General features: G+C 37.4%; 11 protein-coding genes across 21 annotated transcripts; 6 read left to right on the plus strand and 5 right to left on the minus strand.

Moving 5' to 3' along the window:
- The first annotated feature begins 4,011 nt into the window (after nt 1–4,011).
- On the plus strand, nt 4,012–25,349 carry rp1l1b (rp1 like 1b). The gene is made up of 4 exons (XM_084432379.1): nt 4,012–4,164; nt 7,248–7,877; nt 13,496–13,673; nt 13,795–25,349. The coding sequence occupies exons 2-4, from the start codon at nt 7,386–7,388 to the stop codon at nt 25,215–25,217; spliced, it is 12,093 nt and encodes a 4,030-aa protein (XP_084288505.1). The 5' UTR covers nt 4,012–4,164; nt 7,248–7,385; the 3' UTR covers nt 25,218–25,349.
- Nucleotides 25,350–36,537: 11,188 nt separating this feature from the next.
- blk (BLK proto-oncogene, Src family tyrosine kinase) lies at nt 36,538–46,692 on the plus strand. The gene is made up of 15 exons (XM_084432384.1): nt 36,538–36,756; nt 37,022–37,063; nt 37,265–37,362; nt 37,452–37,545; nt 37,795–37,831; nt 38,111–38,204; nt 38,543–38,641; nt 39,491–39,594; nt 41,166–41,315; nt 41,712–41,864; nt 43,302–43,481; nt 43,584–43,660; nt 45,597–45,747; nt 46,096–46,227; nt 46,330–46,692. Exons 4-15 carry the CDS (start codon nt 37,453–37,455, stop codon nt 46,530–46,532), a joined length of 1,473 nt encoding a protein of 490 aa, XP_084288510.1. The 5' UTR covers nt 36,538–36,756; nt 37,022–37,063; nt 37,265–37,362; nt 37,452; the 3' UTR covers nt 46,533–46,692.
- A 7,539-nt stretch (nt 46,693–54,231) lies between these two features.
- On the plus strand, nt 54,232–83,043 carry fndc4a (fibronectin type III domain containing 4a). The gene is made up of 6 exons (XM_084432390.1): nt 54,232–54,720; nt 64,523–64,638; nt 68,911–69,115; nt 74,880–74,969; nt 77,538–77,671; nt 82,171–83,043. The coding sequence occupies exons 1-6, from the start codon at nt 54,645–54,647 to the stop codon at nt 82,210–82,212; spliced, it is 663 nt and encodes a 220-aa protein (XP_084288516.1). The 5' UTR covers nt 54,232–54,644; the 3' UTR covers nt 82,213–83,043.
- Nucleotides 83,044–83,660: 617 nt separating this feature from the next.
- Nucleotides 83,661–120,787, minus strand: LOC311304978 (low density lipoprotein receptor adapter protein 1). Of its 4 annotated transcripts, none has more exons than XM_084432386.1 (10): nt 120,526–120,787; nt 117,812–117,949; nt 99,222–99,364; nt 98,160–98,272; nt 91,442–91,556; nt 91,038–91,110; nt 90,878–90,958; nt 90,659–90,777; nt 89,601–89,635; nt 83,661–85,571 (listed from the first exon to the last, which is right to left on the minus strand). In XM_084432386.1, exons 2-10 carry the CDS (start codon nt 117,894–117,896, stop codon nt 85,475–85,477), a joined length of 861 nt encoding a protein of 286 aa, XP_084288512.1. In that variant the 5' UTR covers nt 117,897–117,949; nt 120,526–120,787; the 3' UTR covers nt 83,661–85,474. The 4 variants fall into 4 exon arrangements, with proteins under 4 accessions (XP_084288512.1, XP_084288515.1, XP_084288513.1 ...); XM_084432387.1 differs by lacking the exon at nt 120,526–120,787 and adding an exon at nt 86,649–86,677 and having other exon boundaries at nt 85,384–85,571; nt 117,812–118,037; XM_084432388.1 differs by lacking the exon at nt 120,526–120,787 and adding an exon at nt 86,640–86,677 and having other exon boundaries at nt 85,458–85,571; nt 117,812–118,037.
- Nucleotides 120,788–120,930: 143 nt separating this feature from the next.
- LOC311304974 (E3 ubiquitin-protein ligase RNF19B) lies at nt 120,931–138,206 on the minus strand. 3 transcript variants are annotated; one of them, XM_084432382.1, is made up of 10 exons: nt 137,891–138,206; nt 134,643–135,041; nt 133,624–134,069; nt 132,083–132,285; nt 131,852–131,999; nt 127,720–127,882; nt 126,918–127,032; nt 124,653–124,784; nt 123,322–123,562; nt 120,931–122,235 (listed from the first exon to the last, which is right to left on the minus strand). In XM_084432382.1, the coding sequence occupies exons 2-10, from the start codon at nt 134,799–134,801 to the stop codon at nt 122,040–122,042; spliced, it is 1,803 nt and encodes a 600-aa protein (XP_084288508.1). In that variant the 5' UTR covers nt 134,802–135,041; nt 137,891–138,206; the 3' UTR covers nt 120,931–122,039. The 3 variants fall into 3 exon arrangements, with proteins under 3 accessions (XP_084288508.1, XP_084288506.1, XP_084288507.1); XM_084432380.1 differs by having other exon boundaries at nt 123,322–123,583; XM_084432381.1 differs by having other exon boundaries at nt 123,322–123,583; nt 137,841–137,901.
- A 642-nt stretch (nt 138,207–138,848) lies between these two features.
- On the plus strand, nt 138,849–146,081 carry znf513a (zinc finger protein 513a). 2 transcript variants are annotated; one of them, XM_084433253.1, is made up of 5 exons: nt 138,849–139,061; nt 139,370–139,483; nt 141,988–142,122; nt 143,500–144,195; nt 144,279–146,081. In XM_084433253.1, the coding sequence occupies exons 2-5, from the start codon at nt 139,444–139,446 to the stop codon at nt 145,055–145,057; spliced, it is 1,650 nt and encodes a 549-aa protein (XP_084289379.1). In that variant the 5' UTR covers nt 138,849–139,061; nt 139,370–139,443; the 3' UTR covers nt 145,058–146,081. The 2 variants fall into 2 exon arrangements, with proteins under 2 accessions (XP_084289379.1, XP_084289380.1); XM_084433254.1 differs by lacking the exons at nt 138,849–139,061; nt 139,370–139,483; nt 141,988–142,122 and adding an exon at nt 143,013–143,143.
- A 451-nt stretch (nt 146,082–146,532) lies between these two features.
- Nucleotides 146,533–174,177, minus strand: snx17 (sorting nexin 17). 2 transcript variants are annotated; one of them, XM_084433256.1, is made up of 15 exons: nt 173,419–174,177; nt 169,917–169,991; nt 168,663–168,780; nt 165,883–165,947; nt 162,887–162,997; nt 159,441–159,531; nt 155,993–156,080; nt 152,644–152,713; nt 152,299–152,391; nt 151,935–152,138; nt 150,291–150,419; nt 150,084–150,161; nt 149,593–149,667; nt 149,454–149,495; nt 146,533–148,538 (listed from the first exon to the last, which is right to left on the minus strand). In XM_084433256.1, the coding sequence occupies exons 1-15, from the start codon at nt 173,476–173,478 to the stop codon at nt 148,419–148,421; spliced, it is 1,419 nt and encodes a 472-aa protein (XP_084289382.1). In that variant the 5' UTR covers nt 173,479–174,177; the 3' UTR covers nt 146,533–148,418. The 2 variants fall into 2 exon arrangements, with proteins under 2 accessions (XP_084289382.1, XP_084289381.1); XM_084433255.1 differs by having other exon boundaries at nt 149,593–149,670.
- Nucleotides 174,178–175,174: 997 nt separating this feature from the next.
- On the plus strand, nt 175,175–177,302 carry atraid (all-trans retinoic acid-induced differentiation factor). Its single transcript, XM_084433261.1, has 7 exons — nt 175,175–175,449; nt 175,633–175,760; nt 175,877–175,945; nt 176,040–176,111; nt 176,618–176,739; nt 176,818–176,918; nt 177,001–177,302. Exons 1-7 carry the CDS (start codon nt 175,324–175,326, stop codon nt 177,103–177,105), a joined length of 723 nt encoding a protein of 240 aa, XP_084289387.1. The 5' UTR covers nt 175,175–175,323; the 3' UTR covers nt 177,106–177,302.
- A 639-nt stretch (nt 177,303–177,941) lies between these two features.
- Nucleotides 177,942–189,792, minus strand: eif2b4 (eukaryotic translation initiation factor 2B, subunit 4 delta). 4 transcript variants are annotated; one of them, XM_084433259.1, is made up of 14 exons: nt 189,734–189,792; nt 188,094–188,174; nt 187,546–187,583; nt 187,115–187,286; nt 185,098–185,295; nt 183,662–183,744; nt 182,942–183,033; nt 182,144–182,258; nt 181,989–182,065; nt 181,761–181,863; nt 180,431–180,558; nt 180,174–180,351; nt 178,785–178,965; nt 177,942–178,686 (listed from the first exon to the last, which is right to left on the minus strand). In XM_084433259.1, the coding sequence occupies exons 2-14, from the start codon at nt 188,140–188,142 to the stop codon at nt 178,487–178,489; spliced, it is 1,614 nt and encodes a 537-aa protein (XP_084289385.1). In that variant the 5' UTR covers nt 188,143–188,174; nt 189,734–189,792; the 3' UTR covers nt 177,942–178,486. The 4 variants fall into 4 exon arrangements, with proteins under 4 accessions (XP_084289385.1, XP_084289386.1, XP_084289383.1 ...); XM_084433260.1 differs by having other exon boundaries at nt 183,662–183,741; nt 185,098–185,298; nt 189,734–189,790; XM_084433257.1 differs by having other exon boundaries at nt 185,098–185,298; nt 189,734–189,789.
- An 8,856-nt stretch (nt 189,793–198,648) lies between these two features.
- On the plus strand, nt 198,649–207,737 carry nme6 (NME/NM23 nucleoside diphosphate kinase 6). The gene is made up of 5 exons (XM_084431373.1): nt 198,649–199,119; nt 201,089–201,188; nt 201,614–201,653; nt 206,867–207,027; nt 207,407–207,737. The coding sequence occupies exons 1-5, from the start codon at nt 199,042–199,044 to the stop codon at nt 207,553–207,555; spliced, it is 528 nt and encodes a 175-aa protein (XP_084287499.1). The 5' UTR covers nt 198,649–199,041; the 3' UTR covers nt 207,556–207,737.
- Nucleotides 207,738–207,934: 197 nt separating this feature from the next.
- On the minus strand, nt 207,935–212,066 carry baalcb (BAALC binder of MAP3K1 and KLF4 b). The gene is made up of 4 exons (XM_084431372.1): nt 211,869–212,066; nt 210,681–211,103; nt 209,500–209,690; nt 207,935–208,894 (listed from the first exon to the last, which is right to left on the minus strand). The coding sequence occupies exons 2-4, from the start codon at nt 210,862–210,864 to the stop codon at nt 208,727–208,729; spliced, it is 543 nt and encodes a 180-aa protein (XP_084287498.1). The 5' UTR covers nt 210,865–211,103; nt 211,869–212,066; the 3' UTR covers nt 207,935–208,726.
- Between the last annotated feature and the right edge of the window lie 71,824 nt (nt 212,067–283,890).

The following is a 283,890-nucleotide window of genomic DNA, read 5'->3' on the forward strand; positions in this document are numbered from 1 at the left end:
CGAACTATCCCTTTAATGACAAACAGCAACAGATTTATTAGACTGCTGTCACTTTAAGACCTGCTGCACATGGTGCAGATCTGATTCACATTTTCTCACAACTCTTTACATTCATATAAAACTTAATTTAACCGATGTGACTGTGCTTACGAGGATTCTCAAACAAAAAAGTAATTTTGGCAAAATTTTATGTGTTTTTGTCTGTTCAAGAAGCGTCTTTCTGTGCGCACAAGAGTGTGTTTGTGTCGCACAGACAGGAGATTCACAGACAGCGAGCGCCAGTACAGCAATGCCTACTCTTTTGTCTTATCGCGCTTGGATGGTTTAAAAGCATTTGCATAAATAAGAGCGTGATATTGTAATGCTAGCCAAAGGATGTCGGGGAAAAAGCGGATGCTGTGACAGCTGCGTTAATTGCGTAAAATAATTTCAACACGTTAAACTGAAAAAATGTATTGCATGCGTTAACGCGTTAATTTTAACAGCACTAATATATATAAATATACTTGCATATGTTTTCTGAAGCCATACGATAGCTGAAATGTAGAATGTAATTACAGTAATTTTATAACTTAGGCCTACTTAATTTTATAAAAGTAAGTACTTTATAACATTTTACTTAAAGTCATATACAAGGTGTAGCCTAAAAGACAAACTAGTCAAACATCGCTACAGTTTGTATCAAAGCGAGTTCTGCAGTAATTAGGCCTGACATGCCAGTGTAGGAAGCGGCAGCTAAGCCGAGGTGTCAGAAGTTCTCAGAGCTCACGTGTGAGCCTGACAAAAGAAGTAATGCCCCTGGCTAGATTCAGTTATGGGATAGTACCTTTAAATATTCATGTTCAAAAGATAAAGACTTTTTAGCAAGCATAATATTTTGTCTTGTCGCATAACTTTCTATCCAGAAATCATGAAAATCTTAAAGGATATTTGTTGTTTCCTTGGAATTCTTGCAGTCCGTCTCCACTGTTTTAAAACATATTTAGGGAGGTCCCTTAACTCAGGAAAGAGCGAGAGGGAGGAGGCAGGGGTGTGAACTCTACTGGGGTCTTACAGCACATGACTCAGGAGAAAAACAATCTTATGGCCACACTCACCCATCCGCTCAGCCAAGCTTCTTATGACACACAGACAGATGGGAAGAACGCAAGTTCACCCTTGAGTTACCATTCGTAGGAAGGCTTGGATGAATAATATATGTGCAATTTCCAGATAATATGTGGTAACAGGAGTTTGGGACAGCCTATCTTTACAAGGTGCAGTTTCTGATAAGTGCGGTATTAGGCAGGTGTCTAGTTAACTTTTTGTGTGTTTATTCCATTATTCAGCAACAAGCTGTGAAGTCATCAAAGTATTTTTACTCAAAGAGAAAAGTTGCTCAAATATGTGACCCTGGCCTGGACCACAAAACCAGTCACATGGGTACATTTTCTTAAATTGAGATTTATACATCATATGGAATCTGCATAAATAAGCTTTCCATTGATGTATGGTTTGCTAGGATAGGACAATATTTGGCCGAGATACAACTATCTGAAAATCTGGAATCTGAGGGTGCAAAAAAATCGCAACATTGAGAAAATCTCCATTAAAGTTGTCCATTTATGTTAACGATTGTGCTGCATTCACTCACAGAAATAAATGTTTTAGATCTTTACGGTAGGAAATTTACAAAATATCTTCATGGAACATGATCTTTACTTAATATCCTAATGATTTTTGGCATAAACGAAAAATCTATCATTTTCACCCATACAATGTATTGTTGGCTATCGCCACAAATATACCCGTGCGACGTGTGACTGGTTTTGTGATCCAGGGTCACATATGCACTTTTGATTGTTGAATCACTTTCCAGTTGGCTTGAATCAGCACAGTTTTAAAGATGTCAGATGATCAATTGAATTTGTCATTGCTGGCAGAGCCTCGATGAAAATAATGCTGGTTTGGATCACAACGGTTGCCTTAGGACAGCAATGTGATATGCACTGTTCTAATTACTGCTGAATAAGAGCCATTAATCCATTTCCATCTGGGCCACCCATCAAGTTAACTGGATCATCCCAGATACCCTGAGCTCTGTGCTTAGTGATAAGGTCCTGTAGATGTTTGACTATTCAATCACTCACATTATATGATTTTAATGCAAAGAGCCTTACCTAATGTTATAATGGTGACATTTCATGGGACACCCCTATTTGGACTAAGACAGCATTTTTTGTCTTCACAGACCAGATCCTTAAAAATTACTATACCTCCATAGTAATCTAGCTTATTGACAGTAGCGAGATGCTACTTAATACTAAAATAGTTTTATAAATAATAAAAAACTAAAAATAGTTTTCTTAATACTTAAAGAAGTCTCTGCTCACAAATGCTGCATTTATTCTACCAAAATACAATAATGGTGTAAAATATTATTAAAATAACTGCTTTCTATTTGAATACATATTTTAAAACGTTATTTATCCCTGCGATAGCTAAGCTGAATTATCAGCATCATTATTCCAGTCTTCATGGTCACATGATCCTTCAGAAATCATTCTAATATGATGATTTTATGCTCAAGAAACAGTTCATATTATCATTGTTGAAAACAGTTGTGCAGCATTTATTTGAAATAGAAATCTTTGGGTACATTAGAAATGTCTTTACTGTCACTTTAAAAAAAAAAAATCAATTTAATGCATCATTGCTGAATTAAATGATTGATAAAAAAAAAAAAAAAAAATCTTGACCCCAAACTTTTGAATGGTAATGTACAGTACATTACGGTTTATTATGTGCTTCTGCAAGACTTAAAGAGTCTGGTTTGGTCCTGTTACTCACAGGCTAGATCATTTCCCTGTTTTTGTTCTGATAGCATGAGGGGAAAAAGAGAGCTGGAACTGAGGATTCATGGTCCTCTTTTTTCCAAGAGATCATGGTCCTTTATTTCCAATATAAGACTTTATATACATTATACCTATCACAGCAGAAAAGACAGGAAACAATGGAATACAGAATAAGAGTCCATAAAAACCAAACTGAAACAAAAACTGAACATGACATTATTGTTGGTCAAAAGTTTGGGGTCTAAAAGAAATGAATGCTTTTATTTAGCAAGGATGCATTAAATTGTTACAACTGGCTAGACATGCATTATGTAAATATATATGTATTGAGCAGCACAATTGATTAAGAAATGTTGCTTGAGCATGAAATCAGCATATTAGAATGATTTCTGAAGGATCATGAGACACTGAAGACTGGAGTAATGATGCAGAAAATTCAGCTTTGCCATCACAGGAATAAATTAGTTTAAAACATATAATATATATGTGACCCTGGATCACAAAACCAGTCATAAGTCACACGGGTAAATTTGTGGCAATAGCCAACAATACATGGTTCTTTTATGCCAAAAATCATTAGGATATTAAGTAAAGATCAGGTTCCATTAAGATATTTGGTCAATTTCCTACCGTAAATATATAAAACATTTATTTTTGTGAGTGAATGCAGCACAATCACGAACATAAATGGACAACTTTAAAGGTGATTTTCTCAATCATTTTTTTTATTCAGCTTTCAGGTGATGTATAAATCTCAATTTTAGAAAAATGTACCCTTGTGACTGGTTTTTTGGTCCAGGGTCACATATGAAACACATGATAATTTTTGACCGGTAGTGTTATTGACCAGTATTAGAGACTTTTTAATTTATCAGTATCGATTGATATATTTAATTGTTCATGCTCATGTCCCCTATGAACTGTAAGACTCCTTCGACAGAACTTTCCGTCTATGACACACTGAGGCTGCTTAAGCTTTATTTATGTGTTCTGTGGATCCTGCAAATATTGCCCATTTGCTATATGAACTTTTAGTGCCCTTATAAGTCTTTTACTGACAATGTCCTAAGTTTGTCTACTCTTTTATGCAATGGCCAAGTTCTAGTCACATGTCCAAAGCCTCAGCAGATTTGGATGCAGTCTCAGGGTAATTAAGAAGGCTTTCCGTTCTATCCTTAGCTTCCCAAGGACCGATTAGCAGATAGGCCTCTGGTGGGACAAGCGCTTCTCAGCTGGCAGTTCATAGCAGCTCCTGCTCCTTCTCAGCTCTCGTGTGGAAACTCAAGAGGATGCTTGGTTTCTCAACATTGTGATCATGGTTCTTTTGATGGTGAGTATTTTACAGTGCTTTTTTTTTTTTAAGGGACAGTTTGAATTTACATTGAAGATTTTCCCGGTTCATTTGGATCACAGTTAATTGAAAATGTAATTAAGACTGTCGGGTGCTTTCACAGTCTTTACCTTGACCTTGGCTAAACCTCATTGGTTTAAAAAATCATTATGGGGAAATTAAAGAATCTCTAAAATTTTTGTGCTTCAGTCTGTGTTTTTTGATGGAGTTGGTGTTCATCAGAATTAAGTGAATACACGAATATCAAATCAGGTGCATGCAAAAGCACTGTAGAATAATGAGGAACACCGGTGCAGTTATCTGGGATGCATTATAGGATTGTACTAGTCAGAATTCAACTTTTCTGCCTGCATTTACAAAGATCTGTGTGTGTCATGATGCTTAAAACGTACTTAACTCAGGTTTGTTTGACATCTTTTTCATATGGTGTTTTGAGCTTACAGATCATCTGCATCACAGGATTTTATTAGTTTTGGGTAACATAATTGATATCATATGATACATATTATTTGTTTGCATTCTCTTTTCTTCAAATGTTCTCATCAAAAGCAGATATTGGAACAGGCCTCCTGGTAATTTATTAGAATTTCTTTTTTTCTTTTTTCTTTTTACTCATACAGATTCAGTTTTCCTGATTCCACAGGATGTCTTCAGTTGAAATCATATACTTTGAAAAATCTGAAGTTTCAGTATTAAAGTTATTTATTTTATTTATTTATGCATGCTATACTGTGACTGGACATTGTGATCATAGGGCATTTTCTACTATATACACATGCAAAAAAAACGTTCTTTACGTTCAAAAGTTTGGGGTCAGTAATTTTTTTTAGATTCTTATGCTTACCAATGTTGCATTTATTCTACCAAAATACAATAGTATGAAATATTATTATACTTAATATATAAACTATATATATATATATAGTTTATATATTAAGTATATATATATAAACGTATATAATAATATAATACTTTCAATTTTAAAATATTTTAAAATGTAATTTGTCCCTGCGATAGCAAAGCTGAATTTTCAGCATCATTATTCCAGTCTTCATGGTCGCATGATCCTTCAGAAATCATTCTAATATGCTGATTTTCTGCTCAAGAAACAATTCATATTATCATTGTTGAAAACAGTTGTGCAGCATTTATTTGAAATAGAAATCTTTTGTGACATTAGAAATGTCTTTACTGTCACTTTTGATCAATTTAATGCATCATTGCTGAATTAAATGATTGATTTTAGACCCCAAACTTTTGAACGTTAATGTACAGCACATTACGGTTTATTATGTGCTTCTGCAAGACTTAAAGAGTCTGGTTTTGTCCTGCTTTGCAATAAAACTCACAGCCTGGATCCTTTCCCTGTTTTTGTTCTGATAGCATGAGTTGAAAAAGAGAGCTGGAACTGAGGATTCATGGTCCTCTTTTTCCCCAAGAGATCATGGTCCTTAAAAAAAAAAAAAATCATTTTCACAGAAAAAAATGTGGATTAGAATATAAGGCGGCATATTCACTGATCTGACGTAAGAAATCCGAATTGTTGTACTGTATGTTAATAGTTATGTTAGACTTGACTGATTTAGCGTTCTACCTTTTCTTTGAACAAATCAGCATGTCTTTCCATTTCTTGCTTGACATTTTTGCTTTCTTTAATCACATGACTTTGCTATTACTTAATTTTCACATTTGTGCTTCTTTGTGTAAATAGGCTTCTACTGCAGCTTCATCCTGTCACGTTGCTTCCACTTTTTCCCTGCACTTGTAGATAAGCTCTTTAGTCTAATTTAGGCGAAGTCTGCTCTTTTTATCCCTGCTTAGTCTCTGATATCTGTCCATCATTTCTGTCTCTTGAGCTCAGTAATGCTCCCTCAGCTGTAGAGTGTGCCAGGCACAAATGTGCTGTCATGATGTGCCAGTGGGATTCCTGCAGATGTACCTGTTTGGTCACATGTTAAATCTGTTTTCAGTTTTGGTTCGACATCAACACCAAAAATACTTTCAGTTTCAATAGTTGCAATGGACAAAAAGACTTTGAATTATAAATGTACCGTGCTTTCTGTAAAGAAGCTTGATTCTGCAAGAAAGTGATTGAGAAAAGACTTTAATTCGATTCTGCTATAAAAGGTTGGAGATAGGTTAAAGTACAACTAATTCAAATTTAAATGTAAAGTTAGTAATCTAAAAACACTTAATTTCATGACAATGTAAATGTTTAAGTGGATCACTCAGCAAATCATTTAAAATCCTGTTAAGAACAGGACAGAGTTGAAGGTATTCAGTATTTTCAGCTTGTGAGTTTATCCTCTTGATTAAGCTTGTTATTTTATGCCCAGGTTTCTCCGGATTGTCTTTACACAAAGAAAATTCTCATCAACTAGTTTGCAATTGCATTAAATTCTTCATTTTATTATCAATGCTCTTATGTTTCTTATAGTATGCGATGTAAGCATTCAAGTGCAAGCATATAGTACAGCACAATTCTTGTTTGTGTGTATATATATATATATATATGAATAATTATGCACTATTTTTTCATTACAAATTATATTATTAGCCTATAATTTGAGTGATAGCTGAATAGGGTTATCATGATTTTTATGAAGCATTATCTTTAATGACAGTAGCACTGCTGCATAAACTCCACAAGTTTGTGTAAAACATGATAATCATGTTTTCCATAGAGCATATTTAATGGAAGCAAGAACATCTGACTTTTGACAAGTAAGCAAAGTTATTAATGAAATCACCTAGTTGTATGTTATTCATTTTACAATACATCATAGCATTTTTATTTACATTACATTTTTTTATTTAAATATTAAAACTGTTTGAATTCCAGATACTGCCCACATTCTTATTCATACTTACGGTATGTTTCATATCTGCAAATTTGTTTTATAGGCCTAAACAATTCAATTTCATTTATGTCCAATTTGGTTAAGCGTTATAAAATTCCCTAATATCAAATGTTGTCCTAGTGTGCTTGACACAGTATTATTTGAAATGCTCTGTTGGTGATGTTAACCTGTGCATGCGTTTTGTGTTTTTGTCTTTTGTAGAGTGGAAGGAGAGGATGAGTGAGTGTGATCTGCTGGGCCAGAGAGTATAGCCCTGCTATGTTCTCCTGTGGTCTCTTTATCCTCTGATTTAAACTACAGTCAACTGACATCTGCCACAGGCCATTGGATGAAGTTAAAATGGCCTCCCACAAGCAAAGCTTTCAATGCTTTGACACCATCACAGATGACCCACCTCTAAAGCCCTCTTTCCCCCATGGGCACTCCTCCGCAACATCCTTCAGAGGCTCCTCTGGCTCAACTAAACTGGAACCGCTGGAGGATCGTGGATGTTATCTGTGTTTCGATCACCAGCAGGCCAAGACGATGGCTTCGGAGGCCTCGGGAGCTTACTCGAACCCGTGGTATCATTTCCAGACACATCCACACGCTCAGCAGTATACAAACAGAAGGCCCATTAGACCCGAGGAAGCTCCTGAACAGAGTGAAGATCACCACCATCATCACAGACACTCCAGGAAGATTGTGCTTGTGAAAAACAGTGACCCCTCTGTCCGGAGGACCATCGTGCTGCACCGCAGGAGCCTGCGCAGTTTTCCGCTCTTCATGGACGAGGTTTCTGAACTCATGCAGTGTCTCATCAGGAAGCTCTACACACTGCAAGGCCACAAGGTGAGTCTCTTCTGGAAATATATACAATAGTTTCTACAAAATATTAGGCAGCACAACTGTTTCCAGCATTGATAAGAAGAAATGTTTCTTGAGCACCAAATCTGATTGATTTCTGAAGGATCACGTGACACTGAAGACTGGATTAATGATGCTGAAAATTCAGCTTTGCCATCACAGGAATAAATGATGTTTTAGAATATATTAAAATAGAAGACAGTGATTTTAAATTGTAATAACATTTCACAATATTACTGTTTTGATCAAATAAATGCAGCATAAGAGACTTTGTGACCCCAAACTTTTGAACTATAGTGTATGTACTGATGTTTATGCTCTTATATAAAATTTTGAGCTCAAGTTTAAAAAATATATATATATAACTTATAAATCAGTTATTTACAAAATCACTTATGTAGGAATTATACTCAACATCCAGACACGTCATGCTCAATAAAAAGAAAAGAAAAAGGGGTGTGAGGTGATATAGTCACTATATCAGCTACTTTTTATAGTATTTTGTACTTCCGGAAACAAATATGATAAACTAATTTATGTGACAAATGTCTGCCTATAAGACCTTCTATATAAAACCTTCAAAATTCAAGACTTTTCAACAGTTTTCTCAAAAACAGCAAACTTCTTTAAACTTTCAGACTTTGTCAAGCTTTGTCTTTTCTTTTGTAGTTAAAATGTATACTTATAGCAGTTATAAAATCAGTACATTTTATTTCTACTTCCTTCCAAATCTGCATCTTGATTGTTAGCTCAATTCAATATCACTTCATTCTGAATTCAGTTCTGAGTGGCGCACATCCCTGGAATTCACTGTCTAGTCTTGATCAGTTCAGTGGTGTTGCACATCCTGCAGATCATTTGCTTTTATATTTTCAAGACATTTCATGCGTTCACACATACAAATAATCATATAGAATAAGAGAGTATGCGTATTTGGTGTGCTGTCTGAGGGGAGGGTTCTCTGTGCTCTGAATTTGGCCCGAACCCAAAGTACTCACCCCGTGTCCTCAGCTGGGATAGTAACCAGCTGATAGTGAGGAGTAGGGGTGGCAGAGGGATGCAGAAAAATGTCGAGGAACATAGGTGATGTGGAAATGTATATATATATTTAGGCCTCATCTCGTGCTGATTGGATAGATCATTTGAACGTGTTCCTTCCAAATTTTAATAAAATATTTAATTTGAACTTGGGTTAACCTTGCAATAAAGTACATGTAGCTATTTTTCCTTTTTTTTTCCTTTGGTAACTGACCTAAATTATGTAAGATCAGCTGTCAGTTGGGAGGAGAAGCACATGTGCTAAGGACACAGAGGCCTCTAGTGGTTGAAACTGGAAAAAATTTATCAAGCAGATAAGTTAGCAAATGTTTTATTTTATTATCCTTTGTTTGTAACCATAGCTCCCATTTTAGCTAAAACACATGTTTACAGGAAGCTAAGTATATGTAAGCGACGCCACATCTGACAACTGGAAAGTCCCCAAGCTGTGGGACCTCTGATTTTGAGCTTTTTAATTCGATTTTTGTGCATAGTTATTCGAGTCTACCAAAGAAAGTGACAGTCTCCAAAGATCGTGTTGTTTGATTTATGAAATGGTCATAATGCTGAGAACAAGATTACTTGAGCAAATCAGTCAGCTTAAAGTTCATTTTAGTCGCTATCACTCCCACTTGCGCTTAAGGGCAAATGCCACAGACCACGGAAGAGGAAAAAATAAAGAATTACAGTTTGCAGGTGGTTTGGGTAGATAAGAGGTGGACAGGGTGGCCCGGGCAGTGTAAGAAATAGCCCCTCTGGGACTGAGCTATGGCAACCCTGATAAAAGGTGAGAAGCTTATACAGCCCCGAGGGCAACCAGAGGCTGTCCTATCAAATCAAGACCTGTCTCTATGTGTTTGCACGCAAGGGTACGGCATGGTATGCCACAGTGCTAATGGTGTCATCACGCTGTACGCAGAGAAAGTGCTGTTCCTTTAAAAGGGGAACACTTCTTGGCTTGGAGTCCACAGAATGTCTGGAGTCGATCCAGGCATTTCCTGCCCATCAGAGCTGGACTCACTGCTGACTCTGGTCAGCACTGCTGGTCCTCTGTGGTAGAGCAGGCACATCCTATTAGCACTGCCACAGGCATGTACTTCCCATAGAAAACATGCTGTAAAGTGGCACACACCCCTCCACAGGGGCCTGACTGATACATGGATAACATTACGAATGGCAGCGAGACAATGCCAGAAATAGCTCGACAAGCAGTAGAGTAAAGCTTTATTTGTCACTGGCTGAAAGTTGAACATGTAAGAGAAAGAGAACAGAATCCATCAGGACCCTTGTGTATCTTTGAAGATATACCCCTGGTTTCACAGACAAGGCTAAAACCTAGTCCCAGACTAAAATGCATGTTTGAGCTGTTTTAACTTAAAGTAACTTGCACTTAGCCTGATAAGCCAGACCAACATCAAGATGTTGTGTCTGGGAACACACCATTGGGTGTCCGAGGGGCGAGATAAACGGTTGTCCTTCAAATTCCCTCCGCACGCAATAGGATAGCGCTACAACCAACCAGAGTGTTTTTCCCACCAGCAGCTAGTTGATAGATTAAACTTTTGCCGTATCCGGTCAGCAAAACTCAGAACACATCTTCCTTTTTTAAGAATGACTTCAGTGCCGTTCTTTGTTCTTTTCTCAAAGAAAAGCTTAACTCCAAGTCTTCCAGAGTCGTGGCCAAAGCCGATTCGAAAGACCGCTGTTTGCCAGCAGTAGCAGCCATCTTGTTTGTTTTCAAGTTGCAGGGAATTCACGCGGAACCGTCACAACTCTGCCGTCATTATGTTAAGCCCGCCCACCGACTCTATACACGATGTGATTGGCCTGATTACAGTTTGGTTTTTCCAGCTCACAAGCCAACGGTGAGTTGCTAGATGACCCTGGCTGCAAAATAAAATTTCCTGCCACTAGGGTGCATCTAGATTTCTAGGCTAACTTGCACTAACATATCTTAAAATCTTTTGTCTCAAGACAAAACTTTTGTCACACCAGTAATGTTTTTATCTAAGGCACGTTTATAAAAGCTACTTAAATGTCCTAATTGAACTAAGGCCTAATTCTGGCTTAATCTAAGCCCTGTCTGTGAAACCAGGCCATAAAGTTTTGAGCTTAAGTTGATGGGCAAGGCAAATGACAAAACAGCAGCGCAGCAGCCTACTTTAGTATAGTGTTTGGGGTCCAGACTGCAAATAAAATGATCACAACATTTTTTTAAATAATTATATTTAATTTCTTCATCTCTATTAATGAAAATGATGTGTGCGTCAATATGTAGTTTCGTCAGATATATCTTGTGGAGTGGCATTAGTTACATCTTAAGAGTACAGGATAATGTTTCCTGCATGTACCAGAAGGGTGAAGCCCAATTCAAGAACAAATTACTCTGATGAAGCGATTATTTTAATGTGTTAGTCCAAAACATTCACAAAACATTTGTTTGACTAAGGTTGCGTCCGAAAGCTTAGGCAGCCGACTTGTTGCTTCATTACCCTATCAGGCAATAACTTTGCAGGCAGCGATTGCACACAAAGGAACCTTACAAAACAGAAAGACTTCTTCTGAGGCAGCAAAATGGTTTAATAATCTACAGCAAAATAGCTTTGATGAAAACTAAATGAATTATTTAATTACTACAACACAAAATTATTACATTGAAAGTGGAAACCATTTGACAAAACTGTACATTTACATAAAAACTGACCACCAACCGCAACTTTCAGATGCCATATTTATTTTTTAGCTTAACCATCACAGAATGGAATGAACAGGATTGTGGGATATCAAAGGCAGGAAATGATACATTTATGCTGCCTCAATCAAATGAAGGTATGGAGACAGGAAGTGAAGCTAACATTGCATTCCTACCTTGGAATACACCCTCCAAAGGCAGCATTTTTAAGCTTTCGGACGCAGCCTGGGTCAAAATGAATGACTGACTCCCTCACTGAATAGTGAATTTAGTAAATCATTTGTCAATTATGTTAGGTTCCAAATGAAAGGGCAACCATTACTAGTAATAATAATAATAAAAAACACTCAACACTTAACTTTTTTTCCAACAGGCAGTAATATTCTTACAAAAACATTTACTTTGCACAAATACGGTCAGGATCACTAAAGTGTGCATCAAATTGATGATAACTGATGGCTATCTGGATATAAACATTTGCATTCTCCAAACAGACTGTTTATAACCTTATTTAGTATAACAGAATTACATTGTTACTTATTATGGTTACACTTTATTTTAATGTGTCCCTGTTACAGTGTAATTACAGATTTAAGTACTGAGTAATAATAATTAACTACATGTACTTACTATAGGTTGAGGGCAGGATCAGGATTTGGTTGAGGGTTAATTGCATGTAATTATGCCTGATTTATAGTTATTACTATAGTAAATACATGTAACGTGTGTAACAAGGACACATTAAAATAAAGTGTTACCCTTATTATTTATGTCATTCTCTTGATTGCCTTGAAGCTTTCTCATCTTTCATTCACTCTTTTTAAACATCTTTGAATAAACCTTTCCTGCTGTTCTTGTTAGATATGATCAGGATATTCCTTTACTTGTATTTTTGCACAGCAGTGATGCACCAGCATCCAGAGAATAACTATTAATCTTGCTCAAATCAGAGCTATTTTGAACCAACAGAAGCAGGTCAATGCCATGAAAACATAAAGTTTGAGATACTCGCATCCTCTACAGTTCCAATTAATTATCTTCAAATCCGCTGCAAAATTGAAAAGTTTTGAAGATCTAAAACTGCAAAGCATGCAGATTTAGCATAAAGTTAGTATTGTGTTAAAGAGTGATATGTGATGTTGATGTGTGTACTTTTTCTCTATTTATACACAGTCTATTCTGATTTCATGAGTTTGGAACCTGGTTCAACCTCAGATGTTGTTGGATGACTACAGTCAAAAGGTTATTTAGACAAGACTGAAGCACCATAGTACTCATCCCCCAAAAAAGTTTAAAACCTTAAATTGTCTCAACATAAAAATAATTCTTTCTTTTTTAACATCCCCAATATTTATAACCTAAGTTAACACAGCTCTGATGAATGAAGCTCTCAGATGAACTATGATACTATGCTGATTGTTCGTTGTTTTTTTTTTGTTTTTTTTAAGAAACATTAATGTAGTCACACTAGTTTTTTAATTACGGATGGAGTTTTTTTTTTTTATTGACCTATGACCTATTTGTTTGTACACTTGTTGTTTGTGCTGACCCATGGGTACTGACTCATGCACCGAAAACACCCTGCATAATGTATCACACACACACATTTTCAGATCACTGTTTTCATGATTAAAAATTAGTGTGGGAAAATGTATACACCAGATGGTTTGACTTCCCATGGCCATTAACCTTTAATTGGTATGGCTTCAATCCATCATAGCACATTTCCTCATCAGAACTTGGCAGTTGTAATAATCCCTGCTGTTTAATTTCAGCCAGATATTGCTGATCTCAATCAATTTGATTCTGTCATATTGTAATCAACCAGCAAGACAGTCTCTCTAATGTTGAGAGGTATTTGCATGTTTTTCAGATTGACAGTGTGCAAAGTCTGCTGCAGTGCCCGAGCATTTTGTTTTGTGTGGGACGTGAGCCTTTCCACCCACTCCTGTTGGACAGCTTCAGGAAGAACTCCTATGACAAACTTCCGAAGCTGAACATAAAGCCACGTTCTAGTGTCTGCAGTGATAAAAAGGAGGCTAAGAGAAATGGTAGGTAACACTGCAAAAAGTAATTTTCTTTATCATTAATTTTTCTATAACTTCACAGTAAAAAAAAATATTGTACAATATATTTAATATTTATTGTAATATTGTGATTACTTTCTTGAAGTCAACTTTGGACTAGAAACAAAGAGAAGTGTCATCCATCCAAAGTGTGACTCAAGCAACAGATCAGCAGGACTGTCCACCTCATCTGAAAAGTTGTTTCCAAATCGACTTACCAACTTACCTACCAACTCGTTACCTCCAAGGCACAGAGGCGATTGTCCTCATACAGGAGAAAATATGATGGACGATGACATTGAAAAGCGAGTTCTGGTCAACCAAGATGGAAGCCTGTCAATGGAGATGAAAGTGCGCTTTCGACTATTACACAACGAGACATTGCACTGGTCCACAGAGGTCAAGAAGTCAAAGAGCTCTTTTAATGAATCCCATATAGTACCTGATGATGCTTGTTCCATCTCTCATGGCAGTGCAGAGAGTTGCTCAGAAGCCGACTATCTCTCTGCTGGTGAAGCAGAGGAGACATACAGCACTAAATGTTACCAAAGACATTTTGAAGAGTCACATTGCCAGCACTGCTGCGCTAACTGTCAAGAGTATGACATGTGGAAGAATCCTGTACCTCCCAGTCAAGGATCTGTAAGACGCATCAGATCCTCAAGCTCAAGTGCATCCTCGCGGAGAATAGTGTGCAAGAAGGCATCTACTGACAGCATGCGCACAATGTCCAGTGAAGAGTACACAGAGCATGTAGTGGAAAAGGCAACTTGCATTCAACAGACCATCGGGCAGCAGGGCGACACCACGATTGAACAATGTACCATTAACCATTGCTGCAGTCGAAGTGAAGTGCGCTCGGTGTCCCCTAAAACAAAGAGCACAAGTGCTATAGAAGACAATCATGAAAACACTCACGCATCTGATAATGACGAGAACAGGCCAGATGTCATATCCTCTAACCTTCCTAAAGATCAATTTAGTGTTCAAATCACTCGGCCTGTAGAGGAATATGAAAGGCCTATATCCGTCGTGAGCTCTTCTTCCCAAATTTTAGCATCACTGAAAGAGGACCAAGATGATGAAGCTGTTGATCTCCCTCTAACTATCTCGAGAGCATCCCTTGGCCAACAGGAAGATGAGGAGAGCGAAGATGAGGAAAGCAAAGATGCTGAACCAAACCCATGTTCTGTTACACCCTGTAAATCTCCTGCATCTCTGGTGAATTTATCACCAAGACCACCAAGCAAAGCTTCATCATCAGGGCAGTCTAAAACGTCCAGAAAGTTTGCCAGTCCAGAAGTAGGTGATAAAGCGGTCAGGTCTGAAGCATCTGCTTCACCCAAATCTTTGTCTGGACCAGAAACGTATAAATGTGTATTCTCAAAGGACATAACGACTCCAGGGGCTTTTGAATCAAACGGTCAACTAGAAGACACTGATGTTCAAGATACAGAAACAGAAGAAAGGGCACTAAGTGCAACGTCAGCCAAATCGAAAATGTCTACAAAGTCTCTGTCTGAGTTATCAGCCCCTTATGAAAATGGAAATGATCCAGAGAATACTGAAGTAAATGATGAAATAATAGAGGAGCGATCCTCAAGTGCTATCTCCATAAAATCCAATACCTCTGGAAAATCAAATAAAACAAATTTTTCAAAAGTACTCGTACAGGATGGTAGAGCACACAGTGCCATGTCAATAAAGTCTCATAGATCTGACAAATCAAGAAATACTGAAGTTTCAGACAATGTGTCTGAGGAACAAAATTCTGAAGAAAGAACATCAAGTGCCATGTCTGTTAAATCAAATACATCTGTGAGATCCAAACTGTCAGAAAATTGTTTTGATGAGCTTGCTAATTCACAGGACAATTTTGAGGAGAGGGCTGTAAGTGCTGTGTCATCTAAATCAAGTATTTCTGGACCTGATGGGGCATCTGAGGAGAGAATAGAAGAGAACGCGTCAAGTGTTAAATCTGGTACATCAAACAAGTCTGGAATTGAAGATCTGACAAATGATGATCAAACAGAAGAGAGAGTTCACAGTTCCATTTCGATAAAATCTAATATTTCTGCGAGATCTAGAATGTCAATTGAGCTGAGCGAGCTTGAGGATGATGAGCAAGACAGAGCTCCCAGCAGCGTTTCTATTAAATCATTTGTCTCACAAAAGTCTGACATTTCAGAAGCAGCTTCTCTTCAAGAAGGAGGGGGATGTTTAAATTCAATTAATACTTCAGTGCAATTAAACACACCTGAAGCTGAATCAGCTACTCAAGTGGAGTTACCAGGAGAGAGATCGCCAAGCTCTTTGTCATCAATATCAAATATCTCTAAAAGATCCAGAACCTCCAAAATTTCAGAGGCAGACCAAGATGAAGCACAGGAAAATGAGGATGTTCAGGAAAGAGCATCAAGCACTATTTCTGTAAATTCTACTACATCTGCAAGATCAAGGAAATCCAAGAAAACCCCAACACCAGGATCAGGAGAAGAAATGAAGGAACGAGCTTCTAGTGTTTTGTCAATCAAATCAAATGCTTCATTGAAATCCAAAAAGTCCAAGATGGAGGAGGAGGAGACAGAAAACAAATCTGAAGTTTCCACATTGTCAAAAAAATCTAATCTGTCAGACGGAGAGCAACTGGAGGAAAGAGCATCAAGTGCAATATCTGCTAAATCAAACGTTTCTGTAAGATCTAAAGGGTCCAAAATGTCAGCAATGGCAGGAGATGATGATCGATTATCTGCAGTGTATGCAGCATCACATACCTCTGAAACATCAAACGAATACAGAACAGCACCTGAAGAAACTTGCAAAAGCACAGAAAAATCACCAGACAAAGAGGAAAGAGCACCAAGTGCATTGTCAACAAAATCCAATAGGTCTTCTAAATCCAAGAAATCCAAAGGATCTGATATGGTAGCAGATATTGCGGCTGAAGATAGAGATGATTTGAGATCTGCAAGTGTGCTGTCCTCTAAATCTAACATATCTGCAAAATCTGTTAAATCAAGGGTCTCAGAAAAAGACCAAACAGAAGAACAAGCTCATGGTACATTCTCAGCACAATCCAATCATTCAGGAGTCACTGTAAGTGATGGAGTTGAAGTTGCAGAGGAACGGGCTCTGAGTGCTATGTCATCTAAATCCAATGCTTCTGAAAGACTGGAAAAGTCAAATAATTTAAAAGAGGAACGAGCTCAGAGTGCGTTGTCAGCAAGATCAAGCGTTTCAACTAGATCCAATAAGTCCAGAATTTCAGATGTTTTAACTGATGAGCTTGTTGATGCAGAAGAAGAAGAAGAAGAAAGAGCTTCAAGTGCTTTGTCTGCAAAGTCAAACGTTTCTGCAAAATCTAAAAAATCTAATGCTTCTGCAACAGATGTCAACACTGATAATAAGGAAAAAGGGGACAGAGTGCCAAGTGCTATGTCAGAAAAATCTGATATTTCTACCAAAACCAGTATCTCTGCAAAATCCAAAGCATCGAAAGTTTCGGAAGTACAGGCAGAAGAGCCTGATGCAAAAGACCAAGAAGAAGACAGAGCTTCAAGTGCTTTGTCTGCAAAGTCAAACGTTTCTGCTATTTCTACCAAAACCAGTATCTCTGCAAAATCCAAAGCATCGAAAGTTTCGGAAGTACAGGCAGAAGAGCCTGATGCAAAAGACCAAGAAGAAGACAGAGCTTCAAGTGCTTTGTCTGCAAAGTCAAACGTTTCTGCTATTTCTACCAAAACCAGTATCTCTGCAAAATCCAAAGCATCGAAAGTTTCGGAAGTACAGGCAGAAGAGCCTGATGCAAAAGACCAAGAAGAAGACAGAGCTTCAAGTGCTTTGTCTGCAAAGTCAAACGTTTCTGCTATTTCTACCAAAACCAGTATCTCTGCAAAATCCAAAGCATCAAAAGTTTCAGATAAACAGGCAGGAGAGCCTGATGGAAATTACCAAGAAGAGAGAGCTTCAAGTGCTTTGTCTGCAAAGTCAAACGTTTCTGCTATTTCTACCAAAACCAGTATCTCTGCAAAATCCAAAGCATCGAAAGTTTCGGAAGTCCAGGCAGAAGAGCCTGATGCAAAAGACCAAGAAGAAGAGAGAGCTTCAAGTGCTTTGTCTGCAAAGTCAAACATTTCTGCAAAATCAAAAAAGTCAAATGCTTCTGCAACAGATGTCAACACTGATAATAAGGAAAAAGGGGACAGAGTGCCAAGTGCTATGTCAGAAAAATCTGATATTTCTACCAAAACCAGTATCTCTGCAAAATCCAAAGCATCGAAAGTTTCAGAAGTACAGGCAGAAGAGCCTGATGAAGAAGAAAGTGAAGTAAAAGCACCAAGTGTTACTAAATCCAGAATTTCAGTAAGATCCAATAAGTCAAAGTATCCAGAGGAAGAAGTTCAGAACCTAGATAGACCTCCAAGTGTCATTTCCCTACTGTCTGAAGCCACACTTGATGAAAATGAGATCTCAAATGAGGAAGAAATCCAAGAAAGGGCTCCAAGTGTAGTGTCTGCAAAATCGAATTCTTCTGTAAGATCCAGAGCATCGAAAGTTTCAGAAATAATCATAGTTGAACCAGATGAACAAAAAGTGAAGAGGGCACCAAGTTCGAGGTCATTGAAATCTGTTGTCTCTGGAAGATCTGATCCAGAAGACCCTGTCAATGAAGATAAACAAAAGGAAGCAAGAACAGAAAGTGCTTTGTCCTCTATTTCTAATATTTCTGCAAGATCAAACAAGTCAGAAGATTCCAAGCTAATTAGAAATGTACAGCAGAGAGCACCAAGTACAGCATCAGTTACATCTAAAACATCTGCAAGATCTCAGAGGTCAAATATTTCAGGAGTTGCTCCAAAAGAAACTGGAAACACAGATACAGGAGATGTTCGATCATCAAGTGCAATGTCTGCAAAATCTTGTGCGTCTGAGAAATCAAAACATTCAGGAAGAACAGTGGAGGAGGACGATGAAGCAAATAAACTGGTAGAAAGAACAACAAGCTCTTTGTCTGTAAAGTCAACCCCATCTACAACATCTGATGCCACTGTTAAATCAAGTGTTGTGCCTACCAAATCAAACGCTTCTGCAAAGTCCCTCCTCTCAGAAGCTGAAGAGCCTGACGGAAGATCAACAAGTGTGGTGTCTAATACATCTGCAGAATCTAAAGTCTCTAAAGCAGGTGTGGATAAAAAAGCAAACAGATCACCAAGCAAATTGTCAGTCAAGTCTAACGTATCTACAAGATCCAAGAAGTCTAATGTTTCTGAGAGTCAGGTCCATACAGCCACAAACACTGTAGATATGGAATTAAACAGAGGTGAGAGTCCAGTGTGTGATCAATCAAAAGTATCCCACACAGAGAACTCAAATAAATATGTTTGCAGTGCAATAAACAAGTCTTCAAGTCAAATGGCATCATCTGAAAAAGACTCTGAACGTGAAGTACCTGCAAGTCCTCTCTCTAAAAAGTCAGCAAAGTCCAAAATCAGCTCAGTTAGTTCAGACTCTGAAAGAGTTTTAACACCAACAAGCACCTCAGTGTCTATTGGGATAGTTGAAGACTATGAGGTTGATGATGTTGATGAAATAGATGAAGGTGCTGTTTCAATGAACTCAAGACCATCTGGTCCATCAAAGACTGAAATATGTGGTAGATCTGACCAGTGTTTATCAGAATCTACAGTACGAATAACAACTGAAACAACACAGACCCCAGAGGAAAGACCTAAAAGTTTTGCATCGGCTAAGTCAAATGTCTCTAGTAAATCAAAGTCCAAATGCTCTAATTGCAGCTCTACATTTCCTAGAGACACAAACCAGGACAAAGTTGATGTAGCAAGCAATAAATCCTCCAAAACAAAGTATTTAAATACTTCATCTGCCAATGGTTCAGTGAGGCAGAGCTCTCCAACTGAAGAGATCCGTCCATCTAGCAAAGCTTCTGGTATGTCTGTACACACTGAAATCACAGGTCAAGAGAAAACTAGAAGTCCAGATGTTACCCATAAATCTCAAAGTGTCTGTTCAAAATGCAGTTCTACACAACAGAAAAGACCAATTTCAAGTGCCTCAGCTAAAGAAGGACACATTGCTGAAATGATTGACAGACCAGAGAGTAATATATCCAGTTCATCATCTCATTTAAAAGTAAATGGTCAAAAGAATGATGTTAAAACTGCAGTTGTCGATGGAAGAAACAATAAATTAAGCACCAGGTCGATACAGAAAGTTGAGGACAATACACCCAGGTGTCATTCAGCAACTTTATCTATTACCTCAGGAAACCATCTCAGTCCTATCCCACCAAAATCTCCCAAAAAATCCAAAAAACCTGTTAATTTACTTGCCAGCTCCAATGATAGCATGTTATCACAGACCGTTCCTGCTCTAGACCCAAGAGAAGAACACACTGACTGTTTGAATATAGCAGCAGAACTCTGTCAAAAAACTCAATCTTGTAAATCTGATACAAATGTCAGTGACATCAAGAGTGAAAAAAGTAGCAAATGTAGGAAAAGGATTGGGAGTGACTCGTCTTGCCACAAGATGGATGAAGACATGTCTGAGCTGAGTCCTTCTTGCCTGCCAAATGCCTCCCCAACTGAGGTGGTAAATGAATGGCTGAGGAAAATTCCATCAGACACCACCTTGTGTGATTTAGGCGATGAATTTCACGACAACTTTGATTCAATAGAACCACTATGCACATCACATGTGCCTTCAGGGGATGAAAATAAACATGAAACTTTGCGACATGAAACACAACCTGAGATGGAAGATGCTCATATGGTGAATGCAGAGGGAGTTATTGACAAATTAGTTGCTGAGGGTGATCACTCTCAGAGGGGAGAAGAACCGAAGAAGTTTCATTCCTCAGTTCTGGTGATGAAAGTCTTGCTGAGCCCCAAATTAGACAGATGCAATAGCTTACCAGAGGTGTCTCGTGTATATGGACGTAAGCTCAGTACATCAGCGCAAGGCCTTCTGGATTGTTTGGCAAATCTACAGTTGTTAGACTTTGGTTCTAACGATGAAGATGGTAAAAAAGAAAAATACCAGGAGCTCATGAGCATGCTTAGGTCCCTTTGGCTTTGTGACTCCACAGACAGTGAGAAGACATCTGAGGAAAGAAACAAGCATCTGGACAAGGAATTCAAAGCCAGGTCATCATCAGGGGTAGATGTTAACAGTGGCTCAACAGGTTCTGGGAAAAGTAGTGTCAATGATGGCACCCAAGCCCAAATCAATAAAGAATGTGAAGGCCTGGACACCCTGACAAAGGTACAGGAAGTTGATGAAACCGTGGAAGAGGAAGCTTCAGAAACACCAGTATCAAAATATGATTCAGCCAGTCAAGCTCAGTGGACTCAAGAGACTATGGACACAGTTGAAGAGAAGCTAAAAGATGTCCGAGGTTCTGACGAGACTATCAGGAATAACGATAGTCCAAGGGAACTCATTGAAACACCTGTTTCATCAAACAAGAGTTCTGGAAATAATAACAAGGAAACTGAATCAGACCGTCAAGAGGACACAAGTTCAAGCAGTGCTCCAACACTACAAAGAGGTCATTTTTCAAAAAGGCTTTCTCAAGACCCTGATCCTGTATGGATTCTGAATTTATTGAACAAATTAGAAAAACAATTTATGACGAATTATGTTGATGCAATGGCTGAGTTCAAAGTCCGTTGGAATCTGGATGACAATGAGCAGCTTGACGCCATGATAATTGAATTGCAAGATGAAGTCCGCAGACGGATACAAACGAGTATTGACAGGGAACTAAGAAAAATCCAAGGCAGAGCTGGAAGACCAAGACCACCAAAAGAGACCATGTCACGTGAATCTACCATTCAAACGGAGCAAAAGCGGAGGCGCCTGAAAGTAATGCGCAACCAATCAATTGATCCGCAACCTGCTAAAAGTGATGATGATTACACAATGACAGGGACTGATTTCAGTGATCAACGTAGCGATGATGAATTTTGTCCTTGTGACACATGCTTGAAGAAGAAAATGGCATCCAAACATGTGTTACCTGTGGAAATGATGAATTCTGCCCCTGTGATGATGGATTTTGATTTGAGAAGAATTCTCCAGATAAAGAAACCGTCTCCTACCAATGAAAGCATCGGGGGGATTGCCAGTGAATCTACAGCCAGTAAGAAGGAGGGAGAACACGTGGGGCTTCAGGCTGTCAAAGAGGAGGATGAGAAAGAGGGGATGAATAAAGAAATTCTTGCTTCCAGTGCCCAAGAAATTAAGGAAGATTATGAAAAACAAGAAAGTGAGGAGGGTGGAGAGGAAGACAATGCCTCCAGCACTTATGTAGAGGATAGTTCTGTGAAACAATCAAATATATCCAAGCATTTAAGGAAAGATGTGGATGAAGTTGGGGAAATTGCTGAGATGTCTAATAACACGATGACATCACAACATAAGGCAGCAGAACAAGATGAAGAGCAAGAGCAGAATGATGAGACTGATTCTGATGTAATGGCCGTCAAAGAAAGTGAAAGCAGTTCTAAGATTATTGATGAATTAGATGAAGATGTGGCAAATGATGACATTAGTGAATTTGATGATATAATGCAGGCTGAAACAGCAAAGGAGGAAGCAACTGAAGAATACACTGAGGAAGAATCAGAAGAGCATGAGGAAACAGCTTATGAAGAGGGTGAGACCACTGCTGAAGAGACTATAGAAAACGGGCTGACTGCAGAAGCACTAGCCGTTGAAGAGGATGACATAGCTGGTAATAAAACTGCAGAAGATGGTGAGACAACTAATTATGACACTGAAGAAGAGCTTAATACAGATGAAAATAAAACTGCAGAAGATGGAGAGACTGCTGAGGGTGAAACAGTAGAAGAAAGTGAAACAGCTGAAGATAAAACTTTAGATAAAGTACAAACTCCAGAAGCAGAAACCACTAAAGAAGATAAAATAACTGAAGATGAAACTGGAGAAGGTGAGACCGTTAATGACGACACTGCAGAAGAGGATGAGGTAGCTGAAAAGGAAACTGCAGAAGATAGACAAACTGCTGAAGATGAAACTGGAGAAGGTGAGACAGTTAATGACGACACTGCAGAAGAGGATGAGGTGGCTGAAAAGGAAACTGCAGAAGATGGACAAACTGCTGAAGATGAAACTGGAGAAGGTGAGACAGTTAATGACGACACTGCAGAAGAGGATGAGGTGGCTGAAAATGAAACTGCAGAAGATGGACAAACTGCTGAAGATGAAACTGGAGAAGGTGAGACAGTTAATGACGACACTGCAGAAGAGGATGAGGTGGCTGAAAAGGAAACTGCAGAAGATGGACAAACTGCTGAAGATGAAACTGGAGAAGGTGAGACAGTTAATGACGACACTGCAGAAGAGGATGAGGTGGCTGAAAAGGAAACTGCAGAAGATGGACAAACTGCTGAAGATGAAACTGGAGAAAAAGGTGAGACATTTAATGACAACACTGCAGAAGAGGATGAGGTGGATGAAAATTACACTGCAGAAGATGGACAAACTGCTGAAGATGAAATTGGAGAAGAAGCTGAGACAGGAAACAACGACAGTGTAGAAGAGCATGAGGTGGCTGAAAATGAAACTGCAGAAGACAGTGAAACAGCTTCAGAAGATGGACAAACTACTGGAGAGGATAAAATAACTGAAGATGAAACTGGAGAAGAAGGTGAGACAGTTAATGACAACACTGCAGAAGAGGATGAGGTGGATGAAAATTACACCGCAGAAGATGGACAAACTGCTGAAGATGAAACTGGAGAAGAAGCTGAGACAGGAAACAACGACAGTGTAGAAGAGCATGAGATGGCTGAAAATGAATCTGCAGAAAATGGACAAACTGCAGAAGAAGAAACTGGAGAAGAAGTTGAGACAGGAAATTACGACACTGGAGAAGAGCATGAGGCGGCTGAAAATGAAACCGCAGAAGACAGTGGATCAGAAGATGGACGAACTGCTGAAGCAGAAACTGCTGAAGAGGATAAAATAACTGAAGATGAAACTGCAGAGGAGGCTGAGACAGCTGCTAAAAGTGAATCTGTAGAAGATGAACAAACTGCTGGAGAGGAGGACATAACTGAAGATGAAACTGCAGAAGATAGTGAGACAGCTGCTAAAAATGAATCTGAAGAAGATGGACAAACTGCTGGCGAGGATGAAGATGAAACTGCAGAGGGTGAGACAACTGCTAATAATGAATCTGTAGAAGATGCTGAAGATGAAACTACAGAAGATGGTGATACAGGTGATGATCAAACTGCAGAAAAGGGTGAGACAGTTAATGATGGCACTGTAGAAGAGTGTGAGATGGCTGAGAATGAATCTGTAGAAGATGGGCAGACTGCTGAAGCTGAAACTGCAGGAGAGATTGATGCAGGTGACGAGGACACAGCAGATGAAGGGACTGCTGAAGCTGAAACTGAGATGTCTGAAGAGAAAGCTACTGTTGAAGACGACACCACAGCAGAAGACAAGAATGCTGAGGTGGAACTGGCAGAGCGAAAGCAAACATGTGATCATGAGACAACTGGAGAAGAGACAGACAAAAGTCAATCAGACGTTGAGGAAGACAAGGAATCTGTCAGTTGTGAAGCAGCAGAGGAGGGAGACATTCTTTCTAATCTTGAAGACGCAGAGTGTCTTGATGTTTTGACTAATCTTGATGTGGTTGAAGACGAAACTTCTCTTAAGAACAAGGGTGATGTTGTCCTAGATAGTGTTGATGATAATGGTGAAGAAAGTGAGAAAGAAGATGATGGTGTGGAGATAATTGCAAATAAATGTGGTCTTGTGGCCAACATTGGTGAATCAGCTGAAGCTGGTGATGAAGCTGAGGATGATACCGAGCCAGATATGGAGACAGATGAAGGGGAACATGATGGCAATGCTCCAGCTTTACAGCCTGTGTCACAGCCAAAACCAATAGATGAAAAACCAGATGGGGAAACTTCATTTAATGTTTTGGTAGAGTCTGAGGATGGGGCTGATGCTGATGGAGAAGACTCGGAAACAGAAGAACACAACCAAGTCGTGGATTTCAATTCTGAATCAGAGGGCAACCCACAGAAAAAAACTGCACATAAAACCTTCAAGATGATCATTCACGCTCTGAATTTCTTCAAACTCTCAGCCACTGGACAACCAGAGAGGAGGGAAGAGGATAATGAACATGAAGTTGAAGACGAAGACAAAGAGACTCGAGAGGATGAGAGTGATGATGCAAGAGAGAGTTCTTGTGTGGAAAAAGACGAGGTTGAAGAGTTGAATGGAAATGAGAAGGGCAAACTCTCAGATATTACAGAGGATACAGCAGAAGAAGAGCAGAACCAAACAAATGAGACTAATGATGATTCAAAGGACAGTGAATGGGAATCATCTGAAAATGCCTTGCAAAAGCAGATGACAAAATCATCCATGGAATCTCAGCCAGGTTCCTTCGAAGAAGTTCATGAGGAACTGACAAAGAATCAGAATGGTTTAAATAATCTGAAAGCCAACCCGTAGAATCATTCCTCGACATCAGAGAAAATAGTTTTGAGCATGTAAAAATGGTTCCAGAGAGGTTATTTCTCTATTATAATTAGACCTTATAAATACTATAAACCTAAATTGAGTTTTTTTCTTAGTAGCCTTTTGGACCCCTTATTTTATTTATTTATTTAATATAATATAAAATATAATGTTATTTATAAAAAAATTATGCACTTTACTTATGTTTCCATTGTACTGTATATGCAGATTATATATGCAAACGCATAGCATTACTGCTCAGGTACTGTAAAAAGGGAATTTCTGAAACTTGAACAGCACAGAAAGCTCTTCTAGCTTTATGGTAGAAACTTGTTTAGAATTGTATTAAATGTATGTCAAACCAACATATTTAATTGCAGTTTATATAAAACACTTGGTTGTAAGCCTTAGCCATGGGGAATAAGGGAGTGCTGATAAAGGATTACAAATATTTAATGTATGTGTGTGCTGCTATACAAGTGTACTAAAATGTCCCTTTATTTAAATACACTGTAAATGGAAAATCACATACCATGGTGACGTGTAAGGGAAATCAGGGGGCCTGACCTGTGTGTATGAGTGCATAAGAATGAATGTGTATTGAATTGACAGAGTGTTTAATGACAATGAAAAATTGTTATCCCTGCTAAATCACATAACAGAAGTCCACCATCAGGCTTAGTCAGAATATGTACAGTAATGCTTACTTTTATGGTAAGTAAGTGTACTAAATGCAGATGTACACCAAAAATCACCCATATTACATCATATTGTGTATTATAAGAATTGAGGTGTACACGTTAAGACATGCCTCAGATGTTTTGCCACAACACGTAAAAGATTGTACATCTAAAGGATTATATGTTCTTATGTGTTCACACAAAACTTCAAAGTGAAGTGATGCACATGCAAATGTCGTCTTTTCTGCTGGCCAAAAGGTAATGGTTAACTTAAATATGATCAATTCCCTGTGACTTGAATGTACTAAATTCCTGCCTGAAATAAAAAATATTTTAAAAGTTTCTTTTATTTTTTAGCTTGAGAAATTAATCAAAAAGCCTGAAAAAGGCATGGAGCTTTTCTTGAGCGCACCTTTTAAAATGCATCATTTAGGTTTTAAATATGAGTTCTTGTCTAAAAACAATATAGAAGTATATTTAGGTTGGGCTTATGCTGCAAGTAGTAATCTCTGATGTATCATCTGCATGTTACTGTTTTATAATAATTTATTTTTGTTTAGCTTTCAAATGACAAAAAAAGGTTGGAGTAGATGAGTGGCTATTTGTCAAACAAAAAGGTTGATTTCTAAAAAAAGATTATTTTTTTTCTCCAGCTTTAGAAGGTCTGAATTTCTAGGTATAGGATGTACTTTACATGTCTACATATAGAATCCTTTCAGAGGATTGCTTAATTGAATTATGGGGTCACTGTTATTTAAGTCGACGTGTGGCTGAAGCATTAAACGCTAATGACACCTTGTAGAGATGTCAGCCATACTTGTACATTTTACCTACCTAGCCTGAAAGACTATATAAGATGGTGAAATAGACTTTACTCTTTCATTAGTATTCTAATCTCTTTCTATGTGTAACTACTATAGTCACTTAAAATATTTTTTCTTCCAGTAAAATGCACGTGCAATGACAGACACCTGCCACTCTATCAATCTTCCGTATCTCTGCTGTCCAAATGCTATGTTGCTTTGGTCACTGTGCCTTTCAGAAGTTTTGAATAAGAGGAAAATTATTTCAAGGGAGCTGACTTTGTCTCTGAACCTTCAATAGATCATACTATGACATTCATGACACAATAAAAAATGCCCCCTGAAAATATTGAAGGTGAAAATCAGCAAACTATTAATAACCTGACCCACCTCATCCATCAACCACCTAGTTAAGAGTCAATTCCCAGCCAGTGAGAGATCTGAAACAACCTGCATTTTGTTTTTCCTCCCTAACTTGGCTGTGTTTTTAACAGGCCGGCCAGTTCACCGAACAGGGGCAGAGCCCAAGGATTCCACGACAACTCCAATTACTCAAGTTAACACCCCCTAAAATGGCATCACCTTTTACAATCCGTTAGTCTAAAATTGATATTTGCAGACTAAATGATATGTATATTCTGGGACTTTTAATTACTGTCTCTTTCTGACAGGGTAAGTGTGTGGCTGGTTATTTGAAACTGTCCTAAGAGACTTCATCCCTGCCTTCGCAGTGCAGGAGTCATAGGTATACAGCCCCATTGGACAAGTCTGATGGATGGTCCTCTCTTGTTGAGTTTCCATCCTCTGCTTCCGGAGGGAATGTGACATAAATAATTGGTGTCACTCCCATCGACCGGGTGCCACACTCGAAGGCGGGGCTGAAGCAGCCGACAAAACACAGCTGTCTAATCTCGCAAGTTCTCACAATATCCTAGAGTGCCTTCCATCTCTTTACAGAGAGAGAGAGACGATGAGACCGTTTTAATTTCAGCATAATATAAAGACGGACGAGTGGAAGAGTATACATGATTATGTTTGCATGCCAGTATGCAGAGAATACAGAAGGTTATTGCTTTTTCCTGCTTACTTTATTTGTAATAGTACTGTAATCATTCGAAAGCTAGTCAAATGGTGAAACAGAAACGGCTTTATTTGCTTTCAGTCTTAAAAGGGTGAATCAGGAAATGATATCATATATAGAACCCCTGGTCAATAAGTCTTATTAAAATATCAGATAGGATTTTACCTTTTTAAGGAAGTGGGTTCAGGATGTAAATGCAATGTAACCTTTTGTTAAAACGTTCTTTACAACCAAATGAAACCAGGAATTCAAGAAGCACATTTCTGAGAACTTAACACTTTTCTCCCTTTTTTATTCCTGCGGTTTAAATACTATTTAAACTTAAACTTCAATCAATTAAGTCTCAAATAGGTAGTTGTTTACCCTACAGTATATATGAGGAATATGATTATAATAATGCATCATAATCAAAAAGTGATGACAGACCAATGTGTCCCTCTAGAAGTCAAGCATACCCTGATCCTTCTCGCAGGGATCAAATCTGCCATATTACCAAAAACAAAAATATCACCAGTTAATAATACATAAAAAAAGCATTTCCTGAAGGCTGAAAGCCAAATGAGGAATAGCTGGAGTTACTTTGAGATTATGAATTCAATTCCCCTTTTTATGATTCGTCCACCTGTGCAGCACATCGAAACGCTTTTTAGCTGTTGTTGGTATTAAGAGACTTTGGGGCCTGAACTTGAGCTGGTGTCCATGGTTGCCCATACATGGCTGTAAATGTGGATAAATAAGAAGACTTGCTGGAGGAAGCACCTGCTCCCGATAGGGGGGCTATTTCCACCCTCAACACTGGGATATACAGACATCTATTCCGGAGGATAATGCAAGGGGTTTTTCCCTGTTTTTCCCTGTTTACCTTTGAGTGTTATGCCTGTAGCCAGCTGCAAAGACCAGCTTAGTGTGACTCCACACTCTCATGCTTCCAGATGTTCCAGGAAAAACAAGTGTGCCAGCCTGTCGGTCAGGAGAAGAGCCATTTTAAGCTGTGTGCCAGGACTTCCTGCCTCACACATATGCAGGTGGATGTCAATTACAAGTGTAACAGAGGACACTTGTCTTTTTAAATCACTTCTAAATCAATTTTTTTAAATAAGATTATTTTATTTGAAGTAAGTCTTTCTCGTCCACTTTTTCAATATATACACACACACATATATATATATATATATTATGTTTTAATGGCTGATTCTCTAAATATTTGCCTAATGTTGCTACAGAGTCAGACTGTCACAGTATTTTTGGAATGTATATACGATAGGATACTACATATATAAATTATTGATGATATAACACACTGTAAAAAGTATATGATCAATATCATGGCATGTTTTTACATTAACAACATTATTTAAACAATTTCAACTTTTTTTACAAGTTATACAAGATTCAACTAAAGGTAGTTTTAAATAATTTAAGTTGAAATGTACAGTACAGCCAATTTGATTCTACTTAAAAATATAGGCAACTGAACTTAAGTTTTTAAGTTGAAAGGGGTGAACATTATTACAGTGTACAGTATACGTTATAATTTGTATATATGTATATACAAATTATAATGTATACTGTACTGCCAGAATTTACAAATATCAAACACATTTTTGTTTATAAAAAATATTAATAATAAAACTATTTTTCTTCCCCATAACACTGAACTTGACACGGCCAAATATAATGATATATATAAAATGAAAAATGATATGAATTTAAAAGGTCAATACGTCAGAAAGATCAAACCATTATTATTATAAATATCACAACACAGGGTTGAACGACAATTTCTGCATTTTCTCAAGAAAATTTCTGTAGATTTTTGTATTCTCCAAAGCCTATAAAAATTGTACATTCATATTGCCCAATGAAAAAACAAACTTTTCTTTTAAAATTTCACACTAAAGTTAACCAAATAATATGAGAAGTATGTGATTGTCTTATGCAATTCTTGGGAGCACAAACAGGACACAAATCTAGGAGAATGAGCCAATCATTGATCATTGTATCAGTCCTGGCATGTCTTTTTACAGTAGGATATGGCTCCAGTGCCAAGGACGTGTCTTTTCAGACCACCAACTCCAGACAAAAACTGATTCCACATAGGAAGTACCATGTATAAAGCAGTCCTGGAAGCCAGGGCTAAACAACAGGCCCTTGAGAGCATTGTTCAGTGTTATTGTAACTGATCTGTCCATGGTCTCGTTTAATAAAGGACGAATAAATGAGTGAGTCCCTGTCCGGCTTGATGTGTGAGAGGGGCAGAGGAGTTTTCCCACACGGTGAGAGGAAGAGAGAAAATGTTCTCACAGTACGCTGCTTTCCCCTCTTCCACTAAGGAAGCACCCTACAAGGCTGTGAATAGGGGCTTCTCTCTCTTTTGTCCTCAGGTGCTGCTTGATTGGCACGGTTAAGACTGGGTGCACGCAAACCGTGTGAGAGAGCACTCTCACATCAATCTACTAGGCCTACCTGTTGTTTTATGCACAAGAGTTCATAGTCAAGATGCACAGTCTGAGTTACACATGCACTAGCAATTTTCACTCAGATGAAGACTAGTTTTCATACAGGGACGTTTTCACTTTATCGCAGTAACAATTACGTTTGAATAAAAAGCCAAATGAGACGAATGTGTTTTTCTCTAGCAGCGACTTTGATTTAAAAACAGTTCAGAACCCTCTTAAATTAGGGAGGGTTAGGAGGGGAGGGTTAAACGTGTGTGAATTACCTGAGTCATGTGGCTTTTAAGTTGTTCAACTATTTTACTGATAAAATTGTCAGAGCAGCGCAACATATTTGAGTGGGAGAGAGAGTGGGAGGAATTTTGTGGCAAAAACATGGAAATAATTAGTCATTTTTATCCTATTGTTTACTATATTTATTTGCTTGGACAGTGTCGTTGTGGGTTTTGGTTCTTTTGCTGTTATAGGCTGTAAAGACCTTTGAAATAACTGAAATTGTTTGGAACTGTAATGCGGTCAAGACCTGCCTGGAACCACTTTAGCCGTGCGTTTCCATGAAAATAATTGCACGCCACGTTCATCAACCAATCAGATTCAAGCATTCAACAGCCCCAGTGCTGCAAGGTATGATGTCAGAACCCGTAAGTCTAATTCGCCGCTGGTTCCTTTGAGATTTTCCTATGGGGTTTTATAATGGGGTTTATCGTTATGCTATCGTGATATAAAATTACTCATATCGTGATATAAGATTTTATATCGGCCACCCCTCAATTATTATTTTTTTATTTTTTTTAAGCCAAGACATTTTTGGGTACAGTGTTTGCACAGAAATTGACTTTAAAAAAATTAAACTACCCTGAGAAATGTTCACTATAGTGGAAAGTGTGACAACTAACCCCAGTTTCGCATATATATATATATATATGTGTGTGTGTGTGTACACACACATAACACAATAAGACATGGTGCAGCAGGAATTTTGCAGGGTTAGCACATTGTCGTGAATATGGGCAGGGCACGGAGGTTCTCTCGAGCACAATCTCTCTCTCTCTCTCTCTCTCTCTCTCTCTATCTCTCTCTCTCTCTCTCCGCTCCTTCATTTCCACTGTTATTCAGGTTATACTGCTGGACAGGATGCAGTGTCTGGGGACCTGGGATTGTGGGGACACAGTATCCGCAATCTCTGGGAAAACCAGAGTGGGAAAAAGATGAATGTGTTACCTCAACAGAGTCCCATCACACACCTGCACTGCATGTCAGAGGGGCCCCTCAGACTCCACATCACATACACAGGTGGTCCGCAAAAAAAAACCTGGCCAGAGAGTGACATTGTTACTCTCCATTTATGTGCAATCAAAAAGTGATTCTGACAGGAAAACAGGAACTCAGAGGAAACAACTTTGAAGTGATTTAAAGTTGACTGTACTTCCTTGTTATCATTGTTTATGGAGTTCTCGTATTAATATGATAAATGTCTTCCTGATTATATGGGAAAACCAGAGTTTACTTAGGATAAAATAATTAATCAACAGTCTATTGTTTGATGTTTATTATCGTTCATTTCCTTTGTTACTCAAAATTTTTCAAATGATCAAGTGGAATGATGTCATTTTCAGTCTCATATAGCCATTGTAATAACAGAGAATTTCACACCCGGTGACATATAGCTGTATAAAAAGTGTTTTTGACGGCTTTGACATGTGCTACAAATTCTTTCAAATTAATTTTCTAGCAGAATTAAAATGACCACAACAACCATTATAATTATAATCAAATGTAAAGTAAGATGAAAAAGATCTTAAGTGGAATGAAAATTAAAAAAGAAAACAATAAATGTAAAATTTATTTAAAAATATATATAGCAAAATTAAAATGAGGTTGGGTTTTGATACTCAAGTAGTTTGTTTAATTACAGAGATGATGCTTGCTCAGTGATCATGATTAAATGAAAAAAAAAAGCAAAAATATTTGAAAAATGGTCAAAAATCTTAATTAGGTAATAAAAAATGTAAATAACAATCATCTAATTATATAATTATAGTTAGGTCTATATAATAATTCACTGGAGTCTCGACACTCATTCTCACATCTAAATAGCTGTTAACTGCACATTGATATTCATGTCCAAGATGCTTAAGGCATTATATCGTCTAGAAAAAAATAAGCTTTGCTGCTCTCTAGTGGACGTTTTGTAATGGACACAATTTTGCCAATTTTAACGTAGGCATACTCATGTAGCCGCTTTTCTGTGTATCGGTAGGCCTACTGTCTGTCTGACAGTGAAGGACAGAGATTCACAACAGTCAGTAATGGAGCTGGCCAAGTGACAGCCACAGGACAGGAGTAGAGTAGTGCAAATTGCCTATATGAAATGCATTTACAGTTGCACAACAACTTAATATGACGTATAACTGTAAATGCATTTCATACATTATATACAATATAAGAAAAAAAAAATACAGTTTAAATGCCAAGCATGTGGTTCTGGGTTCTAATCCGCACTCATAAAGGTTCATGATTATGTTTATCAGTGGTTGTATACCAGGCAGGGATACGTTTGTGTGCATTATGTTTTGTAATTTCACCGGAACGAATAGAGAGTACCCACAACGGATTGAAGCGCACGTCCGAGTGAAGACTGTGCGCGAGCCACAAGAGAACACAAGGTGTTTCTCAATGTCAAGGATACTTCCTTGGCAGGACTGGTCCTTCCAAGTCACTTCCTTCAGAGGCTAGGCGGAGAACACATAAATGGAACAGGCTAGCAAGTGCACGTCAGTGCGTCATTATGTCAGTGAAAATGAAAAACAGAGCGTTGCTATGGACACAGTTCTGTTCACTCAGGCAATATAATCGTTTTTTAAATCAATAAACTCCTTTTTAATCATATTGATTATTTGACTGTTAAGTGTGTTTAAACAGTGCGGGTCAATTTGACCCATAACATAATGGATGTAATTATTTTTTTAAACAAATGTTTGGTAACGTAAATATATTTACATTTGAAAGCATATTGATCCGTTAACGCTCCGACTCCGTTAACGTCCAACATTTAGAATTTTTTTAACAAGATAGCAAAGCTGCGCGCATAGGATTGTGGGTGATTTGAGAGCGCGAAGAGCGCGAAGGCTACACATATGCATCCTTTCCTGTATATGGGATATTTTTCGAACGAAGGACTCCGAGGATCCTCGACATTGGAACAGTCCTTCGACGGATGTCGATGACGTAGCATCCTCGAAATTCTGGCTTCCGTGGATCCTTCCTTGACATTGAGAAACGCCTACAGTATCCGCGCCACTGATCGCAGCGGCAATGAGCACTTTGATCACTTGATTTAAAAAACAGCACATTTCAGCGCTAGATCGCCTCTTATTTAAAAAGCGAACAAAATGAATGCTCTGTGCCATGTTTTATTTATTTGTATTGGTACATTCGTGCCGCGAGATGTTTCAAAAGTGGTGGGGACAGTATAGACCTTAGCAAATAGTGATGGGGACATGTTCCACCCCGTCCCACCCGCAAATTACGCCTATGGTTTAATCTAAGTGCTTGCTTGTCTGTCACTTTAAATGCTCGAGCTCGTTACAGCAGAATGGATTCTGATGGTCTGTCTATGTTTTTAGCATTCATCAGCTGGATAAAATCATTCTGAAAGTGATGAAAGTTTATACTGAGAACGATTTTTTAGAACTATATATTTATCGTTAACTTTATTTATCGTCATGTTAACGGGGCTAGATAGCAAACTAGTTGGCCTATGTGGTTCTGAATTTCGTTTTCATCAGGCTTGGTTCTGGAAGCAACCTACCATAGACGGTGGCTGCGTCCGAAATCACTCTCTTGAGTAGGCCTACGTTAGGTAGGCTACTTATTTTGAATAATTAATTAGGCCTACTTCAAAGCAGCTAAAAAGTATGTTCTATATAGTATGAATGTAATCTACATTTGTCATTATGTTACCTACCAGTCAGTTGCGTTCTCATCCATTCACAAATCCTCTCCCGTGGCCTCATGGGAAAGTGTCCATCAGATACACAGAAGTAGGGGAGAGCGGGGCACAAAGTAAAGCTTTTTGACTTTCTCAGTTTGTGTAAATCTACTTATGGTTCAGAGTATTTATTTTTCCCCACATTAATTTCCCACATGTCTAGTACAATTATGTGGTTTTGTTTTATTAATACAGTATATACTTTTTTTCTTGATATACCCTGAAAGAATGGAAGTGAAATGTGACAACATGCCCCATGTCTACCCTTGGGCAGTACATTGTAACATGTGAGGGGCACATTGTAACATGACCATATGACAGCTTAAAATGTTATCTGATCTAATAAAAAAATATACAAGACAAACTGAAATATTTTCTAAATAAAATACAAATATTTGAGTTTTGACCATGAACACAGGAAAACACAGCTATACAACATAGTTCAAAACAAATAAATAATTAGTAATTTCTGAACATTGACTCTCAGTCTTTATTCACCTTTTTCTCATGGTTTCTCAATAGAATTAATAAAAGTATAGAATATAATAGCATATTTCTAATAGGGGCACATTGTAACGCTGTGTGACAACATGCCCCACCTGCACAACTGGGATTTAAACCCGGCTAGTGTCTTCTGCTAGTTAGCGAAGCATTAAAGAACTATCTCAACTGTTAAATAACATATTGGAGATTAAAATAATATCAGATTTGTCTAATTTTAAATAAACACAAAAAATAGAGATGAAAAATTAACTTAAGTAAGAAATTTACTTTTGCTATGGTTTAATAAATGTCTATGGATATCTTCCAATTTTGTTAAAATTTTGGCACAATTTTTTCTCTATAAAGTGTTGCTATGGCAGCTAGTAAATACACCAAGTTTCGTCATGCTAGCATGTGTGGAAGTATATTTAACAAGTGTGTTACTACTAGCCCCGTTGTGTTACGTTGTGCCCCGTGCTCACTTTTGTCACATACTGTTTTACACCTATAGGCATATACTATAGGATTTTTACTGCTGCCCATCATCCCATAACTTTTTTCACAGACCCAAAACTCAAATAGGTTTATAATTTGCAATAAAAAGCTAAAAGCCCTAAGTTTAATGTAAGACAGCTTTTTCCATTTAAATGCTGTATTCTATTCTATATTTTCATACAAAATATGATTTTTCCGTTAACACATCAATATTTTATTTTACGGTAAGTAGGCCTACTATAGGCTACTGTTAATAATCTATTCAGAAATTATATACAAAGGAGGAGAAAACAATCACTAAATTCTACACAATATAAAGTATTTTATTACATTTCCGAGTAACTTGGATAAATGAACTTTTATAGTTATAGAGACTGTGAGAAGACAAATCAAGGTAGGCTACACACTGCATCATTATTATTGATCTTACATATTGCACACATCATTATTTTTCACACCTAATTTCCATTAAGACATTCTCTGTGTTCCAAAAGTTTTAAGCAATTTAAGTCATTTTTGTGTTCGGCATTAGGGTGAGTGACATTCTCGTTCTAGAAAGCATTTGATTGGACAAATATCTGTGTTGTAAACATCTGCCTCGTGTCAATTTGATCAATGTTCAGGATCATATAGGTTGAGACTACAAAACTCTCATTTTGATTTGAGTCTTGGAACTACAAAAACATGTATGATTTGTTAACACATCCAAACTTCGAATTACATCTGCAGAGTAAATGAACGTGCAAAATGTAGCGATCAGAATAACTGAAGTTTAACTGAAGAAAACCACAGTGCCTATAAAAGGAAAGCACTGTCTTTAAGGGGCTAGTCAACAACATCCTGTGACACAGCTGCTGCTGTGAGCTAAATCTCGTGTATCTTCAGAGCACTTCACATAGTCTTACAGTTAGGCCTACATGTGGTTGAGCAAGATTTTTAATATTATGGATGCCTTTAAAACAGAAAACAACAGCTTTCCAAATTCATTTAAATGATTTTCATAGAAAGCTTCATTCCTTTAAACGCGTTTACATATTCGGAACTGCTATTTCTGTATTTCTAAGAAATGCTCTGGCTTCCTTATTTAAAAATAGTGTAATAGGCCCACTCATATCATGAATCTGTCTAACGTCTTTCTGAGTGAAACAGTTACTAAAAATGAGGATGTTAAATTATGTAGTTGTCTGCAGCTTTAATGTCTGACATCACATGCTCATCATATGCATGCAAAGGCATTTGCAGTTTGTGAATTAAGCACTGACAGAGGAAAGGGAGGGAGGGAGGGGTATAAGCTAAATAAACACAACTACTGATCTCTATTTATCTCTTTCAACTAATGTGATCTCTCGGGGCACATGACGGGCCTCAAATGCAGATTGTGTGTGTGTGTGTGTGCGCGTGTGTGTGTGTGTGTGCATGTGTGCGGTAGATGGTCTGACTGAGTATGTCTTTGTATGTGTCTGAAAGAGAGAAACACTCTTGATTTAGTTCAGAAATTAAGAATCTAAAGTTGGATTATTAAATCTATTATAGGCCACAAAAATGTAAGTAAAACTATGTATTTTTTACTTTAAAATAATGTTTTTCTTTCTTTATAAACAATTGTTTTTTACATTCAAGTATTGTTTAATTTGATACGTAATATATGAGGATGCTTGTATCCAGTGACCATAATTATTTTTAATGACTTCCGATTATCTGCAAACTATCAATATCATAACGTATTAAAATAGTTTTCTTTGATTTGGTCCTTTTAACCTACCAAGCTGTTAAACACACAAACTTTATCTTGTTTATCTTTTTCACTAGTTCATATTTTCATCCTATGGAATCTGTTTTCATATCACAAGGGTAAGCAGTCACTCAGTATGTAATATTTCATATGTTGGTTTATTATTTGTGTGATTGGTTTAAGATTTGCACTTCACGTGATCTATTTATTATACTAATGAAAACATTACTGGTTAGGTGTCTTAAAGACTAAAGTGTAAACCACCAAAACTGTGGTGATATCATTATAAGTTTGATAAAATGTTTTCTTCTTTTCTTCAGCCCCCAGTATGATGCCTTTCTGGACCTTTCTGGATTTCTTCTGGACTATTACTGAACTCCGAGTAGAGAACTGCGGAGACTGACAGCGGCGAATATAGGTGTGATTGCAGTTAACAAATCGATTCGTTTTTATATAATAAAGTTAAATGAACTCTGATTAAGAAGATGATTACATTTTATTTTTAAGGATGGGTTGTGCTTGTAGTGACCAGAAACATGGCAAAGACTCAAAGAGTAAAGGACATGAACATCATAATTCCTCAAATTCTAACGCATCTCATGTAAGTATTACTTTTTTTTAAAATCATTATTATGAATTTTAAAAAATGTCTTGCTTTGCCCTTTTGAGCTTTACAGTGAAAAACATCAACTTTCTGTTTAGTCCTTTGCTTTTACTTTTGATTAGAGCTGATTCGATCTGTGTTATATTGCTTGAAAATTATGTTCAGTTTATATGTATACATTTCTATTACATGTTATCTTTTTAAATATATCTCAGTCAATAAGCAAATTAATAATTTGATTTACAGTTGTCAAGAGATCACAGGAAGCAAAGCAACAATCAAGGTAATACATATTAATTTGTTGTTGCGGAATATGGCATCAGGAGAGCGTTTTTCTTTGAACACTGATTATTCATTGATTAAAAATAATTTTGAATACATCATTGTCATAATGCTGCTAGGCGCAGATCTTGTGTTCAAACTAAAATGAATAAAACATTAAAGGCCAGAAACTGTCAATACATGTAATGGTTCACATGTTATGCCATAGAGGGAAATGTTACAGATGGAAGAGATTTATTATGTGTTTATTTGAACTGAAATTTCTAAAATTTATTTTCAGATGAAGACATTGTTATTGCTCAACATGACTTCCAGCCTGCTAGTGATACTGATCTTCAATTCAAAAAAGGGGACAGACTCAAGATTATTAATGAGTGAGTAAACAATATGGGTATTTTTTTGTAATATGAGAATAAAATTTAATTCAGCTTCTAGTGTATTATAATAAGAGAAGATCTCCACTTAAAGAATCAGGTATTTAATTGTGCATAAATCCAAACACTTAACAACTTAATGAAGTGTGAATGGCATAGTGGGCAAATCCGTCAATCCGTTTTCCTCCCATTTTATCTCACGTTGTTCCAGGTGGATTATATTTGTATTAATTGTTTAAATTGATTAATGCTATACGTCAGCTAAAATAATATATAAACACAAAAGACAAGTTTAAAGAGCCAAGTGATTACTAGTAACTAATCCATGTTTTTTTCAGGTCTGGTGAATGGTGGTTGGCGAAGTCCTTGGTCACAGGTTATGAGGGATATATTCCAAGTTCATACGTGGCAAGAGCACAAACATTGGAGGTGGAGAGGTAGGCAAAGATATAATTAATATCATGCATATATATTTAAGCAATATCCCATAGAGTGTTGTCTGTTGTTGTGAATATCAGCAGCACTGCTGTATTTCATCCGTAGCCAAACTAACAGGGAGCGTTCTCTGAACTTTGGGTAACGTTCTGGCAAGGTTTTCTCAAAGTTATGAACAAACATTCTTCCAGTAGGCTAATGTTAATAGAACGTTCAGTCAAAGTTATCGGCTCTTTAATAAAAACATTATTAATACATGGTTAATATTTTTTCCTGAAACGTTTTAGTTGGATGTTCGCATAACGTTTTTTCAATGTTACTACTTGTTTCAGAAGAATATTCAAAAGCAGGCCTAACGTTCCCATAATAGGACTATATTCACAAAATTATAAAATGGAACCTTACCTTAACAACACAGAAAAACATAAAAAAAAACATTTAAACAAATGGATGTTTTTAACTGTCAGGGAAAATTCAGAAAAAACGTTTTCATAACTTAATGGGAACATTGGCAAGGACGTCACTAGGCCACTTTTTAAGATGGGCTTCAGCCCCCCTAAATTTCTTCCCAGTCCCCCCAAAACAATTTGTGATTAGCTCCATAATCTGTACACAAATTCGTGATCGCCTCAGAAACAATATATTAATTTGTTTTTTTTTTATCATACCCTCATTGGGGTCTGAGCCCCCCTAATATTGAAACCCCAGATTTACCCCTGAACGCTGGCAAAATGATCTTTGTTAGCTAAGATCGCACCAAATCCATTCCACTGCTATGCTGTTCATAATAATATCAGGATTCTTGGAATGTCACTTAGCTTTTGTATAATTGGTTCTGTTTTCTGTTCCAGGTGGTTTTTCAAGGACTTGAGTCGCAGAGACACAGAGCGTCTTCTGTTGGCGCCAGGGAACAAACCTGGTGCATTTCTTATACGAGAAAGTGAAACAACCAAAGGTCAGATGCCAATAATCTTCAGTGTCCCATTAATATGTTTTCACGTAATCACTGAATAATTACATCATCATTTTCATAACTTTTCAAACAATTTCCATTGCTACAGTATTTCACTATTAACTTTTCTAGTCACAATGTAGTGCAGCAAGAACTGCGTATGGCATTAGTTAAATGTCTACCGTAAAAAAGAAATATGGAAGAAAACAAGTTATTGGTACAATATAATATTACTGTATTTTCGGTTGTCAAGGTTTTTGTTTTTACCTCAGACAAGTCAAACTAAATTCATATTTGAAGGAGCACTGGATCCACAGCCTCAAAACTTGATCAAATTTTTCATTGATAATGTGTGCATGCCTGAATTTTTTCAAGTTCACATCATGCAAAGAAAGAGCAAATGAATGTCAAACTATGAACTGAGATCTGCATGTGCTTTTGCTCAGAGCTTGATGGAAGATATTAATTGCCTTTATTTTTTTATTTGTGGAGTTGTGGAGCAAGGGGAAGTGCAGAAACTAGTATTCACTGGGAATTTTCTTGTTTGTATGCAGATATACTTTTCTGAGTAAATCTTGTAATGCACAATGTGGTGTGGTCCATAAGCATGAAACATTGACACTCAATAAATTTGTTTAGTTTGTGTTTATATATACTGTATATACTATCGTTCATAAGTTTGGGTAAATCGTTTTCGTATATGTTTTTATGCTTTTCCGTCGTTATCAGCATAGTTAAACGATTTGGTGTTTCCCGAAACCATCGTTCCAACGAACGTTCGCAAACAGCATCGCAAACTTGTGTGGTTGGAACGACAGCTCTCGAGCTGTGGTTAGAAGCATAGTTTCTAGTTTACATGAGATTTAGACTGAATAAATCCTTATCTTTAGCAAAATAAGCAAGCTGACATTCAGAAGGCCTAACCCGTGTTATTTATTTAGAATACATACAAATGTAATTTACGTCTTTTAGTTTGTCAAGAGATTTTAAGCACCGTTTTTGAAGACTGCGCATGTGCGAACGTGCTCTACTATGTAAGAACGAGCCAAATATTGAGTCTGGTAATAAAGCAAAATAACTGAGAAAAATTAGAAATGGTCTTCAGATGCCATGTCTGTAACTTATATGACAAAATCTAGCGTTAATTCGATCTCAAACAGATTAATTAAAATAAGTTATTAGTCCACCACGTGCGAGACGTCATAAACCAACGTGGTTGAACGATACTTTGCGACATACGGTTTCGGGAAACAGTCGTGACTAGCTAGTTGATTTCTCCAACTATGCATTGTACTATGGTAGTTAAGCAGCGAGCTATATAGTTGTACGGGAAACGCACCCCTGATTGGTTGATTGGAATGTTGTTCCAGGATCAACAAAGATGTTGGTCAAGGAACATGTTGTACTTGGTGAAATCAGGTTCACCCTGATTCAAATTTTATGCAGACTACGTCATTGCCTTAAAATCACATTTAGAGTAGATTTTGGCTGGCTAAGGCGATCTTTATAAAAATAAGCACGGCGTAATGATCAGCCGTGTTATTTGACTGCTGTTTCTGAATGATCCTCCGCAGGTGCTTTCTCTCTGTCTTTAAGAGACACCAACCCAGATCAAGGTGATGTGGTCAAGCACTATAAGATCCGAGCCCTTGATAATGGCGGCTACTACATCTCTCCCTCCATAACCTTTTCTTCTCTTCAAGATCTAGTGAAGTATTACTCCAGTAAGTACTCAGAGCAAAGGATGTTGCCATACCCAAGGACCCTTTCTGATTCATCTACTGTATGCTTTCTGCGGTTGTAGCTGTGAAAATGTGACAAACAGTTGCTTTAACCACCAGATAAATAGGTCAGCTTCAGTGTCAGTTTTTAGTCCACAATCTTGCCCCATTTTGGTTTGTTGTGTCTTTTTATAGAACTGTTTACAAGCAACAAAATAATTTTTGCCCAATTTTTTGGGCATATCTTGTGATTTTCTCCAGACAAAACCAGTAAGCATGGTTTCGTTTCTGTCAGATAAGTAGAGATAAGCTAGTCTTAGCTTTAATTTGTGACTCTGCATTCTTACTCTCCTCTGAACAGTCTTGTTCTTTCCCCAAACTTCTTTATCGAACCTATAGGGTCAGCGGATGGTTTGTGCCAGAGGCTGGGAAGTCCCTGTAAAACCATTGCCCCTCAGACACCCTGGGCTCAAGATGAGTGGGAGATTCCCAGAGATACTCTGAAGATGGTGAATAAACTTGGTGCCGGCCAGTTTGGAGAAGTGTGGATGGGTAAGAAGCAGAAGAAAGTTCAGTTACGCATTGTTGCCTTTGGGTAAAAAGGCCATGCTTACTTTCCATTTGCAAGCACATGGTTCCAATAAGATCATGATTAAATGGATAATTCTATTGGATAATTTTCTCTGGAGATCTACCCGAATAAAAATATGTAGAGTCATGTTATTTTGATTTAAAAGTGAATTCAGATGTAATCTAAAGTAGGAGCCGATTCTGTTTTTAGTATTCTGACATCAGCAAAGTCTTTGTGCAAGTCAGTGTTGCAGTATCTTAAAATGACCAAATATTATTTTTCACAATTTAATTAAAGACTTAAGTTAATCAGACACTAAATTGAATACAACATTTATTTTACAAAAAAAAAATGAAAATGCCATTGTATTCTCCTCACTTCAGAGTAAAATTGTAATTATACTGGCCTTGAATTTGTTTGTTCAAGGGCACGTGTTTGTGTGTCTTGTGGCTTTGTGTGGTACTGTCATATTTTAGCCACACAAATGATAAATTATTTGTACCTCACTGGGGCTTTGACTTTGACCACCAGGTTCAACATTAATCAGAAGTGTCAAAAACCTCTGGCCCAATTTTCTCTACTGTACGTGCTTCTGCAAATCTTCAAAACGTCAATTTTCTTTTAATCTTTCTTTTATTCTTTAAATGTTCTTATACCTTTATTTGCCATAACATTTGTTTTCACACAATATATCTTTTTTATTTTTTGTGTTATTTATTTTTTGTATTTGTATTTAATTTATGTAACAATATTTAGTGAGGTTTATGCCCAAAACAAGAACAAACTGATTGAAAACTGGGTGAGAAAAATATGATATATTCTCAGAAAACAAGCATTAAAGGGATAGATTACCCAAAAATGAAAATTGTGACATAATTTACTCACCCTCAAGTTGTTCTAAACCTATATGAGTTTCTTTCTTGTGTTAATGTTTTGAAGAATGTTTGTAACCAAACCGTTTCTGGACCCCATTGACTTCCATAGTATTTTTTTTCTTCCATACTATGGAAGTCAGTGGGGTCCAGAAACTGTTTAGTTACAGACATTCTTCAAAATATCTTCTTTTGTGTTCAGCAGAAGAAAGAAACTCATACAGGTTTGGAACAACATGAGTGTAAGTAAATGATGACACAATTTTCATTTTTGAGTGAACTATCCCTTTAATATCTTTGACAATTGTGTTTCTCAAGTAAATTGATCTTGTTTTAGGGATGTTTACATATATTTTCTGATTATTATTTTTTACAGCATATCTGATAATGAATTATCGATTCTAGGCCCTTTCTCAAGAATCGAACCATAAATCTGTAGAATTATCTGTCATGAAAAAAGTTTTTATTGAGCTGCCGTAGATCGATGTGGTTTTCTTTGCAAGTTTATTTAATAAACCTGCGTTTGCCTGTGGCTCTTGTTTGTAGGGTTTTACAAAAACAACCAGAAAGTCGCCATTAAGACTTTGAAGGAAGGCACCATGGAGCCAGAGGCCTTCCTACAGGAGGCGAATCTGATGAAGCAGCTCCAGCATGAGAGACTGGTCAAATTGCACGCTGTAGTCACCAAGGAGCCCATCTTCATTGTCACAGAATACATGGCTAATGGTTAGTATTAACAGAGCATTATTAGTTCTAAACCATTTTTTTTTTTTAATTAAAATATGTTGTGACTGTCCAAACCATACAATTGTTCTTGTCTTATTCCAGGAAGCTTGTTAGACTTTCTGAAGACAGATGATGGCCATAAATTAAAACTTCCCAAGCTGATTGATATGGCTGCTCAAGTAAGAACAATTCAATTTTATGATTTCCCTTGATTGTCTTCATTGCTTAGTAGCAATTAATTTATATTTCTCTTGCAATGTACAGTAGTGGCCAAAAGTGATCGCTGGTGTAGGAAAACTGACATCTTTACCATATATTCAAATATTATTCCAAATTAGTTAAAGAGATTGCGTGGTTGTGCTTAAAGTGGATTGTTTAATTTGTAATAAGACAATGAAATATGGCAATTTGTGCGGACACCAGGCTGTCTTACAAAGAAATGATGAATACATGCAAAAACAATAGAGAAGCAATGAAATATTAATAACTGGAAATATTATAGATTACAATTTTTGCCTTTTCCTGTGAGCTTTTTGTTTTATGGACTTAAAAAAAAAAATCTGTTGCTATAGTTTGCCTATTTTTCCCAAATAATTTTTTTAGAGAAATACCTTGTAAATACAGCATATATATACAGTATATATAGGCTATAGATATAATTTTTTTTTTTTTCCATATTTTGATAGTTTAATAAAACGCATTGACAGGCGACAATAAGCCTTTCATAAATGTGATGTATAAAAGAGATGCATGCATGGAAAACGAACTCATAATTTGATGGTATCAGTTACCAAAATATACTAAAAATAAAGCCACAAAAAAAAAAAAAAAAAATGCTGCCTTAAAGTGGTAAAAAAGGCAAATGTCATATATTCCTCACATTTTTATGGTTTATTCAAACTTGTAGGGTCACTAAAAACAAAGACCCCTTCTGGAAATCAGTTTTGGCCACTACTATAGATCTGAAACTTTGTGGAACAGGACATATTTTAACGCAGTGTGTGGAAATCTGCACACCTACTGTACAATTTCAACTTCTGTAACTATTTTAAGTACTGCTTTGCACCCTCAGGGACATGTAGAGGAAATGGTCTTTGGTTTTGTAGACACATGGTCTGAACATTTTTAGATCTGAACACTTCTAACAACCGCCACAAATTTAGATTAATATCTTCTGTGCAGGATATTACGTACATTTTTCCATCGACCTGAAGCCCCTACCATGCGTGACTGTGATCTCGCTCTCTATGCAAAAGCAACTTCCTGTTAGAGACCACTTTGTTCATGCTGTCTGTTTTTTATGGTCTGCATTGCAAATATAAATGCAAAATGCAAATGATGTATATGTTCGCAAAACAAAGCCACTTTAAGGTTAATTTTGAGCTAAAAACTTCTAGAATTTTGATCTGAATTCGACCTAAAAAACCTATGTACACTGTAAAAAAAAAAAAGGTTGGTGCCTGAAGTACTATCAACTTGGATGTTTAAGTCATTTCAACTTACATTTACTTTTAGTTAAGGCAAAACATGTTGTCTTTTTTTTTTCACAGAGTAGATGAATTTGTGATAACACTTTATTTGACAGCGTCCTTGTTACACATCGTACATGTACTTACTAGTAATAACATTATGTAATAATATATAGTGTCATTGTTACAGTGTTATTATATATTTAGGTACTGAGTAATATTAATTAAGTGCATGTACTTACTATAGAGTTACGGTAGGATTAGGGTTTGGTTGAGGGTTAGTTGCATGTAATTATGCATAATCAACTGTTAATACTATTGTAAGTACATGTAACATATGTAAAAAGGACACTGTAAAATAAAGTGTTACCCATAATTACAATCAACCAAACCTAAACAAAAATATTTGGGTTGATTTTAATAATATCATAGCCAACAAAACTTTACTGGAGATATTTTTTAATTAGCTATTAAATTAGCATCTAGTTGTGTAATTGTGTTTTGATCTTACAAATGAACCACAATCCCACATACAGTATAGCCTATATTATATTTTACCTAATTAAAAAATGTTTTAGTGGTAAATGATGATTGTAACAGTATTGTTATCCACTTCACTGCACACTTAACTCTCTTTATGTAACAGATTGCAGAAGGCATGGCTTTCATCGAGAGGAAAAACTACATTCACAGAGATCTGCGTGCCGCTAATATTCTCGTCTCTGAGACCCTGCACTGTAAAATAGCAGACTTTGGCCTTGCCAGGATCATAGAAACTGAATACACTGCACAAGAAGGTCAGTTCACTAGTTTATTCCCGCAATGCAGTGCTTTTTCCACTGCAACAAATTAACTGGCACCAGTCATTGTTGGCATTTGATTTCTAATACGATTATCTGACATATCTGACCTTTTAAGGTTGGGTACGAGCTACTGACGTTCAAAAATAGCATCTTTCCATGTTGAAATTTGCCACTTTAACCACTTTAAGGCAGATTTTTTTTGTCCTTGTAGCTTTATTTAGTAATTTTTGGTAACTGATACCATCAAATTATGAGTTAGTTTTCCATGCATGCATCTCTGTTCCACATCACATTCATGAAAGGCTTATTGTCGCCTGTCAATGTGTCTTATTTACCGATCAGGTGCGAAGTTCCCTATTAAGTGGACGGCCCCTGAGGCCATCAACTTTGGTACTTTCACCATCAAGTCAGACGTCTGGTCCTTTGGAGTTCTTTTGACAGAGATTGTCACATATGGCAGAGTACCGTATCCAGGTAATGGGTTTTTCTCTCAAGGGTTTCGCTTCCCATCAAGAACTGTGTAGGATAGATGGGTAGATCTTTAACAATCTGGCTGTGCTTTCCTCGCAATTTCAGGTATGACGAATCCGGAGGTGATCCGTAACCTTGACAAGAGCTACAGAATGCCGTGTCCTGATGGATGTCCACAAGAGCTCTATGACATCATGCTGAATTGCTGGAAGGAAAGGCCAGAGGACAGGCCCACTTTTGACCACCTACAGGACACACTCAATGACTTTTTCATTGCTACTGAGGGCCAGTACGAGATGCAACCATAGCCTCCATTCTGAAATATGAACGAATAGATGAACTGAAAAGTGGATAAATGAAAAGGGGGTACAAAAAACACATGAAAGGATGGACTAAACACCGGACCAAACAATGGATTATGGGGAATATACTAGAGGAACAACAAGATTGCGTACTTGTATATCTGTACATTTTTTTTTTTTTGCACTTATGTCACTGTTGTCAAGGTTTAGTGTATGTCTAAGATTTGTTTTTTTGGTTGTCTTATGGTATTACCTTGAAATCAAAATGGACAAATCTTATATTTTTTTGGAATATTGCAGTATTTATTATAAATGATTTATCCGTGCACATCTTTTCTTTTCTTTTTGTAAATTCATGTGCCCTCGTAATCTTTCATCTTGCAACAACTTTTCTTCTCTGTTTACTGGCATAAGGGCTGGGCAACCTGTCACTCACATGACATCACAGAAATAGCAAACCACAACCATCCTACGATCCGATCAATTCATGTTGAACAAAATCAAGTCCCTCTCTACATTAGTTTTTTGTTCAAGAAGTCGTTTCACTCGGATATACGTCACAATGGAGAAGAAAACTTCCATTTCATGCCGATTTTAAAAGAGAAGTGTGTACTTTTTCTCAATAAAAATACTTTCTCCTATCACAATTTAATATATAAACAACTGTAAGTAAGCCATTTGTTTGATTCCACCAAAAAATATGAACACAGTGGCTCTGTGGTTTGTTTGAGCACAACACACCATCACTGGCTCAGCCAATGGCATGAGATTGGGGCGGAGCTATCTGTTTATCCAAAATCTGTTTATCCAATCAGTTCGAAGACAGAGTGAGAAATGCTAGTGTCATAGAAATTAAACACTTCAGCTTTAAAACTCTCTGATAAAGCTTTTGGAAAATTCTGAATTATGACACATTTGTTTTTAACAGCCAGTAAACAAGATCTTCTTATATCTTACTCTGAAATGTGAAACCATGCACATAGCTATGAACTCTGAACTGATGTAGATGTGTTTTAAGGACACTGACTACAGGAAACCATAAAATGAACATAGTCATTATAGGACTTCCTCCTGAGATAACAGACTGTGAATGTTCCGTTAATCAGGAATAGATTAAAGAGTTACATAACAGTGAAGAAGTTTGTGATTATCTGATCATATACACTACTGTTTAAAAGTTTGGGGTTGGCAATTTTGTGTCACATTTTTTAAAATGTTTTTGAAAAACTCTGATGTTCACCAAGGCTGTATTTATTTGATCAAATATATACAGTAAAAGCAGTAATAATGTGAAATAGTACACAATTTCAAATTTTCATATATTTTAAAATGACATTTATTCATAAAGCTGAATTTTCAGCATCATTTCTCCAGTCTTCAGCGTCACATGATCATTCAGAAATTATTCTAATGTGCTACTTAAAATGTTTGGAAACATTATACATGATAAATGTGTTTACTGTCACTTTTGAACATTTTAATGCATCATTGCAGAATAAAAGTATTGATTTCTTTCAAAATAAAATAAAATAAAATAAAATCTTACTGACTCCAAACTTTTGAACAGTAGTGTATAGCATTAGTATGATCATCATATAACGAAATATGTTCATCCTTAGGAAAAATAGTACATAATATCCAAATAGTTCTGGAAAGCTATTAAGAATAGCCTACTTTTTTTTTTTTTTTTTTATGTTCACTTAAAAGAAGGTGCAATCATAAACTTAACTGATATTTTAAATAGCATACTGTTAATTTAAAAATCTTTGGAGCACGGTTCTCCTACTTCACAGTGTAAATCTCTGGTTGCTCAGATGAATATGAGAAATGCCCAGCATTCATACAGCACTTCTCCCTGCCTTAAACTCACCCCTGGGACTTTTATATGTTTAGAGATAACTGAGTGAGAATGCAACCAACACCCAAGAGCTGCTCCTGTGGTTTCCTGCCTGCCGGTCTGCAGCTGAAACAGGAAGCATTGAGTCAGCATTCCTCTCACGAAAAGCACTCTATGGCTCGGAATTCCAAACACGCTGCATAAGTTTTTCCCAGCATTCATGCAAAATCAAAGGTGGCCAGTTAAGCAAAATATTTCTGGGAAGTGCATGCTGAAAACTTTTGAGTAATGCTCTCAAGCTGTGTTAATGACAAACTTCCGCAACTTGATATCATATATTAAGTAGCGTTGCTTTGATGGAATGATCATATTTAACAGAGGCTGATAAATGAACTACCTCTTCAGTTACTTTAAGGCTATGTTGACTGTAACAGTGGTTATGAATCATTATCCAGAGCGCATTTACTGTCATACTTTTGTAATGAGGTCATTATCTAGTTTTTCACTGCAATATTAGATGGATGCATCATTAGATTTGTGAAATGCATATGAATATATGAGTGTTTTTTTTTATGTAAATAAGACAAATAAGAGGATTAGACTTGGAGTCAGCAAGCTCTCTGTGTTTGCCAGCTCCCTCCCAAAGCAGTGTGATTTACGTATGGAAGACCAATTATTCTAATGCATCATCACAAATTGCTTGTCTGCAAAAACGTCAACCCATTATAAAGATTACAGAAGGTTTTCTCTGAAAAAATATACAATGAGCACCTCATTGATTTAAACATCTAGTTTGGCCATGTCCCAACAGCTAGGCTGCAAATATATATATATTTATGGTTCCATTTACTTTACATTATCTCCTGGCAGAAGCAAACTGTCTGATATTGAATCTTTAAGTCCCCAGAAAAAGAAAAAGAAAAGCCTATGAATATTATAAAACTGTAAAATTGATTTTCAGTGTCATGCACTTTTAGCAAGGATCAGTTACAAATGAATTAATTTGCAACACAGCTTTATAGTGTGCTGAATTCACCCTGCTTTGAACGTTTTGATAATGTAGTAAAATAATAATAGTAATAAACAATAATAAAAATGGCTTGACAAGTTTTTAAAAAACGTATTTAAAAAGTTTTAGGGAGGGTGATTATATTTAACTTAAACTAAAACCATACAAATTTAAGGTACACTAAAATTAGTTTTGTTGAAAATAAAAGTCAAATAAAACTATAAAAATGACAAAATGACTTAAAATTTAACAAAATTAAAGTCAAATTAATTCAAAATATGAAAAAACCCTATAATAGTATCTCAATGATACTAAAATAACACTGCTCGTTTGAAGGCTACTGGCATCCTAAAATGCCAGTTTGAAAGCTTTTGCATGAAGTATATATGTCATTGGAATTCTATTGGATTTTAGGTGTCAGAAAAGGCTTAGTTCCAGCTTTTTGATGGCTGGCCTGCCTGGAACTTGAAATGATGAGTTATAAACGAAGTTGATGCAGCTACACGTTTCCTCTTTCAGTCTGTCTCAGACATGTCCACTAGGGGTAGTCAAGCACAAGAATGATTTTGTGTTAGCTTACTTGTAGCATTGAACATCTGTAGCCTCTGATAATGTGCCAAATCACATTATTTGGCGACATCATTTATTTATCTCTGGTCAAACGCTCCACTTTTCTTTTGAAACTTGCTTGGTAAATCATCTGCCAGACAGTGTGCCTCAATATCTCTTAATTGGATACTGACACAGACTGTCTGAGGCAAAACTAACAGTCAGCTCTTTAATTGCCTCTTTCACTCAGACTTCATTATTCTATATCTATATAACAATATTCTCATGTACCCCATGACATGTACTGTGTAATGTGTTCTTTAAGAAATTTCATCCTCTCCCATTTCACAATTTACTTCAAGACAAACAATGTAAATTCTGTCATCGTTTTTTCACCCTCATGTCGTTCCGAATCCATGTGATAATGTAGAAAAATTATTTTAGACGAAGGCGAATTTGAGACTAAAGCTTTCGAGCTTAAAAAAAAGAATCAATGGCCCCATAAAAGTCTTCTGAAGCCATAAGATAGTTTTGTTTGAAGAACTAAGCAATATTTTGGTTTTATAATAACTTATAAACTGTTATTCAATGATAATCTTCACTACTGGTTATTGAATTATTGAGTTGAATCAGAGTCAGTCCGATTCGTGCTCGAATGGTTTTGTGAAATGGATCAACCGATTCATTGAAAAGATTCAAACATCGTTACTTCTCCCTTCCTTGTGAAGAGGGGGCAATTAAGGGTCAAGATGTCATCTTTAGTTTGCCGCACAAATGTATCATACTTTAGAAGACTTACAACGCATCATGGACCAACTTTATGACACATTTTCATATTTTTTGAAGCTTGGAAGTTGGAACGCTCCAGTCCTCATTAATTATAACTGTAGTGAAACAACAACAGCTCGTTATTCAACACGTCATACGATTTTGGAACTATACTGAGGGCGAGTATAACATTTTTCATTTTTAGGTGAACTATCCCTATTATCTCTGTATCAAACACGTGCAGCTCAAGGCTTGTGGTCTGTCTGTGAACTTGAGTCAACATTTTGCTCCACAATTCTTTGCCTGTTCTGTTAAAGTTCACTTCAGGGCCTCTGACTTCCCTGCAGTACTGCCTTACAAACAGTCATGTCTCTACTGTATATAACATTGTATAAATTACTAACATGCAGGGTAGTCGAGGCCATTGAGAGCAACAAAACAAAAAGATACGGGCAGACATGTTTTACACAACTGAACAGGGACTGTAGCAGCAACATCCAAAAGGGTCTTTTTCTTACATGAGATTGAGTAACCTCAGTCCTAGGTTGACTTTGCACACCCCGATCGAAGACCAAAATATTCCCCTCACAGTCACTCCCTCCTTCCTGTACTCAGTGGAAAGAGAGTGTTATGAATACAAAACAGTAAGGAAGTAATGAGGAATAAAATCAGATTTTTTTTTTAATGCATCCAGGTGGGTATTCTCCTCTTGCCTACAAGAAACCTGACTAAACTGACCAAACGCTGCCTTTGTTTCATGACTAATACAGTGCTTTGCAAAAGCACCCATTTTAAAAGTAGCGTGTCATTTCCTGAATAACACATCTTGCAAATTACCTTCATTATTTCCCTCAATGTGTAGAACCGTTGCATATTGAAAAGGAAACTTCAACATGAAATCAAAAATGACGCAATTTAATTTCTTTGTGCACATTTACGATGTTATCTTTGACAATTCACTCCTAATTTTTGTCCTCAATGAACAAAATTCTCTTTCACTCTGAAATATATTAGATAAGTAAAATGGGTTTGCGAACAGCTTTTAAAACTCCGAAAATATTCAGGCACGAATGGTGCTCGCGCAGGTGATGCAGGTTCAAATCAGGCTTGCAACGTGTCCGATTCCCCACCTCTTTTTGTGGTTTGCTTTTCAATAAATTAATTCCTTTCTAATAGATTAATTTTAGTCAAGTAAGAAGAATATTACAGAGAAGTTCCTGATTTGTAATTCAATTAAAATGAGACGCTTTTAAATATACACAGCAACACTGCAGATCCCTAGAGCGTAAACTATTGCAGAGTCAGGACAGTGGATGACTAATATCAATCTATAGGAGAAACATCCTCGCATAAATATTCATGTTTCTGTGACCTAGAATACTGTCCTTTGTGGTTATGGAATTGGCCATGGTCTCTCTATCTCCCTCTCGCAGAAACAATTAGAAAGCTCTAGAGAGCCTGTTGCAGCAAAAATCAATAGCTGTACGTGCTTATTATTTTATGTTTTCCAAACAAATAGAGAATACTGTTGTGAAGCATTTCATGGTGGGAATTTACTTTCTCAACTCCATTGATTTTGGAAACATTTTAATTTTGAACTAAAAGCAACTTGAAATAGCATTTCTACAGCTTTTCATTGAATGTATGTACATTCATCTTCAGTTCTACATCCCACACAGCCTAAAAGCAAATCAGACTGTAATGCACTTTACCTGGCTAGTATAATAATAATTCATAATGATGAGACGGTCACTGCTTTTGCTATTCCCTCTGGTTTAAAGTACAAAGATAATGCATTATTTGTCATAAAGCTATTTCAAGACTAACTTGATTGGAATCTTACTTTATCATGTTATTGAAAAAGCTATTGTTTATTTGTAGCTCAAATAAACTCCAGTAAACAATGTAGATTTATTATTCTCTCCACAAAGCACTTATAATTTATGAATAAAACAAAAACAACATGCATCCACTGCACTGCTTAAGTATAACAGTCGTTTGTCCTTGTTGATATATTTAGGTTCATTTGTGTACGTAATATGCAATTTGGAAGGTGAAGGCTTGTTGGAGACACACTCTTAGGTGAGTCCATTACAAATGCAGAATGCCATCCAATTCTGCATTTACTAATTTATTTCTGTCTTTTGAAGTAATGCCAGATGAAATGTGCTTTTCCAAGTGTTTCACAATTGTAGAGAAAATCAGCTTCTCTGATTATTCTTACTTCTATTATTACCTCAATCATCCAAAATCATTCTATAAAATGTTCAGGTACCGGTAAAGCATATTTCAAAGAGCCTGTGGAATATGAGTGTGGAAAATAAATAAATAAATAAATAAAAAGAAACCACATACAGTTTGAAATGTATCCCCTGTTGTGCCTTTGAAAAGAGACAAATTACTTACAGTATGATTACAGTCTTCTGCTCCACAGGTGTCTAAAGGACATTAAAGACCTTCATTCCATTTAAGGACCTGCAATCTGTCTTTAAAAGCATAGCAGAACATTGTAAAATATTTCTTAGAATAATATCAAAGCAGTCTTGTAAAATTATCTCTAAATGTACTTAATGTGAAGGCTATGCATTAAAATCGCTGCAAAATATTCAGTTGTAATTGTAGCCTTCTGAATAACAAAGAAAGACTATTGCATTCAACCAAATACACTATGTTAGATTCTACCATTGCACATACATATATGATATATGAACTCTTACATATATGAACTCTTTGGGTCTGTCTGGAATGTTTAGCCTTCATACCGTTTATGTGTATATGACATAAGCAGAGGCTGAGGAGAATATCAGACTGTCACGTGAATGAGTTATGCCTTAGCATTTATAGAGAACGTGTTTGGATTGATAGTTGGATAGAAGGAAAAAGGGATGATGTATAACTCCAAAAGCCAATCTGTAACAAAATTAAAATCAAGTAAATAAGACATTTTGTTTTTACTAAACAAGGGTAAGAAGTTCACATAATAGATTGGTGAAGTCGTATATATTCATAGTTTACTGACACTATTCATTAGACTTTTGGACCAAATTTAGTCATTTTCCAAGTACAAATCTAATGTGTAATACAGTATAGAGATTACATCCCTCAAAATGTATAGAAAAATGCAACAATGGGCTTAAATTGACAAACTGCATATGGTTTTTTAACATTAAGCTAATTTTATAGTTCTAGAATATTTCTATTGTACCTGAAAATGCATATTAAGAGGCAACCGTGCTGCATTGACCTTTGAAAATCTTCCCATTAAGGCTAAAAATCATTGCAGAGCAACCATGTCACTCTCTAAAGTTTAATTTTGTCAGACGGTTGTACCGTCAACACTGACATTTAGCATATTGAACTTTACTTGCAAAGACTTTTGTGAAGGTCAGAGCGCCGGAGGCCTCTTACTTTGCATTTTCAGATACTTTACAGGTGTTCGGTGAAGTGCACACCGGGAATGTAGCTACACTGGTATCTCCACTTTGTCTGGATGCGCGCGCATTCATAAATGAATATATCTGCGGTCTCTCTGGCTCGTGTTCGCGCGCATCAGCGCTGGAGCTGACCGTGGTGCTGATCGCCTCGCGCTCGCTCTCGCTCTCGCTCAAGATCAACACTGACATGAACGAGCGGTAGATCTAACACCTCCGAACCTGAGATTGAACTGGACGCTTCCTCAGTCACAACCTTCAGTTTCGGAGGAAATCGAGTATGAATTTGAAGTAAGACGGAATTATTTTGGAAGTCGATGGAAAGTCAGCATTATACCTGCAGCTGACATGGACGTTCCTGCACGTGTTTTAATAGGATTTGCGAACATGATGTCCATCCTGAGATTTTTACTGTACTTTATTTAAGATGTGTTTATTTGGATGAATACATAATCATTTATAATGTTGCTATAAGCAAAAGAAGATAACTACATTCATTTGGATTCTTTGACATTTGTGGAGAAATGGCTCGCATTCTTGTCCTTGTTAACTCAGTCGGACTGTTGCTCTTCGGTAGTGAAATGTTTCTGGTGGGAGCAAGTAAGTTTATTCTTACTATGAAACATTTGTCTGATAATCAGTGTTCTGTCTTGTATTGAATGGGTACAATTGTGCTTCTTTAAATAAGATTAACTGAACCATTGCTGGCTTGCTTGGATCCTCTGTGCTTGGGTCTTTGTGCAAAATCATGCCATGAAATAGGTTACATAAATAGTTAAAATTTAAATTTAAAACGAAAGATACCTCGAGATAACAATGATCTCCATTATTTTGCATCCGTAGACAAATACAGACGTTAACATGCTGACCAAATTGTGCTTTGGTTAAGATATTAATAGAGAGACTAAATTCTCAGCATATTCCTGCCAAGTAGTTGTTGTACTTTTAAGATGAGTGGTTATGCTATTAATTACAAATAAATGTAAAATATTAGTTTGATAATATCAAGAGATTATATGCCCCATATAATTCTGGTCAGGATAAACATAGAAATCAACCACTGAGCTGCAGTTGTGTTCTGTGACACTATTGCATTCGTTAAATTAAAGATGAATTAAAAACAAGTAGTTCATTGTGTATTACAGAAAATGAATTAATGCTTACTTTGATTTGCATTGAGTACAGTGTTTTATTTTATAATATCGCTGTTGACATGTATGCATTTTGGCAAATGCTTTTATATAAAACGACTTGCATTGCATATTCAGTATGCATTTTAGAAGTTCATGCGGGAATCGAACCCATGAATTTGGCGTTGCTAGCACCTTTACTGTTTGAGCTACACAAAAGCTTAAATATTGTAAAATCCTGCCATATTTTTCTACAAAATAGCTTTTCTTGTATTCCTCTAGAAATTTTGGTGAATTTTCATGCATGCAATTGAGGGCATGGAAGCATGTCAGGAAAATATTTTCCGGTATGTTTCTAATCCTTTCCGTTTTTTCCTCATTGAGTCATCTGGGATTTTGTGGTAGCTTTGATAAGGCAGCAGTTGGTGCTTCTCTTCTCACAAGCACAGTGTTTCTGTCTGAAATATGAACACTTCCAGCGCTGAAAGTTGCTCCTTTGAAACTAGGACGCCTCTCCTTTTGCAAAATAGATTACACCTGTCAGAGAAAACATATCCGAATAGTGCAATATTCATTCTCAGCAACTCCATATTAAAAGTAATTTACAAGTGCATATAACACTAAATAACCTTTACACTCATGCATTTAACTTAAGCGCAGAGTCTCAACACAAGACGAGTGATCCAGATTTATGATCCAGAACAGCTTCTTTGCAGTGTTGGTGTTTTTACCTTGACAACAGACACCTGAAATGAGTTAGTGTCATCCAGAGCACTGCACTGCTCAAAATACCTACAGCAAATTCACTTTCGGTTAAAGTCACGTTAGATCAAGACTAAATTTGATGCTGGTGAAATAGAAAAATGTACACTATATGATCAAATGCATGTGAAACGCAGACCTGAACCGCAACGACCACCATTAGGACAAATTGAAACAGCAACTGTGAGCCAGACAGAACGGACCTGATGCTATTTTGTCTGTATGGAAAACCTTTCCATCAGATGTTCAGCAAGCATAGATATGGGTGTGGTGTTTGTGTTCTAATACTTCTGGCCATGTCGTGTAATTCCAGAGCATTTGTGCTGAAATTGGCTGCCTGTAAAAAATTGTCCGACTTCCAACACCTCATCTGGCCCGTGTTGAGGTGACAAGAGAATTGCATCGGCAGGCCAGACCTGGTGGACTGTGGTCACCAATTACATTGACCTTAAACTGCCACACTGTCCAATTCCATCTCTTGCGGACCCAGGGAGGCGAAGTGTTCACGGATCACTGCTAGAGCCTGCAAACCAATCAAATGAGTTTTCTTAGCTAGGGTCGTCATTGTCAGATGGAAATGAGGTGGTACAAGTGCACAGGTGATATGGTGGAGCAGGGAGGCATGACTGTGTGATCTCATTAGTATTCGTAGGTATTTTTCCATAAAGTCATGTACAGTTTGATATTTTTGGGTAGACACAGAACATGCAATATTAACATATGAACTATGTACGTTTAAAAAACACTTGATTCTTATATCAATGTATAATTATGAAAATAATCAATCGATTTATTGTATTTATAATAAATTAGATTATTTTAATTGTTCGTTTTTTGATAGCTCACAGACAAAAATCTACATGAAACATGTTAATGTTACACTGTGAAACCACTCATATTTCAAACTCATTATAATAAGAGACTATGCATGTGCTGTTTGGTGACTATTGAGGACATCTAGTTTTGAACAAAGACAAGCAGAAATGTGTTTTACAAAGGCTTTCAACATTTCCACACAATGACACAAGTATTAACTATTTTGACTCTAATATGTGTCTTTGAAAAGTGCTTTGCCTTGAAATAAGGACATTAAAATGAAATTATAAAGAAACATAAAATGTAGGACACAATTTTTTTAGATCTAATAAAAAACAACATATTATACTACAAAGCCAAAGTATAATTTTAATTTAATTAATAATCATTGACTGTCAGAAGATATGCAAAAATTGTACCCTCAACGTTGTACAAATTTGTGTCTCATTTACCCCGATGGTTTGTGGTTTAGTGGTGGGGATTTTTCAGCAATTCTTTTTGAAGGTTTCATGATTACGCCAGCATGGCAACAAGTGACCATCTTTAGAAGTACAACGCTGAAACACCACTACTGAGATGCGCCAGTCTGGGTTTGTTTGGAAGTATTTTCATTAATGAAGCAAATCAGACATAGTAACTGGCAATATACTATCAAAAATGTAAGTTACTCAATATCATTTTTGTTACGACTCCTTATGAGTGAGTCATTGAATCATTAATTCAACTGAATCTTTCAAACCCACTAATTCATTCATTCAGGAATTAAACACCTTTATTGTGTGTTTCATGAGTTTACATGTTAATGAAATCTGATGTAATATTAAAATGCGTATTTGGCTTGCTGTCCGGGGGGAGGGCTCCGAGCTCGGAAATTCAGCCCGACCCCAGAGTACTCCCCCCTATAAATGTATAGATCATAGCTATCTATGAGCAGACCCAGCCGAATGTGAGGTGATGGGGTGGTGGCGGGATGCTGAGAAATTAGTCATGAGACAGGAGGTAAGGGAAGGCTTTATTTATACTGGCTATTTCTTGTGCTGATTGGATGATTACCTGAACATGCTCCTCCCGAACTTTGTTACATAAAACTTCATTAAGAGACGTGGCAGCTCAGCTGACTCTGTGACTTTGTATGGTTTGCGGAACAAAAAAAAAAGTAACTGACTGTCACGGATCGGTCTTCAACATGCAAGGCACTGGAGACTCGATGGAACAATCTTTACTATACAGGAGAATAAAGAAGGATGGTACACGTTAACATTGACGAGACCGAATGATGAACAAAAAGAACTCATTAAGTACAGAGGGAGGGTAGTCAACTGAAGTAAAACAGGTGCGTGAAACCAAGAGAGAACACAGGCAGGCAAAACTGCCCAAAACTGACACCGAAACCAAAACTTGTTTAAAAAAGTGTTTTTCCACCTTATTTTGCAACAACAGAGTACGATATGTTCTGTGAATGTGCGAGACCTCCAATTCGTTAGCTGCTATCCACCTAATTTTTAACGTAAGAGTGCGCGGCTACTTGGTACTTGAATGTACGAGGCTCCTGGTGTCATTTGTAGCTGTAAAAAAACCAGCTTGTTATGCTGCTTGAAATTGCAGACTGTTTTTGTAGCCTACAGCTAATATAACCAGAAGTGGATGACACTGGAACCCTTGCATATTCAAGTTACCTCTGACTTCAAAAATAAGGTGGATATACCTGTATGTTTAAACCCCATAATTACAATCATGTTGCTCTTGCAAAATATCCTATGCTTGAGTTCTCCATCTTGTCCTTGGAAAACCCCATGACTGTTGAAGTGTCTCTGGTGTTACAGTGACATCTCGCTCTGCTGGGAAAGTGCAGTGCTCCCCTGAGGCTGGGACGCGCTCCCTCTACGGCTTTGTGTTGATAGAACACCCTACAGCTCCATCTGTGAGTGCGTTGTCTACCCTGAAAGGATCAGACAGCACAACATTTGATGAAATCTATCATGAAGAACTAATCCCTTTCCAGAATTCAGTGCATGCCTGGAGGTCATTAGAGCTTGAGATAACATGTTGGACAGAGACGTGTGAGAGAGATGCTGCATTTATATGGTAAAGACAAATGACTTTGTGTTGTGTTCTCTTTATTGCGTTCACCTAACAGACCTCTGATGCCGCAAGAGGATTCTTTTAAATCCTTAATTTGGATAAGAAAGCTGAAGGAATCAATTTACACATTTGCAGTTTAAACAGTTGGGAGGACTTAACATTTAAAGAAAAAAGGAGGAAAAAGCAATCCAGGGTTTTTTTGCTGCCTAAATGTGTATTTTTAGCTAGCTGGATCAAAGCCACGCAAAATTCTGCCTTGATGCTATTTAAATGCTGCTGACTCTGTGAACACATGTTTATTCTGCTTTAATATACTTGTGGATTGTAGTTGAACTTGCATGTGGATTTGTGGATGGTTTCTTTGAAGGTGATTTTGGAATTGCCCGTGTCTACTCTGTCATGAAGACCAGCTGAAATGCTGCTACAGTATGTGCCTGTTTCATGTGGATTACTCTGACAGGATGTCTGTATCTCATGTGGCCTCTTGCTTTTTAACTGTATGCTCAGTGTATTACCCAAGGTGACCTGCTCTCCTCTTTCTGTTATGTAAAATATTTGAGTGCATCTGACTTGTGCTTGAGAGTGAGACTTATTTCGCATAAAATGTATACTGGTTTTATGTGGGTCTAGGCTTTATTAGCGCTATACACATATAAATCACTTCTTGTTAGGTACTAATGGAAGTAAGCAAAGCTTGCATCAGTATATTCATCAACTTTTACAGTGCAGGATACTTCAGCGTCTGACATATATTTTAGGAAGGATATAGACAACAGTAGTTACCAAAGACTGATACCTTCCATATGTTTGCTGCAACATATGACTTTAAAGCAATAATCCACTTAAAAATGATGATTTTGTTGTTATATTCTCACTTTTTGCTTTCCAGTATTATTTTTTTAAATGCAAAATGAGATGTACTACAGCATTTTTGAGCTTCCGTTTTCCTTACAACAAAAGTGAGAGCTGATTTATTAAAGATTTAAGGTATATATAATATAATATAATATGTTTTTGTAGCTTAGCAGAATAAATCAATGAACAAAACCTTAGAGATGTGTAATGCATTGGAAAAATAATGTTAGACTGGAATGAGTTGGGGTGGGTAAATAATGACAATTTGATTTTTATTTTATTCAGACAGTGAGATAATAAATTGCAAATGCTGACCAGACCACCAAAACTCAAAAAGTCTTCCTTTATCTAAACAATTATTTTCCTCATCACTAAAGAGCTTATGCCTGGCCATGTATCACAATTTGAAGCTACTCTCAACCTCTATTACTTCAAGGACAATGAGCTCTTGCGGGGGAAGAGTGAGGTAAATGTCACTAAAATGACAAAAACCTGATTAATTATTTAATAAGAACCACCTTTTCCCAGTCAGTGAAAAACGTTCATTATATTAAGTTAATAAATATATATATAGGCAATTCATTATGTCATTAGTACATTCTGTACATTCATTTGGCATCAAACTGCACTGTTACTAGAATGGACTCTTAGTCAGTGGGACATTTTGTTGAATGTTAAAAAATTTGCTGCTTTCTGTGACAAATCACCAATCGTAATCATGAGATTACCCCTGCAGATGTTCTCTCATTATATATGTTTATGAAAATCTTTCATTTTTCATTGAGCAATCTGCTGGACAGGTGGAATGAAACTGGACCTGCTTTTAGTTCCTGTAACAACACACTATAACAGTGATTTCATCTTACACAAATGGACAAAAACAATATTTTTTAGCCCTTCTATTATCTGACAACGGTGTCTGTAAATTGTTTGGATGCAGAAAAAATTTGAAACAATAGTTAGTTCTGGCTCTCGGATCTGATTAGTTGAGCAGCATTCCAAAAGTACCGGGCGATTTCTCAGCGATTCATTACTCGGACATCTTTATGGTTTTTATTCAGGAACTTTGAGTGAGTGGCTGAATTATTCAATCAACCGATTCATTCAACACAGCTGATTCATTCAGGTATAAAAGACCGCTCAGTTGCAAGACAGCTCTAGGTTTGTTTGGAATTATTTTCATTCATGAAGCAAAACAATATTTTCGTTCATGAAGCTGGCAATATTGTCTAAAATGAGACTCAGCATTGACTTGTTAATTCTCGTAATTGTGCTGTTTTGTAATGTGCCAACAGCCGAAACTATACTTCCCTTGTCCACGTTCCAGTCTGACTCGCGGCCTCTTCGCATGTGTGACATTGTATAAATATCTTATATACCATATACATCCTCCGCCAGTGTAGATGTAGAGCTTCATAATAAGAGTTACACAAAAACAATGATGTAGCTCATTAAAATGGAAGATTTGATGCATGTGACCTATAGACACTTTGATGTGCAAGTCAGCCTTCACCGAGGTGGCCCTCTCCTTCCTCTAAATGATTATCCATGGTGCAGAGCTGGAGTCAGACCTCTCTACATCCAATTTACACAGCTATTGCTGAGGGCAAGGAAGACCAGCATAATCAGTCCTGACCCCCATTGTGTATGATGATCATAGCTGCATGGAAAGGAGTGCTGCCATACTAGTGACCTCCTAGGGCGTCAACACAGGACATTGATTATCAGTCTGATACTGAGAGTGATCATTCAGCTTTGTGATGCATTATGGGTTTTGTTGCCGATGGTTAGCTCTGGAGAAAAGCAGATTAATGACGAATGCAGATCCAAGCTCCTCTGCTTACCTTATATTGTTGGCACTTTCCACAAATACATTACACTTTGATGTCCATTTAAAGCATTAAAGGTACAAATACCAATGTTTTGTTTTGTGTCATATTTTTCAAATCAATTTATTGTATAAAATTTTAATTATTTATATTTATACTATTTTATTATTGATCAGAATAAATATGAGTGTTTGTATGATTTTTAGGCATTATTTTGTACTCTACTACTCTTTTAAAGTGCCTGTTAATTTTGTGGACCTCTGGAAAAGATGCATCATACAGATCTGTAACAGAATCGTTGTGCAACGAGCCACAACTTATTTCAAAACAGCTGTTATGTAACTTAGCTAAGAGTCTGTATATGTTATTGTTGATGTTATTGCATTGGTTTGGGTGCAGGAACAAAAAAACACCCCTTCCCCTTTTTGCAATCGCCCACACAAACACATAAAGTCCATTAGAGCACTGCTCAGATGAGATGCTAGAAAATGCTCTCGCGGTTCAGCCTAGTTCACTGCCTTTCTATTTTCACCACAGCGACAGAGGCATGTGCTTGACTATTGAATCTGTCATTGTTCTCCTTGTTTTTTTTTAGACTAATTAGCTTGTCTATTGCTTCCTAAATCATGATCGAGCACCCTAGAGCTGAGCTGAATTAAAAAAAGGTCCTGCATAAAAGTCCCATATAGGATAAAATGTGCTGGATTCAATCAATTTCAGAAAGCAATTTTAATAAAACATATTGTCTTGAAGAGAACACTTTCCATTTCTTTAGGTTTTTATGAAACCTGGCTGATCCCTGGTCAATCTGATTTCGATTCTTTGTCGCCTCCTCTGAACACTGACTCATTTAATCACAAATTAAGTGGTTTACTGGTAATATAGCAAACAGCATAATTTACCCAAATATCCAAATTTAAACATGTTGCTCAGGAGGGTTGTACTGACATTTAAGAAAAAAGGAATGTACTGTTGCTTTGCATAACACATCTGTAAGTACCGGGTTTGCTTTTAGAGAGACCCTCAGAGAGCAAGCTGGTAAGAAGAGATAGAGCCATAGAGAGAATGTTTTTCTTCCCAAATCTGATTGGTCAGATTGGAAAGCTTTCTTGGCAAGCGACTCAGACAGTCTATAAAAGGACAGAAAATAAAAACAGTGCACAGCAACATATTTCAGACCTGTAGATTATTGTTGTGTTTTCATGGGAAGGTATAATAGCTGGTCCTTGACTTTTGTTTGACAGTAGGTTATTGCTTTAGAGGTTTTCTTGAAAATATTGCTTTGCTCTACTTGTCTCTGCACTAATATTAGAGTGGAAATGTTATAACAGTATATCAGTTTAAGTATGGCAGCTGTAAGACTGGAAAAAGAGAGGGCTACTCTCTGATAAAACAAAGGAAATTAACATTTGAGCTCTCTTGCTATATTACCATCCCCATTCAAGAAATTATTACACTTGAGTTGATCACCTCCTAATTTACACATCATTCCCTTCACCCAACCCTACCTGAATTCACCCAAAAATCTATATGGTTTAATTATGAACAATTATCATACAGTATTATACATGTTTGGTATCATTTGAAATGTATCAGTGTGACTGGTACAAAGGTCTCATTCTCATCCAGCTTAGAAGTAAACCAAAAAGGTAATAAGGTGTTTAGAGATATCTTGTTAACTGCTGTGGGTGTGCCCCCATGTAAATCAACTTATGTCCCTAGTAAGTCTGGGATGGTGATTAATGCAAATTGCCACTGTGAACTCATGTTTACATTTGAAAAGAGGTTTCTGCCTTGGTCTGAGAATTTAGGGAGATGCTGAAGAAGGCTCTGCGTGATTCTGTGACCGAGATCAGCCCGTGATGCTGAGAGTGGCCGAGACTCTCAGCATCATGTACTTTCTAATGTCAGGTTCGCATCTTTTCTCTTTATTTCCAGAGCATTTGATGTTTTGTATTGATTATCTTTGAACTGATTATGTAATTAGCATGATACCTTTACATGATACATTTACCTAAATTGTAAACACTTGATTTTATTCTAACTGACTCTTACATTATTTTCAGTAAAGAGATAAAAAGAATAGTCAAACATTCGTTCACATTTAATGATGCACAGATATCATTAAAACCTTTTCATTTATGGAGTCAGATTAAATAACGTGGTAATACATATTAAAAAATGTATTTCATTTAATCAAATTACTTTGCCACGAGGAAAGACAGTAACGCGCAGAGAACTTCACCCGCTGACAGGATGCCTCCATTGGGCCGATTGAGTTGGGCTTACACAGCCAATGATTTCTATTATTATCACTCTACAGTTTATAACATAGGCTGCGTCCGAAATCTTAGGCAGCTGACTTGTTGCATCGCTGCCCTATCAGACAATGACTTTGCAGGCAGCGTTTGGGGATGAAGAAACCTCACAAAACTGATTTTGGACTTCTGAGGCAACATAATGGTTTAATGATCTAAGACAAAATAGAGAGAGCTTTGGTGATAACTAATCGAATATATTTTTACTACAATTCTAATTTCTCGCTCAAAATGACATCAAAAGTGGAAAAAGTTAGTCAAAAAAACATATTTACACACAAACTGACCACCAACCGCAACTTTTTTTAGCTCAACTGTCACAGAATGGAACGCACAGTGATATGTGGGATATCAAAATGAGTGAAGGATACATCTATGCTGTCTTCAAAAATCAATCAGATGAAGTATCTCAGGAGTCAGGAAGTGAAGCTAACATTGCTATCAAACATGCCTTGATGTCTTCTTACCTTGGAATGCGTCCTCCAAAAGCAGCATTTTTAAGCTTTCTGACACAACCATAGTATACATGGGCAATAAAGCCTAACAGGTTATATAAATTATTAGGGCTCAAAGATTCAAAGTTATTTTAATATCTATCCTGTGTTTCTAGACCGTCCACCTGCTCCGGTTAATGTGTCGGTCATGCACCTGAGAGCTGATTCAGCAACCGTGTCCTGGGAGGTGCCTGAGGGTGACATCATCATTGGCTTTTCCATCTCCCAACAGGTAAATCACTTTTCAACAAAATATTACATAAAATATACCCTATCAAATATAATCTTTTAAATATGTAGAGATTGGCAGTTTGTGCTCTTTTTGTAAACAAGCAGAAGAGACATTTGTTTTTGATTGCGCAATATCCAAACAATTTTGGTCTGTCCTTGGCTCTTATATGTATTTGATAACTCTATGACCCTTCTGGTTGATGTTATGGCTAAAAGTAAAGCAGTTTTCATAGAAAGATTTCTAATATCTGCTTGATCCATCGGCTTATAGGGTGCTGAACACAGACTGTACAACACCACTCGCAAATCCCACTGGGTATACACTACCCATGCTGGTGGCTTAAGCCACATAGCTCCTTCAAGAAAATCCACCACTAGCCTATTTGCACCGATTGACACCGGCCCCATAGGATTCCATTGGGCTGACAAAAACATCTTAAGAGTGGCTGGAGAACGTCCAGCGTCCAATAAGTACTACAGAAAGTCCAACACTTTGCTGATATGGCAATCGATTGGGCTGAGAGTCCGATCTGCATACCATGCAACAAACTGTTTCCATTAATTGGCATAAGTGTGACGTGGTGAAGGGGCCCTAGCACTCATGACTGTGTTCCTTACTCCTGTTGAACATTTAGAGAGCGTCCTCTCAACCCCAGAGGCCAGACACACAGTTTCAACCTGTCCGGAGAAGGATGCGATAGTGCCCTGTCCATCTGTGAAAGCAGATCATTCCAAGCTGGCAGTGGCTGAGGTGGACCAGTTGTGAGAGTTAATAGGAGGCTGAACCAAGGCATGGATGGCCAACCGGGGGCCACTAGAATAAGTCTGTAGTGCTTCTCCTGTACAAGCCTCAGGATGGACTAGAAGAGCGGAATGGGGGGAAAGGCATAGAGAAGGAGGTCTGGTCATTCGTGGGCCAGGACATCCTGCCCTAGCAATCCTTGTTCCTCTTGTGCCGAGAACCACATCAGGCAATGTGTCGTTGCCTTGTTGGAAAAGAGGTTCATGGCTGCTGTTCTGTAAATCTTCCAGAAAGACCGGACAACCTCCTTCTGCAGACACCATTCCCCTGGTTTCGGCTCCAAACAGGTAAGTAACACACTGTTGCAGCAACTGGGAATGTGTGCTTCTCTGACTGTCAGGAAGTGTTTGTTTGCTCACAATAGAAGCAGTCTCCTCAACTGGAGACAGTGTAGGGACCTTGTGCCTCCCTGGTGGTTGATTAAAAATAACACTGTGGTATTGTCCATTGGAATGGACGAAGATGCAAAAGGCCCTGCTGCATAACCGATGAGGTCGCTGTGAGAAGGGCTGCCAGTTGTATGAAGCTGAAAAAGGGAAGCTTACAATGAACCTGGAACCTTGCTGGGCATGCACTTGGACTCCAGGTCAATGAGAGTCCCCCTCAAAGATGGCAGAAACCACCTGGTTTCTGCCATCTTTGAGGGGGACTCTCATTGACCTAGAGTCCAAGTGCATGCCCAGAAAACACACTGACTGGTGTCAGGATAGGGTGCTTTTCTGAAGGTTAACCTTCAAGTCCAAGGTTACCTTATCCACGCACTCTTCTCCAAAAGGTTTTGGACCTCCATCGATAGGGCAAGGGACTGACGAGGGTCCTGGATCACTGTAGGACAGATATGGGTGTTGCTAGGGGTCTGCGACGGAACTGTAGACAATAGCCTTTCTCAAGTGTGTCGAGAAGCTGCTTGTTGTCTGTAATACCTCTCCAGTGATGTAAGTGAGAGGTTGAAAAGTGTCCCGCCACAGACCCTAAAACACTAGCAACAGTATGGAGAGTTTGTAGGCATAGGGGGAGTTGGTGGCCTAATCCGAGAGTGGGATACCTCTCCTCTTGATGACAAGCCAAGTTGAGTATCTTGCTGCAGCAGCCTGTAAGTTTGCCCCTGTCTACACTGTTGTTAAGTTGAATGACGTAAAGGCATCCGGGGCAGCGGAGTTCATGTTCAGGGCTTCATCTGGATATACCACTAGGGAAGAAATACATGGCACTACAGGAGGCATGCTACAGAGTCCTCCTGGGCTTCGGTAATTGCTGTCAGTGTGCACGCTACTCAATTCGGCCTGGATGAGGGAGCCGAGGGAAATGCAGAGAAGACCACTTTGGTAAAGTCAAGACTGCTAGGTATCTGCAAGTCCTCCGGCCATGCAACCAGATGATGCAAGAGGTTTGAAAGGCCCAAAACAGGAGGAGGTAGGTCCAAAGTCAACCTAGCAAGGAGCATCTTGATTGTGTCCTGCAGCGAGAGCACTACTGAAGATCTAGCACATTGAAAGCCTGAGCCCTCATCACTATGAAAGCATTGAGACTGAGAATTATCCAAATGAGCATACTTTTGGACTAAAAGCCTATAAATATAACAAAACACAGAAAGGTGTCAGCAGTTAACAGGTTAATGTAACATTTCCATTTCAGGACTAGCAATATAATTACAACTTACTCTCTGTATAGTGACGAAATGCGAGGTGGGTGAACAGGTTGCTGGTATTGCCCCCTTTTCCGCTCACTGTTCATCGGCAAGTCCTGCAGACTGGGCTGATTAAGGAGTAATTTTCTCTAAATCCCAAAACCCCCCATACTGGCAAGCTTATTTTTTTTAAGTATGGGTAGAGTCTCTCCTCTGTCTTATCGGACGACCTGATTTTGCAAAGCAGTAGTATCTGCGTGCGCTGCGTCATCTGCTTTATGACAGATGGTAGCATTAAGTTGCAATACTGCCACCAACTGTACATTGGGATGTTGACCAGGTACTGGTGCTGGATTATTTACGTGTCATAATATCATATGTGATTGTGTGCTATTAATTTAAAATACTATGGTTATCGCTAATACCGGTCTATTTTCACACCCTTAATTAACAAAATATCAATATTTCATGTTTTGAATGTCATTTATTGTCAACACCGTCAATACGTATATTGCAATACGCCTATTTCACATTCAAACAATTACAAATATATCTGTCAGTCATGTTATGCAATCGGTTGTCTGCACATCTGTAATGGCTTTGCAGGTGACACTCACAGATGAATGCATTATTAATTTAGTCAAGGACTTTCATCAGACCCCCCCCCCCCCCCCACACACACACACACCTATACATACACACACACACCTAGAGGCTGCTTCAGAGCTCAAGGGCAGAGGAAAGTGCTTTGACTCTATTCACAGACTTTAAAAAGCAACCGAGGCAGAGCTAAATGCAACGTTAAGTTAGAGAGTAGAATTATAGCTGAAATGAAAGGCTGTCGTGTTTGGCTCTCAGGGATAGAAGATCCTTTAGTGCCCTAATGTGTGATTTATATTTATTAGGTGACCTCTTAGAAAACCCTTACTGTTACTTTATTGCTGACCTCTAGACAGCATGAGCTGTTTGAAATGTCAGCGAAAACCAGCCTAAAGCTCTGTAGGTGATGTTTCAGATCATGTAAATTCAACAGGAACCTTGAAAAGTTTTTGCCGTTTGAAAGAACATCTAAATCTAGGTAGTTTAGACTAGAGATGGACCTGGACTACAAAACAGCTAATCACAACCCACAGCATATAAATCCCCAATATACATACCATTTAGGAACAGTGTGCATTTACTCCTACAGTAAATTGTAACATATTTAGAGATTAGTTATAGCATGAGCAGAATCATCATGCATCATTCAATTTATTGTTAAAGGATGTAATTGGAAACATTTGTGAATGTCACAAATCGTGAAAGGGTCATTTTTTGCACAATTATGTGTGTCTGTATTTTTAATTAGGAATTGTCATAATACCAATGACCTATGAATTCGAAATAATGTTATGAATAATGAAGATGTCTAAAATATGCATTTAGTTAATGGATTTAGAAAAAACAATAAATAATAAATAAATAACACCAGTAATAACATTTCTCTACGGTCCTTCTGCCCCAATTCCAAGGAGTGCGTCTTACTCTCACATTTACTTTTCACTTCAAAATAAAAACCTTTTATAGTTATCGTTGTTGGTGTGTACGACCCTTAATTCAAATGTCAAGAACATAACCATTCAATAAATGTGTTGAGATTTAATGACATCTATGGTCAAGAAGACAATTGTATTGTTTTATTACTTATTGTTTTACCCTACCTTACCCTATAAATGCAAATTTAATTTGCTTTATTATATAACATATGCAGTACATAAATATACATAACATATACATACAGTATAACCATAACATAATTACAGCTTCTTCTGATCTATACCAATCAAGTGGTTTGACTCTTTCAGAGAATGGACGGCAAAATGCAGAGGTTTATCAGAGAGGTGAACACCACCAGCAGATCCTGTGTGCTGTGGGACCTGGAGGAGGAGATGAATTACATCATCCAGGTTCAGTCCATCGGCCTGTACGGAGAGAGTCAGGCCAGCAAACGTGTCCACTTCAGAACCCTGAAGAAAACTGACCGTTTCCCCTCAAACAGTTCAAACCAAGGTAACAGCCCACCCTCACTCCTACACCACATTAATATATCATTCTTTACACTTATTTTGATGCAGTCCATCATAGCTTGACATTTTGTGTGAAACATAAAATGTGAACAGGGCAGTAACCGTTTACATTCTCAGTGGATTCTGCCATTGTGTTAAACAGTTCTCTTTCCTACAACCCAATTAATTATTGATGAACACTTCACGCATGGATGCAGGTAGACCTGGTTACTGCCTCTCATTTTCAGCACCAATTTCTAATCAGCTCGCTGCCTCTCAGGGGGATATGCTGTATATTTGGTGCTGTGCGGCACGAGCGGTGATCCTTAATAGCAGGCCATTGAGTGGATTATTAACACCCATTTCAATGAGATGTTTTTGAGAGATTTTCTCTTCTGTATGAAATCTAGCACTGGAAAAAAGCACTGAAAACCAGATAAATCAAGCTGCCTTCAACATGATAGTAGCTATTTTTGCCAGCCATGTTGAGAACAACAAAACATCCAGATAGCTTGTGCACACCAACGCAAATGGAGCGCTCGAAATTAATCATCCGAGCATTCAGAGATGCACGTAGTTCAGAAAACATGCTCAGTATGTCATTAACGCTCTCCTGCCTTAAACTGAAAAAGCATGTTCAAAGCATTATATATATCAGAAGACTTTTTAGACATCCTGTTTGACTCTTGCTGATACAGGAAGGTGTGATTGAAGTCATTTTATTGAAAACATTCAGTTCAATTGAACTACATTTAGAATGATTTTTTAAAGCTTCCTTAATGACTGCATAGGTAAAAATGTAGTTTCTTTCATGTAGTTGCTTTTGTAGGAGTTTGGATTTAGCGTCATCTTGGCTGACAGCAGTGTACAGTAAAAAGCCAGTCTAAAATTCATCAAACTGAATCTTATCTTATAAAACTGTTTAATAAATCTTTCATGCAGTCATGATATAATTTTATCCATCGACAGACATGAAAGCATTTGTGGAAGTTGTGTATCCAGATGTCAAGCAGGTAATTAAGTAAGAGAATGCAGTTTGACATTCATTTGCACAAAATACATTTATATTGATATGTTTGTTTTGTGATAATGACTGGCTTGCTGTAAGTTATTCAGCTTGTTATACTTGCGATGTGGACATTATTTTGAGTTGAACCAGGTTATTATATTACTTTATTTATTATTATTATACTTATTTTTCTTTATTTAAATACATTTAAATTATATTTTTTATTAGAATTTTTTTCTAAAATACTTGTCACTGTACTTTTTATTCAAGTCCATTATGCTGTGATCTTCCTTTATTATTAATTGTTTGATCCTTCTTATCATATTTTTTCTCTCTCTTTTTCACAGTGTTCAGTATTGAGGGTAATAGTTTAAGAATCGGTCATAGAAAAAGTCATATTGATCTGATTATGATTTCTTACAAGTTCAAAATCTTATAAAAACACAAATGGCTCAATTTCCTCAGAATGACTTTGAAATTTCGTCCCAGCGAAAGAATTTAACAAGCATCATTCAAATACAGACATTTACATGTTATAAACCAAGGACCCAGTGATTTATTGCATGTTCAGATTAGTACAATCTTTCTCGATGCATTCATGCATCTCTTTCTGTTCCTATAATAATGAATCTCATCATGATGCAACACCAGTAAAATACATTTTACAACCCTCCCTTCTCCATCATGCAGTGCATGGATTTGAAATGAGAAGCAATAGACTTAGCAGGGAGTATTTGCCATCTGCTTACAAACAGGAAACACAATCCAATGCAGAGTGCTGCTTTTCAAAGTCAACTTGCCATAATTGCCTAAGGAATCTGACAAATATCTAAATAAATCCAAAAAGGAAAGAAGTAGTCTCCATAGAGATAATAGAAAGAGAGAAAGGAAAAGTGAGCCAAGTCATTGAGTAATGTATCTTGTTTTGTGACTTCAGACAGTTTCACCTGCATCTCTTAGGTATTTTTGGCCAATGCTTCTCATGTGCTGTCAGACTTTGCTGAAGATGATTCCCATTGGACTCAATTACTGTGATAGTTCAAAGAACTGCGTCTGTAGAAGCTGTGTCAATATCAAAGACCTGGGCCCTGCAGTTCTAACAAACAAACCTGTGCATCCTGATGAGGAAAGACCCATCACAATTACAACTAGAAAGACAATAAACATGTTCTAGCAAGCACAATGCTTTGATCAATACAGATCAGGCTCTTAAAGGGATAGTTCACCCAGAAATCTAAATTCTGTCATTTACTCAACCTCAAGTTGTTTTAAACCTGTACTGTATGACTTTCTTTCTTCTGCAGAACACAAAAGAAGATATTTTGAAGAATGATGGTAACCAAACCCTTTTACTTACCATTGACTTTTATTGTATGGACAAAAAAAAATCCTGAGACATTTCTCAAATTATTTTCTTTTATGTTCCACAGAAGAAAGTAAGTCAGGGATGGAACGAAATGAGTGTGAGGAAATGGTGAGTAAATATATAAAGTGGTGAGTAAATATCCCTTTAAAGGGATAGTTCACCCCAAAAAAAAAATTCTGTCATTATTTTTGCAAAAGAAGATATTTTGAAAAATGTCTCTGTACATTTATTCCATAAAATAGAAGTCAATTGGGTCCAACATGTTGTTTTGGACCCCATTGTCACAGTATGGAAAAAAATCTTCTTTTGTGTTCCACAGAAGAAATAAAGTCATATAGGGTTGCGTTTACATCTGACACAGATCTGAAACACAAAAATCCGTATCTGTGCAGAGACTCTTCCAATGTGGTTTTTAATCAGATACATATCCAATATCTGGACATCTGACCTATGCCTAAACACGTGCATCACGTTCCCCTTGGAATTCCAAGCCACCACAAGGCGAGGGCGACACGTTTGCCAACAAAGATATTTTTATGGCCGTATTATGAAGATAATGTTCCAGTATGCGCTCGCCGCTCACACTATTGAGGTGGAAAATTTATCAGAGATTTTTGGGCAGTAATTTTTGTGAATGTAAACAGGTGGGACTAAAAATCAGATATGGTCTAAAGATCAGATTTGTGCATTAAGACTTGCAGTGTGTAAACAGCCTATAGGGTTTGGAAAACACTAGAGTCAGTAAGTGTTGACATAATTTAAAGTGTTTTTGTGTTCTTCATCATGAGAATGTCACAGTGATACATACATGTGCAACAGCATCTTTGAACTGATCCCAGCTAGTGGAACTAATGAGCAGATGTCTTGCTTTGGTTCCTTGGACCAAAGAAGAAGCGAGGAAGCTTTATGTTGTCTGCCGTTGTAGCAGCTCCCTTTAAAGTTCTCTTAAGGACCCCCCTGTAGAGCTTTTGGAACGTAACCAGTTAGATAAACAGCACTGCGTCCCACATAATCTCTGTTGAGAGAAGTGGCAAGGTTATGTTGAAACTGCTTAATGTGTGGAGCACAGTATTCATTTTCCACACATGAGTGAAAAACCTCTACACTTATCATTATAAATATTCATGGGAATGATGAGAGGAACGTTTCGCTGTCTTCTAACCTGATTCTTTAGTGGCGGAGAATGTGAAGGGGAGCGGGCGCTCATCTCTGTACCCGTTACTTTTTTATTTTATGACAGCAGGTGTCTCAGTGTCTCAGCCGCTTTTATCCAAAAAGGATCAGCAATTGGGAAGAGTGGTGCTCTGGACCAACTCCACACAGGTTAAAAGATACTTGGGGGAGGAAATGGGCATGAATTCAATCCCTTTAACACTGGATTAATAATGAAGACAGATGGCTGGTTAGATCAGGCTGAGGTTGGATGGTGGTGGTGATTGGGATGCTGGGATACATACTTGGGGCTAAACAAAAGTAAAATGAATCACATAAGTGAAACTGTCCACTTTAAATGCAAAATTCTGCATTGAATTTTGTATGATTGTGTGTTTGTGTGTGTGTGTGTGTGTTATAATTCTTTTAAACACATACAGTATAACATTTTTAAAAGTGTCTCATTTAAATGATAAAAAAAAGAATTGTGCTTAAAGGGATAGTTCACCCAAAAATGAAAATTCTGTTAATTACTCTCATGTCATTCCAAACCCGTAAGATTTTCGTTCATCTTTGGAACACAAATGAAGAGCTTTTTAATCTGACAGCTTTCTGTCCCTCCATTGACAGCCTTGACAACGCAACTACCACTATATTTACATTTTATGTTATATGCGATTAATCGATTTGACAGCACTAAAATGTATTTATTTACACTACCATTCAAAAGTTTGGGGTCAGTAAGAATTTCTTTAAGAAATTACTACTTTTATTCAGCAAATGCAAAGTGACAGTAAATAAATTTGTAATGTTAGAAAAAAAATTGTATTTCAGATACAGTTGTGGTCAGAATTAATGGCACCCCTTGTAAATATGATCAAAAATGGCTGTAAAAAATAAATCTGCATTGTTTATCCTATTGATCTTTCATTCAAAAAATTCGCAAAAATCGAACGTTTCATTGAAGTAAAAGATTTGAAAGTGGGGGGGAAATCACATTATGAAATAAATGCTTTTCTCCAAAACACGTTGACCATAATTATTGGCTCCCTGTTAGTAAATACTTTTTGCAACCTCCTTTTGCCAAGATAACAGCTCTGAGTTTTCTCCTATAATGCATGATGAGTTTGGAGAACAGCTGACAAGAGATCAGAGACCATTCCTCCATACAGAATCTCTCCAGTTCCTTCAGATTCACAAGTTCATGTTGGTGCTTCTTCTCTTCAGTTCACCCCACTCATTTTCTATAGGGTTCAGTTTAGGGGACTGGCAGAAGCTTCATTTTGTGCTCAGTTACCCATTTTTGTGTTGATTTTGATGTTTGTTTTGGACCGTTGTCCTGATGAAAGATCCAATCACGGGCCTTTTATAAAATTTCTAGCAACGGTATTTGCTAGAATCCATACCATGTATCTGAACAAGATGTCCAGGACTTCCAACAAAAAAATAGGCCCACAACAGATCCATAAGATCCAGCAGTATATATAACCGTAGGCATGGGGTGCTTTTTATCACTGTTTGCACCAAACCCATCTGGTGGGTTTGCTGCCAAAAAGCTCTTTTTTTAGTTTCATCTGACCATAGAAATCTCTTTTGAAGTTCCAGTCGTGTCTGACAACTGAATTTGCTGGAGTTTGTTTTTGGAGGAGCGAGGAGGATTTTTCTTGAAACCCTCCCAAACAGCATGTGGGGATGTAGGGGTTGTTTGATTTATTTTTTAAGGCTTTCTGACCCCCAAGACTCAAGTAATCTCTGCAGTTCTCCATCTGTGATCCTTGGAGAGTCTTTGGCCACTCAAACTCTCCTCCTCACCGTGCATTAAGACAATATAGACACACGTTCTCTTCCTGGTAGATTCGTAACATCTCTAGTTGATTGGAACTTCTTAATTATTGCCCTGATGGTTAGATTTTTGCAAAAATTTTGAATGAAAGATCAAAAGGATAAACAATGCCATTTTTGATCATATTTACCAGGGGTGCCATTAATTCTGACCACAACTGTAAATGCTGTTTTTTAAACGTTCTATTCATCAATAAATCCTGAGAAAACTGTCTCAAGCCTTCTATGAAAATACCCCAAACGTTTAAACCATAGTGCATAGAATTTTTTTTTTTGATTCATGACCACAAGAATAAAAACTGTCCACTTTTAATTTCAGAGTTGGATCAGCGATCTGCTGTAACTGAGCATTTAGTTCTCAGTACAATCACTCACAGATGATCCTCTGTCTTCTAACAGATGACCCAACAGTCCAAGGCCTGGATAAAGCTCGACAGCTGCAGACAGGGGAGATGATCATCATTGTGGTGGTGCTTCTAATGTGGGCAGGTGAGACACTGATGTCAGCTCAAAAGAAATATGCAGAGTCTGTTCATTCTTTCATGACCGTTTATAGCTACTGAGAAAAACTATGCTTGCAAACATCACCTCATAAATGATTAAACTCCGAGAGAGATGAGTCCGAGAAAGAGAGTGCGGATCATAAGTTTTTCTCTGATTTGCTAATGGTTATTCATTTTTCACCTGAATAATTTTAACATCACTTGAATTAAATTGTACTTGAAATTTCACTATGCATGCCAGCCCTAAAAAGCCTTGCGAAACCATAATATGCATTAAACTGATAAAATATGAAATGTACTGTACTGCTTGAATTTTAAGAAGGGCACAGGAAATAGAAGCACTTCTTTTCTTACATAAGGCACTGAGCCAGTCTGCCTCACTGTCACAAAATAATTCATGCGCTCAATTGCAACTGCCACTCCAGCAAACAAGGAATGTCTTCGCACCGCTGGGCTTTGACTACTGAAAGGAATTCTGTCAGCCCCTCTCAATCCAGAGGATGCTGGATGTGTGCAACATGAAAATCAGGGGCAGCCCCTACACCCTGATTTAAAAGAGACTCCATCAACCTTTACATTTTTTTCAAGGATTTACACTTAAAGATGTTACAAATTATTTTATTTAATCTATATAAAACAGAACCTATTTAAAAATTGCCCCTCAGCTTTCGACGTCTTTAATTAATGAACATGTCAACTCCATGTACATTTTTATTTTTATTCTTTTGCTAAAGTCCACTTACAATGTTTAGATTTTCATCAACAAATTTTCATGGAACCCTGTATCTGACGCTTAGTATTTTTTATTTTATTTTTTAAGATCAGACCGAAATGGTCAATGATGTCGTTAAAATATTTTCTGTCATCAGAGCCTCAGAATGAAACTTTTCCTTTCCTTTTCCTTATTTTGCTCAATAGCTTGTTCTGGTGTTCAGGACTAATAATATCTGTCCTCCTTTCTCCTTATTTCCTCACTGTATCTGAGAGGACCAAATTCAAGTTCATCTTACAGGTGACATTGAAAAGCATTCAAAAGTTTGGTGTCAGTAAGATTTTTAAAAGAGGTATTTTATGTTCATCAATGCTGCATTTATTTTAATCACAAATCCAAAAAAATCTGTAATATTTTGAAATATTAAAATTTAAATGAATTTTTTTATATATATATTTTAAAATATAATTTATTCCTGATAACAAATAAATAAATAATAAATAAATTCATTTCAGCAGTCATTACTCCAGTCTTCAGTGTCACATAATCCTTCAGAAATATATTCTGATTTGCTGCTCAAGAAAAAAAAAATATCATGTAATAATTTATCAATGTTGAAAACAGTTGTGCTGCTTAATATTTTTGTTGAAGCTGTGATGCAACTTTTTATGATTCTTTGAATAAAGTTTAAAAGAGCAGAATTTATTTGAAATGTAAATCTTACATTAGATGTAAATGTAGTAATGTAAATGTAACGTTAATATAAATGTCTTTACTGATCAATTGAATGCAACCTTGCTGAATAAAAGTATTAATTTCTTTAAATATATATATATATATATATATATATATATATATATATATATATATATATATATATATATATACACAGTGCAATGCATAAGTTAATACACCCATGCTAAAGTTGACTAAAAAGAGGAATAAAAAATCATATTTTGGAAATTGAACTTAATGCCTTAATTAAAAAAATTAGGAAAAATCCAACCTTTAAGGACACCAATTTTCTTTGTGAATGAATAATGTATCGTAAATAAATAAATGTTCTTCCTTAAAATACATGGTGCATAAGTTAGTACACCCCTATGTTAAATTCCCATACAGGCAGGCAGATTTTTATTTTTAAAGGCCAGTTACTTCATGGATCCAGGATACTATGCACCATGTATTTTAAGGAAGAACATTTATTTATTTACGATACATTATTCATTCACAAAGAAAATTGGTGTCCTTAAAGGTTGGATTTTTCCTAATTTTCTAGTTTAATTAAGTTCAATTTCCAAAATATAATTTTTTATTCCTCTTTTTAGTCAACTTTTGCATGGGTGTATTAACTTATGCATTGCATTGTATGTATATATATATATATATATATATATATATATATATATTACACTGACCCTATGAACACTAATCTATGTCGATACATTCAGCACTTTTTTTCCACTGAGGAGGACGTTTTGAATATTTAAAGTTACTGTATGTTTTCATTTTCAAGCTATTTAATCTCAGAAGGTCAAGGAAAAGTTTAATTATGGCACTACACTGTATTTTAATGATAATTTTTCATTGAAAGCTTTAATGATACTTTAAGATTCAAAGTTGGGTTGTATACATGCTGAAAGTGCTGAACTACTTAAGAAAATGGGCCGAGACAGAGGTGAAATGGAGGTAACATGGATACAATTTTGTGATTCTTCAGTGTTTGTGTCTTAGGGTTGGATGCTTCAGTGACTCTATGAGACCTATCAGTCTGTCCTGTCTCTCCAGAGCTTTGTAGAGTTACATTAGTGTGACGACTCTGTGTCTTTTTTGTTTCTGCAGCCGTAATTGCCTTGTTTTGCCGGCAGTATGACATAATAAAGGACAACGATTCCAGCAACAGCAAAGAGAAGGCAAAACCATCCTCAGAGAGAAGCACACCAGAGCACCACAGCGGAGGTCTGCTGCGGAGCAAGGTGGGAATCTTTCTCAACTCACCGTCTTGTCTAAACCACACATCCATTTTAAAGAAACAGGAAAATCCTGTTTGTCACTTACTTACTGTATGTCATTCTACTCACCTGTTCATAATCGCATCATCTATAGGGCGCAGCCGATTGGTTCCTGCTGTATCAGTAGCCAATGAGCTCGCTGCTCAACCTTCAACTACTTGGGTAGCATTTGCCTTAGCAGTGCAGCGCACTTCAGAAACCCTCCACCTGTATAGATCTGCTACGGGTAATTCATGTATGCTTGTACAGCAGCAGCATGTCTTACTTGCTCGCAGCAGCGTGTCGTGTATGTATTGGCAGTAGCAAGTCCCGTACTCGCTCTGCAGCAGCAGCGTAGCAGATCTATTACGCCAAGACCAAACATACAACATTGTCATATCTATTACCATGTCAAACACTCCGAGAGTTGTCATGACATAAAAATGTTTCTCTTCATTGTGAAGGAAATCGCCCTTGAATAAATGTAATATTAGCCTTTAATCGAATGTGCTGTAACCGATTTTCAGATATCTCCAGTTTTAAACTGTTAATTGCAATGCAAAACAGCTACGCATTTGTGCTTTCCCCCACAATTCCCCCTGTTTTCAAAACAGATTGAGTTGAAATTACATTTCCCGATACATTTCATTAGCTCTTAATGAAAAGAGTAGCATAAGCATTCAAGCCAAGAGGACAAGGAAAAACAACCTGATCACTTTAACACCTGCGGAAAGACTAAGACAGAAAGCAGGAAAGCATTAGATTGCTATCCATCTCACTTTTCACAAAGATTGTCTGCCCAGGAACTGCCAATTGATAAAACCTCTGATTGATCAAACCTTTTTGTTATTTGTCGGATGAAACCTGCCAGCAATGAGGGATGAAATCGAACACCATGGCCTGCATTCCCTGACTCATGTTAAAGGCTTCAGGGTAGCTCTCTGTTGTACAAGTTTTGTGAGATCAACTAAGCCTATGGAGCTTTACTGTATATTTGCATAGGCAACGCTAGAATTCACTGTTTGGCTTTGATCAGTAATGCTGAGTGGTTTGCTAGAGAAAGTGTGTCAGTGTCCCAGAATCATTATTTTTGTTTATGAATAAAAAAGAATAGTCAGGCTGGGTTTCGATACAGATTTTCTAATTTAGGGATATCTCAGTCATATTGTAAAATGGGTATCTTTTTGAACTAGTACGTAAACGAACCAGCTCATAAGAATCAGACTACACTTTGCACTATGTTTTTGATTCATCTGAGTCATTAGTTCATTAATCGGACTACACTTGTTGAGTTTAGTGTTTGCATGCAGCCTTCAAGGACAATCCAACTGAAGGCCTTTTATTGTCATTTTGCAGAACAAAGTATTTTTATTTAATTTAAAACAGACTGTGATTAAATACAAACTCATAGGTTAATACAAAGGTAAAATATGATTTCTTTTACCGTAGTACTGAATATTCAACAGTGTGAAAAGCAGTGCAGGAAACATTGATACAGAAAACCTTCGAATTTGGGATATAATGAAACCAATAATTTTAAGGGCCCTTTTTTAAAGGTGCATTGCGCAAGTCTCTGAGTTTTTGCAGAACTATGCCCCCTTCTGGCGACACGCGAAACTGCAACCAGAGTTGTGCACGCGGTTATGTGGAGTTTGCGTTGGGGTTTGGGATGAACTAGAAGCCGGTCTCTTTGAATCCATCTTCTACTTTTGCAAAAGTCTCTTGAGTTGTCTTCGCTGATGCGGATAATGGCGGCGAATACACAAACCTGCCAGACATAGCCAGGTAAGCGTGAATGCGCATGACGTCACGCCCAGTCGATTCCGTCCCGAATCCCTCTTATTTATTTTACTGTACAGGATTATAGAGGCAATCGCAGTGATCATAGAAGGGCTCATTCAGCCCATCAGGCAATTGTTTAAGCATGTATGGGTTAGAAAAATGGGTATTTTTAACATGAAAAGTTGCTTAATGCACCTTTAACAATCTAAGCGTATGGTTTAAAGCGCACAGTGCAAGTGCACTTAGGGCGTGTCCAAATCCACTTTTGCTAGTTTAACGACGGGAAAAATGGCCGGGTGTGTTTTGGGCGTAACGTGCAATAAACCAATCAGAGTCTCATTAAAGTGGTCATATAATGATACATGCACTTTTACAAGTTGATTGTACTGAAATGTGTGTTGGCAGTGCCTGTACACAACCATCATAAAATGATAAAAATCCATCCAGTGTTTTTTTTTTTTATCTTCTTATATGTTTCCCCCCATCTCAAATCAAGCCGTTCAATTTTGTGACGTCACAAAATCGACGCCCCTCCCACGATTGTTGATTGACAGCAGCATTTCAAAAACAGACCCGCCCTCGTTCATGAGCGAGCTGTCAATCATAGTCCGCGCGGACCGGCGCGGTCATTGTTGACACGCTGGAGCACTGTGAGCAGAATGGCGTCTAAGCGATTGTGGTGTTCTGTTCTTGGGTGTAATAACGAACACAGCAGTCATTTTGATGTTCCTAAATCCGAACCGCTGAAGACGCAGTGGCTGAGTTTTGTTTTCGAAGGGAATATTCCCACAATCAACGTCAATGCTTTCATGTTTGCGCGAATCATTTCACACACCAGACTGCTTTACAAACGAGGGTCAGTATAAAGCTGGTTTTGCTAAGAAGCTGCTCCTGAAAAAAGGATCGGTACCAACTATTCGTGTTCCTGCTGCACCTCCAGAAGAAGAAGTGAGTGTAACGTTTTATTAACCTTTATATTAATATTTATATTAATCTTTGCAAATCGCTTGCTGCACGCTTCACGATGAATGCGGCTGTTTACACTCAGGGTACATTATGGCATGTTTTCTATATACGACATTCTCAATATAATTCATAATCCCACGTTTATAATGAACAACGCATTATGGTTATTGTGTTATTAAAACTGTGTATGCAGTACGCACAGAACAGAGGGGCGGGGTGAGCAAAGCTCATTATCATTTAAAGATACATGCACTTAAACGGCGTGCTGAAAACAGAGCTGTTTTTGACCAGGTAAAATGAGTGTTTTCTTACAATACTAATGAGAATTTTTAATTAAAGTATATTACAAACTTTTAATTTAGACCCTAAAGAATCATATTAGCTTGTACAAAAATGGCATTATATGACCCCTTTAAAAGCCAGTTGTGCTCGCGCTCGGATTTGCTATTTACATGGCGGAATTTGCAAGCGGAAAAACTTAACGGTTCTACAGAGAGGAAACTGAAGCGCGTGAGCAGACCATCTACGGGACAAAGTGTACGCGTGTTGTGGACCTGCCTATAGGTGCATATTACTAACGCGCTCTGTAAATAACAAAAAAATATTGCGGCATTGACTTTAGACCAGGTTTCAGTTGGTCAATGATGCAGTCATTTCAGTTGCCTCAAAATAGCAATGTGCCAAAAATGTGCCTGAACACACCTCGTTTTCAGACCAGCACGCCCATGGGCGCACAAATGCATTTGCTATTTAAACAACGTGGCGCAGGGCGTGAAAATGATAACTGCGTCGGGCTAAAAATAGCAATAACGTCGCGCCCGGCGCTGCATTACGCTGGCTGTATGATAGGGCCCTAAAAGTTAACTACAGAGCCCAGATTATATATGCATTTTCGTGCAGCCAGACCAATTGTGGGATTTTTAAGAATCGATTTCAGAATGGTTTAAGTTAACCCTTAAATGCATGAATGTTTCCCCAATCATTATTACATATCCGGGTCTTTAGCGACACAGATATCTAACACACGGATTGATCTCTACCTGTCGCGATAACATAAAACTCTCCTGATATTAGAGTGACAATTACAGAAGATTGAAATAAAGCATATTTTGTTACCTTTTGGAGCTTGGAAGGCTTGGAGCTTGGAAGAGTTTGAGCAGATGTTATGCATGCAACTTAATTTTAGAATCAGAGACATTTTTCGGCATAATAAGCGCTTTGGATCAAATGCCAGAGCTACTGACCTACTTCTATAATAAACCATCTCAGGAAAACCACTATGTGCCTTTGAGCTTTCATGTTCCTGCTTTTCACTTGGCACTTTCTCTGTGTTGGAAATTCAAAGTGATGAAACAAGAACTGATGCTTCACATTTCACCCGTTCCACTATGTGCCACCATTAGTCCTTATAACACATAAAAAAATCAGCCCTTTTAGACACGTGATAAAATCAATATCAGACCATGTGATGATGTCACCCCCTGCGCCAAGACCCTAATGGCCTTCATTTCGACATATTGCACTACTACAGAACAAAATTATGTTCATTCATCTCTGTGTGCATTACATCTTAGTGCTCACAGCCATATATACAATAATCTCAAGCTGCAAATACATCCAGCGGCATTCTATCCATCCAGGAAGCCATCCTGTCCCAAACGATTGTAGGCGTTGATGAACGGGCACCTCAGAGGAGAATCACTCTTCTGTTTTTTTTGTCCTCCTGTCTGTTGCAGTTCCACCAGTCTGTGCCATCGATCAACATCATTGAGGTGTGATGGGAGTTTCGTAGATGTCAGTTGCACCATCCCCCGTATCAGGATGACAGTTTATCGGCCCTTCCATCATAACAAAGTCAAGAATCCTCATGGAGCAGCACATCAGCTACGCCTCAGTATCGGCCCACCCATACGCACGTATATTAAGCAATCCACTGGGACTGTAAATATCATATTGCGTATATGACTGGATGCCTATATTGTATGATGGATGGAGAATACCCCAAACTTTCCTGCAATATATCAGATTGAATCAGGGATGTTTCCCTCTTGTATAGAAAAGGAAGGAAAGTGTATTTTTGATATGGCACTGTTGCAGTATGACAGGGTTTCTACTCTTTATTAGCTTGTGTTTGGTTTGTGCATGCATCTCTATTGAGTCTGATAGGATGTGTACAGAAGCAGGTCATTAGATTAAGCTTGTGCTCTTCTTTTTATTAGTATGTAAAACTGGTGGAATTGTGACTGAGCTGCTTATTAGAGGGAACAGACTGACGCCAAATCTCTCTGCTTGTCATCTCTTCATCCTCCTAACCAGTTTTTTTTGTATTCTAAATATGCGTATTTGCCCAGTTTTTTGCCCACTACATACTAATCTTAAAAACCTGCCAGACTGAACAATGTACGTAATTGCTAATCTCTCTGTGTTGTATACAAAACATGCTCAAAAAAACAATATCCTAACTGAATTATTGTTTGCTATTAAGAATATAATGCATGCATATATATTTTTTTTTATGCCCTTAATCTCATGTTTATTCTCTTAATTAGAGGATGTTGTTATCTTCTTTTTCTCCTTTTCAGTTTTAATAAAAGATAATGAATGACTTGATGGAAGCTTGGAAGCATTTTTTTCTTGCTTTCTTATTGACATTAGCATTTTGGGAATTTGAGAGAAGTACTATGCAGAAACCCATATATTGTTTGTTTCAACAAAAACATGCTAATGGAGTGGGATCTCATTTATTGGTACATTCAACCACCAAGCAAAGTACATTAAGAGTCATTAATATTAATAAAACATTAGGGAGTTAATCAAATGAACAATATTTTCAAAATAGAAACCCATTGTGTTGAACTACAGTATATAAAAATATTTTGTCTAATGGCAATTTTTCCATTTACTAAAATCACAAGATATGACACTTTTGTGTTTTTGAACAAATATTTTATTATACATTTAAATATCAACCAATTGTTTATGTATATATGCAAATTACCCCTTGAGCTCCATTATGGTTTCATGATGATTAAATAATAAAAATTAGTATGTGTACAAAGCCAAACATAGATTGCATAGATTTTCTTAAAGCACCAACTTTCTTACTTTACAAAATATTAATCAAATAAAACACATTATAAAGACAGTCACACATTATAGAGACAATCTACACAATATTTTAGAAACCATTTCAGATATGGTTATATACATTTTTTTTTTTTTTTTTCACTATGGTTGTTGCAATCGTTAAAGACATTGAAAGTGTCTCAGATCCTTCCACAGAAAATTAGTGATTATTTGAAATGAATAAGCAGTCAAATCAGATCAAACATTAATTATTAAACCACTGTTTCAATATGATTAACCAAAATAACTAGAACACCACTAACTGAACTAAGAACTTTAGTTACAGTATATACTGCTATCACAGCATATGTCCTATCAAATTAAATGAAACTTATCCCACTTTTAGGAGGATAGAAAATGTAAAAAACAAATATTCTGTAGTGTCGAGAAGAAATACTGCATGTTCAAAAATGCACAAAGGAGAAAAAAGCTGACAGAGCTCAAAGACGGAACGTTAAATGATGAAGAAGAGATTTCTGTGTGCATTTTAATATCACTTAAAAAGGGCAGAATGGCAGTATATTACATGTAACACTAGAGACTGATGGAACTCATCATGGGCAAAAGATTTTTCATTTCTGAGAGCCGATGTGTAATATTCTTTACTTCAGCACTTACAAAGCAATGTCAGAGCCTATAGAAATAAGATATACATTTCTGTCTTTTTATCCAGTTTCTATTTGACAGAATATGGCATTTATTTTTGCAAAATGAATGTGTGATGATTGTCTGCCCAAAGTTGAACCAAATCAGAGATGATTTTGACATAATTTGTGTGACATGACATTGTCTTGACTGGATTATAAAAAAAAAAAAAAGAATAAACAGTCTGGTCTTTAAATTAAGAGGTTGCATATATTTAAACCAATTAAAGTTAAAAATAAGTTTCACTGATGAAAAGCATCTTTGAACATAAATAATGGTAATAATAATAAATCTAACACTTATGGTTGGAAGCCCATTGTGAGAGGCTTTTAGACTGCAATATTTTGGATCCTAAAAAATAAAGAAATATGAAGTGTTTGAGGCCTTATTAAAATATTTAAAAATTCCATGATCCACCCCAGACAGTTGGCCCAGATCCGGCCCACATCTGGTACACGTGGATTCGTGGATCAGGGCCGACATTATGTTGCTTTCTGGGAAAGAAAATCATTTCTGTAATGATTGCTTGTCCCCTGACCCACAATCATATCTGAAATTCAACAGTGCTTCAAAATGTTAGTCCCGAACAGCTCTACAGTACATACTTATTTGTAAACGTTCACCTAGAGTGTATAATGCACGTCTAAAGTTCGCTAACACATGCGGATCTAGTACTGTACATCTTGTAACACTTGTCTGAGAGCGTTTCAGTGGCTTTTGTTCAGTACAAAATGTACTCGACTGAAATGAACCATGCAATCTGACTTTCGGATGAATGCCGTGGGAGTCTTGAAGAATGCTGGGCTGAAGGACAAACATCAGTTTTGTGGAATGTACATTTGGTCGCACTTTCAAGTACATGTTTGTAGTTATCGTATATTTAAATAACATAACCAAAGTATCTACAATATAGCACCAATGCGTTGAAAAGATTTACACTCTTTACATTATACAGGTAGCAAATCTACTTACACAAACGCTTGAGTACAATATAACAACATGCGGTTTCATACATGTTGTATTGTCAAGTTCTTACCCTGAACTTACAGTGTTTTAATGCAAGTACATTGGCATTCAAGAGTTATATAGCTGAATCATGCATGTCTGTGATGCTTTTTTGTGGTATTGTTTGCTGTTTTAAATGGCAGTGGTGTGAGTGAATCCATCGCTGAGGCATAAGTTGCACGTTGTGTGTTCGTGACGCTTTCTGATAGGCTGGTGAGAGTGATTTGTGTCCGTGTGTGTGTGTGTGTGTGTGTGTGTGTGTGCTCAGTCTGAGTCCTCACTGCTGAAGGACAGGAGATGATCTTCCACCGGACTCACAGCTGCATCCTCAGACACGGTTCTGCTGCGGGACGTTGCCAGTCTGATTGAGGGAACAGGAAGGGTAAAAAAAAGTTTCCTTCTTTGTTTTAATCTTTTTCTCTTTAAAATCCTAAAAGTTTATTTCAAAGATAAAATGGATTTTAAAAACTAAATTCAAAATTACACTGAAAGATCTGAAAGATGCACATGCAACAATGCTTTTATCAGGGTTCCCACAGTCATCGTAAACCTGGAAATGTCAGGGAATTTAACTTTTGATTTAAATTTTTTTTGTTTTTTTTTTGTTATACATGCTCTCAAACATTTAATCAGATACACTACTGTTCAAAAGTTTGGGGTCAGTAAGATTTTTTTAATGTTTTTTAAAGGAATCTCACCAGGCTCACCAAGGCTGCATTTATTTGATAAAAAAAACAGCAATATTGTGAAATATTTTCTATTAAAATATTTTCTATTTTAATATATTTTAAAATGTAATATAAGTATTCCTGTGATCAAAGCTGAATTTTCAGCATCATTACTCCAGTCCTCAGTGTCACATGAACCTTCAGAAATCAGTCAAATATGATGATTTGCTGCTCGAGAAACATTTTATATGATCAATGTTGAAACCAGTTCATATTTTGTGGAAACCCTGATACTTTTTTTTCAGGATTCTTTAATGAATAAAAAGTTCAAAAGAACAGCATTTATTTGAAATATAAATCTTCTCTAACATTATAAATGACTGCAACTTTTTATACTTTTGATCAATTTAATGCATCCTTGCTGAATAAAAGTCTTCATTTTATTAAAAACTTTTGAACGGTAGCGTAGATGATAATCTTCTGCAAGTAAGAAATTGTGAATTTTCACTGAATCGTTCAGACCTGATTCATTAGCGAATCAGTCTGAATCAAAAAAAAAAAAAAAAAAGAAAAGATTCATTACAAAAGGTCATGGGAATTCACTGGGAACCCTGTTGTAAGTTGTTGTGTTGAAGTGAAACAGAAATCTTGTCAGGCAGTGACCATAAAGGAAAGTCTGAAGTGTAATATTAATTTCTCATTGAGGTTTAGATGGTTGATGAAAACCGAGGCATGTCATTACGCGGTACGGTTTCTCTCACCTCACTTACCTGCGTCCATCTCCTCCACCTCCATATTGCTGCATGGCAGGCGAGAGAGAGCATGACACATGCTGACAGTAAGCTATGATTAAAACCATCACATCCTCCCAAGCATGCTACTGGTCAAACTTTGTGGGGATCTAGATCTATTATTTAAACTTTTTATTGTGTTTTTTATACATGCTCAGTGAAAGGAAAGAGCTGATTTGGATTCGCCTCGTCTGAATCGCTTAGAAGAATCATGATCCTTTTTGGCCCATAACATTACTTATAATAATGGATTCTACTGGCAAGATGAGTGCTGTTTCTGTCCTGCTGTATGCCAGCAATGAAGTCATAGTAATGCATTGGCATCACAAGCAGTTATAACTTTATGGTTGCGGAGAATGAGCAATCATTTAAAGACTTGTAACATGTATCATCATGTTAAAAATAAATTGATTCAACAAGTTACACACTTTTATTAGAAAGCACATCCCTATGCTCAAGAATGCTTGTAACTCACTAAGCAATGAAATCATTGGATGTTTGTGATTTTATATAAGGATACTGATCCTTATTGTCATAAGGATATTGATCTATTTTTTATAGATCAATATCCTTATGATAGTATGCAACCTGCTGGGCGTTATGTAAAATATCATGTAAATATATATTATTTTTAGACAGTATATTAAATGCACAATATTTAATGTGAACATCTGTTCATTAAGTCTTCTGCTTCACTTTAAGTTTTTCTACCTTAACTCTACTTTTTTAATTGTTCTAGATGTTTATTACTGTCACATATTCTCTGTTTCTGTTCAAAGACTTTTATATTCTTATTTTTATTTACTTTTTATATACTGAAAGTATTTTCAGTTCTCTGTTGTATGTGGGGCCATTAACACGACACCGTTTTCAACTAAAAACGGAAAACTTGTTATGCGTTTTGGCCGTTCATTTACATGACATGATTTACATGATTTGGGGGCCTGGAAACTCAAACTTTTGAAATTGGGTTTCAAATTGCTCGTTTTTGAAAACGCTACCGTTATTGTCTCTGTGAAAACAACAAAAACGCGAATTTGTGAACACGGTGATGTACATTACATGTTAGGCGGGTAGTGTTTCATTACAAAGTGACATTGCCAACTACTGGCCTGACAGTATAACACAGCCGTTTTAGTCGTTTGCGTGGATTCTTGTGAACAGGAATCATTTTGACAATGTTGTTGTCTGTATGTGAAACAGCAAAGGAAAAACTTCTCAGTTTTTAGTGCATTGTTGTTGTGTAAACATACCCATAGTTACTGATTTGGTTTCCTTTGCTTTGTTAATTAATTACGTTCACCTGTGTCTTGTTTGGTTCCTCATTCAGCCTTGTGTGCATATATAGGCTAAGGCCAGTCCAAAATTGTCATGCCCTTCACTTGCTAACTTCCCTCCGTCTCGTTCACTCGGATGTACGGATGCCCACTACTGGCGGACACTGCAATGGGCTGAATTGGAACGTCCTAAGCCCTTGATCACTTGGAATCAGCTATGGAGTTGATGTATTATTTAAATTTGTTTTTCCCTTTAAGAATTTGTTTAATGCAGCATCCAAATGTATATAGGTGTGTTTGGGTTGGTTAAAAAAATAATAATGCAACTATAGATCCACACCTTCACAGAACAGATTCTTTATTTGTTTTTGTGTTCCCCAAACCCCACCTGCTGTACCACTGACTATCTGCTAATCTGGATAATAAGAAAAAAATTCATCGTTTTGGTACTTTTGTAAATAAAGCTTTAACTGTACACAGAAATGCTTGAATGAAGTCATAATGAACTCTTTACATTCAATCTGCTGCTAAACGTGAAGACCTCCAAACTATTTCCATAACATTTCCAGGGCTCTGTTTGACTTTATATTAATAACCGTGTATGGAGAGACACTCAGAATAAAATGATTCACCATGTCTGTTAATCGGAACCAGAGCTGCGATGGCTAATGTGTTTCAGCGCTCCTACTGTGTGCCGAATCTCACACCATCTCCACTTTATGAGACATAATGTCACACTTGAGAGAGTGCGAACACATTAGCTGATTATATGAGACAGAATATTTTACAAATACTTTCACATCAGCATACAGATGGCCTTGAAGCTACCACACATGGACAACTGCTACAAAACTCACAATTTTATTTCAAGTGGGCAGCAAATCAACAAAGACAACAAACAAAGAAATATTGACTGAATTTGAGTGTATCTCAGGGGAAGTTATCTCTTTTTTAAAATTCTGTTTTCAGACATTTGCTAAGCTGCACTGCAGTCAAAAATGCTGCAATATACACCGTTCAAATGTTTGGGGTCAGTAAGATTTTTCAATAAACTTGTATTCAGCAATGATTCATTAAATTGGTCAAAATTGACCGTAAAAACATTTGTATTGTTACAAAAGATTTCTTTTTCAACTAAATACTGCTCTTTTTAACTCTCTAAGAATCACAGATTCCACAAAAATATTAAGCAGCACAACTTTTTTCAACATAAAAAATATTCAGAAATGTTTCATGAGCATCAAATCAGCATATTGTAATTATTTCTGAAGGATCATTTGACACTGAAGACTGAAAATTCAGCTTTGCCATCACATTTTAAAGTATATTAAACAAAAAAAAAAGTTTTAAACTGTAACAATATTTTACAATATTACTGTTTTTACTGTATTTCTGGTCAAATAAACGTCTTTCAAAAACATTAAAATAATCTCAGACACCAAACTTTTGAACGGTAGTGTTTTTTTTTTAACACAAGTCAGTTTTTTTTCTTTTTGTGAATACGTATAAGAGTATTTTAAAGGGTAAGTTATTATCAATAAGCATTCAATCTCCAATAAACACTATCCTGAATGAACAATCTCTGATGTCACAGACAGTTTTCTGTGAGGCTTACTATGTGTGATTAAAAGTGAGTAGAAGGGAAGAAACTTACCTTGAAAACGCATCATCGAGGCCATCTTCCGCATCCTGAGAATGAGAGAACATGCAATAACCATGTGAGCAAACACATCACAGATCACATCTATATCATACCTGCAGAACCAGAGAGTAACTTGAACAACGTCAGCACCAGCAAGCTCTGAAGAGTTACTCTAATGGCTCTTCTGTGACAGTCATTATCTGAGACCAGCAGACTGAAGATTCTAATTGGGTTTCAGAACCGCCTGAACAGTGGATGGAATACAATCAAAGCTGAAAAAAAAGTAATCAACAAAAGGCAGGCTGAACATGGTGTGCAGACAGAGAGCTTGACGGATCCAATATGGGTAGCTCTCCGCCTAGTGGTCATACGTTTAATCAATAAATACGGCATTAAAGCAGAGAATGCCACTTAGTGGTGACTATGTGCTTTATCAACAAGACAGGCCATGCTGACTGACAATATAATGGCAATTAGCCAGTGGCAATAGTAATTACCTTTTTTGTCATGGTGTCAAAACAACTGACCTTCATTTTGGAGCAGATACTCTGCATAATAGTGGCACTCTTTCAGAAAATTAATTAAAGTGAGGATTCAGATGACCAGGGCAGGCCAAAAGACAAACTAAATTTAATGTTATCAGAAAGGATTGCCTGGCATTTCAGCCATATTTAATCAAACAATATGGAAACGATTCAAAATAGACTCCCGGAAAAGCACTACTATCCTCTGAAGGGATATTTATTCTGTGTGAAATTAGTTAAGCTCTGAATGAAACACTAGCACTCTGAATATAGAGATTCGGTTCATTTTGCTGAACCCAAACAATTGCCCAAATATACATTACCATTTAAAAGTTTGGGCTCAGCATTTTAGAATGATTCAAATCAGCATATTAGAAAGATTTCTGAAGAATCATGTGACCCTGAAGACTGGAGTAATGATGCTGAAAATTCATTACATTTAAAAATATAGAGACTTCTTTCAAAAGCATTAAAACGTCCTACAGACCACCAAAACTTTTGAACGGTAGTGGTAGACAAAAAAAAAAAGGGTTAATGACATCATACCCAGGAGTCGTGTTTGATTGGCCGTCTCCTGGTGTTGCTGCGTGGAGATGGCGAAAGGAAGGATGGGAAGAAGGGCTTCCTCAGTTTGTGCTCCATCAGAGCCCGAGTCTTCTCCTCCTCTGTCACAAGGAAAGAACGAAAAGAAAGGGTATTCCCATGAATTGAACACAATTAAGACAAACATTAAGCAAACCATTGTGTTTAAACCAATAAATGTACCTGAAACACGGTTTGGTTCAGATTCAGGCTGAGATTCAGGGTCTGAACAGGAGTAGCATGTGCGAACTTTCTTGCTTTTGTCTGCAATGGAAAAATGAAGACAGGGATATTTGTTTTCCATGTGTAGCCTATATAAACAAACGTGGCAAAAAACCCTCACCTTCTTGTGCGATTTCCCACATATCTAGAGCTACTTTAAAAGCTTGCGCAACTGTCAGAGTCACAGCCTGAGCCTGTGGAAAACACATGAACGCACAAAATCAGAGGGTTTCTGAAGGTTGTCCACTAGATGGCGCTAGATACCTACTATAGATACGGGTCAAGAGAAAAGGCTGTGGCTTACACAATAACCTGTTTGTCAAGTACAATCACCTAAAAACTGTAGCGAAAAAATAGGTAATGATTAATAAGGAAACATAACATGGTGAAGAAGGATTGCAATACTACCAAAATGGAAAAGTTTTAACAAACAATGTGCATATGCGTGGGAATTAGGCCTATATGTTTTGCCATCTGTTACTGTGCTTCCAAATATATTCATGATGTGCATCTGAACACACTTACTATTTTCTTTTTTTGGCAGAGGAAGGCATGGCACTCCAGAGTTTCATTGAACTGGCTTTGGGAGACGTAGGCAAATACCTTATCCTGAGTTTTGTCTGTTGTGCAGTAAGATATTCTGCAGAGGTGAGAAATAAAAGCTTTTCACTGTGGACTGTATTTGTTCATAAAGACTCATATAATTAAATAACATTTCCAGGAATGAATAATCTACTGGCAGAGACTTGGTTATGACTCTTTTTTTTTTTTTTTATCTTTCAATAACGTCAATGGAAGTGTGTGAAAATCATCAGCTTTATTTTACAGAGACAATGCAACAAACTGTTTGAAGTGTCAGTGATAATGACGCTCTTCTTTAATTTATCATTTCTAACTTTTAACTGCAGTAATAATTGCATCGGCCAATTAAAGTACGGTCATTTAAAGTCTGCAAACCAACCCAGATGATTCCTGTTGAGAACAGATTTGTATTTTAAAAAAGTAACATGGGTTTGTAATCTCTCAGATCCCTTAGAAAACTCATGAAAAACCAATTCAGAGCCAAAACAGAAGTGAGATGGTAAAGTATATGGTTGAACTGTAATAAGACATATTTCTGCATTTAAAGGAATAGTGCACCCAAAAAATCATCGTTTCAAACAAATTATTTTCTGTGGAACACAAAAGAAGATATTTTGAAGAACATTTACACTGCTCTCTTCCATACAATGAAGTGTTCCTGTAGCCTAAATAGTAGAGCATGGATTCAGCTTCAACATTCTGTATTTATGTTCCACAGAAAAAAGAACCTAAAAGGACATTTTCATTTTCTTTCTTCTTTTTTGTCATTTTAGGAAAAGGACCTGAATTTAGAGCACCAAACCAAAAGAGCTTGTGTGAAATAATGAGATACATTAGGGAAGACAGAGCTCTGATCTCACTTCATCTACAATTGTTAATGCACTACTTCTGATGCACGACCTAAATAGAAATGCCCAAGACTCTCTATTCCCTTTCTCCCTCCCCTTTCTCTCTCTGAACATGGGGGGTGTGGTGAATTATCATTTATTCCAGTCTGTGGTGCATTGCACAACTTCATTATTGAAGAGCGTGACACTGAGAGGGAAGGAAATGGTAAATGGCCCGAATTTAGCTTGTTTGTAGCTCCTTTTGAACTGAATTAAAGGAGGAGGAAATTTTATCATAAACAACCTCAGCTATGCTGAAATGACCCTTTCAATCTTTGCTTTTGCAGGAACTCAAATAGAACATTTTTGAAAGTACCGTAGCTCAATACGTGAAAGTGAACACTTTTTTTTTTTTTTCAGTCCTCAAATTTGTTTGGCTGAGCGGCATTATAGATGATATAGTGTGTATACAGTTCAACAACAGTGTTTGTATCACTCCACTTGTCTGTGAGTTCTACAGGTAGGGATTTTTCATTTACTCTTTCTGCATTGTTATGCAAGTAGGTGGTGACAAGTGACGTCTTTATTAGTGAGTCACTGAATCATTCACTCAACCGATTAAATCAAAATCACTGAATCATTTTGAAATATAACACCACTCCTGTGTGCCGCTGGAAGATGCGCAATTTAGCAACATTTGATTTTGCTGTGGAACTATTTTCTTTTTTGGGGGGTTGGCGGAGCTAAAAACAAAGTAAATGTCTAAAATGAAAGGTACTCAATATTAACTTTTTGTTTAATGAGCAATTTTATTTATTTTTATTGTCAATGTGTTCTCAGACCTATCTGTTATCAGATCATGTTGTACTGTAAATGAATGGGAAAACGCAACACAAAGAAACTGAATCCAGGCCAAGTGAAAAGCAGAGATAAAGTAAAATGGCAATGCACAAAGTGAGTTTGGCCTTAACATGAATGCTTTCTGCTTTAGGCAAGGAAGAGACACACGCTTGTTAAATTTCAACAAATACATATAGAGCCTCAGTCAGGCCACGTACATTGTAAATAGAAATAATAATAATAATAGGAGCCTTCACATAAGCAACTCAAGGGTAACAAACATGACCTTGTGGCCCTGACTAGCATAAGAGCCTATTATAACCTTGGCAGTGTTTGCATTGGCAGTGGCACAGATTGCTCCCTCAGTGATGCCCTATTGGCTCCCTTCTCTTGCCGAACACATTACAGTGGAATATGACATTCCCAGAATGGGGGGAGCCAAAGTGGGGTTTAATCTTTTCATGAACCCCCATACAGTTAATGCGGGACCGTAGTGAATCTCATTACACAAATCACTGTGCAAGATTTGTGGCTTAGGAAAATAAAGTAGTGCACACAGATGTTTTCTTTTCAAGAGACAAGCTGTCAGTAGTGGCAGTAGTGAAAGTGATATTTATTTGCATAAAAAGGCACATAAAAATCCTAAATTGCAGTGAGCATTGACGGAAATGAAACAAAAAAATGAAATAAAGACCCAGAATGCCCTTCAAACCTTTACAATTTCTGATGTAATAAAGCTGACAGCTCCTACTGAGCCTAGACAAACAACATCATCTCCTATTTTTCACTAAAAATAGAACGGCTGTGTTTTTTCATCATTATTTGTATATTCAGCTGTGGGGGGTGGGGTGGGGAATCAAAGGAGTGAATAAAGATGAGGAAAAGTGTTCATATCATCAGCACTATGTTTCATTCTTTTGAAACCCCCACCACTTCATTCAAGATGCTCTCGTTTATTTTGCTGTCAGTGAAAAGGCAGAGAATACCCACGATTCTCTGCTTCACCCTCCAAACGGTTGTCCAAGACCCCCTCAGGGTCTGGGTTGAAATAGCATTTATTATAGCATCCCGACTGAACTGTGATTTTACGGTCCCCTGGTACTTGTGTTTACTCTCCAGCCTCCTTTGAAAGTCAAACCGAGGCTGTATGATCAAAGTCTACACTGATTACATTCTGCTGTATAAGACCCATCGCTCCAGGGTCTATTCTCTATTTTGAGGTGTGCTTTACCTGGATAAGGCTAATAATACAGACATAAGAAAATAAGATGAAACTCTGTGCGGTTGAGAGCAGTTTGTCCTCTACGTGAGCTCACAGAATTCCTTGTCTTACACAGGAATCCATATGCCATCACACTAAATAGCCAGAAGCCCACAGAGCATCTCTGAAGGGAGCGGCGCAGGACAGTGCCACGGATGGAGGAGTTCCAGGTACAAGGACAGAGTGTTTTGTGTCAGACCTGATGCTCTGCTGCTAAAAAAAAATTAATTAGTAATTTGGGTTTCAATACCATTAACCATTAAAAAAAATTATATATATATATATATACTTAAAACAAAATACATTTATGTTAAGACTATTCAGTATCTATATTTGGAAAATATATTTTGTAAGTGTAAACCTAAAATAAATACTGTTTAGAACAAAAGACAAAGATAATATAAAAAAACCCATCAAGAGATTAATTCAAATGATATACGATTTTGCTTTTCAAATAAATGTATTTTGCTTTAATTACCCTTTTAATTTTACATAAGGATATTCAGTATCTTGAATTAAGTTCATTATAACCCTCTGGAATCATTCTCATGTTGTAGTGTAAACTTCAATAAATAGTTCTTAGAACAAGCAGAAACTAAATAAGAAATAAGAAAAAAATAATGCACTTATCAAAAACATTTATTTTACTTTAATTACATTTTAATATTACATTCATTTGTTTTAAAGACTAGAGAGAAAGTATCTTGAATTAAAGGGATAGTTCACTGAAAAATGAAAATTCTGTCATCGTTTACTCACCCTCAAGTTGTTCCAAACCTGTATGAATTTCTTTCTTCAGCTGAACACAAAATAAGATATTTTGAAGAATGTCAGTGGCCAAACAGTGATGGACCCCATTGACTTCCATAGTATGGAAGTCAATGGGGTCTTCAAAATATCTTCTTTTGTGTTCAGCTGAAGAAAGAAATTCATACAGGTTTGGAACAACTTAAGGGTGAGTAAATGATGACAGAATTTTAATTTTTCGGTGAACTATCCCTTAATAATTTTTCTTATTTTAATGTTGGTTTGTCCCTGTTTTAAGTGTAAACATCAATAAATAATGCTTAGAAAATAATATAAAATTTTATGTAGGGTGAATAGTGGTAAAGTGGGACAATGGGTAAAGTGGGACAGTTAAGCTTTTTAATTTCTATCTTTACATGTAAATTATTCCATTACTAAAAATCAACACTGAGCTCATCATAAGCAAGTATGTGATAAAAAAATATAGATTCTGTGGCTATGACATCACTTCCGGGGGTGTGGCACACCATATTCAACAACCTTACAGTGAATCGTGATGTAAAGTAAAATGACATAGCATTCTGAGGTTAATAATGTTACGATTATAAAAATTAAAACACTCATGGATCATTTGTAATTGTTACATATTTTGTTATAGGATGTAATGGTGAATCAGAATTTGTCAAAATCACATTCATATTAATCTTTTTTTGTTGTTTTTTATGTGATTTTGACACTGTCCCAGTTTGCCAATAGCGTATTGTTAAACTTCGACAGGGTATTACTGGCAAACTGGGACAGCCATTTAAGTCATTCTAATGGGGGAATTGAGTTCCCTTTTTGTATGCCCCTCATACATTTAGTTATAGCTAGCTAGATATTTTAACAAAAATTGTAAACTGATTTTAAAAACAAATGCAAATTCCAAAAAAAAGAAAAAAAAAAGAAAAAGAAAGATGAATGATACAAGCTTGGATGGCTGGGACATTTGCAATATTTGCAAAAAACTTTTCAACAATAAGAAATGAAACTTAGCCTGTGTGGAATAAAATTAGCCTATACGAAGAAATGTTTAAGAAGATTTCTATTTTTTAAATTTATATGAAATAAACTAAACCCAATACAAAATATTGTGGACAGGTGAGGGAGGGAGGGGTGGAAAGAAACTGCACCCCTCCTTAAAAAAAGTGATTTTTATTATTGTTGTTGTTTATATTGTTATTGTGTATTTAATTCATTGGGTCTACATTTGAATAACAATTTAATGTGTTTGAAGTGTCCCAGTTTGCCAATAAAGGTGTCCCAGTTTGACAGTAGCACCTGGAAAAATGTGGTTTGGGGTCCATGTGTGTTTGAGGAAGAGTCATCCATCCTGTGTTTAATGTTTCTTTATTTTTTATTCTGTATAGTAGAGTAGAGCACTTAAGCTATTTAGAATTGTATCATATGAGGGGCTAAGACATTTGGATCATAATAAAACATTATGCAGAAGGTAAATTATCAGAAAGTGTCCCACTTTACCACTATTCACCCTAACTTGTGCAATTTTGCATCTCAAATAAATTGAGGCCGATTTACTTAGCATTTGAATGTTACTGGAATACAAGAAAAAAGTGATTATATAAATGGTAAAAGAGACAGGGACAGAGTGTGCGTGGTTTATGTACTGTATGAGAGATAATGTGAAAGAGAGAAAGGAGGGATAGAGAAAAGAATAAAACGAAGGATGTGGGATAAGTTTTTTTATAATTTTTTTTATGGGAGAGGATTAAAGAGATGCGTGATTCCCGTGACTGTGTCTCTGCTGTAGCTGATAAGGGGGATCAGCATGGGGCTCCTCTCCGCACTCTAAAGCACCCCACATGCCCACTGAACAAATCACCTCCCTCTAACAGAGGGCTATACTCTCTAAAATGTATGAATACCATGAAGCATATCACCTCTTGCATCAATATTTGTTTGACACACTCAAATGTTAATGATTCACTTGTTAGTGATCTCACTGCAGTGTTCATGTTGTTCTACAGACCTTGACTGACTAAAAATCTTTAAACAACTGATTTGGAGGGAGTGAAGTTTGCAATAATTGACTCAATGGTTTTTAAAAACAAGAAATGCTTTGTCAGCTTCATGTGGTTTGAATCAGCTGGGTTTGACAAAAATATTATTTAATACGTACTAAATACAATGCAAACCCCCCCCCCCCCCCCCCAATATAACTGTTATAAAATGTATACAGATTTTATAAATAATCCATAAATCATACAGTAAATCATGTTTAAGGTTCGATCAGGTACAAGTACACTGTTTAAAAGTTTGGGGTCAGCAATTTAAAAAACTATATTTTTATTTAGCAATTAAATTGATCAAAGTGACAAAAACTTTGCTAAATTCATAGAAAAAATAATATTTCAAATAAATACTGTTCTTTTGATCTTACTATTCATCATATTTCCATAAAAGCATTAAGCAGAACATTATTTTCAACATTGATAATAATAATAATGATGATGATTCATCAAATCAACATATTAGAATGATTTCTGAAGGATCATGTGACTCTAAAGACTAATGATGCTGAAAATTCAGCTTTGTCAGCACAGGAATAAATTACATTTTTAAATATATTGCAATAGAAAAGTTATTTTAAATTGTAATAATATTTCACAATATTACTGTTTTTACTGTATTTCTGAGCAAATAAATGGGTAAAACTTTACAATCAGCTCAAATTTGTTAAAATTTGTTCATGCATTAACTAGCATGAATTAACAATAAGCTAATTCTCTTCTAATAGTCTTCTTATAGCATTTATTAAAAATAGTTAAAATTATTATAATGTTGAGATTAACATGAACAAAAATTAAGAAATGCTGTAAAAGTATTGTTCATTGTTATTTCGTGTTAACTAATGTAGTTAACGAATGTTAACAAATGAAACCTTACTGTAAATCGTTTTTTCCTTGTTTTTGGTGTGGTTTTATACCTGTAAATGGAAACGTCCTCAATGAGGTCATTGGTCTCTGTGTCTGACATGATGATTCCCTTGGGGGAGACAGTGAGGGTCACTTTCCGAAACTTCTTTGCACTGGCCCGAGCCTGCATGTGGTTGACAAGGATAAACAATTTGTGTGAACCCTGGTCAAACATCTTTGTCATAGTCAACATTGAAATGTCACTCATAACTCACTGACCAAGAACAATAACCAGAAAAGGTCAGCGAAATCTGTGTGGACTATTAAATCCAACTCCATGGGTACAAGAGCTGAAAAGAGATGACGCTTAATATATAAAATTCATCTTCTGCCTTGTTTAAGTGGTGTTGCTGTGACCCCCGCATATGAACACACTGGTACATCAATGCAGTGTGCTGGCAGAAAGAAAAGAGGCCCACACATAGAGAGAGAGAGAGAGAGAGAGAGAGAGAGGGGACTCGTCAAGGACAAAGGGAAATCAGGCAAAGCATATCTGGAGGGTCTTTCTCCCTTCCCAGGAGACAGTAAATACTGATTTAAAACACAAATGAAACTCATCTCAAAGATTCACAGTCTTGACAATTAGTTTGTAGAGAGAGTTGTCTCGTTATGATTCGACTGTGCTGTCAAAGGAAGAAAAATCTCTTTTTCCATTTGCTTTCTAAAGAACAAGGAACTATACTGTGTATTTTAATAGGAAACAGACTGTACTGAAAGGCTGACTCTTGTGTTCAGTACAAAATTTTATCACTAAAAAGTAACTTTGTGAGGCCCTAAACTATTGATCACAAAAGCTTTTTCTGTTTTGATCTGTTAATTAGTTTGATACTAATGAGAAGCTTGTTCTAGTTCTTCTTGCGTCTTCAAGTAGCTCATTATTATTAATATATAATAATAATACTTATCATATATTATTATTATTATTATTATGTGACAACATATACATTTTATACCACTACAAATTGCCAAAGGCATAAAAAAAACGATTTGAGTAAGATTTTGTGCCGACTTGGCTCATGATCATTCCTCACTATCCTCAAGTCCCTTGACCCGCTTTTCCTCTGATGACTGACCGTGGTTACAATCCTCCTGATGGCAGCCACTGCCATGTCTTCTCCTTTAGGTTGGCCGACCAGAGTCATGCCGAGATACTTCACATTGAACACCATCCCTTCCAGGAGTGTTTCCTTGGTGTCCGTCCAGTTCTCTGGAAGCTCTAAAACACAAAATAAAACATTTTCCTTTATGAGTGAACTACCCCTTTAAGAAACAAACTAAATGTTCAAGGCTTCAAATATCAAAGGCTCAAAACAAACTGCCTGAATTGTGGATTTATTGATTAACACCGCAGGATATCACAGGAAAGAAGCCTTTAAGCCATAACGGAATGATTACTTTTTTTGATGCAATAAATAATCCATTCGCTAATTATGTTTTTCAGATAAAAATACGTCCATTGAACATAGATGGTAGGTTTCACACCTTTCCATTAGGAGAAGTGGGGCTCATTCCCATGTAAGGAGAACTGTGCCACACACTGAGCTTTAAATAGCTTTCCGGTCCCATTTGAATCCAATACAAAGCCCTGCGGAGTGTAGAGCTGGATCGAAAGATATGCAGAATGAACCTGGACGTCCACTGCCCTGCTAGTGCAGTTCTGAAGCAAAAATCTATATAAAGCAAGCACTGAAGTGATGGACCTTAAGCAATTGTTAGCCATATCAGAGTGAATTATTGATTATTATGCTTTCAAAACGACAAAGATTCTTTATTATTTTATTTTATATAAATTTATTATGGCCGAAAAAAACATCAGAACTGCAGGAATAGAGCATTGAAAATAGTGCTTCCTTGATAATTTATATTTATCGTGACAGGTAAGCCAAAGTTTCAGACAGCAGTAAACTCTTTAAAAAGTTCTTCTTATGACCTGCTAGCCTGACTACGTCAGACTTCTTACTTCCGCTCATTTTCATTTCGCTTCTGTACTCAGTCTGAGACAGCGTAATAGCTTTCCGTTTTCCTCCGGCCTGAACACAGCCGGCCAATCAACGAACAGAGGGCGGGCTGAGAGCCGTGACGTAGACACGGTTGTACCGTGGATGCGTAGATTTACTTCACATAATCTGCAAAAGTCGTTCACAGCCATGTTCACTCCGGTTTTGTTTTCGCATCATACTACATGTGTTTACAGTGGAAGTTAGATGCGGCTGAGCATGCGCATAACACACGCCATAACCAAACGTTATGTGATTGGCTTACGGGAACCAATGATTTTAAACTTCAGACAAGCGCCTCCCCGCGAGAAAGAAAACGCTTTTCAATTATGCCATGCCAGACTCTGTCTACGAAGCAAAGCGAAGTAGCAGAGTTTGGTATTACCAGGCTAATGACCTACTGTAGCTCATTAGAAAACAAAATGTAAATATATATATATGGCATATATATATATATATATATACACACACACACACATATTACATTAGTCCTAATAATGTGTAATAATAACAACAAGGGTTGTCAAGCTATTATTACATGAAATGCTGATTCATTAATTAATCGAAAATTAATTGCACATACAATTTGGCTGAAAAATGACCCACCAAAAGATCATTTAAAGTCATTATTGTGTTAAATGAGAAAAGCATCAAATAGACATCAGAAAAAAAAAAGAAGGTTTTATTTGATTCAACATAGAATTTATTACACATAAAATCTTAGGCCACAACAACCATGTGGCCTTTTTTCAGAGACTGCATCTGAATACAGTTCAGTTACTCAGTAACTGATTACTTCTATGTTCCTTTGCCTAAAAAGGTAACTATGGAGGACAGAAACTCATTTAATCTGACAGTGTCCTGTGTCCTGTTCTGACAGCTCTGCTCGGAGCCATCTGGCTCTCCCAGCAGCACCAGCTGTTTGAGGCCAGGAAGACAACACCACCATCATGGCTTTCTCAACTGTAAGTCAATTATTAACCTAAGAAGACACTAAATCTATCTCAGCACTCAATAGGCAGGAAAACTAACAGTCAATGCTCACTCAGCACTGCAGCCATTTCTAAATGACATGTTATAGCCTATTTAAGATGAGCTGCAGGGCATGGCAACACAACAGAAGTAGCCAAAAGAAGCCAGGAAAGCTCTTAGGGTTACTTGCTGGCATGTATAATCTCCTTGAGCTGTTGCAGCACATTTGTCGTGCTGAAATCCCTGAAAGTGGGAATGCTGACACACATAAAACTTGGGCGCCAATAAAGAATCGCTCTGTAACTAGTATCTCTCTGTAACTTGAGGGATGTACCATACGTTCACCAGGCTGCTGAATGAATAATTGATCAAATTTTTGTGTTGATGCTCCAGGCCTTCACTCAGATTGAAGTAGGACATGTTTATGGTCATAAAACTTTGCAGAGGTTATGACAATAAAGTAAAGCAAATAATGCAAAACAGGCCATGGGCTGATGGTAATTGGATTCTCAGGTTTAGCCAAGAGCAGGTTGCAATGTGAAATAAAAAGCAGGCAGTATTGTGTGTTTGGCATGAAAGTGGCATTTTTAACAGCACTTAATGTGACGTCTGGGTTGGTGCATGTGTCTGCATGATAGACTGATCCGATTTGTGCAGACATAAAATGTGATTACCACAGACACTGAGACGTACTGTAACTGCATTTGTGTCTGCGCTAGACAAAAGCTGCATGGCATTTCTCCAGACTGATCTTGCAGTGGTGTAAAGGTTTCTGTGATGCAATGCTTAAGCTTTTGATGTTTAAATCAAAAGAAGCCAACTTAAATATATTGTTAAGCATATTATTCTTTTTTTCAGAAGCGCTTTGAACAGTTTGAACAGTGAAATCTAGAACCTCCCAGCAAACACAGAACGTTCCACTTACCACTTAATGCCCGTTCACACCAAGAACTAACTATAAAGATAACTATAACAATGACTACATTAGCATCCACAACATGTCGCTGTCATGTGGTGGTTGTAGTAATTGCATGATGAAGGTGAATCTAAACAAACACTTCTTTATTAAAGGTTGTATCAGTGATTTCAGGGCCAAAATGTTTTTATCACATTCATCTAATCTTTCCTAACGATCCGCTAGCTGCCCGCCCCATAAGCATGCCGTCAAAAAAACGCGTCTCTGAAATCTGCACACAAAAACAATTGGTTTCACCAACCACTCAAAACCAAAACAAATAGTGTTCCAACCAATCACCGACAGGGGGTGGGTGTTGTGAGGTTTTGTGCTCGTGCACGGCTGCACGCGAAGTCGGAGCTGAAGAAGAAGCTGGCTCAAAACCTCACAATACCCTCCCCCTGTCGGTGATTGGTTGGAACACTATTTGTTTTGGTTTTGAGTGGTTGGTGAAACCAATTGTTTTTGTGTGCAGATTTCAGAGCCTAGGCTGCCTACAGAGACGCGTTTTTTTGACGGCATGCTTATGGGGCGGTCAGCTAGCGGATCGTTAGGAAAGATTAGATGAATGTGATCAAAAAAAAATTGGGCCTGAAATCACTGATACAACCTTTAATCTACAAAGAAACACACAGCAGGCGACCGCAGGAGAAAACAAACACACAACCACATGAAATAAAGAAGATACCGGACAATGAACTTAAGAAACTAAGGGCTTAAATACACAGGGAGACATAATGATTGACAGGTGAACGTAATCAGTAACCAAGGGAACAAACTAGGGACAAAAATGGGACTAAAACTGAACTACCAGAAACAAACACATGGGAACAAAAAGATAACAAAACTAAACAAAATCCTGACAGTTGCTTTAAATGCTCAAGCTTTTTAAAGCAGGATGAATTCGGATTGGCTGCCAATGTTTTTTATCGCTCATCAGCTAAAAAAAAAAAAAAAACATCGTTCGGAAAGTGATTGCAACGATATCGTTTCTCTGTGCCGTTATCGTTATAGTTGCAGTGTGGACTCTGCTATTCCTTTTCCTTTAGATCGTCATCGTTATAACTAAGTGTGAACTGTGAAAGTGTATGGTAAATGTATATGGTTCCTGTTTGGTTATTTCTTTGGGAACAAATTTCTAACATTCTAGGAACATTTTAGGGAGGTTTCTGTGTGCTAACCTAATAAGAATTTAAACAGAACATTTTCTAATGGTTAAAAAAATTTTTTTCAGATTCATACACTACATTCATAAAACAGTATTAATTCAATGTTAATGCTGAAATGTTTCCTCAAGATAAAAACATAAGTACATGCCACGATTAGACTCATGAGCAGTTAACTTTCTTAAAGGTGATCATTTTCTTATTCATAAAGATCTAGTGCTTTCACTGACACATTTGATAATTTAGCACATGGATGCCTTAAACCGTGGCAATGAAGGAAAGCAAGGGAGACGTCAGCCACAGATCTAGTTATATATGTATACTACATGCTTAATGGTCTCATTTACATTCAAAAGTCACATGAATACACAAGCATGTTGAATCCCAGTGAATATAATGACTGCATTTCCATGATAAGATGATTAATTAAAACGAGAGCTCACACATGGACACACGGGCAGGACAGTTGCCCGTAGCAACGAGTAAATCAGATGCCTAGATTCCTGGAATGATTCTAACACTCGCGTTTTTATGCATCACATACAAATATATGAAATACCTCAGACTTGAATGGTTTTCCCTAAGAAAAATAAAAGGTTTTAAATATGTGCTGACAGCAGCTGAATAAAGGCCTCTGATCTCTGCTCTTTAGTGTCTAAATAATGAGTGTTGTAAGAATCTAGGACATTACCTTGACAGTATATAGGACATGATACGGCAGAGAGGAATAGGGGAATAGAACCGCTTATATCAGCCATAAGTGGAGTACACACTTTAAAATAAAGGTGCTAAAATAAAAAATAATGGTTTACAAAGGGTCTTTATATTCCATTAAGTTATTGGTAGTGTCTTTAAAGGTTCTCATCTCGTATCAAACATTGTTGATTCTGCTGTCTTGAACCTTTCTTCGGAGTGAAAGAAACTGTTGAGGGTTGTTGAGGATTAATAACAGGAAGGTCTCAAAGTCTCAATGTTTAATTTTGCGTTCTCAGCCCCTGAGCTGTTTGAGCTGTGTTGAACATGCCATATCTTCATCAAATTTCTCTGCTCTGGACAACCACAGTGGTGTCAGACCAAGCTCCATTGCTTAGCAACAAAAGTCAATGGGCATAAGACAGTCCTACAATGGGGGATGCTAGCATATAAACATCAGCAGTCACAATAGCACACACTAAACTCTAAGAAAGCATTATAATGAAAATCCTCAAATTATGGATATAACAATATATCTTTTTTTTTTAAATACTTTTTTTTGACTGCATAATTAAACAACAGATTTCTTCGATACATACACGCTGCTGTGAGCAAGTAAGACATGCTGCTGCTGCCTGCTGTACAATATAGCATACATGAATTACCCGTAGCAGATCTATACAGGTGGAGCTGGGGAAGGTGGAGGGTTTCTGAAAGCGCGCTGCAATTGCTACGGAAATGCTGACCAAGTTTTTGAAGGTTGAGCAGGGAGCTCATTGGCTACTGATACAGCAGGAACCAAACAGCTGTGCCCTATAGAGAATGATGTGATTTTCATGACAGAACTTTGTATTTACATCACAGGGTTTTTTGCAGAGTAATATAAATTCAGAGCCAGAGTGATATTTCAATGCAACTGAAACTTATGATTAAATTAGCCAAATAAAACAAAACAATTACTTGAAAACCTTCATTAATCTCTGTTCACAGTTTTGTTTTGTTTTTTCCTGAAGTGTTCTCAGTCTGCAGAGGCCTATAGTTATGAGTGTTATCTTATGCAAGACTGCACAAATGGAATTAATGAACAGAAAGCAAGGTCTTTCTTACAGTATGACTGAAAGAAGAAAGACAACATCTTCTGCCTCAAGGCGACAAGGGGAATCTTCTTCCAAAACTATATGAATTAATGACTTTCTGCTTGACTTGCCAACCAATGGGAACTAATACACACAGGCTGCCTAATCAACACAGCACATATATTTATACATACGCTATATGAGTGTTTCTTCAGCTATGGGCCACTTTAGGCATTTAGGCCACTGTAGACACTTACAAAATAAACTCCCTTAAAATACACACACATCCAAAGAAGTGATGAGAATTGATTGGAAATGATAAACAATAAATGTTTCTGTTCACATTTAATACTTACCTTTAATGCCTACCTTGATTTGTGCAGCCTTGGTGGGCTACAGTTGTAATCAAATTTATTTAGGGGTGTAACCCCGGCATGCTGGCCAAATGGCCCCTGTCCATCATGGCCTCCTAATCATCCCCATATACTGATTGGCTTCATCTCTGTCTCCTCTCCACCAATAAGCTGGTGTGTGGTGGGTGTTCTGGTGCAATATGGCTGCCGTCGCATCATCCAGGTGGATGCTGCACATTGGTGGTGGTTGAGGAGATTCCCCCTTCTATGTAAAGCGCTTTGAGTGCTGAGAAAATTATTATTCAACCCCCATTGCAAATCAGGTTAATTGGCAAAATGTACTTTCAGCTGTTTGCAAGGAACAAATCAAACATAAGTAATTGAAATAGCTCAACACAACAAATGTTTCAAGTGGTTTCCCCAAATCCAACTGAAAATGCAACTTTTAATGACTTCTGCAGTCTCAAAATTATTCAACCCCCTGAATAGAATCCCTCACAACAGAACAAATCTGCAAAACAGGTGTTGTCTCAAGCACACCTGATGCAACTAATCAAGGACTTCATTTTTTGCTCTAGGTGTGCTTGAGCTAGAACACATGAAACATCTGAAACATCTGGCTAGGTTTGTTGAGTGTCATGTTTGACTGCATGTTAGAAAAATGGCTAAGTCAAAAGAATGGTCCAAAAAGTTAAGAGAAGATATCATCGCCCTTCACAAACAAGAAACAGAATACAAAAAGATAGCGAAGGCAGTAAATGTTCTTAGAGACACCGTTGCAAGCACACAGTAGTTCGCAAGTTTAAAGTTAAAGGAACAGTGGTTTACACTACCTGGAAGAGGCAGAAAAAGGAAGCTATCAACCGCTGCAACCAGATTTCTGATAAGGCAGGTCAGAAAAACCCTTGAGTGACTGCAAAAGACCTGCAGCAAGACTTGGTGCAAACAGACACTGAGGTTTCAGCATGCACAGTAAGGCACGTACTAAACGCATGCGGTGTCCATGCCAGAACTCCGAGACGTAAACCACTACTGACCCAAAAGCACAAGAAAAGTCGAGTCCAATTGACTCAAAATCATATAAATAAGTCACAGAAGTTTTGGGATTCTGTTCTGTGGAGCGATGGAACAAAACTGGAACTTTTCGGCCCTATGGATCAGCGGTATGTCTGGAGAAGAATGAAGCATATGCTGAAAAGAACACTCTGCCTACAGTTAAGCATGGTGGTGCACGGTGATGCTCTGGGGCTGCTTTGCATCCTCTATCACTGTAAACCTGCAGCATGTGGAAGGCAAAATGGATTCACTGAAGTATCAGGAAACCCTAGGAGAAAATATAATGCCGTCAGTGAGAAAGCTTAAGCTTGGGCGTTGGACCTTCTAACAGAACAATGATCCCAAACATACCTCAAATTCCACCAAGGCATGTTTACAGAAGTCCAGGCAGATTCTGCAGTGGCCATCACAGTCACCTGACTTGAACCCCATAGAAAATTTCTGCTGGCATTTGAAGAAGGCGGCTGCAGAATGCAAACCCAAGAATATTACTGAACTGGAGGCCATTGCTCATGAGGAATGGGCTAAGATTCGTCTGAAATGCTGCCAGAAGCTGGTGTCTGGTTATGCATCTCGTTTGCAGCAGGTCATAACAGCAAAAGGGGGTTCTACTGAGTACTAAAGATGCTTGCCATGAAGGGGTTAAATAATTTTGAGACTGCAGAAGTCATTAAAAGTTGCATTTTCAGTTGAATTTGGGGAAACCACTTTTGCTGCTATTTCAATTACTTTTGTTTAATTTGTTCATTGCAAACAGCTGAAAGTCTGTATATTTTGCCAAAAAACCTGATTTGCAATGGGGGTTAAATATTTTCGATTACAAATGTGTATGTACAGCATATATATATATAGTATAGAACCTTAAAAAGAAACATATACTATGTCGTAACTTCAGTAATGAGCTGCATGAATTATACTTTAAATTATTCTTTGCTACATTATGGCCATTTTTCCTTTTCACAACTTTTAATAAATGATCACAACAAAGCGTAACCATTTTATCATACAGACATTTTCACCTCAAATCCTCATACATAAACAATGTGGATTATTTGCTTTTTGATTTCAAAGTAATCCAAATGCTTTGCAAAATGTTTCTTTCTCAAAATCACAGCAGCTTTAAGTCTTATCAGCAGCAAAACAGCAGCTCAGACTTTGTGCGCTCAGGTTCTGTTTGTCCTGAACAGCATGCACATTAACATTTTGTTTTAAGAAAATGTAAACATGTTTTGAATGTCACAAAGGGACTGTTTCTCTTCAGTTGTGTCTGAAATGATCTGAATGCAACCAACAGTGCATTTAATAAGGCATAAGATCAAATTCAGTGTATTGGAAAAGCACATCAAGTTCTAATACAGGTCTAAGTTCTGGTAAGAATGGAAGTGTGTTATATGACTCATTCTATACTCTATAAGTGTGAGTTATGGGAGCTTTCTCAGCACTTTTTTTCTTGTCTTGATAAGGGAGCAGGCAACACTATCGGCTGTTGGTCACCTATATGCAAAGGTGTGAAAACATTTATCAAGGTCTGCTTTTCAGAGGGATGTTTTGCTAGATAAGAGAGGGCAGGCACAACGCGACTCTTTTACAGTATGCATGAGTTTTTAAGTGGGAACAAATAGTTTCAAGAAAAATGATTTGGGAAATGCATGCAGAAATCCATATATTGATAGACCCATATAAGATGGGTAAATCATAGCTGAACATTTTATTTCACACATGATTTGTTGTTATGCAGTATGTCACAATCTGAAAGTTTATACTATTACAACATAGTGCTTTAACCGCTGGTGTTAGTTGAATTTATCTAATGGTCTAGATAAGAGTTTAATCTAATTGTCCAGAGAATATTTAGATACACCATCAAAAGAGAAACCATCTCTAAGAGCTCAGTAATAGAATAGAACTGTATGGGCTTAATATGATGATGTCTAATCACGAGAGACAGGCTCGTGTGTGTCACAGGGCCTCAGCTGGTGTGTGCAGTGTAAGTGGTGTCTCATGGGGGTTTGGCACTAATGCAGCCCCTACATGTGCTGCTGATTGGTGGGTTTAGATTGGTTCAGCGCAGCCCTTCTGAACACCATGCCTGCACCCAGTAATGGCTGAGGTTAAAGGTCAAAGCACTGAAGACTCTGGCAAAGGATAGATGAAGTGCATGTTGAAATGAACAGTGCTCTCATTATGCATGAGGAGGCTCAGTCAGAAGAACTAAGTCTTACACTATATTTATGGTCTGAATTTATGGCCTGGATAGTGTCAGGATTATGTCTCGGTTTTGTGTTTGTGTTTGTGTTTTCACAGTTTCTAGATCAGTTTTCTATGTCCCGTGTTAATTAGTTACTATGGTTATTCATGGGTTAATCATTGTTTGCACCTGATGTTCATTTAGGCCCCATCCACACTACTGCATTTTCGTTTAGAAACGGAGACCTTTTGCTACGTTTGCACCTCCCGGTCCAGACTAAAACGGCAAAAACGAAGACCTAAAACGGAGAAGTTTAGAAACGCTGCCGACCCCGTTTTGCGTTTTGAATCTCCGGAGGGCGTTTTAGTGAAGATGGGTCAAAACGGAGGACTTAAGAAACGATGACGCAGAGGCTCACGCTCGGCTCTATGATTGGGTGTCATCAGTCATGGAGTATACACAGGTAATATTCAGTACCAGTAAACTCCACCCGCTGGAACAGTTTCTTACAGTAAGAAACTGCCGCGTGGTAAACGTGTGCATGCTAGAAAACCGACGCTTATTTTTCATGCGACACGCAAGCGTGTTGGAAGCGTTTCCAGGCAAAATAGAATAGGAAAAGATGTTTATATGTCATTTTGACACAAATACATATTAATAAATGACATTTTGATGTTTGAAAGCATTTTTTTACAGTCTATGTTTGAAAGTCTCTAGGTTTACACCGGCACGCTTTCTTCTAGAATGATAATTTTGATCAAGCTCATATATTTAAGTTCAGTAATTTCACTTAAATGACAATTAATAGGTAATTTTCATTGCCATTTAAGTGAAATTGCTGAACTTAAATATACAAGCTTGATAAAAATTATGATTCTAGAAGAAAATTTCAGATGGCACTTAGAGGCTTTTGCATCTGAACTCTTCATATATATATATATATATATATATATATATATATTATGGCAGAAGTGATGCATTGAAATGAAAGAACAGAACACTAAACTGTTAATTACAACATAATACAAAATGATGTATAAACTACAACAAAAATAGTTTTGTACAGAACAGAACATCTTGCTTTATATAGCTCAAATGTCAATCGCATAACAGCTATAATAAGTTTTTAATGGAATGTGTTATTTATAGCATAAAGCATATTTATTATTATACATTTATTATTATATTATTAAAATATAAAATGCATTATTAACATAAAGGCGATTGAAACTCATAAAAGACAGCTCAACTGATCAGCTCCTGTTTCAGGTGTTCAGTCAGTCTGAGCGGAGCCGTTTGAATCCCACTGAGCCCAACTGCACAGATAAAAGACACCGAGAGCGTGTGTAGCTGGAGTGACAGACAGACCAAGAGAGACTATCAGTGACAGGGTTCACTGGGGGTAATGCTGGCAGCAGAGAGGGCCTCAAATAGAATAAAAGGCTGTTTTTTTATAAGAAACCACCGGTACCTAAAATCAACAGAGGAAAAGAGAGCTGTCAGATGAAGCGGAAGGAAGGAAAGAGAAACAGACGCAGAGAACGAGAAACGGGAGGGTAGACAGAACGAGTGTCAAATTTTCCTGATGCATGTCCAGGTTGTCAACAACCTGGACATGCATCAGGAAAATGTGAAGGTTTGAAAAGGTTTGGATGTCACGGATCTCTCTGTGGGAGGAAGCGACGGCTGATTCTCATGCATTCAGTGTGCGCTTTATTTAACTCTTTTTCTATGGGACACTGCCTATTTTGCAGGCTGTACAAGAGTTATGATGCACATTAAAATGAGAGAAACAAAAAGTTATATTAGAAAAAATATAATTTATGAATAAGAATATAATGTTATCATTGAACTCAAACACATTCCATGACTCAACTGAGGGAAATATTTTTATATAACTAATATTGGTGCTTCTATATGCCTTCACAACCTGGCAATGGTTCAGTGCAATCTAATGCAAGAGGTGAGGACGGTGTATAATGCTTTTCAGTTTTGGTGAACATGAGGAGAACAAAGAAAATCAATATTTGGGAGGACCATATCATTGACCGCTCTCACAGTCTAACTGAGATAAAGCAGGTTCAGACTAATGAAAAAAGCAATGCAACTTTAAAGAAAGACATGAAAGAACCACTTAATTTAGAGAAAGGTGTGTGTGTGTGTGTGTGTGTGTGTGTTGATTAATGTCATGAGGGGAAACTCACTGGATAAAGGTATGCAATTGTATGCATTTATTAATTAACCAGATCATCACAAGTAAGTTTTGTTTGTGTTTTTTTTGGACACAGTCCTTGATTGTGATTGGTTTGTAGCAGCACACATGTGCATGAAAAAACAGAGAGCAAGTGCACTGATTATTAAGTACATTGAATAATAATAAGTTTAATAATGGTGAAGACTTATATTTCACCATTTGTCTATGGAAAAATACTGGTGCTGCTTTCATGTCTCTCTCTCTCTTTTGGTATCAATTAGAAAGAAATTAAACACTTGGTACTTCATTAAGTGTATTGACTAACTTGTCCACAGTAAAAGTAATTTGAATTGCAGATTATTTTACATAAATTAAACTTGTAGTATTGTTGCAGTGCTCATCTTGTTGCTAGCTAATTCAAATCATGATAACATTTGATAATATACACTCAGTCGAGTATTACGAGTAATTGAATATCACCTTTAAACTAAAATCTAATTTTTATTTTATTTAATTAATATTAAAAATATATATTTCATATCCACGTATTTGTGTATTTGGTGAGACCACCCTGATCAGCATGTTACTTTTATTTTAAATTCATACTTCTGAAATATTAATATATCACAGTGCCAATACATCAGTCCTTACATTTGTACACGTTACTCAAATGAAGTGTTATCAACAGATTTATATGTAATTGTACACTGTAACATGAATGTGAAGTGTTTTTGTGGATTGTGTCTTTTGAGTGTGGCCATACGCACATTGTGCATCCGTTTCTCTCTCCAAAATCCTATTCTCTTCTTTTATTCATAGCCTGCAGGAAACAAACCACAGGGAGTATCCATGCTCACAGACACTAAGGAAAAATAATGACAAAGACAGAAGGATTGAGACAGAGAGAGAGACCTAGTCTGAGGTCTTAAGGGATTTTGCTCTTATTTGCCAGTGATTTGAGAGATAAGTAACAAGCAAACAAATCAAAGCAGAGGGGAAAACAGAGACTGGTTATTATTTGGTTTAAAAAGAAGGCATGGGAAGCTAAATTTCTCTTAGCTGACAGTTGTGAGGGCTGGCAGTTCAAACTGAATGCATTTATATTTGATCTAAGGAAAAAAAGATATTTCAAAGAAACTGTCAAAATGTAATATTCACTTTTAATTCACGCATCAAGACACCTTCAAGAGGTTCCAAATATTGAAATGGGTTGTCTTGACCTTTAATTTAACTTTAACCTCTACTCAAACACCTTGAGTAGTTAAAGCTGAGTGAAGCCAATAAAATAAGTCAGTTAACTAGAAATTGTGCACATTAGTGATGAGTGCTTTCAAATCTTGTTTTGAACCAGTGGTTAAGAGCGCGTATTAAACTGCCACGTAATTTAAGTAAACAAGGCTTTGTTACGTTATAACTGTTTCGTAGCGTTTCCAAATGCCATTGGTTTGCCAATAGGAGGCGATGTCATTGAGCCCATGGATCAGTCTACGGGTGTTTGTCAAACGGAAGGCTGCATCCTAGAGGGGCTGTGTCCTTCCTAGTGCGCATGGCTATGTCACACATGTTCCCGCACCCAAGGTCGCAGCATGAAAATACTATTAGAACTATAAGAAAAATACTTTGTACAACAAATCTTTATATTAACTGGCTTTGTATTAATGCAATGCAGTGATTGACAACAGTCTGTGGTCTCCCTGTGGCTTACATTAGTTTAGTGTTAAGTGATTAATTGACACCAAAACAAAAGATAACATGTATACCTTCATCTCTGAAAACATTATTTTTGTCTTACATTTCATAATGAACTCAGACGAGCCCAGTGTCGACTCGTTTTCTGTCAGTACTTTAGTTTTGCGGTGACTTTAACATAATAACTGAAATATTAAACACTAACAAGTTCCCGATTTTCTCATCTTGCTCAAAAACACGTAAATGCTACTTAATTTTACTTAGTGCCTTATGCAAAGCATGCTGGGAACAAAAATACCCTGCTAATAGCTATGTGCGATGCTACATCAACAGCACAAAAAAGTATTCACATATACCAATGCAAATGGAAAAGCAACTTCTGTTATACAAATTTAAAGGGATAGTTCACTTTGAAATTAATTTTTGATATGTTTTAGCTTACCTCAAGGGCATCCAAGATGTAGGTGTCTTTGTTTCCGCAGTAGTTTCAATTTTGATATTTTTAGGTCAAACCGTTCTTGTCTGTCAGTCATATAATGCAGGTCTATGGTCACTGTCTCAAAACACAAGCACAGAGTCCAAATTAAAACAATTCCCCATCGTCCAAATGAAACAATTCCCCATCATAAGTACACATTGACGGCCTAAGACACGAAACGAGCGGCTTGTGTGAGAAAACGAACAGTATTTATATCGTTTTTACCTCTTATACACAGCCACGTCCATGTGATCTGATCTGACGTGTACGCAGACTGGTGCATAGATATATACACTAGATGTCGCCTTGTCTACAGCAGTTCATTGGAACGAATGTCTTTAAGGCGACATCTAGTGTATATATCTATGCACCAGTCTGCGTACACGTCAGATCAGATCACTTGGACGTGGCTGTGTATAAGAGGTAAAAACGATATAAATACTGTTCGTTTTCTCACACAAGCCGCTCGTTTCGTGTCTTAGGCCATCAATGTGTACTTATGATGGGGAATTGTTTCATTTGGACGATGGGGAATTGTTTTAATTTGGACTCTGTGCTTGTGTTTTGAGACAGTGACCATAGACCTGCATTATATGACTGACAGACAAGAACGGTTTGACCTAAAAATATCAAAATTGAAACTACTGCGGAAACAAAGACACCTACATCTTGGATGCCCTTGAGGTAAGCTAAAACATATCAAAAAATAATTTCAAAGTGAACTATCCCTTTAAGTCGATTGCACATTAGATTCAAGAATGTGTTGAGTTATTTATTTGTTTGCAGTATGAACATCTGTTTCTTTATTCAGGTCCCGATTCACAGGCTAGGTTGATTTTGTCACCCAGGGCATTAGGTCTAGTGTCATTTTTAAGAAATTCAAACCTTATTGTTGGACCTGAGCAGCCAGTGCTGAGAAACAGCTAAAAGCAGACAGGCTGTTGCACACGGCTGTCACAGTGTCTGAGGGTGATCACAATAACAATGTCTGGGAGTCACTGAGGCCAGAAGTAATAAAGGAGCGTGCCTATTTCTCTCTCTTTCCCTGTTTGCCTTCCAGGTCAGTACTGATTTCTTTTTAAGGGAGAGGAAGGATAGTTTCAGTCTTGTCCATTGGTGGACACATCACTGAAATGAGCAGCAGTGACACCCTTATAAAATCTAATGGGGTCTTTTTACACAGCACTGCACACTCTTGAATTAGAAAAATGGTTGTGTGTGTATTTTTCACCCTGTTGGTATGAACATCGGTGACTGCTGTGAAAGAAGGCTACAAAGCTTTCTTTATTACCAGAGCTCCCATCTGAAAAAAAGCACACTCTTTATAGCATATGAAACAAAGAATTCACAGAGGAAACAACTGCTTATCAGCCAACCTTGAACATAACATATATACTCTTCAAACTCCCCTGCTATCAGCAGAAATGAATGAAACTTGGACTTTGCACATACGTATTTCATAGTTCTTTCAACAACAATCAAACATTTAGCAAGACAAAATCAATATATGTGTGAAACATCAATATAAATGTCATCTAAAAATGAATATAAAAAATATGCTATATGATACTAGCTTTATGATAAATCCTAAATGAATAATAAAATGTAAAGAATGTTAAAGAAACAACATACCAAGAATCCTTAACTTTCTAGCAACAGAACTTAATACAAGAAAAAAGAAAAAAAAGAGAGGAGTATACGATAAAGAATACAAATTCTACTTTTTCACAGGAAACATCCTTAAAATGAACTCACATGCACATTTCGTTTATTGATTCAGTGTTTCCTCACACTATTTGATTTATATTTTTCCATATGCGTACATCACCGTTCAAAAGTTTGGGGTCAGTACGATTTTTTTTTTTTTTTAAGAAATAAATACTTTTATTCAGCATGATACATTATACATTAAATTAGAAATGTACAGTATGGATTGAGACAACTGTACCTTTCAGCTCAGAGGGTCTGACACATTGATTTATGATTAACTGCCAATGCTTTTTTTTTTTTTTTTTCAATAAATCATTTTCTTAATGTCTACATGAGCTCGACAGGGAAGCTGCTTATCATCAAACCTGTTATTTCCTAACCAGGGGTTATTACGATGAAAATTGCACAAACTTGCAGTGTAAAAACCGGGGTGGGCGTCTGATACTTGGAGCTGTCAATGCTATTTAATGACACAATGAGAACTGATAGTGACTTCTCTGTGTGCATGTCCTGACTTTAAATACATCAGCTCTCTGTGGGGAAAAAAAGTACAGGATCTACAGGATCCCAATCATGATATTTTAGCTTGCCTTGAACTTTCTCTTTTGGCAACATAAAACATGAAATTTCACTTTTAATGAGCGCCAGAGAAAACTTTGACCTTCAAGTCAAATGCACACTTGAGAGACATCCCATGAATATTCATCATATCAGCACAAAAACAGTTCATTATTCACTTGTTTGTGTGCTGTACCAGAATCCGCTCCCCTTTGAGTTAGAAATATTTCATTAATTTCACTGTTGTTTTGTATAGAAGCACAAAAAGCTGAATTTTCAGCATCATTACTCCAGTCGTCTGTGTCACATGATCCTTCAGAAATCATTCTAATATGCTGATTTACTGCCTAAGAAACATTGATTATTAGTGTTCAAACAGTTTTTTGGAAACCATGATACATTTTTTCCAGGATTCTTTGATTCAATTTCTAATGAACAGCATGTGTTTACAGTCACTTTTGATCAATTTAAAGGGTTAGTTCACCCAAAAATATATGAAATCTGAGAGGTGGCTCACTCCTTCAAAGACTGCAAGGTAATAGATATCTGCCATCCCAGAAAAGTTAGTAAAGGCAATGTTTAATATACCTTAAGTTTATCAAGTGACGAGAATACAAAAATAGTGAACAAAAATAACAACTTTATTCAACTATTCATTTTCTTCCGTGTGGGCCTCTGACGTGAGTTCACGAGAGCGTCGCGACACATAGACAAGAACTGAGAAGATGACGCAGATTGGTCTCGATGTAGTGTTTAAAATGGTTCTAAAGTGTGTGTTTCCTGGATGTTCGAATCGTGAGAAACCAACGAGAAAACGTAAAAGTGCCTACCAATGCCGCAAAATGAATGGCTTACCTTTCACACTTTCCCATCAAATGATCGTGAGCGTCATTTTCTCAGTTCTCACGCATTCTCACGTCAGAGGCCCACACAGAAGAAAATGAATAGTTTAATAAAGTGGTTATTTTTGTTGGTTTTTGCGCACAAAAAATATTCTCGTCGCTTGATAAACTTAAGGTTGAGCCACTGTAGTCACTTGGACTATTTTAACAATGTCTTTACTAACTTTTCTGGGCTGGCAGATGCAATTACCTTGCAGCCTATGAAGGAGTGAGACAGCTCTCAGATTTCATCAAAAATATCTTAATTTGTGTCCAGAAGATGAACAAAAGTCTTACGGGGTTGGAACAACATGAGGGTGAGTAATTACTGACAGAATTTTCATTTTTGGGTGAACTATCCCTTTAATGCATCCTACTGTAGCTGAATATAAGCATTCATTTATTTTGTTCTGAACCCCGATGACTTTCACTGAATGTACAAAAACAAGTGAGACATTCTATCATCCTTTATGTTCAACAGATGGGAAAACAATGACATGAGAATCAGTAAATGAGGACAGAATTTTTTTCTTTTCCTTTTTACTATTCCTGTAAAAATCTAACTGGCATTTTGAATCATCTTCGAACACTGAAAATGTTTCTCTAGTCCTTTGTGAGAAATAATGCCAGTAGACCAACAAGCAGTTTTAGTCCTCAAACAGAAATTAAACCTTGTCTACTTGATCCTAGTCACTCTGTCTCTGAAACACAATGCATTTCTAAAGAGACAGACAGCCATTACAGATCAAATCATTAAAATTTAATCCGGGGAGGGCACATGTAAATTCCCAAGACATAGCCTAGTTGTTGACTTTAATAATTCATTATGCTAATTTTCTTGGTTTTTAGCAAATATACATTCTCTCAGCAACAAGAGACAGGCGGATTTTCTCCAGCTGTATGCTTGGCACACAGTTCAAGTGGGAATGGAGATGTTTTCTCCCCAGAGTGCCTCATGAACTTCACATCTCACACGTCAGAATGACAGAGCGTTGAGCCTCAGGCTCCTGTCTGTCACCGCCGATGTGACACGGGCTGTCTCATAAAACCAATGCCCTCTTTTCCACACTCGATTCTTCCTACTGACAGAACAAACCCTGACAGGACCGGCCAGCTGATTCAATCATTAAAACATAAATGGATGAAGTGTGATTTGGAGTCAGTGAAAGTGTTAAAGTTAGAACTGTGACTTTTTTTTTTTTTTTGGCCAGATGTCTCTCTGAGCCTGACCAAGTTTTAACACATTTCATAAACCAGTCAACCTTGAACAGTTCAGTGGTTAGTCGATCGAATAGGTTTTTCTTATAGTCTACACATGGGAAAAAGTGAGAAACAGATATTTTGCAATAACCAGACTGTGATAGGGTCAATGATCCGATAATATGCAATTAAGGAATATTGTAGGCTAATAAAACAATAGTAGCCTAAAATTTACAATTGTTGTAATAACCTGTAGATAAATACACAGGTGAATATCTTTCACTATGCAGAGACAAATAAAAGCAATATGGACAGTTAAGCAAATCGCACTGCAAAAAAAACAACAAAACAAAACCAGTAAAAGGACAAATTAAAAGATGTTCAGGTAGTTTCATATGTAACAGAGGCAGTGCTATCGTAGTATCGCGTTAACAGCAGCACGGATGCAGTTGTATTCAGTCAATGTAAACAGAGATAAACGCACGCATGCTACTCACTTTCGTGCTTGGACGCTCCCCATGTGTGCCGCGGAACTCCAGGACTTTTGATTATTGCTCTCCCGGCGGATTTTAACGCATCCATGCTGGAGGAGGTGTCTGCAGAGCAGGTGCAGAGCTCTTCTTTGGTGCCTACTACTGTGGGAATGGGGAAAGTAGAGTAACATGCAGCGAGTAATGCAGCGAGTGGACACGGGCAGCCTATAGACACCTCACACAGTCCTGTATCTGTACAGTAACATTAACCCTTCACTGCCCGTCTGACAGAGACCCACGAGCTGTTCCCTACGCACCCGCTGACGTTTCACTATAAAATGAGAACAACCCTGCAAATCTTGGCGAACCAAATAATTATTCATCTGGTTTATTCCATGAAGTTCGGCTGTGACCAATTTAAAACGAAAAAGCTAATTCAACTTTTATCAAGTGTCATTATTGCATTAGGCTATATGCATTCCGTATAGGTTATTTCAAGTCTGGAATGTTTTATTCATTCTTCCTAGGCTATAATGTTACATAATAGCTACAATTTTATTTAAAATATATAATATATAATATTTGAACTTGAAATGTCCCCTATTTTATGTGTCAACCCTGTTACCATCATCATTAAAATAGCCTAGCGTAATTCCATAAACAATAAAAAAAAAAACATTATAATAATTTTTTTCAGAATGTTAACTCTTTCAGGTAGTAAATGTTTTATATTTTTTATTACTTTATCGTATGTTTGGTTGTTTGTCAGTAGGGAGCGATCTTAACTCTTTCCCCACCAGCGTTTTTGAAAAAAGTTGTCAGCCACCGCCATTTTTTTTTAAATCATTTTCACAAAAGTTTCATGGCCCCCAGAATATTTTGTTGTATGAATATCTGAATATGCAATATATCAAAAGAAAGAACAGTACGGACCCCCTGCTTTAAGAAAATATATATATATATATATATATATATATATATATATATATATATATATATATATATATATTATTCTAGCTTAATGCATTCTTCTTTTTTTTATCAACACTTGAATGTGGGTAAGTTTCATAAAAAAACAGAGAAAATCTCATCTGGATGGGATTCACAATAATGATAAAACATAGGCCCTGTCCCAAATGGCACCCTAAACACTCGCGGCCTTTCTATGAATCCGCACTTTTGTGACGTAATGCCGCTTTGAGTGTCGGGAAGAAGTCTGCTGCGGAACTTCAGGCCCTGTCCCAAATGGCACACTTCATATGCACTTTCGGTCTTGTGGACTTACAATGGCTGCTGTGTGCACGTGCCCGTTAAGTCCATGAGACCGTAGAGTGTCCCGTTTGTCATTTTAGGTTTCAGAAGGGTGCTCTCGAGAACCCCCTTTGCGGTCGATATGCGCCCTCTATGCGCACTTTTGCTGAGCCGACACTGATGCGAGCTCCGCAGCAGACTTCTTCCCGGTCAAAGCAACATTACGTCATGAAAGTGTAGACTCGTAGGAAGACCGCAAGTGTTTAGGGTGCCATTTAGTACAGGGCCAAAGTGCGGGCTTGGAAAAAGTGTGCATCTAGGGCGTATATCAGCTGGATCGCAAATGGCACACTTCATGTGGACTCGCAGTCTCGTGGCCTTAAATTGCGTGTGCTCGCCAAGCGTACGATTACGTAGGGTGTCCCATTCGGCATTTCAGCGCTCAGAAGTGCTTTCAGCACTCGCGAGCGCTGCCTTTGTGCCCTTGATGCGGACTTTGGCGAAGCCCTCACTTTCGCACCCTCCACACGAGTTACCTACCCAGGAATCATTGTGAACGCCCAATCAGATAAATGAGGGGAGGAGTTTCGGTGGCATGATGTCATCAAGCCTGTCCCAAAATACACTCTTGCGTGCCCTCTTGGACTCGAGGCCAGCGCCCCTTTGGTCTGCACTTCCTGACGTCACCAAGTGTGAACTCGAAGGAGGTTCACAAGGCCGGAGTGTGTCATTTGGGATCCAGCCATCGACTGAAAAGGCGAGCACCCTTCTGAAAACTAAAATGACAAATGGGACACCCCACGGTCTCACGGACATGCGCACGCAGCAGCCATTGTAAGTCCACAAGACCGAAAGTGCATATGAGGTGTGCCATTTGGTGCAGGGCCTATAGATGGGGTAGATGCCCCGACATGCCTAATAGCGCCCCCTACCATATAATAGTGAAAACATGGAAAACCGTAAATTTCCTAACCCTAACCCAATGGTGGGGAAAGAGTTAAATAGTCAACCCTGTTACCATGATTTTTTACATGAACCTTTCACTATTAGAAACTGGATATTTGTAAATAGATCCTATATATACTCCCCCATAGTAGCAAATATTTTATTTCAATAAATATATTTCAATAAAATATTTATAGGCTACTTAAAAGTTTTTTTCCCCATCAACCCTGTAATTAACCTTCAAAATTCACTAATTAACATGATGTCCAATTTAATAATATACTAAAGAACATTTTGTGCAATGGAAAGGTTCCATGCATGTTAAAGGCTCTTCATGGAACCACTAGAACAACAAGAGTGTTGAGCAAGGAACATAAGCCCAGGTAGCTTTGACAATAGCCATTCACCTAGTTTAGCCTTCTTTAAGTGTACAAACTTGGTCATATAATTGAAAATAACCCGAATTTACAATGGGTTAACAACAGCGTACTACATTTTTCGTTAAATAACTTCCAGATAACAATGTATCTCTTAGCACTTACCAGCATTTTCTACGAGCGACTTTACTAACTTCTTAGGCTTACGATGCTTTTGGGAAACGCAGCCGTTCAATTCATAGACAATAGAAATATTAAGAAGTTACTAAACACATATAGAGCATCTTCATAGTATGTCATTGGACCAAAATGAGGGTTAGGTTTAGTTCGTTAGAAAGATAACCGCCTTTTTTAGAGTTAAACAAAGACTGACATGCCTGTCTGTAGTCGTACAGCTTGGATCCAGCAGGTATCATCGATCTAGTCTGTTTTTAGAGCTCTAGCGCCCTCTGTCTGTGCCTAATAAAATACCGACACAAACAGTTTAAATAAAATCTCCACCAACAACATAAATTAACATCCAATTAATGAAAAAAAAAATAGAAAACCAAGAATAAAAACACGACACCATTCAATACAAATCTTTTTACTGACATACTGTTCCATTCACTGTTCCCAATCTGCAGTGCAGCTATAAAGGTTTAGGAAACTCCTGGAGGCAGGGCTATCTGCTGTTCATTTTTGAATTGGACAGAGGGTAACAGTTTGAGTTAGAGGCCTGATCTAGCAGTTGCTTCATTAATGCAAAGTGTCAAAAATAGCAGTAAAGAAAGTCTAGACATTATGCAACTGTTGGCTCTGTGGTACCAGTACAATGTATTACTTAGCAAGCTGAAACGGTCAATGCAGATGATTGAGATAAGATGCTCTCTTTAGTAAATGGGCTATTAAAACTTGATTCATTAAGTACTCAATAACAGCAGGGGGAAAAAAACAAAACAAATGCCTTTACTGCAGAAATAAAGGTGAAAAGTGAAGAGAGAAAAACATGGTCATCAGTTTTCATAGCAGCACTCATGATGTGTCCATGATGTTTACGTTCCATAAGATCACCAGTTTTGACCCAAGATTTTCATAATGGAAACAGCATGACGCTGAGGGCTAATTCTAGACCTAAATCCCACAGATTTTACTGCTCCTTCGTGAAAATGCAATTATTTTAAATGAATGAATACCATGAGGGAAAAGCCCTTAGCATTAGCCCGCAGCACGCATTTCACCATCTTGCAAGTCACTCACAGGGCATGTCAGGCTAGCAACTGTGGCAGAAATAACCATGCTATTAATCCGTAGCTTATTACCGTTTCTTTTTTCTCCACGGATGAGTCAGGGGACATGAACCATATGGTCATTAGATAAAAGGGTATAGCTAAAAGGAAAGCTGATTGAATAAATTAAACAGACCAGCATCCAAATCGGCAATGTTTTCTATAGAACACAGTATAAAATTGGTTTGCACTCCTCATACTTGTTGACAAACATGCGCTTGGTCATTTGAGTGTATTATATGATCATCTTTAATCCCCTCCGTGGGATTTTAGCAGCTGCCCTGGATGCTTTTCTCCATCTCTCTCTCTTTTCTTTCACGCTCGCTGACTCTCTGCATTTGCAGGCAGAGGCTGGAAGCTCCTGGTGGGAGTGTAGGTGAGCCGTGGAAGCCGTGGTTTTCCAGGAGTCGCTCAGACGCTGTCTATCTCAGGAACTGGCATGGGGTCGGTGCTCCCAGGCTGTTGAGAGGCACACAGAGGTTCACAGGGCTGGCTGAGAGATTCTGCCGACAGGCTCCTGCTAGACAGAATACTGCTGAGACTCGGCTTCCGGCCGCCCCGTGGCTGGGCCTCAATCTCCACACGGACCTCAATATTGGTCCCTTCCCTGCGGTAAACAACAAAAAACTGTTTTAGGAAACAGGAGTCAATGATGTGATGCTTATTTTTTTTTTATTCTATCTAATAATTTATACAAAAATATATTACTTTTAATATCTTGCATAAAATGGTTTAAATACACCTCTTCTATGAGTAAATTAAAAATAATTTTGATATATTTTTGAGGGGGTATAATGTCAAAATGTAATACAACTGTCCTGATATCATAATGAAGATACAAATAATATGTACACTGTAAAAAATTTGTAACACTGCCCAATCAAAAATTTCAATTGACCGATAACATCTAAATTTTTCAATTGGCCCAAGTGAAATTCTGTAAATTCTAAAATTAAATGTACAGATTTTCACTTGGGCCAATTGAAAAATTTAGATGTTATCGGTCAATTGAAATTTTTGATTGGGGAGTGTTACAAATTTTTTACAGTGTACAATTATTTCTTAGGAAAAATAGACAAAAGTTTGGAGTCAGTAAGATTTTTTTGAAAGAAATGAATACTTCTATGATGATTACATTAAACTGATGTAAAGACCTTTATAATGTTACAAAAGATTTCTATTCATGTTACAAAACCTTCTGTTCATCAAAGAATCCTAAAAAAAAAAAAAAAAAAAAAAAAAAACGATCAAGGCCTCCGCATAAATATTAAGCAGCATTTTCAAAAAAAAAAATTTCTGATTTATGAAGGATCATGTGACACTGAAGACTGGAGTAATAATGCTGAAAATTCAGCTTTGCCATCAGAGGACTAAATTACATTTTAAAATATATTACATTAAAAAGATCTTCATTTGTGTTCCGGAGATGAACGAAAGTCTCACGGGTTTGGAACGACATGGCGGTTAGTAATTAATTCCGTTTTTGGGTGAACTAACCATTTAAATTGTAATAATATTACTGTTTATATTGTATTTTTAATCAAAATAAATGCTGTCTTGTTGAGCATAAGAGAGTTATTTCAAAATCTTTAACTTTTAAACAGGTGTATATGTTTTAACAATCTTGCTTACTTGATTAATATTTGAAAAATGATTGCCTGCAAAATCAAGCAATTTCATGACATTTGCTGACCTCAGAGCAAATGTTTGTGTGCTGGTGAAGGCACACTCCTCAGCTACATCCACATCGTCTGACTGAACAACCTGCTCAGTGCTGTCATTATGTCCATCATTAGGGAGTTCATCCTCCTTTGCTCCAGACTGGACCACACTGGTGCTGGGAAGCGGCATCACTTCCTCCACATTCACACTCACTTCCTGTACGCTTCCGTCAGTTAGAGCTGGTTTAGGCTGGCCAGTCCAATGATCACTGACTACATGAGAAAATAGAAGATCTTCAAGAGAAGTTTAAATGTCATCAGATCAGGCCAAACTGAGAGCTTAATATTGCAATACTAATCTTTCTGCACTACAGTTACAATGTTTGCATAATCAAATACAAACTCATGTAGAAAGATAAGCAATTTATAATAAAGCAGGATCATGTTCAAGCAAACAGTGTCATGGGTAATGTACAGTATAGTGCTGGGTAAGCAATTTTTTAACAGTAGCTTTCCAAGCTAAAAATCTTTCCAAGAAGCTAAAGCTCTTTCAAAATAGTAGTTAGCTATAGAAATTTACAAGTAGCTAATTACAATTAATAGATACTTTAGTTAGCCACATCAAAAGTTCCTAACAAAAAGTATCTAACTACAGTCTGAATCTCAAGGTGGTTAAACTACAGCAAAAATACTCTTAAAAGTAGTCAAAAGTATCTTCACTAGTAAAAAGTATCTAACTACATTGAACCCATCTAACAGGGAACGTTTTTGCTAACGTTCTGGTAAGGTTTTCTCAACATAAACAAAAGTTTTCAATTTACGTTAATGGAATGTTCGCTCAAAGTTATCTGGTCATAACATGTCCTCAAAACGTTAGCACAAAAACATTGTTCGTGGAACAATTTAGTTTGTCTAACATTTTCTAAATGTTACTACTAAATGTTTAGAGAACATTCAAAAGTAACGTTCCCATAATGTTTGCAGAATTATAAAATGGAAAAGTTTTTAAAACATTTAAAAAACTGGACCTGTTGAACGTTCAGAAAACATTCCGAAAATAGTAGTTAAACTACAGCAAAAATGCTCTTTAAAAAAACCTGTTAGCTACACTACAAGCTACAGTATTAGCAACAAAATAGCTAACTTCACTGAAGCTATGTAGAAGCAGATTTATCTTGCTATATTATCTACTATCTGTATTATATTATCCCCATTATTGTATCAGCCATATAGCCATTATCTGGCACAAAAAAAAAAACAAGAATCTCTGTACTAAATTGAACAGCTAAATTTACATCAATTTCAAGAGCAATTATATTAATTTAGAAAGCAGCTCAACTTTTAATTTGTTATCTGAACTTACAATTGGCCAGATCTTCCAGCTGTATGTTCCGTACTTCAGGAGGTTCAGTTTGTGGCCTGCACCAGCCGTTACGGCACAACGACATGGGCACGACCCCGTAGACATACGTCAACATAAGAGGCACCCCTACACCTTGAAACACAGAAGATTTACTACATTAGAAATAATTAGGAAGTTGTTCCAAAAGAGTATTACATTGTAAAAAAATATATGATCAATAAGTTATGACAACATATGTTTTTACATTGCTTTAACTCATCAAAATAAATTAAGCAATTTTCAACTTTTTTTTTGTTGATTAAACTCATTTTTTAAAAATCTAAGTAATTTAAGTTGAATTGACTTAAACATTCAAGTTGATTGTACTTAACTTAAGGCAGCAACTTTTTCTTACAGTGTATTATTAATTACAGAAAAAAGTTGTATAAGTGTACAAGTCCCTACTGTATATTATGCAAACGAATACATCACAGACATATTTACCTCAAAAGTGAACTTATTTTCAGATGAATCTGAAGGAAAAGGGCAGTAATTCACATGGCAGCGTAAATACACAGAGGCATAATGCTAGCAGCAAAGACAAGGACAACACGCAATAAAGAAGACAAAAGGCCATGATCCTCCTGGTTCTGGATGAGAACAGTGTGGCATTGTTGATGAGGACATTGTAGGGGACAAGGCCCCTCTGTGGCTCTCCTGAGGAGAGGTCAAAGCTACAGAACAGACAGGGCTATTCACAGGGGAGAATGAGAGGGAACACAGAGCTTTGGGTTTGCGAGGAGAGCACCGAGTAGTGAATGTGCTGCGCTCAGGTCTTCACGCTATGCCATGGAGATCGCTCTGACATTTTAGTCGCGGCCGGCTGCTGTAATCTTCCCCTCCCCGCTCCAACTCTCACAGGAGTGCCAAAGCAGAAGATAGATGAGTCATCAGAGACGACCGGGCAGTGTGTGTGTGTGTGAATGAAACAGCTGCATGCACATATGTAGGCTAAAATGTGTGCAATATGGATGTTTAAGGAATAGTTCACCCAACCCCAATTACTCTGAAGTCATTCCAAAGCCATTTGATATTCTTGCTTTTGTATAACACGAAATGAGAAATCTTTATTAATGTGCCAGCTGCTCTTTTCCATACAATTATGATTGAGACCGGAGCATTTAAGCTTCATCACAGATGCAAAAGCACCATAAAAATATCAATAAATCATCATAAAAGAGGTGAACAGATTTATGCACAAGTTGTTATTCACCTAAATCAACTAACTTACTGAAAATATCTGGTTCAAAAGAACTTTTCACGTCTGTTTTTGGTTTCAGATGGCTTTTGCATTTCAAAGAGTGGCCAGAATATTCCTCAAACCCCCTTTTGGGCTCCACAGAAGAAAGTTGTACAGGTTTGGAATGACATTAAGGTGAGTTAATTATTTTTAGTTGAACTATTCCTTTAAGCGTGTTTGTTTTCATTTCTACCTTTTTCATTCAAGGTCTCAGCAGAGAGGCAGACTTGTGTCTTAAATAGCTTCATTTGTCTGGACGCCAGAATAATCATTACAAAGAAATAACACTCAAGTCAGCACCTTTACATTGCCGTAACCCAACAATACGACCACTAAAGTGCTCCTTGACTTCTTAATACACCCATTTCTTATATTTACATTCAAAAACATAAAAAAGACAAACACTACTGTTTAAGGGTTTGGGGTCAGTACGATTTTTTAAATGTTTTTGAAAGTCAATTATGCTCACCAAGGCTGCATTTATTTGATCACGAATACAGTAAAAACAGTAATATTGTGAAACATCATTACAATTTAAAATGTAATTTATTCCTGTGATCAAAGCTGAATTTTCAGCATCATTACCCAGTCCTCAGTGTCACATGATCCTTCAGAAATCATTCTAATATGCTTATTTGGTGCTCAAGAAACATTTCTTTATTCTTTATTATTATCAATGTTGAAAACAGTTGTGCTGCTTAACATTGCTGTGGAAACTATGATTTATTCAGGATTCTTTGATGAATAGAAAGTTCAACAGTTAAGACATTTATAATGTCAAATTTATATTTCAAAAAAATGCTGTTCTGTCACTTTTGATCAGTTTAATGCATCCTTAATGAATAAAAGTATTATTTTCATAAAAAATAAAAAAGTACTGGCCCCACACTTTAGAACAGTAATGTATATAATATAAAACACAACATGTAAGATAAAATGACCTCTCGAATATATTAGTAGCCAAATTGGATGGATGAGTTTCTTACCGACAGTAATGGCCGCTATGACTGGAGACACAAAAACAGACATCATGACCCCACTGGCCACTGTCAGATAATGCTTACTTCCTGAGATACTGTTTTTCTTACAGCGACCATGGACCTGAAAGGCAAGCAAACAGATACAGATTTAAAGTCGGCATGAAACGGAAATCGTGATCATCCTTTCTTTTTTGTGACTGTATATCCAAGTGAAACGGCTTCTCAAACAAGAAAAAAAAAAAAAAAAAGTAGTGCAGGGCTTGATTTTGTGTATTGATGTTGTGGTTTGCTAATTAATGTTTTTGATTAAAGATTACAAGGGCACATGGACTTTAACAAAAAAAAAATAACAATGAGGTGCACGGATAAATCGTTTATAATATACACTGCAAGGTTTTTAAGAGACTTAAAATTAATCATCACATACAAAGGAAGTAATCAATTGAGTGTTTTCTGATTAATCTGATTACTCTAAAAATATCCTGCTGGTTTTTTTTCATGGGGTCCCAAAGAGCAAAATTGACTCCATAAATGAATGGCGCAGTGAAGCACTCTCTACTTTCTTTGCAAGCATTTTCTATATCACATTCACCTGCTTTGTGAAGGGGTCTGGTGGATTTACATACATTTACATATATGCATTCAGCAGCACTTTTTTCATGATGAGCATACAGCCAGGGGCATGACCTTGTCTTTTTATCATCCTAGAGCTATTAAACGGTCACTGGATGCATTTCTCAACAGAGAGGACAGATACAGTAGCAGCTCACTTGGAGTTAAATAATGCAGCACATTTTTCAGTCTTTACCTTGCGGCCCATATAAATCGGGATGCCCACAATGATGACCGGTATCGCAATGCCTGCTATGAGTGAGATCACCACCGGAGCCCCGAGCAGCATGCCGACCTGCCACAAAACCTTTCGGGTCTGTGACCACGGCTTCTTTCCCCAGAAAGTGCAGCCTGAGGGACTGTAAGGAAAATAATTTTTTTTTTTTTTTTTACTGTTTCATACTCTCACACACTGTGGCATATACATGACATGGGGTTAAATATAAGACAAGGAATATTAGCCAATAAAAGCCGCACACACACACACACACACACACAGTCTCATTGAATCAATATTTTATGATCTCATCCTCGATTAGCCTCATGCACTGCCTGGGTGAATTACAATCCTCTATGGTCAGTGTCACTTCCTGTTTTGTACTGTGGCTAAGTGTTACAAGGTTCTAGCTTAAAAGTGAATTTAAAGTAAATATTTGAAGACAACACTTTATTATAGATGCATGATGATCAACCACCCAACAGGCAAGTTTTCATCCAAGGATTTTTTTGTTGCTGTTGCAGAAAACGGGTAAGCACATCAAAATGTTTACCGATTTAGCTAAAAGAAATGTGAATTATTAATTAAATTTCCATACTATCGGTTTTCGTAACTTCTGTCAATATTTCAAATATCGCAAAAGCACTTTGGGGCCTATTTTAACGATCTAAGCTCATGGTCTAAAGCGCAAGGTTCAAGTGCACTTAGGGCGTGTCCGAATCCACTTTTGCAAGTTTAACGATGGGAAAAATGGTCGGCACATGGTCTTAAGGGGTTGTCCCTATTCTCTTAATGACTAATGGGTGTGTTTTGGGCTTAACGTGCAATAAACCAATCAGAGTCTCATCTCCCATTCCCTTTAAAAGCCAGTTGCGCTCGTGCCATGGCGGATTCTCTATTTACATGGCGGAATTTGCAAGCGGAAAAACTGAACGCTTCTCCAGAGAGGAAACAGATCTGCTCGTGCGCTAGGTTAAAGTGCACCATCTACGGGACAAGACGGATTCCACCATATCTTTATGTACATAATAATAATCTTTTACATTGTAATCCTTTTATTTTGAATATTTGGCATGTTTGTGTGCTGTTGCGCATCCCTGTGTGTTTAATAAGCAGAGTGTACACGCGTTGTGCACCCGCCTATAGGCTCATGTTACAAATGCACCCTTTAAATAACAAAAAAAATACTGCGTCATTGACTGCGCAGTCTATTTCAGTTGCCTCAAAATATCAACGCGCGAACAATGTGCCTGAACACACCTCGTTTTCAGACCAGCACGCCCATGGGCGCACAAATGGGCAATCCGCAAATGCATTTGCTATTTAAACAACGTGGCGCAGGACGTAAAAATGATAACTGCGTCAGGCTGAAACTAGCAATAAACACTTATGTCGCGACTCGCGCCCAGCGCCGCATTCCGCCGGGTGTATGATAGGGCCATATTTATGTCTACAAAACGGTTTTCTACCTTTTTCAAAAATTAACACAAATAAATGTGGTGTCACATGACAGAATTAAACATGCATCTGTATGTTGCTCCCATTAAAAGGATAGTTCACCCAAAACTGAAAATGATGTCATCAAGTTTCTTTCTTCTGTTGAACACAAAAGAAGATATTTGAAAGATTTTCGGTAACCAAACAGTCGATGGGTCATTGACTTCCATAGTATTTTTTTTCTCTCCATACTATGGAGGTCTATGGGGCCCTGGGTCTGTTTGGTTACTTTTAAAGTTACATTCTTTAAAATATCTTCTTTTGTGTTCAGCAGAATAAAAAAACTTATAAAGGTTTGGGAAAACTTGAGGGTAAGTAAAGAAATGAGTAAAAAAATTAAATAATAATTGGTGAACTATCCCTTTAAACCGCTAAATCTCGGTGATGTTCAAGGGTGTGTTAAATCTAAATCCACAATAACGAAATGTAAATTCTACACATTTTTCACTCTACCTGTCTTGTCTTAAATGGATAGTTTAGAATTATGATGAGAATTATGTATGCATTCTGTCATTTAATAAAAATCTTTCTCCGGCCAGCTGGAGCCCAGCAGAATGGGGTGTTCATTAAATTAAGAAACCTGCTTCTGGCAAATCATGGGGGTTGGGTTGCATGGACAGGGAAATATGAACCAAGATTTGTACTGATTAATTGACAAACGTTGGTGCTGGCCAACATCCAAGAACGGAAAAATCTATTCGAAATCAGCTTTGGTGCAGCGATAGCTTACTGAAACTGGAAGCAAAGCCTCTATCTGAAAGATCAGACCTCTAAAATGCCTCAGCTTCTGTGAGACTTTTTGATTAAGAGTAATTAAGCAAATCTGATAATCTGCAACATTCATGAAGTCGGCTACAAAAGCAACTCGGCACAAACTCAGTATTGCAGGGCCAGAAAAACATATTTGACATTCTTGTGCAGCAGAATTACCCCTGTTTAGCTTGGACCGAATGTGTCAGAGACTAGCTTAATAACAGATCACAAACTCTGGTGACTGCTTGTGATGAATGTGGGCTATGTGCTTGCAGGCAAATGTCCTATATTTGGTTGTGAAAGCTCTGCACAGTGGATTAATATTCTGTAAATGTTAATTACAAAGTGTACAGTAGCCAACAGGAACTTAATCAATTAATAAACACAGGTAGATTTAAAAACTGTACGAGTTTCTCTTACACACAACCACGGACCAAATTTTGCATACAAAACTGCAGGCACATTCATACAATCACCCATTCCACACTGAAGGATTGTTTCTTTTTCATTAACTTTAGTCAGATGTATTTGTAACTGTTTTTTTTTCTTCTTAAAGTGTGACCCAAAGCCCCTTAGGTCATCATCAGGTTACTGTCTCATTGGCTCCCCATGGGGTGTCATTGTATTGTTTGTGGCACATTTGTTACCAGGTATAAAGGTCTGTTACACAGACAGAACTTTGGGTTAAGATTCTTTGAAGGCAGACATGCTAATATCGCTGCTGAAGAACTGTGCTACACTACTACTTTCAATAAATTATTCTCCCCACAAGAACTCTGGTCAAACTTACTTATTTTATGTATTAGAGAAATCGGATACATTGGCGAGCCACCCAAACAATCGCTCGGCCAAATATAGAGAAATCTAACACTATGCTTATGGTTAATGTGACTTCCAAGGATAGCACGTTTTATTTTAAATCAGTCTGCTGGGAAATAAAGTATTTAGAATGTACAGGGTTGATACAATGAACATTTGAGAGGAAGAGCTTTCAGTGTTAGAAGCATCAAATCTCCAGAACAGTTTGAGTCTGCAAGTAAATGAGATATTTATGATCAAAACTGTATATTCTCCCCCTTTTTTTGTCTATGAAATAACCTGTACCTTTTTCTGTACATTTTTTGTCGACGGTTTCAGTGTCTTCTGCACCATTATGCAAATTATTTTATATATGACTGTTCACAGAGATTAGTGAACTATTATTTAAATTAAAAATAGATATTTAAATATTTTACTGTGGTATAATTTACATTAAAGTTCAAAGGTTTAGGATAGGTAAGACTTTTTTATGTTTTTGAAAGAAGTGTCTTTTGCTCACCAAGGCATTTATTTGACCACAAATACAGAGACATTGTGAAATATTATTACAACTTAAAGGTATAGTTCACCCAAAAATGAAAATTCTGTCATCATTTTCTCACCCTCAAGTTGATGGACCCCATTGACTTCCATAGTAGGAAAAAAAAATACTATGGAAGTCAATGGGGTCCATCAACTGTCTGGTTACAGACATTTTTCAAAATATCTTCTTTTGTGTTCAGCAGAAAAAAGAAATTCTTACAGGTTTGAAACAACTTGAGGGTGAGTAAATTATGACAGAATTTTCCTTTTTGGGTGAACTATCCCTTTAAAATAACTGTTTTCTATTTTAATATATCTTAATTCATTCATGTAATGGCAGGAGCCATTTGGAACCAAAGGTTGGTTGCTTTACATGTCAATCAGATCTAAATGGGCAGTTCTTGTACAAAATAAGCTACAATGTGGACGAGACCGTAGCTGTTAGCCATTAGTCAAAGATCTGGCTACGTGCGACAACTCTTACAGTAACCTGATGAGCGTGTGTTCTGTATGTGTGTACCTGAGGTAGTGCACATCAGTGATCTCCTGCATGCACAGCCAACAGAACTGGCAAGCACACACTGTACAGTTCATTCTATTGCAGCTGCCATCATTAGTCTTCATGATGTAGGCCCCACAACGTGGACAGGGCTTGATCTCCTCTGCATCTTAAAGAGCGAGGGCAGAAACAAACATCTTAGCCGGGACCCCAAATGGATATTAGGTTAGTCCCTCAATATTCGCACCATACCGCCAGGCTCCTCGTTGAACACGAAGAGTGTGGAAACATCATTGGCTCCTGACGTGTGGCGAGCGCGCTGACGTCTGGCTTGGTCGCAAGTCTGGTCTGGGTGCCAAAGCTGACGGCAGTGGTAGCAAAACTCGGTTTCACAGCCTTCCCGACCACAGCTTAGCTTGGGACACTCCGCACAGCCGTAAGCTATCACTGCATAGCTAATGAATGACAGAATGCAACATAAAACATATGGATTAAGTCAATTATATTTCAAACTAAAACAACAACATGCAGCTATAGTTAACGTGTGTTAATCAATATTTTAAACACACATCATTTGATATGTGAACATAAGCCACCATCTAGCAGACGGTGATGCTTCAGTCACAGTAGTAAAGAGAGAGGATGCTCTTGGTCCCATGTGGAGTGACTGCAGGTGATACCTAATACTGTCTTGTTGACAAGAAATGCCAAACAGCCATGGATTCCCATCACTACCCCGATCCGGTTACCATTACGAAACCTAAAGCTAGCCTCCAGAACTATACATAATGCACCACAGAGGAGAACGTGCTTCACGCTGCAGCGTGCGTGACATAGTGATCTGCCACTATACACTTGCTCATTGAAAATCCAGTTAAAACCCACTTCACATGGGTGAGGTCGGGTGATCAGCAGGACTACAAGCTGGTGTGACTGAGGATGACCTGGGAGACCATTTCAGTCAAGCTGGTTAGAATTGATAGACCACCTTGGCTAAGCTGGTGGAGAAGCCATGGTCTAACTAACTACCAGCAACAAGCCAAAAAAACAGTTTGTCCACATTTTAAAATGATTGAATTTTATTCAATATAAAACTTCTCACCAGCAATTAAGTTTCTCACAAGCAATTCCATTGAGTAATATTATGTGGTGCCTTTATGTCAGCAAGTTTGTTTTATGAAACACAATCTAACTTGTTGTGAATAGCAGCACACTGTAAAATAATTCAAGAGTGGATGCAGAAAATACAGTATCGGTAACAGTTATTGGATGATCAGGTTTTTATGAGATTTAATAACACTGCTAAATGTAATCTTCATCGAATCTCAAAATGAATATCCATTTTTCATACTGTACATTATAATGTGGTGATGCGTAAATTCACTTCACTAGTTTTTAGTGTCTTTATTAAAATATTATTTTTCAAATGTAAAAAATATACTGTATAAAATAATATAGAATTGAAAAAATGTACACTTATTGTTTATCAGCCATAATGTGAAAACCAAATCTGCCAGTATCGGCCAGAATATGAATATTATAATCTTAAGTTAAATTTCTGCTTTATATTTCAAATCAAAGATACAAAACCGCCAAGATAAATTCATTGCACTTTCCTTTTTTTTTACCACTTTTAATAACATCTAAAACCTTTTGTAGATATTATTGTGACAAGTTCAATAAAAGGAAAAAGTAATATTAAATCAAATTATGAAACAATATCCCTCTATAATGGCACTCTAGAAGAGGATGGGACAATGGCTGTGCTTCAGCAATCACATTTTTGTGCTAACCTGCAGTCTGGTGCTGGGCACCAGCGCGTGTCCGGGTCAGCAGCCAGAAAGCGGCGCAGCTGAAACTCTTCGAAGCGCTCCAGCAGAGCACCGTCATCCAAGATGGCACGGACGTCGGGCAGAGCCAGCACTTCAGGGCACTGCGGGCAGGCGATACCCACGCGGCTCTCTGAGATCTCGATGCGTAGGTATTGGCGCAAACAGTCGGTGCAGGCACGGTGCTGGCAGGAGGACAGGCGTGGGAAGTGGCCGCGTGGTTGACTCAGGAGGCAGAGCGGGCACTCCACCAGGTGCTCGAGCAGCTGATCCTGGCTGGAGGAGGACAAGGACAGTACACCCATTGAGCCACTGCTCCCACACTCCACACCTCCCTCGTCATCTTCCCCTTTCCCAGGATCTCCTCCATCCCTACCGCCCTCTAATCCAACATCACTGTGAGCCCGGTCCTGGGAGGAAACGGGAAAGACAAAATGACTGAGGGCAGTAATGAAAGTTAGGACTAATGAAAGTCTAATGAAGACGAGTTAGCTTAAAGAAAATGTTATTATATTAAATCAGAAAATGGCACGGTCTAACCATTCTGTTTCTTGACAACAGGACAAATGAGACACTCCTAATAAAACAAGGTTTGTGGGACGTCATGCATCACATTTTTCAGTGGGTGCTGGTGTCCTACTGGAAGTGGTCCAAAGGGCATCCCAAATGTCCAATGTGGGTACAGTTTTATTTTCATTGGATTAAAAAAAACATTGTATTTTATTGTATTTCACGTTTTTGAGTCATGTGTTTGACTTTGAATTAGCGAATTTTAGACTTTTTTTTTTTTGGAAGTTGCATTCAAAATCCACTTGGCTCTGCAATCTGAGGGAGCATGTTTGATTGGGCATGATGCTTCTGAAAGGAACTGAGATGTTAAAGTGTCTACCAGGTTAAGTGAACCATCACAGCAACTGCTTACAGAATACAGAGATTAAATAGTTACAGATGTACAGAGAATAAATGTTTAAATATCATCTTACCTGTACCACATGTTCATGCTCATTGGGTGTGAGGGTGATGGCCACTTCCTCCTTGTTCAAAGTCCCGGCGGGCTTCTCAATCCTGGGATCAGATTTGGGCTTTCGGCTGAAGAAGCTGAGAAAACTAAGGGACTGTGACTGCTGCTTGGGTCTCTTCATTGTACAGAGCTGGACAGTCCAGCCAAAAACAGCATGAGTGGATCAGGCCCCTTTTGTTTGTCTGTCTCTGTTTGTTGCTTATGGTCTGACACTGAACATTGGCAAATAGACCATTGTGAGGAAGTAGAAAAATCGTCCACAACAGCGTTTCCTGATCAAGGTCATCCTTGTTTTCTTCTTACATGAAATGTTTTATGTTCCTTTAGTTATCCAAACGGTTCACAAATGGTGGTTTCATAACTGAAAAAAATTAACAGTATCAGTAGATTGTGAAAGTAAGATTGTTGTAGAAAACAACTTTCAGCACACATCCATTACAAAGTTTGGGGTCGGTAAGGTGTTTTAATGTTTTTGTCTTTTAACTGTTTCCTGTTTTAATATATTTTAAAGTGCAGTTTACTCCTATGATGGCAAAGCTGAATTTTCAGCGACATTACTCCAGTCTTCAGTGTCACATGATCCTTCAGAAATCATTCTAATATGCTGAATTGCCGCTCAAGAAACATTTCTTATTATTTTTATTCTTATTATCATCAATGTTAAAAACAGTTTTGCATTTCCACAAAAATACATTGATACATTTCAGGATTATTTGATGGATAGAAAGTTCAAAAGAACAGCACTTGAAATAGATATCTTCTGACTTCTGTAATGGTTTGTGTCTTTAGTATCACTTTTGATCAATTTAATGTTTTCTTGCTGAATAAAAGTATTAATTTAATCCCAAACACATATATTGCACATACACTTACATACACATCTTTGTAAAAATATTTTTACCTTGAAAAAAAAATGCAAAGACAACTGCATAGTGCACACTTTCGACCTTGAGTGTCCAGAAAGGCGCCAAATAAATAAAATGTATTATTATTATTATTATTATTATTATTATTATTTCACTGAGAGGTAGTTATTTTGTGCTATGGAGTGACAAAGCTGGTGGAATGGAGAAGTCTGAGCTGTATTTTATCTTGATACATGATCATGTGAAATTAATCTACCAACTGAAACACAGACTGTTACATTCATATCAACAGACAGTCAACATGTAATGGAGAAGGAGATGCCAGACAGATGAAAAATAGTTAAGACGGACTTTTTTTCCCTGGAGGATTCAGATGCTCTGATGTGGGGTTTGTTTTTTCTTTTTTTTTCTTTTTTTACTGTCAATTGTTAATGTTACTCTCCTCCAAAAGAAACACTCATGTGGAGTCTGACTCCACATCAGATAACCTCATTATTAAGAACAACATATCTGGCTTTAAAAACTTAGAAATGTTGTCTTGGCAACTAACTAAAATAAAATAAGTCGAATTTAAAGATTACTAAAAAAAGAATTAAACTAAACAGAAATATTTTGAAGAAACTAATGACAAAAGCACGTACTCTAACAAAATGACTAAAACGTGAACTAAAATGAAAATAAAAACTATAAATACTATAATAGAATATAAATAATACAAAAATAACACTCCATTTGACATATCATTCATAGTTCTTTTGCTATATAACAGAACACAAACTGCTAAATTATTCAACATAAAACACTAAGATAAAATATATTCATGAGGATCAATCTAATTCAGATCTTTGCAGATAAACATTCTGATGTGGTAAATCTTATAAAAATAGCAGATAAAATTAAGAGATATGGCCAATAAAGCTACTTAGAAAAATAAATAAAAATAATTTTATGGTCATTAGAAATAAAATGATCATTCGAGTGTCTTATTCAGGTCTTAATAAAAACAACTACATTTCTTTCACTTACCCTTTTTAAAACAATCTCAAGTAAATCATGGTTTTGTTAAATAGAGAAAAACATGAAATCTCATGGGCAAAAAAAAAAAAAAAAAAAAAAAAATCAATATTTTGATCTGAAATAAGCAACATCAGCACCTCTGGCACTGGCAGCATTACGTAATTAACGTGAGGGTCTGTGTCTTGCCTTTGACTGCATGCTCCATCACTCACCAGAACAGAAACCAATAAGGAGAATAGACCTAATATCAAGGTCATTCAACACTCTGACAAGCAGGGTTTTAAAATGCACAGGATCGAGCTTGAAGCGTGAATAAAAAGGGTTATACAATTATAATGGAGGGAATACATTAGCCTACAATGATAGATTAAATTATTACAAAGTTGCATTTAGACATTCTGCTTGACTTCTAAGAGACAAGCAACGTGGCTGATCTAATTGCATATCATTGATTTCTGAAATAATTCCCACCAATGCTATATTACGTCTCGTGCATGCATGGAAAAGAAATACTTTTATCATGCATAATGCAGTGCCAGTGGACCTCAATGATGAGACAAAGCTCAAATGTGTTTTATAGCTTCTCTGGCCATAGAGCAAAATCCTGTGGCTGGGATCTTTGGATTGGCTTTGTTGTGTTTTCTTTCTCTCGGTTCCCTGGACTTTTCCTGGACATGCACTCAACTGCTTTCTTGTTTAACCACATTAAGCAAAGTTGTGCAACAACTTGGCAAACCTAAAATACCAAAAGCCGATGAAATGCTACCATAGCTCTGTTTACAATTATATCAGGATATTTTGAAGAAGGAGGGGATCCCATTAATACCCTGACTTATAACTCCCATCAGGAAAGCATCGTGGCAATGCCGTTTAGGACGTTATATGAGGACACACCTCCACATTATAGGGCCAGGAGCGCATCAGTGATCCGACATTTACACCAACTGTTACTTTAATGATACAGTAGCCTACGAATATTTATATTAGCCTACAATTTACGTACAGAATAACATGCACTTCAGAAGACCTCTCGATTGTGCAGAAATGGGTCTGTTTATCGTTGCTTTAAATTTCATTCACTGAAATTCATTGTCTACGAACAGAATTTGTATTATTAATTAATAAGAAGGTCTGGCCAGGGCATCACAGCACTGCAGGGAGTGGCAAGGTTATTACGTATGACTGTTCACCTCCCCACCCCCCCAACCCCCTGCCAAATAATACACTTTTATGCGTAAATGCAGCGTATTATACAGTAAAGCAGAAGACTAAATCACCTTGTGACCAAAAGATAGCGCACAATATTTGAATGAAACCAGCCTCTTACCTCCGCTCAGTGCGTTATCAGCTCAGCAGCACCATCGGCTGGGTGCTTGGCTCCTCCCACTGAGCGGCTGAGGACGGCTCCTCCCACTGCTGTAAAACGTCGCCTGTTTGGTGTCTTTGAGCGTTTTTCTGGACCCTGTGGTCCGAGATTCGCCGCATGACGTTGGCGAGGAGATCCCCGTAAACCTCGAGGTTCCCTCTTCTCTGCACACCGGCGGCGCCTGCTGCTCGAGAGCTTGTAACGGCCTGCGGGAAAGATGCTGCGACTGCAGTGATCGGAATCCGTGCGATGACGTATAATCACTTATTCATTCAATGACGAACCACATTTTAATGAAACAGTACCTGACAACAGCGATCTCTGCCTCTGGAAACAACAAATGGCTTACATTTTTTTTTTTTTTTTTTTTATAAAAAAGCTAAAAGGCTTTTGTCTATTCAGTAATTTAGCTAATATAATTGTGCAAATAAAGAGAATGGTTGTCTTTCTAAATTCAGTATTATGTAGGCTATAGATGTTCAGTAATTGAGCACCACTGCAACAGTAATTATTATTTTAATATAACGGTATTATATTATCCCATTTCATAACAATGCAATATGATACTAATAAGATATAACATTGTGTGTATTAAGGACTATACGTAGTTTGATATGTAGACTTTTGCTACGGTTTACGAATAATAAACAAATAAAATATAAAATTGATCGTTGTTGTATTACTAATATAATATAATATAATATAATATAATATAATGTTGCTGCTGTTGTTGTTATAGCAGTTATTATTTATTACGCCCATGTGAATCAAATGTGCTAAAATTAATAATAGAAAAACTAAATCTAACATTAGGCTTTCATTTATTTTAGCTATTTAAAAAAAAAAAAACTTTCCATAAACATTCCATAAAAAGAGAAAAGTAAAAATAGTGAGGGAGCAACGTACCCGGATACGCGTCACTGAGGAAGCGGAAATACGCAACGGTAGCGGAAGAAAAATGTATACAATGGCAATTTGGAAATCAATTAAGTTATGAAAAAAGAGCATTAATTGCCTTTCTTTGTGGTCGCTGTGTTATGGAATGGCGGCTTGTGAGCAGTAGTGCACCGTCAGACGCCGCTGTTTTGCCTCGACGGGAACCGTTGTTTGACGTGTCAGGCAGAAAGAGCAGGTATATTTATGACATCTGCTGAGCTTGACAATATAGCTGGAGTGTTTAGATTTGTGTGCTAGCTAACTTACATGTCGACAGGCTGGGCGGCAAGAGTCATGCAATTCAGTACGTGTACAACACGACTACAGACATGCATTCTGTCGCACTACGAGTTTAAAATATCCTGTATGTGCTATAAATAACGCCAGTCTTATTTATGTTAAATGACACTGTAAGATTAGCACGTTAGCCCATGTATCTGTTATAGAGGTTGTGTTGACGTGCATGTCAGTACAGTAACGTCTGCTATTTCAATGCTTTCAAAGGCTACTTTGGAGAATGAGTTGATTCTTTTCGAGGGAATCCAGAGGAGGTTGCAAATAAAAAGGCTGACTGGAAGATGCCAAGAAGAAAACAGCAGAATCCACAACCTGTCAAGTGTAAGCTGCTTTTTCATCTAGTATTGTCAGCTAAATGGTTTGCTTCATTCCTTTCACATGCGTTTTGTTTTCGTAAGTGTTTACTAATTCACAGAAAGATTATTAAACTGGTCATGTGGTCTTGCCTTATAATTAAAACTGTCATATGCTCTTGAGCCATTTAAACTTGGACAAATCTGTCCAAAATGTCCTAAATGTTAGCTATCAATAAGCAGACTCTTTGTTACAGTAATAGCTGGGACATCTAGACTGTGTGGTTATAGTATTATAATAGGTGAGTAATATAATTATAAACTATATATAATTATATAATGAATTATAATAACATATAATTAAATAGTAATTATTTTTATTGACAAGTCTCACAGAAACATAATAATTGCACTGCCGTCTGTTTTGATCATCTTAATTTTGAATTGTGCTTTCAGGTGTCAGACAAGAATCTTCTGATGATTATATATGCTGTAAATCTGGTGTCTTGAAATGTATTATGTGGCTAACAAAACTAGGAGTTATTTCTGTGTTTGTGTCAGATTATGAAGATAAGCTGAGTTTAGCTGTATACACAGTTTAATTCATTTAATAGGAAGTCATTTTATATTTAGATGGTGACTCATGGTAAATAGTTGAATAATATTTGACTTGCTTTAAACATTAACTCTTGCTAAAGTATTGGTTGTTCATTGTTTGTTCTTTTCTTCTCAAAAAGTGGTCATTATTTTCAATCTCGCCCAGTAGATGGCAGTAAATCTACAGTAAAGCCAGGGCCAGTAAGAAATCAGTACTGCATAATGGGCTGCTTATTTTCCCTTTTTGTTATATGCAGGTCACATTAAAACTGTCTTGGAAACATTTTACATTGCCTTCTTTATTTATCTTTGCTATTACTTTTCATGTATAGTAGCTGTCTGTTCATTATAAAATGTTATTACATTTTTAAAAGTTAAAGGGATACTCCACTTTAAAATGAAAATTCTGTCATCATATACTCACCCTCATGTTGTTTCAAACCTGTATGACTTTCTTTCTTCTGCTGAACAGAAAGGAAGATATTTAGAAGAATATCAGTAACCAGACAGTTTCTGGTCTCATTGACTTCCATAGTAGGAAAAATATATACTATGGAAGTCAATGAGACCAGAAACTGTCTGGTTACTGATATTCTTCTTAATATCTTCCTTTCTGTTCAGCAGAAGAAAGAAAGTCATACAGGTTTGAAACAACATGAGGGTGAGTATATGATGACAGAATTTTCATTTTAAAGTGGAGTATCCCTTTAAGATCATCTAGCTGTTGTGGTTTCATTTTCACAATGACCAGCAATTTTTCTACTTGTAAAGATGAGCTATGAAAATGGTTGAAATGAAATTCGAGACCTGATGTGTAAAGAAAAAAACAAGATGTCACAAATTGTTATTGTATTTCCAATCAAACTGTAATTTTGTCAAATTATGCAAATAGAATGAAAATATAATTTAATTGGAGCCAATCACATTTTCTTCAGAAAATGTTTAAAATTACATTTTAACTCCAGAATGCTTTTAAACACAATGTATACATTGTGACTTTGTTGAAATGAGAAATGAAATAAACTAATTAGAGTGTGAAAAAGTATAATTTAAAAAACAACATCTTTAAAAAAAAAAATCCACATGGCTGAAAGTGATGATAGTTGATTAAATGATTTTTTTTGTTGATTAATTGTTACAAATGTACATGATCCCACAAGATAAATCTTCTTGTTTGTATAATAAATGGAAGATTCAGTATTCCTCTTATGAAGTTTACAGATGCTGAGTGTGATTCACAGGGCTTTAGTCCATAATTTTACATCTTTTTTTAAAAAAAAAAAAAAACCCTTTTTTTTTTTATAAAATATATATGTGACCCTGGATCACAAAACCAGTCAAGTAGCATGGGTATATTTGTGGCAATAGCCAACAATACACTGTATGGGTCAAAATTATCGATTTTTCTTATATGCCAAAATCATTAGGATATTAAGTAAAGATTCCATGAAGACATTTAGTAAATTTCCTACCGTAAATATATAAAACATTTATTTTTGTGAGTGAATGCAGCACAATCACAAACATAAATGGACAACTTTAAAGGCGATTTTCTCAATGTTTAGATTTTTTTGCACCCTCAGATTCCAGATTTTCAAATAGTTGTATCTCGGCCAAATTTTCTCCTATCCTAACAATGATATCCATCAATGGAAAGCTTATGTATTCAGCTTTCATATGATGTAAAAATCACAATTTCAGAAAATTGACCCTTGTGACTGGTTTTGTGGTCCAGGGTCACATATTAATAAATTAAACCTAAAAAAAAATAGGTAAGTAAATGGATTAATAATATATATACACATTGGCATCAACAGGCATTACCACAAAGGTAAGGACAGAAATGGCTCATAAAATGTATATAGGTCAAGTTGCATGATCTTCTTCCAGTGAACGCCATTGCTGCTGTATTTAACCATGAGCCTTTGCTTTCAGTGGATTCTGAAGATGGTTTAGGCACCGTACGTCCAGCAAGCCTTACCTTTGAGAGTGACTTTCTCCTGGGACAAGAACTCGAGTTCTCAGATCCTGACAATGACAACAAGATCATAGGCCTTGAAAAGTTCTCAGGTGAGTTACTTGAGTTTTCGAGCCCGACTTTGGTAGGGACGTGTTCTTGTCATCCGAGTCCAAATCTGTGCCACTGCCACAGGAGAATTGTGCCAGTTCCCTTGGTACAGCTAGTTTCATGCAAAGATAAAATAAAAAATAAAAAATGTATTACAAAGACCAAATTTAATTCAGATTTTGGAAACTAGCTCATATTACAGGGTTCCAACTGTAATAAAAAAGTTTTGAAAACCATTTTTTTAAATTGTGAAAGCAGTCTCTATAAAATGTATTACTTGGCTATGACTATTCTATGATGGTTACTGACAAATCTTGAGGATTTAAAACATATGCTTTTGATGATGTATTGCTGGCATTCATGAAGAGCCATATGTTCTCAATATGGATATTAACGGCAAAGACTGACCTGTAATGTTAACGCCATTATGCAAACATGCTGCATTTTGTCTGTCAGCAAGCAGTGTGATCTTTCATATACAGATGAGAGAAGAGAGCCTACCTCCCTGGAAAATTTTACTGGTTTTGGCATTCTGACAGAACATACTATTTCAAAATGGCAAATCAGGAAAAAATACACTATTATATAAGGGTCATCAAGACAGTCATCACCATCAAGGACACATTATAATAAGGCATTTAGTCATCATCATCATCATCATCATCATCATCTCCTCTCAGGGTCTTTATCATAGTTGTCATCATCATCATCATCATCATCATCATCATCTCCCCCTCATCATCATCATCATCATCAGCAGGACCATTATAGTCATCATCATTATCATTAGGCTGGGTAATCATCCACCTGGGGTTTCTGAAACGGGCGATATAAAGGCCCGTTCAGACTTCAGACTCACACATTTCTACACATTGCATGTGCATGAGGACACCGCTTGCAGAAGGAAAACGTCGTTTCACAGAAAGACTGAGCAGAAACACTGTAGCCTTGGGTTTTGTTGGAGTACCACCTTTTATTTGTTGCTATCAGAATTTAAGTAACATTTGTCCACTGGCTTAGTGGGTAAGTACAAATGTGGAAAAAAAATATTTATCAAACTGTCAACTTCAGCTGTTGATATTTTGTGCTCTCCTTGTAATTTTTGTACTTTTATACAAATTATAGAATACAATTATAGATTCTCATTTGGCATGAGAGGTTTTCCTAAACCATTTTGTGTGTATTTGTCCTTAGTCAGCAACTTGTAATACTAAGATACTAGTGTTACTGTCAACTTACTTGCTACAGATACTGAAATAGTGTCTTTATCTTTTGAAATGTCTGTTGTATTTGAATGCTTGCACACTGTCTCAGATTGCAGAACACATATCTATACAGCTGCATAATGTAATGCAGTGTCCTGCTGTGGTCCTGTACAGCTGACATCAGTCTGCCTGGCTTCCCCCTGGGAGACGAGGAGAGCTCCCCCTTCAGCCGCCTCAGTATGGAGAGTGACGCTGACGACCTCCGCGCAACCGAAAGCGAGCGTGAAGAGAGGGTTTCTGAGTCTGCCTTTCCCTCTTACCTCTCTTGCAGGGGCTGTGGTCAGCTCCTGGAAGACCCCCTGGGACCCGGCATGGACTTGGTGGGGCCCTACTGCATGCGCTGCTGCAAAGGGAATGCGGATGGCGTTGTGGACAGGAAGCTCTGTTTGGGCTTAGGCTTACAAGCGGAGTCTAGAGGGGGAGGGAATGAGGGCGCTGGTGGTGAGGATAGCTCCCTGAAGCTCCACTCATGCACGCTCTGTGGTTTCACTTCACGCTACACTAACCACGTTAAGAGGCACATGAAGACACACAATGGCGAAAAACCATACGGGTGTCCGCTGTGCTCCTATGCATCGGCACAACTAGTGAACTTGCAAAGGCACTTGCGCATACACACCGGAGAAAAGCCCTACAAATGCAACCACTGCACGTTTGCATGCAGTTCCTTAGGGAACCTGAAGAGGCACCAGCGCATGCATTTAGCTGTAAGCCCGGGTCAGACTGCCACTCAGCCGGTCAGTGGCAACTGTTTAAATCACACTACTGTGGGTCAGAAGGAAAAGGAAGCAGCTCCTGCCCCCTCTGAAGGTAAGTAAGTTCCTGCTGTGTGTGTCCCCTTGAAAGAACATTGAACAGAGTTTTACATTGATTTGTAATTCAACATCCTTCAGTTGCAGGTGCTGTGCAGTCTGTCTCACGTCCCCACGTGGGAAGGGATGGGAACTACTTGCAGACCTTTGATGGCCTCAGGCTTGCACAGCCGTCGTCGACAGGGGTGTTGCAGTCAGGACAGGCTCCTTCTGAACCTGCCGCCCTACCCCCCACGTTCTTCCCCTTCACTTGTCGTCTGTGCGGCATGGCCTTGGATGATGAGGACGGGTCCTCTGCCCAGATCTGCGCCAAGTGCACCCTGGAGATGCTGACTAAGGACACAACTGGATGCCCCGCTGAGCGAGGGGACAAGGTCTACACCTGTGCTGCCTGCCCCTTCCTCACCCACTACCCAAACCACCTGGCCCGCCACATGAAGACCCACAGCGGAGAGAAGCCATACAAGTGCCCGCAGTGCGACTACGCCTCCGCCCACTTCGACAACCTTAAGCGGCACCATCGAGTGCACACCGGTGAGAAACCCTACAAGTGCCACCTGTGTGACTATGCCTGCGGCAACCTGGCGAATCTCAAGAGGCACCAACGGGTGCATTCAGGCGCCAAACCCTTTCAGTGTGCAATCTGCAACTACAGCTGCAATCAGAGTATGAACCTGAAGCGGCACATGTTGCGCCACACGGGCGAGAAGCCCCATAAGTGCCAAGAGTGTGGGTACACCACTGGCCACTGGGACAATTACAAACGACATCAGAAGAAGCACAGCCTGACTACAGATGGCTGGGTTAAAGCGCAGATGCCTGGAAATGAGGAAGAGGTGGAGGACGAGGAAGAGGTGTAGACTAAAATTGCAAGACAGTCGTCCATATGAGATTTTACTGTAATGGCATAAGCGTTGTTAGTTGTCCTTCTTTTCTTTTGTGCCCAGAATTATTTTTGGAATTGATCACAAGCTGCTACATGAAGTCAAATTCAAAGACAGTTACCTGAATGTCCTAATGTAGGGGTTGTCCAATCCTGCTCCTGCTCCTGGAAGGCCAGCCTTCCTGCAGACTCTATATAAACATTTACTGAACCAGCTAATCAAGGTCTTTAGGATTATTTGAAACTTCCTGACTGGTTTGGAGCCAGTTGACACTAAACTCTGCAGGAAGGTGGTCCTCCAGGAGCAGGATTGGACATTCCTGATTAATGCCTTTGAACGAGGCAAAACGTTTGTTACCCAAAGCTCTCTAAGAGCGTTCTGAGCCTGATTGTGGTTCATTTATTAGTGCCAAACACACTACTGCACCACTGCCATACGAAGTTCTTCTTTAAGCCTGGCACCATGTTGCATGCACTTAAGTTAACCTTGGTTGACTGTTTCGAGGTTTTATGTAATTGATCATTTTTCCATCTTCTCAACAATGCCTTCACAGATGAGCATAATGTTCTTTATAAGCATAGTGATCTTTAATCATCTTGTTTTTGCTCTCAATAATTCTGGGGGATTGTGTTGCCTTTTATTGTTGTGTGTATTTTATTGACTGTGAGAAATGCCATTTGTCCGAGTTTACTTGAAGCAAAATGTTGCGTAGTGGATTTTAGTGTCATGCTGAACATAGAGCTTTTATTTTTGTATGTGATTTAATTTTTTATCTCTGAGGAATGTTTGGCATGTATCTGCCACCCATGGCATTGTTAGCTATACCGAAGGACGACAGTAAACGTAAACCCTATTATGCAGTTAAACCTTAAGGTTGCCAAGAAATGACCGAACATTGAAATCTTGTAGGTGTGTGGTGCTTGAGTGTTTTCTTGTTATTATGCAGTGGTTTCATTAATGCCTTAAATATCCTCAAATAAAACATTTGTGTTGAAACTTGCTTAATAACTTTGTCTTAATTCACTTTTCATCTTCAGTCACAGAACTGAACTGAAGTTACTAGTAGCCAGCAGGATGTGATTAAGATGCCTAGACAGGCAGTGGGTATGTAATCCTCACACTTTCATAATGAGAGCTGTAATCTTCCCCGCGCTCTGCTGTGAACAGCACCGGTAAACACGCTAATGATGACAGAGCCCCGGGCAGCGAATGAGTTTGAAGTGCTAGAGCCTGTTTTGAGGCCAAAGCTTACGTTGAAAGGAAATTTGACATTCAAATCATAAGTTAAAAAGCTAAATATCATGCTAATGATTTATGCCAGGATCTTTTGCGGTGGGTTTCCTGTGTGGGATTTTACACAATGTCAATGTGTTTATTACAGGCAAGCCACATAGGCTATATGATAATCTCATATGCTGAAATGCCTCAGAAAACGACTCGCATACACAGAGTAGCGTTGTTTGGCACCTAAGTTTATTGAAACCCAGAAGGCTCTAAATTCCATTCTAAAATGAAGTGATTTTAAAAAATCATGCTCATAAGCTTTATGAGAGATGTACAAGATTTAAGAGTACAGACAGTTTACTCTTTTCATCCTAGATTATGATAATGCTGGTGAACATACTGAACATGGCAATCACAAATTACAGTCATCAGTTAAAAAAATAGTCAGCCATACAGCACAAAGTATGAGAACATTTAAACAATCTTCGCATTAAACATTCTGCACATGGGGGAATCATCTGGGATGAAAGATATGAGCATTTCATTTAGTATGACTATCAATGCAGACAGTCAAAACCCCAGAATAAATGTGAAATACCGCCATTTCCCAAGCACCATGTGATCAGTCCTCTGAGATGATTGCCACAATGTATTTAGTAAAATACAAAATGGATTTTATGTATATGTATATATAAATGAAAAATGAAAGTCTGGAATAATATTCTTCAAAATAAAGTGTACAAAGACAATCATTGAAATTTAAATGTGACATTTGTAAACACTTCTTTTTTGACAATTTTCTACAATTTTGTAAACACTGATAAATGTTAGTTTTTTTTACACAGCCTGGATTATATTTGATCAACTGTTCTTTTTTGTAATATACTAAAGATAATACAGGTATTAGTAAATATTCAGAATACTTTTTTAATTGCATGTACATTTATAAAAGTGACATTACCATAATTTTATTTTTCTGTGCAAAATGCTTTAGTGAACTATAATTTTGGCATTTATGACAAACCTTTTTTTAATATATTGGTTTGAATAACAGAACACAGACAAAAAGCCCCCCCCCCCCCAAAAAAATCAATTGACAGACCTACAAACCTCTTGCAAATGTTCCAGGATGTTTCCCCACAGTCAATATCTCAATAAATACCCAAGCCATCTACCTTTCTTAATACTGTGCAAAAAAAAAAAAAACATGGCATGGGTTCAGCTAGTGCAAGTGGGCCTGCTGAACACACCAAAACAAAGCGAGATTCAGGACACAGCTGAGGCCAGAATGAGAGAACTTGTGTCCGGTGCTACATTTTATTTTCATTTTGAGAAGTTGAACTGTAAGGCGGTTGAATCAGCGTAAGGCAGAGAACAAACAGGCCACAATTTCATCTAGAATATGCAATGAATATGCAGTAGGCATCAGGTCGAGTTAGCTGCAAGATTACCTCTCCTGAAAAAAAAAAAAAAAAAAAAACAGGAATCTGCAGAGATCTACCAAGCTACAGGTCATAGTGTTGCTACCACACAATAGGTTGAGCAACACTGACACACTGCACGATACGAAGCAGACCACTTCTCTATTAAATAATAATCTTAATAGATTTTAAAAGGAACATATCAACACAATTTGCTGGTATGGATCTTGCTCTAGTAGGCAACTAAAGTCAGGAGCAAGAGAAAATGAGATGACAGGAATTTGTGCCTGCAAGATGACATATGAGAGGAAAAGCACAGTTTTGTGTCTCTAGTAAAGAAGTACGATTCAATGAAGCCGTCTGCAGAAGAAACTTCCATCACAGCCTAAATTAACATCTTTCCTGAATGCAGTAACCTCCCCCGAGGTGCCTATGTAGCCTTTGAAATCTCCAATTATGCCTCAAATCTGAAATTATCCAATTTCTTTGACTTTAATTGAGCGAGCACTGAATCTGAGGCCTCTCATAAAACTAATGAGAGGCTTCATAGGCCATTTGTGAGACCCTTAATCTAATTCTTTCAGAAAGGGGTTACAATATTGCAGAACTGGGCATCTATTAAACTACACTCAACGCAGAAAAAACGCTAAATGAATCAGACTCCTTCAGTCCAGTCTATGAGGACGACTTCATCACAGGTCATCGTCCCCTATTCCTTCAAAAGCATAGTTTCCATGGAAATCATTGCCACTGATGTCACTGGCTGAGTTGGAAGAACTAAGTCCTCTCAGGGAGACAGAAGACAGCTTGGTCTGTGAAAAAAAAGAAAAAAAAGAACAGGACAATTTTTGTTAATTTAAATTACACTGAAATAAAACAAAATACAAATATTAGATGAAGACCTTGAGACTAAACTAAACATTTGAAACTGTGCTTAAGAAACTACATGGGGAACAACCCACAAGCCTTGCCATTTTAGAGATACTCTGACCCAGTTGCCTTGCCATACCAATTTGGCCCTTAAAGTCACTCAGATCTTTATTCCTGCAAAATTCTCCTCCATCCAACACATTTTTCCGAGAACTGACTGTTTGTTTACCATCTAATCTACCCAGACCTTAATATGTGGCTTCACCTGTGACTGGTCATAATGCTTTGGCAAATCAAAAGTTGTATTTGTGCACTGTGAAGTAACAATGAACAGCTGTATTTTTATTAACTAACATTAATGCCTTTATTAACGTTAACAAAGATTAATAAATACTATTCAAATTGCTCATAGTTAGTTCATGTTAGTTAAAGGGATAGTTCACCCAAAAATGAAAATTCTATCATTGTTTACTGTATGAGTTGTTCCAAACCTGTATGATAAAGGAAGATATTTGGAAGAACATTTGTAATCAACAGATCTCGGTCCCCATTGACTTCCATAGTAGGAAAAAAATATACTATGGTAGTCAATGGGGACCGAGATCTGTTTGGTTACAAACATTCTTCCAAATATCTTCCTTTGTGTTCAGCAGAACAAAGAAACTCATACAGGTTTGGAACAACTTGAGGGTGAGTAAACAATGATAGAATTTTCATTTTTGGGTGAACTATCCCTTTAATACATTAATGTTAACAAATAAAACCTTATTGTAAAGTGTTACCAAAATAACACTGGTATGAAACTGTATAGAAGATTGCAAACTGATTATAAGGAAATAAAAAAACAGACAACTCACAGAGAGTTTGACTACTTGTTCACGGCTGGGATCAGGGGAATCCTGAAAAACATTCATGCAAAATCGCATATTAACAAATGGTACATCTTCCATATCAAAAGTAGCGATGTTCTGCATTAGCAAAAACCTCCATGCCCACCAGTAACGGAGGAGACTTCACAGCTTGCTGACTGTCAGACCGCTGGAACGTGCCGTTCAGTCGCTTCTTCTGCATCTGCTGGAAACACATCACAATCACAAACTTAGAGAAAAAGAGAGAGAGAATGCTCTTCAAATAAACATGACCACATTTATTTTCATAAAACACATTCCTGGTCTTATTGTGCGGAAAAAAAACAAAAAATTCAAAGCATTTCATTAAAGCGAAAACAACAAAAAGAGTTGTTTTTGCTCTGAAACAACTTTTTTCAGTTGTTGCAGCGCTTGCTTTTGACATTCCCATTAATTTAATTGAAAATCCAGTTTCAAATATACCACACATTAAGCCTATTATCCTGAAAGGGTTTATCATTGTTAAAATTCATTATGACAAACTCAAATAAAACAAACACAGTCACATCAACCTACTGAAAGACATTCCCAAACATATTTCACAGGTCTTTACAAGAAGACAAACTTAGATCTAGTGACCTTTTTAATGCTTCCGCCAGATTTCTTCACCATTAGCTCATCCACCATAGACTGCAGACAGATACTCATCATGATGGCCTGGGGCAAAAAAACAAAAAGTCCCTTAGTCCAGCGGTCTAATCTCAGTAATCACCTTCATGTTTAGCATTTTATTTTTCATTTATTTTGACATTATAGTATTACATTTCAACACATTCTGCGACTGACCTGTGGACTGGTGATGGTGACCCACTGCAGACGGTCTTTACTCATCAAGTACTCGAAGGCCAGCTCTAGTTTCACATCACATTTACTGGAGCTGCTCGGGTTTGCGGTACCGTTCGCCACAGGCACCTGCTGTAGAGTCAAGCCGGGTCATCACAAATACGATCATCGTAATTATTGTTATTTGTGTCGAGGCAATTACAGCGGCCATTTCTAAACTCCTCTACATGGCAATTACCTTCAAAGCTCAATTAGTCATCATTAGCTCTGCTCTAAATGTCATCGTCCTCATAATTACATTGCATCACGAGCACAAAACACAAAAGTGTCTCATTAGAATTGTCTCAGATGACACAAAACAAACAACTACTTTACACAGACAGAGGAAACTCTCTCAGTCCCAGCATCCTCTGCGTCAGAGGGCGGCCATTCTGAGCTCATTAGTAACACAACTCTGCTATTCTAAGGCAAATACCAAGCCAAGACCACTGAGGAAGAGTGAAGCACAGACAACTTCCTCTCGCTAATGAAACACCAGAACGTGCATTCATCCATTTCAGAATGAAGATTTAGATCATCTTTATTTTGTTTCCTAATATGGCTGCAGAAAACCATAAAGGCATACATTTAGTGTAAATGCAGGGCAGGAGTCCCCCATTAAGTAAATATGAATGGATAGATGGATGAGTGTCTGGTAGATGACAGAGCACAGTCTCTTTTCCTTCTGTAAGTGGTTTTTTGGTTGTTTTAACTTCCCATTTTCAGAAATAGACCAACCAGACATGCCTGAAGGGACAGTCATAGAAAGAATTTGGAGAAGAGTTGTCTGGAGATGCAAAAGGAATGTTCCTACATCTTAACTGTATAAAGTAGTACAGATCATTTGGAAAAATAAGGGGTTTTAAACTTTATTTTCCTGAACCATATTTCTTTTTATAAAAATGTCAATAAATCAGGCTAAATAAAATTAAATACTGCTTGCCTGTTTAATTTAAAACAGTGTCTAATTAGTTCTAAAAATGCAGTTCTTCCTTAAAAAACATGATATTATTTGACTTTACAAGGTCAAGAACCTCTCTTAACTACTCATATACTTTAGGAAAGGACTCTGGTACTGTGGAACTGCTAAATTACAAGCTTTTCTAAAAATTCAGCCTCTGAAAGACATTTGAAATGTCTAATGTTGTATATAATACATCATACAACATACTACAACATCACATTGTCGATTGGTGTCCACTATGACACACTATACAAGATAAAACAATCGATTCTTGCGTCCCGATGGGCATTGTCATTTGCGAATCACCACGACACCCTACGTCAAATGGATTGTGCCAAAATCGGCCCGATATTGTGTAGTGTGAATCCGGCATAAATGTGCGGTTATATTTACTCTACAAAATCCAATCATTTGAACTGGAATCTGCATGAAGGCGAAAAAGTTCTCCACACATATTTTGCTTGTGTTCGATTTGGACAAGCCAATGCGCTGGATTGACCAACAAAAAAAGCTGCTTGGTTTGAAAGTGGCTTATGTGTGAGCTGTGCTTCATACATTGCTACACAATGGACAATGGACAAGTTTGCCAATGCGACTACATCTTAAGACTTTGTATTGTAAAAGCCCTTATCTATCAGACTTACAGATGAAGTGACCCGCCAGCATCTCATGCGCGTGACTTTGAAGCTTCCCTCTTTCATTTGTTCGCTGGGCAGTTTGACATGAAAGTTGAGTTCATTGTTGCCGGCACCGACTATAACATGACAGCCCTTCTCTGGAAAATCTGTGATGCAGGGATCAAACTTGATATAGCCGTAGTACTTCAGTGTCTGAGCCAATCTGATGAACTGTGGGAGAAATTAACAAACACAAATGATTAGATTAACAAAGCTTCACCATTATACAGTCAGGTCTGAGAATGGACTTCAGCTTTTATAGAAGCAGTCCATTTCTTGCTCATAGACACTAGGGAGATCAAATAACGTGTGTGGTGGAGCTCAGCCGTACCTCCTTCTTTGAGCCCTTTTCCTGTAGGGATTTCAGCTGTCTGTGCTGCTCTTTGTTCACAAGGATCCATCCCCGCTCTATGTCAGACACCGTCTGAGAGGAAGAAGAGGGGGAAAAAGCGGTTTCTCACACTCTGACTAACTTTTCGATTTTCGATAACGAAAGCAACAACACTGGCAGAGACTATAATTAAGCCTTTTATGAATCCCACAAAGTGTAAATAACAAAAAAGAAAGGACCAATTTAGAACACGAGCAACGTTATTTTCCAGAACCATTATGCACATTGACAACTTTTTATGCGATGGACAACACACGAGTGCCTTTTAAAATATGTGACTGTTACCTGAGCATATAACAAGTTGAGTCCCACACGGTCGTCCATGACATCACTGTCGTACGCTGTGTCCCAGTAGCTGAGAATAGCACAGGAAACAATAATGATTTGAAAGTTATTTCAGGGACATACTATAATTTACCTTTTGATCACATCCGTTGTCTGATGTATCATCTAAAACCATTAAGCACTAAAATCATGTGCACTGCATTTTACTGCATAACCACACCCTTTATGTACACATGCCTGAGGATCTGACAAGAAGAAAGCTTACCAATTGTCTACAAAACATTCAATTAAATATTTCATTACGTTAAACGTAGACAAAATAAGAGTTCTGTAACAAAGCATCTGCCTAAATCTATATGGAAATAGTATCTTATATGCTATTGAACAAATGCTGCTGCAGTGTATTTCTCCATTTGCCTAGAAGCAAATGATAATCTGGCAAACAAGCAGTCTTCAGCTCAATGGCCATCCTGAACGTCCATATGTCAAAAACTATTTTCATCACGCTGTGGGCAGAAATACGTTTTTAGCAGAGTTTGTGAGAGCACAGAGATACAATCTTGCATAACAATAGATATTGTTCCCATAGCAGCCAAGACTGGATATCCGTTAAATCTCATTTGAAAGCGTTTAGCAGTTGATGATTGAACATTTCTTAACCCTAGAATGCATAAAGGGACATGCTGTGATTTTGAAAAATATTTTAAATCAATGAGAACATTTATATATATATATTCCATGAATTCAAAAAAATAAAAAATAAACATGTTTCTGACCCTCATCAATCTCATTTTCATATTTCTTGGTCATGAATGTGACCGATCAGATTCTTGGGCAAGAATGCATAAAGGGGGTCAAACCGACCCGTATTCATTTCCTATGGAATTTGGACTCACGTTTTTTTGGATACATTTCAGTCAATAATAATAATAATAATAATAATATTTATTTTCTTTAAATTTTATGGATAAAAAAAAAAATATATATATATATATATATATATATATATAAAACAGTACCCGGATAACCTTCTAGTTCTGCCAAGTTTATGAATTTCACATTCAATGGACACTATATCCATGGAAAATTGGAGAGGAGTTGCAAATGGCATGGAAATGACAACACTCACTCAATGGCTCACATGGCAGCGGATGTAGTATATTCAGACTGCATTCATTCTACACACATTCATGCTTGATAATTCTTTATTCATACTATACACATGCATCATTTTTTTAACAGTCATGAAGTTCTCAAATGTAGAACCTACTCAGACAGTATGCAAATTTAGATGCAGTAGTGAAAAGCTACAAGAAACAAAGGAAAGGTGCAAACTCTGCTCAAACGTTATGCTTAGAAAGGTGCAAATCTTATGTGAAATGTTCTGTCTCTGTCTGAAAAGATCATTTTCACATGGTCTGTGAGAAATGTGGGGAGTGAAGGTTCAGACTTGAATATACTCTATAGTAGATCTAAATAAGAAAATAAAGAAAAAGTACAACTGCATCTACTTTACATCTTTATAATGTATATTAAATATTATATTAAATACTATATATATATATATATATTATATAAAATAAACATGTTTGATATATTATTTATGTATCATCAATTAATTAAATTATTTACTTTATAGTACATTAATTCCAGTATGGGTCACTTTGACCCCCTTTATGCATTCGTGCAGGACTTTTGGTTCATGCATTCTAGGGTTAAACTATACATGACAGACAGCAAGCAGAAAAGAAGGCATGGGAACTTTTCAAAAATGTACTCCTATGTCTCCTATGCTCACAAAGGCTACATTTATTTACTCTATTTAAAATATATCTGCATTGTTTTATACGCCTTTCCAGTCACTGTGAGCAGCCAATCAGAGCAGCCAGATCTATATCCCATTCCTGATGTAGTGAACAGGTGGGATCTGGCTGAAGGCTGTCTGTAAGCTCTTGTAAAGTAGGTCAAGAGGCCTGTGGTTCTCCTCAGGGGACTGAAAAAAAATGCACCTTTTTCAACCATACATGATGAAGAGGTGTGAGATTCAGAGGTAAGGATATATAAGAGGTGAAAGTGGAACCAGTTTAGCAAAATAATCCCTGCTAAGCTGTGCTAATATGCTAAAATGGGAAATTTATGTTCACATAACAGCTTCACACCTGCTTCCCACTGCACATGGTGAAACACATGGTGTTTTCTATGCCCATGCTTGTGGTTTTACATAAATAATCTCCCTTGATTCTCTCAAATTATGGCATTACATAAACCGTGCACTCCAAAGGGCATTTGATGAATATACTGCTGTTCATAAACCACTAGCAACATCAAAATTTATAAGCTGTGAGCAGATTGGCACTTTCCTGTGAATAAATAATGAAGTTTGAATTGCTTTAAACTACTTCAGAGATTGTGTAAAGCGCAGTAGTTCAGAGTTATAAAAGACATTTGAGTTACAAAAGAGATGTCTAAATCAAGCTGTCCTCAAGTCCAAAAAGTCTAAAGTGGGAAATACGAAAACGACTGCTGCACAGAACCACACGAGCAGTTGGCTGTGGTAACTATAATACCCACCTCTACAACAGGAAGGCAAAAAAGTGCCTCTCTAGGATATAAAACAGGGTGAAGATGGAGCCCTTGTAGGGTACCTCTTCCTAAAGCAAATATCCATGTGTTGAATAGCCCTTTGAGAGGACTTAAAGTTAAACTTCAGGAAACGTGCATGAAGTTCTGTCATCATTTACTCGACCTCATGTTATACCAAACCTGTATGACTTTATTCTGTAGAACATAAAAGGTGATTTATTTTTTTATAAATATCTTGGACATTATTATTATTATTATCCATTGAATAAATCCGAATAAGCACTACCCGGTCAAGCTCAAAAATGACAAAAAACACACCATAAAAGTATCTAGAACATGGACTTCTGGGATATTACAACATATCTGATAACTTTGTGTGAGGAAAATAAAATTTAAGTCATTATTAATTGAAATAAATCAGATGATTCAGTTCATCAAACTGATCCGAATGGTTGGTTCATGAATCAGAATGTTTTGTTTTTGGCTATCATATGGCTTCCGTAGACTTGAAATGACATGTTTATGGTGCTTTTACATCCTTTTTGAAGCTTAAAACACTCATATGTTCTTCAAAATAACATAGTTACAAAGTCATACAGGTTAAGGGTGAGTAAATAATTTGTGGGTGAACTATCCCTTTAAACAGGCTGTTTTTGTTATAGAAGTATTTTAAGAACATCAAATCACTTCATCCCTGAGCTATATAAATACTCTTGTTATACATACTCTGCTATTGGACATAATGCTTCCAAAATTAGTTATGTACCTTTTACGGAGGACAATACGGTAGTCGGGACTATGCAGGCTGGTGATGGACACGTAGGGCAGCTCAAATTCTTGCAGTTTTCTCACGTCTGGGACACCGTGGGAGGTCGGAGAGGTTTGGATGGAGGGAATGAGAGACCAGATGAAATGTTTGAGTGCCTTCAGACTCAAGGACATTTGGAGAGTAATAACAATGACAACAAACAAAGTGAGATGGGGGAGAATCCATCTGGCTAAAGCCGTAGAGGGCACAATAACATGTTTATCACTTTGTGCAAGAGAGGAGGAACAGAGGGAGGGAGGGAGGGAATAAATACTGCAGCTGTTAGAAAAATACGTTTTCTCTAGAGTTGGGAAAGAGAGAGAAATGGAAGCCAGGGATTGAACTGAAATGGGAACTGAGCTTTTAGAAACATTAAAAACAGGAGTGTGAAAAGAAGAAGAGACGACAGTTAGATCTATAGCATAGTGCATGCCATCACAACAGTTCATTCTACTCTTTGGCTTACCCTTTCAGCGGTCTGACATTAGACAGCATGTTAAGACAAGAACGGTATTATGTGATGGGAATATCTTAATAAATACATATGCACTACATCACCACGCTTCTAATTGCTTTGTATGATTATAGCATATAGTTGTCACTGTAAAGATCTCAAATGTTGTAAAAGAAATATTTTAATAACAATAATAACATTATTATTGTTATAAACTGTCATTATAATATTATTATTATTACTACTACAGTATTTATTTATAACTATATTCAGGATTATTTCCAGTATTTATAATAATAATAATAATAATAATAACAACAACAATAATAATAATAAAGTAGGATGTTTTTCTGTTTTTAGCACAGACATTCTTTGGCACTTATTTCTTTTTTCTTGGCTCCACCATCAGTCAATAGAAAATCAAGTTCTGTTTGCAGGCCTTTATTTTTCTCAATGCGTATTTCTGCCAAGAATGGGCAGGATGCCAAAATAATTTTAGGGAAGGATTCTTATGGGGACTGTTTTCCATCCTATCTGGCAGAATTAAGATAATTTCAGGTGAGGATCTGGCAACCGAGTGGGAGGCACATAGCATGTCATTCCTCAGGGATGCGTGAGGATTCTGTGCTAAAAGTAGTTCAACAATGACAGCTCATATAAAAACGTAGACATGGAAAGTTCCACAAACAAAACGACAACGTTACATGCAGACAAGGAGAGCGGCTGCCAGACATCTGCATTAAATCAGAGAAGAGATGCCCTCCAGTTTCAAGAACTGGACCGAGTCTGTGAAGTCTAAAGAAAAATAACAATTCCATTTCCAATAACTCTACTGCCCTCCAAGGGATTCATCCTTTGAACGATTTTCAGTTCTGTAACACTATGACGGCAGAATTGGAAAGAGAACAATCGAGGAAAAAATAGCCTGTTCTTGCGCACTGAACTGATACGTATTGCACAAGAAATGAAAGATTCTGGACTCGGGAAATTCATTTATTTTGTCTCTGGGGGGTGTTCATAGAAAAATGATAGATACACTCTTGGTCATTCGAAAAGGCGCATAAAGCCAGAATATTATTAAACATGATCTTGAGCAAAAACAATACCTCGCAGTGAGAGTATAATTGGTTTAATTTCAGATGGAGCAAGTAATATTTCTCTGCACAGGGCATTTCAGGCCATACACAATCAATCAATACAGTGACAACCAATTTGAATACTGCTGCTGTTGCATTTACTCCTGCCAATAAAGTCTCAACAAACATGGTTTATAACAGACCAACGAGGAAAATTCTATTGAAGCAATGTTTCATGTTGTCTTTCAACCTCTAGGCAACTACATGCAGTATTTTTTCCCCTCTCAGAGTATGTAATGTGTTGTTTTACCACAAAGCTGATAAAGGCATCATGTTTGAATACTTACAAAGAAAATAATGATTACTGGTTAGCAGGTAACATTTCTTTCAATATTTCTTTGCATTAGCTTTTCTGTGCAAGACTCATCATCACGATGCTAGGGTGTTACTATGCAGTTTCTTAGTCCTTCCGAGTGATTTCAGTACGTTGCTATGTAGTTGCTGAGGTGTTCTGGGTAGTTGCTTATTGGCCCCTATGGGACTTTGTCTGTCTGTTTGATTGTGGGCAAGGTGAAAAGCAACGTCTTATTGCTTAGAACAGGGTTTCTCATTTGCGGGTTCCTATGGGAACTTAAGGATCATTTTATTTTCACCAAGCTCATTTAGTTTTCACATTTGCATGATTTCCAATATTTTTGTGGACATACGTTTTCAGCATTTTTACCAGACTTGTAACAAGAAAAAAACCTGTTGCAAACTAAACACAGACTTGTGTACGTTTGGGGTATGTTGTCAAACTGATCTCCGTTCATACAGATCTGCTAAAACGACTAAAAATGCTGTATTTATGCATGCCAGGACAGTCACTTTGTAAAGAAACACTACGCCTAGATTAAACACGCAATATGCATGCGCATGACGTCACCGTTTTCACAAATAGACACGAAGACAATAGTGCTATAGTTTTCAAAAACTTGCATTTTAAAAACCGGTTTCAAAAGTTAATATTTTCAGGTTCCCAAAACGCAGTTGTCGTGTACATAAATGGTCAAAATATATAAGCTTTCCTTTTAAACCTGCAGTTTTCGCCAAAATAAAAGCTTGAGGCTTTAACATTAAAGAATTTAAGACAAATATTATGATTGTAAGTTGTAGAAAACAATAAATTGTAATTATCAAATATTTTTTATTGTACAGTACAATTGTATTATTACAATAGTATTTTTTTTTTTTAATTAGAGGTAAGAACAACAACAACAACAATAACAACACTAATAATAATAATAATAATAATAATAATAATATATTTTATAGGCCTGGTTTCACAGACAGGGCTTAGATTGAGCCAGGAATAGGCTTAAAAAAAAAAAAATTATTATTATATGTATATATATTTTTTTTTATTACTTGCATGTCATGTGGCTATTAACTGATAACAGAGAACCATGAATATGTGAATGTGTTGTTACATTATTGGCATATTGATATTTGGAGCTAAAACAATACAAGACTTAGGGTTTGGGCTTAATTCAATTCCTGTAAGTACAAGAAATGAAAATAACAATGTTTGCCTAACATGCATTACAGGCCTACAGCAGAGCTGCGTGTGCCATGCCAACAACAGCTTGACCAAAGTTTCATCTACTTGACCTCAGTTCACTTTTGAAAAGAGTGGGCGGCCATCTCAACAGAACACAGACCCTCTCTTGAGCTGCAAGGACTGCATTTAGATCCAGTCCAGAGGAAGTATGTTGACTTTCAGATACCATTTAATAACAGCCAAAGCACTTTCCAGCTGAAGCCAGCAGGCCAAATCTTGTGATGGCAAATTTCTGTACAAAAGGTCTGAATTAAATAGGTCAAATAGTATACTCACACGTGCAGCCCCCATCCCCCCTCTCCTGAACCAGGAAGAGGCTGAAATATCCCACCAGCTCATCAGGAAGGTCAAGCTTTGAGGCCACAGCCTGATGAGGATATTAAAGCATCATTAATCTGCACAGCGCTTATTATTACCCACAAGAGAAGAGACTAAACCTATTCACAAGACATGCATATGTATTCATAGACAACACACACAATTTTGATAAATGATGCGTGTATGTGAATTTAGAATAGACAAGTGAATGCCCTTGCTGTGTTACCAAAGTGTTTTGTTTTTTACTACTGTAAGATTCATATTCTATTTTATAATTCCATATTAAATGATATGGCATTTTTTTAAACATACAAGATTTTCTTGTGACAAAACTTTCCAAAGTGTTTTCTTTTACAGGAGTGTTGTGCGCTCAAGTGTTAAACATTACACCCAAGGAGGTCCCATGATCAAGTTACTCTTCACTACATTTAGGCCGTGTTTTATGCACAACACTTGACTTTCTCACTTCCATCAGGTGCTAAAGGGCACTTTGGGCCATCACTGTGGTTGAATAGCACAGCGGAGAGCAGTGCGTGCTCCATATGGGTGCAGGGGGCATTTTAATGAGAGCTTGGATCTGCTATGGCTCTGTGTGGTGCACGTGGGAAAGCTATGATCCACAAAGAGCTTCTTAAAGCCCTTAAGGCTTAAGCTGTAATATGTGTTACACTGATCGGAGAGCAGGTCTAAGTGAAGAATCAGTGAAAAAACACAAGATGTTCTTTTACTGTACAGACTAAGACTTGTACAGCACAATATTATTTATATTCAGTTGCATTAAAAACGAACAACTAAGACTTTAGAAGAACTGTCAATTAATTTAAATTGTGATTAATCATGATTAATCACATAAATATTTGCCTTCTAGTTAATGATTTCCAAAGAAATAATAAACATAATTACTGGGTTTAGTCTGTGTTGATTACACCTACAGTGGACTATATGTGTATACATATGCTACCAAAGGGTCTAGGGGTTTAGGGTCAGCAAGATTTTTTTTCTTAATGTTTTGAAAGAAACATTTCTGTAGCTTAAACAGTACAGTATAGTGCTAGCAACGCCAAGGTCATGGCTACAATTCCCAGGGAATGCTGAACTGATCAAAAAATGTGTACCTTGAATGTAATGAGTCACTTGCTTTGGATGTGTCTGCCAAATGTATAAAGGTAAAATTCTATTATGCTCACCAAGGCTGCATTTATTTGATTAAAATTACAGTTAAAAAAATAAATAAAAAAAAATTGTGTAATATTGTGAAAAATTATTACAAATTAAAATAGCTGTTTTCAGAAATCTAATATGATGATTTGGTGCTCAAACATTTCTTGCTGAAATTGATTTGAAACAGAAATCTTCTGTAACAATACATACATGTCTTTACTATCACTTTTGATTCATTTAATGCATAACGCTTAATAAAAGTATTAATTTCTTACCAACTGCATATTTTTGAACAGAGATGTGTATAAAGACAATGGACAGACAGAGGCAGATTTTGGTGCTCTTTTCTGATCTCATTTGAAAAAAGACGCAAATCTGCAATAAGTGAATAATAAAACAACTTTTGCCCCACATTTAAAATGTTGCATTTGTATTATTTTTTAAATGTATCATTTACACATTGTTTGAAATAATTACTTATTATGTTTTTTGAAATTATTTCAAATATTTTTATCATCACATTTTTCACACATATAATAAAATAAAAAGAAATCATTAAAAAGGTTGCAAATTTTTTTACAAAGAAATTCACAATAATAGCTGCCAGCTATTTCATTTAGATGAAAATATACAGGAAACTGAAGATTATTGAACATTGTTAGTTTGGTTTGTATCTAAGGTTGCCAACTGTCCCGAATTAGGCGGGACGTCCCGTATTTTGGGCCTAATTTATTTGTCCCGTGCGTGACCTCCCGTGTCCCGTTTTTTGACAAGCTGATAAACCACTGACTGATACAACAGCAACAACAGCAGTGCTGACCACGACACTTGAGAATGATCACCGACACCTGTCATCATCCAATCACAGCTTTTTTTAATCACTGTTTTGAGACAAATCATTGTTTGATTTGCGAACATCCTCTGCCGTCTGGTCGCTTCCGCTTCAAGCCGGACTCGTCTCGCGCTAACGGTAATTTCCTTTCAGTGTCCACGTTTTGATTTCGGCTAATCAATTTTGGCGAATGCAAACAACGTGATTATTGTTCATGAGTCTAACATCCAGCCACGCAAGAAAACATGTAATCTACCTGAGGGAATAATATGCTCAAAAAACATTTCTGATTATTATTAATGTTTTAAAGCTTTTAGAAAGTACATAGAAAGCTTTTGTAACATTATCTTAACTGTCACTTTTGATTAATGTAATGCATCCTTGCTGAATAAAAGTAGGCAATTACTTTCTTTATTTTTTTTCCCAAAAAATAATCTTACTAACCCCAAACTTTTGAACTGTAAGCCTAGTGTATAATGTTAAAAAAGCTTTCTATTTTAGATAAATGCTGTTATTTTGAACTATGGTTTGTTTGTAATGTGACTTTTTTAATGTATGACATTAAAATTATTTTTAGAATTAAATATATAAATAGGTTAAGCAATACAAATGTGTTTATGTCTGATAATAACCTTTTAAACACAAACTTAACAGCAGACACTGAAATGACGTACACTGTGTGATACAGTACAAATATTTTGAGTGTCCCTCATTTTCCTATAAATAACCACGATTGTCCCGCATTTTCCTTTTCTGAAGTTGGCAACCCTATTTGTATCATAAGACTACACCTATTGTTGAGCGATAAACAAATTTAATTGTTCACTTTGAAAGTCCTAACAAATATAAATCCTTTACTTGTTAAATCAGAAAAGAGTCTATGTTCTGTTTTTATGTATGAGACCATATGAGTTTATTATTGTAACAAGACATGAATGAACATGAATGTACAGGATATTTATGTTAAGCCGCGTTTCCCCAGGAACTAGGGACTTTGGGGTGGTGCTCGGTGTGTTTCGACCACAGACACCAGGGTCTAAATGAAGTTTCAGGTACAAATTTCCCCCCTAGAAAGTCCCTGCTCGCGAGGTAGTACTTTTTCAAAGTTAAGGAACTTTTGGGGTGGGACTTGGGCACTGAACATGCTGATTGGTTGAGTTCACGCGACATTTTGATTGGTTGACTCCACGTAGCATTTATTTCAACCACCAAGTCTGTTGCAGTGTATGCAGTAAGAGGAGTCATTTGCTATTGGAATCAACAGTTTTGTTTAAAAAATATGAGCGATCGACCGTCGACGAGGTTCAGGCTTTATTAAGCTTATATGCGAAGGACGAAATCCAGTGGGATGTGCTTTGAAAACATGAAGCAGATGTGTGCTTTGGAAACAGTTACAAAACAACATTCTCACCTCCAGAACATCTTCGGTCTGGTCAGATGTGAGGATGTTGACTTTGACCTTCTGGCCATTGGACAGGTAGATTTCTAGCTGCACCTCCTCAGTGGGGATCTGCTGGGTCTCCTGTGGAAGAGTGAAACAGTGATGCTCTTTAAAAAGTCTTTGTTTTTTACATTCTCAACTTACTTTATTGTGTAATGTTGCTGTTTGAGCATTAAAATGGTCTGCAAAGTTAAAAAGCACAAAGTCCACTTCAAAGGTAGTTATTCTCTATATTAGTAAGAACTGTTTCTGAACTCCCTGAGACACCTCGATTGCAGTCTTGTGAATGTGCGTCACAATATTCTTTAATTAAAAAAATAAAATAAATGGGGACAAGGCCTGGTTGAGTTGCATTAGTAGTGTGTTGTCGCCCGTGTCCAAGGGACGCTGTTTTTACCCCAGACCTAACGCGGTTATGGTAAGGGCATTTCCAAAACATGCTCGAATCGGTTGACCAATCACAACACACTGATCCAGTCGACCAATCAAAGGAGGGGCTTCAAAGAGACATGACCTGTCAGATTGGGAAAAGAGGTGCTGCAACAATGTAAAATATGTGAAAAATAAGGTGGTTTTTGAACATTCAAGCATGAAAACATTCTAGAAGCGCCCAAAACAAAATCAAGACTTCTTAAAAGGACATACTAGGTCCTCTTTAAAGTGTAACTTCGTCAATTTTCAATCCGCTTTGTATTGTATCGGTAGTATATGTAAATGGACAATGTTTACTCGGACTCCATTTTACCTGGGTGGGGTAGGTTTATCACTGAAAATTGTACTGAACTATGTCTACTCTTTAAACACCATATTGGTAAAAAAGGAACTCCATGGCAACAGCTTTCTTACCTGTACCCGACTGTTTGCACTGTATTAAGCCTACTAGGGTCACAGAATTCAGTGGTTCACAGAATTCGGCACTACAGTGGAACTGACAGAACGGCAGTTTCTCCCCTCCGTTTGGCCTAACACACTGTGTTCATGGTCATCCAGTTTGAAATGTTGACTACAAACATTTTCAAAGGTTTTTCAGATTGTCCATGGCAGTGTTCTCTCCATATTTATGATTCTTTGCAGCCTTTAGCCTACTAGGATAGCTGGATCCTTCACTGGAAACCGAAAGCAATTCATTTCTGCTAAATGTTTACTCTTTGAATTCTTGCACCCGGGGACAATACAAGTCGACACCATTATGACTGAAAGTTTACCAAGAAGCATTTCCAACTAAAGCAAGGCAATATTTGACTCTGGGAAGCGTATCCATAGCAGACTGGTGGGAGTGGCCTTGGACAGCAACATGCCCAGTGCATTATGGGTGTTAAAGGTTTCCTGCCTATTTTCCTCTGTTTTCTGTAGTCAGGTAGCACAGTTAGGGTTAGTTTTGCATTTCTATTGTATAGGCAGCCAACTTTTATTGAAAGTCCATTTTGCCAGTGGTAAAGAACCCTTTTAAAGGTTTTGGGGAAATACCTTGCGCTGAACTCTAATTCAACTTCTGATGTTTCCTGTTCAGCTGATCTCAGAGTGTTTTGATGAACATGCAGTACTGGCAATATTTATCACACCCTTTCACACAGAGCAGTTTCATTTCCTGTGTATTCCAACTTACATGTCATGGGAGTGTTTTCATTTTAGATTAAATGTAATGCATTGATTTCGGTGTGATTTACTGTATAGATTCAGGCTTATCACAATATATAAGAGCTTAGATAGGACTGGTGATTTGGTAATACGATATTTGAATTAAACACAAAGCCACAAGGGTCAAAACACTACAGTGCACAGTTTTTATGGATAAAAAAAACACTGTTCTTTCACTGTTCTATCCTTCACTGTTTGCAAATTCTTTTTTTTTTTTTTTACCCCTCTTCCTGCATGTTTCATCTCCCACTGTGGCAGAGGGTCTCAGAGCAGCAGCTGATCTTTACAGAGATTTGAAAAAAATGAAACCGCAAGGCCAATTCTAATCTCTTATTCTGTTTCTGCAGACTGCTCTCTGATGGGCAGCTGGGGGACGACCGGGATCTGACTGCAAAATTACCAAAAATATATGTAGCTGGGGGATGAAATTCCAAAAGAATGAATGCAACCTATGTGATTCAGGCAACAAATGTAGTACAGAATGGTACTTGAATGTAAGGAAGTGAACAGAGAGGAACATCAACCGGTTCTTCATTCAGGACACATGGTGATATCTTGAGGAGGAAATGCGATATATCAGACCTACCAATATTTAAACCTTATACTGGATGACTAGGCTTTTTTTCTAAAAGTTTTGAATTCTTAGCATTAATGGGAGTGGTAGAGGAAATTATCAGAGAGATAGTTCACCCAAAATTTTTATTATTTCATTATTTACGCACCATCATGTCGTTCCAAACACGTAACACTTTTGATCATCTTCGAAACACAAACTACGATTTTTTTGATGAAATCTGAGAGCTTTCTGTCCCTCCATTGGCAGCAACGCAACTACCATTTTGACACTTCAAAAAGTTCATAAAGAGATCATAAAACAAATCCATATGAATTGAGAGGTTTAGTCAACATTTTCTAAAGAGACTCAAATCGCTTTATATGATGATATGAGGCTTTTATTCACATATGAACATTTATCAACGCACACATCAGTTGTAGTAAATGGAAGCTAAGCATGTTCACTTGACGTGTGAACCAATGAGGTTCATTCTCGTGTGTTACGCAGCACGTTTGAGCTTCAAGAACCAATGAGGTTCATTCTCGTGTTACGCAGCACGTTTGAGCTTCAGAAAGAACCAGTGAGCTTAGTTCTCGCACGTCAAGCAGGTTCGGATGAGCTTCTGTTTATGTTCGCTGATCAATGTTTATATGTAAATAAAATACTAATTTCCATCTGTTCATCATTTAAAGCAATCCAGTCTCTTCAAAAAATTTGGACTAAACCCCTCAATTCACACTTTCAATAAACAAAAATAATATAGAAAATCTACCTGTTGAGCTTTTCTCAAAAAGCTGTTGAACACCTCGCTGGATCCCAGAATGTGGTCCTGACGCACTGCAGGGAGAAAAGCTCATCATTAACGGTTTAAAGCTAATATAAAAATGTAGTTAAATAAACTGAATCTACCTTTACGATTATACTCTCATATCAGAATAGCATGCTATAAATGTATACAATACAAAATGAATAAACTAAACATTTATACTACTCCGTTAATTCAGCAAGGATGCATTAAATTGCTCAAAAGTGACAGTAAAGGCTTTTACATTGTTAATTTAGATATCTATTTCAATGTATTTATAATTGCTGTTCTTTTGAACTTTCTATTAATCAAACGATCAATCAAAAGGATCTCAGTTTCCACAAAATAATTAAGCACAATAAGCAGCAATTGTTTTCAACATTAATAATAATATTAAATGTTTCTTGAGCACCAGCTTGCATAATACTGATTTCTGAAGGATCATGTGACACTGAAGACTGGAGTAATGATGCTGAAAATTCAGCATAAGAGAATTCTTTCAAAATCTTTAAACAATTTACCAACCCCAAACTTTTGAACGGTAACGTTACTGTATCTCACTATAAAAAAGTACCCATAAAAAGCAGTGCAAGGGCTTCAACAATGACTCAAATCATCAATTTGTTTTACCAAGCTCATCAAAACAAACCTCCAAACCAATTCACTTAAACAAATTGAACACATCAATTCCACTTGAGCACAAGGCCAGTGTTTTAATCTAAGTATTAGATAAGTGGTTGGTCTGTCCTTTAAAAAGTTCAAGGTACAAATTTCGTATGGAAACGTTTGTAGAAAGACTGTCAGAATATTTTTGTGTACCTCCTTGAGGTAATATTTTAAACCAACTTTCTTAATCTTGTGTTTCGTCTCAATTGAACTATAACGTAAAACTCAATGTTTCAAAATTAATTAATCAAAAATCACGTTAACTCATGCAGACTTTTTCTTTGAAAATACCACCATGGCTCCCTGACTAATAATAACCTTAGTTTTGTGGGGAAAAAAGATGCTGGAGGCAAACTGACCAACATAAACTATACGGTTTACTTTTACTTCCAATATAGCACACGAGCAAACGACCGCAAAACATTTTCGGTTAATTTTCCATAACCATGTTTCTCAGTGATGTAACTGAGGAGAGCCCCAGCCAAGAGCAGCTCCAGACTGTGAGCAAATAAGCTCAACAAGGCTTAGCTTGTTCGATGGATAGTGCCAGTGCTGGAATGGATTAGAGCTAACGGCTCTTGGTGCTGCCAGCACTGCCGATTTCCTTTTGTGTTCAGAAAACCTCACCCATAACCTGTTAAATGACATGCATGGCAAAATTCTAAACGCTGTACAATATCGGTAGCTCTCTTTCATGTAGTGTACCTGATGTTTTCAGGAATGACAATGCAGAACATTAACAAGCTCCATCCTCTTCAGGAAGAGCAGAAATGTCATAAAACCCCATATGAAGGATTAAGGCTGACAAACAAGTTTTCTATACTGTGTTGACACATTTCCAGTTGAAACAGGAAGTTTGGGTGTTTCTTTTAATAGCCAACAGGCTTAAATCACAGCCATGAGTCATGGCTTGCAACTTGCAGTCGTATTATATTGAGCATTCGATTGGACAAAAATCTGTGTGGTGCAGGATGAGTCATCAACATTTTTGCTGTCGATTTTAAATGCCTATACTACCCCCCCCCTTTTTTTCCCTTGGTCGAGCATTATTCAAGTTAGAGCTTATTTAGAGATATCAGCCGATTTTCCCAAATCACGGAAGTGACCTCGACGCCCGGGTTAGCTGTAGCATAAGCCATTAGATAAGTGTTATTTAAAGGTGCTATAAGCGATCTCGGTTGGCGTAACCTCTTGTTGATGTTTGAATTATTATCAAACAAAACGGAGGCTAGCTAGACCCTCTCTCCTCCTCACCCGCGCACTAACCCCCGAACCCCACCCCCCACATCATTCTTGTCGGTTATTGGCTGGAACAGTTTGTTATGTTTCGTGCTGTGGGTCGCTCTGTTTGTTGCTCAGTTTGTTTTTGCTGCAGTTTGTGGAGCCTGTGGTGTCTGCAGAGACCGTGTTTTTTTTACAGTGTGTTCAGGGGACAGGCAGCTAGCGGATAGTGAGGAGATGTTGTTTGCGGTATGTGAAAAAAAATGTTTTGGCCTAAAAAATGCGTGAGATCGCTTATAGCACCTTTAAATAAACTCCTGATGTACTTACAAACTTTCCAATGCCTCGTTTTATGAGTACAGAACCTATTTGTACTACTGTAGTAGTTTGGTACCATACCGGGCATTATAAGTGGGGTAATTTACGAGATACAACCTTGGATCCATTAGCGCCTGCACTAAGCCATTCGGCTGATATCTCTAAATAAGCTCTAACTTTAATAATGTTCGACCAAGGGAAAAAAAACTTCTGGGGGGGGGGGTGTTTGGCTCGAGGTCATGGTGCAAAGGACCCTAGGTTGAAATTACTCCGAACCATACCTTTAACATGTGCAATTTTTAAAAATATTACCGTTTTAACTGTATTTTTGATCAAATAAATGCAGCCTTGGTGAGCAGAAAATAAAAAATAAAAAAATCTCACTAACCCTAAACTAGTGAACGGTAGTGTATATCTGTTACATTAATTTAATACATTTTAGGAGTACACTTTAGATGAGCTCAACGATAAAACAAATGGACCACAAGTCACAAAGATAATTTTGGTTGTGACCTTTTCAGGTAAAAGGATGTTTATCTTACCAGCTTGCATGTACTTCTCTAGCTGTTCTCTCCTCTGATCGACTTCAGCCGGTGTGAGAGTGAAGATCTTCTTTGGTGGAAAAGCCGGGACCACATTATTTCCATATTCTTTTTTTATCTGAAAGAACAGAGGGAGAAGTTCATTTTAAATCTGATAACAGAACATTTTGGTTATTCTGAGAGGACAAATTAAACTGACCACTGCCTGCCCTTGGCCGCTGAGACTCGAGCAGGCTGACTGTGGGTCTCTCAGGCACCACGCTAATAAATCTGTTTACACTTCACAGCATCTACTAAAATGATGCCTGCTGTTGTTCCATCTGTGTCATTGGCATTTTATTCAATGGCACAAGAAGAAAGAAAAAAATATCTATCTATCAATCAATGTTGCTATCATAAACTAAAACTAAAACAGTGTTCACTATTTGAAATATAGCTGAAACTAAATAGAATTTTAATTTTAGATTAGATAATATTAGAGGTCCATTTTAAGGGTTAACTTCAAGCCTCACACCATGACAGCCTCTGCGGATTGCATCATATGACCACGTATGATCTGACTAGGTCCTCAACGCCCTGTTACCTAGCAACAGCGACTTTGAAACAACACAACATGCTCTTAATGCTGAGATCACTGAAGTTCTCTTTCATTCATGAGGAAACACAGAGTTTATGAAATTGGTAGGTGTAAGAAAGGTAATAGGCAGATCCTTTTCAGAGAATGATGCCTCATGTCTGACCTATTCAGTACTGGTGAATATGCTCACAGCTTTACCACTTCACTATTTGGATGAGAAGTAAATGTGTGTTTCACAAGTGTACTTTGTGATTTTAATCCAGTCCAAAACAAACATGCCTGTGTTTTTCTCACACAACCTCAGTAAATATTATGAAGCAAATTACTGTAGTTTTTTTTGGCTAACCCGGTCACGTCTTTGAAGTTTAGATTTAAAGCTACAAATCATTTCACTGGCTGTCCATCCAGGCGCCAAAGTGACTAATCACATTAAATCCCAATGAACACAAGAATATATTTCAATTAAACCAATATGCTATAATAGGTACTATGTCAACTGTAATTTCTCATTATGTTTCATTTCCTCAATTTCAGTGAAGAGGTACATTTTCAGAATATATTTCACTGTCATATCTCAGACAGCATTCACAGCACTGACTTATTAATTGGATGATTTTACAGCCAGTGATTCGTAACTAGTTGTTTAAATATTGTGTTTTCTTGATTTGTGTGTTTACCTGTTCATGGAGGCCCAGGAGTTGACTATAACGTACTCGACAATGCAAGACACCATTCACATGGATATTGTAAGCCTGAAGAAGGAAGAACAGTTAGTTAGTCTTTATATACACATTATAAAAATAAACACTCAATACATATTCATGAATAATCTTTAAGGATCTGAAAGAGTCCGTAAGATTTTTTTTTTTATGTTTTTGAAAGAAATCTTCATTTAATTTGATTAAAAATACAGTAAAAAAAAATGCAATATTGTAAAATATTATTACAAGTTAAAATAACAGTTTTCTATTTACAAATATAATTTATTTCTGTGATGGCAAAGCAGAATTTTCAACATCATTACTCCAGTCTTCAGTGTCACATGATCCTTCAGAAATCATTCTAATAAGCTGATTTGCTGCTCAAGAAACATTTCTTTTTATTATTAATGTTGAAATAAGTTGTGCTGCTTAATATTTTTGTGAATATTGTGATAATTGTTTTCTAGGATTCTTTGATGAATAGAAAGTTCAAAAGAACAGTCCTCTTTACTGTCACTTTTGATCAATTTAATACATCTTTGCTGAATAGAAGTAATTTCTTGCTTTTTGAAAAAAAAAAAAAAAAAAAAAATCTTACTGACCCCAAACTTTTGAATTTGTACAGGTGTACATTATAAAAAGAAGCACTCGATAGATAGGCCTATTCATGAGTATTTTGAAAGGCCCATCAATAACCACAAGCTGATTTAACCATGTGCATTTTTTTTTTAAAATCATTAATTTAAATAATTACTATTCACTCTGAAATATCAAATTATTAAATAAATTCTTAAGTGAAATATTTTGACGCTGGAATAAAAAAACTGTGTAAATTATGTAGCCGCTTAGTAAATAAGAACATTTTATATCAAACGAGCTTGTTTAATGGTGGTGCCTTAGTATTATTTTAGCCTTTCTACAAAAAACCAAAACTAGTATCTAAAGCGATTATTGAGCCTGGAAACCAATGCCATATTCAGTTCCGATTTCTTCTCCCCAAAAGCTTTACAGCATTTGCTGTTATTGCATCCACTCCGAAAGATACAATCAGGAAGGCACAATAATCATATTTTAATATGCATGGACTTCTCAACACCATTCATTGTCAAAGGAACGCAAGCTCGCGTTTTTTTTTTTTTTTTTTGTCTTATCTGAAACGGCTGTGTTTATAAAATTGAGGGACTTTTGCACTATTGTCTGACTTCCTGATTTGTTGTTGTTTTGACTACTCGTCATTTCGCACATCTTTAGGTGTGGAGATAATGGTCCATTGTTCTTTATGGAGTAAAAAAGAAAGCATGCAATGTATCAACTAGACACAAACCAAAATGTGTGGTACGGGTACATTCAAAAGAAAGACTTATGAAACAATATGAAGAGTGTTGTTTCAAAAGACACTAAGTTTTAGGTAGAGTGAATACAGCAAAAACATTTCTTGAGCCATTCTTGTGGATTGTGGTATGACCCAATTATTGACAGCAAAGCTCTGCTACACAACTCATACATGCAAGTCACCAAAGATATCAAAGCTGGAACATGTCTGATAGAGGTATGATGAAACTGCAATGCCCTTACATGTCTCCAAATCAAAATAAAGAAGATTGAGTATGGAAGTCTTCAGGAAGTACAAACCATCATACTTTTTTTTTTTACCCTTTTGTTTGAACAGGAAGCGTGCCATTTAAAACAGAGCCCACTCATTTTTGTGGCTCCTCTGCAAAGTATGCATATTCTGTGACATAAACAGCTTCAAAGTATACTACACAACTTCCTGCCTAATACAGATCAAGACAACATTACGCTTTAGATGTCTGAAGAAAACCACCTCCATTCATGACAGCACTCGTTCTCAAGTTTTATATCAGTTTGAGTTGACTTGAGAAAATTTGAGCAGGGTCGGTGTTGTTATCGTTCACTAAAATGAAAACTATTAAAACATTTGTTCAATAAAATAAAGCTGAAATAAAATAAAATATTTTTAAAGAAAACTTTGAAATGTTGCCCTGAAATAAGAAAAAAAACATTTAGAAATATAAAATGGCAAATGTTAAAATATAATTAAAATATATAAATGAAAGCTAATTTAAAATTTCAAGACACTTAAAATTGTGCAAAACAACAAGGCTAATATCTAGTCATCAAGAAAGTGAAAGAAACATAAGAGCATTAAAAGGTGAGTGTGAAACATACATCTGGCCAATTTAACTCTCAGTGGCCTTGAAAGACTCGTCTGTGTCTCTATGACTCTCTGAATCACTGTCACAGAAGGACACAAACAACTTTTGCAATCAGTCTGTTAGGAATGATTCATTCATCTTCACGTCAGTGCATTAAAACCATTGTGGATCTACCGGAGGTGTTGTACAGAGAGCATCCATGTGCACAGTAGAGCTCATATATCTCAGCCTTTATTAAAATAATTTGGTGGCTAAAGAGAGTCAACGCCACAGTCTGCACATCTGCAGACATCTACGAGAAGATTGGACTGCAGTGTCTGTCCTTGAACAGAATACACTCTGTAATCAATCCACAGTTCAGTATAATACAGATGTAACCTCAGGAGCCGAAGCTGTCTGTTATGGATAGGCTATAGTAAAGATAAATGAAGTGTCATGTCTTCAGAGCAGTGAGCCAGCTATTCCACTTACTGAATATAACTTGTGCTGAAATAAATGGCAATCTTGCACTGCATATGGCTCAGGGAGAGAAGCCAGAAGAACTGACACATTGTGAAATTGAACTCACACAACAACTCTAAATGACCATTCAAATAGAGATACAGAAAGTGACAAAGCTTCCCAAACTGATTGCACCTTTAATGCAATAATTCCTGGTCTTTGTGCCCTTTTTGTTATTCATTAAGTCATATGGTTTCACAGACACATTGTTAAGTCTCCTTTAGCCTATGTCTCCTAGGCTACATGAAAATTCATATCTACTAAGTTTTGAGTAATGTAGATTTTGAAGAGTTGTATTAATCCGTCTGTTCACTACAAAGTTTCATTCAGATTCGTTCAACGGTGCTTTTTTTTGCAGGTTATCATTATTATTATGCAAGGATGTGATGGCAAATGTTTTTAGTAGGCTAATTGAATCACTTACTCAGCCGATTCGTTTATAAACACCGTCTTTTACAACTTAAAGAGGTCGTTATCTTTTATTGTAAAAATTGCGAAAGAGATTTCAGAAAGAGTGTTAGCCTACTGTTTAAGCGTCATATACATTTCCTCCGTATTTTGTCAAATTGAAAAATAATCACAAAACCTAAACAAGCACTTTACTTCCATAGCCTAATAACATTTTTTGTTGTTAACACGACAATGACTCATTTGACATCTATGAACGTTCTAGTCAGTCAGCAGAAGATTCGTTCGCTTAAAAGATTCGTTCAAAACACAGATTCAAAGCAACACTATTCGTCGGTGTCTCCAAATGTAAAAGCTTGGCGCATCGCTTATTTGACCTCCAGTACACTTACCACATATGTAGATCCGTTTTCATCGGATCGGACCTCCGTCTCGGGGATGGAGAAATGCATTTTCTACTGTAAGATTACGCGTCTCTGACGAAGCTGAAAATGCTGTTAAGAGCGAGAAGGTTCACTGAAAGCTCTCGGTGTTGGTTTGCTGTCATGCAGGGACCAAACTGAATGACGGCGAGCTAGCTCTGATCAATCCAGTCCAATCCTGGGTCGAATTATGCCAGAAAAGTTCTTTTTCGCGAAGTGGATTATAAAAAAATAAAAAATAAAACTTTCTTAATGTTCAGGGCTGAACTTTTGCAATAAACATCTAAGCAGCAGCCATGTTGCAACTGGAGGTAATTCCACGTTCATTGTCGGCAATTTATCGCCAAATCTGTCCTCTCACTTCCTCACGCACTGTAAAAGAATGTGGGAAGCGAGTCTGCAAAACACCGAAGTGTCGTCGCGAGGCCCACAATCCAATTAACTTTCCAGATTACTCCACGTAAAGGTGCTCCGCGGTTGTCTTCTACAGCCTACATTGGTAAGGCTACATACGAACGAGTATGGAGAGGAAACAAATGAAGAAATTGTTTGTCGCAGGATGCATTTCGAGATGCCGACACAGTGCTCGTACTTGTTAGGGCGTTAGGAAGAACATACATAAGTCTACATTGTAGCGAAACCTTCTTCCAGGCAACTCTGTCTGTCTGTCTGCTATAATGTATTCAATATGTATCTGCGCGCTCCCGAAGCATTGCAACAGTCTGGACCAAACCATTCTTCTTTAGCCGGGGGTGTTATTGCGTAAAAACGTTCATTCGAGGTCCTGTGGCATGAACAGTTTGCAAGCGTAGTTTGTAGAAAACAATTTCTCCATAACGATGTAAACGTATACTTAATTCTGGTTGTTTACACTCAATATTAAGTTTAACATTTATATAGGCTTAAATGGCTCTGTGATGCAACAAGCAATAGCGCGCAGTTAAACGGAATAAACGGATATTTAAATATTGGCTTAATGATAGTTGGTTAAAAAACATCTTGGTGACCTGAGGTAGCCTACTCTACAATTCCACGAAAATATGGTCTGAATTCTTAAGTAATTTTTGAAGTAAAAAAAAAAAAAAAAAGAAGGTTTTATATCTAGTATAAAACCACAATTTCAGTGTGATTTTTGCAGTTATGCAGCAAACATTGCATAACAAAATTAAATTATTACATTTATTTATTAGCCTAAATTAACCTGTAACTCCACAGGGCAGCACAGTAGTTAGAACCATGTTGTTTTGTAATTAATAGTGTAGCCTATAATTCCCATAGCCTAAATTAAAGAAAAATGTTTATTTGATCATCTTTTCTAACAGTGTTGAATGGTTAAGCTTGACAAAGGCACTCAACAACACTATACCATTTTGTCTCAAATTGAGACAAGCGAATAAGATTATTTGTCTTCCTGCCATACTAAAGTATATCCGGTCCATTATGTTATCACAATTTTATAGAATCTTACCTCTGAGTTGGGACAGTCCAAAATACACATTTAAGGGGGGTACAGTCATTTCTTGTCTCCTATTTAAAAATACTTGCATTTTATACTAGGTTATTTCTATGTTAGATAATAGTTAATTAAGCATAAATTAAAAATAATAATAATAACAGGGGGTGTATGCCTGTACTGTTTATAAAGTCATCCGTATTCGTGGAGTGTGCCTTTCAATATCCAGACTGAATAAATGTAGATTGGCTGAACTAATATTGGAGGTATGGCGACAAGGATCTATATCAGTCTAACAAAGTGAATTATGTAAGCGTTTCGTCTCTATCAAAATTTTACAATGAGAAATGCAAAATATTTGCGCCGCCTTGATGTCATGAATGGGGTCGCGGCCCTTGAACGTCACATGATCATCGTGTCACATGATTTTGTTTTTGGCGAAAATGAAAGCTAGCATTACAACATATGCGGTATCTACTGTGTATTTATATACTGTTTTATTTGTTTTATTCAGTGCATATGTCGACAGTCAGGATATTGATGTACAGGTGAGACGATCGACTATAATGATTGCAACACAGTTGTACAGCTAAAGGATTATAATGAAACATGCTATGCTACATGTTACATTGTTGTCATCATGCTGTAAAGTAAAACTCATTGTAAACACATTTTATGCACGCATGTTGTTCTATAATATTTTGAAAGCTTTCAACCTTTATTTTCGATAGTTATGTCAAATGTGCGAAGGGACTGTACGACAAGACAGTCCTGTCTGGGATTTCTGCCTAAAAAAAGGCCAGATTAAAGGACGCTGCTGTTTTGAAAATAATGCCAGCAATATAGACACTATTATAGGGTAGGAAAACTTTCTAGTATTCCACTTTTTTTTTATTGTGAATATATGTGTGTGTGTATATGTATATATCCTATTTGTAAATCTAACTGTGTACGATTATCTTTATCCTGTTTTAGGTTGGACCTGTCAAACTGCTCTATCAGTCATGTAGAGCACCTGTATAATTCATCCACAGCAGTCATAATGTACGTACCAGATCAGGTTGTATTAATATCTGTGAATGTGTCTTGTTCAGCATTAAGTGCAATATCTAAACAATATTGAACTGCATTTACACAGAGATCTCTCCAACAACCCGATCACCAATCTGAGCGATTTCGTATTTCAGGGTTTCAGCCATCTTACCCAATTGTAAGTTATGCATGAGCACAGTATATCAAGTTCATAACATTAAATTCATGGGTTTTCAAACTGAGGTCTGGGGACCCCCAGGGGGCCAAAATTGCTTGGGGTCAGTGGACAAATCTAGAAAGAAAAGCGTAACAAATATATAATAATAAAAAAAAGTAATTAAATAATAAAAGAAGAAAAATAGATGGATTAAAATAAATGATAATTCTTAAAAATAAATACATAATAAAATGTTTAAATAAATAAATAATACATCTAACAGTACAGTGCTATAGTAGTCGGTGGGAAAAAAATGAATGTAATAAAATCTACATATTTTCCAAATAATATTTTACACATTTATATAAAAATTTCAGTTTAAATTGGGTCTTTATACATGAAAACATGTACATTTTAGGATGGAGGTCCCTCATACGAGGACGATGATATTTGGGGGTCCATGGCATCTACAAGATTGAAAATCCCTTATTTAAGCTAACAAGGTGACTTGACAAATCTTTACTTAGATTACTACCCTCAAAACTGGAGTGTCCGGGGGGCAATTCATCATGGGAGGCGGTTGAAGTGAAAAACAATGTCAGAATCTGCGAAGGACAGAAAAATGTTTGCAATCAGACAGCAGTGATGCGTAAGTTATCAGTAAACTGGGATCTCAATCTTTAAAATACATTTCAATGCATTTCTTGAATGTTGTTTGTCTCTTCAGCCTGGAATTGCCCTGAAAACTCATTTTGCAGCCCATATGGTCCAGGGTTCTTTGAGTGTGGTTGTCTCCGTAATTTCCACGGATACAAGTGCATGAGACAGGTGAGACCCCTGACAAATCAGCCTTAACAGGTTGGCCATCACTCCTTTATTGCGCATGTTCATTATTTGTTCTCAATTGCAGGGAGAGTTTCCCATAGGTAAGGTGCTTGGGATACTCACCGGATCAACAGTTGTGGCTTCATCGTTACTCTGGTTCACTCAAAGACGAAAGGTCGAGACCACTTGAATTTTAAAGAGACTTCTCTTGTTGGAGTGACAAAGGTGCACATGCCACAAAATGCATCAAGCTTATTGAAAATGATGCAAGAGAAGAGATGAGAACAGTTTCATACACTGGAAGCTTAACCATCACATGAACATTTTAGTTTCTTGTTTTTTAAACTTGTCAAAAGCAGGTTTGCATGGCATTCTTTCTTTTTTTTTTTAAATAACTTAATGCACAATTTTTTTATGTTTTAAACTTTCACTTTCTTTTGACCCTCAAAGTCCTTAAACCTTTTTATTTGTACATTTTATCAAATTTTTCGGTGAACACTGACATTTTCACAGCCTTGAAAAGGTCTGTAAAGGGAAAACTGACCATAGACTGACCTTGCTGCCAGAATGTCTGACAGAAGTGAAGCACTGACATATTTTAAGGACAAATATTCTGTGTTGCTTTAAAACAACATTATCTTGATTTCAAAGATATTTAAAGAGCTTTCATTTTACAAGGGAGGGGGGAAATGGATGTCATTGGACTGTTATAATTTGTGATTTGTGAAAATGTTTTATATTGTTACTGCCACATCCTGCTGTTCACAGATGTCACATGTTAGACACTAACCGATAACCATTTAACCTCTAAAACTGTATGCTTTTCCTTTTTGGCAGAGTAAAGGAAATCGGTTTCATCTGCTAATGAGATTAAAAAGGTACACACTATTAGTATAATACTGACAGTACATGTTACAATATGCAAATCTCATTTCTTTCAATGTAGTATTTTGTTGAAGAATTCAGCATGTACCTCGGTAAACCAGTACCAAAAATTAAAGACTTGTCACAAAAGAATCGGCAAACAACAGTTTATCTAAATTATTTATTTTCTGTAGCCTTTTCAAGGTTTTGGTAATACAAACAAAACCCCTTATCATCAGCTTTTGCACGGTCTTACATTTGCACCATGTTCCTTTTCCCTTATTCACATCTATGAAAGGAATTCAGCAACAGCAACAATCCAAAAAGGATGATATATATTTCTTTTTAATGTTTATGTCTATGCACTGACCATCATGAAGAGCCAAAACTGAAAGCAAATGTGCTTTACCGACACTCTTTAAATGTTGTGGTTCTGACACAAGAACAAGCAAATCTGATTTTCTTGATCTTGTGTACAACAACTAGAAGTGATTTGAAAATTTTCCTTTAGGTGGATTGAAATGGACTGTCATTTTGGAATTCAATTACACATTTGAAAGGATCCCGTCAGCGAGAACATAAACTCTAGCTTTATTTGAAAAGCTTGTTCCATTTCATAGATATGTTTACTTCATGCTAGAAGCCCTGTGTGCACATACTCTTATGTGCAGATGCAAAAGGAAAGCCGAACCGTGTTCATCTGCTCTTCACTGATCCACGTTCTTGACTCGCAGTACCACAGGCACAGAGGTGCAGGGGATCATGCCCAAGTCAGTAATCACAAGGTCCACAAAATCTGGTGGCGTCACGTCATACACCAAGTTCAGAAGCCCCAGTGATTTAACAGTCTGCCAATTCTCTAGATGGGTCTTCCCATTTCTGGTCACAATCAGGTCATCAGGGTCATCTGTAAAAATCCATTAGGGTTGACTTTTGTGTAAATAATGTTAATAACAAAAATGATGATAGTAAATTTACCAATCATGCTACACATGCTAGTGTTACCTAATTCATTGGATACAAAAGAGTCCGTCTGCACTCGTTCACAGAACTTGTAGGTCTCACAGCAGACCAGCACTGGTACATTGTAGGCCTTTGCTACCAGAGCAATCTGGGAAGTTCCCACACGTGACATCACATAGCCATTGGCAAGAAGTGCATGGGCACCAAGAAATACCTTGGATACCTGGAAATAAGAGAGTGCCAGTACTGATTCAGCATTCATGGAAACAATGTTTATAATGACAACATAAAGGCAAGTTAACTGTAGTTCAAGTACACTATTCAAAAGTTAGTGGTCTGTACGACAGTAAGATTTCTTGTGAACTTTCTATTCATCAAAGAATTGTGAAAAAAGTGTCTCTCAAAAATATTTCAACCATTTTCAATATTAGCTATGTTTCCATTTAAAGTTAAACTTGGAATATGGCATTAAACATTCGCGAATTAAACAGCATTTCCATCTCGTGTTCAAGAGAACAAAATCGTCACTTCCTGGAAAATATCTGTAATAAAAATTGAAGTTGCTGAAATTGGAGAAGCCATCGTGGCTCTTTTTTCCAACATAGATGACTTGTGTCCCTGAGCGCACAGACAGTGGTCTGCTGGTTAGTCCAGTTATCCAATCCATGTGCATGTTTTCTTATCAGATAAAAAAATGTTTTATAATAATTGATGCGAATCTGCCGTTTCCATTCAGCGTTTTTTTAATGCGATATCCCAAAATGCACATAAAAATAGGTGGATGGAAACAGCTATTGATAGTAAGAAATGTTTCTTGAGCACCAAATCATCATATTAGAATGATTTCTGAAGGATCATGTGGCTGAAGACTGGAGTAATGATGCTGAAAATTCTGCCTTACCAACACAGCAATAAATTACATTTCAAATAAATTAAAATCAAAAACAGTTCTTTTAAATTGTAATAATATTTTGACAATATTACTGTTTTTACTGTATATTTGATCAAATGCAGCCTTGGTGAGCATAAGAGACTTCTTTCAAAAACATTTTAAAAAAATCTTCAAATTATTTTCAAATTATTTTAAATAAAACCGTAACAGCAATCTAAGAGTGTCATTATCAAAAGTATACTTATGTAAATAAAGTCCATATGCTGTTCTAAACTCTATAAAACTGAGTAGTTATCTTTGTCAACCTTTTGCTTTACTAGCACCACTGCAGTTGATACTGTGTCTTTAAGAACAAGAGTACCAATCCATAATTAGGCTTATTAATATTTTTAGCTACTGCTGATGTCACACACATAATCACTCCTTTGAGGGTACAAGCACTTTGGAAATAAAGCACATTACCTCGCAATGAGCTAAAAATAAAATGTGCTTGCAAAAATCACAGCAAGTAACAAGCTTTACTGAAAAGAATGACTCACTTCAGGCAGAATGTAGGACAAGGCAGATATGAGCACATAAGTACATCGGATGCCTTTCTTCACCAGACGCCTCAGCGCCTCTCGGCCCTCCAGCCTGGGTCGACTATCAACGACTATGACTCTGAACTTCCTCTGCTTTTCAAAAGCGTCGCACAGAATGTGATTGACAAGAGAAGAGCTGGAAAAAGACAAAAAAGGCATTAAATGCATTAATCCAAACTATTACAGGATTATAGCAATTCAGTGAAAGATCTTACCAGCCATAAACAAGAATGACGTCTCCATTACTTATCTTCTCAATGGCATACTTAGAAATGGCTTCAGAAGCCAAAACGATCTTCTCATTTACGTAACTATCAATACAATCCTGGAGTTTCCCTTTCGCCTGTTGAGAAAACGTTGCTTTTAGACAATCACAGGATCAGGAAGAATACTGCATATTAGGGGTGACCCCGAATAGTGGAAGATTCGATGCTTCGACAGAAGGAGCCTGATTCGACTACCAAACTCACGGTCGAATCTTCGCAGAGGTGTTATTAAACGAGGATCATGTTATTTTGGCTATATGAGGGTGCTCAATGTAATATTTCACATAGAACTACCGGTTTTCTGTCAATACGTTAATATACAGCCTATTATGATAATGCTGTCAATAAAAATGTGCAAAGAAAGACGTTTTTAATAAATATTTTTAACGTGCGTGCAGCGTGAATAAATCCAAACACCCCGTGACAGATTTAAGTTTCACTTTCGATCCGTGACCGACAGAGGAGCGTCTTGACGGCAGGGATTTAAATCTTTAAAAATGTCTGGGATAAGAAAGTCTGAAGATGTACACCATCAGAAAGGCTGGATTTAGCATCAGGAAAACCATGATCGCACTTTTGCTGGCCAACGTTAACAAGTTGGATTTCCTCAGGACATTCTAAAATGCTTAACGTGAAAAAAGCTTTTAAAACGCTTAAATGGCACTTTTATGTGCTTAAATGTATGTGCACTACACACACCTTATTAAGAAACGATACTATGTGCAGATAAGCAGATGAACCCAGAATATGAACTACATTCCTATAGAAAGTCACATAAAGCGTTTTCTTTAACGGTTTTCTATGGGAGGAAAATGCTAAACGTATAATAAAACGCATTGTGTTCATATCCTGGGCTCATCAGCTTTTCTTTAGGCTATATTAAAAATATATAGGCTATATAAAAAAAACACTTTATTAATAAGGTGTCTACAGAATTTGATCTTTTAATATAACAGGTTTAGGACATTAGGCCTTTATACGTTTTTCACGTTAAACGTTTTAGAATGTATTTTATCCGCGCGCACAATTTGAAAAGACTCAAATGGACACGGACAGAGTGAAAGACTGGAAATGTTTTTATACATTTTCTTCTATATCTTTGTGTGACGTTCTGTACATCGCGGCGTTAAAATGTTAAAGCCCCGCCCCCTCACACGATTAGACTATTAGTCGACTATAGGCAAGACTTGACGATTCTGATTCCACTATGAAAATCCTTAGTCGGGGACACCTCTACTGCATATAAATGTCACTAACTAGTGATTCTGAATACTCTTACCTCCTCTTCTTTGCATTGACTGGATATATTTGAAATTTCCTTCTTGATGTACTTGATGGCATTGCCCATGCTGGCTGAAAGGGGCCGACACTGGCTGAGAAAACTGTAGGGGTAAGGAGGATTGGCAGTGTCTGTCAAATAACCATTTCCATGTAAGATCAGAGTTCAAATGAAATAATATACATCTGAGCATGCGCTATACAAATTTTCACAAGGAAGAAAGTAAACCTGATATAGGGCGAAAGCTTGTTCACAAGGTCCCTTGACAACTCCTCATTTGGAGGTGTGCTATAGTCTTGAATAACCTATAAAATGATTGCTGGTTAATTAAATCCAAAAATTAAGAACTTCTGAGCAATTTTATAGGTTTGATTATGAATTACCTGTTTAAAGGCATGTAGTAGGGCCACAGATCGAGCATTGGATCCTGCTATTATGCCCTGAGAGTACTGGAGACCCAACCGAACAATGGATGGGTGAATAACTGTGGCAGGGATGCTGCAAAATAAACCATATCAAACAATACAAGTCAACCAACTAATTAATTTAGGTTATACATACTTCATTTGTAATATGTCTATCTCCCCCTTTTTTTTGAAAGAAATTAATACTTTTACTCAGGAAGGATGCATTTAATTGATCAAAAGTGACATTAAAACATCTTTATGTAACAAAAGATTTCTATTTAAAATAAATGCTGTTCTTTAACTTTTTAATCATCAAATAATTCTGAAAAATATATATATATATCCCTGTTTCCACAAAAATATGAAGCAGCACAACTGTTTTCAACATTGATTTTAATAAGACAAGTTTTTTGAGCAGCAAAATCATATTAGAATGATTTCTGAAGGATCATGTGACACTGAAGACTGGAGTAATGATGCTGAAAATTCATCTTTGCATCACAGAAATAAATTATATTTTAAAATAGGAAAACAAATATTTAAAATTGTAATAATATTTCACAATATTGCTGTTATTACCAGATTTTTTATCAAATAAACACAGCCTTAATGAACGTAAGAAACTTCTTTAAAAAAATATATAATAATAATACTACTAGCCCCAAACTTTTGAATATTAATGAATTTTGTCAAAGGATAAAAAAAAGGGAGATTTCTCCTTATAGGACCCTTTTAAGTTAATATTCTAACTAGAAGACACATTTGTTACATTACCTGATTTGCTGAGTTGGAGGGTTTTTTCGGCTGTATTGGTGTAGATGGGAGAACAGGCTGACCTTGTAGCCATAATCGGACCTCAAAGGAACCTAAGAGAACAGAGCAAACAACAGCTTTTAATGTGAATATTTTGTTCCCTCAGGGACAAGATGTTGTGGAGGTCACATCCTCCCTCCTCAGGTCAAGAGCTGAGACTGCAACAGAACACTGTGCATGAAGACATACATGACGTGCACTACTGAAGAAGGGCTCCACAGAGGACTTCCCAAGCTTTACGCTAGTGTTATAGATCTACACCTAACAAATAACAAATGAAAAATTATGAATCAAGAAAAAGAAAAAAAACTCACTCGAAAGTTCAGCCACATAAGACATCTAGCTCATCACATGAACACAATGAAATGAAGATAATCACAATGAAATCACCAATCTCCAACGTACAATAAAATCAAATTTGAGTTCACTTTCACCAAGAATTAAAAATACATTAAACAAAGAAATAATTTAACAATTCACTGCACACAAAAGTGTGGAGCCAGACCTTGACTCCAGTTATATTTAAACCGCATCCTTGCCCTGACTTCTGTAAGACATGGGAAGGACCTGGGTTAAAAACGCTGCAAAAGAGATCTCAGAAAACACCTGGATGAATCCATCCTCCGTCAACGGGTAGTAATCAGAAAAGAGGCAAAGCAGGACGGCATTGATTTGTCTCACCTGCTGTCTCTCAAGCTTTTTGGCCAACTTCTTCAATGCAGCGGGGTCGTCCACCTGAACGTGCTCTGGTAACCTTTTTACTACTAACAAGAAATAGAGAAAAGAATTGTAAAACTGCTCGGTCACAGTCTCTACATGAACACCAGTCAAATGCAGCCACTTCTGTGAGTCATTGTGACTCGTAAAATATCTCGCATTAACGTTCTGACAAGAAATGCTGCTGTTTGAATCACTGTTTGTTCGATCAATGTTTTGCAAAGTTGTCAAACTCAATTTGAATATAAGTAAAATATGCATTGAAATGTGACATTAAAGACTGGAGTAATGGCTGCTAAAAACTCAGTTAAAACAAAAATTAATAAGTTACATTTAAAAGTAAATTAAAACAGAACATTTTAAATTATAATATTTCACAATGCATTGTGTGAGCATAAGCATGTATGCATTTTAGGGCTGTCAACGAATATTCTAAATTCGAATATATATTCGAATAGTTTAAAAAAACAGAATTTCAAATGTGAAAATTTACATTCGAATGTGGAAAAATATTTAAATCTATGCATTACAACCCCCCCAATATTTATACCATGATCACATGAAAAGGAGGCATCAGGAGGCATACCGAAAATTCAACCCCCCCCAATGTTCAAACCAAATCTACGCCCTTGACCACAGCACAGCTCGCTCGGAGCGTTCAATGTCGGATTCGCGTCTACCGCGTCTAGTTGGACTGTTGAACATTTTGAATCCATTCGCACGTCAAAAGCAAAAGTTTGAAGAGAAATTGACGTGCGGAGAGCGTCCATTAGGTGATTTACTTGTTTTTGTGTAGGTAATACGAATACGTTGTCAAATATGTTTAAACATAAATAAACTACCTATACAAGTAGTTATGTCTCTTTGTATTAATTTGTCCTGTTATTGACGCAATGCACGTCATTGACAAAATGCGCAACCATATGTTCGAATATTCGTGTGTTTTTTAGAGGGAATATTCGAACGTCATTTGAGCAATTCTGACAGCCCTAATGCATTTATGCATTTGTACTAAGTGCAAATAGCAACAGGTGCTATTTACACCAAATGAACAGTTAAACACTTTATTCCCAATATTAAATACCTGTTAGACACTTTATTCCCAGTTTTCGAACATTTTATAATATACGCTTCTTCAACTTAACAAAATTTTGAGTTTCTTTTGTCATTTTGTCTGGCTCAGAGACAATGGTGGGCGGAGTTAGTGTAAATGGCCTTTGCCAACAAGGCAGGCTACTTACACTTGGTGTAAATAGACACTACTTTTTATATATGTTTGAAATGAGGGGAAAAAACGGCAGCAATATTGGAATGGCTGATAAAAATAGGCATTCATCAGCCACTGTGAGAATGCCCAAACTTCCTATCCTGGAATATCCTTTTCCGATGCATTGAATTACCTGGCTGAAGCTCACTGGGGGAAGCTTTAGGCTTACTGGAGGTGGATTGCTGCCCCCCTTCCTTCTTGCCCTGTTTTGATGTCCGTTCTGAGTCTTGCCGTGCCCGGCGCTCTGCTCGCAGCTCTGCTTTGGTCTTTACAGGCTTCTCTGCAGCCGCAAGAGATTCAGATGCAGATGCACTTACAGGCACAGGAGCCGCTGCTGAGATCAAAGGGCCCATCAAATAAAAAGCACCCCAAACACAGACTATAGACTAAAAAGGCTATTAAAAGACTATTTAAGCCTATCTAGTAGGGCTGAACGATATATCGTTATCGTATCTATATCGAGATATGAACTTTCAAGATATTACTATCGAAAAAAGCAACGATATAGACGATATAGATTTCCCCTCTCCGCGCTCGCCCTGCATACAACTCTGGCAGTCACAACAAACATCAGTTTTACGAGAGCCCTTGAATGCACCGCAAAAGCCAGCGCGCACACACTACCAGGGACGTGGGAACTATACTGTGAGAGGGGGGGCGGCGTTTCCATGGTGATGCGTCATTGCTTGTCACGTGACACACCGCAGCAGCAACAGCGCTGAATGAATGATGATCTGCTTTTATCTCATTTTTCCTTTTTTATTCAGAATATTCACAAATGTGTTAGCTATGGCATGAAATATCTGATATTCCGATTGTCAAATACATGCAAGTGGAAGTATATTGTTGTTTAAACACCTTTATAACAATCGCGTTAGTTCAGCTGTATGCGCGATGGGCGCCGCCGTGTTAGTTTGTGCCGCAGACGCAGTTCAGAGAATCGGATCTGTTGGATTTACAACCTCTATGTTTACAACACGTGAATTCATCCACTTCTCCCGAAATACTTAAAAGTAAGTGGCAGGTGAACTGGGAATAGAATAGAGTAAACATTGAAGTTACTTACACAATGTGTATCTGATATGAATAAAACGTGTCGAATTATAATGGAAAGGATTATTATTACCTCTTCCATAGACATCAGTGTGTATTTTACAAACTCTAAATGTATTGTTTTTTTTAGTACTTACGTAGTCATATCGTATTGTATCGATATCGAGATATCTGCCATGAAAATCGAGATATGAAATTTTGTCCATATCGTTCAGCCCTACTATCTAGGTCTGTTTTTAAATGGTTAGTTCACCCAAAAATTATGTAATTAATTACTCACCATCATGTCGTTCCAAACACGCCAGACTTTTGTTCATCTTCGGAACACAAATGAAGATTTCTTTTTTATGAAATCTAAGGAGATTTCTGTCCCTCCAGTGACAGCTACGCAACTACTACTTCGACACTTTAAAAAGTTCATAAAGAGATTGTAAAACTAATCCATATGAATTGAGCGGTTTAGTCCAAATTTTCTGAAGAAACTTGATCGCTTTATATGATGAACAGATTCATGTGGAAGCTCAAACGTGCTGCGTAACACAAGAATGAACCTCATTGGTTCTTGTTGAAGCTCAAACGTGCTGCGTAACACACGAGAATGAATCTCATTGGTTCATGTGCAAGCTCAAACGTGCTGCGTAACACGAGAATGAACCTCATTGGTTCTCATCGAACCTCAATGAACCTCACAAAACCACTCGATTCATATGGATTACTTTTATAATCTCTTTATGAACTTTTTCAAAGTGGCAGTTGCATAGACTGTCTATGGAGGCACAGAAGTCTCTCAGATTTCATCAAAAAGATCTTCATTTGTGTTCCAAGGATGAACGAATTAATGACAGAATAAAATTTTTTTTGGGTGAACTAACCCTTTAAGTCCCTACTTCCTTCAAAATAGCTAACTCAGAAACTAAATATTAATCTAGTCTCAATATGAGAGAAAAATACCCTTACATAAACAAATAAACATAAATAATTCTCTTCAAATTATCCTACGGTATTTTAAATCAAAATTTTAATCAAAATTAAATTAGTTTTAATAAACCTTAGGTTGCAGGAGAATAGTTAAGCAACAGCACAGTGGACTGAAGTACCTTTATGTGTTGGGCTCTGTGTGACAGGTTTTGATGGAGCTTGAACAGATGCTTTCTCTTTCTCCTTTTCCTTCTCTGTAGGAACCTTGTCATCTTTTTTATTCTTTTTATGCTGCTTCTTCTCTTTCCTAAGACGCTGCTTTTCTTCTTTGGTCAATTCTTTACCTTCAGTCTATAGATTAAAAAAAAGGGAATCACAGTTTGCACGTCTTTAAATTATCCGTTGTCTCTGTAAACTGATCTGGCTTAAAATTGGCTTTTATTTCTAAAACCTAGTCTGCATTTTGGGCATCTTAGCATACTGCTGAGAATGTGTCTAAGAAGCCCAAAACGCTGTCCATGTAACCTCACTAGGTTTTGAGACAAAGCTATTGTGTTTGTGATATCTAGTAAATTGAAAGAAAAGAAAAAAAAAAGTAGTAAAGACCTACCTTCGATCGTACAATTTCTTGCACCTTGCCATCTCCATCTATGCCACATATAAAATGATTTAAAACGTATGCAAAGTTAAAATTGCTCTATATTTGCACAAACGATATTGGTAGAATATATATTTTTGTTTAGAGTGTAAGGTTGAATTAATGATGTTAATGATGTCTATGGCGACAGGGAAACATCGACATTGACTTTGCAGTGTTATTTCATCATACTGGTTCACACTCGATCATTACCAAACTAAGGAATGTTGCATAAAGATTCAGTTAATATTACAAACACATCACGTTACACATGCAAACAATAGGGAACATCGTGATCCTGTATATATAGTTAGATTTTAATATATGTTCAAAATGTCAAACACTGCATGATGTAATTTCCACTGTGCATTTGTAAAGTCAGCTGTGACATGGCAGAGTGGTGATCAACGGCGTAACACGCGGTAACACAAGCTCTCTCTTAATACTTTAAACGACTGCTTATGTACGTGTTTAATTCAGTAACATCACGTGTAAAACGTTTAAATATCTGTATATTTCACCTGCAGCATGGTTGATGCTGTCAATCTGTCTCCCACCCGAATCCGCCATGTTTCACTTCTTCGTGACTTCTCGCTGGTAATCTGATGTGAAAAGCAGTCGTGAGGAATTACGTCGCCCTCTAGCGATTAAAACGAGTGAGCTGAACTTTTATGTACAATGTATTTACAGTGACAACGTACCCAAATGCCCAAGCTGAAAAACGTCCGTACGTTTCTTTAATTAAATAGAGCATATTCGCGTATAGCAACATGTTCTCATCATGTTGAAAAGAACAAAAAGTTGTTGTCAGAAGTGGGATTCGATCCCAGGTCTCAAGGGGAAACTGTGTGACCTGAGCGCAGCGCCATCCTGACATACGTTTACGTTTACGTACTTACGTCATTACGTTAAATAGTAATAATGCAGATGTTTTGTTGTTGTTGTTTTTGTTGTTGTTTACAGGTTTTGTCGTTTTTAGTAACGGTTTAAGCTTTAAAATATTGTTGTTTGCTAATTAAATAGTGCATCTTAAGCGAGTTTGTTTCAATTATTGTAAAATCTTAACAAGTTATCAATAATTTGTAAAGATTTTAAATTATCAATAACTTGTGAAGATTTCGTAGTAACTTAAACATTCTTATTTAATGAAAAACAATCACAAACAACAATATTTCAGTGATTAAAACATTACTAAAAACGACTAAACGTGAAGTTAATCGACTTCAAAACAAATGTTAATGACTATAAACGCATGCAGGCGTTAGGTTAAAGAGTTAGTTTACCGTTTGACATTCGTAAGACAGATGTCATATCAAACCAACTGCAAATTACTGATTATTATTCCCCATGTTGCACAAGTCTTGTTTTTCAGATTTTTTATCTGGTCTTTTTTATAGGCCTATAGGGCCTACATTAGCCTACTGAACCCTTTTAAATCCATTAAACTACCATATTAAACAAATTGCATTTAAATGAATGAATAACCTGATTTTTTTTATATAATACTGAACTCATTTAAATCCATTAAACTACAACAACACTGTTTGACCTATTTAAATGGGTTTAGAATTGTATATAAAAAAAATACCAAATTAATAATCTGAAAAACAAACCGTGTGCAACATGGGAAATAATAATATGAGTAATATACAGTTGGTTTGACACCTTTTGGCCAAACGGGGTTGTAGGTTAATGGATTAACAGTAGGCTATTGCATAAGGCCTGAAGTTTAAGTTCTAAAATTAGGCTATTATAAAAGTTAAAAAATTGCTAATTCCAAAAAACAGAGCCTTATTCTATAAAAGGGATATTTTTGTGAACATTTTACTATTAGCTTGATAATGTATAGTTAAATAGTTTAATTGATTATAGGTCTAATTAATATACATTGTATTTAAACCTTGTGCTATGCAAAGGGAATTTGTTTATGTAGGCTATATCTGAGTTGGTTCGGGCTCAAAACATGAAATACGCAGAGTTTAATGGGTATAAAACCAAATGTCTAAAACGAATGTCAAACGTTAAACTAACTTTACCGTCGTGTTTAAAGTCATCAGAGCTACTAGCTCTGTATTCGGACTATACTAACTAACGTTACTTACTAGCTTTGTATTCAGAAACAGCACGTATTTATAAATACGTTTACATTTGTAAATTTTACCTGTAGCATAATTGATGCTGTCAACCTGTCTCCTACCCGATTCCGCAGTTTAATTTCTTCGCGACTTCGTGCTAGTAAACTGATTTTGAAAAGGAATTGGGATAATTTGCGGTGCATTTATTCATCCGGTGACAGTCGCTGTACGAGAATGCATGTTCGTTTCGAAGCACTCCAGAGCCCTCTGGTGGTCAAAGGAATTAAACATAATGCTAAAAAAGTGACAAATCAGCTAGACACAAATGTTTTGAAATTATTACGGTCTCATTTAGTTTGTGTTTTTTATTCAAGGGTTATATTATACATAATTTGTAATATCCTAATGTATAGGCCTACTAATATTTAGGATTCTATAGTATAGCCTATCTAACTATATTCCGGTGAAATACACCATTGTTGCCACAGAGACGGTAGCCTACCACAGAAGATAGTTTTCATATATTTATAAATAATATTTATTCAAAAAATAATTGATGGTTGAATGCTGAGATTGACAAGTACGAATAAAGTAGTGAGCTGTTTAAAAAAAAAAAAAAAAAATTATAGGCTACTTTGTTGTAGTCACCTAGTTTTTACTAGTATATGTTTTACTTGTTCCATCGAACTGTTGTATAAAAACAATACCACATTGGCAGTCAAGTCGTGCGATATGGCACGACTGGGACTGATTACCTGATATGGCACCCCTGCTCGTGTGATATTGCTCATATCACAACCACCTAATAGTAAATCTGGTAACTTGGTAATACCTGTGAAGTGTTCGTGATGCCAGATAGCTGCCTGCTATCATTTAGCACCCACAGGATAAAGAATAAGCAGAAACTCAATCCCCATAGAAAAGTAACACATTTTCTAATCTAACTGAAAGCATGACAATGTATCAGATTATTAAAACACAATGATTTAAAATATGAACAAAAAGTACACTTAAATTGTCTTTTATTTCATTCATATTATATTATCTGCAAGTACAGTTTTTAAAAGATTTGAAGTGCACTACAAGTGCACATTCAATACAATGCTTTTTCACAAGATCAATGAATGATAATCAGGTACTGAATGATTATTATTAAATGAAAAAAATAAATTCTATTATAATTAAGAAAGGAGAAAATTAACACAACATCGCAACAGTAAAATAGTTTATTGAATAAAAAAAAATATATATATAGGCCTATATATATATATATATTTAAACTTAAAGGGTTAGTTCACCCAAAAATGAAAATTCTGTCAGTAATCACTCACCCTCATGTTGTTCCAACCCTGTAAGACTTTCATTCATCTTCGGAACGCAAATGAATATATTTTTGATTAAATCTGAGAGCTGTCTCACTCCTCCATAGGCTTCTATGTTATTGAAACTTGCCGGCCCAGAAAAGTTAGTAAAGACAATGTTTAAAATAGTCCAAGTGACTACAGTGGCTCAACCATAAGTTTATCAAGTGACGAGAATACTTTTTGTGCGCAAAAAAAACAAACAAAAATAACGACTTTATTCAACTATTCATTTTCTTCTGCGTGGGCCTCTGGTGAGTTCACATAGTGAAACAGCGCAGCGCTTCTGGGTTGTACGTCAGAACGTAGGCTCACTATTGGCCGACGCTGGTCATGTGTGTGATGCGTGTGACGAAAGTCTTACGGGGTTGGGACAACATGAGGGTGAGTAATTACTGACAGGATTTTAAGTTTTGCGTGAACTAACCCTTTAAGGGTTAGTAGTACATTTTAAATCACAAGAAAACACACTTTAGTGAATAACTCTCTAATAATCTTTGGTGTATGTTGGCTGTATTCACGACGCAGTAGCTGGTTGAAGGGGACCAAACCTCGCAGAAACACCTGACTTGGTTCCATTTGACCAGCCACAGCAAGGCGTGCTTCAGGAAGAGAGAACGGCCAGGCAGACTAACAGAGCTTATGTTGACATTCTTCAGTTCAGAAAATCATTCTCGGTGCTTACCTGTTGTGAAGACAAAGGAGAAAATAAATAAATAATAGGCCAAAAAAATAAAATTGATCCAAACTGGCAACAGATTGCCTCATTACAAATAGTTTCTTCAATAAGATTTTTTTTTCTGTGCAATTCAATGGATGAACATTGCTACCAACATGAGTTTAGCATTCTTAATTACAGTTTTTATTTTATTTTTTTAATGTGCAGATAGCTGCGGAAATAATTCAGCATAGCGTCTTCTTTAGGAAACCCCATAAGGTTTGTATAGCTCTCATGGATTAGTGAAGTAAGGGACAGCTGTACTCTGTCAATCTGCCCTGATCTGCAGTATCTATGGGTCAGTGAGAGATGATCAGGGTGTGGAGGCCTACGGCCAGCCAAATCACAGAAACAACAGCTTTACCACCTCATCCACTCTACAGTCTCATAAATAAAGGTCCCAAAAGGGGCTTTTCACAATAATGTCATAGAAGAACTAATTTTGGTTCCCTAAAGAACCTTTCAGTGAACTGAAAAAAAAAAAAATATATATATATATTTGTGTGAAGAACATTTTAATCTAAAGAACCCTTTACCACTATAAAGAACCTTTTGTGCAACAAAAAGGTTCCATGGAACCACAGATGCCAATAAAGAACCTAGAATAGAAAATTACACAAATGTGTCAAACTTTAAACTGTTCGATTTAGGTTGAATTAATCAGGTTTTCATCCATCACACTGTGTTTTATTTGCATGCTCTATTCCGTGGTGACGGATTCCCCCTGAAACCACACACTTCCTTACATTCCATAACTTGAGTATTCATATGGGCATATAAGGAAGCATGTCTTCACAAGGGGCAAATTTCAGTTTCCCTCACAGAATAGACAAAGCTGTCAGGAAAAATGCACAGGTCATACAGAGAGAAGAGATAACATTACTGTTTGTTTGTTTGTTCGGTCATTTATTTATCTTTACAATCCATTATCATTTTTATTCTGCTTCATAACTACATTGTTATATAAAAACGTTAGATAACTTCAACAACATTGGCCAGAATGATCCAAAAAAGCAATGTTTTAGCCTTTCACTAAAGCGAACAAACAAAAAATGACATACTCTGTTGAATGAGTAATGTTACAGAAAAACTGAATTTACCTGTATGAAGTTATCCTGTCCTTTCCATAATCATTCTTTGTGTTGACACGTATCTGTACAAGGAGGAAAGCAGCCAAGCAGAAGAGGACTAGCACATCTAGCACTCGAACATCTTTCTCACATTCTCATTATGCCATGTAGCAAGTCCAATATGCGCAAACTGCCCTTTTTTTTTTACTCCTTATTGATATAGCAGCTTGATTTACTGTGGATCAAAGACGTGCTACGACACCTCAGGTGAAAACCCAGTGACACGCTCATACCTCCATTTCCTTTAACAGCACCATTTCCAGTGGAAGAGGTGTAAAATCTTCCATTTGCTGCCTCGTAAAGTAGAGAGATGTCACCCAGAATCTCAGTCCAAATCATATTGGAGCTATATACACGTATATCTTCATTCATTTCTGCTAAGAAAGAAATGAAACATTTCAAAGAAGATATCCTTTTAATTCTTATAAATCGCAGGTTGCTCATCCCAGACATGGAATGGACAAGAGTTTGGCTGCCCTCATTTTATCTGAAATAATTTGGAGATATTTCATCTAGACTGCTTCGCCAATTAAAGAATGAGAAATGACTTTTTTTGCTAAATAAATGAATACATAACAAAAGTACGAGATGTTGTAATTGACGTCGTGTGAACCTATTCTGATTCCAAAACCAGTCTACCAATAAATAAAAACTCTCCCCACACCTTTCTGTTCCCATCTTTCCTCTTCTGCTGAGTGCTACAGTGTATCGTCCTCTTTGCATGACCGGTGGATTCTGCCCAGACATGGCCACATGCTCCCGGCCTTTTCAAGTGCTCAGCCTCCCTTAAACTCCCCCCTCTGCCCCTGCGGGCCCCCACCTGTTGGTGTCCTTTAGGAGCCAGGGCCTCTCCTATGCCTTCTGTCCAACCCAATCAGGGCCGTGTCAGCGGAGAGCGAGCCTGTGAAATCGCACCTCTCAGCTGTTCACACTCGCCTCGAGACACCCTACACCCACTGCTCCTCTTTTTACACCCAATCTCAATGGCTCCTTTAGGGAGGGAGGGAGAGAGAGAGAGAGAGAGAGAGGAAACCAGGAAACAACTGTGGGCGAGTGACTTCTGTACAGTAGTGGGTTAGTAGTCACAGCTGAAACAAGCTAGTGTTACTACTGTCTGGGATTTGGCAAGCAAGCGGGCTTTAGGCTCAAGGCTTGAACGATTTGTGATCAAGATGTTTCTGTTTATTTTGATAAATTGCGAATGACGCACTACAAACTGTTTTTCTGAGCATCAACAGTAATGTCGACAATCAACATTATTTTGAGGTATTTGACACATAAATTATGTCTAGATAAAGGGCACTCAAGGTATTCTAACTTAGTACAATATAGCCTTTACAGTGGGAACAGTTTTAAACCTGCTAAAAAATTCTAATTCAAACTTTTGTACAAATAACAATTTAGGTGAAACGTTCAATTAAAAACATGAATTCTGTATGTTCTAATGATAATGTTATCTAGCAAGATTTAAATAGTTTATTCATTAAATGTTAATTTATATATTAATGTAGCCTAATATAGTAATTGTGAAATATTATTACTTACAATTAAAAACATATTCTATAATATATTTTAAATGATTCCTGTGTTGGCAAAGCTGAATTTTCAGCATCATTACTCCAGTCTTCAGTGTCACATGATCCTTCAGAAATCATTCTAATATGCTGATTTTGTGCTCAAGAAACATTTATTATTATTATCAGTGTTGAAAACAGCTGTGCTGCTTAATTATTTGTATTTATTAATTTTTTTGTGTGAAATGATACCAGAATTCTTTGATGTTTAAAAGAACAGCATTATAAAGGAAATATGTACTGTAACATATAATTATAGAGTTTAAAATAAGAATGAATATAGAGTGAATATAGAGAAAATATATGAATAGAAAGTTCAATAAACATAATTAATTAGCATTTCTTAAATTTATTTATTACAAATAATGTAATAAATATAAATCTTTTGTAACATCATGTCTCTCTTCACTGTCACTTTTGATCAATTTAACGCATCCTTGATAAACGTATATATATATATATATATATATATATATATATATATATATATACTGTATATTTCACTTAGAGAATTCAAAATGAAAATCTTACTAATCACGTCATGTACTACATATTTGTTTACATTAGCCATACTCCTACAATAGACATATGAATATCCATATCTACTTATAAGTTATGAGTGGTGTAGATTTTGTAGCTGAAATAACTAACAGTGCCTTGATGACCACACGATTTCAAGACTGATCCGTCCACATCACGAACCCCGACCTAGTTCTGTGGAGGAAATGGGAGAGGTCTGGTACATTTTCCCCTGCAACAAGCACGCCAGTACCCCTGAAGTCAGCACCTGTGTTCTAAAAGAAGCCCAGGCAACAGGAGACCCAGCCCTATTCACAGAGACCTCAGGCCAGAGACGAGGCTTACTCTGAAACCCAACACTCTGCACCCTTTTAACAGAATTAAACCACCACAAATAGCCAGCGGCATTGCTCTTGCAGGAATAGCACCATGCATGCTCAACAATTACTGTTTCCTGTGGCTGCACATGACAGTAACAAATTAGACATTTCCATCTACATCATTACTGAGGATTACAACATATGCCGTCAGGTCACCGTACACCTGTCAGTGAAGATATTTTTGCTTCTAAAGCTATACGAATCTGCAGTAATTGCCCATTATCCTGAATGTTTTGCTGTTTCATGCGTTAGATTTCATGCAAGAAATATAAGAATTGAAACTGATTGGTTGTCATTTTCAGTAGTTAATCCCATGAAGGCTGTGAAACAATTGTAAGGGTGTGTATTTAATGCACTACGGAAACAATACAAAGCAAGTGTTCACTCGGGTCAACGGGGAAAAAAAGAGAACAAGAGAGGGAGAATGCTCAGTGTTCGAGTAGAACGTAAGCTCCAAATCTGACCGCTCGATTTATTTTTAACACTGGCAGTCAAGCTGGGCCCCACAGTGCTAATAACTTTGTTCCTCTCTGTCACTAGAGCAGCAGCATCCAAGTTTATTCTAAGAGGTCATTTAGCTCTCTCTTTTTCCGGGGGCTGACATATAAGTTTTCAGGCAGTCCAGTTTAAACAGCTGATTCTCAGGACACAAATGCACAGCACAGGACTTGAAGCAGATAGCCATAATCTTTTTGGGTTACATTTCTCCTCAAATTAAACTATGATACTGAAGCTTATACCACAGTTTTTACAGTATGAACATCCACGTTTTCCCCCAAATGAGTCCTTACTACTGTTGACAAATAATTCCCTTCTCTTACTCAGACACAAGAGCTTTTTTGGCAGATGAAGGCTAGGTTTTGAACTCATGATGCTCGGTCCCATGTAACTTGGTTTAACTCAATTTTTTGATAGAAATAGATTACTAATGTACAGAATGTACCTCGTGAAGCAATAATAATATTAATATTTTTAAGGAATATCTATATATGTTTTAGTTTAAACCTTTAATTTAAACCTCTGTTGTGCAGTACTTTGTTTGCTAAAATATGAAAGCAATTATTCAAATTTCATTTTAATTTGATTTCAAAAGATTATTTAAATTGTTAAAATGTTATGCATTCATTTGATTAGCACCATTTTTGATAATCATTTTTAACACAGAATCTAGAAAAATGTAAACTGACAACACAGGATTAAAAAAAAAAAAAACTTAGGGTTAGAATTTCTACTGTTATTGGTAAAATTTTAATAAATTATTAATTGTTGAAGTTTTATGAATTCAATTTATTAGACATCCTTTTTGATTATTGAAATTTAATTAAACCATTAAAATAGAATCCAGAACAATTAAAAAGGAAACCATGGAATTTGGGGTGAAAAAACTAAAATAAAATAGATTTTATAGGGCGCTAAATGGTCCCACTTTATATGAGATGTCTTTAACTACTATGTACTTAAATAAAAAAATTAATTGTTAGGTGCAATGGTTTTTATTTTTATTTTTTATATACGTTTAATGTAAGAACATGTATATACAATAAATACATTGTACCAAATTATTCATTTAAATGTTAGTACATAGTTAAGTTCCTCATGTTCTATTTTGTTTTTGTATATGAAAGTCAATGGGGTCAAATGTTGTTTTGGATCACACTGACTTTTTTATTGCATGATGGACAAAACACTTCATTTCATAATCATTTAAATAAATATCTACTTCCACATAAGAAAGAAAGTCATTTTGGAATGAATGTAGGTACATTTTGACAGAAATACATTGTTTTATGATACATGTGATTCCAGGGTATAGGCCATCTTGTCAAATGTGAATGACATCAATGCACATTTAAAAGTGGAGTTGGTCAAGGCACACCATAATTCTTCAGCTTTAAAAGTGTTGTCCTTCCTTAGGTATGACAGTTGCTCCCGCTGAGGTTGACACAGCTGTCTGTGAGAGTCTGGTGCTGCTCTGTGAAGCATGGGAATAGAAAAGGTCAAAGGACACTCGCATTTCAGTAGATGTCAAAACAGGTGCTAGCAATTGAGAGGTAACCAGCTTATTCCCTGTCCCACAAAGATGCTCAAAATGACTCTTTGGATAAAGATTAATACATATGGAAAACATATGATATTTCTCTATATGGGTAATTTCAAATGTACTTTTCTCACTTTTCCCGTGAGAAGCATTTCTGTCTCTGCTGTGAAGTAATATATATATATATAAACTCTACAGCTTTTGAACTTTTTCACATGCATTTTTCCAATCAAAAGTAGGCTACAATTTCAGCAATTGAAGGCTAGATATTATTGAACAGCAGACCAAATGGTCATATTGCAGGAAATGCACCTCTGACCCCATCCTGTCACTCCTTAAAAGACCTACATGAAACAGACAGGGTGTCAAAATGGGATATGTGTTGGTCCAACTGGTGTCAGCAAACTCATTCAAAACTGAATGAACGTGTGTGAGCCACGGTGGTTGTCAGGGTAAAGTTGGGGTTAAATAGGTCAAAACTGGCATAATTACACCGACTAACAAAAGAACAAAGGATAATAGGTGTGTTTAAATCAAGGATTCTACATTAAGGTCTATTTACTGCAGCCTGGAGCTGTGACATGTCACAACAAAAAGTAATATATATGTGGTGTAGCCACATCAGTGTTAAGGAAATAATCCACAACAAATCATCAAATTGATTTCTTTGGGATCATATCATGCACAAACTCTCAACATATAAAATGGCACATGAATTGCATAGGGCACATAAAAGGGTACATGAATTAACAAGATACATTTCTAGGTTCAACATTATTTGTTCTTCAGTTTGTCCTCTTTCCAAAAAAACAAAAAAACAAATCAGCTATAAAGTAAACCATATTTGATTTTTAACCACTGAAAATGTATATAATTTAACAATTTACTCTTAGAGCTTTTTAAGATCCCAATATTTCTTGGATTTGAACCATATACGGCCTTAAAATATGGATTCCAAAAGAAAAGTTTGTTAAGAACCAAAATCTAAAAGGATATTAAGATCTAGTTAATAATACTCTAGTTACAAGCATGCAAACTTCATTCCTATTTTTTACCTGTCACCATTGGCAAGCCTAATGCAACAAAGATTGCTAAAATCAACAGATTTTGCTAATAGCTGCCAATATCGGTGCATGTACAAATAAAATCATAAACTTTTTATTCGAGGTCTTGTTTGTTTTGTTAAAAATCGAATATTAGCTATTGTGTTGATGTTAGTTTTTTTCTTTGTAGATTTATTGACAACAAAGTATTTTAATATCAGACAGTTGGAATTTTCCTGAGCAGCTGCGCGCTCTGTAACTTCCTATGTTTACTACCGGGTAAGATGGCGGCGCCCATACAACTCACAGCACGGAGTTCGGATAGTTTTTAAATCGAGCTGTGTTTTTCGAATTGTGTTTACTTTGAAAACAAATTTACCACCACCTGATATATCGAACATTTTTTTGGTGGATCGTGTACATTGTATCGGTTCGTTTATCTTGTTGTACCACACATTATTGGTCTGAACTGCGCAGTGAAGTGTTCACGAGCACTCATGTATGTTTAGATCTGCTGGTTAGCGTGTAACTACACACCATAGATCGATCCGGAGACCAAACACGGGGAAGATATAAGCCCATTAATGACTTTTAGTAGATGTGAAATCAGGAAATTGAAGCCATCGCAAGCATGCGCTGTGTGAAAGCACTGCAGCTCACCCTCGCGGTCGTCAAACCAGATGCTGTGGCCCATCCACTCATTCTGGAGGTGAGATAATGATGACATTGCAGCTGTTTAATGAACACCTGTCCGATTATATAAATAATTAAAGAAAAATTAAATGGCATTGGCAATAAACTAAACGTCCCTTTTCAGGATACCTTATTTTAAAGATAGTTTTGTAAAATTCAAATAAGCTTTACAGATTTTTATTGGAAAAGATTTAAACATTGTTTTTCATGCTTGTTGAATGAACCATAATCATTGTTTGTGGGCCTACATGCATCTGTGGAACAGTCATTTAGACACTAACAGTTTATAGGTGGTAGATAATTAAAGTCACAATAACTTAGGATACTAAAGAGACCTTTCTACTGACTCTGAAAAACACCAGGAAAAATAAACTGCAATGTCCATAATGTAAGACGTCTAACATAGGGAGACAGGAAGGACAACTGATCATTTTTGCAGTGCCAAACCACACATAACCAGATTTCCGCCCAGACGCGTTTGAGAAGTGCCTTCACTGCCTTGGTAGAAGAGTTGGATAACATCTGAGAGTAAGAACTGGTAAATCTGCTGCAGTCCGTGAGGATTCTGTAGTACTTAAAGCTGCTAGTGCCACACCAAATACTGACTGCTACATTTTAGATTTAAACTTTGTTCAGGGACTCATTGTTCCATTTCTGTTCATGAAATGTCTGAATAACAGATGTTGATCTTTTATGTTTAATACAAAAATGTACGTGTTAAGCAATTTGTTGGAAAAAAACAGTTGAATGTAAGAGGACATTTCTTTTTTTGCTGAGTTTGTGGTAATGAAAATGGCTTCATTAATTACCCTCATGTGGTTCCAAACATGACTTTCTTTCTTCTGGGAAAAGAAAAAATATATTTTGAAGAATGTTTGTATCCAAACAGTTTTGGTGGCCAATGACTTCTGGTGACCTATGAACAAAAGCACTAACAAAATATATTTTACGTTCCACGAAAGAATGAATGTCATTCATTTTTTATTTGGGGTAAATGTTCCCAAAATAACAACCCTTTACATTGACTAAAGGGTTGTTTGATAGTTCTGTGTTGTTCATGTTGTTTCACTGTTTTAAATGTCTTGAAAAGCCTTTAATTGGGCTGTTCTAACATGTGTTTCCCAAACTGGGGTTCATGAGTTGACAAAAAGCTAATAATGAATTAAATAATACAAATTTAAATAAATAAATAAAAATATTTAAAATGAAAATAAAAACAATTAAAATGAAACAATAAAAAAGATTACATATTTTATGTTTACCTGCATGCCATGTGAGCAATTAACATCAGAGAACTGTGGTCATGCAAATGTTTTGTTAACTTATTTAAATATTATATCATATTTTTAAATCTATAAATCTTAGGTGGTGATTTAAGTAATAATTTATTCATAACTATTTTATACGGTATATATCCCGAACAACAAGTGTGATTACTAGCCCTGGTCTCCACATCCTGCGGAATGTTACTTTTTAATTTTTAATGAAGAAAGATGGATAGCATGTAGAAGCTTAAGGCTACATAATAATTTGTCTTTACTATTGAAACAAGCCAGTCTCTCCTGATTTAATTTCCTCTGTCTGTCGCTTCAAAGAGATAAAGGTGCCGTTAATTAGCAACAATTTCCTCATGCAACATGGTTTGAAAGCTGAAGCCCAGACTGCTTTAATTTACACCAGCGGATTATAAATTAAATGTTTGTGTTTTTATCAGTCTGAGATATACTTTCATCACTCAGCCTTTACCCTTGTTCTTTTGGGAGATTACAACTCTAAATCAACCCTATATATATATATATTTTTTTTTTTTTTTGCTGAGATCCTTTGTCATGTTGTTGTTGAGGGAAAAGATGAAATGAAAAGCCTGCAGCAAAACTGCAACAGGCTTCTTTTTTTTTTAACCGCCAACAATGAGTTTTGGTTTATAGAGGTGCAGATGGCCATTGCACAGCAACATTTTTATATATTATTTCTTTTAATTTCAGGCTCTTCATCAGAAGATTCTCGAAAACTTCATTATAATCAGAAAGAAAGATCTGATGTGGAGGACAAAAGATTCAGAAAAGTTTTATTCTGAACATGCAGGTAGAAAAAGATCTTTCTTTCTATGAAATGCACTGCATGAATGAAAATGGTCTGTGTTTGTAACAGATTGAATGGTTAAGTACATGTGTGGGTGGGTGTCCATGTGATGTGTGATTTTAAACAGGGTGAGTCATAGTAAAGGCTTCACACAACCTGGAGATATAATGTTGAGACAACACGTGGAGAGAAAACATGTTACTCAGTCTCAGCTTATCATATCCTGCATCCAAAGAAAATCAGCTGCCTCGCATTCAGATGTCTGTATTATCTGTGGAAAAGCTTGCCCAGACCATGTTAACAGATTGCAGCAGAATCTGCTGCATAAACCACATCACTCTTGTTGGTTCAGTCCCAGTGGATAAACTGATAAAAAGATATATAAAAACAGTCAGCAGTTTGTTATCATCCCTGTTTTTATTTCACAGGACGATTTTTCTATCAAAGACTGGTTGAATTCATGTCAAGGTAAAAGTTTATCATCATTTTCTCACTAACCATAAAAGTGCCTACAATGCAACTTATTTATTAATAATAACTCAATAATACAATTATTTACAGGTTTGTGGACATATTTGTATATATTGATTAATTAATTTAAAACTGTGAGGTATAGTAATAAAGACCACAAATGATGGCAAATTATCATTAAATAATAGAAAATCAAATCTTTCTTGTAGATTTACTTTTACATGTGATTAGAGTGAACATGATTTAATGTTGTTTGTGTGGATGTATATAATTGCTTATATTGTATTTATTATGCTGGAAAGCACTTTGGTCAACGACTGTTTTAAATGTGCTACAGAAATAAAATGTGTATTGTATTGTAGTTGTATTTCTTGTTTTATATAATACATGGATCCAGCATTTAGTATAGTATATTTGGGCTTAGTGTTTGGCAGTTGTTCCTCTGTGGCAATTACAAATGACTTCAGACAAAAATATTTCTGTATCTGTTGATCAACACAGTACGTCAATTAGGAGGTTTTTTTTTGTTCTTGAAAAAAACTACTTCTCAGAATTAACATTGAGATACTATTATAGTTTTTTATATTTTGAATTGTTTTTTATTTTTGTATTTTCTGTTTTCACTTTAATTTGAGTAATTTAGATTTTTTTTTTTTTTTTAACAAGTTAATGTTTTTTTTAATATGTCTATATAGTTTGTAAAATAAAGCTTAGTCTACATAGTTTTAATTAAAAGCTATGAGTCACAAATCTGGTTAACACTCTGGGAGACCTGAGGGTTACAGTGCCCACGGACCTCCCACTCCTCCAGCATGCCGTGTACCGTCAAGCTGCCGGATGATGGCGTGGGTCCTTCTCGTGGGGAAACCCATCGTTTCATTGGGCGCTCCAGGTGAAAATCAGATGTTGATTGCTGCATCGGAGAGTGGGTTATTGTCCTCTGGAGAGGAAGATGAAGCTGAGTTTCCCCCCTCTGGGGTGGTCGCTCGCGCTGAATTGGATTCAGAGTTGATGGCCATGCTTGCCCGGGCCACCGCAGGCATCTGACTCAAGTGGAACCCTCCACCTTGATCGGATGATCGGTTCCTGGGTGCGGTGCGCGGTTCACAGTTGCGTTCCGCCCCAGTGCCTTTCTTGACTGAAGTGCATGGGGAGGTTCAGAAGTCGTGGAAGGCACCTTTTACTGCCCGACTACTGCATACTACTGCTTTTAATGCGGTCCACCTGGCATTAACCGTCCGCGTCTCCCTTCCAAGGCCTGTAAGACGATGGCAGCCCTGGCTGCTAAGGCTTACAGTGCCGCTGGACAGGCCGCCTCCATCCCGCATGCGATGGACATCCTGCAAGTCCATCAGGGCAAAGCACTCAAAGAACTCCCTAGCAAATTCTCCTTAGGAAGGACCTTCTTTCTCAGGGACGGAGCACCATATGGCACCCGCGTCCAGACCTCTGGAACCTCCACGTGTTGCTTCTGGACAGGACGCAGAGGACTTGAATGGCCTATCACCGGCGGTGGCAGACACTATTACTCAAGCCAGAGCTCCTTTTACTAGCCAAGCTTATGTTATGAAGTGGAGTCTGTTCGCTGAGTGGTGTTCTTCCCTGTGGGACGACCCCTGGAAATGACCGATCAGCTCTGTGCTTTCCTTCCTGCAAGAGAGGTTGGAGCAGAGGCTGTCCCCCTCCACCTTGAAAATGTATGTTGCCACTATCGCCACCACATGCAGAACTTCATAAGCTCTGAACAGCTCTTTGTCTGCTTTGGAGGTCAGCAGAAGGGAAAGGATGTCTCCAAACAGAGGTTGGCCTACTGAACAGTGGATGCCATCGCCTTGGCGTACCAGTACACGTACCAGTCCCAAAACACCCCCTTGGAGTGAGGGCTCACTCTACTCTGAGTGTTGCCTCCTCCTGGGCGTTGGCGTGCAATGCCTCTTTGGCAGACATCTGCAGATATGTGGGCTGGGCGACGCCTAATACCATTAGGCCTAATCGCGAGTTTCTTCCTTTGTGTTGGGTACAAACCGGTAATGTGCACGAAGGCTGTCTCGCTTGCAGTGCTATTCCCCTCTAAGAAGGGGTCAGGTGAGTTCCCCACTCAGCGAACCCTGATTGAGTTTCCTCCGAGTATCCTTCGGCAGTTATACGCGGCGGAGGCATCCGACGCCAGGGCCAGTACTATATTTTGTGATTCCCTCTTGGTAATCCCATATGTGTGTTCTTCCACGGTATAGTTTTCCTGTCTGTCAACGGTATGGTTTCCTCTACTAGTTCCATCCCTGTCTAGGCAGGACCTACCGCAGTGATCTTTCCATATGTAGCACTGCCCCACAGGCCAGTCCATATGTGTATTTCCACAAACTCCTCCCTACGGGATGTGGCCTCCATATCATCCCTCTCCATTGGACTAGGTACACTTCCCCAGCGTTAACAACACTGGTCATGGCTGAAAACAAAAATGGGAATAAAGAACCAAAGCACCCTTCCCGTGGAGTAAACATACTATAGGAACAGCAGCTACTACCATCTCCATGATAAACCTTGTCCCTTCCATCTCATTGGCATGGAGGTATATTATTCTTTGGGGTATGGGCCGCTGGGTAAGTTAAATGAGAGCATTTGCCAAAAGGGCATGCTACACGGTGGCTACGGTGGCTGTGGCACTTACCATATGGACCCCATTTGTCAGTCTTCAACATAACGTTGAACGTGACTGACAGATAGGGAACGTCTTGGTTACTGATGTAACCCTCGTTCCCTGATGGAGGAAACGGAGACGTTATGTCCCTCCTGCCACAACCCTGAACCACCCTGCTGAATGGCCGGGCCCTCATCTCGGCTCATCAGCCTGAACCTGAATGAGTGGATGCGTGCCGCCATCTTATATACCTGTATATAATGCAAATTCCACTCACCAATTCCGTTGGTCGTTTTTCTACAACTCAGAGGTAATTGGGGCTCCCAAGTGAGACCTCATTTGTCTTCGACATAACGGCAAGATAACGTCTCCGTTCCCTCCATCAGGGAACAAGGGATACATCAGTAACCAAGACTTTATGTGTATAAATTGTTAACATTTAAGCTATTTCGTGAATAAGTTCATGGTTAAACCTGTTTACAATACTGGGAAGAGGAACAACTGATGTAGAAATTCTTCGAATTGTTTGTTATTTGACTGAACATGATTTATGGAGGTTAAAGGTTAATCTATTAACCACTAGCTCCACGAGTCTCGAACCTTCAGAAATCAATTTCATCAAATCAGCCTTTGAGTGGATTATCCTTCAGGTTCACAGACATTTTTCATCAAAGACATTGACATTTAAATCACTAGAAAGAATGGAAAGAAATAGATCTTTATATAGCTTTTTGTTCTTCCTGAATATTACCACATACACTACAATTCAAAATGTGGGGTCTGTACATTTAAAGAAATTACTACTTTCAAGTGACAAATGACAATAAACACATTTATAATGTTAGAAAATACTTGAATTTCAAATTCAAATAAATACTATTTGTTTGAACTCCTAACAAATTTAAGCAACAAAACTTATATTTCAATATTGATAATAATAATAAACATTTCTTGAGCAGCAAATCAGCATATTAGAATGATTTCTAAAGGATTATGTGACACTGAAGACTGGAGTAATTGTAAGGGGATTTACAGTCAAAGACCCAGAACCAGAAATGATTAATTAAGACAGGAGTCAGAATTATAATAAATTAAAGAAAAGTTTTACTGAAGATAGTTTGCAGTTTCATCAGCAGAAGTCAGCTTTGAGAATTTGTAGGCCGCCCCGCTTACAGTTACAAAGATCACAGCAGTTATACCCTTCACCAAGGTCTAAGCTACGTCCTTGCTTCAGGTTGAATGATTCTCATTGGCTAAGAAATAGATAAACATAGCAATTTTCCACACATATACACATAGACTGAAGCATATCTCCATCGATTATGCAGCTGACACTCGGACCCTGAAGTTAGGCATGTCGTGACCTTCCAGGTTGCAGATTTGGGTTGCTGGGCACCAGCATGTCCAGAACAACAACTCAGTCAATCTCCAATAATGGAGTTGTTCCTTAACCTGTAACCAAGAAGACTAACACACACACCGACACACAGCTTTTCCAAGGTTGGATTTGGCCAGGCTCTAACTATAAACAGGAGAGTTGTCTCAAAACATCAAGATAAAATGTTCTTTCTCTTAAGGAGAGCACACTTTAGGCTAACGCAGTAAAGTAAAGACTTTAGCTAAGAAATTGTCACTTAAACTATTGGTCCCAATGACCCTTGTGACCTATAGTCGTCATGGTGAGCTAGAAGAACAGATATATGTTTTAACACAGGTTGAAGACCTTTCTCAAACAAAACATCTTTCCGTGTTTCATTTCTGGAAGCCGGACTAAATTGAGCAAGCACTGTTACTGTATTCAGATATCAAATACAGACATTAGAGAATACATGAAAAGAACATTTCAGTAATCACACTGGTACCTTCTATAACAAAGTAAAATCTCACAAGCCTAGAGAAGTCATTCAACTCATGTGATATTTAGATTAATACCTTGATTATAATCACTCATTAGTTGAAGCAGCATTGGATTCCAGAATCCACCCCCTTCAGAATGATGCTGAAATTTCAGCTTTGCCATCACAGAAATATATTACATTTTTAAAATATATTAAAATAGAGAACAGTTATTTTAAATTGTAATAATATATCACAATATTACAGATATTCTCTCTAAAACATTCTTTCAAAAAAAATACTACTGATGCTGTATTCTATACTACCCCTCTTTCTTTTGAAGGGAACAATTAATGCAGATATATGATCTGTGGAGAAGGACATCAATGCTCGTTGTTAATCTAGTTTGGACAGTGAGACGAGACCGATGTTACCATGGCACCCTATCCTCTGTACGTCTTTGTCTGTGGAAGATAAAACATTAGTGCCGCAGACATATTTTAGTCTACGTCAGAGTAATTTCAAAATAAGCCACTGATTACTCCTAATTTTTTTTGTTCCATTTGTGTGCCGACTGCCACTAAGTCAGTACTACTCTTTATTGACTAGGCCTGTATGTACTATTGACGTCATAGAAGAAATTATCACACTTTTCTGTTTGAATTAAATTCAATTTAAATCCATCTAGGCAAAGATCTCTGTGTAATCTTTCTATTCACTCTTATTCCCACAATAGTGGCCCAATGAGAGCGTACGTCCTAGCCAGGGAAGACGCTATCACTCACTGGAGGGGGATGATGGGTCCTACAAAAGTGTTTAGAGCTCGTTTCACTTCACCAGACACCCTTCGAGGCCAGTACGGGCTGACTGACACCAGAAACACCACTCATGGTTCAGGTAGAGTAACATGGACCTCTTTTGATGAAGATTTTCAAGACTGAACAGATCAGGGGTGCCCAGTCCTGTTCCTGGAGATCTACCTTCCTGCAAAGTTCAGCTCCAACGCTGAGCAAACACAACTGAACCAGCTTACTAAGATCTTTGGGAACACTTTAATTACAGACAGGTGTGTCGGATCAGGGTTTGATCTGAACTCTGCAGGTAGGTAGAACTCCAGGAACACGACTGAGCACCCCTAGACTAGATCAACTAAAAGCTGGATTACTCTGCAATGTCCCTGTCCTAAATTATATCTCCAGTTTTATATAATAAAGTCTCATTTCTTAACAGTTCTAAATACTAACAATTCATCATTGCCTTATATTCTTCCTTTCAGATTCTATTGAATCAGCCAAGAGAGAGATTTCATTTTTCTTTCCAGAATTCAATGCAGATGAATGGATGGTTATGGAGGAACCACGTTTTAGGGTGGGACTTACTGAATATAATGAGGAGAGACAAATTCATACTCTCCAGAACACGTGATGATCTCTAGGCTGATGATACTTCTGCAGTGCTACATGAATATGACTTTCACCTAATGTTTCCCTTCTGCTGCATTTTATTATGTATTTTGATGTTACTCTTTTGTGACTACCTTCAGCTCTGATATGATTAAATAAAAACAAATAGATTTGAATACTTAATAATAAACTATGTCAAAAGGGTACCTAATGTTATTATTTACAACTTGAAATGTTAAAAATATATCAGTATATTTAGAAATTAACATTAGCCTATAATAATAAATGCTGTAATAGTATTGTATTCATTGTAAGTTCATATTACCTAATGCATTAATGTTAATATTTAGAGCCTTTGTATTGTAAAGTGTTACCAATTAATTCTGAGACTGGACCAAGAGTAAGGTTTTCAAAGTACCGCAATAAATATTTAATGACTCAATAAACAGCATCTTCCAGTCAGTAAAGCAGTGATGCATCAAACAGTATTGGAACAATGGAACAGAGGTTCTTATTCTTGCACACTACCCTTTTTACAGTATAGTGCTAGCTTGCTACATAAACTGTAATTAGGTTTTGAACAAATGCTTGTAAAAAAAAAGAAAAAGAAAAGCATTACTGTTTGAAGGCAACAATTGTGTGGTAGTAAGTGTACGGAATATACAAAAAAGCCCTGATTTTCAAATCTAAAATCAACATTGAAGCAATGCAACAACCTCAAAAAAAAAAAAAAAAAAAAAACTTAAAAATACACTTGTGTTGTTCCTATGTTTTAGACAATGTAAATATATATTTGTTACACTTTTCATAAAATCATTCAGTAAGCCGAGTCAAGTGTCCACCTCTTGATTGCCCTTCCTGATCTATCCTGTGCTTTCAGTGTATGTACAGCAAATGCTTTTTTGTTGGCATTAGAAAATGAAAAAAAGACAACATTATGACAAAGACATTACAGAGGAAAAATGTACATAAAAATAAATATTATTAAAGAAGAATGTAACTGAATGATGAAACAAACAATCAAATGACCCTTGAATGAAAATTGGTAATCACTGATTAAGCCCAGATGAACTTGTTCATTTAGGTCATTCATCCCTGCTTTTTACTTCTTTGGTCCATGACATCTTCACCAAAGCTTTCAAGAAATCCAAGATACGATTATCTTGATTGACACGAGGTCTTGCGTATCCACTTCATTGAGGCACTGAGTCAACTGCCATCAGACAGTCCACCGGTTTCATGACCTCATAAGTGGTTTGCGATGTCTCCTTGATCTTCCCGCTCTTGTCCACTTGCCGTATACTTTGAGTCACAGTGATGGTCACTTGCTTGGTGGACATTCTGTTGTCCTGCCATTTTGTCTAACGAAGATGACATAGAAAGATTATCAGACATGACAGTTACCAAATCTTTGTAACATTTTACTACAGTTTTCCCTCAGTTGCTTACACAATTCCTGAAACCTACACTCTCCCCAAAGAACCTTTCAGTGAACAGTCCTTAAAAGAACCACCTTTTTCTTGGTGTGAAGAATATTTCGACTTTAAAGAACCTTTTGTGCCAAGGAAAGGTTAAATTGATGGAGCTATAGAACCATAGAAGCCAATAAAGAACCAGTCATTTCTCAAGAAAATAAACAAAATGTCATATAAACATTTTATTTCAGAGATGGTTTCTCTAAAATGTCCCCCTGAAACTGTCAAGAAATGTGAAAGCCAAACAAGCTCAAATGTCTCATTAATGTGAAAGGAAGCTACAAGTCTACTACAAGTGTTTGTTGTTTAAAAGTGAAATACTGTAATAAAGGCTGCTTAAATCAAAGGAACAATATATCCGGTGTGGTGTGAATGAAAGGGTACATAAAACTGAAAAAGTTTAAAACACTGATTTATATTACATTGTGTTGTTCACACATGCTAGGTGCAGAAGATTGCACTAAACCATTACTTTGGATAAAAATACTTACAATTTCCTCAGTTCGCAACACACTTCTCTTCTGCACTGTTGTCGCAGAAGAAGACAGCTCTTCCTGCTTTTGAGAAGAGAGTATTACAGGGGTGGTGTCAGTTTTCATGTCATTCAGTCCCACCTCAGACATGGCAGAACACACTTTCAGATATGCCTGACCCGGAGCAGGCAGACCATCATCAAAGAGATCTAATGAATCAGATATACAAATATGGAAGTTGTTCATTCTTTTTAACAAAATCACTGTAGTGATCATCATATCAGAAATATTTCACAATCAGATAGATCCATCCATCCATCCATCCATCCATCCTTAAAAAAAATGTTTTATTTATTTTTTATATAGGCCTATATATTTTATTCCTTTGCTTAATTTTCAGCATCATTACTCTAGTCTTCAGTGTCACATGATCCTTCAGAAATCATTATAATATGATGATTTAATGCTCAACAAACATTTACTATTATTATCAATATTGAAACTTGCTGAAGCTGAATAATATTTTTGTGGAAACAGTGATACCATTCAATAGTTTGGTTATTTATTTATTTTAAAGAAAGAAAATTAATACTTTTATTCAGCAAGAATGCATTCATTTGATCAAAAACAAAAGTAAAGACATAAAATAAGATTTTTTTCTTTCAAGTGAGTTTTATATATATATATATATACATATATATATATATATACTGACGTCTTGCTTACAGGGCTAAAAATCTTGAAACAAAAGAAGACCTAGATGAATTAGTAATTTATATTATGAATTAGTCATAATCAATGGTTGTAGTCAATGCCATGTTGTCTATTTTAATAATCTGCAATCTGTAGCTGCCCCTAACTGTAGCTGCCCCAAGTGTAACAATTCTGCACAGAGATATGGAGTTCTTATTGTGTTCATCCGTGCTCATACTGTTGTACTGAAGTACTGAAGGGATTCAACCATTGCCATGGCAACAAGAGGCCTACATGAATTAATTGCACACCAACAGCAGACTTGCAACACTTTCCTGTCCTTTTGGGAAGGAAATATCATATGAAGGTTTTGACACGTTAAACTGGGGTGTCTAAGGTCAAATGAGATATTTAGCTTAAATATGAAGACATAGGCCTAATGCAGATTTGTGTATTTTCAAAACCTTTTTAAAACGCCTCAAAGTATGATCTCAGTCCATTCTCACCAAGGTTGGCAGTTTTCTCTGACGGGAAGCCCGCCTCTGAAGAGTTTTCTGAGGGGATGCTCTGGATGGATGACAGAGGGATGTCTGTGTCTGTGCTTGCCAGCCAAGTGGACTCTGTCTCTTTGGTCCAGCTCTCCATATATCTTGGCTCCAACACATCTGTCCTGGAGCCTCCACAACCCATTATGTGAAAGACAAATCCACACCTACACAGCCTTGGATTCTAGGTCCATTAGAATATCTCCCGAATGGCAAATGGAAAAATGGTGTTCATTGCACGAGTCATTGGCATCTTCTTACAAGCCATAAATGTTACGTCATTTAGGATCAAGAACCCATTTCACCATCATTTTGTTGCAAAAATCAGTAGTCTTGCGCTGGTCAGGTGTCAGGTCACGCAAACATGGAGATCTGGGACTAATTCTGTGGAAGAAAAAAAGAATAGCCTGTTTGTTGTGATCCTAATCCTTTAAAGTAACATTTCAAAGTTAAAGTAATAGAATTAAGGAATAGTTTACAGTGTCTTTGTTACATGTAGGCTACATAATAACAGTAAATTATGCATAATTGCATGCAACTAACCCTCAACCAAACCCTAATCCCACCCTAACCCTGTAGTGGGCCTATTAGAATACATGTTGTTAATATTACTCAGCACTTCATTACACTGTAACAATGACACCTTAAAATAGCCTAAATGGTAACCTTTTTCCTTCTTCTTGTATTTATATAATTAGCTTCAGAAATTACGCATAACACGTCATATAACCTTAATGAGTGATTTTTGAATAGGAAATAACTTAAGATGTATTAACCCGTATCCAAATTGAGTTCAGCCCTCGCGATACGCACATGATGTAAACAAAGACGTCCGAGTTTAAAATTGCCTCTGGTCCAAATAATAAAGAAACCAATAAACTATATTCAGAATAGATTCCTAATTTAATTTAAGCGATGTACAGTTCGTTTCCCCTGTCATGCAATCATTAATCGATTGATAATTTATTATACGAGTAGCCTACATCATTGTGTCGTATTTACTGTGGTGACGGCGCGCGATCCTCTCATACGGAGAACATAATAATGTGCAGAAACATGCATTTTCATAGTGTGCGGTGTATTCAGTCCTTCAAATGTGCTGAATGCCTTGCTTGTGGTCTTTCACGCGACAAAGATTTTTGATATTACCTTAAGTCGACAGAGGAATCAGAGTCAAGAGTCGAATAGTTTTCTCCGTTATCCGTTCACAGTATTTATTACTCTTTTCAAAACATATTTTCCAAAATTGGTAGAGGAGCTTCTACTGCGACGAAAAAAAAAAAAGCTCCCCAAACACTGAATGATGATGACACTCCCCCATCTCTCTCTCTCTCTCTCTCTCTCTCTCTCTCTCTCTCTCTCTCTCTCTCTCTCTCCTGATGTGAATGATGCTGATCCTCCCATCTTTTGGCTAAGATTAACGAGGTAGTCTATGTGTGGTACAAAGTGATTTTGGACATTTTTTTATGCTACTTAAAAATCCACCCCTGTTGGTAAATGTTACACTTGTGATATTCCTTCCTCTTTTCAGACTGAAGACATACAGTGGTATGTTTGTTATTGAAGACAAAATAGTTGAGCACTTCTACAGTTTACACTTCTAAAATCGAGAAGAAAATTGCACATTTGCGCCATGGATTTCCTGCTTTCCTTTGTAAGCAGCTGTTTGTTATTTGCTGCTGTTACTGTGCAGCATGAGGTCCATTCCATATGAATTAATGACATTTACAGGAAATTGCACTATCGGTGAATCAACATTTGATTCTGTTTATAAAGGATCTGCCTTTTTGATAATGGCAAATGCATTCCTAATGTTATTTAGATGAATAATTGGTATGACTGTAATGTGCAACACTAGAGGTTTCAGCTATTCATAACCATTTGTTCATTGCTTCGCTATTTAGTTTGTAAAGAAAAGTAATGAAAAAAGTACTTGCACTAATGCATGCCCTATCTCTTTTGCTTTCACCTATTTAAATAAAGTGATAAAAATATGACAATACCCATCATGAAAATATCAACATTTCTGGCCATTAAATATTTTAAATATTCAATTATATACATCTATAATTAAATAATAATAGGAATTATTCATTTAGTTTATTAGATTAAACCAGCACATTTGCATGATAGTTCACCCAAAATGTAAAATTGTCTCATGTTCCAAATCTGTACGACTTACTTTCTTCTGTGTGTTTTTCTATTTCTTTTTTCATTCACAATAAGTGTCAATGGTAACCAAAACTGTTTGGTTTAGAATATCTTCTTTTGTGTTCGACAAAATAAAGGAGTCATATAGGTGTCACAATCATAATTCACCAGTCACCAGAATTACACTTGCACAGCATCCTTTCTGGTCCCCACCTGCACTCAGTCAGTCATCATCACACCTGCCACAGATAATCACTCATCACCCATGCACTGGCTCATTATCTCCCTACATAATCAGTCACGCTCCTCATCACAGTTGTCTTGTCTCGTAGTTCAACACTGAACTTCCACCTGACTGCTTACCTTTGTCGAACTGTCCCATCCTTCATCTTCTGTGTATCGTTGTCTGCCTGACTTTTTCCTTCAGTCCTGACTTCCCGTCATTTCTCATCTCAACCTGCAACAGATAAGACCTGTCATTCACATGCCAGTATCACCATAACAATCTGCTATCCAGAGAGTCGCCTGCTAACTTCATGTGTGTTATTCAATAAACTCTTTTCAGAAGTTACCGGTGTCTGCTTTCTTGTGTTCCATGACAATATTGGAACAAAATTGTAAGGTATGTTTGTATCCATGGACTTTTAGTTTGCTTTTCCTTGTTTCCTATGTTTCATCCCACTTGTTTGTTAAAACGACTGATATTAAGATCTACCCCTCCCTGCTCCATCTTCCTTCGCCTACATGTGAAAAAAATGAGGGAGAGAAAATGATAATTGAATGCTGCAGCAGAAATCTGGCAACTGGCTTCCCGGTCTTTAGCCCCACGTTGGTGTAAGGACCCCCTAGCTCCACCTCAGGCCGCCGAACACATGACTTCACCCCAGACACCAACATAATATCGGGCCAGATCCGGCCCACATCTGGTATACATGGATTCCACACGGCCCAGATGTGGGCCGGATCTTGGCCGACACTGTTGCTGTCTGGGACTTCAGCCTTTTTTCATCCATTGGATCCACCTTGGCTCCATGGTCCCTCGTTTCCACCATGGACAGTCATCCCACTGGCTCCGCCGGGCTCCCTCATCCCTCTGGCTCCTCCCTCATCCGTTCCTGGCCTCTGGCTACGCCTCAGCCCTCCACCCTTTTGGCGCAATCGGGCTCCAATTTCCCTCTGACTCCACCATTGTCCTCGGCTGCTCAGCTCCAACACGGTCTTCCGAGCCCCCGTCTCAGCCTCGGTCCCATGAGCCGACAGCTCTGCCTTGGCCCTCCAGACCGGTGTGTCACCCTGTGTCTTCGGCCCCTCGGCTCAGCCCAGGTCTCCAGCTCTCACGGCTCCACCTCTGTTGGAAGTCCCCTTGGTTCTACCCAGACACACACCAGAGGCTCCTCCCTCCACTGGTTCCACCGTGGACTTTATGCCCCATGGCTCAGATGTGGGTTGCTCCCTGGCTCCTCCCTCCATTTCCGCTCTGGGTCTTCCTCCAGGTTCTTATCTGGGTTGCTCTGTGGTCCCTCCCTCTGCTGACTCCCCCATGGGCTCTTTCTCCTGTTCCCCCAAGGACTCTTTTTCCCAATCCTCCATAGACTCTTCCTCCTGTCCCTCCTCCAATGGACCTTTTTTTTCCCCCGCCTCCTTTTATGAGACTAATAATAAAACAGCTGATATCAAGATCCATTTCTCCCAGCTCCTTCATCATCCTTCGCCCGCACTTGACAAAAATGAGGGAAAGAAAATAAGACAGAATAGTTTAATGCTGCATTAGAAATTTGGCAACTGACAGTGTTTTCCTTCAGTAGCCAAAGAGAAAATAAAGACAAAAAAGCTGATATGTGTCCAGTTTTATTATAATAGCAACAACCATTACAAACTATCAGTCATTTCTGGTTGCCAATATATCTACATGAAGTGAGACTATGTAAGAATATGTATGTTTGAATGCACTTTGTAACCTATATCAAAATAATTTATAAAAATGATATCCCATTTATGACCCCGATGTGCTTTCAAAATGATTGTGTAAAGTAGAAAACTAAAGGATAAAAGTTAGCTACAGTGTTATAGTCATCAAACATCTGCCTGAAAGTATATTACATGCACATCTCAGCTCTTTTATGAGTTTGTTCTGTTCTGGAAAAGAACAAATCATTGAATGTGCTTGAACACTGCCCTAGACATCTGTGAATAGTAAAGGGCAAAATGTGGTAAACCATTTATTAATCACTGTAACCTGCAACACTTAAAGATGCCATAAAATGCTTATGTGAAGCAATTTAATTGGGTTTTAAAATTCACCACACAGCCAGTAAAAGGCTAAGTGAGCATTGCAGTTATACGAGTCCTGGTTATATTAGGCTTTTTTTTCACCAGATGGGGGCAGTGTAGACATTGTTATCCAAATATAAAGTTCTCTCTTTTTTTTTTTTGCTCAAGTAACATTTCTTATATATTATGTTGAAAACAGTGGTGCTTCTTATTTTTGTTACAATTGTGATGCACTGGTTTCAAGATTCTTTGAATAGAAAATTTAAAAGAACAGAATTAGAAATAGACATTTTTGGTAGCAATGTAAAAGTCTTTACTGATCTTTGACCAATTTAGTGCTCCTTGATTAAAAGTATGAATTCTTAAAAAACAAAAGCGTACTGACTCATGTCACAAGCCATGAACACGATTTGCTATACTTGTTAGTTGATGTTATAGGGGGAGGGGTATTCTAATTCTAGAAAGCATTTGATTGGACAAAACTCTGTGTAGTGCAGTATGAGTCATCAATATTTTTGGATTGATTACCCAGAAGAAAAAGACTGAATTTTAACTATCCATATCTACTTGTTTTTTTGTTTGTTTTTTAAGTTTAGAAGTGCACTAGCATATGCAATAGATGAGCTCAATGCTAACACACATACAAGCCACTAAACACTCATTTTGGTGTAATGGGGTCTTTAATACCATAAAATCATTACTCAAGCTCATATCTACTACCACAGACTTCTTGTATTGTATTTTTTTCTGACTTGTTTTATGCTTGTTGTTATCCCTCCAAATGCAGCCCCCTCTTTTCAAAGCACTTTCATTGTACTCAGTGCAGTGGTGCAGTTGACTTTGAAATGAATAAAAGGAAACTTCTAGCTAAACGAAAGAGAAAACCATGGCATTTTTAAACAAGCTCTCTCTTTTTTTTTTTTTCATCTGGCCAGAACTGTTACTGTTCTCACAATAACAGTTGCCCACTTTATATGCAGTGAGAGTAACTTTAGTTGCCCACTCTATATTTTGCTTTGTCAAGGTCCCCGAGTCAGCTAAGATTCCCATCAAGACTAACGTCTCCTGGCAGAATATACTCCACTCTTCTGATCCCACAATTTTTCGCTCAGTCGAGCCAAGCTCAGTCCACACAACGCTGGGAGTTAAATCCACCTCATCCATCACAGCCAGACCTGATGCAGTCGGCACACACACACATACATACATATAGGATATATGAGGAGGAACCAAACTAAATTATCTCACGGCCCTAAAACAGGATTAGATGTGAACAATCTTTAGCGATGTACAATATTGGTCCTTGACTGATTTTTATGTATTAGTATTGGTAGATATTGAATATTTAATTGTGAACACTCATTTTCTCTTATTACATTTTAGATTATTTTAACCATCATCTTAAGTCAACATTTTAAAACACAAATAATGTACACTAATATTAATCAGTGTTTTGATGCTAAATTAACTTTTAAATGTTTAAATATGTTTAAATAAATGTTTAAATGTAGCATTTAAATAATTTATTTTAGTGTGTTTTTTTTAAGTGTATTATTTTTATTTTATTTATAGCATAGAATGTTTAAATCTGTTCATCAGTTGATTTGTCGGTTATCAATAATTATTGGCTTATCGATATCGGCCAGAATTGCCTCCCTAACATTTCACTATTCATTTGGGCACAACATGACAAATGAATATATGTGCTTTGAACCTTTCAGCACATGCAAATCAACAGTCCTCTGAAGCTTCAGTATGTGGTTATATTCCAGTCAGAGTCTTTAACTAGGGAAGACGAATCAATGGAATTCATTAAACCTTGATGGCCTCTTGTTGATGGACCTTTCGTCTGTGTCATTTTACTACAGTAAATGAAATGTGGCAGCTTATTTAAAAATGCTGACCCCTGCGCTGACTAAGGATTTGAGCAGAATAAAAGGACTTGGCATAAAAAGTAATGTTTAACTTAAAGAGCTCAAGCATATTAGCATAATAAGAGCTCACATGTTGACAGAAGGAAGCAGCCTGTGGATGTCAACTAGCCAGCTGGCCCTTCCTGATATTTCTGGAACATTCAGATTTTTTGTTCGACAGGCATAACGTTTTTTTTGGCTTTTGGATTCTCTGCTTTTTGCCGCTTCACTCTGTAACAGACGAGATAGTGAACGGTTCAGAGTCCAGGAATGTTCCAGATTGAGCATTATCATTAGCTTGTTAGGCAACGATGAAAGGAAAGTCTGTTTCCATTAGCTTAATTTGAGAAAAACAAAACTTATAAACAAAAGGCCAGACAAAGCCTTTCATTTCATGAAAGCGATGCACAGTAGTTCGCTGAATAAATGTGCTTGCAGATTTGTCATGGCATGAGGTCCTTGTCAATGACAGTATTGGTTTAGCTCTCTTTGTGCTTTAGCGACATGGTACGAGAAGCACATAATGCTTATAGATGCACAGTTAAAATGAGTCTGCAGTAGCATGGTGTGTCTTATAGCATGTAAGAGTTGTTCGGTAAAGAATATAACAAAGCACATTCTTTCCCCCCTGACATATGTTTTGGGCCTATAGAATTAGACTGTAGTAGCCTACTGGGAGATGAAACCTGGAATCACCAGTGACAAATGTGTTCATCCAGTGTGATGAGCAGAATTTTTTTTACAAGATCTCTCCTTTGTATGATAAATTAACCTAGAATAAATGACAGTATGATGTCCTACAGCCTGAAATCAGTCTTTCTAAAGCATGTCAGGTACACTGAATGTATTGCATTACATGTATTGAATCTAGCATGTGTGAATTAAAAAGAGTAAAATGCATGCCTAAAAGTAGTCAGCTGCAGGGCATTCACATCATGCTGGATAAATGGAGAAGAGTAGCAGCTAACACATTTGAGTCCTTAATGGACAGCACAGCATCCTGAATGACAACTCATTCATCATGGTCTTTAGACTATTTCAAATGTTCTTCGACATTTTTTATTTTTTTTTTCCTGCAGGGGATCCTATTCAACCGGATGTTGTACCTGAATTCAGAAAGGCAGGTTTTGGGAATAAGCTGCAAACTGTACTCTTGCAAAACTGTTCCTGTAATTTTAATTACAAGGTCGTGGAAAAAGTTGTAGTCCCGAGAGCCAAAGTGAAATTGATACATGTTTATTATTTCAATTTCATCATTATGTTTTAGTGGTGTTGGAGCTCTATTTTACCCAAAGGTTTTTCACACTATAATTATGTGTATCCTCTGGTGATAAAAATGTGCACTTAATGAAACTATGCAAGTAAAAACAAAACAAAGCGTTGCATTGTCTTGGGTGCTAAAATTGCACTGTTAGTGTGATTTGCACAAAATTGCACTAATAACTATAAGTTTAGCTCTCAAACTTTCTTAAAGAGGTTGGACATGATGTTAGTGGTTTCTTTAACTTTTACCAGAACATTATGTAATCGTTCACACACTATCATGTGGTTCTTTCATCTGTGGAAAGAACATCCAGTCTCTGCTTCAGCTGGTCCCAAACGTGCTCTATGGGGTTCAGGTCAGGGGACATTGCTGGCCATACCATATGAGGCACTCCGACTTCCTGAAGTCGAGCTGTGACAATTCTGGCACGATGTGGTGGAGCATTATCATCCATGAACAGAAAGTTGGGGGTATGCTGGCGGAATTGAGGGATGATGATGGGTTCTATGATGTCTCTGAGGTAAGAACGTGCAGTGACTGAGCCATCTACAATAACCAAATCAGTTTTGCGCTGACTGGTGATGCCTGCCCGGACTGTTACACCTCCTCCACCAAGGCTAACCCTGGGGACCATGTTGACCTCCTTCTCCAGCAATACTGACGAGTGTCGGGTCACCTTGCACAGAAATGATGGTCGTCAGCGTTGCTGGAGAAGGCGAGGTGAGCGATACGCCGACTTCAGGAAGTCGGAGTGCCTCATATGGTATGGCCAGCAATGTCCCATGACCTGAACCCCATAGAGCATGTTTGGGACCAGCTGAAGCAGAGACTGGATGATCGTACCCCACCCCCACGTGACCTGGCAGAACTGCGTGCAGCACTTGTGGAAGAGTGGAACGCATTGCCTCAGGACAACATCATGAGGCTAGTGAGGAGCATGAGACGTCGCTGGCAATAAATATTACACTAATGAAAATGGTGTTTCTTCTCATTCATTATTAGTAATATCAAAAGATACTTTTACTTATTTCATTAAAATTCAGACCAAATAGGAATAGCACTCATGTAAATAACCAGAGGTGTCAAGTAACGAAGTACAAATACTTCGTTACCTTACTTAAGTAGAAATTTGGGGTAGCCTATCTATACTTTACTGGAGTAATTTTTTTTCAGACGACTTTTTATTTCTACTCCTTACATTTTCACGCAATTATCTGTACTTTCTACTCCTTACATTTTAAAAATTGCCTCGTTACTCCTATTTAATTTCGGCTTGTTTTCATTCCGGCTTGTCGTCGTTAAAAAAAAAAAAAATGGGCCAATTACACAAACGGTTTAGATCTGAGTCCCGCCTCCTGAATACACATCGCTAAACTGATTGGCGTTGTGGTGTCTTTCCAACTTGTGAGAGGCTGTAGTCACATTTAACCAAATGTGCGAAGCGCCAAAACTCCTCCGAAGGAAACCTAGATGCGGTAAGCGAGGGAGAAATCGGGGCAAATCGCGTCAAATATTGAGAGAGAGAGAGAGAGAGAGAGAGAGAGAGAGAGAGAGAGAGAGAGAGAGAGAGAGAGAGATAGAGAGAGAGAGAGAGAGAGAGAGAGAGAGAGAGAGAGAGACAGAGAGAGAGAGAGCATTAATTGCATTTTTTCCTTACATTACTTTTACTTTTATATACTTTAAGTAGTTTTGAAACAAGTACTTTTATACTTTTACTTGAGTAAAAAGCTTGAGTTGATACTTCAACTTCTACAGAAGTCTTTTTAAACACTAGTATCTATACTTCTACCTGAGTAATGAATGTGAATACTTTTGACAACTCTGTAAATAACAATATCCCTAACTTATTGTGAGTAGTGTATATTGAAAAAAAGTATTTTCATCCATAAAATGAATGTCAATGGGGTCCAAAAATATCAAGGTTAAAAAAAATGGACATAACAATTCAGTAAAGGTAATCTATACATCTTAAGTGAAATATTCACTTTCAGATCAAATCAAATCATTGATCAACTTAAATATAAAGAGCGCAACTAATTTGGACCCCAATGACTTTCATAATATGGACCTGAAACATTCTTCTTCTTAAAAAAAAACCTATATATATAATATTTTTTTTCAACAGAAGAACGAAAATCATATGTTTAGATGAGATTAAGTAAATGATGACAGGATTTGCATTTTTAGATAAACTATTCTTTTAAATCCACATTTTTCAAATGACAAAAGTCAAGCAAAAGAGTATTGTTTGTTTCACTGAGCTCTTCAGGTGTTTTGCCAACATGGTGACTATTTTACTGATAAATGCTTGACCAAACTAGAACAGACAGGCAAGCTGACGACAGCAGCACTCCAGTTAACTAACCTCCTCCTCCACAATAGCTTTAGCACAAGCTTTTTTTTCATCTTGTTTTGGCTGCAAACTTTAGAAAATTTTGTACGTTATTGGATTTGCATCCATGGATGACGTTTTGCGTTCAATAAAAACTGTGAATAGGGACAGATAGTGATAGAGGGAGAGACTGAAAATGAAAGAAAAGAGAGCGAGTGTGATGATCCAGTAAAGGAAGGTCCATTCTCTGATGAGTCGGCCATGGCTGACGGGTGAATGATCCTCACTAAACTTGATATGCAGGGTCATCAGTGAGATCTGACAGACAGAGATGATTTAATGCTCTTGAGGACATCGGTGGAACTCGTCTTCTATTTGCCCTTTATCATCTCAGCCTGGGAGTTTACTACAAGTTTAGTTCAAGTCAGTGCTGATTTATGGATAAGTTGGAATCTACAGTTCTCTGCGCCTATAGATATAGGAAGAGAATAAATCTAAAGCCTATGGTGACAAAATCACTTGAAATAAAATCTCTTAAAACACACTTTTCACACTCTCACTGGTTTCATTTATCTACAAATGATAGAATATACAGGAGAAGTGTGTCATCATAGTTTCACTCATTCTATAGCACACTGTGATGGAAATGACTATTTGTTTTGCATAAAAATGACCACATCGCTAAGGCTAATTTCATAGCTAGCATTTTATGTATCCCAAATACAAACATAAATATAAAAATTGTATCAATACTTGCACACTTTTTGCATAATTTGATTTGGAAATGATGCACAAAAATATCCTGCTCAAATGATTTTACCCTTGATTTGTCTCTTCACATTTCAATCTTCACTGTTGTCTCCTTTTTTTTTTAGGGTCAAAATTGTTTGGTGTGGCGGAAATGATGCCACAACTGCGGAACAACCATTTATGAACAATAAAATACATAAAAGGTATTTGAAAAGTACCAAAATAACAATTCAAATAAAAAATGTAAATGTGTTAGTTTTAATAGAAATTAAGCCCTGGGACATAAAAAGGACAAATGGTGAACAATCATTTCTTATTTGTTTTTTTTCTCTCTCATACAAATGACCAGACTTGGAGACAAGTAAAACAAGAAACAAATACATTTCTGAAAAAGAAAGAAATATCTTTGGCCTGGTATGTGCTGTTGCATGAAAATGACTGCATATGCACCAAAGTGTATTACACTTGTGTGACATTTCAGGGTCTCAAGCTTTATACCACTCACAGAAACAGAATAGAAATGCAGATGTTGGCATTGCAAAACAGTGTCATATCTTTTTGAAAATGTGTTTCCCTTTGAAGAATTGGAAAGAATAGATTAAGTTTTAGTTGTGTCTTATGTACTTTGCTGGATTACTGCGTCACTCATTTGAATCTGAAAATTATTCCAGTCATAAAACAATACTGGACGTGGCAGGATAGCACGCAAATCAATACAAAACACTATGTCCTGCTTCTTTATCCATTTTTCCTTTGTCTATGTTCAAGAGAACGGATGGTGTGCTTATGCAAGTGGTCCATACTTTGTCAGCATTGTATTTATTTCAACATCGCGCATTAATAACTGAATGTGCGAGAGCTCAGCTCACAAAGTTGATTTCCAGGAAACGTCACTCTTAGTCAGCCAATGGTATAAAACAGAGCGCAACAGTCAATTTAGACATCCTGCAGTGCAGCGCTGCCAATACACAGCCTGAAAGTAACTCAGTGAGACAAAGATGATTGGATGCCCCCCAATTCAGCAGCACCACTGCCATTGCAAAGCAATATTTAAAACAATGAGTCTTTAAGGTGGTTTTTACAAAATGAAACGTGGAATATATACCTTCTATATTCTCTCCTGATTCATTGCAGCCTTACATTCTTGTTATTTGTATTCTTACTGCTTGAGGTACAAATGTTTCTAGTTTAGCTGACATTGTGCATGTCCTTGGGAAGAACTTTCCAAAACGGTAATTACTTTCCAGCTGAAGCTTTGCAGGTCTTGTGGGAATTTCTACTTCTGGAGGAGATTTGTTGAGACTTACGACAGCAGGTCTGGACAAGATGTTTTCAGTTTCTCTAGGGAAAATAACATGCAGGAAACAGGAACATTTGGGATTGGGATTAGGGAGATTTCATGTCAAAAGGCATCAGATCTGATTAGCACAAAGAGCTTCCTCAGAGGAAGAGACATAAAAGATCATGTATTATTATTATTATTATTATGCTAGAACACATTTTTGAAGGAAGAGGAAAAGCATACAGCTATGCCCAGATGGAAACATTTTTATATTACAGAGACTGTTCATTTAGTGCATATTATCATGCATGATTAAATGGCTGTTAAATAAATAAATAAATAGACTTTATTGTGTCAGAAAGAGACTGTAAATCTGCTTCCTGGGGTACAAACAAATATGTTTTTGAGAGAACTGTGACTGGCCAATTAGAATCAAGACTTCTAGGGAAATGTAACAATAATTCATTATGATTCACACAGCCCTCAAGAAAGCTTGGACTGCTTGGAAAAAATAAGTTTGTACGCTAGCACAGAATAACCATATCAAATGAAGTTAGCTCTTTTTCAAATGCATGCCACTTGGTGGCAACAGTAACACATTTTGTAGACAGTGAACAGTGTTTGACCCCTCAGTTTAATCAGTTCTGCTTACTGCATAATGCATATAGAGTCTTATATAGAAGATTAATTTCATTATTTTGCGCGACGCATTATTGGGCGACGACTATATAAAATATCTTCTTGCTTTAATGAGCAATGCAATTCTCTTGCTATCCAGATCATACATTTTGTAGTTCATTCTACGTTCATATAAGACATTTTGTAAAGTAAACAAAAAGATCATTGGAGTATGTTTTACAGGAAAATACTATGACAGTGTGTCTGTTTCAAAGTTTCACATTTAATTCAGTGTGTTACTTGCCATTTTTTTTTGGTAATCATTTGTGAAATTGATGAGAATTGTTTCAAAGGCATTTTTTCCCATGTACTTGTGAGATATACTAATGAAATGAAATTAGGAAAAACATTTTAGATTCTGCACAATTTCCCTAATAAAAAAAGAGAACACATTTGTGACAATGATCATGCGACAGTTAATTAAGTTTGAGTGATCATGTCATGAAGGAAAAATAGGGAAAAACCAAATACTACCGACATTCTCAAATTCATGTTAATTTTCCAAATAAACTCAGAACATTTTATTCAAATTATTATACTGATAATGCAATGTATAATTAAAAAAGTATTAAATACGTTTTTTTTTTTTTTTTCACTATAGTCATTTCAGACATTTTGACCAGAATGTATTATAGCTCTTCACTTTTCAGGCAGAAATTAATAACGTAACTAACATAATCTCTAGTTATAGATTTTCACAAATTTAATCAACCTCACATTTACAATCACAACGTAATCTCAGTTTAATATGCTGTTAATGAGAATCTGACTTTTGACATTTCTCTCCCACACACTCTCATTTGCATAAAAAGGTGCCATTATTTGCAAAATGTATCAAATATATTCCTCTAATACATCTAATGGGATAAATATAGTTTATTTATTAAGCTCAGCATGATGCAAGGTTCTGTCTTGTTTGTGCTGCTTATAAACACCAACCGCAAATGATTAAGGTTCACTAAAGATGTAATATTAATGTCATGGATATTATGCAGTCATGGCTTCTGAAACCATCTTGCAGAACTTTGGCCTTGATAACAGCAAGGCCACATGTACAAACGACCTTCATTTATGCAAGGTTGAGTGAAAGAGCATCTCTGCTCACTTATGGGCTCACAGTGATTAAAGTAATCCGTTTTCTAAATGTTAGTTATATAAACAACATTTAAACTGCTATACCCTACGCTGAAGCGTTTCAAGAGTGCTCTTGAGGACGGATTTGTCTTTATGTCCATGCTTCTTTGAAAATAATGTGTAATGGTCCCCTAATGACTGCCAGCGCCAAAATTTGTTAAATGGACAGAGAAAATGAGAGGCGTGAAAAGAGGAATGCAAATGAGGTAATATGTAAAGCTAGTGCCTTATGACAGCAAGTATAAACAGCCTAAGATATGTGTGTCATGTTCCAAGCACAAATAGTAAATATATATGCAAATATATATATATATATATATATATATATATATATATATATAGCATATTTCCAAATATGATTGCTGTGACTGAAATGTGACAAGTTCATGCAAAACATATTTACACTTTGTTTGCAAACGCTTCCAGCAAATGTACCGTGGCAACTAAATGAAGGGAAAGAAACATAAATAATTTGTCATCTAAATGGGCTGAATATTTAGATTCAGACAAATAGAGATGGTAATGAATGCGACTGAACACCAAAAGTAGAAATGACATTAGTTTCAAGGGGGTAAAAAGATGTTTGTGACTTGTTGAACATAGAACTCAATTAGTAGTCTAAACCGTTAAAAGTATGACAAAATATTACCTATACATGCTCATGAAAAAGTCTGTATTTATTTTTTAATAAAAAGGAACACACAAGTCTACACACGTCTTTACTCACATATTGAGTATGAATTGGTAACAAAGTGCATGGGTAACACTTTAAAATACGGATCCTTCGTTAATGAATAACTACACAGGAACAAATGAGTAACACAATGTTAACAATCTAGTAACTACAGTTAACTAACAAGTAACTCTGATTAACGAATTAGTAAGTAATAGCACACAGATTTAAGTGGTAGTTCACTATTAACTAATCAATAACTACTATTTTTTTAATCAATAACTAACTATTTTTTTAATCGGCCACAGGGTAAGTGTTCCAGACAAGTGCATTTATAAAAACAATTCTTAAAAATTATTTAGTTTATGAATAGTTCTCTAAAAGACAGCAGTGCATAGGCTAATTATTGACAGCTTTCCCAAATCATAAGTCTGCTACGCTACTACATATTGATAATTAGTGTACAGTATCTAGCAGTAATGTTAATCTATAGTGCTAGTAATTTTTCCTGCATTAGTTATTAAGTTTTGCATGAATTGTGATTTTTTTTCATTATTTCTCTGGGAAGTATTGAAAAATAGTAGTTATTGATTAGTTATTAGTGAACTACCACTTAAATCTGTAAAAAAATTCAGTAGTTCTCTGTGAAGTATAAAAAAATAGTAGTTATTGATTAGTTAATAGTGAACTACCACTTAAATCTGTGTGCTATTACTTACTAATTCGTTAATCAGAGTTACTTGTTAGTTAATTGTAGTTACTAGATTGTTAATATTGTGTTACTCATTTGTTCCTGTGTAGTTATTCATTAACGAAGGATCCATATTTTAAAGTGTTACCAGTGCATGTTTTAACATGACTTTATAAAGTGGCTGGTTGTAAAGTTAACAAGCTTGAGGTGAAATTGTTAAGGAATTCAGAAACCTTGAGAAAAGCCAAGCCAAGACTCAGAACAAAGATTCGTCCACCTCTGGTCGATCTGGTGGATAAATCTTGAAAAGACAGCCTGTCTTGTGAACTCCAGCAGCCAACATGAAAGGCAGAGCAGTGCAGGCACAGGACAGCCCTGAGGCAATGGAAACCCTCCCTCACCCTCTCATTGTTTAAGTCATAGACCTAAGTCGGGGTAGCGCCGTGTTTAATTTTTGAATCTGTGAGGGATAGAATTACAGTTCAATGGATGGTACTGTTGTTTAACAACACACCAATTGTTCAGCTGAATAAACATTTCCGAAAAACTTTCAGTAGGCAAAAAAAAAAAATTTGTTTTGAAAGTTGTGTTGTGAAAATTACATGATCCACAATGTTTATAGAGTGTGTGTAAAGAATGTCTATCGCTCACAGCCTCATTTTCATCCAAGTTAAATTCAATATGGCATCTAACCTGATTAAGGTCATAAGGACTGTAAAATAGAAATTGAGGCATCAATGTGCCGTATGTGAATAAATGTGTCTGGTGGCAAGATTGTTCAGACTGATTTATGTGTTTTTAAAGGCAGATTCTAAATGGACATTATTTATCATCTGTAGATTTAGAGCCTCTAAAGTGCCAAACATAGCGCTTCCACTGAACTCAATACTCTGCTTCCATGTGTGGAACGTAAATGGGTCAAAGATAAATCATCCAGAGCTAGTTTTGGAAAGTTATCTATACTACACACACACATACACATATATATATATACATATATATATATATACAATTAATGAGGTTGCTATGTGTGTAACCAATAGTTTGTGTGCAAGCATTTAACTTTTGTGTGTCTGTCTGAATTAAAGTATTAATTAAATGAACATTCGTTCATTCGTAATGCTGTTATGTAAAAGGGTGAGTTTTAATTCCACAGTTAATTAAGTTGAAATCCTTAACTACACAAAGCAGCCAATTATCACTGTAACACATTTTAAATTTCAGTAATTAGACATGGCTGGCAACTAGCACATAATTTCAAGTATGAGCTAATGCTAATGCGGTGCTAATAGTTTATGGTAACATGCTAATGTATGGAACTGGAGAACTATTCTGAATGTTCTGATCCAATCTGACTTCTGACCTGTAATACTGCCTTAATCATAATCATACACACTACGTTCGTTGGCCAGAGGAGAAAGAAAGAAAATGTAGCAAAAATATGTTGGATAGAACATAAATGTAAAAGCTAAAGACAACAAACGTAACTGAAGAACTGTAAGACTGGACCTCCGAAATGCATCTTGGGACTTTATAGTGATAACATTTCTTGCTGGTTGCATCATCACAAAACCTTTTTCAGCTGACGCACACTGCACTTGGTGTTTATAGTCCAGTGAGGAAATCCGTCCAAACCACTATCCGTTATCAGGCAGTGGAATGCTTCCATCTAAATGGCTTTAGATTAATGGAGCTCGCAGAGTCTGCCAATGGACAGGGAGCTGCACTGAGTTCTAGCGCCTAAAAAGCAAAGATCCAGAGTGCACATAAATCATGGCTACCTGTTGGACTGACAAAAAAAAAGTAAGCATACTTATAATTCTAAACAAAAATCGTGTGGAAATGAGTGAGACAACCACTTTTCTGAGGTTTCCATTGTTTGGAAGAAAAACGCTCATAGATGAACAATATTTTTTTCTGTATCTTTTTATAAAAAGAGGCCATTAGAATACCTGCACAATAAGTTTACATGAAATGAGCCTGTGATATTGCTGATACACTTGTACAATATTAGTAGTCTCATCACATTTTGCTCTCTCGCACAGACATTAACATTTGAGCAGTCTCTTTTAGATTCTTACTTTAAATTACTTTTGAAGTTATAAATTATGCCTCAAGTTAATTGAATGAACATTTCAGACACACTAATAGCAAATGCCTGCAATCCACATTCTAAGTGAAAAGAAAAAGTCTGTTATTAATTTATGTGCTTGTTACTAGCCGTTCCATCATCTCTCTCTCTCTCTCTCTATAATTTGATCCTCCACGTTTTATCTTTTCGATGACATTCCATAGACTTTCATAATTCACACATAAAAAACTAAGAGATTTAGCAAAAACTTAAAACACCAACCGAAAAACACATTTGTTACTAACTGCACTTTTAACCGACCAGTATGTGGTTAAAATAATCGATTCTTCGTTGATGAGCCTCTGGAAACAATAATAAAATAAAAACACAGCCATGCGTCATGGGTCTGCGTAATGCCGGTCCTGCTGTTGAAGTAATGGTTATCAAATCAAAGCTCACTAAGGCTCAGCAAGTGTAATTATACCTCAGGATGAGTTACCCTGCTGCCATGAGTCATGCTGAGAAGTCTAGCATACCCTAAATCCAGACTTAATTTGTTTATTAAAAATCTAGTTACAAAAAATCATTATGGTACTAGTCAGAAATAATCCAATAGGATGGTCATTAACTGAAGGGCTCAGGCCCACTGAGTCAACATTCAGTTTTAATGGCTTGAGCTGAATAAAATCTACTGTGATGAGAAATCACAATTCATGCACGAGTGGTTGTAAAATGGCCACAAGTCTTTATAATGACCAGTGCAGTGCTGTAAAGGTCTAAATAAAAAAGCAAAAGCCATCCAGGCCACAAGCTTTTCACCCTGGGTTATTTAAACCCTGAGATAAGGTCATAAAAATAGATCACTATAAAAAAGATAATAATTTTAAAAAAGGGGGGAAGGGTAAGTGGAATCTTACAGTGAGTTTTTAACAGTCAACAAATCATGAGATTTGTCATTGCTTTCCACATTAAATATTCATGGTCTTTATACACTCAGAAGGCTGCATCCTACGAAGGCTGCAAATCTCAGATGCCACGTCATCAAATGTGGCTGAAGGCCATCTCAATTTGAAGGATCCTTGAAAGCAGCCTTCGTTTCGCGTCCTTCATTCGGCCTGTTTTGAAGGAGGCATCGGATGTATCCTTCGCAGCCTTAAATCACCCACAATCCTTTGCACATATTCAAATTCAAGAAAATAAAACTGACCGAAAATTAGTCGGTATTGAGCTCGTCTGAGTTTATTATGAAATGTAAGACAAAAATAATGTTTTCAGACATGAAAGCATAGATGTTATTATCTTTTGTTTTGCTGTAAATTAATACTTTAATACTACAATGCCAATAAATGTAAGCCACTGGGATACCACATACGGTTGTCATTCACTGTACTGTATTTTTTTTCATTCATTCATTTTATTTTATTTAAGTGTCATGCACAAAATTTGCGCCCAGCCCACATGGGCTTATAAGACACTGACATTTCAAATTAATAGACATTTGTATTAATAGAAAGCCGGTTACTATAAAGATTTGTAAAGTATTTTTCCAAAATTAAGTTTAAATAGTATTTTCGTGCGGTGACCGCAGGGCGGAAACATTTATGGCGTAGCAATGCACACTTCCTATACCGTCTCATTCTAGCGTTTAATGCTGAGGAGGATTTAAGCCTCCAAAGGACTGGACTAGGAAGGACACAGCCTCACTAGGATTAGGGCTGGGCGATATGGACCAAAAGTCATATCCCGATATATTTAGGCTGAATATCGATATACGATATATATCCCGATTATTTTTTCCGCAAAGTGAGAGCAAATGTTCAGTCAAAGTCAAAGCCAAATATGACATGTTAAAAGTAGTTTTATTGAAACCAGCTATTTCAGTAAACAGTTGCAAAATCAAATGAATAAATAATAAACAGGTTTCTTCACCTTAGGGCTGATTATGACAAAAATCTTAATTGCCGATATTGTTATTTGCGATTTATTAATTATGATTATCAAAGTTTACATTGAATATATATAAACAAATTTTGTCATTTAAAAATATAAAAAATAACAGTGGCATTTTGGGGTTAATATGGAAACGACAGTTGCCATGGTGAATACACAATATTAACAATAACTGTTAATGAAACATGGAAACTGCTCCTGGTGAATAGAATGAAAATCATACCTGCATTACTTTTATTTCGTGTAATTTACAACGTAACGGCGTTGCATGCTCGTAGTTTATTTTGCACTTGATCAGTGAGGCGATACACAGCGCACGCGCGCCGCCGCATTTGCGCGTGCAATTGAGTGTGCGCTCCAAGCACAGGATAACGGCTGACAGGACAAGAAAGTCCGTTCTTCTGAGGTGAAAGTCTTTATTTCAGCGTACACTTATGTCACTGCCTGGTAGTTCTTATTGTGCTGGGGTTTCTGAAGTAGTCATGATTCGCCTCTCGTAACATAACATGCTCTAAACACGCACGCAGAGTGGGAAAGGAGGGGCGGGGGCGCGGGGAGCAGAGCGCAAATTTGAACTATATCGATATGCGATATGGTCTAATTTCATATCGCATTTAAAAATATATCGATATATTTTTTATATCGATATATCGCCCAGCCCTAACTAGGATGCAGCCTTTCGTTTGAGAAGTAGCCATAGAAACTTTCACAAATTGTCCAATGGTTTTCTATCATTTCTAGTCAGGCACAGAATTTGTACGACACGGCAAGCATGTTAATGCAATGAAAAGAGACTATATTACTTGTTTTATTTGAACATTTCAGCCAGAGTAGACTCATGTTCTGTCAAGTTTACAGATGTCCAAGCAGTTATTAAAACAGACTGTGTGTCCGTCACAAGAAGTATTTGCCGAATCAATGTTATTGACCTCATAAATATGCAAATAAGAATGCTAACCCACTAATGTACAGTGTGAAATCTTGAAACCAGTAATATGATATGCATCACAAAATATTGAGCTTGATCAAGAGTAAATCAAAGCAACACAAAGTTTTCTTCACACTGATCCAGAGATCAAAACGAAGGCTTTTCCTCTAGCCATTAATCACCTACAGCAAGCTCATTTTCTGCTTCTCCGGGAGATCAGTGTGAAGACCAGGAACCCAGAAGAAAAAGGTTTTAAAGCTGACAGTATTAAATTAAATCCTTAAATCCTCTCTGTTGGATCCACATATGCAATTAATTAATATAGCAATAGACAAAGCAGCAGAGATATATAAAAAAATATATATAAACAAAGCAGCCAACATTTTTTGCTTTTAGACACTGGCTATAATGTTGCATACAGCTGACTCTTGTAAATGGCTGACATGCATGAGAAATGTGTTGACCGCCGCTTAACTCTTGTATCTAGAAGGCTGTGCATTGATGGTGGCTGTGGACTGCTGTGCTGTGGAGTGTAATTCATCTTAACATACACTTACAGAGGCTAATCAGGTTGAGATAGACCATGACTGATAAATGACAACACTCTACCTATTTTAACAGTCTTGTGGATCAATGCAATCGATGGCGAGAGTAATGCCAATGAGAGTAATAGTTTGGACGGGTGCCTTTCAACATGTCCCCTGTGTAACACATGCAATGAACCTCCATTCAGAAGGAAAACAAAATAAGTCACACTGAGCTGTGTGATGCTCAGGAGCAGGCCAGTAGTTGATTCGAACATGGACTTCTAATTCAAAACAGCAACTCAGATTCATGCAAAATTATCTCTGAATCAAAGAGATGTTCTCTTATTTATGTAACGTAGAAATGAATTAGTATGTTCACTCGGAGGCCATTTTTGCAATGCCTCCGGGCAGCTATTTCAGGCATCCAAGACGAAGTCCTACTTAATTGGGGGAATCCTGAAATCTAAAAAAATGTGCAATGATTTTAGCAAATGGTGACTGACTTTTTTATTTAGAAGGCGGTACATATTCTGCATTGGGGATTTCTTTAAGACGGCAAGGGAACCTCAGCTTTGTGTTAACATTTTATTGACAAAAAATGCGTTAGAACACATTCATCTCGAAGACTCGATTTCCTTCTCATACATTCCCGTAGCGTCACAGTGCATTTCCCATTTGAAGCCTAGTGTCCATTGACTTCAATGGGGCTGCTTTGAACAGTTTTTTTCAGTGCTTCGAAACTAGACGGTCATTGGATAAATGCTGCGATTATGTCCCGCCCATGGACGCTCAGCGTCTCTGGGGGTGAATTTAGGAGTGGGCTGGCCTGGACTCCGGGCTTCTGCGTGATGACTGGAGGGTCTGTCGAAAGACTGCATCTCCTTTTGATTGACAGTGATTTTGTACTATAAAAAGTCGCTGACACTGAAGCTATTCGAGCTCAGTCCCATCGCTGATTTTGCAAGTGTAGTCGAAAGACAAACTGCTGCAACTTATTTCTTGATATTTGCTTGGTGAAATTGCTAGCCAATTTTCATCATACATTTCACATAATTATACACCACATTCCTTGTTTCAGTTTAAACTAATTCCCACATTTCCTAATATCTTTTTTTAGATAATTGTTCATTCATTTATTAATGCCTCAGCTTTACAAACTGTTCTCATTAGTGGCAACAATTGGAGCTACATTTGCCTCTCATCTATTTCCGGATAGGCAGAAACAAAATGATTACAGACCTAACTATTTTTCTCTAAAATCCTAAATAATCTTTATTTTTTATATTAACAGCACCATTTTATTTCTATTTGGTGTTTTCTTGTGTATTTTCAGTAAACACGTAGATTAGCTCAATCTACTGTCTTTATGTGTTCTTTTGGGGAGACTCTGCATGAGGCTTCTTAAGAAGTTTAAAATGAGCATACAAAGAGCCCGAAGCAAGGTTAGTCCTTTCATGTCCTTCCTCTCCTCTCCCTCCAGACAGCTGCTACAGGCTCTGCAATTGGCAACAGCTGGTGAATAGGTCCATGACCACCTTCATCATGGAAACAACCATGCATAACCCTGATCCAGAAGCTGGCTAGGAGCCTGACAAAGTCATGCCACACAGATCTGTCTGATTCTTTAGTTATTTATTTATACCCTGACAGCGCTGCTGAGGTGAGTTGGATTGTGACTGAAACAGAAAAAGGTATTGGTCTCTATGGCACTCAATCCATTTTCCAAACTGTAGTGTCCATTGTGGGTTGTAGGGATACAGAAGCCTATCCCAGCAAAAGAAAAAATAAATTAGCTTTATTTTTTTAACTTTTTCTTTAATGACCGTGGCACTCCATCTGCATGACCTCCACAAATTTGTGTAAAAATCTGATGATCATGTTCTTAAGCATCATTTAAGAAAATCCAAAGAGCATAGGGTTTAATGGAAGCAAGAACACCTTACTATCTGTACAAGTTACTTGATCATTGTCACAAATGTGCTATAATCAGAGGCCTATAAATAGTGCAGATTAATTTTGTTATAATGTTTCTTTGTTTCACAGTTCAAAATCTTTTTGTTTATTTCTACTGAATGTTTAAAGGGGAACTTGGCAACTATTTCAACTTAATAAATCCGTTTAGAAATCATTTGGATGGTTAAATAACCTGTTCTGGTGAGAATGGTAACTTTCCCCGTACCCCCCAGCTTTTCCTGGCGGAAAACCAACCTTGCAACATGGGGACTAACGTCCCGGTAAGTTGGAAATAGGAAGTCTCGTGAGAAGCGAGAACGAGCGAGAAACACAAACTGCTTTATGGCAATTCAACATAAACAAACACGCCATATGATACTGTGTATGATGTATTACCCACCTCAGTAGACATAGCTCCACATGATAAACTTGGCCGGCTCCCATAATAACAAATGCACATGAGCAGCGGTAGAAAGGGGGAGGAGGGTGCCGCAAGTGAGATTTTTTTACTACAGTGTTGTGAAATATACAGCCCACAGCTGTAGGGGGAGCTCGTTGAGAAAACACGCGACAACAAAAGTGAAAATCAGCAAAGAAATGGTTAGAGTTGCCTTGTTCCCCTTTAAATTGAATTTGAATCCAAGATGGCCAATGCAATGCAAGAGATTGGGTTAAATGCTCTTCTCCATCAATTCATCATCAGTCAATTAATTACCGCTGCCATGATCAATAAAAAGAAAAAAAGAATTCTGTTTACCACCTGCTTTCCACAAGCAGTAATAGCACAACAAATTGTGCCAGACAAAAAGTGCTGAGTTTTGTGAACTGTGTGCAATCTATAATAAAACTAATTTGCATAGACAAGATATGTGCTTGGGCTTTAAAAAAAGACAAAGAGAGTAGAAAAAGATTGGTGAGATGTGGTGAAGGATCCTGGGCAACAGGGGATTTGTCATCAGATTGAACAATTCAATCTCAGACATTGTAACAAATAGGTGGGCCAAATGCTGAAAACTGTTGAGGAATGTAGGTGAGTCAACTGTGTATATATAATAGGCTTCCTCTCATGCTAAAAGGATTAGACGTGATAGTTTCTGATGGCGAGTTAATTGGATACAGTATGTCTTTCCGAACTTTGTTAATGAAACATAATTTAGTATAACGCACATCAATCGAAAACATACTGAAATACCAAAACTATTATTCCAAATAATAGATACAATTTGATTTCAATTTGACAAAAACTCACCCCTTTGGCGTTGCAGAGGCTTAATAGTGAATTTGGGATAATGGTAATAAATTAATTTCAGTGTTCAGTTCAGCATTCAGCAAAGCTTTGTAGTGACATAATCCCCATTGAGAAGAAGGGACCTCCAATTCAAAGCCATAGCTGCTAAATGCTTCAAAATCAGAGCTCTGACCCTCAAAATGGGGTTAAAACTGGACAAAATAACAACTAATTCCTCAATGTCAACAGAAGAGTATTTTAAAGCTGACCCAAACTCCTCAGATTCCACTAGTGCTCTTGATCAAAAGCCAGTAGACCATTTTTTCTCCACTTTATCTGCTGGGCACGAGCTGTTTCAGATTCTGCCCTTGAGATATATGGGAAGTATGGCAGGACCAGATTCCAAACACTGAGCCTCAGAAATATGTGCTGTGCCAGTAATAGGATTTCAGGCTTATACAGACAATAATAATGGGAAAAGTGTGGCCTATAAAGCATTCTTTTTCAAATGCATGAATAACAATTAAAAAGATTTTTATTTCATAAGACACTTGAGGAACTATAGGAAGCTGTGTGGAAATGTATCTATCTTTTTTCTCAAGTTTTACATTGCCTTCAAGTATTTCATGCATGGACACATTTAAATACATTTTACTGCTTCACGGCAAATGCTAAACATTTTGCTACACTGGATTTACAGTGCATATATCGATTTATGCAAGGTTTCTTCCATAGCCATCTGGGGGGAAAAAATGATATATTTATGAGGACGGGATTGGCAATCTTCAATTTGTGAGGGATGGTTTCTCTTGACCTTTGACAACTCAAGCATATTCATTTGCAAGGACGGGATATTTTGAGGTATTAAAGATGAGATTTCTGTATCAATTTTCCACCTAATTAGTAATTTATTAGTTATATCATTAGTTTTCCCAATAAATATACTCTTTAAAGGTGGAAACAGGCTTCCATATAATTCGTCAGGTAAATCCAACCCAGGCTCAATGGGAAAAAATGCATGTGGTGACACTTATGGAAAATAAATATGAATCTATTAACGTTGTATTGCATTGGTTATTTTATGTTGTCACAATCACATTTGTGTTTCATCATCGTCTGTCTTAATCATTCATTTGTTGTCACGGTCGGACACTAATTATGTTCAGCTGTGGTCTCATCTATCACCATCATTATCATCTGTATGTTCGGTTCTGTTTCAGTTCAGTGTCCGGTATTGTCAATGTTATTCTGTGTTGCTTCTTCTCTTGGATTTGCCTGTGGATACTATAAAACCCTATTTGAGCTCTGAACCTTTTTCTTCAGGCACTTTATACAACACTAGACATATGTATTGCACAAGTTGTTCCAACCCCGTAAGACTTTCGTTCATCTTCGGAACACAAATTAAGATATTTTTGATTAAATCTGAGAGCTGGATCACTCCTTCATAGGGCTTATATGGGATCGAAACTTGACGGCTCAGAAAAGTTAGTAAAGACATCGTTAAAATAGTCCAAGTGACTACAGTGGCTCAACCATAAGTTTATCAAGCGACAAGAATACTTTTTGTGCGCAAACCCCCCCCAAAATAACAACTTTATTCAACTATTCATTTTCTTCTGCGTGGGCCTGAGTGAATTCACGTAGTGTACCAGCGCAGCGCTTCCGTGTTGTACGTCACCACGTAGGCTCACTATTGGCCGATGCTGGTCATGTGTGCGATGCACACAGTTTCACTGTGTTATTCTATAATCTTCAGTAATTGGAGAAAATGGAGTTTTCCCATTGCATCTAGCGAACCAGTACCTGTTCCCGTTATCTCAGAAAACCGAGATTACGTTAGTAGAGTATGTTTTTGCAATGAGTATTTTTTATTTACCTGATGACATTTATGGAAGCCTATTTCCACCCCAGACTAATAATTATAAAAGGCAACTGTGATATAAAGTTTAAATAAGAAATAGCGTCACTCAGTGAGATTGTTAATTGTGAGACATACAGTACAATTTAGCAATTCAAATATTTAAAGTCAGACTGGGAAAATATATTGGCAGAATTATTGAGAAACAAAGTCGCAAATGAAAAAAGCTCCTATATATAACTGAATTGAGAAATACAAAAAATCTCAAAATAATTGCCAGACTGATACCAAAAAAATGGTATCATAAACTGTTTCTTACAATTATGTAACTGAATTAATTGTATATACGTATTTGATAACAGTGATAACAGGAGGTGCGTTAATAGAGTGTATTGCTAATAGAGAATTTTATCGACTCTTAGCACTATGAAATGCACAAATAATGACCCTTTTATATTTAATAACCTAAGCTAAATTGTTCATTCCATGCAGCAGCTGTGTTCCTGCAAAACTAATGTATGGACGGGAGCTTCTTGTCATGTATTTGTATGATATATGTGTATGTATGTGAACGCAGACATATCAGCTCTATTCAGGCTCTCTTTAACAATAGATAAATGAGTTGCAAGATTGCCTGTGCTGTACTGTGTTCATTTTTCTTCTTTTGACACATTTTTGCCTTGCCTGGCATAATAAATTGCTCAAGCTGATATCTAATGAGGTGTGGGATAGGCTACAGTACTGAAGAGTAGTGTTCCAGCTCTGATACAAAGACTGCACTTTCACATCTGCCTCATTGGAGAACCTTGTTAATGTGTACTTACAAAGGGCATGTCCCCACTATTCACATAATTTTATTTAATTAATTATCCAGGTCTCACTATGACTCAAAGTGAACCTTCCTTGACTATTACTCTCTGTGAGCCTTTGAAAGACTTCAGTCATTAACAAGTATCCTTTACTGAAATAAAAAATGACAGTCCAGGACATGTGAAAGGAGATGGTTGATGACACAAATTTGAGGACTTTTAGGCATTAAAAAAAAAAATCACATGAGTAAGTCCAACAATCCAGAGTCTCCATTAGAGGAATGAAACCTGTACTATCAGTGAATTTTAAGGGAATGTCTTTCATTCTAAACTGTCAAATAAGAATCCATTGTTTATTCGGTGCCATCCATTCCATAGTGAGTAAGAAATGTTGCTGAGAACAATTTGGCAAGTCAGCTGCTGTCATTATGCCACAATGCACATAAGTAGTGAATAAATCTCCAGCGTTTTGCCAAACTCATGCCTATATGCAATGTAATATCTTCTTTATATTGTGTGTGTGTGTGTGTGTATGTGTGTGAAGAGTTCAGATGCAAAAGCCTCTAAGTGCCATCTGAAATTTTCTTCTAGAATGATCATTTTTATCAAGCTTGTATATTTAAGTTCAGTAATTTCACTTAAATGACAATTAATAGGTAATTTTCATTGCCATTTAAGTGAAATTACTTAACTTAAATATACAAGCTTGATATAAATGATCATTCTAGAAGAAAATTTCAGATGGCACTTAGAGGCTTTTGCATCTGAACTCTTCATACATATACAGTATATATACATATACATATATATACACACTCACCTAAAGGATTATTAGGAACACCATACTAATACTGTGTTTGACCCCCTTTCGTCTTCAGAACTGCCTTAATTCTACGTGGCATTGATTCAACAAGGTGCTGAAAGCATTCTTTAGAAATGTTGGCCCATATTGATAGGATAGCATCTTGCAGTTGATGGAGATTTGTGGGATGCACATCCAGGGCACGAAGCTCCCGTTCCACCACATCCCAAAGATGCTCTATTGGGTTGAGATCTGGTGACTGTGGGGGCCATTTTAGTACAGTGAACTCATTGTCATGTTCAAGAAACCAATTTGAAATGATTCGAGCTTTGTGACATGGTGCATTATCCTGCTGGAAGTAGCCATCAGAGGATGGGTACATGGTGGTCATAAAGGGATGGACATGGTCAGAAACAATGCTCAGGTAGGCCGTGGCATTTAAACGATGCCCAATTGGCACTAAGGGGCCTAAAGTATGCCAAGAAAACATCCCCCACACCATTACACCATTACACCACCACCACCAGCCTGCACAGTGGTAACAAAGCATGATGGATCCATGTTCTCATTCTGTTTACGCCAAATTCTGACTCTACCATCTGAATGTCTCAACAGAAATCGAGACTCATCAGACCAGGCAACATTTTTCCAGTATTCAACTGTCCAATTTTGGTGAGCTCGTGCAAATTGTAGCCTCTTTTTCCTATTTGTAGTGGAGATGAGTGGTTGTGCGTGTTGTGGCTTCACAAATGCTTTGCTGCACACCTCGGTTGTAACGAGTGGTTATTTCAGTCAAAGTTGCTCTTCTATCAGCTTGAATCAGTCGGCCCATTCTCCTCTGACCTCTAGCATCAACAAGGCATTTTCGCCCACAGGACTGCCGCATACTGGATGTTTTTCCCTTTTCACACCATTCTTTGTAAACCCTAGAAATGGTTGTGCGTGAATATCCCAGTAACTGAGCAGATTGTGAAATACTCAGACCGGCCCGTCTGGCACCAACAACCATGCCACGCTCAAAATTGCTTAAATCACCTTTCTTTCCCATTCTGACATTCAGTTTGGAGTTCAGGAGATTGTCTTGACCAGGACCACACCCCTAAATGCATTGAAGCAACTGCCATGTGATTGGTTGATTAGATAATTGCATTAATGAGAAATTGAACAGGTGTTCCTAATAATCCTTTAGGTGAGTGTATATATATATATATATATATATATACACAAATATGTATATATATAAATATATATATATATATATATACATATATATATATATATGAATAGAGACGTGACTATCATCCATGTACGAATAAAAACAATAGGTGATGGTATGTGCCTAAGGTGCAGAATACAGCAGAATTCCAAAGAAGAAGACTAGGGAAGCACATGACATGATCAGGAATCATATAACAAACAGGAACCATCCCTGCGTCTCAATGTCAATACTATCCATCCTAAACAGTATGTGATATTAATATAAGTGTGTCACAAAAGCATAGTATTTGTAGAGTACAGTTTGCCAGAAGTCCCCTGATGGTCTGCTATTTCCGGACGATTTTCGAAGTGTGGATCACTTGCACACTCTTAAAGCTAATATTGCCCACAACCCATTGCGCTTTGGAGGAGGAACTACAAACACAAGTAAAAAGTGTTAAAAATGGCGGATTTGCGCGACCGAAGGTGAGAGGTTTAGATAAACTTGTGACTAATCAAAGTTTAACCTGATAGAAACATATTTATGTAATGTTATCCGTGTTATATTTCATCTGCAATAACAATGTGGACTTTTATAAAGATCCGTTTGGCCATTGACTTTTAAATGCATCATTATGCATGAATATGAGGAGAGTTCTCTGCATGAAAGACTGCAGATCAATGTGCTACTGCATTTCTCTCCAATACGGTAGGAAATTAAATGTGGTGGATTTTATCTTTGACACGATAATTGACAGGCCAGAAACGGTGACAGGATGCGACAGAGCAACCGTTAAAGATGCTATTGTATGACGTGATAGTATGTCCCAAAGCTTGTCTACTCTTCTGCTACACACTCAAAAGTATGCACTTCTTCGTCACAAAAAGAGTACATACTTTTAGGGCGTAGTATAAGTAGGCGAATTGAGATGCAGCACATGGCTTTCTCTGAAATCGTCCCGTATTCCCTCATTCACTATTCCCTACATCACTCCGCTAATATAGGCTAGTCCAGTTAAAGGATTGAATGAAAACGGGTGATTGAATTCATTTGACAAGCGACTCTCACAGTGCATTATGGGTATTCTCTAGCCGTTGAGCATAAATTGGTTGTACACTCCTTATAGCGGTGCAATATGGGATTGAATGAGTGCACAATTACGTCCAATATGGTTTCGGACACCACTACAAATGGCTGTTCCCTCAAACAGTGCCCTATTTAAGGGTATTGGGGGTGATTTCGGACACACAGCCCATGACTATGAAAACAACAAATTAATGAAAACATTAATGTGAACCAAAATCAAAACTTGACATTATATAACAGAATTGCTACTTCTCATAACTGTGCCTATCACCATTGCGATTTGATTTCTCATAATTGTGACATTATACATCACGACTGCAACTTAATTTCTCATAATTGTGACTTCATGACTTTGTCACAATGTGACTTTATTTTTGTATTAATTTGTACTTTTTTAATTAATAAAATTTGATACTTTTAATTTTGTTTTATCTAATCATTCATTTGAAGAAGGTCATCTGAAATCTGACTTGATTTAAATGAATCCATTCTTTCTTTACTTGTTCTACTTATTGGTAGACCCCTCATAAGACCTGAGTCAATTCAAGCACTGATACCAGGTATAGTTTTTGTTTTGTTTTGTGATTACCTCAGTTGAATTCTGTCGTAGTATTGTTTTGAATGGTAGTTTATCTGTGACTAGAGTCTGTACACAACTGTGATGGGGCCAGATGCTACTTTAGCAAGCATCATTTGCCTCAGAAGCAGAGAGAGCAGAAGATAGGGAGGTAATTGCCATCTGGTGCAAATCATTCAACAGAATCATTTTTAAGACAGCAGCATACGCTTTTACCACTGCAACTGTTTATGTGTCCAGTTGCGTGTTTGCTGTTTTACATGGAAGAAGTTTAGTCACTGCTTTCATTCAGTCAGATTTCAGTCATTGGTCATCATACACTTCCTGTTTATTTGCTTTGAATGTGAATTGACTCTTTGGGACTCTAATAATTTAGGGAAAACTACAGGAATTAGTCAGGGAGAGTTTCCAGATTGATTTGGCTTATGGAGCTGTCCGGAAACCATTTTGTCTCAGTTTGTAATCCATTTAGACTCAGCATTCAGCTGTTCTGTTGCATTGTGCTGTCTCTAACTTTTAATGTGATTCAAACTTTTTGTTGAAGGGCTGAATGAGATATGACTCATAACGCATTGGGAATTATGAATGATGACATTTGCATGACTTTGACAAAGGATTCTTAGCATATTACCCACTATAGCTGTGCCATTATAAAATACATTTAGTTATTAGATTTCAGAACATGTACCATCACATATCGAGCATATCTTTAACATAATTCTGTATTTAGTGTTGCTTTTAGGAATAATCCCTTTTGATTTGTCATTCATTTGATGATATTATATTCTACAGCTAGCAATTAATCTAGCAAGAACATGTTATTTGATGTTTCAATGTGTCATTAACACATTCATTGTGCAGTTCAAACACACGGTTACATGACAAAGACAGAATCCTAAAGGAATATTAGTATCATGTACTCACCCTCATGACATTACAAAGCTGTATGACTGTGTTTCTTCTGTAAAACACAAAAGGTGTAATTTTGAAAAATGTACTGGTCGCTCATTTCTATGCAGTTGCAATGAATGGGACTTCAGGCTTAAAAAAAGGATGCAAATCACATCATAGTTCATATGACTTATGAAGCCATATGATGTGAGAAACAGACTGAAATTTATACTACCATTCACTTATAACCTTTCAGTGAGATGTTTAACTGCTGCGACCAGTGATCGGTCGCATAAACTGCTTAGACTAGTCTTACAAGCTCTAATTCTTTTCTTTAAGACTAGTCATAACATATGTCACTTAGGCTATAAAAAAATTAAAAAAAAATTTCAATTGGAATAATTTGACTAACTGCCAGTTGGTCAGACAAGTTCTTGTCTGGCTATGTGTTAATGCATGTCAGCTGTGACTTATTCATGATACAGCACCAGCCTCGAGTAGGCTACCTTATTGCTTTTATAAAACGGCTACCACACAATACAGATTTTAAAGCCCAAAAATATGTATTAGTGCAACTTTCATGAAGTAAAGTCACTAAAAGCCTCCCTTCCGCTGGCAAAAAAAAAGTCCCTGACGTGAACAGCAGCAGAAGTTATGTTACATTATTTCGCCATTAGATGGCGGCAAAGGCTGTCTTTATGAGTTAGTCAGTCTTTAGAGAAGACTTTTATATTGAAAGGACAAACTTGTTGTGAACACGGAAAAGCAAGATGCAACCAGAGAATGTCTAATAGGAAGAGAATTGGCACTCTCTGGTTACTTCCGGTTTCTGGACTGGCTGCAGTAACACGTCTCTGTCCATGCGGGGGCGCTCGCAGGCGAGTGCAGAATGAATGGGAGTCTATGGGGTTTCACCCCCAGAATCCACTTTTCTCAGGATGTAATTTTTTGTCAAGTAATTTGAATGTTGTATTCGAAAGGAGATGCAAAGAAATTACACATTGCTGGGTGTTAGATTTTTTAGAGTCACTTATTTGCTTTAAAAAGTATTTTAAAGTGTCAATGACATCATACACATCGTACAACCAGAGATACTGCTTTATGGCAATCCTTCAGTCACTCTGGTGCTTTCGCGCTCTGCACTTTCTTTTCTCTCGAGGCATCGACAACACAGCTGACACGTGCTAGACGAGTTTTTGTTTTGTTTGTTTCTGGTCCCGCTTCGGATGCCACGATGCCATCAAGCGGTATCTCTGGTCGTAATCAGTCCTTCACTGACCAATCAGCGTTCATTAGCAGAATGCTAGCGTGTTATGGGCAACAACAACTCAACCTGTAAGAAATCGAAAGGACATAAGTACTCGTTCATTCAACTTTCGACCTATAACCCATGTTGAACTTGCAAAACCTACAATCAAATCTGAGATTTCTCAACGGCAATCGGGTGAAAGAGATACATTTAGCCGTCTAGCCCCATAGACTCCCATTCAGTCTGCGCTCGCCTGCGATCACCTCCAGTGGAATTCTAATGGAACTGCAACCAAGATCGATACAATGGTGCTAATAGGAAGTGCCAAGGCTCTCCGTAGACAGGCTCTGACGCAAATGATAAATGATTAGCGTCATGGCGCAGGAAAACCCCTTAAAGTAATTACTCACCCTCATGTTGTTCCAACCCCCTAAGACTTTCGTTCATCTTCGGAGCACAAATTAAGATATTAATCACTGATCACTGATCGGATCACTCCTCCATAGGTTTCTATCAAAACTTGCAAACCCAGAAAGTTAGTAAAGACATCGTGAAAATAGTCCAAGTGGCTCAACCATAAGTTTATCAAGCCACAAGAATACTTTTTGTGTGCAAAAAACGACTTTATTCAACTATTCATTTTCGTCTGTGTGGGCCTGAATGAATTCACGTAGCTTCTGTGTTGTACGTCAATAGTGAGCCTACGTGGTGACGTACAACCCAGACGCGCTGCGCTGCTACACTACGTGAACTCACTCAGGCCCACACAGACGAAAATGAATAGTTGAATAAAGTCGTTATTTTTGTTGTTGTTTTTTGCGCGCAAAAAGTATTCTCTTCGTTTGATAAACTTGTGGTTGAGCCACTGTAGTCACTTGGACTATTTTAACGATGTCTTTAATAACTTTTCTGGGCCGGCAAGTTTCGATCCCATGGAAGCCTATGGAGGAGTGAGCCAGCTCTCAGATTTCATCAGAAATATCTGAATTTGTGTTACGAAGATGAACGAAAGCCTTATGGGGTGGGAACAACATGAGGGTGAGTGATTACTGACAGAATTTTCTTTTTTGGGTGAACTATACCTGGATTGTTAAAAGGACAATATATCGCAGCGGACTTTCAAACGGATTTTTTATTAGGAATATAAGACTGACCTGAGGTAAGATGCTACATCTACTGTAAATGCAGGTACACTCGCTTACTCGATCTCTCAAAATACTATTCTATAAGCTTCAATGAACAATATCAATGAGAACAAACCACTGATCTATATAATGTCATTATATAGATCAGTGGAACAAACATGTTTACGTTGCTAAGAGTGGTTGCTAGCGGTGTTGTGTACATAGAACCATAGGGTGAAGTGGTCATAGCGTTGTTTTATTGTGAATAAAACACAGCTATTGACCAATCAGAATCAAGGACTGGAACTAACCGTTTTATAAAAATCAAATAGAGCCTTAGCAAAAAAGTTATTCTTGATGCATTGCCAACTTCTACTGAATGTTTACCTTGATGTTAATGGATCTAGTGCATTTCTTTGTAAACAGTGCCTTAACATTGGATTTTTAAAAAGCTTAACTCTTCCGAATCAAAAAGTGCTAGGCCAGTGCTGGATCAATGATCAGAGGAGGTGTTCACAAATTTGTCTTAGCTGACAGAAAGTCAATAGTTGTACACAGAGGAGACTGACAAGACACACGGTGGCCCCAGGCCGACTCTACTGCCAGTCGCTGGGTCAGTGTGCTGCAGGCCGCGCACTGTCAGGAGCTACATGAGTAATGGGCTGTGAGGGGCTTTGGTGGGACTGTTTAATTAACCGTAAATTATTGCTGTAGCAACTCCAGCGACCAGCTCGGGAGGTCTCGGCCTGGTCCAAATAAATGAGGTGGCAGGAGCTGTCATAATAGAGGGCTTGTAAATCTAACACTTGGGTGACAATTCTATGTCCATTCTGGTTACTTTGGGGTCTGATGGGACTAAATTAGGACATATAGGGGAAGATGCTCCCTTAAGAGCAAGGTGTAATTACTTGTAAGTCTGCTGACAGACAAAACAGAATCCCAATAAAACAGATTCCTCTGAAAGGTAAAATTTATACAGACTTTACATATTTACATATTTAATTTCCCATATTTTAATTGAAGATATGTTATAATATCAACACTATGAATTTACTTAATAGGTTTTAATTAATAGTGAATAGCCTATGTCTGAAATGTACATCTATCTCATGGAATTATTGAATAATGACCCCATGAATTATATTAAGTATAAAATTAATAAAATAATTACACTACAACACTGTGCCTTCTGTCCCAGTTCTGGTGGGCAATCTTATTCCAGTAGTCTACTTTTATCTTTTCACTTCAAAATAAAAACCATATTTTTTTGTGTCATGTTTTGCTCTCGTTTTGTTCAGGTCATTATATTCAGGTGTCTCTTTTTTTTTTTATATATCTCTAAAACTAGTGGTTTTCCAGCTGTTGAAGGATAAATACATTGACAGCCAATCAGAATCCACCCGACTTCAAAGAACTTGAGCATTTAAAGTGGTAGATGACATAACTGCAATGCATGTTCATAAAGAGAACATTATCATGCTTTGGTGTGGATGGTAGTATAGTTATTGTTATTGTTATAGTTATCATACTTGATGTGAACGGCCCTTAACTGTCTTCAATATATATATATATATATATATATATATATATATATATATATATATGTATGTGTGTGTGTGTGTATGTATGTATGTGTGTAATGTGTGTATGTGTATGTGTGTATGTATATACAACCCGAATTCCGGAAAAGTTGGGACGTTTTTTAAATTTGAATAAAATGAAAACTAAAGGAATTTCAAATCACATGAGCCAATATTTTATTCACAATAGAACATAGATAACATAGCAAATGTTTAAACTGAGAAATTTTACACTTTTATCCACTTAAATAGCTCATTTAAAATGTAATGCCTGCTACAGGTCTCAAAAAAGTTGGCACGGGGGCAACAAATGACTAAAAAAGCAAGCAGTTTTGAAAAGATTCAGCTGGGAGAACATCTAGTGACTAATTAAGTTAATTGATATCAGGTCTGTAACATGATTAGCTATAAAAGGTATGTCTTAGAGAAGCAGAGTCTCTCAGAAGTAAAGATGGGCAGAGGCTCTCCAATCTGTGAAAGACTGCGTAAAAAGATTGTGGAATACTTTAAAAACAATGTTCCTCAACGTCAAATTGCAAAGGCTTTGCAAATCTCATCATCTACAGTGCATAACATTATCAAAAGATTCAGAGAAACTGGAGAAATCTCTGTGTGTAAGGGACAAGGCCGGAGACCTTTACTGGATGCCCGTGGTCTTCGGGCCCTCAGACGACACTGCATCACTCATCGGCATGATTGTGTCAATGACATTACTAAATGGGCCCAGGAATACTTCCAGAAACCACTGTCGGTAAACACAATCCGCCGTGCCATCAGCAGATGCCAGCTAAAGCTCTATCATGCAAAAAGGAAGCCATATGTGAACATGGTCCAGAAGCGCCATCGTGTTCTGTGGGCCAAGGCTCATTTAAAATGGACTATTTCAAAGTGGAATAGTGTTCTATGGTCAGACGAGTCCAAATTTGACATTCTTGTTGGAAATCACGGACGCCGTGTCCTCCGGGCTAAAGAGGAGGGAGACCTTCCAGCATGTTATCAGCGTTCAGTTCAAAAGCCAGCATCTCTGATGGTATGGGGGTGCATAAGTGCATACTGTATGGGCAGCTTGCATGTTTTGGAAGGCTCTGTGAATGCTGAAAGGTATATAAAGGTTTTCGAGCAACATATGCTTCCCTCCAAATGACGTCTATTTCACGGAAGGCCTTGTATACTTCAGCAGGACAATGCAAAACCACATACATTACAACAGCATGGCTTCGTCGTAGAAGAGTCCGGGTGCTGAACTGGCCTGCCTGCAGTCCAGATCTTTCACCTATAGAGAACATTTGGCGCATCATTAAACGAAAAATACGTCAAAGACGACCACGAACTCTTCAGCAGCTGGAAATCTATATAAGGCAAGAATGGGACCAAATTCCAACACCAAAACTCCAGCAACTCATAGCCTCAATGCCCAGACGTCTTCAAACTGTTTTGAAAAGAAAAGGAGATGCTACACCATGGTAAACATGCCCCGTCCCAACTATTTTGAGACCTGTAGCAGAAATCAAATTTGAAATGAGCTCATTTTGTGCATTGTAAAATTTCTCAGTTTAAACATTTGCTATGTTCTCTATGTTCTATTGTGAATAAAATATTGGCTCATGTGATTTGAAAGTCTTTTAGTTTTCATTTTATTAAAATTTTACAAAATGTCCCAACTTTTCCGGAATTTGGGTTGTACTATATAATTTATTTTTTATTTTACTTTTTACATTTATTTGCTTCAAATTTAAGGAACTCTGGGTTACATTAGACATGGGTACTGGCCAAAATATGGTTAAGAAGGTCTGGAAAACGAAAAAAAAAATTTTTTTTTTTGGAGCTTAGTGGTAAGTCAAATGTCCACACGCCTCTCTGAGTGTATAAATAACCTTTCTTTTGGGAATACGCGCTTCCTCTGTAGTTCTGACAGAGCAGCTAGTTCAGGGGAGTTCAGGGAGGGAGCAGGGTTTGTTGTATTTAGGGACTTTGGTTTGTTCTGTGTTTTTACCTGCACTACAATTGAATATAACTTTGATTTTTATTGGAGACCGTCCAAAAAAACAAAACTGAGTAATTTTTTTATTTTTCCAACTAAGCAGTTATGGCTAAAAACAATATTTTAGACTTGAGACTTTAGACTTTATCTTAGAATTGTAAAGGACTCAATGGACCTATTAAATGAGGAAATGTATTGACCCACCTTAAAAAATTAGAGATGGATATCGGATTTTTACAGGAAACACACTTGAGAGATCAGGATCATAAACGGTTATGAACTAAATGGATTGGACAGATATTTCATTATAATTTCCCAGTAAAAAACAGAGGCGCAGCTATAATTATTAGAAAGACAATTCCCTTCTTAGCATAAAAAATAATATCTGATCCTCGAGGACGATATGTTATTGTTACAGGAAAATTATACAATAAACCAGTTACTCTAGCTAGTGTATATGCCCCCAATGTTGATGATGAGGCTTTTATTACCTCTTTCTTTACAGCATTACCTAATATGGACCCTCATAAATTGATTATTGGAGGGGATTTTAATCTGGTGTTAGACCCAACAATTGATAGGTCATCACAAAAACCATCCAACATATCAAAGTCTGCTAAAGCCATTCATACACTTATGAATACCTATAAATTATTTGATCCATTTAGAGTTTTATCTCCCAACACAAGGAAATATTCTTACTTCTCTCCGGTTCATCATTCGTTTTCTAGAATAGATTTCTTCTTAATTGATTATGCATGTTTAACAAACATCAAACACTGTGATTACGAAGCAATTGTGTTATCTGACCATAGTCCAGTATCATTCCACATAGAGACAGGGCATGACACGACAACCAAAAAATGGCGGTTTAATAATGCTCTTTTATCGGATGATAAAGTAATAGAAGAACTGCAAAAACAAATTGATATATTTTTGCATACAAATGATGATCCAGAGATCAAAAGATCCACCTTGTGGGAAACATTTAAAGCATACATGAGGGGCCATATTATTTGCTTGAATAGCTTGAAAAATAAACAGCGAAGGGAAAAGGAGTTGAAAAAAGAACTTAAGGAAATTGACAGAGTTTATGCTAACTCCCCCACACCAGACCTTTATAAAAGAAAGCAGTCATTGCAGACTGAACTCAATTTACTATACACAGCAGAAATGACTAAATTCTTGACACAATTAAGACACCAAAATTATGAATATGGGGAAAAAACAGGTAAACTATTAGCCCAGCAAATTAAAGAAGAAGCAGCGTCAAGGTTAATTACAGAGATACGAACAGATTCTGGTCAGAAAACAACCAATGCCAAAATAATAAATGACACATTCAAGAATTTCTATTCTAAATTGTACTCTTCAGAATCCAAAAATGATTCAAGCTTAATAGAACAATTTTTTGATAACCTTCAGATACCCACTATAAATCTAGAAAACAAAAAATTATTAGAACAACCTATTTCAAACTTAGAAATAAAACAAGCTATACAGTGTATGCAAACCTTGGCCCTGATGGTTACAGTGTTGAATTTCACAAGGCTTTTATAGATCAAATCTCAACACTTCTTTTAAGTGTCTATAATGAAGCATTGACTACAGGTTCTCTACCTCCAACGTTATACGATGCATGCATCTCTTTAATCCATAAATCTGGCAAGGACCCTCTAGAACCAGGTTCATATAGACCCATAAGCCTTCTGAATGTAGATAACAAAATTTTGGCAAAGATCTTAGCCATGCGTTTGGAAAAGGTCCTTCCAACTGTTGTGTCACCAGACCAAACTGGATTTGTTAAAGACAGGCAGTTGTTTTTTTAACATCAGGCGACTGTTCAACATTATCTACACTCAAAATCCAAATAAAGAAGTATCTGAAATATTGGTCTCGCTAGATGCCGAGAAGGCCTTCGACAGGGTCGAGTGGGATTTTCTCTTCTCGGCCCTGTCGAGGTTTGGATTTGGCCCCTACTACATCTCTTTAATTCAGCTGCTTTACGCTCAGCCTAAAGCATGTGTTCACACAAATAATATGGACTCTTGCTCTTTTCCTCTTTTCCTCTTCACCGTTCAACACGACAAGGCTGCCCTTTATCTCCCTTGTTGTTCGCGCTGGTCATAGAACCTCTTGCTATTTTGCTGCGCTCTACAGGGGATTATAAGGGGATTGTAAGAGGAGATAAGGAGCATAAAATGTCCTTATATGCGGACGATCTGCTTCTATTTCAGATCCATCTCTGTCTCTACCAAAAATTATGACCATGCTATCTGACTTCGGTAAAGTATCAGGATATAAAATTAACCTGTCAAAAAGCATATTGTTTCCGATCAGCTCTAAGGCAAAAGATCAAGTACATACGGTCACCCCTTTACCCTTCGCTGTTTCAGACTGTTTTAAATATCTCGGAATAAATATCACGCAGGAAATATCTGGCCTCTTCAGCAAAAACTTTGTGAACCTATATAAACAAACGGAGCAACAGATCGAGAGGTGGCCTAATCTCCCGATCTCTCTCGCTGGCCGAATTAATATTATCAGAATGAATGTTTTACCGAAATATTTATTTTTATTTCAGTGTGTTCCAATTTTGATGAATAAGAATTTTTTTTACCAAAATAGGTCCTTTATTTGGAATAAAAAGACCTACATATATATGTATATGTGTATATACACTCACCTAAAGGATTATTAGGAACACCTGTTCAATTTCTCATTAATGCAATTATCTAATCAACCAATCACATGGCAGTTGCTTCAATGCATTTAGGGGTGTGGTCCTGGTCAAGACAATCTCCTGAACTCCAAACTGAATGTCAGAATGGGAAAGAAAGGTGATTTAAGCAATTTTGAGCGTGGCATGGTTGTTGGTGCCAGACGGGCCGGTCTGAGTATTTCACAATCTGCTCAGTTACTGGGATTTTCACGCACAACCATTTCTAGGGTTTACAAAGAATGGTGTGAAAAGGGAAAAACATCCAGTATGCGGCAGTCCTGTGGGTGAAAATGCCTTGTTGATGCTAGAGGTCAGAGGAGAATGGGCCGACTGATTCAAGCTGATAGAAGAGCAACTTTGACTGAAATAACCACTCGTTACAACCGAGGTATGCAGCAAAGCATTTGTGAAGCCACAACACGCACAACCTTGAGGCGGATGGGCTGCCTACAACAGCAGAAGACCCCACCGGGTACCACTCATCTCCACTACAAATAGGAAAAAGAGGCTACAATTTGCACGAGCTCACCAAAATTGGACAGTTGAAGACTGGAAAAATGTTGCCTGGTCTGATGAGTCTCGATTTCTGTTGAGACATTCAGATGGTAGAGTCAGAATTTGGCGTAAACAGAATGAGAACATGGATCCATCATGCCTTGTTACCACTGTGCAGGCTGGTGGTGGTGGTGTAATGGTGTGGGGGATGTTTTCTTGGCACACTTTAGGCCCCTTAGTGCTAATTGGGCATCGTTTAAATGCCATGGCCTACCTGAGCATTGTTTCTGACCATGTCCATCCCTTTATGACCACCATGTACCCATCCTCTGATGGCTACTTCCAGCAGGATAATGCACCATGTCACAAAGCTTGAATCATTTCAAATTGGTTTCTTGAACATGACAATGAGTTCCCTGTACTAAAATGGCCCCCACAGTCACCAGATCTCAACCCAATAGAGCATCTTTGGGATGTGGTGGAACGGGAGCTTCGTGCCCTGGATGTGCATCCCACAAATCTCCATCAACTGCAAGATGCTATCCTATCAATATGGGCCAACATTTCTAAAGAATGCTTTCAGCACCTTGTTGAATCAATGCCACGTAGAATTAAGGCAGTTCTGAAGACGAAAGGGGGTCAAACACAGTATTAGTATGGTGTTCCTAATAATCCTTTAGGTGAGTGTATATTTATTTAATATTTTACTAAGCTGTATTTCTGGCTGCTGCGTGTTCAGCTCCCATGCCCAAAAAAACGATTTGCTTGTCTTGCTTAAAGCAAACTGATTTTATCATTATCATTTTCACAGCTATTTGGGGACCCCCAAATTTGTTTTTGTTTTCTTTCATTTCTAGCAATTTCAGTGTCTGTCACTATAACAATATCAAAAATATTATTAAATTCAATCAAGTAATGCTGTGCAATATGCCATTGTGCAATTGACAATATTTTCTGGATTTGAATGCTAAATGTAGTAGAAAAAGAGAAGAGGAGAGGTGGAGATGAGAGGGAGAGTGAGATGAAAGAAGTGAGATGACTTTGAGCGTAACAGATGTCAGAGTGTCATCATTGTTGAGGGAGTGTGAGAAGCTGCCAGTCTGCGCACATCACCTGGCATTTAACACATCAGCCAGCCCTAACCAAGTGTGACAAGCCCAGTGCCTCGTGTTTGAGCTGAATATCACTCTCTCCACACACTCCAACTGAAGCTGACATACGAGACAAATGATCTGAGAGAGACACCAAACAAAATCTCTCTTCTAATGCCATCATTTCTGAGGGTTAAAGGCACACCAGAAGAACAAGAAAGGTTATCAGAAGATAAAAAGGAAATATTCTGAAAGGAACAGCAATGAGGAGGGATTCTATTCATGATGATTGTAACATATTCACAAACATTTTTTAAATTCTTAATATAGCATGCATTCATCTTATCCTTAGACATTGTCAAAGGCCTGTTTTCCCTCAGAATGCTTTGAGATATCATTCTAATGAGGTCTTTGATATATAAAGGTCGCAGTCGCAGATAAAGGCAGCTCACGTGTGAAATTGTTAGTGGCCTGTAGAAAATTAAGATAGGATTTATTTCCATTCTTGGCTATGCTTGATAAATGAAAACAATAATTACTCTAACCAGCTATTAAACAAATTGCGATTACATTAACTAAGAACCAAAAGCATTGATGTCATTATCAATCTGACAATATTCATTTTTCATCACAGCGAGTAGATCAGCATTAGTCCACCATGAATTTTCAGGAAAATAAAGCTCAATCACATCATATTGTATCATTATAAAGACATATCTGCTGTCCCAGCAATCAGAGGCTTTAGGCAAACAATTATTATTCCATTCAACCACAGACCTGGAAAACAATAAGGCAAACAATGGGCTTTTCTCAAAGCCATATCAGTCATGGAACCCCAAAGTGATGCTGAAATATTTATCCATTTTGAAATGGAATGTGGTGGCAGCATGTGGACTAATACTGTTGCCAATGGAATGACAAATTTGTGCCAATGACTTTGTTTTCAATGCAATGTTATATTTAGCATCTAAATAATTCACTTGTTCACATCTGTGTGCATATGTTTTTAACCAAACCAATTAAACTGCATTACTTTACCATTGATGATGGGCTAGAGTAGTTTGGCCCTCTTATTGTGTCTTGGCCCCGTGTTATTTTAGTATCAGTGAGATGCTTTTTTTGAGCAACATTTTTGAGCAAAAAGCTATGAAAATCATGTTTTTGTCAAAGACTACGTCTGGATTCAGAACGATGATCAAAACATAGGTTAAGTAGATCGAGTCCATCAACACCCCCAAAGCTTGCACAGTCCTGTAGCTCGTCCTGGGTCGATATTTCATTCGGTAACATTATGCCGTTTTGATTTAATGCTGTATAGGGTCCTATCATACACTGTGCGCAATGCAGCGCCAAGCGCGACGCAAGTGTTTTTTGCTAGTTTCAGCCTGACACAGTTATCATTTTCACGTCCTGCGCCACGTTGTTTAAATAGCAAATGCATTTGCGCCCATTTGTGCACCCATGGGCGTGCTGGTCTGAAAACGAAGTGTGTTCAGGCGCATTGGTGGCGCGTTGCTGTTTTGAGGCAACTGAAATAGACTGCGCCATAATATATTTTTTTGGTTATTTAAAGAGTACGTTATTAATATGCGCCTATAGGCGGGTCCACAATGCGCGTCCACTCTGCTTATTAAACACACAGCAGCAGCACACAAACATGCCAAATCTTAAAAATAAAAGGATTAAAATGTAGAAGATTAATATTGTTTACATAAAGATATGGTGGAATCCGTCTTGTCCCGTAGATGGTGCACTTTAACCTTGCGCAACGAGCAGATCCATTTGCGCTCTGGAGAAGCGTTCAGTTTTTCCGCTTGCAAATTCCGCTATGTAAATAGTAATCCGCCATGGCACAAGCGCAACTGGCTTTTAAAGGGAATGGGAGATGAGAATCTGGTTGGTTTATTTCACGTTATGCCCAAAACACACCCATTACTCATTAAGAATAGGGACAACCCTTTTAGACCATGCGCATTAAAATAGGGCCCTTAATGTTGATGATCACGTTATTTTACATATGTATCTGCTTACATATGCTATGGGCTATGTCCGAAATCACATACTCTCTTTAGGTACTAATTCTGAATAAGGTATTACTTCACAGCCGCTAAAAAAGTACGTTCTATATAGTTTGAATGTAATCTGGACGTACTACATTCAGCATGTTGTCATTATCATGTGACCTACCAGTGTCAGTTGCATTGCTTCACTGTCATTCACAAATCCTCTCCTGTGGCCTCATGGGATAGTAAAGTGTCCATCATATGCACACTTTAGAATCTCGCCAGATGTCATCCAGGTACTTTCTGCCGACTTTTTTAGTACTGTGAATTCGGACATACTTCTTTTGTCACTGTTTTTCACCTATTTAGTAAGGAAATATGCGATTTCGGATGCAGCCATCGCTTATTCCTGCTTCTTCCTCGCCTGTGTTTTGATCAGGAAATGCAATACTCTTTCAGAAGATGTGTCATAGCACCCCCTACTGTATAAGAGTGAAAACATGGAAAGCCGGAAAATTCCGTCAATGGCGGGGAAACGTTTTCTCATAAATTATGCAAAATTCCGTCAATGGCGGGGAAAGAGTTAATATTTTTTAGTTTTTCATTTAGTAATTCTTTTTTTTTTTTAACAACCCTTTTTATTTACTGTTAAAATATGTATAAAAAACAATAATAAAAAAACTATCCACCAGTCTAAAAAGATAATTTATTGACACTTAGCTAAAAAAAGAAGATATTATTCCTAAACTCTAGAAAGAGAGCTAAAAGCGGTCTGATGTGCTGTTCTGTGTGATGTTTGCAATAATAAATATGATAGTTCCTAGAATAACTGGTAAAGAAAAAAATACATCTATGCCCATCATTTCTTATACATATAAACAGAGTGATGAACTAATAAAATTAGTGCATATTATTTTTGTCATATGTTAACATGGCCACATATGTATTGTACACTGTACACTGTATTTTTAACGACTTGTTTTTGTAGCACAGGAGAGGATTCATGCTTTGAATTGAAACGCATTCATATCAGGGAATTGTTGGACAGACTCCATATCTTTTCTCTTATTTGGTGCGATATTACTTTTGTTTTTTTAGCTTTTCCTTGTATTGCAGTACAAACAAGTTGGAAAAGAGATTGTGAGAAAGAAGAGACGGAGAGTGAGGTGAGGGATTGGGGGGTTGGGGGGGGGGGGGTGTTTGTGTGAGATTAAGAGAGCGAGACAGAGCAAATTTGCAGAAGGGTGTGAGTGGAGGTAAGGAAAAGGCAATCCCAGGTGACACCTGGTTTTACCATCCATCATAGTCCAAAAGCCAGACAGGAAACCACTGAACCATCCTTATCTGTCATCCAATCACAGGCTCTGCCTTTTCTTCACCACCAATCTCATTTGTTCCCCTCAACAATTCATTCCATGCACGCTCCCTGCACTCAGTGAGATGACAACTGGTTGTCACCTTGAATATGTTTATTTATTCCTGTTTTTCTCAGCTCAGGCAATGATGACTCAAATTAAACCTCAGCGTTCTAGCCAGGGCAGAAATACAAACATTTTGCTGGATGTTGTTTGTGTAGAATGTACACCTTTTTTGTTGTTGTTAGTTTGTTTCAAATTTGATTAAGATCAATATGAAACCGATTCTCAGTCCATTTATTGTGGCCTCAGAACGAATTCAGTTCTTCAAAATGCAAAAATTAAAAAACAAGAAAATTAATTGAATTTCTGTTTGTAGAAAAAAAAAGTACTCTGAAGATTCTTTCTGTGCATTAATTGATCTTTTTCAACTTAAAAACATTTAAAATCTCAGAATCAACCTTGCATTATTTAGCAAAAACACTAAGGTTAGATCAGGTTGAAATAGCTCCTTCAGGTAAAAATTGCATGTATTAGTAAGACATTTTTTATTTATAGCACCTTTCCAGAGCAAGTGTCACAAGGTTCTGTTCATCCAAAATACAACAGAGAAATCACAAATAAGAATAACATAAAAAAAAAAAATACAATCAATAAAAAAGGTCACAATTTAGACAAAAGCAGTTTAAACAAGTGAGTTTTAGCTGCTTTTTAAAAATGTCCACCGATCTTAGATCCAAATGGAAGCAACTACCTCATAAGCACAGTCACCTTTAGTCTTTAATCTAGAGCGAGGGACAACTAACAAGATCTCTATGGAGGATCTCAGATTCCTGCTGGTGTAATAAGGTTGCTACAACTCTTTAATATACAGCAGCTTGGCCTTGCAGTGCTCTAAATACAATGATTACAATGTGCATGCACAATCTCAAACAGAAAGAGTTCAATATTAGCTTTCTGGCCTCTAATTTCCAACTAATGACAGAGAAAACTTGTTTTCAGATGACATTTCAGAGTTAAATTCCATAAATTGCTCATCAGAGTCAAGCACTTGCATTTAATAGAAAGTAAAGGAAAATGCAGACATGACTTTAACTGTGGTACAAGTGTCAAGGTTGGTTTTGGGTCTTGTTTGTGTTCATGTCTTTTATTTTGATGTTTAGTCATGTTTCCTGGTTTCTTGTCATGTGACCTCCTTGTCCTCATATATTCATAGACAGTATAAGAAATGGACACAGCGACCCCATAGACTTCAACAGAGAAAAAAGTGAAGTCAATTAGAAGCACTCACTTCCTGATGGCTGAGCGTACTGCGCAGCCTCAAACTGAGCTTGACGACGTAGATGTGACCTGAGCAAACTGTCTGACAGTTGTAAGTCTTCTAGTAGCTGTGCCAAGAGAAATCTGAATCATTCCCTTCCGAATCTTGCAGAGACGGAGAGCGTGAGTAGGAGCGATCCATGAGCTAGGAGCAGGAGCAACTTTATGACTCCCTATGGGCTTCTCCCTTGACTTTATCGGACTTTATGCCTCCACGTCCCCCCGATTGCCTGCAAGCTTCTCCTTCTGTCTATACGGTAATTTCTCTACTGTGCGACAGAGAGTCGCGTGGTTATGACGCAATTGTTAGCCTATTTTTACAAAAACTGCTTCTACGAGGCCACAACGTAAGATACAAGGTAATGGAACCTTTTATTCATTGTCGTGTTTCTTTAGAAATAAACAATGGATAAATAGAGTCTTTAAACGCCTCAGATGTAAAGTTATTCGCTGTCAAAGTGACGCCAAAATGAATAGGAGTCAATGGAATGCTAACAGCAGGTGATGGCTTGCTAACCAATGGCGGCCCCCAGGGAAGGTACGCTTTCCGGGTGCTGGATTACCCCCTTGCATATATTGTGCTTTCCCTGTTTTGTGTGTCATGTTCTCATTGGTTGTTTTTGTCAGGTGATCCCTATAGTCCTGTAGTTAAGCCCATGTTTGTTGTGTATTGGATTTATGTAACCCTGCTGTCAGTGAGTGATTGGTCAAGTCTGTTCATGCTCATGGTCAAATCTTCTATTTTAGATTTTAAAAAGTACTTTTAAAAGAATTGTGTTAATAAGCACAGTTCATGCCAGTGAACTATTAGCCAGTAAATTCCATATCAAATAAGATGGAAAAAAAACAATCAATCAATGTATATGTGTCATACAATAGGTTCCTTTCCAATCAGCATTAAGAGTCCTCTTAATTAGAAATGGATTCAGACACATCAAGACAAGCCATCTAGGTGTTGACTAAGCTTTGCACAGTCCAAAAACACATTTAATTTATTAGATAATAAAAGTTACATGGAGCCATCAACTTGTGTAAAATAATTTAGCACTCATTCTTTGCTGGGTTTACAGACTAATTAACACAGTGAACTTTTAAAATTAGGGTGGTGGAGAATCAATGGAAGTTCTGATGAAAAACGGACTCCCTGCTTTCTGTGCATAATGGCTTATTTCAGTGAATGTGCCAGAGGCAATCTCATAATGAAAGAGATCTGTAATGGGATAATTTTAAGGTGCAATTTCTTTGACCTATGAAAATATGAATCAATTTTAGAATAAGAGATGTGATTGCTTGGTGAGCCAAACATTTTACATTTTGCCTGGCTTTACAGAAGCGTGATCTGTCTTGAACACATTAACCATATGGCATGGAATGAGCAGAGCAGGCGTTTTCAATTTACAGTGTTTCAAATGGCACAAATAATGACCACTAAGGGGACAGAAGAGAGAACAATCATGGAAGCCATGTTGAAGGGTGTTTCCCACTCAGCAGATGTTTTTGTTGTGTTCAATTTGTGAACACTTTGTACCTATGTTTCTTTACAGAGGTGAATGCAGTGATAACTCTCATAATCAATGAATAACTGCCAATAGTTACTGGTCGATTCAGTGTTTAAGGTTATTACATATTATATTTCAGATGTTATATCTCATACAATTTCCATCCATCCATGTACCACAAGAGGAAGTGGTGTCACAATTACTCTCTTGTGTTTAAGGACTTTTATTTTGAAGTGTTTTGTTCCCATTGTTCCTGTGTTTTACTCCCTGTTTAGTTCCTGTTTCTGTTGTTTCATTGTTTGTCTCCCTAGTTAGTAGTTGCCCTCATTTGTTTCGCTAGTTACAGATATCCTTCACCTGTGCCTGGTTAGCCCTTGTATTTACAGTGTATTTATACCCCTGTGTTTCAGTTGTGTTTTTTGGTCGTTGTTCCTGTTTTTGTGTTCTAAGTTGTTGCACTCCTGGTTTCTCTGTTTGGATTATATTCCTGTTCCAGGACTAGGTTATCCTTCTTCTTTTTTTCTTTTTTTTTAAATAAACTGTGCTTGCGTTTGGATTCTCACCTCTCCCCATCCCTGCTCACACATTACAAATTTAGGGGCTAATGTCTTAAAATATGTCAAAGCAAACATCATGACTTAAAGATGTCTGAAACTCAGTACATAAAGTTAAACAAATGAGTAAATTATACCTTAATACAGTATGTGCTTATGATAGCTACATTTCCTGGGAAAGAAGAGAAAACGATGAGCTTGATGGTATTATTCAATAACATGTAAATCATATTCAAAGGTTCTCTATTATTATCAGTGTCAGGTAGTCACCAGCAGCTCCATCTAATCACATTTCACACATTATCACTGCTGTGTGGATGGCAGTTGCTGATAAGATTGTTTGTAACAATGCAGAACTTCCATGATAGATGTGCTTTGCTTCACTTTGCAGCATCAAATCTTTGTCATTATGGAAATAAATGCAGGCATTTTTCATGTCATGCTCCAATATTGATAGAGAAAAGAGCAAATCCCTATGGACTGGATATTACGCTGTTGTCACAATAATATTATTATAAATCAACAAATAAATCAACAGTATCACTTACTCAGTTCATTGTGAGCTACATATTTGTTCTCAAGTGTAAACACAATGTCAAGGGATGAAATCAGACACGTTCACTATTCACGCTAGCAAATAGAAAACTACACATTTCCATGCCTCTTCTCCTCTTCATTTTGACGAGTTTAGACTATGAAGCAATATAAAAGAATGGTTGAAAAGCCCTTTGGAGATCAATTACTGTTATGCTATATTACAACAATATGTCATTATTATTTTCTAAAGAAACCACACACTTTTAAATGGTAGTGTATTGCATATTCAAAAATGTCATGCATTTTTTTACCCCCTTCTATATATGTAAAGTGCTATATAAATGTAACGGATTATTAATTATTATAATATATCAAGTTTTTGTGGAGTCATGGTCATGGGATCTCCAGGAGTCATATATGATGTCATTTCCTGTTTTATGGTTTCTGCATGTTGGTTGCTCCACATGAATTTGAAAATAAATATTGTGAAAAATATGTTCATAAAAGAGCTGTATTAAAGTCATAGTACATAGTACACGTGGTACATAATTTCATATTTAACATATTTTTTAAACTTAATAGATGGGCAAAAATGATTGCCACTGACCCAAATATAAAAAAAAATTCTTTATGGAGAAAAACAAATGCTTGAAATCTTCCTTCTATTTAACTTTTAAGTGCATGAAAATAGAAAATAAAAAGCCTCATTCTTCCTCGGATTGAATTAGACCGATCTAAAGAAACAGCTTCTTAGGTTAATAAGTATTTTGCCTTTGGCAAGGTTACAGCTGCTTAGCTCTCTAAAATTTCAATTAGATCTGGTGTGAATCCAGTGAAAAGCCAGTTGAGAATATGGATGGAACAATAAAGCAATCCAGTCACAGTAGCCAAAATCCCTCAGGCCTGGTCCTTGTCTATTAGTAAAGTCAAAACGAATGAAAAGACCGCTTTAAACCGTGGGAAAACTCCTTTTCTCGAGTACATTGAAGCCATTATTTTAAAACGCAGTGCAGCTGTACAGCGAGCACAGAGCAGAGCGTCTAGCTTGCTCATTGGCTGTGCTGCGGCAACTGCACGAACCTATAGCAAGGTGGCTGAGACGCGCAAACCAGTCGGGTCGCTTCGCGCCCAGGGCGTGTCAGAGCCCGCCAGAATGGCCGTGGCTTATGTCTATATAAGTGAACCATTTCGCCATAGAATCAGGTTAAATCAACTGAATCGACAGCACCTGAGCCAAGCGTAATAGCACGGCAGGCTACACAATACTCGTTCCCTACTCTCAGGGAACCGAGGTTACGTTAGTAACCGAGTATGTTCCCTTTCGAGAACGTTCACTTCGTATTGCATAGCTATACGCAGTGGGAACCCATTTTAAAACACAGTGCCATTGGCTTGCGACTTCACCCTGAACCATTACCCGGGGCTAAAAGTAAAGTTTGAAAGTCAAATCACCCCCCAGAGCCGGACAAAGTCGGTAAAATGTCTCAGAGGCTCGGAGCCCTCGGTGCAGAGGCCTCTAGATAGAAAGTACTCGTGTCTGCAGAGCAGGGACTTCTAGTTTGTAAAATCTCATAAATGTAGACGTGAGGACCAGCCTGCCGCCGCACAGATGTCTTTGATTGGTACACCACTGGACCAAGCCCATGAAGAGGCCATGCCTCTTGTAGAATGAGGTCTAACGCCTATGGGACAATGAAGGCCCATGGAGGTGTAGGCTAGAGAGATAGCATCTACTATAGATAGTCTCTGTTTTGTGACAGGCAGACCTTTAGTGCGGCCACCAAAACATACAAAGAGCTGTTCCGACTGAATGTGGCGGAGCGCTCCATATAGATTCTGAGAGCCCTTACTGGGCAGAGCAGATTCAAGTCGTTATCGTCTGCTGATGGGGGAAGAGCTGATAGTGATATCACCTGGGCTCTGAACGGGCCCAGTCGCCAGGCCGCCACATATACTTTGAGCATGGAGGGGGTCCTGCCCGCATTCAGCAGCTCCTGGAGAAAGGAAAGTTCTAGAGGTACTCCACATATGTATGGGTCTACGTTTAGTGCTGCACACCAGCTCGCGAATGCAGACCATTTGATGGCATAGAGGCGTCTGGTAGACGGTGCTCTAGCTTCAATCATGGTGATTTGGACTCCTTCTGAAAGGTCCCTGTGTACCCATTGAGGGGCCATACATGTAGGACCCACAGATCTGGGCGGGGGTGCCAGATTGTCCCGTTTGCCTGCGAGAGAAGGTCCTTCCTCACGGTATGGGCGAGGGAGCTGCCTTCAGCAGCTTTGCCAGGTCTGGGAACCAAGCTTTGGATCTTCAGAGGGGGGCTATGAGGAGGACTGAGCATTTGCTCTCCCTGATCCGCTCGATGACCTGTGGGAGCATCGAGACTAGAGGGAACGCATAAAGATTGCGGCTGGGCCAGGTGTGGGCCAGCGCGTCCCTCTTTTTCGAAAAGAATATTGGGCAGTGAGCATTGTCTTCTGAGGCGAAGATGTCAACCTCCACCCTGCCGAAGGTGTTCCAGATCATGTGAACCGTCTGAGGGTGGAGAGACCTTTCCTCTAGGGGAACATTGTCTCTGGATGACTTATCCGCGCTCTGGTTCAGAATGCCTGGTGCGTGCACCGCCCTCAGCGAGTGCAGGTTGGCCTGTGCCCAGAGGAGGAGTTTGGCCATAGTGTCCAAGCTGGCCGATCTGAGGCCGCCCTGGCGATTTATATAGGACACCACAGACATGTTGTCCGTGCGGACCAGGACGTGGTGTCCCGCCAGTTCTGGGAGGAAGGTTTTCAGGGCTAAATTAACCGCTCTCATTTCGAGGCAGTTGATATGTAGGCGTTTCTCCTGGCTCGAGCAGAGGCCAAATATTGGCCTGCTCTCACACAGTGCCCCCCAACCCAGGTTGGAGGCATCTGTTGAAACCACTTTCCTTCTCAAGACCACCCCCATGTTTACACCAGACTGGTACCAGTCGGTGCGCTTCTAAGGGGCCAGGGCTTTGATACAGCCTTGGTCCACCTTGATATGTAAGCGGCCGGAGCGCCACACATGAGCCGGCACTCTGCGTTTCAACCAGCGCTGTAGGGGATGCATGTGCAGTAGGCCTAGTTGGAGTACTGATGAATGCAGAGGCCATAAGGCCCAGAACCCTCTGAAACGCTCTAAGTGGCCTGTCAGAGCCCTCTTCCTCCGATGCGCCGAACGAGACGAGTCCTGCCGCTTGAGATGAGGGGCAAAGATCTGTCTGTGAAAACCGCACCAGTGAGGGGGTCTCACGAGGAGAGAGTGAGGCACGCGAGGACTGGGCCGGCGTGGGCTCGCTCAAGTCGGCTCGTTCTGGCATCCTTTAGCCCCGTCGCTTCTTCCATCGTGGCTCGAGGGCAGGAAGCAGGGGAGCGCGAGGGGCGGGGGAGCCGTCCGAAAGGAGAGCTAGCCACAAGTGTAGGATGGATATAGGCATGCTCTCGCAGTACGGGCAGCCTCCCTTGTTGAGTGCAGTTTCAGCATGGGAGAATCCCAGGCATAGGGCGCATGAAGTACAGGCGGAGCGCGGCATTTGAATCAACGCTGTGTTAGAAATTTCTCTTTTAGCTTCTAGAGTGTCACAGCGGCGAACACACAGAAGTAAGCAGAAAGGATATGAGGCTTCTTTCGCCGGAAAGCTCTAAGGTCAGCGAAGAAGGTGTTCACGGAATGAGATTAAATCTGATTCTATGGCGAAATGGTCCGCTTATATAGGCATAAGCCACACCCATTCTGGGGGGCTCTGACGCGCCCCGGCCGCGAAGCGACTCGATTGGTTTGTGCGTCTCAGGCGCCTCGCCATAGTTTCGTGCAGTTGCCACAGCACAGCCAATGAGCAAGCTAGACGCTCTGCTCTGTGCTCGCTGTGCAGCTGCACTGCGTTTAAAATAATGGCTTCAATATTCTCGAGAAAAGGAGTTTTCCCTCTGCGTATAGCTATGCAATACGAAGTGAACGTTCTCGAAAAGGAACACAAACTCCAGCAGATGGTCAGAGGAGGAAAAGTTTAACTGCTTTACAATGATGACATTACTGGCCTGGAAAATGATCTGGGTCATACATTACTCTGGACGCCAAAGAGTGGGCGTGTATGCAATATAAAACCTGTCCCAGAACAGATGTCGTCTTTCTTCTTATCATTGATTGTCTAGCAGAAACACTAATCAAGTTCATCGTTGTGCTAATTGCACACTGTCACAAATGACTTTCACTTGATAAAAAGGTCATCAGTGTTTCTGCTAAAGCTAGCCACACATTACCTAATGGATAATGCAGTTTTGATTTAGAAGGCCAATATAGGGGTTTTATTTCTATAGGCTCTGTTTTACTATAGTAACCACATAGTTTCTGGCAAACTACTGCAATTATTGTTATTAAGCCTACCATAAAACCCTTCAATTCAAACCATGTCAGACGCATTCAGAATCTTTCTGGATTTTTTTAAATATCTGTGGTAACCAGGAAACATTTTTGTAAGGGGTTACAGGAAAGAAAGCCAAATTACATTTATTTCCAGTTCAAATGGGATATTTCTGAATTTTATCACTCTCAGTTCACATTAGTGGTTTTGTGCATGTTCGAATGGTTAATTAAAAAAAAAAATTTGTATATTTAAAAAAAAAAAATTATATATATAAAAATGCTTGTTGCATAACATAAACAGTGTATGTTCCAGTTAAAGACAAAACGTCATATTGCAACACAATCTCATGGCAATTTGTAACTATGTTTCAGCGAACTGGTGGCTAATTTGTATGAATTCATATGATCTGCTTACTTCATTCTACCTCACCATCTAATAAAATAGTGGTCAAAAGTGATTTACGGATACTTGTTTGACTTACAAGTTTGATTAAACAATCAAAATATGAGGAAAATATTTTTAATTTTTAAATATTTTAAATCTCAAAGAAAAACAAAACACTAAACTTGGTTAAGGTATTTATCTGATAAAATAATTTGGCAAAAATGGCAAACTACAGCTTTAGCAAAAAAAAAAAATGCACAGAAAACCAAATAGCTGACAGGAAAAATCATAGGCCTACATTGACTATTGACTACTTTATTACAGTATTATACATACTGATTATTATTAATATTTTGTTGGTTGTGTCTTGTTTTTGCATGTTCATAATTTCTTTGTATGACAGCCTGGCCAAAAATTATGTGGGCACAATTTGTCATTTTTCATTGCCTTTTTATTGCAAATGAAACAATTGACTCCAAGCACAACTATGAAATATGCTTACAAAATATTTAACTCATTTTTAATAATATTTTAATAAACAGCGAAGATACAGCTGTCTTAGGCTGGACATCAATTTTGGCCACTACGGTACTTGTGAGTGTCGTGCCGAGAATGTTTAAATGCCTTGAGTTAACAAACTCCACCACATCCAAAGCCTTTTATAGAACATGAAATTGATTTATAACTGTGTGATTGGTGTGAAGATTGCTCATCACGAAAAAAGAAAAAAGCTTATATATATATTCCTTCTATGTGCCATGACAATAATCACTAAGAAATTCACCATGAAATACTTCGCAAAATGAAATTCTAGACACAAATGAAAATAAATATCTTACAAATTTGTTTATCTGAAAAAGTATGTTAAGTAGCAGAGAGGAAAAGAACAAAAATGTAAAGATTACTTTCTCTGAATGTACCTACATGAACTCCATTTCCTCCTGTCATCTGCGTATCTGACAGCTCACATTTCACCTTTGCCAAAGTGTCCTCAGCAGGGAAATGTTTCAAACATCCTTCACTGCACAGTGTGGATTCAATCCACGCCACCATCTGTCTCGCGGACTGCTGTGATGTGCCTTGAGATGAAACACATGTTAATCAATACTGCTGCATCCTGCATCTACTTAAAAATCTCAATTACGTCTAATTGTAATCACAGCAGTTTCGATGTCAGGACCCTGTCAAAACAGAGGACACACGAGCGCCCTCAAGTCAAGGCCGCTGACAAGAAACTGCTTCCATTGGAGTGCTTCTAATCATGTGCCCCGCCAGAAAAAACAATTAATTATGCGAGGCAACCGACAGACGAGAGTTTTAAAACGCACGTATTGCTGACCGTTCCTGTTTACTTTTATACACAAGACCAGTTAAAGACATTGCAGTGATACTGACATTGAGTAGCCATAAATTGGGAACAGCACCTCAAAGCTGTGTCATGTGACCTTGGCCTGATAAACAGCCCTTGCAGCTCATCTTATTTTCTTTTAAAAAAGATTTATGAGATGATTTACAACCACTCAATCTCACCTCTTTTAGCGAATGATTCCTTCCTCCGCTGCCAACCAATTCCACCAAAAGTCTTAGTGACAGCCATTTGCAATAAATAGCTTGAGCTGAGTATAAAGACTGAGTGGTCTTTTTCTAAATATCAATCCAAGACAAGCTTTTTAATGTCAATAATATAGACTTAGGTGCCAGTTAAAATTCTGCGGCATGCGTGTCTTCAGTCACACTTTATATTTGGATCTCTTGAGGAATGAATGTTTCATTAACTTACAGTTTTTTCTGAATGCTTAAGCGCTAATCGTGATTCTTGTAGCACAATTTCTAAAACTATTAATACGTATAGCAAAACCACTCACTGAGTTTGCAAAACTAAAAGCACAAACACTGCTTTGCACTCAGTTTGCAATTTTGTAACACACACTTTGCAAAACTGTAGGCACAATTCACTGCACAACACTCTTTTTGCAGAACTTTAAACACAACTCACTACTTACACACAATTACCAAATTTCCAACACACTCCTAGCAAAATTATACACATGTATGGCTATCATTAACACTATTTTGCCAACTGTCTGGCACACTTTCACATGTGAAAACTGTTTTAGATAATTAGTTCACTTTGCAATCAGCCTAAGCACTATAAATAAGCCACAGGTAAGCTGTCTGTGTGGAGTACAATGGAAGGAGCAGTAAGAGTGAGAAGAGTGAGAATCAGAGGAGGCCGAGGAGGCCGAGGGAGAGGACGTGGAGGTGAAGAAGTTGGAGGAAGAGGACGTGGAGGTGAAGAAGTTGGAGGAAGAGGACGTGGAGTTGAAGAAGCGAGAGGGTTAGAGGAAGTTAGAGGAAGAGGACAAGGAGGAGCAAGAAGAAGACGAGGAGGGGAAAGAGGAAGGGTAAGAAGAGTGAGAAATAGAATAACTGATGACATCAGAGCTACAATAGTGGACCATGTCATCAACCATGGGATGACCCCTGAGGGAAGCTGGCCAACGGGTTCAGCCTAATTTGAGCCGCTATACTGTGGCAAGCATCATTAGGACATTTCGAAATGAGAATCGGTAAGTACTTTGTAGCACTGCCATACTCTAATGAGAAACACAACAGTACCATACATGCAAAAATACTGAAATTGTTACTTTACAGAATTGCTAGACGTCCAGATGTTGGGGGCAGAGGAAGAATGTTCACTCCAGAGCAAGAGACCCATATAGTGAACATGGTGATTGCCAATAATGCAATAAGACTGCGCGAAATACAGCAGCGCATAATTGATAATGACAACATCTTTCAAAATATACACAGTGTAAGCATTTCTGCACTAAGTTCCTTTCGAGAGAAACACAGAACGTGTAAAGCAACTGCGATATGACTATGTGCAGGTAAGCTATAGTGTCATTGGTTCTGAATTTGGAAGTGCATACTGTAGTGCTGTGCATGGGCCTGATGTGTTGCATTTGTTTTGTCTTGTCCAGAGAGTGATGGAACTAGAAGCAGATGCCATGGGACATGAGCTACTTTTTGTAGATGAGGCCGGTTTTAACCTCAGTAAAACCAGGAGACGTGGCAGGAACATTATTGGACACCGTGCCATCATCAATGTCCCAGGACAACGTGGTGGTAACATAACCATGTGTGCAGCTATAAGCCAAAATGGTGTTGTTCACCATCATGCAACCATAGGCCCATACAACACTGCACACATTATTGCATTCCTGGACACCTTACATGACATTCTCACTGTTCAGAGACCAGAGCATATCCGATATGTCATCATATGGGACAATGTTAGTTTCCATAGGGCTGCTTTGGTCCGCAACTGGTTTTCAGACCACCCATCCTTCATGGCACTCAACCTCCCTCCATACTCTCCATTCTTAAATCCCATCGAGGAGTTCTTCTCTGCCTGGCGCTGGAAAGTGTACGACCGTCATCCTCATCAACAGGTAGGCCTTTTACAGGCAATGGAGGAGGCATGTGGAGATATTGACCAGGCATCATGTCAGGCCTGGATACGGCATTCAAGGAGATATTTTCCCCGGTGCCTTGGACTGGAGGATATCGCATGCGATGTGGACGAAATTTTGTGGCCGGACCCAGAAAGACGACATGATGTAGGCTGATTGTCTTTTTTTCTTTTCTTTTTTTTTGTGAAATTACTATTTTGTGTTCTGACTTTGTCTTGGTTTTGATGAGTGTGAATAAACACCAATACTTGAAGTTTGGATCCTTGTATGTTTACATTGACATCTGCACACAGAGAAAGCAAAAGCCAGATGTGTTTTGTATTCATACCAACAGTGTATAGTTGGCACATTGTGTGCTTAGTAGATGATGGCTTGTGTTTACTGTTTGATACGAAAACACCATTTTTACGAAGGTGTGAAGAGTTAATCTAGCTGTGTTCGCTTTTGCAAGAGAACTACAATGTTTTGATAATTGGGTGAAAGGTTTTCTTATTTGTGTGTAGAGTTTAGCAAAAATAGCCAATAGTTACAAAAAATGTGCTTAAGCAATCAGAAAAAACTGTAAGTAAATAAAACTTGGATGGAAACCAAACAGTCAAGCCAAGGCCATGTTAAATCTTAATATCACACAAAACATATTCAGACCAACAGAACGAACGTGAGTGTGGTGTTATACAACGGTTCAATAAACAAGAAGTTAATTTTAAATAACTTACATGATCGACAGAATATTGCACTTTAACTATTTTTGCTCCACCATTGAATATAGTTCAAAACTAAGGAGAAACTGCACTTTAAAAAAATATGCCTTGAAAGAAGCTCGCTTCTAACCCACTTTATTGCATTCACCACAGTTCTCTATTGCGATAGATTGGTGACCTTGCATGGTGGGTCATTTATGAAGTTCTTTCTTATTTCCGATGAAAACATGACCACCTTTAGAAAGCCCTTAATAAATCTCTTCAAAGCGGATCTTACAGTTTATTGACCCTGCATGGCACTAAGAGGACTTTGGGTGTACAGAGCACAGATAAGTGTCAGGGTTAACAAATGCTACTGAGGATCCTCAAAGTATATTCGAAAACCTGATGGAGATTAGATTAAATGATAATTAGTCATGCAGTCAAAATTAAGGCATGTTAAGTGAATGTAAATGTGAGTGAAAAACAGATTAAACCATAAGATGGTTTGCTGGTTTTAACCGATCACCCTGGTCATCATAGACTGCTTAAACCATATTAAACCAGATTAGGCTGATTTAAGATCAGAACACATTTATATGTTGGAATTTACTGTGACAAAATTTAAAGTGTGGATATTCAAAAATAGATGGTTGTAGAGTATGTAAAATATTCAAAAACAGTCAGTTTTGCTCATATCATGTGTACATTTATTCTCAATCCAAAGCAATTTATGCATCCTTCTCATAAACCAATCTGATTGTATGTAGATGCTAATTTCAGTATACTGAAAGAAACAAATTCTAAACAGTGTTGAATAAAATAATTGCAAAGTTATGATTGATTGCAAGCTCACAATTGAAACAGCAGAGTAAGCCACGGCTGCAAATATGAGATATGAAACTAATATGAAGGACAGTTGCAGGCGCAAGGTTATCTTATTTATAATTAAATTGAATCTGTTTTTCTTTTCTTATTTTCATTCAGTCAACATTGCGCAAGCGTGCTAACTAATACAAAACGTGCATTTCTCCATTTACTTTGCTCAAGGCGCGGCTTTGCTCTCATTTGGTTATATTCTGTCACCAGCACAGACCCTTTTTTATTCTATTATTTATATTCGCTCTCCATTTCTGTTAAATAATTACTTTTTTATCAACTTGAATACATTTTTGCATTGAATAATTAAACCACATGGAATGCATGGTATTATAGCTTGCATCAATTTTAGTGCATCTAGCATGAACTCCATTATTGCAATGCTTTTTTTTGTGTCAGTATTGGTCATTCTCTAGAAGTTGCGTTCTGGTCATTCATCAATTTAATTTCTCAGTTTGTGAATTATATGTGCCTGGGAGGTCTGCATTGCATATGCACATTTCATTCGAGTAGCAATAAAGCCGACTGGAGAGTCTCTAACCTGAGGTCTGTGGGTGATGACTTTGTATTGATGTTTGTGTAAAATAGATACTATAAATGATGCATTGGAATGTTAATGAAATTGGTTTTAGTCATGGCTAGCTGTGTATCCCACAGCAGTGTGTCTCTCTAATCCTTTGTTCAATATACACAGGAACATTTTTCAGCATATCTCACTTTCCTATCAATACGGCTTTGTAACAAATCCAGGCAGATGGACGTAAGCTGTTAGATAATGGTCTCAAATACCAAAATAGCTGCAGGACATAAAGAAGCTTTATATCTTGTCAGCAATCATCTTCAAAAAAAAGATGGAAGTTTTGACCCCAGCTTGTGACACATATGCCCATTGAAGGCTGGAGATTCAGTCACAGTTTTAATTTGATGATGTGCGCCGCCTTTCACATCCATGATGTGAATAATTATTTCTAATTTCATTCAAAGACTGTTTATTGGATGCGGAGAAGGCATTCGATCAAATTGAGTGGCCTTACCTGTTTGCGGTATTGAAGAAGTTTAATGTTGGAGAAAATTTCATTTCATGGATTAAATTGTTGTACTCTAGTCCGTGTGCAAGAATTCTCATCAATTCAGCAATTTCCTCTCGTTTTGATTTACATAGAGGTACAAGTGCTCGCTGTCACCACATTTGTTTGCATTAGCGATTGAGCCTTTAGCTGAGGCCATTAGAACCCATGCTGGTATTAAAGGCTATAAAACCAGAAATACTAATAATAAATTATCGTTATATGCACATGATACAATTTTATTTATTTATGAGCCCAATAGCATCATTCCAAATATCCTTAAAGGAACACTCCACCATTTTTTCATATTAAACTATGTTATTCCCTTAACTAAGACGAGTTGATACATACCTCTCTCGTCTCAGTATGTGCACTCAATCGCTCTGGCGCACAGCGACACTTTGATAGCACTTAGCTTAGCCCAGTTCATTCATTAGGGGCCAAACAGAGATGAAGTTAGAAGCGACCAAACACCTCCACGTTTTCCCTATTTAAATACAGTTACACGAGTAGTCACACGACCAAGTATGGTGACACAAAATAAAACGTTTTCTATGCGGGTAAAAAGGATAACTATAATGTATGGCGGAATAGCACTTGGGAGCACTTTGACTCGGTGCAGTAAAAAGTCACGTTGGTTCTAATGACAGAAGTGAGAGGGAGAGGGGGAGAGGATTTTTCAGGAGTGATGATATTACTGCGCCGAGTCGAAATGCTACCAACTGATACACCTGTATACAGCAGGATTTGCACCTGCCCACATTGCCAAAAGAACCAAAACCTGGTTCAATGACCATGGTATTACTGTGTAATTACTGTGTGATTTCATGTAATATTCTAATTTTCTGGGATTTTGATTTCGTGGGTTTAAGCTGTAAGCCATAATCATCAAAATTATAACAAATAAAGGCTTGATATATCTCACTTTGCATGTAATGAGTCTATATAATATATTAGTTTCACCTGTTAAGTTGAATTCTTGAAATAAATCAACTTTTTGATGATATTCTAATTTTATGACCAGCACCTGTATGTTTATCATGCCTTCATTACCTGCTTTTACCACTGGACAGCACTTTAAGGTTGAGTTTTGGGTGAGTTTTTTTTTCTTTCTTTTTTTTTCTTATGAATATTTGTTAGTATGTTTTATTTGTTTGCATTTAAAAAAAAGTGTAATTACAAATGATCGTCTGTTAAAATACCAAATAAAAAGATTTAAACACACAAAAGTGGTATTGCTGTATTGATTATATAAATTCATTGTGTGTGAGAAGGCTAAACTATTTTGCTTAATTATTCCTGGTGGAGGCACTGTGCACTTATTAATAGTTAATATAGTTATTTTTGGTAACAAAAGAAAAAACTCTGGCGAATTCACTATTCAACTGCTTGGGAACCCAAGCTCTTGTTAAGTTAAAATTGACCCGTAGCATCAAAAAAGAGTTACATGTCTACTTATAAAAAGATAAGCTTTCAATAAAACATGGCTGTATACATTAGAAAAGCAAAACAAATTTGAAATTGGTGCTACCTGACTGGAGAAAATTTCTCGGTTACAACTGTAACCTTGGTTCCCTGAAAAGGGAATGAGACACTGCGAGAATGACGCTGTGGGAACGCTCTGCGTGATTGACGTCATGACAAGGAAACCCTAACTTTAACCCTAACCAGGAAACTTCAAAACCTTGAGACAAGACACTGGATCCAGCAGGTGAGGGCAGAGAAAAGGCCAGGCCCACCTCTGCTAGATCCATTTGCAATCCCTACGACCTGAATCGCTGCTGTGCCTCGGAAGCAGTGGGACCAGAACGGGTCCGTTATGGAAGCAAATCACAATGCTCTCAGTCAGCTCTCGCAAGAGCTGCTGACTGTGTGTGCTCCGCTCTCAAACAAACAACACATAAGTCATGTGTTTAACCACATAATGTAGCGTGGGCAGGGAGGAACACACACAACTTAAAGTCCTGCTTGCTCGCCATTGTATATATACACTCACCTAAAGGATTATTAGGAACACCTGTTCAATTTCTCATCAATGCATTTAGGGGTGTGGTCCTGGTCAAGACAATCTCCTGAACTCCAAACTGAATGTCAGAATGGGAAAGAAAGGTGATTTAAGCAATTTTGAGCGTGGCATGGTTGTTGGTGCCAGACGGGCCGGTCTGAGTATTTCACAATCTGCTCAGTCACTGGGATTTTCACGCACAACCATTTCTAGGGTTTACAAAGAATGGTGTGAAAAGGGAAAAACATCCAGTATGCGGCAGTCCTGTGGGCGAAAATGCCTTGTTGATGCTAGAGGTCAGAGGAGAATGGGCCGACTGATTCAAGCTGATAGAAGAGCAACTTTGACTGAAATAACCACTCGTTACAACCGAGGTATGCAGCAAAGCATTTGTGAAGCCACAACACGCAAAGCCTTGAGGTGGATGGGCTACAACAGCAGAAGACCCCACCGGGTACCACTCATCTCCACTACAAATAGGAAAAAGAGGCTACAATTTGCACGAGCTCACCAAAATTGGACAGTTGAAGACTGGAAAAATGTTGCCTGGTCTGATGAGTCTCGATTTCTGTTGAGACATTCAGATGGTAGAGTCAGAATTTGGCGTAAACAGAATGAGAACATGGATCCATCATGCCTTGTTACCACTGTGCAGGCTGGTGGTGGTGGTGTAATGGTGTGGGGGATGTTTTCTTGGCACACTTTAGGCCCCTTAGTGCCAATTGGGCATCGTTTAAATGCCACGGCCTACCTGAGCATTGTTTCTGACCATGTCCATCCCTTTATGACCACCATGTACCCATCCTCTGATGGCTACTTCCAGCAGGATAATGCACCATGTCACAAAGCTCGAATCATTTCAAATTGGTTTCTTGAACATGACAATAAGTTCACTGTACTAAAATGGCCCCCACAGTCACCAGATCTCAACCCAATAGAGCATCTTTGGGATGTGGTGGAACGGGAGTTTCGTGCCCTGGATGTGCATCCCACAAATCTCCATCAACTGCAAGATGCTATCCAATCAATATGGGCCAACATTTCTAAAGAATGCTTTCAGCACCTTGTTGAATCAATGCCACGTAGAATTAAGGCAGTTCTGAAGGCGAAAGGGGGTCAAACACAGTATTAGTATGGTGTTCCTAATAATCCTTTAGGTGAGTGTATATATGCTTACTGAAGACGCAGATATTAGCGTTGTTTGTTTTATAGTTTTCTGGTCATGATGTCACCTGCCTCTGACGTCCCATCCCACCATTGGACTGATTTCACATGTGCTTTACGATGCAATCATGCAGATCGTTCCCACAGCACCATTCTCAAGACAGCACAAGTTCTCATGAAAGGGAACATACAAAAAAGGCTGTTGTCAACCTTGGCCTTTTGCCAAAAGGTAGAAAAACTTCAACACCCATAATGCACCCACATGTTGTTGTCCAAGGCCACTCCCACCAGTCTGCTATGGATATGCTTACCAGAGTCAAATATCGCCTTTTTGGTTTACTAGCAAATATGCTGCAAAGAATGGCAAATATGAAGATAACGCTGAGATGGACAATATGAAAAACCTTTGTGTTTGTAGTCAACATTTTAAATTGGTTGACCATGAAAATGTTTTAGGCCAAACAGAAGGGAAAAACTGAAAGAAACTGCCATTCTCTCAGACTCTACTCTGTCGCATACAGGTAAAAAGGTGTTGCCATATATACAGTATGTTCCATTTTTTTTCCATACTCAAAGAGTAGCCATAGTACTATACAATTTTCAATGATAAACCTACTCTTACAAAAACTGTTTTGTTAATAACCCTCTGTCAATTCGACTGTCCGTGTGTGGGGAAATGCGGAAGTATAATCTTTAATTTTCACAAAAGCCCTTGAACCGTCAAAAAAATAATTTGCTGACAAATAAATGTAAATTTTTCTGTCCAGTTAAACATTGTTAATTTACATATATTACCGACATTATAACAATACAAAGCAGGTTGAATATCGGTGAAGTTACACTTTATCCAACACTGATTCAACTCAGATTCATTCAGGAACGAAACACCACTATGTGTGTTGCTCGGAAACACAGTTGATTCTGCGTTGGAACCGTTTTTGTTTTGGAGCAAATATAGACAAATTAACTACAATGTTCTGTTAGCCGTGCTGGACTGTGCTTGTGCCTGTAAGAGTTTTGTCTTGAATGAGATATTAGTTTGTTATTATAAAGTTGAAGTTAAGAACTGGAATATGTATTTTTTTTTCTTTTTTGTTGTTTGCAATGCCAAATAGAAATGGATTGGCATATCCAACTTTATCCCGAAGGACAATGGACAATGTGTTTATTTTATTCAAATCAGAAGCACGCGTCAAAACCAGACTTCTTAAAACCACCTGCGTCCCTAGTTGCTTTATAGGTGATTATGGGCCCTATTTTAATGATCTGAAATGCAAGTGTCAAAGCGCAAAGCGCAAGTAACTTTGTGGGCGGGTCTTGGCGCTGTTGCTATTTTCCCGGCGGGATAAATGACTCTTGCGCCTGGCGCAAATCTAAAAGGGGTTGGTCTGAAGTAGCTTCATTATTCATAGGTGTGGTTTGGGCGTAACGTGAAATAAACCAATCAGAGCGACATCGCACATTCCCTTTAAGAGCAGGCGCGCTTGTTCTAAAGCGGATTCCTATTATAACGGCGGATTTGCCAGGCGCACGACAGGAGCGGATCAAGGCCGAGGAGACCGACGTTCTCGTCAGGGACGTTGGGGATGGAGAAACACACCCAAATTAACTTCGGTTAAACAGGCGTATTAGAGGGGGGCGCTCGTGCGCAGTAATGGAGTAGACGTGTTTTCGGAGTGCTCCGTGACATCTCCTTAATTTTACTTTCATATTATTGCACTTTAACTCTATTTTACGCTGATTTGCCCTTAAAACTTTGCTGTAACCTGTCGGGAGTGGTTTTATGCCGACATGCCTAAGAAAGACGATAGTCAGAGGGATACATCCAAGACGAGCTCGTCGGCCGCTAGCAACGATGCGATACTAGCTGGTATTGCTAGCCATGGGGCTGAGCTCGCGAAAATCACCTCTCTCATGGATGCCCTAAAGAAATCTCTGGAGGGCCGTCTCGACGCAATTGAAGTAACGCTATCATCGCTTCAGAAAAAAACCCAGGAAACCGAGCGCCGCTTTGATGATTTCGACGAAGCCTTGTCAGCCAGTGACAGCCGCATAACAGCTCTGGAAGCTACGTGCAGCGAGCTACAGGTGGCTAACGGTCTCCTCAGGGCGAAAGTGAACGACTTGGAGGGCCGCTCCCGCAGACTCAATGTCAGGATTGTGGGCATTAAAGAAGGGGAAGAGAAAGGCAGCCCTACTGACTTTGTTTCTAAGTTGATTCCAGAGTTACTCGGTCACGATAACTTTAGCAGACCTGTAAAAATAGACCGCGCCCACCGTAGCCTGAGACCGAAGCCTCAACCTAATGAGCGGCCACGGATCATCATCGCCAAGGTCCATAACGATCGGGATGTGCTCGACATACTGCGACTCAGCCGTCAACAAGCACCCCTGTACTATCACGGTGAGAGAGTCTCTATTTTCCCTGACTACACGGCGGAGGTCTCGGCACAGCGGCAAGCCTATACAAGCGTGAGGAAGCGGCTAACCGAAGCTGGTGCTAAATGTTCCCTGCGTTTTCCAGCCAAGCTCCACGTCGACTACAATAACACAACGAAGATGTTTGTGTCACCTGCTGATGCTGAACGGTTTGCCAACTCGTTAGGCCCAGCGAATGACTCTTAAATCCTATATATCATAGGCTATTATTATTGTGTATAGTATATATGTATATCTATCGTTATACATAGATTATATGCACATATATATTTTTTCTCGCTCTGGATATTTTCTTATTCCACGTTTTGATAAAGGTTCAGGTTTAACTTTTACTTTCAGTTGGTCGTTGATGCAGCATAGTAACGTCATGTATTTAAATAGCGTTTCACACAGTGTCTTTTTCGAGTACACAAATCTATATCTGGGAGTCTGGGACAATTTCATTCTTTTTTTTTATTTTTTATTATGATATATATATATTTTTTAATATTGTTACTATAATTTTATTTTTATTTTTTTACCTTCGATTTTACTGATTGACACTCCCAGCTATGTTTATTAATTTATGCGCTTATCTTTTCATATATACACACTTCTCAGTGGTATTTTCTTCTTATTTTCTTAAGTTTGATGTTCTATGCTGCACCGTTTATACCCTTCCTCTTGTTATTTTCATCTCACCAAGCGTGTGTTCTGAATATCGCTTACTGAGTACTGTTTGTGGGTGCAATTTAACCATTTGTTAATGTGTTGGAGATGCGCACGGGGCCCCGTGGTAAGTGGGCTTTTTTTGGTGTGTAATTTGGCGGGCTCTGTTACCCGGCTGCCTCCTTGTTAGCTAGTGGGATGTACCGCTTAGTTCTTTTAGCGGGTTTGGGTCTTTTGGGGTTTTTATTTGTTTTTCTTTATCTGTCTTTTTTTATTATGTTTTGTTTTGCCAGCCCTTTGTATGTCACGTGTCCAACTTCATCCTATGTCCCTCCACATAGATATATGTCATTTATTCACTTAGATCAGGGATGAGTCACATCACTTTTACCACTTGGAATTGTAGGGGTATGGGCAGGGCTCTTAAACGAGGTAAAGTATTTTCACATTTGAAGTCCCTGTCGTCTGATATTGTATTTTTACAGGAGACCCATATTCAGCCTTCAGAGCAGAGGCGCTTAAGATCTGCGTGGGTGTCACAGGTGTACCAGTCCACCTTTTCCTCCAAGGCGAGGGGGGTTGCCATTCTTGTTCGCAGAACCATCCCATTTGTATTCAAATCCCAGACTACCGATCCAGGTGGGAGGTTCATACTTGTTACGGGTACGGTTAACTTAGTCCCTTTAGTCCTCTTAAACATTTATGCCCCAAATTTCGATAACCCCGATTTTTTCTGTAAAATATTCAACCTTGTCACAGAATACAATGATTTCAACATAATTATCGGCGGCGACTTTAATTGCTATTTTGATCCGCTATTGGATAGGTCCTCCTCATCCGTGGCCCCATTATTGAAATCGGTCTCTGTTCTCAATAACCTTGCCAATTCTTTAGATTTGGTTGACATATGGAGACACCAGCACCCCCTAGAAAAGAAATTTTCTTTTTTCTCCCCCGTGCATGGCAGTTTCACTAGAATTGATTATATGCTGGTTGACTCCAGACTTATTTCAAATGTAATAAGCTCAACTTACCACAGTATCTTAATTTCCGACCATGCGCCCCTTTCATTGGTGATTGACTTTAAACTTTATGCCCCTCAATATAGCTGGAAATTCAACCCTTCTCTATATCTGGATGACACGTTCAGGGCCTATATATCAACCAAAATTGTTGATTTTATGCTCACTAATGACAACGGCGCTGTCTCTGATTCTACTTTGTGGGAGTCGTTTAAAGCCGTGATAAGAGGGCACATCATCTCATATCAGTCTTCTCGCAAAAGGGCCAGGATCAGGCATCGCACTGATATTGAGGCTGAACTAGCTAAACTGGAGAAGGAATATCAAAACTCAGGCTCTGAAGATACTCTTAGCTCTATTTTGAAAGTGAAATACGAATACAACCATATTCTGGGTGAGCAGGTTGGGAACTATATTCGCAAACTAAAGCAGAAGCACTTTGAGTTGGGTGAGAAGGCTGATAAATTGCTCGCTAGGCAACTGAAGGGCGTCATTTCTGATAGGGCAATACATAAAATTTCCTCCTCCACCGGTCAGCTATTAACTGACCACAAGCAGATTAACGACAGATTTTTTAGTTTTTATAGCCAGCTATATATTTCCAGATCTATTGCCACGGATACAGATATTGCCAATTTTCTTCATACTCTAAACATTCCAGTTCTTTCTGAGTTTGCAAGACTAGAATTGGAATCTGAATTTACACTGGAGGAGATCAGAAACGCTATTCGTTCTTTTCCCGGTGGCAAAGCATGCGGTCCAGATGGGTTCGGGATAGAATTTTATAAGACACACATAGACGTTATTGCCCCACTCCTACTGCGGATGGTCAATTGCTCAGTGAAAAAGGGTACTTTCCCCCATACTCTCTACGACGCCCACATCTGTGTCCTATTAAAAAAGGACAGAGACGAAACAAATGTCTCTTCGTATCGTCCCCTATCCCTTCTTAACTCCGACCAAAAAATTATAGCTAAAGTCCTGTCCAACCGGTTAAAAAAATATATTGCCACTTTAATTCATCCTGATCAATCAGGTTTCATTCCCGATAGATTTTCCTTTTCAAACACAAGGTGTTTGCTTAATTTAATGTATTCAACTAAACTGCCCCACTCTGCTGTGATCTCTCTTGATGCCCAGCAGGCCTTTGATCAGGTGGAATGGAAATATATGTTCGCTGCACTTGACAAATTTGGATTTGGGTCGAAATTTATGAATTTATTAAAAATGCTTTATGCTGCTCCCCAATCATCTGTTCTAACCAACCACGAAAGATCTCCACCGTTCCCATTACACCGCGGCACCAGGCAGGGCTGCTGCCTCTCTCCAATGCTCTTTGCTTTAGCTCTTGAGCCGCTGGCCATTGCCATTAGAGTCAACCCCCAAATTTCCGGCATAAGGTGCGGCACATCCGAGTGCACCATTGGTCTATACGCAGATGATATAATTCTGACCCTTTCAGATGTAAAAACATCCCTTTCACCCCTTCTTAATCTGATAGATGGCTTTGGACGACTCTCTGGATTTACTATAAACTGGGAGAAATCTGTTTTTATGCCTTTATCTAATGGTCTTGACTCCATTTTTCTTCATAATCTGCCCTTTAGAGTATCCCATGAACATTTTTCTTACCTGGGGATTAACATCCCCAGAAATCCAAAACTTCTCTTTAAACTTAATTATATGGATCTGATTGGCAGGCTTAAGTGTATGATAGATAAGTGGAAACTTCTCCCCCTCTCATTGATTGGCCGTGTCAACATTGTTAAAATGGTTGTGCTCCCAAAATTTACTTATTTATTTCAGAATGTGCCCATCTTCCTCACTTCTTCCTTTTTCAAGACGTTAGACTCTATTATCATGCCCTTCGTCTGGGCCTCCAAGCCTGCCCGTATTTCAAAGGCCCACTTACAGAAGTCCACGGAGGAGGGTGGTTTAGGCTTGCCTGTCTTTCGGCATTACTACTGGGCCTGTAACGCCAGAGCATGGGTTTTCTGGAATCAGTCCACAGCTGGGGGGTCGGAGGTGTGCGGTCCTGGCCCTAGATGGCCTGAGATTGAGCTTAGTAATGCTGTGTCACTTACTGGTGCCTCCTTGTCAGCCATTTTATTCTCAAAACCTGATATTAAAATTAAATCGTTATAGAATAATTTCTTACTCTGCAACTCTATAAAAATTTTAAAGCAAATCAAGGTAATTCTGAACCTCCCAGAAAAGTCAATTCATGCCCCCATATGTCAGAACCCCTGTTTCAAGCCTGGTATGATGGATGCTGGTTTTATGCAGTGGTCAAATAAAGGTATAACTACTATCAGAGATCTCTACATTGATAATCACTTTGCTTCTTTTGCCCAACTCCAGGCTAAATTTAAACTCTCTACTAATCAATTTTTTCGTTATCTACAAATTAGGAATTTTGTCAAGCATACTTCTCCTCTAAATGCGACCCCCATGCAACATGACTTTTTTGATATAATGACCACCCCTCCCACCTCCAAACATTTGGTCTCTCGGTTGGTTAATCTCTTCGTTGTGGCAACCCCATCTCTCCATATTAAAGAGGCGTGGATCAAGGACACTGGCGAAGTTATATCTGATGAGTTATGGGCGATAGGTTTAAACAGGATAAAATCATGCTCTATTAATGCTCGACTTCAGCTTATCCAGTTTAAAGTAGTTCATAGGTTGCACTATTCCAAGACTAGACTGAATAAATTTTTTCCTGCTGTTTCCCCAACTTGTGATAAATGCAAATCAGCTGAGGGAACTCTTGGGCATCTTTTCTGGTCCTGCTCTAAGCTCACAAGATTCTGGGTTGACATTTTCAGTTTGTACAGTGCTGTTTATAATAGACAACTGGCTCCTGACTGTCTCTTAGTGATATTGGGCTGCTCCAACGATTCTTTGGCTCTTCCTTCTGCTTTACAACAAGCCCTCATGTTTGGTATGACCATCGCAAAACGAGTTATCCTAAAGGAGTGGAAATCAGCTTCCCCTCCTTGTTTCAAGTGGTGGCTTAATGATATGGTTTCCTGTTTATACCTTGAAGAAATACGGTTTTCTATGTCTAACTCTCTAGATAAATTCAAGAAGATCTGGGGCCCTTTCATAGATTACATCAGGAAGAAGAGCCCACAAACTGGGACCTAATTTATTCATTTTTATATATATTTTTTTTTATTCTATTTATTTTTTATCCTCACTGAGTCCCTCACTCCCCTCAGGTACAGGCTTCCTTGACTTAATCTGTGGACGTTTTAGGGCATCTGCTTAGTGAATGGACACGTATATGTATACCTTTTCCTTTTTATATTATGTGCGATTGCTGGCTGTTTGTGTTTTTTTTTTTTTTTTTTTTGTATTGTTTGTATTATGTATGTAAAAAATCTGCATAAATAAAATAATTAAAAAAAAAAAAAAAAAAAAAAAAAAAAAAAAACAGGCGTATTATAATTTGGGTAAATGTGTAAGCTAGATGTATGCTTTTATAATAAAATGTCTGTCTATCTATCTATCTATCTATCTATCTATCTATCTATCTAACTATCTATCTATCTATCTATCTATCTATCTATCTATCTATCTATCTATCTATCTATCGTAATAATGTATGATTTGCAAAAATAACTGCTGCGTCTGTGTGTAGATGAGAGAATCAAAGTGTATGCGCGTTGTGCACACGCTACATTGATTAAGCCCAAGCATGCGCCCTTAAAATAGCATATGAATAACATGCGCAACGCGCCACTGACTTTAAACTGTTTTTTTTCGGTCAGTGGCGCAATTGTTTTCTAAACCTGTAAAATAGCATGAGGGAACGTTTGCGCCGGAACACGCCTCCTCTTTGCGCTGAACCGCCCCCCGGGGAGCGCAAGTGTATTTCTTAGTTAACCGACGTGCATCTGTGGAGGGAAAAGTCGGCTTTGCGCGGGTGCAAAATAGGAATGATACATGCGTCGGTGTACAAAGTCAACTGCGCTGGGTGCAAGATAGGGCCCTATAAGTGTGATTAGGCTAGAGAGTGTGAAAAGGTGTGGCATTGGAAGAGGCACACTTGATGGAAAATCCATTGCTCTGACAAGGTTATGAGGTGCCGGGGGTGATGAAGGCAGAGTTACACAGTGTAGATATCCAAAGAATACTGCCTTGAGCACAGGCTTATGTCCCCTTTCATCTTTCTCCTTGATCATGGCACTTTAGAACCTGCAAAAGCCAAAATGACCAAACAAGCTCATGTAATACAGATACTCTCACATTACACGATACACAGACAACTAATCCAAGATGCTTTGATCTCTACACAATCAGTGATACAAGTTTTACCATGTGGAACCAGAATGTCATTTCTGGTATTATTATTCTCTCAACATTCAAACACGAAAAAAAAAAAGCTAAATCGTCAAGTTCTCAAGAGACCTGTTTTTGTATGCCATATGGAGTTGCATTGTACTTGCGAATTTTTATAATGATAGCCTCGACTTCAAAAGCTTAGCAGACCTAAAAGGCCTAGTATAAGGCATTTTAATTTCATTATTCAAATGAATTCATGTCCAGAGGTTAAGATTTAATTTGAGAAGAATCTCGGAGTACTAAGCAAAGTCTAATTGCTTACAAAGAGAATGTGTGCCTGAACTGAAGATTTACATTCAATACATATTAAAATAAAATCTTGTAATATAAAAACATGATATTAAATATACTATATATATATATATATATATATATATATATATATATATATATATATATATATATATATATAAAAGGGTCTTTATTGGCATAAATGGTTTCAAGAACCTTTAACATCCATGGAATCTACTATTGCACAAAAGCATCTTTTCAATAAAAAAAAAGGTTCTTCAAATTATTGAAATATTTTTCAAATTAAGAAAAATAATTATTCTTTTAAAAGGATTCTGTTCACAGAAAGGTTCTTTGGGGAACCAAAAAATGGCTTTTCAAATGCATCGCTACAAAAAAACAACAACTTTTTGTTAACTTAATTTTTAAGAGTTTAACAAAGATGCAGAATTAAGTATTTTCTAGGTAATTAACATTGAATCGCAGATAAAGAGAACAAATTTCCAGCATTCCATCAATCCGATTCCGATGAGAAGACAATGTCTCCTGTTGACTCCTCCTGTCCATCTCTGTCATCACCCACTGAGCTCTTGAGTGAATTTCATCGCACCAAGAGCCTGTCAGCAATCAAACCACCTCAAATCCTGACACCATGATTCCTCACACCCCCTGTGTCCCTTTAACACTGGGACAATTCTTCACTCTGTCACCCAGCCCAATCACCTAAATCTGGACTTAATCACATCCTAATAGAGCCATTTCTCACATTATGGTAGAGAGTTTTCCTTAGGTAGAGCCCGATTAAGCAGACAGAGAAGCCATTGTTTTTAGTGGAAAGCTTATTAAAGCCAACTGCTTTAACACTGTGTCTTTATTAACTTTTAAATAATATCTTCAAACCCCTTGAAAAAATCGTTAAAAGTAATAACTTAATTTACCTTTCAAGAAGTATAGCATAAATTACAACAAAACAACAGTAGCCTAGTATTATATGCAGTACAACTTACCGAAATGTATCATGTCTCATAATTGTTCAATCAGTGTTTTGACCAGAAGGACATCAATAAAACAGCTTGTAAACAATGTCCTGTTACATTTACCTCTGAGAAGCCATTCAATGTTCATAGCTTGATAGTTAGAAAGAAAAATTAACTCTAGAAAGGTGCAAGAAATATAGTTATATCATATAGACAATATAGGGAGAAATATAATTATATCATTAAAAAGTTATTATAACTTTATTATTACACTGTAAAAAAAGAAAAGTTGACTTAACTTAAAATTATAAGGCAACTTGCTGCACAGATTTTTTGAGTTGACTCAACTAAAACATCTATATAGTTGAGTTGACTCAACTATAACATCTCTAGTTGAGTCAACTCAAAAAATCTGTGCAGCAAGTTGCCTTATAATTTTAAGTTAAGTCAACTTTTCTTTTTTTACAGTGTATAAAACTGACTTATGTGCAGTTTAAATGTTCGAATCAATATAAGAATTAAGAATAGACTAGGTAGTGACCAAAATCCCCTGATTCGATTTTGGACATTGAATGGCTTCTCTGAAGTAATTGGAACAGGACATGGTTTACAAGCTGTTCTATTGATGTCTTTCTATGGTTAAAGCAATCAATCAATGAAGCCTGTATATGGTCATTAGGACATGTACACTGCAAAAGGCCAAAACATGCAATTGTTACATTTCAGGATTTTTTTTTTTTTTTGTATGTTTATAATATAATATAATATAATGATAATATAATATACAGTGAGGAAAATAAGTATTTGAACACCCTGCTATTTTGCAAGTTCTCCCACTTAGAAATCATGGAGGGGTCTGAAATTGTCATCGTAGGTGCATGTCCACTGTGAGAGACATAATCTAAAAAAAAAAATCCAGAAATCACAATGTA

Source organism: Rutilus rutilus (genome assembly GCF_951802725.1).
Source record: "Rutilus rutilus genome assembly, chromosome: 15".
Taxonomy (NCBI): Eukaryota; Metazoa; Chordata; class Actinopteri; order Cypriniformes; family Leuciscidae; genus Rutilus; species Rutilus rutilus.

Excerpts from the sequence above, each read along its gene's own strand:
- snx17 (XM_084433255.1), bottom strand. The coding sequence starts at position 173,478 with ATGCATTTCTCCATCCCCGAGACGGAGGTCCGATCCGATGAAAACGGA. Across the intron at positions 169,992-173,418 it reads AAAACGGATCTACATATGTG|GCTTACAATATCCATGTGAA; the intron begins GTAAGTGTACTG and ends TTCCTTCTTCAG. Across the intron at positions 152,392-152,643 it reads TCAACTTGTTATATGCTCAG|ACGGTGTCTGACATAGAGCG; the intron begins GTAACAGTCACA and ends TCTTCCTCTCAG.
- eif2b4 (XM_084433257.1), bottom strand. The coding sequence starts at position 188,142 with ATGGCGGATTCGGGTGGGAGACAGATTGACAGCATCAACCATGCTGCA. Across the intron at positions 187,287-187,545 it reads AAGAAATTGTACGATCGAAG|ACTGAAGGTAAAGAATTGAC; the intron begins GTAGGTCTTTAC and ends TTTAATCTATAG. Across the intron at positions 183,745-185,097 it reads CCCCAGTGAGCTTCAGCCAG|TAGTAAAAAGGTTACCAGAG; the intron begins GTAATTCAATGC and ends ATTTCTTGTTAG.
- fndc4a (XM_084432390.1), top strand. The coding sequence starts at position 54,645 with ATGGCTCGCATTCTTGTCCTTGTTAACTCAGTCGGACTGTTGCTCTTC. Across the intron at positions 54,721-64,522 it reads AATGTTTCTGGTGGGAGCAA|ACCGTCCACCTGCTCCGGTT; the intron begins GTAAGTTTATTC and ends CTGTGTTTCTAG. Across the intron at positions 69,116-74,879 it reads CTCAAACAGTTCAAACCAAG|ATGACCCAACAGTCCAAGGC; the intron begins GTAACAGCCCAC and ends GTCTTCTAACAG.
- nme6 (XM_084431373.1), top strand. The coding sequence starts at position 199,042 with ATGCGCTGTGTGAAAGCACTGCAGCTCACCCTCGCGGTCGTCAAACCA. Across the intron at positions 199,120-201,088 it reads CCCATCCACTCATTCTGGAG|GCTCTTCATCAGAAGATTCT; the intron begins GTGAGATAATGA and ends TTTTAATTTCAG. Across the intron at positions 201,654-206,866 it reads CTGGTTGAATTCATGTCAAG|TGGCCCAATGAGAGCGTACG; the intron begins GTAAAAGTTTAT and ends TTCCCACAATAG.
- atraid (XM_084433261.1), top strand. The coding sequence starts at position 175,324 with ATGATTTTGTTTTTGGCGAAAATGAAAGCTAGCATTACAACATATGCG. Across the intron at positions 175,450-175,632 it reads GTCAGGATATTGATGTACAG|TTATGTCAAATGTGCGAAGG; the intron begins GTGAGACGATCG and ends TATTTTCGATAG. Across the intron at positions 176,112-176,617 it reads TTCAGCCATCTTACCCAATT|ATTACTACCCTCAAAACTGG; the intron begins GTAAGTTATGCA and ends ATCTTTACTTAG.
- blk (XM_084432384.1), top strand. The coding sequence starts at position 37,453 with ATGGGTTGTGCTTGTAGTGACCAGAAACATGGCAAAGACTCAAAGAGT. Across the intron at positions 37,546-37,794 it reads CAAATTCTAACGCATCTCAT|TTGTCAAGAGATCACAGGAA; the intron begins GTAAGTATTACT and ends TTTGATTTACAG. Across the intron at positions 38,642-39,490 it reads CAAACATTGGAGGTGGAGAG|GTGGTTTTTCAAGGACTTGA; the intron begins GTAGGCAAAGAT and ends TTTCTGTTCCAG.
- LOC311304978 (XM_084432386.1), bottom strand. The coding sequence starts at position 117,896 with ATGGATGCGTTAAAATCCGCCGGGAGAGCAATAATCAAAAGTCCTGGA. Across the intron at positions 99,365-117,811 it reads GGGAGCGTCCAAGCACGAAA|AGCTTCCAGAGAACTGGACG; the intron begins GTGAGTAGCATG and ends TTTGTGTTTTAG. Across the intron at positions 90,778-90,877 it reads TGAACCAAACCGTGTTTCAG|AGGAGGAGAAGACTCGGGCT; the intron begins GTACATTTATTG and ends TCCTTGTGACAG.
- LOC311304974 (XM_084432380.1), bottom strand. The coding sequence starts at position 134,801 with ATGAAGAGACCCAAGCAGCAGTCACAGTCCCTTAGTTTTCTCAGCTTC. Across the intron at positions 132,000-132,082 it reads GTTCAACGAGGAGCCTGGCG|ATGCAGAGGAGATCAAGCCC; the intron begins GTATGGTGCGAA and ends TCGCTCTTTAAG. Across the intron at positions 127,033-127,719 it reads CGATTTATATGGGCCGCAAG|GTCCATGGTCGCTGTAAGAA; the intron begins GTAAAGACTGAA and ends CTTGCCTTTCAG.
- rp1l1b (XM_084432379.1), top strand. The coding sequence starts at position 7,386 with ATGGCCTCCCACAAGCAAAGCTTTCAATGCTTTGACACCATCACAGAT. Across the intron at positions 7,878-13,495 it reads ACACACTGCAAGGCCACAAG|ATTGACAGTGTGCAAAGTCT; the intron begins GTGAGTCTCTTC and ends CATGTTTTTCAG. Across the intron at positions 13,674-13,794 it reads AAAGGAGGCTAAGAGAAATG|TCAACTTTGGACTAGAAACA; the intron begins GTAGGTAACACT and ends ACTTTCTTGAAG.
- baalcb (XM_084431372.1), bottom strand. The coding sequence starts at position 210,864 with ATGGGTTGTGGAGGCTCCAGGACAGATGTGTTGGAGCCAAGATATATG. Across the intron at positions 209,691-210,680 it reads AGAGAAAACTGCCAACCTTG|ATCTCTTTGATGATGGTCTG; the intron begins GTGAGAATGGAC and ends CTGATTCATTAG. Across the intron at positions 208,895-209,499 it reads TGTTGCGAACTGAGGAAATT|ACAAAATGGCAGGACAACAG; the intron begins GTAAGTATTTTT and ends CATCTTCGTTAG.
- znf513a (XM_084433253.1), top strand. The coding sequence starts at position 139,444 with ATGCCAAGAAGAAAACAGCAGAATCCACAACCTGTCAAGT. Across the intron at positions 139,484-141,987 it reads GAATCCACAACCTGTCAAGT|TGGATTCTGAAGATGGTTTA; the intron begins GTAAGCTGCTTT and ends CTTTGCTTTCAG. Across the intron at positions 142,123-143,499 it reads AGGCCTTGAAAAGTTCTCAG|CTGACATCAGTCTGCCTGGC; the intron begins GTGAGTTACTTG and ends GGTCCTGTACAG.